Below are 248,875 nucleotides of genomic sequence, written 5' to 3' on the forward strand. Positions count from 1 at the left end.
TTTTTGTTGTGAGGCAAAACTGCTTATACAGTAGATCTGATGTACTCATGGGACAGAGCTTTTGTCCAGGACTGTAAGCACAGCACAACAAACAAGCAATCAGAAACAGGAGAAGACATTAGCATGGACAGTGAATTGAATCCTCCCCCCCCAATATTGTTTTCCAAAGATCTCCAAATTTGATCAGGTTTCCTGGATGGACCTATGCTAGCTAGACATTTAAAGTCTCCTTATGCTGTCAAAAATTAAGCAAAATAAAAATTTCAGAATAAATAAAATGTAAAAACATTTCTATCTTTCGACTGGGTGAGCAGTACTCAACCCCACCAAAATCACTCATTCACTCAAAACTTTTGTCGGGATTTGTGACCAAGTTAGTGATGATTAAAAGTTCAGAGCACCTGTGTGCTAAATATCTGTGACTCTCTCCACTTGTTTTTTTCTAATCTCCTTGTTCATAATTCAATGTCATTTCAATATGAGCCATTTTCTTGGGAGGTAGGCATGACTTGGAAGCCTATCCAAGGTTTAAATAGTCATTTTTCATATGCTGGACCTTCAAACAATTTATTACATATCCTTGAATTCTGGAAGCCTTCTACCATAATTTACTACTCAAAGCCACAACGTCTTCACAAAACGGAGGTTTTTTGCAGGAAACAGAAAGTCACAGTGGTTATAATTTGTGATGTGTGTACAAAAAATAAAGTATTGTCTCAAATTGTCTTCCAGCAGCTGAAGTGGAGGTGCCAAGAAGACATGTAGGCATCCTCTGGTTGAAGGAAAGAAGATAAAGAGATTTAGTGGTGGAACGAGGAAGTACAGGAAAGTATCTGAATTAAGATGTTGGCAAAGACAAAGTGGGATAGAGATGAAAAAAGTAGAGAGAAGGCATACTGCAAAGACATTTTTATTTTTAAAAACATGGAATGTCATTAAAATGACAAAAAAAGATCAAATGTTAAATAACATGAATCATTTGTAACTGTGAATAAACATAAAGTTACATATAATAATTACAGATGAAACATGAAATTATTATTTTTGAATAATTTTTTCCCACATAAGAAGATTACGAAAAACAGATTTAACGCAATTAAATTTGTGTTCAATTTTTTCCCAACTATGCAGCTGCCCAATTTTACTTTTATGTTATAAGCACACATCTGAAATCTGATGCAAAGGAGTAATTCAGTTTTATTCAGTTTTATTTACTGGCCGTGACGGTGAAGGGAGCGATGAAGTAAATGAAGAATGGAAAGGCGGATGATCCAGATCACATACCTGTGCAGATGTGGACATGTATAGGAGGGAGGGCAGGTTATTTAGGTTGTTTACCACATTCTTGGAGCGTGTGAGAATGCCTGAGGCGCACTGGTGCTCATTTTCAATAACAAAGGTGATGTGCAGAGCTTTAGTAACTACAGAAGGATAAATGAGCCATACTATGAAGATGGAAAAGAGTTGTTGAGGCAAGGTTAAGAAGACTGGGTATAAATCAGCAGCCATTGTAGATTACAGATGCAATCTTTGCCTTGAGAGTGCTAAGAAGGTCAAAAGGAGGATGTCTCTTTAGATCTAGAGAAGAGAAACTGCAGTAAATGCCTGGGCATGAGGAAGTGAGGAGTGGCAACGAAGTGTGTGAGGTTGGTGCAGGACATATATGAGAGCAGCAAGATAGCGTGACAGATGAGGGTGTTGCAGGGATTACATCAGGGTTCAGTGGCCCTTCTTATTTGCAATGGTGATGGACAGACAACATTGTGATCTGTAGTCAAGATCCTGGAGACATGAAGCCGAAAGGAGTAAAGTTAGTCAAGAGGGAGAGTTTAAATAAGAGTGTGAAAGCAAAGGTTTACAAGATAATAGTGAGACCTGTTCAGAGTGATGGCACTGACAAAAAGACAGAAGGTGGAAGTGGCAGAGCTGACAATGTTAAGATTTTCATGTGGAGTAAAATGGGGAAATAGTTAGAGAGGCAAGGCTGAGAGAGTGTCTACATGTGCAGAGAAGGGACAGATGATATGTATAAAACAAATGTGGAGCTGCAAGGTAGGAGGAAAAGAGTAAGACCACAGTGAAGATTGATGGGTGTAGTGAAAGAGGACATTGGTGCGATGTACGAGGGGGCTAGTTTTGTGAAATGCAGCCATGAGCAGCCAGACATTTTTTAAAAATTTGTTTTACCGCGTGACATCAAACAAATTCCAGTTTTTCTCAGTGTCTTGTTCTGTCTGAGGCCAGAAAAGAAAATTGCTAATATAACCTTAATGCGCTGCTGCCTGTTCTAAGGTTGGTCACAGCTGGAAGACGTCAATTTTAAACCCTGCTTTTGGGTTTGAGAAGAAGCACGTAGAAAGTAATTGTAGCATGCACATGAGGCCTGAACTGGGGCTTTAAAGTGGCACTACTGAGGCAAAGTCTTTGCGCCACCTGCACTCTGTTCCTTATTGGGGGACATCATGTTCTGTTTCAGAATAAGCTGTCAGCTCTATCTCTTTTCTTTGTTCAGCAGAATGCAGATACACCATTAAAAAAGCCTCCCGTAGTCGGTTATTTCGGATGTTATCATCCTCTTTGTTACTCAGTATCAGGTGGCAAATGCTGATTTGTGGCTTCCTGGGGTGCTTTAATTTTGGGCCCAGGATAATAACAGGATACGCACCAGGATAATAATGATTCTTGTTGACCCATTCTTAATTTCATTGTTAAACTGATTGTGATGAAATTGCCAAATTACCAATACTGAAAATGTCTTATTTTTTCTTAAGCTGTATATTTTAATGAAATGGAGTCATTTGATCAAACTGATAAGTTGCAGCGGTTTCTGTTGGCACATTTCTTTTCTTTTTGTGCAATGTTTTTTTTATTCCACCTGTTTCTCTGAATGTTTTAATATAAATTTATATAATCATAGAATTTGTTAAATTACACACAAAAGGTGGATTAAGGACCCCTGCACTACAGAAGCTATAGAGTATTATAAGCTGTATTTGCATTGTGGTTGCATCTGTGGTTAAATCATGTCTAATCCTCTGCTAACGCAGCAAGGGTTTAGAAAAAGTACCAAGGAAACATCTACATATATGTTTGAGGCTTTAGTTGTGAGTATATAAAACAGTCACATTTACATTCACTAACCCTGAAATCATTGAATATTTCCTTGTCTCTCAGGTTAGCCAGAAAGATGAGTTTCACTTTGAAGGAGGTAAAATTGCAGAAAACATGGTGAGTTTTTTCACCACGCTATAAAAATGGAAGAAGTATTTCCATGAAGTGGAAAAACAATTGTATTGGTATACTTTTATCCATCGCTGATGCCCAAGTTGGGTAAACAACCTTCATGTCTCCATGGCAGCAGAGTGCTGCAAGCAGTGCAGCAGTGACGCAAAACAACCCCAGCTCTAAATGGGAGAGTTTACAGGAGTTTGCCGTTTGACGTGTATGCAAGGACTCATCGAGTCAAGCGTATTTTCATTTTCCAGCATCATCCCATCAGAAGTAGGGGAAGAAAAGATACAGTGCCAGTCTTGATCCTTATTGGCCAGAACTGATTTTAGTAACCCAGCTTCATTGCCTTTACTTGAATTTGTTCTAAATGTTTATGATTTTTTTTATTGTTATTATTTTAAATGAAAAGATAAAAATGAGGTATTCCTGAGCATCTTTCCATAAATTGTTATTCATAAAATTAAAAAGTGGAACAAATATGCAGAAGAGCTTCAGTTAATTTATACCAGGATAACCTGGCCAATTATAAATGGATTAAAACTCATCACTTTACAGTCTCTGCTTGCATGAATTCCCTCAACAACACCTCTGATTCTCCCCTCTTTTCTCCTGAGCTGTGTTCTCCTGTTCCTGTCCACTGCATGTGTTTGTGCTTTTGAGGAGCAGCTTTAGAGGACCGGCGTGGGCGAGTGAGAGACAAGTGCTAAAAATCCCACAGCAACAAGCGGATGATACACAGATATCAGTAAACAACACTGATGGAAAGTGTTTTGACCACTTTCTGTTTGTCTCTTATCCTTGTGTGTATATGTGCAGCGGCTACATCATTATATGCTGCAAGCATCTTTTTTTAAGCTAATAAAATCTGTTCTCAAGAAAGGATTCATTGATTGATGAAGTGAATACATTTCTGACAGATTTTGGTATGCCTTTCCCGATTCTGTTAATTACAAAAATAGCATTATCTTAAAATATTACATTAAAAATGATAGTTGTAGCTTTAAGTAATATACAGTACAAGACCCACAGAGAACAGTATAAAAACATGCCATAAACACAAAAGTACCCAAAATAAGTTTGTAAATAGAACATCAATAAAGATTAATATTACCAGTGTTATATTTTAGCTAAAGACACAGTCGTGGATATACATATATGTATATATGCATGTCTATATATATATATACATACACACTATATATATATACATATACATGCTGCATATATATATATATATATATATATATATATTAGGGGTGCAACGATACTCGTATCGATATCGAACCGTTCGATACAGTGCTTTCGGTTCGGTACGCATATGTATCGAACAATACAACATTTTTAATTTATTTTATCAACTTTCCTTCTGATGATGCTGTCTGTGTTGAGCGCTCAGTGGATCTGCGCTCGACAGTGCAGCCTAGGCGGAGTAGTCGAACACAGATTCACTGAGCGCAGGGCAAGCTAGCGAGACAGAAGCTAGGCTAGTTGCAACATGGCAAATTGAACCTCCCCCACCCTCATTCAGATCTGGCGTTTGGAACTATTTTGGTTTTCATGTGATGTATGACCCTGAAGGTAAGCCTGTCATGGACAAAAGTAAAACAGTATGTTGGATGTGCCAGCAATGCTCAATTGGTGGGAACTAGTGTGTTAGCGCAGTTAGCTCGTTAATGTGTTGACGTCTTCCAGCCCCACTCATGAGGTGATCCGCGGTAGCTCGTTAACGGAGATTTGCCGTGTTGTGACGTTAATGTCATTTCAGATTTACGCTGACAGCACTAGTGGGAACACAACCAATATGACTGCACATTTACTCCGACATCATCCTAGTGCAAAGACAAGTGGAAGCAGAGAAAAACAACAAGCAGCATGCTACAAACTTTACCCGAGTCATTTAGACAGCCGTTAGCACACGATTCTCCTTATGGGGACCTGATATGTTTAATATGCTGCTGAGAATATAGCCCAGAAGAAGCGTATAGTATAGCTTTTATTTTGGAAAGAGACATTTCTCCATAATAAACTCTCTTTTCCAAAGATGAGTGATTCCTCAATCAGATACAGGGCTCGCAAAATCGCTAGCCCGACGGGGCTTTTTTCCAGTCGGGCTACCAAAATCTATCTCTGCCCTGCCCGTCGGCCTATCCTAGGAAGGAAAAATATATGTCAATGCTTTTGCATTCTTTTGGAAATGTAGCTGGGTAATTATGTCATTGGCATCGGCCACTGTCAATATGTGACATACTGAAATCGCGTTTGAATTTGCGCTTGTTTTTTGCTTTCACTTTGCAATCGCGTGAACTGTGTATAGAGAGCGACAGTACTGATTGGTGAGTGATGATAATTTGCGCACCAATTCCTCTGACATCGTCTTATCAATCGTTAGCTTACTATGCAAACATGACAAGTGAAATCTCCCGCAGCTTAAACATGTGAGAGGTTGATCGCGCAGAGAATCGCTGAGCGTTATGTTAGTGCGTGTGTAAAAGCAGCAGGATATATATTTTAGTTCTGCTGAGCCAAATAAGACAGGTCAGCGTGAAGAAGTGACAGCCAAAGAAAAGCTTACCACAAAACGGAAAGGTTATGACAAATCAGACTATAAGGAAAAAAGAAAGTGCAGCTTTATGGTTTCATGGACAAAAGAATTTCTGTGGCTGCAATATGACGAGCTAAATAACCAGGGCTGCACATAAGTGGTCCGCAGGTGCGCATTCGCTGTCAAAATAAAAACCCGCACAAGATAAGAAGTTGCAACGCGTGTTTGCGTACATAAGATTTTCAGGAGGACAGACATTTGTTTAGAACTCTTAAAGATGTCGAAGAAGCTCCTTTAAGCAGTTACTGTGATGTTCCTCCACCTCCAAAGAAATGTCAGAAGGAGTCCGAACCACAAAAGAAGCGCGTATTCTCTGAAAAGTGGTTGCAGGAGGTGAGCTGGCTTCAAACAAATGATGAACGCACAGAGATGTGGTGCAGAATGTGCCGTGAAAATTTAATAAATGACAAATTAATAAAAAGGCATGAACATTTTTTTTGTATCGAAAAAATATCGAACCGTGACACCAAAGTATCGAACCGAACCGAACCGTGAATTTTGTGTATCGTTGCACCCCTAATATATATATATATATATAACTGCAGGGTGTAAGATGTTAGCAGGCAGGGCATAACCAAGTGGCCAACATAGTATACAGACATCTGTGCCGAATATGGCCTGGAAGTCCCGAGGTCAAAATGGGAGACGCCCCCTAGGGTGGTGGAGAATGACCGAGCTAAGATCCTGTGGGTGTCATGGTCTGGGTGGTTTTCCACAGCATCGGCTCCCCCCACTGGGTGGAGTCTTTGTTGTTCCTCACCTGATGGCAATCATACCGGCAGTATTTATGACCTGCGCACTCAACTGGTCTTCGCCAGATTATCTGCCAACTTTAGTCAGTTCTCGGCCTCACGTCTGTTCCTTGGTGACTCATCGTGTGTATTAACCTTATTTCCTCTGTTTTCTCGTCAGCATCTGAAACCCACCTACCAAGCTCTCCTGGATACAAGTTTGCAGCCGCCGGTAATCTCTCCCTTTTTTGGAACTGCCAGTCTCTCCTGCCTGCCTCCCTGCATTGCACGCAGCACCCACCTGGACCTCTCCTGCCTCCCTCCTCCACGCAACCCCCACCTGCAAGCTTTGCCCTGGCCAGTCACAGTTTCCCCTGCCCAGTCCCTGCACCCAGTTATCCCTGCCATCTAGTCATAGTCATAGTATTTTCTCTCGCCTCAGACGTCTAGTTTATGTTCCTTAATTCTAGTCTGAAATTTCTGTTAGCCTCTGAGCATTGTAAATAAAGACTCTTTTCGTTACACCGCACCTCTGGCCTCCGGGTTTGAAACTGCACTTGAGTCCATCCCATTTCCACGGGCCGCTGTGCCATGACAGTGGGACTTCCAGATACAGACGGACAAAATGGGGGTGGATGGCCGTAGTTAATGATGTAGCGGTTCCTAATGACGGCCACATCAGGAAGAAGGAACACGAGAAGCTCGAGAAATACCAAAAGCTCAGAGAAAAGCTTGAGAAAATGTGGAGGATGAAGGTAACGGTGGGCTCAGTGGTGATCGGAGCACTAGGTGCGGTGATTCCCAAGCTAGGCGAGTGGCTCCAGCAGATCCCGGGAACAACAGCGGAGATCTCTGTCCAGAAGAGCGCAGTCCTGGGAACAGCTAAGATACTGTGCAGGACCCTCAAGCTCCCAGGCCTCTGGTAGAGGACCTGAGCTTGAAGGATAGACCAATACCTTCATCAGGGCGCCCTGGTTCCTCAACACCTGATGCAGTCCTTCATATTTATCTCTCTCGCTCATGTCTGCGGTAGGCTTGGTTAACATGGGGGTCTAGCCTTGGATCCTTACTGGATACAGGCGCCCCAGGCCGGAATCGAACTCGCGACTATATATTTATATACTTATTTGCAATAATAAGAGGGGACTTGACCAAATGGGAATAAATTGGAATAAAAACAAATTTATATAATTTTATAACATTTTCTGAATTACTGCCTAGATTTTATTAAGTACTTAATATATTAATTTTTTTCCGTCCTCCATAGCCTTTAATAATCACAGTCTAATGTTTCCCCCTTCCTCACAGAGTCTTAAACTGACTTCCTGGAACGTGATTTCTATCTCGGAGTCTATATCCTTGCTTAACAGGGAGTATCTGGCGAAAAACTGCGATCGTGTGGTTCATGTCTTATGGTCAAGGTCCGAGAGCAGCCCATGTTCTGCCAGAGAATTCTGAAAAAGCTCTAAATTTCCCAGACTAGGGAAGTATATCCATGGGATAGGAGGTAGAAGAGTTCAAGGTAACCTCTCCTTCCGCTCCTCCTCACTCCCACACTGCACTCCACTGAGCATTGCAGTCATTATTACAAGCCGAGAAAAGCTCAGAGATACTTTGTTAGAAAACAATTGTTCAGGAAGGAGATCAAGAGCGGATTCCCAAAAAGAGATTGTTTCACAGTGTGTCTTCGATTGTAGTGAGAGTAACAAATGAAAACAACCAAGAAGTTTATCAGTGATCGTGATATGTAAAAGTGTTGCAAATTAATTTTGCTTTTTTGATTTCACTTTGATTCTTACGCCAGTTTTTACTGGTAGATAAGATTAACAACATTTGAATGTTGTTTAACTTAAAGGGAATCAGTAGACTTTAATAGTACGGAAGTGAGTTTGTCTCTTTGGCCTCCATCATCAAGAAATTCCAAATATGCACAATGTTGCTGGTGGATTGGTGCAGCCACGCTCACAAACTCAAGTTAATGTATCTCTCTGCTTTAAACTTGCTTCTCTAACACACAGTAAATAATAAAAGTAGTTTTTAATACAAGCTGCACTTTTCTTCTTGTACTTTCTGGTCTCTTGGGAGCAGAATGGCACAATCATACCCAGTATCTCATTAAGTTAAACATGTTAAACATGGAACAGCATAATTTCTTCTTCTAGCTTTAACTGTAAGTCAATGTTAAAAGCAGTGTTTGAGTGCAGCATACTGTATAACTGTATTCACATTACAGCAGTACCAATTGGGCATTGGTGTACTGTACAGTAATCACATTGCAGTAACAAATCAAAAAATGATGTTGTTTCATTATAGAAGTTCTTCACTTATCTGTGCTGTGGGTGCAGGATTGAACATTTCTAAATGTAAATGGGTACGTGAAAAGTTTCTCAAATCAGATACTTCCATATACTGATACATTTAATTTGAGTCTTTAAGTATTTTCATGCTTGCATGTATTGTATGACCTCAAGTACACTGACTCGTTACTAGCCAGAAAGTTGGGAACTCTGTATACTGCTAATCATTAATCTTGCGACCGTGGCTCATGAGTTGGGAGTTCGCCTTGTAATCGGAAGGTTGCCGGTTCGAGCCCCGGCTTGGACAGTCTCGGTCGTTGTGTCCTTGGACACTTCACCTACCGCCTACTGGTGTTGGCCAGAAGGGCCAATGGCGTGATATGGCAGCCTCGCTTCTGTCAGTCTGCCCCGGGGCAGCTGTGGCTACCTGCTTTAGCTACAACTGTAGCTTGCCTCCACCAGTGTGTGACTGGGTGTGTAAAGCGTTTTGGGGTCCCTAGGCGGGACTAGTAAAAGCGCTATACAAATACAGGCCATTTACCATTTACATTGTAGAAGGACACACCAACAAATCTACAGCCAGCAGAAGGATACGGTGCAGATGGGTACCATGCTGGAATTCCCTGAGCTCCTAAGAGCGACCCACTCTTTCACAAATTCTTTTGCTGAGTTCACAAGTATGACCAGGTTGTCTGACCTGATGGTGGTATTTTGTGATGTAGTTCTGATGGTGATACATCACTTGGAATGCAGTACTCCAGTCTAAAGCCAGCTCCAGGGTATATTTTCATTATTTCACTGTAGGCAGCTCCCACTACAAAGTCCCTATACAAGTTAAAGAGTAGGGGGGGTTTTAGGGCATCTCACTGACATCCTACTGAAGTTTCAAAGAAGCTGGTGGTCCCTTTAACGCACACTTTAAGCTGCTGTAAAGACCACAGTGTAAAGTCTGAGGTGAATATCAAGGCAGAAAAATAACGCATCCCTTGAAACCCAGTCATTTGTGGCCTTGGGATCGCTAAAGGCTATGAAAAGTGGAGTTCTTAAGTTTCAGTATCACTTGTCGATTTATTTCCATCCAAATTTGTTAGGCAAAAGCAGTTGTTCGTATGCTTCTCTGAACCTTTATGTTAGGATTCAAGAACTATATGGGTGCATTGTATTGACACTAAACCTGCTAATTAGTGCTAAGTAACAGTTCTGAACAGATACCATCAACAGAAACTTTACTCACAAGAAGTGAACCACCAACTTCTCTGGTGATACGAAAACATCCAAATCCAAGCATGTATTCGGTCTGGTACAACAAAGCAGTTTTATCCTCTCCACTTTCCTCTGCGCTCACAGCAAATGAACTATAGTGAGTATAAGCTAACTCATCCATTTGGAGTTCATTCATTCTTAAAGTCTGCTGCTTTGATTTACAGTCTGTGACATTTGAGTTACTGAAGTTACTGAACCGGAGTTCTGCACTGTGTTTGTGCTGTTGGTGTAATTTCTGATCATTAATATGGATTTTTGTTATGCACACATGCGGTTCTTGAATGTAGCTTCCTAATCAAGCTTCCTAGTGTTAGCTGACACTTTAGCCATTAGCCTCATTCAAAAAAAAACAAAAAAAAGAAACACCACACGGCAGTGATCAAAACAAAGAACAGAGTCCAGAAACCATTGGGCAACATCATGGGGAAGGTTTAATTTACATGCATTGACTTTACACTGTTGTTAAATTCAAGCATGTAAGTATGTTTGTATCGTAGGCCAACTACATCCATATTAATGGAAGTATTCAAATTTAGACCCAGCAAATGTCTCTCACCCACAGAAATCAGTGTTGTTTATTTGGCTTTTAGGCTGTGCAGCAATTAGCTCAAATGTTGAAAATAATGACCTCATTATCAAAATCCTAAATTCAGGTCAGCTGCCAGCCTAACGTTGAGTTCTGCTACGAAGCACTGAGATGAAATGTTTAGTTTTCCCTGTGCTCTGTTCAGCCTCTTTTATTTATTTAGGAAATACAGTATATCTGTACAAATATTATAACTCATCAATCCCTTCCTGACCTAAACTGCTTCTCTGCAGACTACATGCACGTGAATATTCAGGCTATCACTGCAGTAATAGGGAACAGCAGGATGAAAGCACTGAGACTCCAGCCCCTTCCACCCATCTGTCATTACTGTCAGAGCAGCCGGAGCACAGAGGGTCAATGAAACTAATTTAGACATGATTAGGGAAAAAGAAATTGGGCAAAGGATGAGTCAGCTTGCATTTGAAAAAAAATTTGGACTCACAAGAAGCAGAGCGGCTAAAAATCAGCGCACATACCCTATCCAGAGGACATGTGACACACACACTCTTAAACATACGCTCAAGTTCACGGCCCTTATTCCCACTCACACACACAAACACATTTCCCAGTGCGAGGGGGAGGACGCATTTATCATTTTTCTCTCACTGGTCTCTGTGCTATTAGAGCAAGGGTTAAAGGAGAAGAGAGGACACAAGAGGGAACACGCAGTTCCTCCATTCGCTCTGGATTTTGCAGAAAGGAAATAGTCTGCTGGTGTTGCCTCGTATCATATAACATCCTGCTGCAGAGTGTTTCAGAGACTAATATGGCAAATAGAATTATCAGAAGATAATTGAAGTAGGCAGAGAAAGAATGTAGGAATCAGAACAAGCATTCGGTATTTTCAAAAGGACTAAAAAACGGATAAATGAATCATTTGAGGCAAACAGAGCAGCGCAAAGCAAAGCTCGATTCTATATCCAAACTCCATTTACTACTTCTTTGGTGCATTCTCCTCCAGCTTTTTCTTTGCTTTGTTGCCGTGTTTCTGTCATGTACAATATGTCACATTTCAAGCTGAAAACAAACTGGCTGCATGTGCTTTTCTTCCTTTAAGGTGTTTCTATCATAGAAAAAACTCTTAAAAGCATCACAGAACTGCTTTGATCAGAGCTCTTAAAACACTACTTTGTCTTTAGCTGTTTTCACCTGCTGCATAATTACAAGAGGGCGCTACAGCGCTACTATGAAGCTTTGATTTGGAACAGTTTGGAGAAAAGCTATTCCCCGTTTCATCTTAATTTACATAATGGGAATCCTAAAACTAGTTTAACCACAGGACAGCATTCACTGCTGATTGAACACAGAATGAAAACAATTATATTTTCACTGGATAGGACTGAACAGCTGTTAAATGAGATATAATTTAATCCCCTAAATAGATTGATACATCACTTTTATTTCCTATAAATCAAAGTAGCTTAATGCTGTTTGCCATGGGAAGTTGTTATCCTTGAAAAATGCTGTAGATTGCCTTAGCAAGGGTTTTTATTACTTGTCGATCCATTTTAAAGTAAAGTGGAATCTGATGGACTTACTAACAAAAGCATGCAAAATGTCTCCCAGAGTGTTCACCTTTAGACGTGTTGATAGATGTGAGTAATCTTTTGAAATTCAAGGAAAAATAAAGGTCAAGCCCCTTGGATAAAATTGTGGTTATCTCTAAAGTAGGCATTCTTGGTCCTTTCAAGTTAAATCTTTACATTGTTTAAGGACTGCTTACGTTATGGACTGGATCTTTAAAATCTTTTGATGGTTCAGATCCAAAGAATTCCTAATAGAAGATGAGTTATTGTATCTGTGAGCAAACAGCTCAGCATTAATACTGGACAACTCTGCAAAACTCTGCTTACATTAACAATTCTTAAACTCCCAGTTTAACTACAAAACAACAAAAACCATTGGTTAAGATGAGGTTGAATGAATGTAAAACTTTTGGTCAAGGTTAGAGAAAGGTTACTCTTACAAAAAAGCAGTCTGGGACTGCATACCACTGTCAAGGCTGCAAATTCCTTCCACACAAACTAAGATATGGACATCTGTATCCATATTAATATATCTGAATGTGTTTTGGGTTTTTTTTGTTTTTGTTTTTGTTTTTGGAGAACATTTTGCCACTCCAATCTGTGTGGTGCTCTGTCTCATAATGGTAAAGAATCCTTTATAAAAGTCATAGATCCAAAGTTTCCACTAAATTGGATCAGGGGGCTCTTGTGCCAGTTTGTAGCAAATATCTTCATAATTTTTCGAGTAATTCTGTCCAACAAACAGACAACAAACTGAACCAACTGGATAATTGTAGGTGCCAAATATACTGGAAGCTATAGTTTCCCTGGAAAAACTGTAATTCGTGGAGACAATGGTTTAAAACAACTCTATAAAAGAGGAACAAAGTGGACGGTATTTAGTCAAAGGGTATTGCACAATATGCCTCCTTAACTCAAGCCACAGTCAGTGAAAAGAAGCACAAAATAGTGACTGAATTATCAACTCAGTTCAATTCAATTTTATTTATATAGCGCCAAATCGCAACAACAGTCGCCTTAAGGCACTTTATATTGTAAGGTGGACCCTACAATAAAAACATACAGAGAAAAACCCCCTTTGAGCAAGCACTTGGCAACAGTGGGGACGAAAAACTCCTTTTTGACAGGAAGAAACTTGCGGCAGAACCAGGCTCAGGGAGGGGCGGGGCCATCTGCCATTGGGGAGAGAGAACGAAGACAGAATAAAAGACATGATGTGGAAGAGACCCAGAGATTAACACCGACTGTTTTTCAGAGGAAATGTGGCTGAACGTGACTTTCTGGTTTAACTGGACTTCAAGGCTCAGAGCATAACTCCTCATTATGTTTTGACCAGGCAGCACTGACAGGACATAGATTTTTCATAAAAGGACAAAAATCAGTTTGAATAACCTCTTTGACCTCTCTAAGAAACCATTTTATTAACTTTCTCGAGCTTTGCATTTTAGCTCAGACCAGCTGTAAAATATTCCACGCTCAGGCCTGCTGCGGACCCTCAGCCACGGGTTGATTGGAGCTCAGGGCCAGACTTTGAAACAATCCTCAAAAATGACCAGGTCACTGAGAGACACAGCTGAGATCAAACAGGATGACCTTACACTTCTAAGCAATTTTTGAGAAACTGAAATCAAATTTCAGAGCAGTGACTCCCTGGATTTACATCACTGCAAAGTCACTCTTCAATATAGTCACATCAATGCTTTTTTTAAATAAAAGCAGCACCTACACAAACAGAAAAAATATTGGCACAGAAAATAAAATAAATAAAAAAATAATTGTGGTACTTAATTACACATGTGAAGGGAAAATTAGAGCTTTTACAGACAGAGTAATTAATGCCTCCCTCAACAATTTAAACGACTGAAAAATTTACTCTTTACTGACGCTTTCTACAATAAGCTGTGAAAGCACAATCACACAGAGAATGCGTGTTTCATATGAGTTAGTGTGCTAAGCTGTTTTAAATGCAGTGCTGTACACTGGCAGCCTCAAGTGGTAAAAAAGAGGTAACTCACCAAAGTGAAGCCAGAGTCCAGGGAGTGACCTTATGGTCACTAATGCAACAGTCTAACATGTCTCATAAAGAAAGATCACAATGTCAAAACACTCAAAACAAGCCATGGCCAACGTGGGAGTCAACGCTTGTACTAATACGTGATAAATACACCGATCCAGCATAACATTATGTGTACTGGTTTGATCCGGTCAAACAGACGAGCTATTGTAGCTGAAACTGTGGAAAAAGTTGATGCTGATCCTGAGAGAAAGGTGTCAGAACACAAAGTGTATCACAGGTTGTTGTGTATGTTATTGCATAGCCTCAAACTAGTCAGGGTGCCCACGTTGACCCTGTTCACCATCTAAAGCACAAACACTGAGCGCATGAGTATCAGAACTGGACCGTGGTGCAATGGAAGGAGGTGGCCTGACGTGATAAATCATGCTTTCTTTTACATTACATGGATAAAAGCGAGCCGGAGGAGGCAGTGTGATGCTTTGGGGAATGTTCTATGTCGACTAATTTCACATAATAAAGCTACAAGACAGAAAGTTTTAATCTTCTGTTTCCCTTTGTTTAAAATGTACCTTGCCTCCTTAATGCTGGCGTCAGTCACATGTGCCACAGCTCATATTGCCTTTAGTCTGACTTAAGGCCATTTAAAATTTATGTTCAAATTTTTCTTATTTATCTATTTATTTTGCATAGTATGTTCTGAGATTAACAGTCAACCATTAGGAACGACTGGTACTTTGCAGGCTGCATGCAAAAGCAGAAAGTAATTATAGCATGAATACCGACATGCATTAGAGCAGCCAGAAACCACATCCTCAGAACTGACCAGAGTTCAAACGATACAAAAATCTGTTGAAAGGCTGTTAGAGTTGATCAAAGTTATGCAGACTTGTGTGCAACATTTAGCACAATGAAAACAAAAAGAAAAAATATGACGATAATAACATGATAATGCAAAGGGAATTCCAAGAAATTGGATGGGATACTTTATAAGATCTGCACATGGTACAAGGACACTCTCCTGATTTTATTTTGTGAAATAATCTGAATAAACGTGTACAGAAGAAGATACAGGACATACCCTCACAACAACACCTACAGACAATTTAGAGCAGCCGGCAGGGGGAACCTGGATGAATCCAGCATCAGCTCAAGGGGAGCATCCAAACTCCATACAGAGTCACAGCTGAGCAGGAGTTTCAAACTCGGAACATTCTTTCTGTGAGGTGATCGTACAATGTAACGCTGTGGCACCATGCTGCCAAAATAAACAACAGAGGTGGGTATTTTGCACAAAACAGTAATGCAGAGGCTTCATGGGTGGTGTGTGAGTTAGCTTCAACCATTAAACATCCCCAAAAAATGTGGAGTTTTTTACTAAACGTGAATGAAAATGAGCGATCACAGAGGGTTCAATCTTAAGAGACCCATCCATTCACTTCCGCTTCTCCTTTTCAGGGTCGCGGGGGGCGCTGGAGCCTATCCCAGCTGTCATAGGGCGAGAGGCGGGGTACACCCTGGACAGGTCGCCAGTCTGTTGCAGGGCCAACACACAGGGACAGACAACCATTTGCACTCACATTCACACCTAGTGGCAATTTGGATTATCCAATTAACCTATCCCCACAAGCTGCATGTCTTTGGACGGTGGGAGGAAGCCGGAGTACCTGGAGAGAACCCACGCAAACACGGGGAGAACATGCAAACTCCACACAGAAAGACCCCGGCCTGATGGTGGAATTGAACTCAGGACCTTCTTGCTGTGCGGCAACAGTGCTAACCACCGTGCCACTGTGCTGCCAAATATCAGAAGCTTCTTAGTGGGACTGCAGTCACATGTAGGTCTGCGTAGCTTCTCAGTCATCCAGGTCATGGTAGACCTAGGAGCTTTAAAAAGAAGGTGACTGGACTTCTCTAAGTTTGTTGAAGAAGTTTCACCTCTCATGCAAGAGGCTTCTTCAGTTCTAAAGAATTAATTACATGCAAGTTTTCATGTGATTTTATGATTATATTGTAAATGCTAAAATGTTAACTTGAATAGAATCTGCTTAAATGAAATTTATTTGATTGTATAAATCAAGTTTATACTTAATGATTCATGATTTTAATTAAAAAAAATGATGTTATAAATTTCAGTAGCATTTTACTGAAAATCGTTGCTTTGTGCGTGCGTGTGTAGGTTGCTCTGTGGAGATTTATTCCTGTCATGCTCTTTACCTTCTTTTTACAATATCTGGCAGTTTAACATGAGCATCACTGGCGCACAGCTGGTGTTCTGTGGGCCTTGGTGGACTCATGCTTTTGCTGTGCTCCTTTTTTTTGAAATCATGAACTCAGAGCAGGTGAAGATTGCACGGAAATCACAGAGATAAAGTCTGGACTCCATCACAGCACCGAGGTGGTCTCTTTTATTACACGACAAACAGCTCCTGAGGAGTAAAGTGTGCGGACACACACGCACTCGGGGGCTTCATTCTCCGTGTTGGAACACAGCTCAGTTTCCGAGCCTCCTCCTTTTGCGCGCTAAGCTCCGAGAAGGCGTGTCCAGTGACGTCTCCGAATGGGACAAACCGTGGGATTTTGTGGGCTGGATAGGGATTGAGTGGAAATATTATTGACACACCATCAAGGAAAAAGTTCGTGGAGGAATAACGCGGAGGAATAAGAGCCGAGGTGAACGTGCCGCGTAGTTTATAGTTTCACTTTTACGCTTTCGTTTATTGAGTGTTTGCGGCGACTTTGACGTTTAACCCAAAAGAAGTAAAGCGGCAGAAACAGCAGCTGATATGTTCCCGTGACAGGTTCGTGAAATGGAGAAAAGTAAGATGTGATTTCTTTTCCACTGAGATGAGTAGAGAGTGACCGCAGCGCGGCAGGGAGGAGTGAAACTGACCGGATCGTTCCCAGTGTAACAGGTGCAGCTCTGCTCGGTTCAACAGTCAATTCTGATTGTGCTCTAACCGATCAACTTTACCTATCTCAGAGAGTTCATGGTTTGACTGACTTGGGTAAAACTGCTGTGACAGACTTTCTGCCAATAAAGGCAAAAGGTTCAGTTAAGCTTAAATTTACTGTGTAGGAGATGTGTAAGCATAAAATATCTCATTTTATTGCTCTCAACCATAAAATATGCTTTTGTAATTATGAGGCGTGCAGTGTAACATTTACTGTCACATTACAGTAAATGTAGTTTGCTCAGTTGTTAGGGAAAAACTGACATTTTTCTGAAAAGGTTTGGTCTTTGGTTGCGGACTGTATTGGCTCACAGCACAGAGGTTGGTATAGATTACATAAAATAAAAAAAGTTGAATTAGGAGAAAAATCATTCCACTTAACCTTTTGGGTTTCTATTAGTTTAATGTGGCTCCGATAGGAAGAAGCCAGGCTTTTTCACGCAGTCAATGAAGAGAAGTTGAGACTTTTGTCATCACCGGCAAAAATGAAGTTTTTTTTTTTGTTTTAATTTTCTAAAACTTTCCCAGACACATCAAATAATAAAAAGACTGGAGCTGTAAAGGCTCCTACTGATGTTTTGTGCCCAATTTCAGTATCTTATTCAATGAAATGTTTTAATTGCGAGTCCTTGTATTTGTCAGAATTTGTATTCAACCTGTAAAGGACAAAAAATTCAACAAAAGCCCCCAAAACAAAATAAAGGAAGCAGGTATATATATATATACACAAATAGGCAAAAATTAGTTATTATTTTTCATTAGATTTTGCCATTCTAGTTCCATCTTTAAAAAACTAAATTCTAAAGAGGATTCTGGTTTAATTTGTCCTTCTTCACAGTTGGACTGCATTCAGTTTAAATCTTAAATCTTCCTCTGTGCAGCTAAAACGTATATATTTAAAAAAATGTTTAAATGTGGTTTTGCTGTATTTTCAAGTTTCCCTTTTCTTAATCCTGTCCTCTCAGGAGCGTGCATTAAAGACGTTCCTCCACGTCTTATTACAGCATTGCTGTGGTTTTTATGTGAGGATTTGCACTCTAATCTTTAGACAGCCCTGGCGATTAGTTTATCACATCAACAAAACTGACTATCTGCTTGCGTTCTTCAGGCCGCACAGTGGATGTAAGCCTGGCAGCCTCCTCTCCGCAGCCTTGAGACTGCTCACAGTGTAATTATAATCTGACTGTTACTGTAAATACCAGATTCCTTTTCCACTCGCGAATAACTTAGCTGTGTGGGAGATGAAAATATGCACGTGTGTGTGTGTGTGTGTGTGTGTGTGTGTGTGGAGGGGAGGATGGAGGGAAGTCCTGCCGTTACTAGAAATAAGATTTCAGGCTTGGTGTACATCCCCTTCCGATCTCCGGTTTTCATTCCCATTGAAAAGAATTCCACAGTTTGTCAACGAAAACTCTTCAAGGTCACTCTGCTCCCCTCAACCCCCACCTCCTCCCAGTGCAGCCCACAGGTCGTCCGTCACCCGATATACACGAGAACACTATGTGACTAAAACATGGCACTAGTGAGCCCATAAGAGGTGTGCTGCAGTCTTCTTCCTGCAGGCAGGTGTAGCACCAGTAAGAGGACTGTGTGCCGTGCTTTGTGGCGCCGCACGGAGAGAAGAAGATCGGAGTGGGATCAAACTGCACATGTTCATAATGCTCGATAATGATTCCTTTCAGACAGCCTAATTTTCCTCAGTGTGTATTTCTGCATGAAACAGATTGTGGACAGGAAGAATCCAAAGCAAGGAAGAGCACTGTTTTAGATGTATAAAATAAAAGTAAAGCAAAATACTGTATTGTCACGTTACAACTTTTGTAAAGGTATACACCACACGCATTTGGGTCATAGTCGTGCACTAATTTAAAGAAGACTGCACTGCAGATTTAAATAGTGCACACTCCAAAACTTGCATCTTTCACGAGGCGGCGGCTTTATTCAGCATCTTTAAGGCTCACTCGGTGTGCTGGACTATTACCCGCCCTCTCCTTGTGTTTGCTTCCTCTCCCTTTTCTTTGCTCTCTCTCCTTCCTCCTTCACTCATCCTCTCCCTCTCTCAGGTGTGGCAAGTGAGAGCGCTTAGTGATAGCTTTGTCCTTTATTTAACGGAGGACTTGTGTTCTAGAATCTGGCTTCTTTATTAGGATTTACTTGTGATTTAGCTTTTCTTATTGTGTTGCTCTTAGGAGGGAAACAAGTCTTGTTGGCAGTTTGAACCTTGGGCGTGGCCTCTTTATGGATGTACTTGGTATGAGTCATAATGAACAGTGTTACTGCTGATGGTTTGATCATCAGCCGATCTGCTGGTGATTGCTTGTTGGCTTGTGGAGGCGCTATCACATGTTATTTTTTTATACAACAAAGAATGAAAGAATTTATTCATTAGCTGGGGTTTCAACTGACATTAGGGTTATTTTTTCTTGTTTTCTCTTTTTTCGCCATCTATTTTGGAACATTTTAGCTTTGATGAATGTTTGATGACATGCTTTGAGATATATTTGAGACTAAAGAACAGTACTGGTGGATATAAACCTGCATGTGTGTGTGTGTGTGTGTATTTATGTATTTATTATTTAATATATTTTATAGGTGGAAACTTACAGGAATTGTTGATTTACCATTTAGAATTTTTGTAGCTTGCCCAGGATTTCAAATGCATCCAGCTAAACTACGTCTTGAAAAGGTGGATGATTTGATGATCTTATATTACAGATTATCGCAATTTGGCTCATAATCTGCTTTTCAGAAAAATTCTTATGAAACAATTAAACAGATTAAACAAAAGCATGAGGAGATTTGGATCACGCTCAGCGAATGTCACCTTGTGCACCACGGAGGTGTAACACAGCATAGCAGCCAGGAATAGCACCAGTTCTCCCATCATATGAGCCATGCGAGTTGTCACTTCCAGTTAGAACTTGAATCAAAGCAAAAGCAGGTTGCACATATTTTTGAGTTGGCCCTTTTAGCATTTAGTTGAAGTGACCAGCATTGTATCCAGGCAACCATATGAAAAACCACTCATGTGATTACCTGACTTCAACTAAATCTGTGGGGAAAATTGTGAATCACAGTGCGATTCCATCCCCAAAAAGAGAAAGCTGACTGCTTCGAAACGAAGCACAGCACCACTGTGTCAGTAAACCTCCTCATCATTGGCACATTTATAACTGGTGCACAGAGTTTAGCTGAGGTTTCCAGGTTGAACAGCATTGTTTAACTGAAACAACAGACTTTAAGTAGCTTTGCTCATTTTTTGGTGGAAATATATGTGTTACCCTTATTAGAAGCAACTTGGCACCTTAAAATGGCACTGAACACAACGAATGGGTTTTGTTAGACGTCGGTACCTCAGGTAAAAAATTTGACCTAATTCTGCAACAATCAAAGTAATGATTGTTGCAGAAGGGCCGATGGCGCGATATGGCAGCCTCGCTTCTGTCAGTCTGCCCCAGGGCAGCTGTGGCTACAAGTGTAGCTGCCTCCACCAGTGTGTGAGTGTGTGTGTGAATGGGTGGATGACTGGGTGTGTAAAGCGTTTTGGGGTCCCTAGGGGGGGCTAGTAAAAGCGCTATATAAATACAGGCCATTTACCATTTACCATTTATAAAGAATCCATATTTTGAAAAGGTTAACTTGTTAGTTTACTAGTTGTTAATTTTTAGCTGCTTCCCATTTACATTTAACAAAATAAGTATAATAAGTTTAAGAGGTTTTATTCATTTTATCAATTATTTAGATCATTCCTTTATGCCCTGTGAAGGTAAAATATATTTTCAAAATACTGGTATACAAAGGATACAACAAACATCACAGTGACTGAGAACCTTCACAGACAAACATCACAATACATCTAAATAATTTCATTACTATAGAAGAAGAGTGTTATGGAAGCCTTATAAACTTTGGGTAAAGTGTGGTATAAAAACAAAAATAAAACAAAGATATTAAACACAGAGCGCTCACTGTGAAAGAAAGAAAGACTGGCTGCAACAAAAGTAACACGTTTGAATAAATTATTGTTGTTATATTATTATTGTTAAAGTTTATCATCTTGGGCGTATTTGCTTGCAGCCGGCATCTAAAGTTCAAAGCTGCTCTCCTTCACTTTGCAGTTCAGGCTATAAACAGCTGCTGACGCCTGAAACGGTCTCGTTCGGCTCTGCTCTGGATTGAATTCAGTTTGCTCGGATTGGTTCTTGTCACTCTGGACTCTGTCTGACTCTTTAATACATATATTTGTATCTGAGTGTTGATGTTTTTTGACAACCTGACGTGGAGTAGGTGTATCTGATGACTTATGGTCATGCACTGGTGCTTGCGTTTATGACTTATTGTGCTGTTACTGGTGCTGCTGGGTGCTGCATTATTTTCACAGTTCACATTTGTAATGATTTCCGTTGGATTTGTGTGGTAAATGTAATCAGAAAAGTTATTGGTAATGTTATCTCAGATATTTTAATCACGTGGATGCATCCATGTGCAGTTTTGCTTAATTAAAAAGAGAACTTCACAGTGTTTGCTTACTCTAAAATTATCTTACATTTCCAGCCAATTATCAGCATCCTCAGGTACTTTGACTATCCATTACGTTGGAGATCAGTGACCCTGATGTTCAGAAATATCTTTTAGTTTATACAGTTAAACAGCTGCCATTTATATTCTTTTGTGTTGCCTCTAAAGACTATACAGCGGACACAATGTTAAAGTGAAAGGGGCCCTATTGCGCGGATTTTCTATATTTTTATTATTTGATTCTACTAGTTTTGCATGATTCACAACTGCAAATAATCCTCATGTAATTAAAATGAGCACTGGTATAGTCCTCTCAATGCTATTTCATTCCTTTCCCTTTTATGCCAGCTTTCTCCTGATTGGCTGCCCCTTGCAAGTAAAAGATGTGGCCAGCAGGTGAGTGGGGCTTCTTTGATGTGTTAGTTTTTAAGTTATTTCTGCTCCACAAATCAGGTGATTGCTCCTGGATAAACCAGTTATCCAGTTTAGGAATCAGTTACTTTTCCATATAGAGTCAGGTTTGTATTTACTTGAGTTTTTTTTGTGTTGTATTACAATTTGTGTAACAAAAACGCAAATACTTTTACACAAAACTGTAGACCAGACTTAAATCAAGTTGGTTGCCAATATTTATGGTAATTTTCTATTATCAGAGGATGAATGAATGAGTATCAGAGGCACATAACTGTCCTCTACTATGTAAATATATATATATATATATATTTAAAGAGGCTAGTTAGCATATACTTACTTCAGAAGATGATCCACCAAGATGTCCATAGCCCTATTCTGTCTGTGCACTGCCTGCTTGTTTGCTTAGCAGATAAACTTGTACATGTTAACAGGATAACTTGTCCACCATTAGCAGGTAAACTTGTTTAAATCATGTAACCGTAATCATATGTTAACACAAACTGAATACTATAGAGAGTTTGTTGATCTGTTGATTTGTTGAAGTCAGTGTCATTTAGGGTAATGCATGAATGCACCGGTCTCTCAGATGTTTTCTGGTAGCTTTTGAATTCAGCTTACAATTACCGATACCCTGTGTGCACATGTGACATGATCCATGCATATCAGGGGTTTCGTTCACACGTGATACATTTTTAAAGTGAAAAAGATTAGATTTGTTAGGTTGATATTAAACATTTTTGCATTAAATGATCATTGTTAGGTTAGGAAATGCACATTTGTAAATTATTTTACATGTTCAAATTAGCCAAATTGTGCAGATTGCCCACTCTGCTCTCACTAGATCTTATTCGTCTACTAGGTTACTTTCTCAACCAAATTTTGCCTCTAGCGACCTTTATTTCTCAATTTTGTGAAGACCTGTCAGAAACTCGAGTTGTAAAATGATACTGCAGTGAATACCTTTGATAGGTTACCAGACGTTCTTGCTCATGGAAAATAACTTCTGTCTGTCATCTTGGCCTCTATAAATCAGTTTAAAATGTATGTCAAAATGTAGAGTGCTGTGCAAAAGTCTTGACCCACATGTAATTTCTCTATTTTTTGCTCCCAAGGAACCAGACTTGAGAGTTAAAACAAACAAAAAAAAGTGGTTTTGAGCTGTAGTTCTCCAGGCTTTCTGAAGGTCTTTCAAGTTTTTCTTTGGGCATTGGCTGCTTTTCCACTCATTTACAGGCCAATCCTTGTAGCTGACTATTTTTAGAGGAATAATCATGAAAGGCACCTGTCTCAAGGGAGGAACCAGCATGTACACATACTGTATTATGTACACATAACAGATGGCTTAGCAAGGAGCCAATTTAAGGTGATTTTGAGCTCAACTGGGAGAACCTAGTCAACTATTACTTATGTACTCCACAAATCTGGCTTTTATGGAAGAATGGCAGCTTGAATACATCATCCCCACTGTGAAGCATGGTGGTGGTAGCGTCATGCTGCAGTGGTGCCTTTTTTCAACAGGAACAGGGTAGCTGGTCAGAGTTGATGGGAAGATGGATGGTGCTAAATACAGGTCAATCCTCTAAGTCATGCTAGAGGCTGCAAAAGGCTTGAGACTGTGATGGGGGTTCCGCTTAATCAAAGTATACTCACGTGTCCCTGTTAAAATGCAAAAGAATCTGTGGCAAGCCTTTTAAATTGGTGTTCATAAACGCCCTCCATCCAATCTGACTGAACTGAAGCTATTTTTCATAGAAGAATGGGCAAAAATTGAAGTCTGAATGTGCAAAACTGGTAGAGACGTGCCCATGGTAACTGCAGTGACAGGTGGTTTGGTATGGTTTTGACTCAGGAGGACTGAATGCAAACGCACTTCACACTTTTCAGACTTTCATTTATAACGAATTTTGAGCACCATGTATGACATCACTTCCACTTTACAATTACAGTATGCACTACTTTGTGTTTGTCTGTCAATTAAATTTACAATAACATTTAAGTTTGTAGTTGTAACAGGACAAAATGTGGAAAAGTTTAAGGGTTATGAATACTTTTTCAAGGCACTGTATCTACTGCAGACGAATAGTGTCTGAAGTTCATGTCGTTAAGAAAAAAAGGATTCTCTTTAATTCAACTCAATTCAATTTTATTTATATAGCAGTCACAACTGTTGCCACAAGGTTCACTTCACTTCACTTCAGTTTTCAATTTATTTTTTTATACAGCACAAAATTACAACAGTCACCTCAACCTCTTGCAAAACCAGGCTCGTGGAGGAGCAGCCACAACTGGTTGGGGAGGAGGAAACAGGACAATAGACACACTGCGAAAGAGAGCCAGAGATTAATAATAACTAATGATTAAATGCAGATGGGAGTATAAACACGTAGAGAGTGAAAAGAGGAGCATGAAGAAGTTCATTGCGTCATGGGAAACCCAGCAGCCTAGGCTTATTGCAATGGAATTAGGGGCAGAGAGACAGGGCAAAAGGCAAACTATGGAAGAAAGCCTGAGTTTAATAATTGCTTATGGTATACATCAGTGGTGCAACGGATCAAAAATCTCGCGGTTCGGATCACAGTTTTAAGTCACGGATCGGATCAATTTTCGGATCAGCAAAAAAAAGAAAAAAAGAAAAAATTTTAACATTTACTTATTTAAGTATTTTTGCCTCAACTCAACTCAACTATAATTGCTTATGGTATACTCAACTCAAGACTCATTCCTCGCAATTATATAAAAACAAATTAAGGTAAAATATAGGGCAGTACAGGGCTTTGTATCTACCACTGTGATATAATGAGCGGTCACGTAGCTTTCCGTTTCCCTGGAGGTCCACCCGTTTATAGTTGGGCAACAGAAGATGCCTGGGACAGTTCAGCCATAACTTTAAACTTTTCCTGCTCATACATGCTTGGAACGATCTTAATAATAATAATGGATTGGATTTATATAGCGCTTTTCAAGGCGTAGCCTGTGTAGCAATTCTCCCTCGAGCTCAAATGATGCTTGATGTTCTGGGCTTATATTTAGAGAGAACAGCTGTCATTGGAAGCAACAACAACAAAACAATATTAGAGGATCAGTTATTTATTTTGACTGTCTGATTCATAGACAAAAACGATGGATGTAGCTTCCTGGTTGGAAAAAATAAGGCCACTGCAGGAATACTTTAACCTGCGTCTTAAGGCCACCAGATGTTGGCAACCATCTAATGACCAAGTCATTTCCTGATGAGTCTGTTTATGGCCTGACTGAAGGTACAGTCAGAAATAGGTCACATAGCTAGCAGTTCCAGGAAGTGGTAAACTCACTGACAAAGTTATCGTGAATAATTATTTGATATAAGAAATTTTAGCAGCATGGTGGCACGGTGGTTAGCACTGTTGCCGCACAGCAAGAAGGTCCTGAGTTCAATTCCACCATCAGGCCGGGGTCTTTCTGTGTGGAGTTTGCATGTTCTCCCCGTGTTTGCGTGGGTTCCCTCCGGGTACTCCGGCTTCCTCCCACCGTCCAAAGACATGCAGTTTGTGGGAATAGGTTAATTGGATAATCCAAATTGCCACTAGGTGTGAATGTGCGAGTGAATGTGAGTGCGAATGGTTGTCTGTTCCTGTGTGTTGGCCCTGCAACAGACTGGCGACCTGTCCAGGGTGTACCCCGCCTCTCGCCCTATGATGGCTGGGATAGGCTCCAGCACCCCCCGCGACCCTGAAAAGGATAAGCGGAAGCGAATGGATGGATGGATGGAAATTTTATAATTAATTCGTAACAGTAGGAGAAACCATAAAGGTCCAATTAGCTATAAAGACTTAACACCACTTTTTGCACCAGGCTGTAAACATATTTATGTGTACTCTGAGTTTGGGCATTTTAATGAACATGGGGGTCTGTTGCTTTTGGAGCCATTCTCCAGTAGTTAGAGGAACTGCAGCTTTTGGCACTTCTACGTTAATTTCTTTCCTGCTCTTGGGCTTCACATTTATTTGAGGCTAATAATTAATGAAAATAACAACAACAAAAGAATTACAGAGAGTTCAGCAACAGCTCCTATCATCCTCAACTTTCTTTAGCCCTGCTTGTTTCTGGTTTTGGCAAATAGGCAAATAAACCTTGCTGGCACAGCAGGTGTGAAATCCTCTCTCGTCGTTGTGTCTAAGTAGAAAAATGTAGCCTATAGGTCTAGTCATGTACTACTGACTTGTGACACAGTAAGCATAGATGGGTCAGTTGTCCCAGCTTTGTAGCCTAGTACTCGCAGTACTAATCCGTTCATCAATCCATCTATTTCCCTCCACTTATCCCATTCTGGGTCGTGGTGAGGCTGGAGTCTATCCCAGGGTACACCCTGGACAGGTCCTCAGTTTGTCACAGGTTTAACTACAGGCACTTTAGAATCACGAGTTAAGCTATGAAGCACGTCTCTGAAATGATCACATACTCACGTATCAAATTTTAGCACTTGGTGTTAACTGATTTAACACCATCCCTCAGGTATTTTTTGCTACTTTTACACTTAAATTTGATGCTTAAAAGGTTCAGAAGAAAAACGAAATGCCTTTCACAGGACGTGGCATATTTCTTTGGAGAACTCTGCTACAGTAAATGGGCCAAACCGTCTGGCAGGTAGATGGAGCAGCAGCAGTGACAGGTGACAGCTAAAATGACTCCACATCCCGACACTGTAATCAGCCTGTCCGTTCTGCCGTAGCCTCTCTGTTTCGACTTCTCTGCAAACCAGAAGCAGAAGCTTCCTCCTGCTCCTCCTGCATGCATGTAATCTGTCAACCTCTTTAATTCGGCGGGCCTCTCGTCCTCCAGCAGCTCCTTGTCGGCTTTGTGAGATTGAGAGAATGGAGGTATAGAAGCTGCCTAATAGTTTTGCCGGGAGCCTTTGTGTTCCGGTATGTGTTACTGGCTGGGAGCCTTTTTCTGACAGGAGGAGCTTCTTTATACAAGAGGAATAAACAAGTTTTTAATATACTGCCTAAAGAAGGGCATAGTTAAATCCATTTGTGGTTAGGTCTCATGATTTCTTTGTTTAATGTATAACAGCAATGCACCCCATAATTTTCACAGATTGTCAGAAGTATTTGGGGTTGTTTTTTTCTTCTTCTGCAACAAAGATGTTTTTGTTGGTTGGGATAAACTGACTTTGGCCACATTTGGAGGCTGGTAGATGAGTTTGGGTTACATGCTCCACTGAAGTCCAGTATTGAGCTTCAGAATGAACTGTGCCAAATGCAACATTTAGCTGGGTAAGTTATAAAAAAAACTTTTAACTTTTTCTCTTTTAAAGTTTAGACGGTATGTAAGTGATTTACTGGCTGGTTATACAAGCTTGAAGCAGCGACACACTCCCAAACTATTAAGTCCACCGGACGATGCATGGTGTCACTGTCCTCTGCCTCTTTCGTTTTGCATTAAGGAAACTTTGGTTTTGTCAAAGGTTGTTTCTAACCAAGCGGTCGTATGCGCATGTATTGAATAACAAAAGATGCCCATTTAGGTGAATATAGACTTCTACATCATGCTTCTTATTTTCTGTTTTTACTACCCAAAACAACTGATATTATGAGTAACCACTTAACTAAAAAAGATCTTTTTTAGTCTCTGTTTTTCCCTTAAAGTTTGGTCCTACAGGGTCTAGATGTTAAAAAAAATGCCTTCATTACTTGATTGATAAAATTTTTTTCTCTTTTTTTCTGTTTTAGTAGTAAGAGTGAAAAGTAGAAAAAGACCAGCATCTTCCTAAAAGACTAAAACGTTTTAACAATTTTAGCTTTTTATGAAAATTTGAGCAAAATAAAGGCAAAGCCGTCCTGATTGTTTAATAACCCGGTTCTGATGATATGTAAATGAAAGGAAGCAGTGGAATTAAAGACTGTGTCCTTTGACCCCTTGTTGCCTGACTGGTGGTTTACCATGGAAAGCTGCCATGAGCACCAGTGTGTCCAAAGCTCAAACTTGAGCACAACATTCTGACAGAAGAGCTTTATACATAGTAAAAGCCTGAGTGTTGAGCCACACAGCTCTAGGAATTAAGTGAGTTGTTTATACTCTTTTTTTTGTCTTTTAAATTAAGTGTGAAGTCATTTAGTTAGAACATTTTTTGAGAAATACTGAAGAATTGCAATCAATTAGAGCGCAGCAGTGTGTTTAAATTTGGCAAGTCTGAGAAAATATTCAGATGTGAAATGTCAGGCAGAGTGTTGGCAGTTAGCTTTACTATAATTGTGAATCTTCTGTTTGATCTCTGTAGCAGTTTAATTTTCTATTCCATTCCTGCTGCTTGTTCCATAAACTTTGATCTGGTCGTGCTTAGCTCTTGCAAATCGTATTTCATGGATGCAATAACGCTTTAATTATGCATATGAGTAAACTGCACTACAAATCTAACAAAAGAATTCTCAAAATTCCTTGCAAGTAGCACCAAACGTTCTTTAAGTACCTCACGTGCTATCAAGCTGCTTGGTGTTGGTGAAAATATGTGCTGATATTTGTGCTAAAGCGCGAAATCACTTTTTAACAGCAAACATGTCCTACAATGCTGAGTTTGTCCTCCAAAGCAGTTAAGTCATAGGAGTTGCAGTTGACAGAAGGCAGATGACCCAGCTGCAGTCTCAACAACAACACTCAAGTAATTTTTGGGTCACTTTGGGCAGAAGAACTCAGCAGCGAGCCCACAAAAGCATGCAGGACTAATACGTTTTAGCACCGTGTTAGCAAAAAGTTGCCAGATGTACATGTCATGTACATTCCACTCCTGACAACCAGTGATGGTCAATTTACTTGAAAAAGGTATTAGTTACTAATTACTGATTACTTTTCCAAGAAAGTAAGTACTTTAGTGATTACTTATTTTCAAAAGTAATTAGTTACTGAATAACCTGAATAATAAAGCAACAGACCTTTCAGCCCAATTCTATTTTTTATGCATAATCCGTCATATAAAACTGAATCAATTTAAAGCTTGTTTTATTCGTTTTAATCTTTAAACTTGATGCACATTGCATCAAGCAAAAATTTAATTATATCCAACAGTCTTTGACTTGAAGAAATTTGTTTAACATTTAAACCTATTTTCTGCATATTCCAGCATATAAAATGAAATAATTTTTGTGTTTACACTCACTCTTTCAAATAGATGCAATGAAAACACAGCAAAAGATAAATACAATCAAAGATTCAGCAGCACTAGGTAGGGCTGCTCGATTATGGCAAAAATGATAATCACGATTATTTTCACTGAAATTGAGATCTCGATTATTTGACGATATTTATTTAACAATAACAATGTATTGAATAATGACTTTAAAGATTGTCAAAAAATAATATAAAATAGTGTGCAAATACTGATAACAGTGCAAATGTTTGCAATATAAGAAATAAATGAACATCTATGTTTAGTGAACTTTGCAGTGTTGCTCTGTGGTGCAGCTACGACACTGTAGCAAAGTTTACACACTGTGTCTACTTGATCCACGTCTGACTCCGCGAACCCATAATGTTTCCACACCACTGAAGTTCTTTTTACCTCTTTTCAACCAACAGCAGTCACTCTCCTCTCCAAATGACTTCTGCTTAGCTTTCCGAGCTTCCCTCGGGTCCTCTTAATCAGCGGTCCCTAATCCCCGGGCCTTGGACCGGTACCGGTCCGTGAGTCGTTTGGTACCGGGCCGCGAGAGTTGAGGCTCAGGTGTGAAATGTATGGTTTTCAGGGTTTTTATCGGTTTTCAGCGTTATTTTGTTATCGTTTTTATCGTTTACTCGGTTTTCCTTGGTCTTTTCACGTGTGTTATGAATAAATTTTCTTTTTTTCGGTACAGGTACTAGTTTTATTTTGTTGTATTTATCCGCGACACCTTAAAGGCCGGTCCATGAAAATATTGTCGGGCATAAACCGGTCTGTGGCGCAAAAAAGGTTGGGGACCGCTGCTCTTAATTGTTGTGACACATGTTCAAAATGCAGAGAGGTGCGCTCGATTTGCCACACGGAGCAGCGCGAGAGTAAAGCACGAGGGAGGGGCTAATAATCGGCTCAGTCATTTTTAATGATCGTTGAAAGCCCAGATCGTAATCGAGATTAAAATTCGATTAATTGAGCAGCCCTAGCACTAGGTCCAGTTCCTCTTAAGTCTGTTGTCACCTGTTTAGCAGGAGTGGGGCCGGTGGAGGTTTGCCCAGTGCCGCAGCAGTCATGTCAGTTGGGGGATCCGTGGGTTTCTCTGTGAATTTCACATTCCCGTGGCGGCGTGCTAGGTGCTTGCTCAGGTTTGAAGTTCAATTTTTTGCTGTAGAAAGAAGTTTTCTTCCCACACAGTGTGTGAGTGTACAGCGCACACTAATGTTTTTGTCACTTTTTACAGAATCAAACTCAAAGTAATGTCAGTACTTCCACGCTTTAAACGCTGCATGGTTGTACTCTCTCCCACACTCCGTATTATCCATTATTGATCTGCACACATCTGTTGCTGCCACGGACGTTGCGCGCTCATACGTCATTGTTATGAGACACAAACAAAATCACAGTTTAGTAACGCAGTAACGCAGCGTGCTTACGGGAAAGTAACAGTAATCTAATTACTTTTTTTGCAATAGTAATCCCTTACTTTACTCATTGCTTGAAAAAAGTAATCGGATTACAGTAACACGTTACTGCCCATCTCTGCTAGCAACATATCCCTACATAATTTCCTTAAGGATTATTAAATTCCTGATTGTGATTCTGATGTCAGAGAACACACATTATCGTCTGTTCCCATATGGAAAAGAAATAGCAAAAACTTATAAAAGACTTGCTTAAGATGTGGCCTACTTCATATTAGGGCTGCCACAAACGATTATTTTGATAGTCGACTAGTCACCGATTATTTTTGCGATTAGTCGACTATTCAGATCATGCATCCATTGGACGTAAAACGTCCAATGTAATCCGATTACTTTTTTCAAGTAACGAGTAAAGTAAGGGATTACTATTGCAAAAACGGTAATTAGGTTACTGTTACTTTCCCGTAGGAACGCTGCGTTACTGCGTTACTAAAACCGTGATTTTCTTGCGAGAATGTCTCATGACAGTGACGTAAGCGAGTGTGATGTTCGTGACAACAGCTGTGTGCAGATCAACAATGGATAATATATCGAGTGCGGGAGAGAGTATGAGCGTACAGCGTTTAAAGCGTGGAAGTACTGACCTTACTTTGAGTTTGATTCCGTAAAAAGTGACAAAAACATTAGTGTCCGCTGTGCGTGGGAAGAAAACTTCTTTTTACAGCGAAAAAAACCCCCTAAACTTCCAAGCAAGCACCGAGTAGCTACGACGTAATGAGAAACTCACAGAGAAACTGCGGTATCCTTCCACTGACCGCTGCGGCACACCTGCACCAGGATAAACCTCCGCCTACTCTACTCCTGCTTTACAGGTGAAAATAGAGCAAAAGGACCGCTAGTCTTTGACTTTATTTATTTTCTGCTGTGTTTTACTTGCATCTGAAAGAGTGAATGTAAACACAAAAAAAAAAAAAAAAAAAAAAAAAAAATATATATATATATATATATATATATATATATATATATATATATATAACACCCAGCACGCCGCTGCGGGCGGTTTATCCTTCAAGCTCGGGTCCTCTACCAGAGGCCTGGGAGCTTGAGGGTCCTGCACAGTATCTTAGCTGTTCCCAGGACTGCGCTCTTCTGGACAGAGATCTCCGATGTTATTCCCGGGATCTGCTGGAGCCACTCGCCTAGCTTGGGAGTCACCGCACCTAGTGCTCCGATTACCACGGGGACCACCGATACCTTCACCCTCCACATCCTCTCGAGCTCTTCTCTGAGCCCTTGGTATTTCTCGAGCTTCTCGTGTTCCTTCTTCCTGATGTTGCTGTCATTCGGAACCGCTACATCGATCACTACGGCCGTCTTCTTCTGTTTGTCTACTACCACTATGTCCGGTTGGTTAGCCACCACCATTTTGTCCGTCTGTATCTGGAAGTCCCACAGGATCTTAGCTCGGTCATTCTCCACCACCCTTGGGGGCATTTCCCATTTTGACCTCGGGACTTCCAGGTTATACTCGGCACAGATGTTCCTGTACACTATGCCGGCCACTTGGTTATGGCGTTCCATGTATGCCTTGCCTGCTAGCATCTTGCACCCTGCTGTTATGTGCTGGATTGTCTCTGGGGCATCTTTACACAGCCTGCACCTGGGGTCTTGCCTGGTGTGATAGACCCCAGCCTCTATGGATCTTGTACTCAGAGCTTGTTCTTGTGCTGCCATGATTAGTGCCTCTGTGCTATCTTTCAGCCCAGCTTTGTCCAGCCACTGGTAGGATTTCTGGATATCAGCCACCTCCTCTATCTGCCGGTGGTACATACCGTGCAGGGGCCTGTCCTTCCATGATGGTTCCTCGTCTCCCTCCTCTTTCTTGGGTTTCTGCTGCCTGAGGTATTCACTGAGCACTTGGTCAGTTGGGGCCATCTTCCCAATGTATTCTTGGATGTTCGTTGTCTCATCCTGGACTGTGGTGCTGACACTCACCAGTCCCCTTCCTTCCGCTTAGCGTACAGCCTCAGGGTGCTGGACTTGGGGTGAAACCCTCCATGCATGGTAAGGAGCTTTCTTGTCTTTATGTCAGTGGCTTCTATCTCCTCCTTTGGCCAGCCTATTACCCCAGCAGGGTACCTGATCACAGGCAGGGCGTAGGTGTTGATGGCCCGGATCTTGTTCTTACCATTCAGCTGACTCCTCAGGACTTGCCTTACCCTCTGCAGGTACTTGGTGGTTGCAGCTTTTCTAGCGGCCTCTTCACGGTTCCCATTCGCCTGCGGGATCCCCAGGTACTTGTAACTGTCCTCTATGTCTGCAATGTTGCCTTCTGGTAGTTCAATCCCCTCAGTTCTGACTACCTTCCCTCTCTTTGTTACCATCCGACTACACTTCTCCAGTCCGAACAACATTCCAATGTCATTGCTGTATAGCCTGCTAGTGTGGATCAGTGAATCGATGTCTCGTTCACTCTTGGCATACAGTTTGATGTCATCCATGTACAGGAGGTAGCTGACAACTGCTCCGTTCTGTAGTCGGTATCCGTAGCCAGTCTTGTTAATGGGGGGTTCAGGCCTATGCAGAACAGCAGTGGGGACAGAGCATCTCCCTGGTAGATCCCGCACTTGATGGTGACTTGTGCTATGGGCTTGGAATTGGCCTCTAGTGTTGTACGCCACATCCCCATTGAGTTCCTGATGAAGGCTCTTAGGGTCCCATTGATCTTGTACAATTCTAGGCATTCCAGTATCCAGCTGTGGGGCATTGAGTCATAGGCCTTCTTGTAATCAATCCAGGCAGTGCACAGGTTGGTCAGTCTGGTCTTGCGGTCTCGGCTGACTGTTCTGTCTACCAGTAGCTGGTGTTTTGCGCCTCTCGTATTCTTGCCAATTCCTTTCTGTGTCCCGCTCATGTATTGACCCATGTGCCTGTTCATCTTAGCCGATATGATGCCTGACAGGAGCTTCCATGTAGTACTGAGGCAGGTTATTGGTCGGTAGTTCGAGGGGACTGGTCCCTTCTTGGGGTCCTTGGGGATCAGGACCGTCCGACCTTCGGTTAGCCATTCCGGGTGTCCCTCGTTAACTAGCAGCTGGTTCATTTGTGCTGCCAGACGCTCGTGGAGTGCAGTCAGCTTCTTTAGCCAGTAGGCGTGAACCATGTCGGGCCCTGGTGCTGTCCAACTCTTCATACTGGAGACCCTTTCTTGGATATCTGCCACTGTGATGGTTACTGGACCCTGTTCAGGGAGGTCGCTATGGTCTGCCCTCAGATCCACTAGCCACTGAGCATTGCCGTTATGGCCATATATATATATATGGCACACATATATATATATATATATATATATATATATATATATATATATATATATATATATAATGTGTGTGTGTGTGCTGGAATGTGCAGAAAATAGGTTTAAATGTTAAACTAATTTCTTCCAGTCAGAGAATGGTGCATATAATTAAAATTTTGCTTCATGCATAAAGTTAAAAGATTAAAACTAACAAAACAAGTTTTAAAAAGAGACTTTTCCATTTGATTACATTTTGTATGATGGATTATGTAGAAAAAGTAGAATTGGGCTGAAAGATCTATCGCTTTATCACCTATTCAGGTTGTAAATCATGTTTTTAAAAAGTAACTAAGTAACTAAGTAATTAATTACTTTTGAAAATAAGTAATCAGTAAAGTAACGGGATTACTTTTTGGGGGAAGTAATCAGTAATTAATTACTGATTACTTTTTTCAAGTAACTTGACCAACACTGATCGTGACTAGTCGACTAATCGTGGCAGCCCTACTTCATATAGTGAATCGTATAAGGCTTATATGATTTACTCATGAAAGTGGCCACTTTCTCATTACTTTCATATATTGTTTTCGGAAGTATCCAAAACATACAAGTTTCATTTATATACTTTTTCAAGGGATCTTATATCTGTTTTCACTCTTGTATGCTTTTCATACAAGTTTCACACAAGACAGAAACAAACTTTATAAGATTTATTTATATCTTTTCCATATGGGATAGCTTCATATCTCTGCTCCTTGGCAGTACAGCTAAGAGAGATTTCCTGATTTAAACCGCTAGTAAAAATTTATGAAATGTATTTGAACCAAAATACCAAACTTAAAACAGCAGCTACAGTTACTGTGTAAGCTGTCTTCGGATCTGATGTCAGCGATGAGCAGATATTTGCTTCTTCTCGTCAGATCAGGCGATTATCATGTTCAGCATCATACACATTACTTACAGTGCCCTGTATGCACTTCTAAAATTGGATGTTAAAAGCTAAATGATAAATAATACTAACATATTATGGAAAATACATAATTACTGTCTCTGTTTATCTTAACCATCTACCTGCAGCAAGGCAGGTGTCTGTATGTATGGACATCTGACCTGACTTAAGAGCTATAGGTTTCAACTCATGGTGTCCACTTGGGTTCAGTGAAACCCACTAGTTAAAATCAAAGGCTGTATTTCTGGGATGTATTTATTTTTTGTGAATGGAAGTGACTGTGATGGGCTCGAAGGACCCAGGCTGGGAATTAGGTGACAGGTGAGGTTCGTATACAGGGTGCATGGTTTTTGCTCAAGACCACTTTGACCTGACCTGCGTTATACACACATTGACTGTTCATTGACTGACTAGTACACAGTAACAGCGTTGAACTGCAGACATTTTTGTTGTGTTTTATAATTTATCCTTTTGTCCAAGATACATTTGCATGTTATTATGACCTTTGGTCTCAGCTGACACTGTGAAGCGAGTGAAATGTAGCTCTATGTTTACTATCCAGGCCATGGATTGTGGCAGCAAAGTGGAAAATAGAGCAGCGTTTAAAACAAATTAAAAACAGAAACATAAGAGAACACAGAGATCTGAAACATAAAGCGTTATTCATTGTATTATATTTAGCTTTTTCTTAAATTTTGCCATATTTTGCTTTTTCTCTACCTCCATAGCCACGGCACTACTCTACTTTCAGACTCTTTGCTCACCTAGGACTTCATGATGCATGTAGGGCTTGAAAAAGTGTTTCCAAATGTACTTAGATGTACTCACTCCTCTTACCTGCCAGCTGTATGTTTCTACTTGCCATTCATGGTGTGTGCGATTGACTGTGCAGAGATACCAGCTGCTGAGCTGTTGATTCTGGCACTGATTAACCAGTGGATGGCTTTGCTGGCATAGTTTGCTGGCACAGTTTTGCAAGCCAAGTGAGGTCAAACAGGCAGATCATTTTGTGCTTTTATATTCTGTCTCTGTAACAAATGTTCACGGTTTAATCACACTGCTAATAAATACTGGGTTCGTCTCTTCGCCTTCGGCACAGTAAGTAAGCTGTTACATCATTTCACTGGGCTCCATAAACTGTGTGTGTGTGAGAGAGAGAGACACATGTTCAGTAAAAGCAGCATGTAACAAAGTCTGTGGGAATGTTTAACACATGTCAGTTGTTGGTGTTAGCTAACAACGCAAAACACCCTGCATTAGTAGTTCAGCTGCTACTTAGTAGGGTAATGTGCCTGCCACTGCAGTTGAACTACTAATGCAGGGTGTTTTGCTTTGAGTTGTTATAGTTGCCGTTTGGCCTTCTTATTGTGTATTGTGTGATTTTGGCAGAGTAGTGCAATCTAAACCAATTACACCACAATGCCTTTTTTTGATAACCACTGTTTTCTTTGCACGCTAACGAGAAAAAACAGAATCTCGTGTTTCTCATGTAAGAGCGTTCGAGTCCCAGTGAGCACTTTACTTCGTTAAAAGTAAAACTTTAGCAGACTAATTTTTTTCACTTAGCCATGAAACATGTGTCTAGTTTTTATCTTTCAAACACAACAATCAGGCACCCAGTGTCTGCTCCAGGTTTGCAGACTAATATTACCAGAGAGCAACGCACTCAGCAGACCAAAGGGGCTGGATCCTCTCTTAGCTTCACTGAGGTGTTGGAACCTTTCTGCTGAGATTCTTGTCCAGATTGACATCACTGAACCATTGAGTTGCTGCAGGTTTATCAGTTAAAAATCCATGATGTCCATGAATCTCCCACTACATCTTCTGCCACATTATAAAAGTGCCCTCATGTTGAGATGTTTTGACTGAGATGTCTGAGTACAGTGAACTTAGTGTCAACCTTTGATGCATAGTTTATGCCAAATTTTGACCCTGTCATCTGAATAAATTAGACCAGGCAACCTTTTTCCAATCTTCTTTCAATTTTGGTGATCTGTGTGCATTGCAGCCTCAGCTTCCTGTTCTTAGATGATGGGTTTGGTAACCAGTGTGGTCTTCTGCTGCTGTAGCCCATCTGCTTTAAAGTTTCAGATGCAGTGCATTCATTATAGAAATAGTAATGTTGTCTTTTTAGTTTTGTTCATGGTTCTTGTTAGCTATGCATATTCAATATCAGTTGTAGAGGTTTATGGAAGTGCAGACACGAACATTTTATTTTGGTGAGCTGCACATCTTTAACATCCTCCTTACACTATTTATTACTTTTATTCATTGTTTTCAGTATGACTATGTAAAGACATTTTGCTGACTACATTAGAAATTGACTTCTTTGAAAACCAATTTTTGTCCTGTATATTCATCCAGGGATGCTATTTTATCTAAAAGCTACAGGGTGTTACTGAAATTATTTGAAATGGTAAATGAAGCTGTGGCATCATCTGTCAGCGTGCTGTGTGAAATCTAAATAAAAACAGAATGCAATGATTTGCATCTCATACACCCATATTTTCTTCACAGTAGAACATTAAGTATTTAAACTGAGAAAATGTGACGTTTTAAGAGAACAATTGGCTCATTTAGATTTTGATGGCAACAACACATCAGAATTATTGAGGCAGAGTATCCATATTTTCCATGAAGAAATTAAAATTTGTCTGACCACAGCACAGTTTGCTACTGTTTAATTTCTCGATCCCATTTGGCTTATAATTTGCATGATAGAGCTTTAACCTGCATTTATTGCTAGCAAAGTTCACAGTGCTCTTGGACAGTGACTTCTGGAAGCGTTCCTGAGACCATGGAGTGATTTTTAATGGTGCAACCAGGACTGCAACTGAGGGTCCAAAGTTCACAGGCATCCAATATTGACTTTAAATTTCATTCAAGTCAGTTCAGTTCAATTCTATTCAATACTATTTATAGGGCCAAATCACTGTAACAGTTGCCTTACTTTATATTGTAAGGTAAAGACTCTGCAATAATACAAAAAATCCCCAACAAACAATGCCAACAATCATATGACCCCATATAAGCAAGGAAAAACTCCCTTTTACCAGGAAGAAACCTCCATCAGAACCAGGCTCAGAGAAGCGCCCTGTTTCTTGCACACAGATTGCACAGTTAAGCTAATTAGCTGCTAAATGTTTCTTAAACATTTTTTTAAGCACCCCTAAATGTGTACCACTAGATGTGTTTCTGGCGTCGCATTTAAAATTAGCTAATATTTTTTAAGAAACACTAAAACACATTGAAAAACAGCACCTAAGATGTCTGGAACATGTGCTGAGGATGCCATAAGGAGCGACACGCCCACATAACAAAGAGCGACACCCCCTGAGAAGAAAAAGAAAAGTTGGAGAGTGACTTAGCTGATTGAGCTACTTGTCTTTAGTAGGGACCGGCACAAACAAGAGAGAACAAGAAGGTTGCAAGTTTCAGCCTTATGTCCAAAGGACTAATGGCTAAAAATGGCTCTTTGTAAAAGAGCGTTGTGAAGAATGTTGACCCCTTTAGTGGATATGTTAATTGGTTAATTGTAGAGTTAAACAGGGTTCTGTGTTAGGACAAGTTACATCCTTCCTATATAGCCTTACCCTGGGCAGTATAATTACAAGGCATAGCATGTATTTTCACTGCTATGTAGATGATACCCAGCTTTATCATTCCACGAAGCCAGATATTGATGATGACCCCAATACAGCACTTAGGTCTCAGATTGTTGGCTTACTCGTGTTTCCCAGGAAATTTCAAAGTAGTATGGGAGGCAGATCCTTCAGCTATCAAGCCACTCTTCTGTAGAGCAAGCTCCCAGCTTGGATTCAGGAGACAGACACCCTCTCTACTTTTAAGATTAGGCTTTAAGACTTTCCTTTTTGCAAAGCTTATAATTAGGGCTGGATCTGGTGACCCTCAATCCTCCGTTATCCTCCCTGACTCTCTTTCACAGCATTTTTTTTGTCCTGTTTTCCTCCCCTCACCCCCAAACAGTCACAGCAGATGGCTGCCCCTCCCAGAACCAGGTTGTGTTGGAGGTGTTTTCTTGTTAAAATGGAGTTTTTCCTTCCCACTGTCACCAAAGTGCTTGCTCACAGGGGGTTGGTCTGATTGTTGGAATTTCTCTGTATTATTGTAGAGTACTTACCGTACAATATAAAGCACTTTGAGGCAACTGTGATTTAGTGCTATACAGATTAAGTATTCTTAAGGAATAATTCTAGTGCATCGCTTGTATGCTTCACAGTAATGAGGCTTTGTGTCGCAGACTGGCACATGCATGTTAGGTAAGTGGGCAAGCCACCCTGGTGACAGATCCTTAAAGCAGTTGACAAAATAGATGACTAGTTACTGTCTTGGTCACGCTCGAGTTAGGGAATGTTTTTAAAATTGAACCTATTTCTCATCCTTTTTCACTTTGTTAACTGTTGTCTGCCTTTTGCCAAATTAGATGATTATGTCTTGTCAGTTTTCAAACTGGGACTGAGTTAGTGCATTCTGAACATATGGACTTGTTCTAAGATGGTGAACTGAAAAACTCTGAGCTACATAATTTGAAAAAATAAATTCCTTGGTATAAAAATAAAATCTGCTATGGTCGATATTGTAAATATTGGTATTTGCTCAGAATTTGCAGCAGTTAATTATTTTAATATAGAGTTTCTTCCCTCTCTGCTACAGGACCCGGCCATTCGAGAAGATGCTATAGAATATCCCCCTGCATCAAATCATTCATTCACAGCATATACAGTATATTCCCCTGACATGACCTCCTCCCCTGCCCTGGATGCTAACCCGTTACCCCTCCTTCAGCTTGAGGAGGTGGACTCCAGTAAAGCCACAGAGAGGATGAGCTCCCCAGGACTTCTGCCTGCTATGTACAGCCCTCCTGTGGGCATGGACAGCCACACCGTCTGCATTCCCTCTCCATACACAGACAGTAACCATGACTATAACCATGGGCACGGACCTTTGACCTTCTACAGCCCCTCCATGCTGAGCTACACCAGGTCACCCATCACTGACAGTCCATCATCTCTGTGTCCTCCCCTCAGCCCCTCAGCCTTTTGGCCTTCTCACACTCACCACAATGTACCTTCACTTACTCTGCACTGCACTCAGCCTCTAGTTTATAATGAAGCCAGCCCACATGCACCCTGGTTGGATCCCAAAGTTCACAGTATCAGCCCCAGCAGGTAAGATTACTGACAACACAAGCACTGATGAAAGATATTCTTGTGTCAGTTAAATTTAGATTAAGTGGTAGTAACATTCAAAGACCTAGTTTCCATTCTCTTTTACTTATCCTTGTGAGGGTTGAGGGTGGGGGCTGGGGTATAGGGGGGTCACATAGAGACAGACAACAGATCTCTAGAAGCTCTGGGAGACATGCTTTTGGCAAAAGACTTGGCAAAAGACTTGCAGCAGCAACCATTAATGAAAGCTACTATTGTGTGCTTTTGGACAAGAGCCAGATCTTTGCTTTAGAAAAAAGCATCTTATTGGTAACTTGCCATACTTTGCACAAGTTTTAGACACTAAAAATAGTATTATTTGCCACAGAGATCATGAAACAAATTTTAATATTAACCAAAGATAAGCAAAGTAAACATAAAATTCCATGTAAAAAAGCAATTGCCCCCTTAACCTCTCAACTGGTTGTACCACCCTTGGTGGGAAGAACTGCAATTAAGCATTTGCGATAACTGGCAGTGAGTCTTTCACATTGCTTATTTGCAGAATTGTTTTAATTCAGCCACACATTCTGCCTCAATCGGATTTAAGTCCAGACTTTGACTAGGCCACTCCAAAACCCTCATATTGTTCCCAACGATCAAATAATCGCCTATGACCAAAAAAAGATAAATTCCATTTTAACAAGAACAAACCTCCGGCAGAATCACCCTCAGGGATGGGCAGCCATCTGCTGCGACCAGTTGGTGGTTAGGCAAGGGAGACAGAACAAAAGACAAGCTATGGAAGTGAGTAGATATTAATAACAGCTGCAAAGTCATAGATAAAGACACACAGAATCAACAACTGGTAAGTAAAGAAGAAACAGTACATCCCTCCAGCAGCCTAGACCTATTGCAGTTTAACTAAGGGAGGGCTGAGGGTCATCTAAACTACTCCTATCTATAAGCTTTATCGAAACTGGGAACTGGTTTCACAGAAACAGGGGCCTGAAAGCTGAAGGCTTTGCCTACCATTCTACTTTTAAATGTTCTAGGAACCACAAGTAAGCCTGTAGTCTGAGAGCAAAGTGTGCTATTGGGTTGATATGTCAGTATGAAGTCTTAAAGACAGGAGTGCACCTGATTATTCAAGCCCTTGTATGTGAGCAGAAGTATTTTAAAGTCAATTTTGCATTCAAAGAAGAGAAGCCAATATCAGAGAACTATGGCTCGTCTTTCTAGTCCCTGTCAGTTGTCCTGCTACAAATGTGCTTCAACTTTAGGACACAATGATGGTAGAGAGCAGAATTCATGGTTCCCTCCCTTACGGCAACTGGTCCAATCAAGAAAGCTGCCCCAAACCATCAGAGTACCACCAACATGTTTGACTGTCGGTATATTTTTCGTGTTCATTTTACGTCAAATTTACCTTCCAAATATTCCAAAAAAGTTCAGCTTTTGTCTCATCACTCTCCAGATGACATTTGGGCAAATATAAGGGCGGGGAAGTGTCCAACTGTGGGTTTCGCCTTAACCTCCTAAGACCCGAGCTCTTCCACGGCATGCATTTTTCATTTCTCTTTGATATTTGGGCTGATTGGGACCTGATGAATATAAAAACAAAGAATATCAGATTTATTTATTTTTTACCTGATTTTTGTTTCTAAGAAAAATGAGAGCCACAAATGAGGATATTTGTTTAAAATTTCGATAGAACAGTGTCACGGTCCTGGGTCAGTGACCCAGTGTTTTGAGTTTCTTGTGCCTCTGAGTTTTTTGTATTATGTTCTTAGTTCTCTTTGTTGTCCCAGCTTATTCTTTAGTGTCTTAGTTTGGTTTTCTTGTATTCTGTTTAGTTCTCTGAGTATTTAGTAGCTCCCCTCTGTGTCTCTTTGTTGTTGTTATTCTCTGTGTTTCTTAGTTGCTCTGTCTCCCCTAGTCTAGTTTGCGTCTGTGCTAATTCCTGTTTTACTTTGAAGGTCTGTGTCTCATGTGAGTGTATCCTACTTTGCTCCCTTGTCTCGTCAGTTCTGATTTCTCCGAGCTCTGCTCTCCTTATGTGTCTTATTCCCCTCGTTACTTCCCAGTGTATTTAAACCCTGTGTTTCTCTGAGTCAGTGTCGTGTCGTCCCTCTTGCTGTGTGGATTTCCCTGTGAGTTTTAGTTCATTGTTTCCCAGTTTAGCTTAGTTTACTTTGTATGCTTGTTTTTCTGTGACCAGCAAATAAAGCTGTGATTTTGAGTTCATCCCCTGAGTTTGAGTCCTGCACTTTGAGTCCTCATCTCCTGCCTGCCACACAGCGTTTCATGACAGCAGTATAATAGCAGTATAATGTAGCAGTATAATGTCCTCGTAAGTGGATATCAGGCCCTTGCAGAGCAAAATTGAGTATTTTGGTCTAAATAACCCAAAATGTGATGTCCACATATGTGGACGCCAGGTCCTAGGACGTTAAAACTCACGGATGCCATTTTTGCCCAGCCTCTTTTTTTGATGCTGAATCATGAAAACTAGCCTTAAGTGAGACAAATAAGGACTGCAGTTCTGGGTTGCTTTGTGAACTACTGGATGACTCGGATGATTTTGGTAGGCCAGCCATATCTGGACCACCATTACAAGTTCTCTCCATTTGTGGATAATGGGTCTCATTGTGGTTCTCTGGAGTCCCAAAGTCCTAGAAATGGCTTTGTAACTTTTTTATAGTGATAGATGGGACTTTGTTTTCCATTCATTACTTTTACATAGGGCTAGGGAGGTTTGTTTAGATTTCTTCCCTCAATAAATGAAATTGCCATTTAAAAACCATTTTTTGTAGCTTATATTTGTCTAATATTAGACAAAGATAACTGAATAATGTGAAACATGCAAGTGTGACAAATATCCAAAAACGTTGCAATACTTTTCACATTTCCTGCATCACACAACTTCTAGCTGATTTTGAATCAGATCTTTAATCTCTTCTCCAGATCAGGTCATGTGTTTGACCAAGTTACCGCGGCTAAAAGCGAGCCACCTCTGTGATGGTGACAAATCTGAATTTAAGCTCAACATAACTCGGGAACTAATTTAACCTCCTTTGTTGTACAGCCCTCGGAAAGGGGGAACCCAAAACGAGCCTAATCTAGTGCCACCATAAAAAAGAAAGATTTCACAGATCATAATTGTTCTGTATGTAACCAAAGTTCATTGCTCTTGTAACCACAGCCAGTTAGACGCCTGCTATGGACACCAAATAAGAACAGAAAATTTTTCTTATGCCGATTTTTCCAGTTGACTTAAATGCTGTTATGGAGACATTTTCAGCAACACAGTACCTGTTGGACAGCTAATGACAGGTGAATGACGGGCTAAAATTTCTAATGTCAAGCTGTCCCTTTCAACGATTCTTCGCTTCCCCTCTGCAGCTCCATCATCAGCTGTAACAAGCTGCTGGGAAAGAAATCTGAAGAAGGAGCGGAAGGAGTGAAATCCTCATCCTGCTCATCTGCTCTAGGGAAAGCCGACATGCACTTCTGCGCCGTGTGCCACGACTACGCCTCCGGCTATCACTACGGTGTGTGGTCCTGCGAGGGCTGCAAGGCTTTTTTCAAGAGAAGCATCCAAGGTATGAGCTTTTTACTTTATATTTACTCACAATTTTTCTTCTCATCAGCTGAAATAATCCATTACTGTGTCTGTGTTTTCTTCTTTTATTAGGACACAATGATTACATTTGCCCTGCCACAAATCAGTGCACTATTGACAAGAACAGACGTAAAAGCTGCCAAGCCTGCCGGCTACGTAAATGCTATGAAGTGGGCATGATGAAGTGCGGTGGGTTTTTACTCATCTTCATTAGAATTGGGATATTTCGTGATTTCATGTCTTAAATTGAGTCAGTTAATAGGTCATTAGACCTTTTGAGCTTTCTTGAAAAGCACTCAGGACAAGTCTTCCTTCCACTGACTGTAAGAATCATCTAAATACTTTTAATTATGACACATGTAAATAGGTAACAGTGTTTCTTTGGGCCTTTAGTGTTTCTTATGATCAGCACATTCCATTCTGTTGCCTGCTCTGTGATTCTGGGCTAACCTTGGTGTGTTAAACTGCAGCTGGGATTGCTCTTTGACATATGAAGTATTGTGTTTATAAATGCCTTTGCTCTTCTTATCAGTAGACTGGTCGTAGTGTCTGCTAATGCTCAGATAGATCCAGTTTTTTTTGTTCTTATTAGATTGTTAAAAACATATATTTCCTTCTATTGCATAAAGCACGAGCTTTTTCTCACACGAAGTGTAAAGGAGTTGCAGGTAATTCGCCAACTGTCTGTTGTCTTCATTCACCAGGGGTGAGGCGTGAACGTTGTGGCTTTCGTGGTGCCCGACACCGTCGCGGTGGACCCCAGCCTCGGGATACGACAGGTCAGAGTTTGGTAAGGGTTGGAATGGGTCCTCGGGGTCAACGGCATCTTCACCTGGGGACACCTGGGGACACCTCTGTCCACACTCACACAAATCACACGCACCACTCAACCATGAGCCCAGAGGAGTTCATTTCCCGAATCATGGAGGCAGAGCCGCCAGAGATCTACCTCATGGAGGACCTGAAAAAGCCGTTCACTGAGACCAGCATGATGATGACCCTCACCAACCTGGCAGACAAGGAACTGGTTCTCATGATCAGCTGGGCCAAGAAGATCCCTGGTAAGATCCAAGCTACTCAGTTCAGTCTGTATGTAACTCTTTCACACAAGTGCTGCTAAGTAAATGTTTTTCTTTTCTTAAATTCTACTCAGTCATACATTTTTTCTTTTTTGTTACAAAGAATTTTGTGTTAAAAAATGTTCTACATTCTTTATTTTGCAATATTGTAAGATTCATTTGCCATTCTGAAATTGTCAGTAGTGATCTTTTGCAATATGGAGATTTTTATAGTGTGTTTGGGGTGGCTGTAGCAGTTGGGTAAGTTACTTTAAAATTGTAACTTAGTTACATTACTAGTTACTTCTATCAAAAGTAACTCAGTTACTTTCAAGTTACTCGTTACTTTCAAAGTAACTAGTTACTAGGGAAAGTAACTTTGGTTTTACTCAGAATTCTCTTGTTAATGTGTTGCTTCCATAACTTTGCCAGTCTTCTAGCTTGCTTACTTGCCACAAGTGCACTGTGCCACCTACCAATAGAAAGGAAAAGATAATGTGCATATTTCCACGAGAGAAATCCCACGCCTGGACCGTCATTGACCGCTGCCATGATTCTAGCCTACGTCACAGCGTCATGTGCGGCTTTTACATCCAACACAAAAACTGCAGTCGTGGTGCTTTCGATTGTACTCAGAACTCGGAAATTCTGCCTTCTGAATAGGAAGATGTAGGTAACACCAGACTGCAGATGAGCTGCATACAGGGCTGGACTGGGACAGAAAATTGGCCTGGGCATTTTGACTAGAGACCGGGCCACCATTATAGGAAAGATCATAAAGCCTTTGAATGAAAACAAACGCTGTTGTGACAGTGATGTACACTGTTTTGATGGTATATATGCATCAATCTATCAATCGTTTGTTGTAAGATTCAGATAATTATGTTTTAAAAGCTAGACATTTTAAATGAGAATAAGAAAGAAAAGTATTTCTTTGTGCCCCCCTCTCCCTGTTAATGCCCTACCTGGCCCCCCTGGCAAAACTTTGCTAGATCCGCACCTGCACAGTTACCAGCTGTCAGCTAGTGTCAGTGTTATCTGTCTCTCAGAAACAGTTCATAACTTCCCTTCAACTCATTCATGTCACCTAAAAGGTAAACCTGTTTCTCCATCACCTGTTCAGCTCTGATGATTCAGTAAGGACATCTCCTGGTTTCATCTTCATGTTTCCCTCTCACCAGATCACCAAACCGATATCATGACCAGCAGCTTTTTTGCAGCTGTGGCTCCAGCAAACATCAGCTGATACTAGAGATTAATATTAAATAAATTCTAACAACAGCTGATCAAGCTTAAACGTGCTGCTGTTGTTTAGCGCGACCTCCGCTGGTTTCCTCTTTCTGGCGCAAAGTGGGCGATAAACAAACAAGAGAGCCGATCAGCTGATCACTGATCAGTTTTCATGATTGAAGTAGAAACGGGAGAGGGAGGGGGAGAGAAGAAGAGAAGAAGAGGCAGCTGTGCAGCAAAGACAGAATAACTCCAGCTTTGTGTCTTTTTCATTGTAGCTGAATTACGGGACAAACTGTTCCTTTTCACCTCAATAAGAAACGCGTAATATTTTCTCTGAATACCAGACGGGACGGTTGGCAACTCTAATAACTTATGAACAAAATAAAGTTCAACATCCCTAACTTCATAGCACCCACCCAGCTGTATAGAAACTCCATCATGCTAGCTACGCAGTACGGAAAAAGTCAGAATAACGAAAATAAACTGCACCTAAACTTGGTTTATATCTGACCCAGATAGACTGCAGGTCATAACTTCTTACCTGAAGTTCAGTTCACACTTGGACCGGCGGCCGCCTCGGGTCTCTTTTCCTTCTGCGTCCACTTTCCCTCATCCACCTGCTGCCTCCACCACTTGCTAATGTTACTGAGTCTGTGGAAGCTCCGCGATAGCCACCACACGAAGTAACGAGTAACGACCCTATCTAAATCCCAGTAACGACTAACGCGTTCCTGATTTTGGCATAATAACTAGTTACCGTGCTCGTTACCACAATAATAACGTAGTTACTGTAACGCGTTACTTAATAACGCGTTAGTCCCAACACTGGTTCTCAAATATGGGAATTTGTAGGACTGCATGATGTTTTTTCATATTTTAACTAGCCAATAATAAGACAGCTGTAATCCAAATTACAGATGATGATTCATTTTGATGGTAAGAAACGCCACTGAAAATACCAGCCTTTTATCTTAATGAGTTTTTTGAAATATTCATGTTTAAACATTTCCTCAAATTTGAAAGTTAAAAAAAATGGTGAAAGTGGATCTACATTCATTGGCAGATACATGGACCGTATTTCAAAAATTACACATCCTGAAAAATGTTCGATATGTAAAACTGTCAAGAACCGTAGTTCTAGCACGCAAGCTGGACCTAGAAGCAAACACAATACGCCGGGATGCACGCAGGATAACTTTTATTTCTCAAACTAAGGGTGTCCCGGAATGATCAAAGGAAAACACGCAGTGTTAATATTAGAACCAAGAGACCGGGAGATAACAACTCGGGAGCGCCATGATCGGGACCTTGGGAGGCTGCAACAGAGAAGGGAAGAGAGTTACTGCGGAGCAGGGAGATAACAGCACACAGCGGGGTAGAGCTATTTATCTTACAATCAGGGCTGGGCTGTGGGAACCGGAGGGAGTTGTGAGGGTCCGCGGGAGAGGGCTCCAGGAAGGCGGAGGAGATGATGACCGGTGGCTAATCTGAACTCCAGGCGGGCAGGAGGACGGGCAGGTGTAGGCTCAAACACGCCGAACAATAACTTGGGCACACAGTAGAAGAATAAACATAGTTCAAAAGAAACCAGAGATTCCACATCCACCTTCACGTGAGGGCCAAGTTACCGCTGAATGGTGACTAACGGACTGGCGTGGAGCAGCCGGCCGTGCGGGGTAAAATAGTCCTCCTGATACTGTTAGTATCAGTGTTGGTTCCTTCCATAAAGTTGCTTTTCATGATTGATCCTGTTTTTCTTTTGCACTAAAGGATTAAATCAAGTTTAATGAATGGTGGTGAAATGTGAGCTGTAATCATTCAGACATAAATAAAACAGGAAGGCTGTCAGTGTCATGTGACTCTCTGGTGTCACCTGTGTTAGCTGAACCACTTTTGACGGCAGATTCAATCAAAGAATTCCGATGAAAGTAGCTCCGTCTGTTGACATGTTTGGCACGGAGGCACTGGTTGTGCAACAGTCTGTTACAAAGTTACAGATGTCCCGCACCACCCCTGTACATTTCTCTCTGTTTCTGGGTAGAGATGTATGTAGTCATACAACAGAAAGCAGTTCCTTGCAACAGTGTCTTTATCAACGGTCAGGGAGCCCTGATAGATTGGCTGGCTGAGCCACATTACCAGATGGCCACAAAATCTTCCAAGCAGTGAGTGTTTCTGATCTAATTCCAGGCTGGCCTGAACCCTTTACTGCTCTTTCACCATATTTCCTGCATGTCTTGTTGAACATCATGTTGCACTGGATAAGGCAGTGAGCCAATGAAACACAGGAGTTATGAAGAAATTATTCCCCCGATGAATCATTGTTATATAGAACATTTATGATCAGTTTAATGTTATTTCACATAAAAACAAAGCTGCTTTTCTTTCAAACACAAAGACATCTCAAAGTGCAGTAATGCATACTATTATTAGTCTGCACAGACATGTAATCAAGCTCTAACTTGACTGGTGGATCTGTACGTACAACTAAAAGAATGTGTGAATAGGGGTGTGTAAGGGTGGTAATAAGTGCTGATTCCGATTGTGCAGTTTGGGATACATTAGGGTTTGGTGCTCATAATTCCATGAAGGTGGAATGAGGGTGGTTTCCAAGTGTAAAGAGGCCTTTTTTTCTCCTCTCCTCAGGCTTTGTAGAGTTGAGTCTAACAGACCAAATCCACCTGCTGAAGTGCTGCTGGTTGGAGATTCTCATGCTGGGCTTGATGTGGAGGTCGGTGGATCATCCTGGAAAACTAATCTTCTCTCCAGATGTCAAACTCAGCAGGTGAGAGGGATTAGCACTTATTGCATTAAAACAAGCGTGATCCCATTGCACTGAAAATCCTTTATGAAGTTGGTCATCAGCTAACGTTTAGCAGGTTTACAGAGCGACAAATACTTGTTTTTGCTATTCCACAGAGACTTTAGCTTACAGAGAGTGTTTGCTCAAATACCCACACAGCTTCTGTTTCTGTTTCTTCCTGATATATGTCATAATACTCTCAGTTTAGATCTTTTTGAGATGTTCTTAAGTGCTTTTGTTGTCTCACCCACATAAAATAATGTAAAAAGGTCAAATATGTCTGAATAAGAAATATCTGCAACTGCCACAACATTATTGCTGGTTTGAGCTCCCCAAGTTTTTTCACTATGATGACAAATTGACATCACACGATAAAATAGGTCATCTACAACACACATACACATCACTAACATTTGTTCCAGATTTATCTGAGATTTCTCTGGACTGCCAACGCAGTCTTTTATCTCCTGCTGTTCCCTTCCACACCGACCTTCGACTTTGTCCGGAGAACTGTTGTTTGTATCTGCCAATGCTGAATAACCTTTGTATTCGTAGTAAACACACTGTAATCGGGCAGCAGGGATATCCTAATGGCTAAACATGGAGAAAGGTTTTCAACAGTGTTCTCAGCATGGCAAATCTTATATGAGGCTCTTTAAGTTTCTCAACAATACCTACTGTTGCTGTGAACTGCATGCCACTTTGCAACCCATCACCGACCCAGCTATACCTCCCACGCTGTGTCTGATCCACTCATGTCACTGGTGTGCTGGGATCTAGCTGCTTCTCTCCCTTCCCAGATTTTCACTTTCACACAAAGTACATGCACCAAAATCCAGTGAGTGGGTTGACCACATTCATGGTGCCTACAGGATACAAATAATTGCATTTCTGAAGAATTTCTCCTTGATGCATATGTCAAACAAGCTGGCACATACATTTCTGCTGTGGACACTGACCTTGTGCAACATTCAGAACTTGTTAGATTATAAACTGGGATGGGTTAGGGGGTTGGGAAAGTTCAACATATTTTTTGCTAACGGGCAAAAATTCTCAAAAGACAAAAACAGACTTCAGACTTTAGTTTTTTAAAGTTGATAATGCAGCAGAGCCACTGAGTTCTGATAACTTGTACATTTTTGACTCCATCATATGGAGGCCATCATATTTCAGATTGCATGCTGTAGATGTTATAAAATGTTTCATCTCTTATTTAGTCTCACAGGACTTTACTAATTGCTGTTTACCCTGAGTTTTCCCCTTTGTCCCACTTTCTTGTGTATGTAAGTCCCTTATTTTTGTTAAGGACTTTGAAGCAGTCTGTAGTCAGACAGCTAAATGCTACATTTTTTGTGAAAAAGGCAAATGCAGAAGGAGCTGAGGGTAGGAGCAAATTTATATGAGGGAAATGGTGGGTTGAGTTCAGTGTTTGACCTTTCTTTCTTCACTGCCACGGAAACTATCACTATAGGCTTAGGCTAGCCTTGATGTGTTTTCATAACACGGCCTTATTTTTCTCTGTAAGGTTCCTGTCAGCCTTTCTCCTTGGAAAGATGAGGATAACATCCTGGATGCAAATCCATCCACCGGCCCATTGAGTCATTTTCTAATTTAGTTTGTCTTATCAAGTCTTTCTTTCTGCTTTTCTGACCTCTTTCTGCTCTCTCTTACACATTCGTCAGTATTTGGCTTGAATTTCTTCATGGATGGTTGCTAATATGTGGATTACCAATAGGAAGTTGTTAGCTGATGAGGTTTTAATACCCGATTTTGCCATTCATGACTATAGTTTGTTTTATTATGTCAGAAGGTAAAGCTATGTTCTGGAACCTCTAAGCCCTTTCTGATTTAAGACACTGAGTAAGTCATATATAGCAGGGAATGGAAGAAGTGGGTTGCAAAGCAGGTTGCAGGGCACAACTGCCAGCAGGCTAAAATGTCTTAAAATGTACCACCAGCACTTGTGTGCTGACACTGCAATCCCCTGGTTCATCAAAATTGCAGCTGAAATGGATTTTTTTTTTAAATTTTCCATCATATTATTATGGTGTTCAGGCACCATAATAAACTTTTTTAGCCTACAAGAGTTGATAGAAATGAGACGCACAAAGTAATAGAAATTTCTTTCAGCACGTTCAGTTTATCTTGGTTCTCGTTGCTGCCTCTTTCCCCTTTCTTATCTTTTTGTTCACTCCACTCCATCTTGTTTTTCTTCACTTCTTCTCTTTCTGCCTGTTTAGGGAGGAGGGACAGTGTGTGGAGGGCATCATGGAGATTTTCGACATGCTTCTGGCAGCCACCTCTCGGTTCCGCGAGCTGAAGCTGCAGAGAGAGGAGTACGTCTGCCTGAAGGCCATGATCCTCCTCAACTCCAGTGAGTGTTACTGACGCAGATAAAACCACAGGATGGGGAAGAATTTTGCAATGAGGTTTCAATAAGCAAATATGCTGTTGCACCTCATCCAATCAGTGCGCCATTTGTGGTGTTTTTGGTTTTTTGTTCTTTTTAGTTCTGACACAATCCCTCACACATGTGCACACACACACCTTTGGGGTACTCATACTTCAAGTAAAGGTTTTTTTAGTCAGTATAAAAGTACCAAACTAAAGACTACACATGTCAGTATCTGTTTAAAGTGTGCTTCTTAACTTACACCCAAACATTTGACTGTCAAAGCAATACTCTCTAGTACCCATCAGGCACAGTTATTATTAAAGAAACATAAATCATAGTTATTTTCCTGCTATGATTTTCGTTTCGTTTGGAAAATCCAAATTGCCATTAGGTGTGAATGTGCGAGTGAATGTGAGCGCGAATGGTTGTCTGTCCCTGTGTGTTGGCCCTGCGACAGACTGGCGACCTGTCCAGGGTGTACCCCGCCTCTCGCCCTATGACAGCTGGGATAGGCTCCAGCGCCCCCCGCGACCCTGAAAAGGATAAGCGGAAGCGAATGGAATGGATTTTCGTTTCTGCACTACTCCTTGAAATGGCTGATTTGCAGTCTTGATGATGCAGTCTTGTGCTTCTAATTTTCCATTCATCCATCCTTTTTCTTCTGATTATCTGTGGCTGGGTTGTAGGAGCAGGAGCCTGAGCAGAGAGGCCCAGACTTCCCTCTCCCTAGCCCCCTCCTCCAGCTTATCCAGGGCAATCCCGAGGCATTCCCAAGCCAGGAACAACACGTACAGTTCAGTGTCCAGATTTCTAGTTTACGAAATAATTTATTAGTTTGCTTATTTATTTATTTATTTTGGTCATGGGAGAAGAGTACACTCACTTTGAAGTTTCCTAGCATTTCATTTGTTTAAGGTTTATAGAAATTTCCCAACGTCTCTTACAATAAATAACCCCCTTAAAGCGTTGTAGAGCAGAGTTACACTACACCAGTCCTTGATGTGGCTTTTAAAATCAACATGACGGTGACCGTCCCACAGAAGTTGCATCGGCCGATGTTATTTGAAGAAGGTTTGAGATGAAGTGACCTGTGAATTTGGACCTTATTGCAGGGCGGCTTTCGTTTTTTTCACCTTTATTGTTTTTCCAGCGGTCACAGTGTCCTCTCAGTACTCTACAAACCACCTCAACAGACGCTGCAGGCAGGTTCCATCGAGGTGACTGACCTCTCCACATGTTTAACAAAGCTTCCTCCCTCACGCACACATAAGATCATCTGCCAGACTATGTTCTCTCTTTTAACTCTGCTCCACTGCAGCTGGAGTTAAAAAAGGACAAATTGTGCAAGAAGCGAAAGCAAGTCTGAAAAGTCAAGGAAAACAAGGAGTCGAGAAGATTAATGAATCTTGACAGATGGAAAGTTGTAACTGAGCTGCTCCATCCATCCTCTGTCCTGGTGGTGGGCGGACACTAGTTGATCTACAGCTCCTTCTCTCTTCCATCCTCTAGTTTTTTATCAGGAGCGTCCATCATGATGTCATTCGGGCTCTTTGATGAGCCAGATGGCCTGACTGAATAAACTGTACGAACTCATAAATGTCACAGCTTAGGTTAAATTGGTTACAGAGTCCTGAATAAGGATGTAGAATGTCATGCAACAATTTATACCAAAGAACACCAGGTTACATGTTTTATTCAAAGATGAGATAATGAGTGGATTATTACCAGGCTATTATTAATCTTGGAATGTTTTGTCAGTGTCAGTCTACCACTGTTGCCGAAACCATGTTTTCAGTTGGCTGGATCTAATTTAAGCTTTATTATTATTTCCCTGCAAGTCAAGAAGTTTAAACACTCACAGATTTCATGGTTCAGGTGTGTGTGTGCATATATGCTTGAATATAATCAGGGAAATGATGTGTATAGATTATTAAGTAAGATGTGATGTTTTTTAAGTGCATTAATTCTGGTACACATGATGATTTGCAAGGCAACAGAAGATATGCTTAAAAAGAACATGTTAAATGGCTGATTGCAAAGAAATGATGTCACAGGCTGAGTACTAGTCCTGGAGTAAAGATGAGTTGAGGGTTCGCCAGTATGTGAAAGACAATGTAGATAAATAACTAACAAGATCAAAGAATTACTATATTCAGTTCAGTTTTATTCATATAGTTCCAAATCACAACATCAACAGTCACCTCAAGGTTCTTTATATTGTAAGGTAAAGATGGTAAATGGTAAATGGCCTGTTTGTATAGCGCTTTTCTAGTCCTTAAGGACCCCAAAGCGCTTTACACTACATTCAGTCATTCACCCATTCACACACACATTCACACACAGGTGATGGCAAGCTACATTGTAGCCTCAGCTGCCCTGGGGCGCACTGACAGAGGCGAGGCTGCCGGACACAGGCGCCACTGGGCCCTCTGACCAGGATCTAAAGATCCTACCTTACTGCAGAGAAATCTCCAACAATCACATAGCCACCTACGAGCGAGCACTTGGTGACAGTGGGAAGGAAAAACTCTCTTTTAGCAGGAAGAAACTTCCAGCAGAACCAGGCTCAGGCTTGGGGTGGCCATCTGCCGCCACAAATTGGGCGTGAAGCAGGGAAACAGTGCAAAGACACACTATGGATGAGAGCCAGAGTTCATTAATAATGATTATATGCAAAGAGGTGAGGATAATATATATAGTATCAATAGTACTGAATGCTGAATGAACATTATCCTTGATATAATTGTGACAGTGCATGCACTCACTCAAGAAAGCTAAGATATTCAGTACTGGACAGCTTACAATCCAGACCAGTGACCCAGTTAAAACATTTGTTGCATTATGAAATGGGAAATATGATGAGTTGCACACTTTTGCAGTGTTGTTGTAATGCAATGACAGAAATATGTTGCTGTCCCAGCAATTTTAAATATATTGCTGTTGTCAAATTCAAACTTGCCACATCTGATTTCTCAGTTTTAACCTATTCATATGTTTTCTCTATATAGAGTATAAATTGTCACGATCCTGGGTCTTATGACCCAGCGTTTTGAGTTTTAGTTCATTTTGATGTTTATAGTGCATGTTTAAGCTCATTAGATTTCTGTTCATTTGCTTATTCTATTCCCCTTGTGTTTTCAACCCTTGTGTTAAGTCTCCCTTATCCTTCATGTGTTTCATGTCTGTTTCTTATGTTGTCAAGTCCATGTAGTCATGTCAGTGTTTCATTGTTTCCTATTTTATTTTGAAAGAGGTCCTGTGCTTTGGTGGTCTGTTTTCCTCTTTCCCTGTGGGCGTCGTTATGTTCATGTTGTGTCTACTTTGCCTTTCTGTCCCATGTTTCAGCTCCCTATGTTCTGTCTCAGTTGCTGTTAAGTTTGCATGTTTAGAGTTCAGTCAGTGTGTTTCCTGTTTTACTTCGAAGGTCCACGTCTCATGTGAGTGTTTCTAGTTTTGCTTCCCTTGTCTCGTCCAGCCTGATTTCTCCCAGCTGTGCTCTCCTTCTGTGTCTCATTCCCTCGTTATCCCTCTGTGTATTTAAGCCCTGTGTTTCTCTTTGTCAGTGTCGTAGTCTCCCTCATGGCTGTGTTTCCCTGTGCGTTAGTTATCCATGTCCCAGTTTAGTTTAGTTATATTTTTTGTGCCCTTCTGCAATAAAGCAGCTTTTTGAGTTTATTTTTGTTGTCGTGAGTTTTGCGTTTGGGTCCTTCTCCTGCCTGGACACAGCCGAAACATGACAATAAATGATGTATGTGTTATTGAATTCTGCTTCTATTTACGTCTCAAACAGCATCTAAACTTTTATGGTCGTGTGTAACTAATGGGCACGTGTTTAAAAAAGGATCATTGGTCTCAGTAATGACACGTAGCTGTGCTGTTTTTCACAGGTCTGTGCACGAGCTCCCCGCAGACTCCAGAAGAGCTGGAAAGCAGAAACAAACTGCTGCGTCTCCTGGATGCTGTGATCGATGCGCTGGTCTGGGCCATCTCCAAACTGGGCCTGTCCACCCAGCAGCAGACTCTGCGCCTTGGCCATCTCACCATGCTGCTCTCCCACATCCGGCACGTCAGGTACACACAGAACGGAGGGAGTATTATGTCTGATTTCTTCACATGCTCACAGTAATGCTCAGCAAGCATGTGCACAAACACATATTTTTGCATGAAATTAAGTAAAAAGACTTACTAACTTTTCCAATCAAGAGTTCATCACAGACACTTCACAATGTTTGTGAAGCAAGTCTCTTAAATTTAATAATAACAAAATAAGGTCTGTTTTATATTGGTTTATTTCTTCTTACATCTCAGACATACCAGGTTCAGTTTATCCCTCAGAAGTGCTATATGCAGAATTTAATAAAGATGACTGGCATTTATATCTCAGCTACATTAAACCACAAGTAGGCGTGTGCTAATAAAATAGAGGATCATTTACAGAGAATACGCGGCTAAAATGAAGAAATGTCTGCATGCATTGTGCACACTGGAACTTTTTTTTTCTCATGTTCGGTGATAATAACTTTAACAGTAGACTGAAAGCTTCTGCAAAATCCTGCATTTGTTGCATTGATGTTTTGTGTTTGCCTGTAACGTCTCATTTTCTACACAAACTTTAATGTAAATATTCATCACAGCCATGGATTTAGAGACAGAACAAATATTTGACAAGCTCAAAGGACACAATTATTAAAGACGATACACCAGCCAGGCATAACATTATGACCACCTGCTTAATATTGTGTTGGTCCCCTTTTTGCTGCCAAAACAGCCCTGACCCGTTTAGCCATGGGCTCCACTAGACCACTGAAGGTGTCCTGTGGTATCTGACACCAAGATGCTAGAAATAGATCCTTTAAGTCCTCTAAGATCAGCGGTCCCCAACCTTTTTTGCGCCACGGACCGGTTTATGTCCGACAATATTTTCACGGACCGGCCTTTAAGGTGTCGCGGTTAAATACAACAAAGTAAAGCCAGTACCTGTACCAAAGAAAAGATGGTTTATTCATAAGACATGGGAAAAGACCCAGGGAAACAGAGTTAACAATAAAAACCCTGAAAACCATAAATTTCAACTCTCGTGGTCCTGTACCAAACGACTCACGGTACCGGTCCATGGCCCGGGGGCTGGGGACCGCTGCTCTAAGATGTGAGGTGGGGTCTCGGTGGATCAGATGTGTTTGTCCAGCAGATCCCACAAATGCTTGATTGGATTGAGATCTGGGAAAGTCAACACCTCCAACTAAATGTTGTGCTCCTCAAACTAGGGCTGCTCAATTAATCAAATTTTAATTACGATTACAATCTGGGCTTTCAACAATCATTAAAAATGACTGAGTCGATTATTAGCCCCTCCCTCGTGCTTTACTCTCGCGCTGCTCCGTGTGGCAAATCGAGCGCACCTCTCTGCATTTGGAACAGGCGTCACAACAATTAAGAGGACCCGAGGGAAGCTCGGAAAGCTAAGCAGAAGTTATTTGGAGAGGAGAGTGACTGCCGTTGGTTGAAAAGAGAGGTAAAAAAAACTTCAGTGGTGTGGAAACATTATGGGTTCGCGGAGTCAGACGTGGATCAAGTAGACATAGTGTGTAAACTTTGCTACAGTGTCGTAGCTGCACCACAAAGCAACACTGCAAAGTTCACTAAACATAGATGTTTACATTTTTCATTTATTTTTTAGATTGCAAACATTTGCACTGTTATCAGTATTTGCACACTATTTTATATTATTTTTTAACAATCTTTAAAGTCATTATTCAATACATTGTTATTGTTAAATAAATATCGTCAAATAATCGAGATCTCAATTTCAGTGAAAATAATCGTGATTATCATTTTTGCCATAATCGAGCAGCCCTACCTCAAACTATTCCTGTACTATTTTTTGCCTTGTGGCAGAGCGCATTATCCTGCTGAAAAAGGCCACAGCTATCAGGGAATACCGTTACCAATGCTTAGGTAGGTGGTACATGTCAAAGTAGCATCCACATGGATGGCAAAACCCAAGGTTTCCCATAGTGCCCAAAAGCATCAAACTGCCACTCGGACTTGCCTTCTTCTCAGCGCGTCCATGGTCCGCTTCTGATGCTCACATTCCCACTGTTGGTGCTTTTTGGTGTTGACAGGGATCAGCATGGGCACCCTGACTGGTCTGCAGTTATTCAGTCCCATACCCATCAAATTGTGATACACTGTGTATTTCAATCCGAACCAGCTTGAACCTTTTGTAGCGTTTGAGTTACAGCAGCTCATCTGTTGGGTCGGACCACGCAGACCAGTCTTCACTCCCCACTTGCAGTGAGCCTTGGTTGCCAGTAGGAATGGGTATCGTTTAGGTTTTATCCGATACCGCTGCCAAACCGGTACTTTTGAAACGTGCTGGTGCTTAAACGGTGCTCAAACCGGTGCTTAAAGAATGGAGAACACAAAATTGGTCCAAAAACCTCTCATGTTCAGCTGTTTTTTTGTAAAAAGATAACAATGTTAGCCTTTTCTGCAGCTATAGGCCATATATGGTATCACTCTTGGCTGGAAGCAGTGCTTAAACAACGGAAAAAACACAAACTTTGTCCAAAAACCTCTCATGTTTAACTGTTTCCCACTTTTTCTTTGGTCATTTTTTGGCCAGGGTGAAGGGAGTATCTGCCATCAAACAAGAAGACAGCCGCATGTAGCTATGATGATGTTTGCTAGTTCACCTTACATGCATTAATGTAATAACGTGGTTAGCCTACTCAGTTAAATTGCACACAAACAACATTAAGCTACTCACGCAGAGAAGAACGGCTGCTGCTGCCATCATCATCCTCATCATTTCTGCTACACTGGCAGGGCTAGGGGCCAGGACTCTCCTCTTCGGGTTCTTGGGGGATGTTGCTAACTCTGGGTCCGATAACAGGCACCACACCCGCAGTAGATGTGCTCGGTGTGAGGTCTCGCAGCAAGCTATCAAATACGGCGCATTTCTCAGCTTTTAAAAAAAACACTATGCATCGCCAGGTGTTTCATCAGATTTGAGGTGTTACCTCCTTTGACAGCATCACAGTATCACCTTAAAGCACTTGTTGCAGGCTGCTGAGTTTGCATCTTTTGCTGTGAAATACAGTCAGACTTTGACTGCTTCGCCTTGGGCATTTTTAATCTGTAGCTCTGCTCTAAAAGAACGTACGTACCTGGGCCCGCCTACTATCCTCGAAACGTAAAATGATTGGCTAGAATCTAAAGTGTATCACAGCTCAGGAAAAAAAGCACCGAAAAAAGCAAATGTGCGCTGCTTTTTGGTCTGGTTACTACCGTTTATGTCAGAATGGCACCGGATACCGGTACCCATCGATAGTTGCCAGTGACCCTGGCTGTGTCACGGTTCGCTTGAGGACTCACACGCAGGACTCAGAGGCACAGTAAGTATTTATTACAGTTCCACCAGGTGTATATACAAATAGTGCAGGGGGTAGTGCTATGTACGAAGCGGCGACAGGGAAAAGGCTCCGGGGAAATCCAGGTAGGGAAAAGACACTCGCTCCTCTTCTGACTCTCTCCTATCCGTGACCAGTCTCTCTCCAAACACTCACATACCAAAAGGAATCCGCTCGGGGAATGCAGGGTCGGGTCCAGGGGATCTATGTACAGAAGGAAACACACATTAGAGGTTTTGCGCAGGGAAGCAAAAGAGAATTTGCTCAGAGCTGGGCTGCACTAACGCGAGTCACACACAACGATCCAGCGATGAGTAGAAGCCACTCCCTGGCTTAAATGCTGGCTGCACTGATGAGGCCCAATGTGTTTCTTCTTCAGAGGGGCGTGGGCCGAGGGCGTGAACCCACCATGAGTTCCGCCCTGGCGAGAGAGCGAGAGAGAGAGCAAGAGAGAGAACGCTACTAGTCAGCGGCCTGCTGATCCCCTGGCCGTGACAGGCTGGTTCACTACTGTTCCTTCCTTGGACCACTTTTGATAGATACTGACCACTGCAGACCGGGAATATCCCACAAGAGCTGCAGTATTAGAGATGCTCCAACCGAGTCAACCTTGTCAAATTTTCTGAAATCCTCAGACTTGCACATTTTTCCTGCTAACCCTAACCCTCTAACACATCAGCTCTGATGACTAAATGTTCACTTGCTCTCTGATATATACCACTCACTAACATGTGGCATGATGAAGAGCTCATGCTGATGCTGATGGACATTAATTTCAAAGACTCTAAATAGGTTTGTGATTTGTAAGAACAGAATAATTATGTACTATTCGTTTACATTAGACTTGAATAGTTTGTAAAACCAGACAAGACAAGTTTGTGATGCTGTGCTGTCAGCAGAGATACATCAGGTTTCATTTGAGATATTAACAGTCTAACTGCCTTTCATTTCTTTGAGTGATCTGGTCCTTAGTCATTTAATTCCCTTTCTTCTTTTCTTTTGGGCTCATGGTCACGTTCCCTCTCATTACAGTAACAAAGGCATCGACCACCTGTCCTCCATGAAGAGGAAGAATGTGGTGCTGGTGTACAACCTCCTCCTGGAGATGCTGGATGCCAACACAGCCAGCAGCAGCAGTCAAACATCATCATCCTCGCCTGGCTCTGACACTTACTCTGAACAGCAACAGTTCCCCCCACCACCGTCTGACCTGCAGCCAGGCCCGGACCAGATGGCTACAGCTGCTGACAATACCACTGTGCCTCCAGCGGAAGTCCCGGTCCTGGACGGACATCTGCACACCCTTCAGCCTACATCTCCATCACAGAATTTAGGGGGGTCTCACTTGGACAGCAACAAGTAAGTTCTGTTACTGCACTTAAAGCAGACATGTGGTTTTAAAGTTTATAAACAAAGAAAGGTGATGGAATAGAGGATAAGAAGGGAGGATAAACTGAAGGAAAAAGGAAAAAACAATGTAGGTAGAAGCTACTGGCAGGCGGATGGTGGATGAGGAGAAGACAAGAAAAAGGGAAGATAGGAGGCAAATGAGAAGAAAAGGAAGGTAGGTGAGGAAAAAGGTAAAAGTCAAGAAAGAGAAGCTTTTATGAAGGAAGACAGAAGGAAAAAATGTATCAAGGAAAGAAGCACAGTAATGATGGACAGAAGGAAAAAGAAAAATGAAAGGTAAATCAGCTTGACCCACAAATGTTACACAAAAGCCTACAAATTATAATAACAATCCAAAAAGACATGCATATATCATCAAGTAAGTACAAAATAACATTACAGAACAGTTACAGAACAAGACAATGTACAAAAAACATCTCAGTTATAATGAGGTACTCTCTGATTGCTGCCTCAGTTTTTAATGTGTCTATGTGGCCATTAACAACTTTCATAATTTAAATGATTGTTTTTCATCAGGAAGTAGCCAGTGTTTCTTAGTATGTTTGGGTTAACTGGAGGGAACTCATAATAAATGATCATCATCATAATAATAATTATTATATGGCCTATAAATGGCCTGTATTTGTATAGCGCTTTACTCAGTCCCTAAGGACCCCAAAGCGCTTTACACTACATTCAGTCATTCAGTCATTCACACACACATTCACACACTGGCAATGGCAAGCTACATTGTAGCCACAGCTGCCCTGGGGCACACTGACAGAGGCAGATTGTTAGGTGTAATAACAATCTGCATGTTGTCTGCATAGTTGTGGTAAAATACCCAGCCTCCTTTCTTCATGTTTTGATTCCAACGAGCTTGATTTTCTTGTTATTTCTTTAATTTGTCTCAAGCAAAAGTTCTCCAGGTTTTCTGAAGGTCTTTCTTTGGCTGCTTCTTCTCTCATTTTTAATTCTGTCCTTGAACTTGACTATTCCAGAGCAATGTTTTCTGGTTATTAACCCTAAAACACCAATGTGCACTTTTGTAACACTATCACTTTCATGTGGGTGAAAGTCACCCAGCTTTAGTTTTCTCGGGTTAAGCCACTTAGCACTATGAACCTATGAATCTGAGCATTAAAAGCTGTCCTGATCCACTACTTTGCCCAAAGCATTTGCTTGTCTGCCTTGGAACCCGAACACCGTCATCCAGCATAATAAATAAAACTTTATTGCACATGAACACTATTGCACAGGATGTCATCCATTGCGATGTACTCCCCTTCGGATTGTTGTTTTAAAACACATATGAATTTGAGTGACATCCTCTTCTTAATCCTTGGGCTTTAATATAATGCCAGCCCAACTATAAAAGGTGTTATATCACGCTGAGGTCCGGACTGTGCAGGCCAGTCAAGCTCTTCCACACCAAACTCGCTCATACATTTCTTTATGCTTTGTGCACTGGTGTGTAGGGGCCATCCCCAAACTGTTCCCACAAAGTTGGGACTAAGAAATTGTCCAGAATGTTTTGGTCCTGCTGACGCATTAAAAGTTTCTTTCACTGGAACTAAGGACTGAAAAGCAACCCCACACCAAACTCTGCCATTGGATTGCCAGAGAACATGTGGCCACTGCTTTAGAGTCCAGTGTTGCTGTGCTTCACACCCTTGCATCTAAAACTTTGCATTGTGCTTCATGGTGTAAATGGTAATGTTCTGATTCTTATATAGCGCTTTTCTACTCTCCCGGAGTACTCAGAGCGCTTAATACAACACGCCACATTCACCCATTCACACAAGCACTTTCTTCTATGATTTTAAGTGCTTATTAACTAATATTCACAATCTGATGGACGCATCGGAGAGCAGCTTAGGGTTAATATCTTGCCCAAGGATACTTAGCATGTAGTCTAGAGCAGCGGTCCCCAACCTTTTTTGTGCCACGGACCGGTTTATGCCCAGTGTTGGGAAGGTTACTTTTAAAATGTATTCCATTACAGATTACAGAATACATGCCCCAAAATGTATTCTGTAACGTATTTCGTTACGTTACTCAATGAGAGTAACGTATTCTGAATACTTTGGATTACTTAATATATTATCATGCTGTTTACAACTAGTGAATGTACTATTGCTGTGATTTATTACTGTTACTGAAGGTCCGCGGCTCCGAACCGTAGTAAAGGGACCTCTGGCTAATACGGTGGGTTCTGTGTCGGCTCGTAGCCGAAAAATAGCTTTACTTTGTTGTCTGGGTCAACTTTGCTAGCAGAGACAGAGAGAGGCGTTGAAAGGCTGCTCCAACGGAACTTATTGTTTTTGGAGGAAAACACGAACACGGTGTACAGTCGAGTCTTAATAGCTTACTTACAACTGGGCTCGTCAGGCTCTCTTCTTGGCTGCAGTGGTTATTATTATATTTACATGCTTCCAGCTCCCGTTTTTGCTCGATGACAGCTCGTACTTTTCCTTTTTCTCCCTCCCTCGCTCACAGACACATAACGGGTATGGCAGTCCATTCTCCCTGCAGCACGGACTACACTGCCTATGATGCTACATTCTTTAGAGCTATACCTGTAGCATTCTGCCTATTAGCTTAGCACAACAACAACAAAAAGGCCTCTCTCACCCAGGAAACACGCAGAGAGAGAGAGAGAGCGTCGCCCTGTAACCATGGCAACCGTAACGCTGCTGCCGGGAACAACAGAACGTAGCTGTCAAACAAAACCCAAACAGTCCTGACCCGCCACAATATGAAACAGGGAAGTACCGCCGTGTAATCCATTTATTTCAACAAAGTAACTGTATTCTAAATACCACCTTTTTAAACGGTAACTGTAACGGAATACAGTTACTCATATTTTGTATTTTAAATACATAACGGCGGTACATGTATTCCGTTACTCCCCAACACTGTTTATGCCCGACAATATTTTCATGGACCGGCCTTTATTGTGTCACGGATAAATACAACAAAATAAAACTAGTACCGATACCGAAAAAAAGAAGATTTATTCATAACACACGTGAAAAGACCCAGGAAAACCGAGTTAACGATAAAAACGATAACAAAATAATGCTGAAAACCGCTAAAAACCCTGAACACCATACATTGCACACCTGAGCCTCAACTCTCTCGGCCCGGTACCAAACGACTCACGGACCGGTACCGGTTCAAGGCCCGGGGGTTAGGGACTGCTGGTCTAGAGGGAACCAACATTAGATGACCTGCTTTGCCTCCTGAGCTACAGCCACCCTGGCGTGATGTCAGGCTGGGATGCAGCTGCTTGACGGATGGAAACTCGTTCCATGAAGCGCTCTGTTTTTGAGCTAATATCATGGTCACGAGAAGTTTTGAGGTCTGTAGTGATCGACTCTACAGAAAGTTGGTGACCTCTGCAGTGACCTCTATGATTTTGCATGGCTGCCTACCATTGCATGGCTGAGTTGCTGTCATTCCCAATAGCTTCCTTTTTTTATTATTATTATTACACCACTAACAGTTGATTGTGGATTATTTAGTTGGGAGGAAATTTCACCATTGGAATTCACTGAGCTCCCGAGAACGACCCATTCTTTCACAAATGTTTGCAGGAACAGTCTGCATGCCCCTAAGCATGGTTTTATACACCTGTGGCCATGGAAGTAATTGGAACACCTGAATTCAGTGATTTTGAGTGGTGAGTGAATAGTTTTGGGAATATAGTGTATTTATATCCAAAGGGCAGTTGAAACTGTAAAAAATGCCAAAGATAAAACAGTTTGATAGGAATAAAATAGCATTTTTAAAACAAAAAGGTGATTCTCAAATGAGGAATAAAGTTGCTCATAAAAACTATTGATTTTCAAGCGTATTAGAACTGAACTCTGTTGTTGTCTTATACTTTCCATGTGTCTATTTCTATTTCCATTTTTTTGTAGCAAAAGTCTAAAAAAACGAGGGGTATCTCAAGACTTGTGCACAGTCCTCAAACTTCCCTAAATGAACTTTAACTTTATTTCATGCCCAGAGTGCTTAAGAATACCAAATCATTCCCTTCCTCTGGAAAATAACTGTAATAATTTCCCTCACAGTTACAATTCTGCGGAGCACCTGTCACTGGATAATGGGGATGCAGGTCCAGGTCCTTCGGTGGAGCCAACAACCTACGTCATCCCTGATCGAGTTGTCATGGAAACAGCTTGAGAGTGACAGAACTGACTGAGGCTAAACCTTAGTGGATATTCATCACCCAAAGATTGGAAAAAAAAGGAAAAAAAACATTAAAAAAAAAAAAAAAAACAGAAAGCGCTGTTGTGAGGTAAAGTTTCTCTTGTCGAGATTTTTGTAGTCTTTAAAAAAAATTTTGATCGAATGTATATTTTGCGTGCGTAAATATTTCTTGTGAATGTGCACTACCATCGCTGTTCATAAGGACATCACTGGCTGGCTGCCCGGCAGCCTGTGTGCGTTTTTTTGATAAACAGTATTTGTATCTCTTTTTATCACCGTGATGTAACATCCAGAACAAGCCATCTACTCACAAGGGCGCACTTGGCCAACAAGTCAACGTTCATTTCTGTAAGATTTGTTAGTCGTACAAGGACGTAAAAGGACGCTGTTCTCTGTCACCCTATTGTGTTTTTTCTGCTTTTAGTACTGTGCACTTTGGTGTTTTAATCTGTGCCTGTTTACGCAGGAATTTTCTACAGTCTTTGTACTTATCTGTTTGTGGATTAGATCAGCAGTATGTGGCCTTTTACCAAAATGACTGTTAAACTTGTTCTGTTTCTCTGGTTAAACTAATGCTGAATTTATACAGTAAACAGTGGCACAGACCCCTTCTGCAAAGGCTACCAGCAACATTAGAAAAAAGGAAAATTTCACAATTTAGTCATAGTACTACATCTAATCTGATATAATGAGCTTTAGCAACTTTTTCTCAGACTGTTAGATTTAGAATCAAAACAGCCTGACTGCCTTAAACAAGCCATACCTGAGCCATATGTTTGTACAAGCTAAAATGCACAAAATTAAATTACTTTACAACAACAGAAACTTAGTTTTTTATACTTGATTTCAGCACTTGAAGTTTATCACACTTGAAGCTACTGATCTTGGCTTTACTAATATGCTAATGGTAACACTGGTCACTGTGACATCACCCGATGGTTGGTGAGCCCCCATGATGAAGCCTTGAGTGAAGAGTTGTCATTGTTGTCTGTAACAAAGAAATTTGGAGATAAGAAAAGTCTAACTCGTTTTAACTATGAAAATGACATAAATATCTTAGATAATCCTCCTTTTTAAAAATGCCCACAATTGAGAAAATTTACTTTTTTCATTATTAATCTTAAACTACTGCCTGAGCCCATAGTGTTTATTTAAGTCACAGAGTAAGCAGTTCTTGACAGATGTAAAGTCCTTGTGTAGCCAGGCAGATTGCCCCCTGCTGGTCATTAAAAATAATGTAGAAGTGTATGGTACATGGGTGTTGGCTCCTCCTGTCAGAACCTGGGAGCTTTTCCTTCCCACTGTTGCCAACTGCTTGCCCATAGGGAGTCTTTGTATTGTTGTAGGTTGTAGGGTCTTTACAGTATAAAGCACCTTGAGGGAACGGTTGTTGTCATTTGGCACTATATAAATAAAGCTGAATTAAATGACTTAGCACTGTATGTCAGCAGTGTAACAGTAAGACACCAAAAAAGAGAAAATGTGTTTGTTGCACGTTGCAGATTTATCTATGTTCTTAGCTGTAACTTCTCACGTAGACAAACTGAGCTTTGGCATCAGTCCAGAATCGCTCTCTGTTTTCAAGGTTGAGAAACTGTTGGCTGTTGGTATTTTCCTTAAGGGCTCATTTGTGCGTCTTCTTTGATTTATGATCTCATTAACCACATAAGAGTTGAGAGAACAGCCTGTTACTTGGAACATCAAAACTGCAAACAGCTTGTTTTCCGTCACACAAAGCAAAGTAAAAGGAAATAAATGTACCATTAATGTACTTTTTGGACATTGCCAAGTCATAAAATGTGCCACTTGTGTGCCAGTGTAAATTTAACCTTAGTGCCAGATTATTTAACCACTGTTAATAGACCAATATATGTTCACTCTGCTTTATTTCCTGATGTTTGTGGATTGTGCACACATGAACACACAACCAAATCTGATGCTGAAGCTGTTTCTGTTGGCAGTCTGTGCACGCCGCACACATTCATGTCAGATCTTGTGGATTTTTTTCGCCTGTCTTTTCTGTGAACTCACAACCAGCAGCAGCAGCAGCACGTCGTGGCAAACATGGTTTATTGTCAGTTCGAAATTACAAACAGTACATCCCATAAATAAGAGATCACAAAATAAATCAAACTTTACACACCTTTTGTTGTTTCTGTTCTGTGAGGCTTTTGTGCCGAGGCTGAAATTATGTACAGTTTTGAATTGCTCATAGAATCTTCTATATAACATTTATCAGTAACTTTAACAGTAAATTACACACATTTAATGATCTTTGATTGTGCATGGACACAGCTACATTCACGTCTCAAACGATTTCTTACATTCATGTTCAACTCAAATTGTGCCGTGTGGCTCTTGAGACCCGCTGTTCATCTGCACTGGAACAAAAAACAATTCAGAAAAAGCTCATGTGTACGTAATAACGGGTGATCGTTGCAGACTTTCGCGTCATTGGTCGAGTTTGGATAGCCCTGCTCAAGTTTAAAACCTCAAAAAAAAAAAAAAAAAGCTGTACAATTTATGATAAATACAGCTCAAAATAAATATAAAATTCCCTTTCATAATACATGGGTGAGGTTACATAAAACAAAAAGTCACATATAGGGCCAAAACCACAGTCAACTACCAGGTCTGTAGATGAATTGTGTTTTTAGCCTTTTGGGGGTTGTTGTTGTTGTTGTAAAGCTGCACATCGACTTTGTGAGGAAACTGTCATGAGCAAATTTGACAATATTTACTCGCTCCCTAATATTTTAGAAGTAAAAATGGCAGTTACCTTTGGAAGAGAATTTGTTCCTACAGCTGTTAGATTTTTATATTCATTTATATTGTTTAGTATAACAATTTTAATTATCCGTCTGAGCTACGGGACACCTGAGAGGATGAATTAAGTATATATGCATTGCTGGCTAGCCCACCAACTACCTGTGAACCTACAGCAGGTAAACAAAGTTAGCTGCTAGCCAGTTAATGTGCAACTTTGTCAGGAAACAGCAACCACAGCTGCATCAAGGTGACTCTTAGGTTGAGTGATCGGCTAAAATATCACACGTATATCATAGGAAAATATTCATCACACTGATTCTTAAAAGTTTGTTTATCAAATTTTCAATATATCAACTTAAGAGTTTTTAAATGACAACCCAGCTAAATAGCACAGTTGAAAGCAACAATTTACCCTTAGTTTGCCATTATATACAAGATTCATTTATAACATTAAAAGAACATTATGAGTTAAACGAATGGTTGTTCTGTTGGATACACAAAGGCATGGCTGCTGAGGAGTCACTGCCATTATTTACAAGAAAAAAAAAACAATTTTTCCTATTTTAAATATTTCAAAACCCAAATAAGAAAAAGAACATACGTCTTTTCCTTTCTGTACAAAATGTGCTTTTAACAAGTGCCCCCCGAACCTAAAGAAACCCCCTAAACAAACAAAATCGGTACAAATAGCTGCAGTGGTAGAAAATGGCTGGTGTACTCCTCACATTTCTTCAGTTGCTTTGGTAATAACCGCCCTCGAATCCCTCATACCGCACTATACAAAATAGAAGATATCAAAATAAATCGTGGAGCCTTTTTTCCTTTTGCACCGTCTGAATCTGAAAAGTGTGAAATTGTTTCAGCGGGGAAATCAGCTGGCAAATCTACAATCTAAAAATATGGCTTCTTGTTAAGGAGCATAAATAAATAAATAATTTAGTACAGCAATAAAGTTTAGAGTGAAGAACACGTGATTCTTTCAGACATGAAGAACTGTGCTTCATTTTTGTACGGGAGGGAGCAGGTACATGACCCGTCACATTGTTAACGGTGTCTATTTGGGATTTTTACCTCCAATATATGGCTGTTTTTGTTTTTTTCTACTATCCCTTTATAAGGAGAACATGGACACAAAGTGTGGCAGTGATCATGTGGGTGGGGGGCCGTTGGTGTAGTGCAGCATGGGGTAGAAAGATCGGGCAAAGTTGTTGGTCAGTGTACAGCTGTAGTTCTCTTCAGAGAGAGGCACCAGGCAGGCCAGAACCAGGAGCATGAAGAAGAGCAGGTGCAAGGGGAAAGCAGCTCGCAGAACCCGGTAGAAGAGGGGTCGCTGTGGGGAAGAGTCCTGTCTCTCCTCCCTGCAAGTGGATAAATGTTGAGAGGGGAAAGAGATGTTTATGTTGTTCACCAAACAGAACAAAAGTCAAAAACAACATCTTTATTTTTGTATTCTCAAATCCGCAATATAAACAGCCGTTTTGCACTTTGAGATCTAAGATTGTAGTTTTTATTTTTTATTTTTAGAATAGTGACGGATTTAAGGTTCATTTAACTCTGACTCTAATTAAATAAAAAGGTACCTTTTGGTTGCTGATTGTCCGACCGGAGCTGCCTGCAGACCAGCCTCCTCCTGAATCAAAGGAAAAAGCACATGTGTTTATCACTTGGACAGCGGCTGACAACACTGCACACAATGGTAGAATGGTGTGTAATGAGAAAGTGAATTTTGCTGAATTTTTGCAGAAAATAGAGATTTTTGATAGGAAACTGATCTCGAAGCACACTGGGAGAGATATCTGTGCAGGAAGTGTGACTTTATCGCGGTGGAAGCAAAACAGTGAAGGTAAGACAAAATTCATGACAATTTTTTTCCAAACATCTTCTTTTGCTGCTGGTTCAGTGACTTTTGGTCAGGGAGTGATCAAACCGGCAGTCTGAGAGAGGTCGGCTTTCAGCACCCAGCAGCATGTTCGTGTATGTGCCACGGGCTAAACGATTGGCGCTTTGTGTTTGCTTCAGTGGTTGTTGAAATGGGTTTGTGAGCTTTTAGCTGAGATTGTGACGTTTCTGTGAATACCACACATGTCTATATTTAAATAACAGATCTCACAGTACATCCCATTCAACCTTCTCCTTCTTGCCTCTGCTATGGGGGGCACACATTAACTGCTTATTGCTTAATTACTTTGTGTAGTTTGAATGGCCATAAGGGAGGTTTTTATCAATAGGAAAGCTGTAAAACTTATGAAAATGCAGTAAAAAGTTCAAAATTAATGCTTGTGTTTCTTGTGGTGAGCAGCACATAAAACGAGTTATTCTAAATGGCTTCAAGCGCACATTCAGATCTGAGAGACTCATTTAGACACTGATCCATGGCTCTATGTTACAAGCACACATTTCAGCATCTCTGCTTTTCAAGGAGACTTTATATATAGTCTTTTTATGTAATACACAGTACTGAACTGTAACTTTAGTCTTTTTCTAGGAAACATTTTTTTACAGATTTACTACCACTGGGGAAACAAGGACAAGTTTGAAACCTTTTGTCCTGCATAACCGAAAATTGCTGAAAATTAAAACAGGTATGACTTTATCCAGCTCCTAGTTTAGTTTTTATAAATTATGCACTCTGCTTTGTAGACTCCCATATCATTGAAATGCAGCCAGATGCTGCTCAGTTTATGTTTTCACTCCTTTCTTTGCGTTTTCCCAACTCGCTTGCATTTAAATCAGGCTCCCAGTCTGTCTGTGTACCTGGCCTGTACCACTGCACTTGCTGTCCCAAATACCGATGGGCCACTGATAACTGACATATGAAATTATCCCACAGGGTGTATGTTTGACACCCCTGCTTTAAAACTCCAAGACATCTTTGGTGAAGACCCCAACCCTAACTAAACCTAAAAGCTAGGCAATCAGAATATGTTTAGAAAAAAAACCTCCAAAAAACCCAGATAGCAATTTTTGACTTTCCCCCCAATAAGTCTGTTTCAGAGGGTTAAATGTATTATGGTCTCATATAAATGTTAAAAAAAACAGGTTCCAGTTTGAATATTGTGTTCCAGATACCCTGGAAGTTGTATGTTCAGGAGTGATCCTGAACATACAACAAAATGACCTTCAGTGGGCTCTGTGCTCACTGCCCAGCACTGTGGAGTCCAACTGGCATTTAAATGGTATTGGTAAGGAGTAACGCCACTCCCGAGATCAATTTAATTTATTTATATGGTGCCAAATCCCAAAAAGAAATGCCACAAGGTATCTGACCCCTATGACCAAGAAAGTAGGAAGGAAAAACTCCCTTTTAACAGGAAGAAAGCTCTGGCAGAGCCAGGCTCAGGGAGGGGCGGGGCCATCTGCCCCGAGTGGTTTGGAGTGAGGGAAGAAAGACAGGACAATAGACACACTGTGGAGGAGAACGATATCTAATTAATGCTTGCCAGTACAACAACAGTACAAGTTTCTGGAATTCTGCTGGAAGGAAATATGCCATTCCTCCAAAAGATATTCCGCCCTCGAGGAAAATCAGGATTTGCTTTGCTTGTTAGCAAGGTAGAGCCTTTAATCACAAGCAAATAGAGCAATACTTGTTTTTCTTTATTGTGACCAGCGTGTCTAATGAGTCACAAATACACAACAGTGACTGTGCAGTTTACAAGTTTTACAGTTTAACTACTGTTTACTCTCATTGTTAAGTCAGGGTTTGTTGGGCTGTTCTGACTTTCCGAGCTGGAAGTCCGAGTTGAGGGGAATCCCAGATGAAAATTCTAATTGGGAACTGGGAAATTTGGACTTAATGTGTAACACATCACAAGACTTTTGCCTCAAATGTACTTTGAGATGAAATCAAACATCCACACTACCAGCATGCCAGGTGAATGTGTGCATGTTATCAGTGTAGCTAAAAATTGCTCAGTCTAAACACTTGAGTAAATTTACTATTTTGATATTTTGCATTAATAAGAATGTTAGACCTAACGTGTATAAAAAGCATGTCAAGCTTATTAAACACAGTAACACATTTTGTGTTACGAGTAACATTTTCATAACAGATTAAAAATAGAAAAAAGTAATTTTGCATGTGTCCGTGTCCGTGGCACCCCTGCTGGCCAAATTACCAAAATGTGTACCAAATGTACTCTAGACTGGTTCAAATGTGGAGAGTATGCAGTGAAAAATACAGTTAATAATATGGTGGATGTTCAGTGGATGAATTTTACTTATTTATTTACTGAGCATTTAACACATCACACTGCTAAAATGATCATGTTCTGAAATACATGTTCAATTTTACTGCAGCTTCTGAACAGTCTAAATTAAAGGTCAAGAACAAGGTGTACCTGTTGCAGAAGCGGTGAGCTAAGCTTTCCCAGACCGATGCTTTCTACTTCAGAACTGGTGGAGCAGGTTTCCTGAGACAGTGAGACAAGACTCATCAAACCAGCTCTAAGTCACGAGTTCAGAGCATTGACAGATGATCGGCTTTGAGGAATGTCGAGCAGCAGACGGCTGCACATTTTTGCATTTCCCCCAGACTTGTGTTTGAACAGATGTGAGTACAGAGTTCAGTGAGGGCAAAACTCACGTTTAAAGGCACCGCTATTAGAGCATGCACTTTTCAATTCAATTTTATTTATACAGCGCCAAATCACAACAGTCGCCTCAGGCGCTTTATATTGTAAGGTAGACCCAATAATACATAAATGACTTATATATATTTGAATGATTGACCCTTGATTGGTGGTTTGTTTTTTCCCTTGCTCCTTGCAAGTGCATGCCAGAAATTCCCAGTCTACAGCTGGACTGCTGTGCATCAAAATATGATCTGAATTACACTCAAAAATAATTTAATGGAAGTGGATCAGCTCAACACCGCCTCTTTTTCCTGCATGAATCGTTCTAAATGACAGTCTTTTTCTGGGAAACATCTTGGAAGGGATCATTTAGAAGCTGCAGACCCATAAAGTGCTATCCTCATAGCTGAGTTTAAAAGCTGCAACAATGAGCTAGAAGGCAGAAAAATCTGCAGGTGCACCTTCGGATCATAGTTTTATTTACAGCCAGCGAAGGGTTTTCAACTAAGTATTAGATATGAACATTTATTTTCAGGTATTTAATTTGTCAGATTAGTTTTAAACCACTGAAATGAAGGGATTGTCTTAAAAATGCTTTAGCTCCTCACATTTTAATCTTTTTGTTCGACCCACCGAATTAAAGCTGAAAGTTTGCACTTCAGACTTTGTTTCATTTAAAACAGCGTCAAATTTAATTATTGTACAGCGCCAATATTACAAAAAGGTTGTCTCTGTCCAAATATTAATGGGCCTAACTGTATTTGACTTTAATGTTCACAAACAGAAAAACTGATTTTCTTGATGGTTTTTGCACAGCCACATAAACTATAGCTCTATATCAGACATGTCAAAGTCAAGTTACATTGTGGGCCACATACAGCTGGACAAGTGAAACAAAATCTTTCATTGTCCTTGTTTCTATGGTAATGGGAGGTTTAACCAATAGGAAAAGGAAAAGTAGTGACATTTATGACAATACAGGTAAAATATCAAACTCTCTACAGTCCTTCACGTGTCTGTGGGTCCAATTGGATTCTTTGCCAGGCCATTTCTGGTCATTAGGACTTTTATTTGACACCGCTGCTACAAACCAGATTCCAAAAAAGTTGGGACACCAAACAAATTGTGAATGAAAACTGAATGCAATGATGTGGAGATGGCAAATGTTAATATTTTATTCAGAATAGAAGGTAGATGACAGATCAAAAGTTCAATCCGAGAAAATGTATCCTTTGAAAGGAAAAATATGTTGATTCAAAATTTCACGGTGTCAACAAATCCCAAAAAAGTTGGGACAAGTAGCAATAAGAGGCTGGAAAAAGTAAATTTGAGCATAACGAAGAGCTGGAAGACCAATTAACACTAATTAGGTTAATTGGCAACATGATTGGGTATAAAAAGAGCTTCTCAGAGTGGCAGTGTCTCTCAAAAGCCAAGATGGGTAGAGGATCACCAATTCCCACAATGTTGCGCAGAAAGATAGTGGAGCAATATCAGAAAGGTGTTACCCAGCGAAAGATTGCAAAGACTTTGCAGTTATCATCATCAACTGTGCATAACATCATCCGAAGATTCAGAGAATCTGGAACAATCTCTTTGCGTAAGGGTCAAGGGCGTAAACCCATACTGGATGCCCGTGATCTCCGGGCCCTTAAACGACACTGCACCACAAACAGGAAGGCTACTGTAAAGGAAATCACAGAATGGGCTCAGGAATACTTCCAGAAACCATTGTCAGTGAACACAATCCACCGTGCCATCCGCCGTTGCCAGCTGAAACTCTACAGTGCAAAGAAGAAGCCATTTCTAAGCAAGATCCACAAGCTCAGGCGTTTTCACTGGGCCAGGGATCATTTAAACTGGAGTGTGGCAAAATGGAAGACTGTTCTGTGGTCAGACGAGTCACGATTTGAAGTTCTTTTTGGAAATGTGGGACGCCATGTCATCCGGACCAAAGAGGACAAGGACAACCCAAGTTGTTATCAACGCTCAGTTCAGAAGCCTGCATCTCTGATGGTATGGGGTTGCATGAGTGCGTGTGGCATGGGCAGCTTGCATGTCTGGAAAGGCACCGTCAATGCAGAAAAATACATTCAGGTTCTAGAACAACATATGCTCCCATCCAGACGTCATCTCTTCCAGGGAAGACCCTGCATTTTTCAACAAGATAATGCCAGACCACATTCTGCATCAATCACAACATCTTGGCTGCGTAGGAGAAGGATCCGGGTACTGAAATGGCCAGTCTGCAGTCCAGATCTTTCACCTATAGAGAACATTTGGCGCATCATAAAGAGGAAGGTGCGACAAAGGAGGCCCAAGACGATTGAACAGTTAGAGGCCTGTATTAGACAAGAATGGGAGAGCATTCCTATTTCTAAACTTGAGAAACTGGTCTCCTCCGTCCCCAGACGTCTGTTGAGTGTTGTAAGAAGAAGGGGAGATGCCACACAGTGGTGAATATGGCCTCGTCCCAACTTTTTTGGGATTTGTTGACACCATGACATTTTGAATCACCATATTTTTCCCTTAAAATGATAACTTTTCTCAGTTTAAACTTTTGTTCCATGATTTATATTCTATTCTGAATAAAATATTGACATTTGCCATCTCCACATCATTGCATTCAGTTTTTATTCACAATTTGTTTAGTGTCCCAGCTTCTTTGGAATCCGGTTTGTATATCATGACAGAGATTCTGAGAGGAAGATGGACCTACCAGTGTTCCCTGCAGTGTAAGCAGGTCTGCAGCCACCTGCCGTAGCAGGAGATGCAGCTTGTTGCTGATGACGTGGACCTTCTCTTTGGCCTCTACACTGTCCTCTCCAGTGGCCTCCAGGAGAAGTTGGGAGGAGATTGCCTGCAGTGATGAAACCTGCCGTTGCCGGCCACGCAGCTCCTCCTGCAGGGACTGCAGCAGGTGGCGACAGAGAGGGCAGTATTAAGACATCAGCTGAGACTCCATAGGCTCTGTTACTTACACCAATCACTGCAGCTTTCCATAAAACATTCGAGTATATTTAACCTATTATGCCACTCAGGAAGAATGTCATGTTTTGACAACGTGTGAGTAGGTGAATAGGTGTCTCCTGTATAAAACAAGGATGAAATTGCAGCAACCATATCTACAAATTTTAGTGAATATTTGTCAGATCCAGACTATTAGAGTCAACATGATGTTAGTGCAAAATTAAGGCAAGACTAAAAAGACTATAGTTTGTCTCACTGTGAGCGTGTCTCTGTGCTGCAGGAGTGCAGAGTGCGAGCAGTCGTTGACGTTCACTGTGCGGAGTTTGTCCTCAGCCTGAGCGAGCCACAGCAGCAGCGAGTGCAGCGTCTCGTGAAATTCCTGAATAAGAGGAGAGCAATCAGGTCAAATCACATTTTGTGAATCACTCCTATTTTGAACACTATGGGGTAAACGTTCAGGAGGTGTCTCCATGTCTGACCTGACACTGCATGACAGCAGAGTGCAGGCTCCTCTCCCAGCTCTCCAGGCCGCTGCAGGCCTGAGTCCAGCTGTGATTGGCTGAGTCCAGGGCCTCCTGCTGCTCGTGCAGCTCGGTGCTGTCGCCACGCAGGAAGTGACGGCTGCTCAGGTTGATGGAGATCATCAGACACTTGTAGCTGTTGAAAATCTTCTGCATCTCCTTAGCAGAAAACCCCCAAAACATTAATTTTAGACAAACGACAGATGAAGTGTTCAAAAATCTACTGATATTCCTTTCATTTGACTTTGATTATTCTGCATTGGGACTTTCCCCAAACGGTTGTTAATCAGAAGAAAAAGTAAAGTTGGATGGAGTGAGCACAAGGAAAGGCTGCATGCAGTTTTATTTGATATAATCCTGCTAAAATCGCAGTTAAATTATACAAAATAAATGAACATCCTCCAGCCCATTCTCTTCAGTAGGACAAATGACATGACAACTCATCTACTTTCAGTCTTCACACATTATTTCCAGTCTTGTCAATGTCATTTAAAATGGAAGATAAGGCTTTTTTTTTTTTTTTTTACATCTAAATCAGAAAAAAATAAAAAATAAAGAGCAGAGCTCTTACCATGCAACTGCTGGAATTCTAATTTCTCACCAAAAACAGCTTTTTGTGAACACATCTATAAGATTTTTCCTCTAATCTTGTCTTTATCCACGCTGAATAAATGAACACTTCTTTAAAAGATAATTGACAATAAGTTCATCATGAAAAAACATAAATCTTTAACATGTTATATATTCAATAATATTAGCTTATAATCCAATAAAATTGAAGTTAGCACAGGAAAAATCAAATATTACCTAATTTATTTATTTATTTATTTACTTTTTTAATAAAGAAGAGGAGAGCAGGAGGAGAAACAATGTCACTTTAGATGTGGTTTGATCTGAAGTATGTAGTCTACTCAATCTAATCAGCAGCAAGTCAGTTAAACTTTTGGGATATGATCTGGTCAGTTAAGTAGAGGAGGTTGTTAATCAGTTTCAGCTACTTTGGTGTTAATGAAATTTAAAGAAGGTGCACTCTGATCTTTTCGGACTGTTTTTTCAGTAGTTTTGAATTTGGCTAAGGTGAGCGTCTTTGCTGTTAGCATCAGGAGATACCTGGACCTTACAGAGGTTACACAGGTAGTCCAACTCCTCTATGATGGCACATCGATACGTGACATTGCCAGAAGGTTTGCTGTGTCTCCCATCACAGTCTCAAGAGTATGGAAGAGATTCCAGGAGACAGGCAGGAGACTAGGCGAGCTGGACAGAGCCATAGAAGGTCCTTAATCCATCAGCGGGACTGATATCTGTTTCTGTGCAAGGAGTAACAGGATGAGCTCCTCTAGAGCTACAAAATGACCTTCAGTGGGCTCTGTGCTCACTGCCCAGCACTGTGGAGTCCAACTGGCATTTGCCATAGAATACCAGAATTGGCTTTTCACAGATGAGCAGCACAGCACAAGAGCAGGTCCACCCTGTGCACACGTGACATGGTCTGAAGAAGTCAAGAAGAAAATTACGCTGCCTGTAACAGGCAGCAGCACCTTGATTCCCAGGTATTGGGATGAACACCTTGTCAGACTCTACACTGGTGCAGTGAGTCCTTGCTTCCCCCAGCCTTGGAGTTGGAGCATGAAGTAATTTATACCACTGACTGGCCTCGACGCTCACCTAAATTCAATAGAATACCTCCTGGACATTATGTTTTGGTTCATCCGGTGCTGCCAGGTTATACCTCAGAGTGTCCAGATTTGGGAGGAAATCCCCCAGGACGCCGTCCATGAGGCGTGCATAAAAGCACATGGGGGCCAAGCAAACTGTTGAGTAGCATTTCTGAGTTGCTGCAATGAAATTTATGCAGAATGAACTAGCGTGCTTTGTAATTTTTTCACTTTGATTTCACGGTCCGTTTGAATTCAGCCCTCTGTAGGTTTATAATTTTCGGCCCCATCAAATGATGTGGCGTCCTTTTGTTCCTATCACATTACTCAGTCCATATATGCAGCCATCCAACATTTTTGTTTTCTAAATGTTCCTTTCATGTTTTTTGAGCAGCGTATACACTTCGGTTATGCCCATCCTAGGAAAACATCCCAATGTTTCACTTTTTTATTTGCCTATTTTTCTTCCGCGAACGTCCTCCTGCTCTCAGATTGGTTGTTACCTTGAGTTTCCTGATGTTGACCTCGATGTCTCGGATGCTGGTGGCCGGTGCTATTCTCTGCAGCCTCTCCAGCTCTGGCAGCACCCTGCCAAGCCAGGAAGTGACATCAGACAGGTCAGAGTTAAGCTTCTGCCACTGTTCCAGGTCCTGCTTGATGTCCGCTGCGTTTTTTTGTGCTTGTAGCAGCTCCCAGCGCTCGATAACACCTGAGGAGACAAGGAAGAGGGATGAGTATGTGTATAAATGCTACTTGCCAGACTCACGGATCTGTTCAAGATGTCTGTACTCCACTATCCGTCCCCCTTTTATGTCCTCTTTTTTTCAAAGACGTCTCAGGTGGATCTGCCAGACCCAAGAGCTTTGGCAGCCTCTGGTCTATTTCCTTGCTCCATTATCAACAAAGGTACATTTGGAGTTTGAGTCCATGTTAGTAAATTTTTGTCCTGTATTTTAGTGTGTGGATTTTCTGAAAATGTGTTTTCCGACTTGCCTTCAGGACCTCCAGCATGATCCCTACTGTTACATGTTTCACACAGAGTGAGACCTCTCGCACCTGCGGTTATCTCTGTCTGCGTACCCGTGCTGGTAAGCTTGCTGGCCGTGCTGCTGGTCAGGCCTGCATCCTCCAGCTCCTCCTCATCGTTCAGCATGAGTTTGACTCTCTTCACGCTGTCGATGCTGCCACTGCACTCTGACATTAGCTTCGCCTGAACACACAGATACACACACGATCAGTTTGAGTCGTTACACTGGTTAAAAAAAAAGAAAAAAGGAAGCACTCTGCATTCTTATGCCTATGTGTTTTATTCTTAGAAATATGAAAGAATGATAAAAAAGTCTTCAAAAAATCTATCATAGTGTACAATTTCTATTGTGTTTATTTTGGACCTGACGTTGGACCCAGTAAGGAGCGTGTGTTTGTACGTACATAGCCCTGCTGATGGAAGGGAGTGCCGGTTGTATGTGTAGGGAATGAGCTCAGGGCTTGGATGATATCTCGAGGAAGCCGTTTCCTCTCCGGGGAGCCAGGCAGATGCCAGCTCGGCATGTCAGTCACTGACTTCACTGAGGAGACCGAGAGGAGAAAACAGTGACTGTTAAATTTAAAATAAAAACTTCATTGACAAGAGTAATGATGGAAAGACAGCTCCTTTCACCAGCCCTCCGAAACATGCATGAAAAGGTTCAACGTGCATAAACCAAATGAATAAACCACAAATGGATTGAAGAAACACACACAACCGACTTGCAGTATCATGCAGGTCTCATGATCTTCAATCGCTAACCAAACTAAACCAAACATTTCAAAGCGAATGATAATTTGCGGCCGTGCGCAGCCACGTTTGTGACTCATGGTGGAAATGGGGTGAAATAAGAGAAAAGATCAAAAAAGGATGCTAGTTGAAAATAAAATGCATAGCAAAGCAGACACATGCAGGAGGCAGAGCGCCTACCCGAGGCTGCTTTCACTGCACTGGCAGTCACTTTAAAAAACGACTCTGAATTCTCTGTGACCTTCATGTCTGTAAGAAACAGTGGAGGTTAAAGTCTCACAGCTGAGGTTATGGAGATCTGCAAAGGTGTTAAAGGTGTTACAGGAATATCAAAAACATCTGCATAAGGATTTTTTTCAGCTTTTTTCATCTGAAGAATTCATACAGATGCTACATAACATAACGTAACCCATGAGCCTAAAGTCTAGACACGAAGCTAACCTGACAGAGCGCTGAAGAAGGTGCCATCCTCGTCGTCCTCATGGGATGATGACCCCCCCACGTCGACTGTGTGATCCCACTCTAGGGGGATGGAATCCACACTGAGGGGGGTCTCTCTTCCTGATCGCTCTATAGGGGGTACCAGGAGGTGGCACATCACCTGTGGTCCACCCGAAACTGCTCCCACTGCTATATCCACCTCCTTCCTTCTCCTCTCCGCCATCCAGGACGGGGTCAAATCGGGTGAATCGTCTCGGTCTGTGTCTCGGTCTGACATCTCCCTCTCCTCCTCCTCCAGAACCTGCAGGTTGGAAAAAAAAAACCCTGATAAATAAGATGACAAATGTCTCTTGAAGTTAATGTCTGTGAGGTAGACACATATTTAAAAAAAATCAAGCATGTCCTCAGATTAAAAAAACAAAACAAAAACAAATGCTTTTATCCCATTCATTCTCAGAGCAGCAGTTTACAGGTACAGCCAGTCTGAGAAAAGCTTTTTTATTTTTTATGAGTCATTTATACTACTAACCGGACGTCTATTGACTAGGCGGTGATGGAAGCGAGCCACTCTGCCAAACACCTCCTGGCAGTAGGAGTGGAGCTCCTCCAGCTCATCCTCAATAAGCACAGCGTCCAGAGGAGCACTCTTCTGGATCAGGTTCTCCCCAAATACGATCAGGGCATCGATTTTGTTGGTGTTCAGGGTAATCTCCTGCTGAAAACCCTGCAGAGGTAAATGACACGACGGTGAGAGACCCAGCCAGTCCATCAATATGTAAACAGGACAATGTTACAGCGCAACATCAGTAGGGAAATACTCACGTTTAGCTCTCTCATTTTCTCTTCGATGTCGCTCTCTGAGAAGTGCTCTACATTGGTGAGCTGAAGGTCCATTTCAGTCAGCCAAACGAGGATCCCCTCACGAGTTCCCTCAAAGTCTTCTCTTTGAGACGTAAAATACTGAATAGGACAGAAATATTACTTTTAGTATATTCCTTTGGTGCCATAAACTGTGTGCTACAAATATTGCCGCCTTATGTGATCCAGATATCAACTTGCTGTGTAAGTGTAGTGTCACATAAGGTTGGGCGATTGTTGATAGGCTGAGCCTTTCACCAATCGTTTTTAAAAGAGCGATTTATTTATTTATTCATTTATTTATTTGCCCATGTTTGTTAATAATGTTGAAGCTAAGAGAAGCAGTCAACAGAAAAAAATAATAGTGCTGTTTTAACGGTACCCTCTTCTATCTGCGAACTAACGCACCCTCCTCAGAGTGCGCCCAAATGCAGTGATTCAATTACTCAAACTCTTGGCAGAAAGACAGACAGGCAGTAGCCTATGTGGGGAGATGGGGAGGAAAAGAAAGGGAAACTGGCTTCTTTTTTCCACTATGACCGTGTTTACAGGCTGTTCCAGTGTTTATCTGACTTACACACTCAACCAAACAGCAAATACAAAATTATATAAAAAGTAAGTTAAAAATCAAAGGCTACGTTCACACTGCAGGCGAAAGCGCATCAAATCCGATTTTTTTGACCCTATGTGACCCATATCCGATCATGGTGTGACAGTGTGAACGGCACAAATCCGATATTTTTAAATCTGGGTCACTTTCGTATGTCCGATACATATCCGATGTGTTAGAAAGCGACTGCTGTTTGAACGGTCATGTCGCATTAAATCCGTCTTTTACGTCACCGACACGAGACAGACGCCAATTATCAGCGCCGGAGAAGACATTGCGAACGCTTCCTGGCCATCCGGTGTAGATGTCAGTGAAACTGTTGGGAAGACAACGTTGGAGAAACGTGAACATTTTATTTGTACTGTATAATCTGCAGATTCTGACAGAAATCTGCAACTATCCTTTGAAGCACCGCTCCTCTAAAACAGCAATAAGGATAATTATTAGGTTATTTACATTATTATGTAAATAACAAAATAACTTAAAGCAAAAATTGGGAAACGTAAAGTCCGAAGTTTTTATATTAAGGGCCATCAGTCAAACAATATTGTTTGCTCTGGGTCTAAACAGAGCGCGTTGTGTGTGACGTCTTCTTTTGCGCATGCGGGCGCTTTGAGCGTTCACACTAGAGCGCGTTTGCTGTCGCATTTTATTTGTAGTGTGAACGAGCAAACAAAAAAATCAGATTTGATCAAAAAATCGGAATTGAGCATTAAGACCTGCAGTGTGAACGTAGCCAAAATGTCTCTTCCAGTGAACATTAAAAAACAATCTCAGATATAAAGTCTTTTGTGCGATTTGGCGAATCTCAAATAAATGAATGACTGATGCAAAAAGGAGCTATATTAATACTGAAACAAACAAGAAAAGAAGGTAAAATATTCCCTTCTTCTAAATGCGCAAATCAGTCCATGCATGATTACATTGCTCCGCCCATCAAAAAGTCACCCGTGCAAATATCTCGTCATTTACTGGACTAACGATTGTCGGTTTGAAAAACTTTACATATCGCCCAGTCTTAGTAACAACTACTGTGATGCAAACTCGTGATACAGAACCCATCTGCACAGTTATGGTTACAGACTATCTACACTTGTGTTTTTTGTATTAATCATTTCCCAATAATGTAGCAGAAAATCTGATTTTGTGAGGGCTCTTGCCGCTGCACGTGCCTTATTGGCAATTGGCACCAAGCAGCAGAATTCTTTGATTACAGGGCATCTCCATAAAGCAACAAAAACATCTCCATCTGTTCAGAAGCACATGGCATGAGGAAAACGCCTCCCTGCCAACATGATGCCATGTGCCCTGTCACCGTCTGAGAGGTGACCTAAATCCTGACAGCTTAGCGTGGAGCAGGGAGATACTACACAGATCATCTGATAATGCCTGAAACACAACAATGTTTGATTTCTGTTTATGTATATCTATTTATTTTTTTTATTTTACAGTCACTCTTGCTTCTAACAGAGCAGCTTTCCTAAGGTACCTTCAGCCAGTCCTGACCTCCGACCTCCTTTCTCACCTTCAGTCTGCGGAGCACGGCAGCGACCCTCCTCTGCAGGCTGTCCCACCGCTGGTTCCCCTCGTGGACCATGACCTTAAGTTTGCTGGCAGCGTCGGTGCGGTTCTCTCGGGCCAGACGGCGGTACTGTTTGTTGACCAGCTCCAGCTGAGTCAGGCGCTCATGAACCTGCCGCTGGAACGCCTGAAAGGAGGAAATGAGAGTCACACATGAGTGTCAATGAGAAAAACACTTCGAGCTGGAGCAGGGGCTTTAATAGAGTGCAAATGCTTTGATGTATATGTTAACATCGCCGTGTTGAAGATTACTTTAAGAAAAAATCCCCAGAAAACAAAGAACTAGTGAAGAACTAGTCACTTACAGAAAGTTTGTTGATTCCACAACAGAAATGTGAGCAATGGTTATAAGGTTGTGTGAAATAACCTTTTCTTTATAAATACAACCCACGGCTGATTTCCATCTTTAATAATGACACTGCACAGCTTCCATAATATGTCACTGACAGCCAGGATACATAATGTAGGTCGCTGGTATTTTCTAAACACCACTATATACACTGGTTCCCTGTTGCTGTAGAAATGAAGGCATTTCAGCAAAGTCCAGATTACCAGACACTAATCTGTGCTTCTAATCTAGACCAGCGCACCAAAGGTCACCAGTGAGTCACAGCGCAACAGGACACCTGAGCACTTAAAACTGTGTTTGATGCGTCTTTGGTGTCTGCTGATTCAAGGGAAATATAAAATTAGAAAGAAAAACAAAAATTGAAAACAAGGCAATTTAACAGCTAGCTGCTGAACCTTTTTCCCCCGGACCAGACATTCATGCTGCCCTGTCTCCCTTCCCTCACCCCTAACCCACAGCAAGTGGCTGCCTGGTGCTACCGCCTTTAATTTCCTTTCCTTTTTTTAATGAATGAGCTGACCTTTTTACATTTTAACATACCCCTGGCTTTTCCTGTAGTGCTAATATCAGAATGCACAGAAATCCCAATTATTTAGGTCTACCCAAACAGAGCGCAAAATAATCTGCTGACCTCAAACTTCTTGAGTTCCTCCTTGGCGCTGGTGTAGAGGACGTCGGCGGAGTCGGGGCTAGCTGCTGTCAGTTCTGCCGTCTTCAGCCAGTGTTCAAAGCGAGAGTAGTCATCGAGGAACTTACACCAGAGACGCCACGTTTCCTCAATTCTGAGGGCAGAAAAGGCACATGTTAACTTCTAATCACAGTAGCCTGAGCTCTGGAAGGTGTAAGAGCCCTCCAACCACTGTAAACTAAAGAATCAGTACACAATCTTCAACCCTTCCTGGCTGCTCACCTCATCCTCCTCTCCATGGACATGGCACAGATGTTTCTCCAGCGGCGGTCCAGGCTGAGGGTGGTCTGCTGGATCGAGTCGTTCTCCGAGTCACTGCCGCAGGCATCGGCATCGTGGAGCAGGACGTCGCACAGCGTCAGCACCGAGGCCACGCTCTCTGTGTGCTGCTCGATGTCCCGTTGCAGATCCTGCATGCCAACCGGCACGGGAAAAAAAACAGACAAAAACTTTAACTTTCTCCTCTTCTAAAAATCACAAAGTAAAACCCAAACTCTGTATTTTTCTGGTTTGTTTTGAGGCCTGCAATCTGTAGACACAGCACAGCATGATTCCTGGTTACTGTTCGTTTTGGCCCTTGGTGTTATGTTCTTAGTTTTTTCCTCATTTTTGCCTTTTCCCAGAGTTTGTGTGCGTGAGTGTGTGTGTGTGTGTGAGTATGTAAGCATGAGAGAGAGACAGCGAGAGCTCCCTCACTGGGGCTGGACGCCACTTTTTATGCCTCTTGTTTGTTCAAAGTTACCACTCTCTAGGTTGCCATGGTGACCAGTGAAAGCTTAAAGTGCCTATCCACACAGGAGTCATTTCAGCCATCCCTCATCTGCTAATGGAGAGACCCGCAGCCTTTTTCTGAGGAACGGGAGAAGTCCCATTTCTTTAAGGCTCTCCACATCGCCACGCCGATTCGAATTCGTCTCCTTTCATTTTGCCTGTCATCTGTCTCCATTTCACTCCTTTACAACTGCCACCATTTCTTTCATCAGATATGAGCTCCATTTCTTCAGACACGTCCCTGTCCAGATTTAGACAGAAAGCTGGAGTCCAATTTGCTTTGCAGATTCTAAGTGTATCTTTCCCCCTGAACTACACAGATCTGTAAAATTCTGAGTGGAGAAAAATCATTAGCTAGAGATATTCAGTGATTTAAGAAATGAGTGCAGTTGAACCCCTTTCACTGTCAAATGAACACATCTGAGCTTGCTTTGACCCCCAAATCCATCATAAAAAGGGAGAAAATCCTCCAAACTCTTGGGTTACTAGCGGTGCTGACAAGTTCAGTCACTTCGTAGCAGTTAGTCGCATTTTAGACCCCAAAAAAGCAAGGAGCACTCAGGCTGACGTGCTCGTGGCAGAGTAGAGCACTTTCAAAAGCTCAGAAAATGTTGAGTTTCTCACAGAAGAAGTGGCTCGTGTCAACCAGTTTGTGGGGCCCAGCTTTTAAGGGAAAGGCTGATCACTGAGTTTTAGTACTTATTTCTAAAATAATGTGGTAAAGCTGAAAGAGTTGCAGTTATATAAAATGGAAACAATAACATATATGCGTGTGTGTGTATGTACCTCCTGCTTAATGGGTGGGACAATCTCACTGAACCCTTGTTAACATCTAAACATTTTTGTAAAAAACTTTCAAAATGTTCAAAAGCGATGTTTTGTTCTCTGTTTGCATTTGTTTAACGCGTGTACCTACATACATGACAGAATACAGAATGAACAATTTAAAAAAGCCCTGCCAAAAAGTGCTGTAGGGTTGGTGTTTACTCTTTTACAAAATAAACACTATAAATAAATAAACACTATGTTGTATTCTATTCATGCATTTAATCAAGGTAGGTCTGTTCTTTTAAAGCATTACTGTGCTTGTTGATAATGTGGTCTGACTTTAGCAAATTCACATATTTTGACCAACGTACCCTAACCCTTTTTTAAAACAAGAATAAACACATTGTGGGTTTAAAGGGAATGTGTCCATTTGTCACATTTAAAGCATTTAAATGTTTAATCCAGTGATAAAAAATGCAAAATGAACCACATGTTCAACAACCACTGTCCCCTGATCTCATCCGTACTATCAAACGTGCTTATCTATATGAGATTTTTCCAAAACCCGAGAGGCAAACAGGCAACTCTACCCAAGACATAAAAACTCTTTCATCTTGTCTATGAATATTTCTCCCTCTGAACCCTTCCACCCATCTTTGCTCTAAGACCTGGAACTTTTAGCCATTTCCCAAAGTACTGCTATATGGCAGATGACAAATGGAGTAACAGGCTAAAGTCCATTTACCTTTTTTTGGACCTCCTCATGAGCTCTGCCTCTCAGCGCATTTACCATCTCTCAGCCCAGCGTGGCAGCTGTCTCCTTCACAAACTCCTCTCTTAGCAGAGCCTTGCTGAGATTTTACTTTGCAGCGCTCATTATTCACTCTTATGTTAGTATGCTTTGGACCACCACAGGGTGGCCATAACATAAAGGGTTTAAAACCAGACGCAATGTCTCCCCTCACAGTGGAGTCCTAAATCTACCTCGTGCATTTCTAAAATAGCACTTTAAGTGCCCCTTTTTCCTTTTTTTTACCTTGAAGATGTCCGAGTTCAGTAGATTTGTACAGAGAGCTCTCGTTTTTCTTCCACAAAGAAACCATGAAAGGTGATTTGCTCACCTTTCATGAGATCTTCCTTTTTCACATGGCTGTGGGAGGCGATTGGCTTTAAATACCAAACAATCAAAGAAATAATCACTCCAGTTGTCACACAGCATTGTGCCAACTGTTCTCTTCTTCTTAGAGGTTATATTAGTTATTAAGAGGTACTTCATGTAGATCTTGAAATGAAATTTTAGATCTTTAATTTCCTGGTCTTGCAGGACTTTATAGGTTTTGACTGAATCTTTAAAAATACACACTTTCATAACTTAATGCATCTCGCACAAGTCCTTCCATCTTTGCCCACCTGCTGTTCAGCTAGTTTCCTCTGAATCTCATCACTGTGGCAGGTGCTGTAGACCACCGGCTTGGCTAGCTCTGTCTCAATACGGGACAGCCACGTCCGCAGGTTGCTCATGTTCTTATCAAGCTGCTGCACCGTCACCAGCGTCTCTTTCAGCTTCCTCACCCTGTCGAGGAAAGATGTATCACATTAGAACAGTTGTCACTGGAGTTTAGCTTGTCACAGATCACCAGAAAGGGTAAAAAACCTTCAAAAAAATTCCCCCAGTCAGTTTCTGACTTCTGTGCCCCATTTGTGGCTCTCTGCCCAAAGCTACAGGTATGTTATATAGCTTAAAGGAACATAATTTGTTTGTATGGGATATTGTATTCGTTTTAAATGTTATATACCTATGTGGTATGTGACTTTTGTTGCCATGATGCCAGGTCTCTCTTGGAAATGAGATTTTTAATCTCAATGAGATTTTTTTTTTACCTGGATAAATAAAGGATTAATAAAATAATACATGTAAACAGCTTTAGCAAGCAGCAGCCTGCATCTGAAGTCAAAATCTGCAAGTCTTACATACACCAGCTCTTTAAATAATGCATGCATTTGTTTTTCTGTTTGTCTCGAGTGTGCAACACAAGGTTTTGTTTTCGTCATGCCATTTGAGGAGACAAAAAACTGAATTAGGACACTGAGGATGCTGAGCAAACACCCATCAACCTGCCACTGTGAACGCTACGTTCAGCCCCATGTCACACATTAGCACCGTGGCAGGTTTTAACTTTGTGTGGGAAGCGCTGCTGTCGTTCCAACAAATGACACAACGGGAGCCATTATAGCCACGCTGCAAGCTGACCTACATCTGACTGAGAGCTGCGTGCTGTCTGAGAGAGCGGCGGCATTCCAGCACCGCTCTCAGGTCAGTGACCTACATCGGTTCATTCCACAACACACGCAGAGAGGAGAGAGGAACAAATATGTAAGACTGCGTTCTTCCATTTGCGCAACATCTCTAAAATTAGAAATATCCTGTCTCAGAGTGACGCTGAAAAACTAGTTCATGCATTTATTACTTCCAGGCTGGACTACTGCAATTCATTATTATCAGGATGTCCAAAAAACTCACTGAAAAGCCTTCAGTTAATCCAAAATGCTGCAGCAAGAGTCCTGACAGGGACTAGAAAGAGAGAGCATATTTCTCCTGTTTTGGCTTCCCTTCATTGGCTTCCTGTTAAATCCAGAATTGAATTCAAAATCCTGCTCCTCACATACAAGGTCTTAAATAATCAGGCCCCATCTTATCTTAATGACCTTGTAGTACCATATCACCCTATTAGAGCACTTCGCTCTCGCTCTGCAGGCCTACTTGTTGTTCCTAGAGTATTTAAAAGTAGAATGGGAGGCAGAGCCTTCAGTTTTCAGGCCCCTCTTCTGTGGAACCAGCTTCCAGTTTGGATTCGGGAGACAGACACTATCTCTACTTTTAAGATTAGGCTTAAAACTTTCCTTTTTGCTAAAGCATATAGTTAGGGCTGGACCAGGTGACCCTGAATCCTCCCTTAGTTATGCTGCAATAGATGTAGGCTGCCGGGGGATTCCCATGATGCATTGAGTTTTTCCTTTCCAGTCACCTTTCTCGCTCTCTATGTGTTAACAGACCTCTCTGTATTGAATCGTATCTGTTATTAATCTCTGTCTCTCTTCCACAGCATGTCTTTTATCCTGTCTTCCTTCTCTCACCCCAACCGGTCGCAGCAGATGGCCCCGCCCCTCCCTGAGCCTGGTTCTGCCGGAGGTTTCTTCCTGTTAAAAGGGAGTTTTTCCTTCCCACTGTCGCCAAAGTGCTTGCTCATAGGGGGTCATATGATTGTTGGGCTTTTCTCTGTATCTATGAAGCGCCTTGAGGCGACATTTGTTGTGATTTGGCGCTATATAAATAAAATTGAATTGAATTGAATTGAATTGAATTGAATTAGAGGTGACTCAGCAGCGTCATGTGACCAGAAGTAAAAAATTCCACATCTTAATATTCACTAAATTGCGGGCTTGGATGGAACTCTACATACATCCAGAGTGTGGTCTGTTTATTATAGATCTGTCACTGCTCTTAACACAAATATGTTAAAGGTTGTGTCATATGTGTTTTTGCAGCTTCTATCTTAGCCATAGCAAGGATGGGGCACCTAATGTCCTCAAACGTCCTGGAATTTGTTCGATACACCGGCCCAACGCCAAATTAAAAAAACAACAACATGACTTTTAGTGACATCAGCGGGTTACAAAAACTGGGCAATGACATGAAGACAACTATCCAACAACAAGGTTTTGTTAAGATATTTTTGCAGTTGAAAAAATAAACTCAGCTCACAAACTGTGTGACAGAGAAAGTTTCTTAATGATCATGTCTCTCAGTGACAAAAATTTACTGGAAAAACACATCAAACCGCTCCAAGTACCTCAAGAAGGAAAACTCAGTGAAGAGCAGTGTTTAATTTATCACTCCTGTGTTCTCTGTGCTGTCAAGTAAAAGCAGACAATCTGAAATCATAATGGCATTGTGGTTGTTGCCACCTTAAGCTGTGTGACATCACTGACCACTTAAAGGATTATTAGTCATTTGGAGTTTCGTGTACGTGTTGGATACAGACGTTCATCTGCTGTATGTAAGGTTTTTCTTATTCCCTTTTTCTGAAAATATTATGCACTGCCTTTCATTTCTTTGGTGCCACAAAAATGAGAAACATTTGGAACACTTTTAGAGTCTAATGACAGCCTCTGCTATTTATGCTATACTTCGACCTGAATGCCAAAACTTTTAGTGAAAAAAAAGTAATGTTATAGATTATTATACTATTATAGTATTTTAAGTATCAAAGTTCAAAACTCTTTCTCAAAGCTACAGGTGAAGTTTTTTCTTTCCTCCGTTCACTCTTAAATGCTGGTTATCATTGTGCTTTAAGGTTGAGGGGACAATGTTTAGAGGACTTTAAGACTTTATTTGGATTATTGCATTTGATATGAATTTGGATCAGGTGGCCTAAAAAAATATTGTATAACTGATCAATGAGACTTCATTGTGAACACCGTTTCACATCACTTCTGTGATAGATTGGTGTTCTGGGTTATTCTGCTTTTGATTTCTTTACAATACATCTACTCATGAATCTTTTGGCAATTCTTGGTCAGTGCAGATGTATGAATATATAACCTTAGCTTATCTCAATAAATGTTTTAAATGATTTATACCTCACATCTGGATCTCGGCTCTTTAATTAATCACATTTGTAATGTTTTTTATTTTTTAATTGGGTTAAAAAAAATACATTAATTATTAACACAATTTTTCAACAAATTGTCTAACTTCAAATTTTGTAAGTTATTATGATGGGACTTAATTCAATTTATTCATTTTTATCCATATAGCAATAAACACCGCAATACATAAAGCCCAACCATCAGACGGCCCTCTAGGAGGCGGGGCTTGGCAACAGTGGGAAGAAAAAACTCCTTATTGACATGAAGAAACCTCCTGTGAAGTTAAAGTGGATCTTCAGAGCGAGCTGGGATGCTGTTTGTTTGCTTTTCTCTAGGTTGCCCTTAACAGTCTATTAGATTTGTCTCTCCAGGATCATTTATGTCCACTGATTTCACTGAAAGTAGCAGTAATGTCCTCCAGAACTACAATAAAAAGTGTAGCTGTGTGTCATGTACTAATCAATGTGCCCACTGTGCATACGAGGCAGTACAGCTCAATGCTGCAACAATGAGTCTGATGCAGCAACAAGCTTTGAGCCCACCAAGTTTTCTGCTTTGCATACAGACACAGGCTAGGAATGTTGGATGCTGTTGCTGTAGAACAGGGGTTCCCCTTCCCCATATTTAGCTGATGATGCATGTTTGTTTTTATGTTTCTCTGTGCAGGTGTGAGCTCTGGGCTGCACATCTGTACCGTATGTGATGATGTTGCACTAGACAGAGGAGCGGAGAACACCACCAAAAACATGCCGCTGCATACCTTCACAAAAATACACATCTGCTGTCCAACCTTTTATTTAAATGTAAACGCGCACGAGGCAAGCCCAAGCTAAACTGAATTAGCTCTGAAAGACTCGGCGTGTGTCTGCCTGCCTGCCTGCCTACGTGCCTGCATCAACAAAGCTCAGCCCATCCCCCTTTGCTCCTCAACCTTCGTCTCCTTATCATAACAAAACAGCCAATCTGCTCCCCCACCCTTTCACCCGTCCGCTTTTCCAGCCTCACGCGACCAGGTCCGACGGGGCGTGATGAAGTCTCCAGATCAGGGTGAGAGGTACTTACAGGCTGGTGAGGAGACTACTCCATGATGGTGGCTCATCTGCTAGCAAGCGCTAACCCACCATCCCTCCCCTCCCTGCCTTCTCCACAGACCGCCCGTCCCCTCCTCTCACCATCCTCTCTTCTCCTCTTCCAGCTTTTACAAACAGCTGGATGCAGTGACAGGTACACTCACAAAGAACCAGCATTGGAAACTGTAGAAATTGCCCAAATAATTAATTACCAAAACTAATAATATTCAAGCTTGATTAAAATGTATTTTTCTCTAGATACTTTTTCTGCTTTGCAGTCTTTCTTGAAACTCTTGTTTCTTTTTTTTTTCATTTTATTTCTCTTAATTCACAGAATTAATAATTTTCCTCCTCCTCTGATCATATTTACTTATGAGTGATGTTTGATATGATATTTAGTTATGAGTTCACATGTTTGAAAAAATCTATTTAAGGGACTAAAAAACTGAAAATAAACCAGGCTTGATGGGTAGCTCTCACATCCAGAACTACTTGAGGGAACATAGATTTTAATACTAATTTGTTTTTCATGTTTTCACAGAGGGTACTGACACAGCTAAACCAGCATTAATTATGTGGCTAAAAATCTACCAACTGAACTTTATAAGAGACCATTCAAGCCATCTGTGTCTCGGTGGGTTTGATAAATATGCATGAATATCAGAGATTCAGGTTAATGTGGCATGACCATGACTAAGGAAGTAGAAAAGTACACAGTTAGGCTAAAACAATTCAAGACGTCTGTAAGGTAAAGACATTAAAGTTCATTAAAGGTGGAGCTGTAAACTGTTGCTCAGACTGCCAATAGTGGCCGACACAGACAGAGCCAGCGGGAAACCATCTGCCACCTTCTTTATATTGAAACACACCACCCTCGGGCTCAGAGTACCAAGAACAAGTAATATATTACAGGTCTGAATAATAAAGGTTAGAAAAAAACAACAGGTGGAGCAGAAGGAAGAATGACAACAACAAAAAAGGTCATAAAATGAGAACAGAAATGTAAATCTGAAGCGTGCTTGAGACAGAACATGCAAAGCTGGCCAACTACTTCTATGTTGGTAGCTGTATATAAAAATGAGCCACCTGGTGCACAAGAGAAAACACAGAAAGAAAGAACAGCACAAGCAAACAAGTCTCCAAAAGTGAGTCAATCCCTGCAGACTTAAACGTCAACTTTAGAGGTGTTCACACTGAAAATGTGAGGAGTGAACTGAGATCTGCAACATTTCCTTTTAGGTTATTGATTACAGGCATGAAGAAGTTGAAGGGATACAAGTGCAAATCTCACATTTCACTTATTTGCAAGTGCATGCCTTTAAATAAAATAATCAACTCCACGATGACTCCATCTTACATATCACAGTCTGTTTTTCACACATAACCAATCCCTGTTGCAATAAGACCATCACTATGACAACCAGGTCTATGGCCACATGAAAAGAGAACCGAGTGGCAATAAAAGGACAACCTTTCTAACAACATGGCACTAAATGTGTGAAAGCTGTACTTGAAATGAACGGCTCGACTGTGCTATAATCTGAGAAACAAAAACGCTGTGTGAGAGTACACGAAGTAAATCTGTGCAGATACCAGGTGTGAGGAGGAGAGGTGTCTGGACAGAGCAGGGTAAATGTTTTTAAAGAGAAAACAAACATCTGCCTTGCATGCATCTTATTCGCACAATAAAGCGAGCGGATGGTGGCCCCTGAGGCAGAGCGCCCGTCGGGACAAAGGCTCGCATTAGCAAACAGCAGCTGCTGGGCCGGGTGACGGAGCACCCGGTTTGTTTTGGGGGACAAAGGCGAGCAGCGGGCCAGTATCAGCGCATCTAATCCCTCTGCAAGTCAAACCTCAGCAGTCATCTGATGTAACTTAGTGGGGTGAGATGCAGACAATGGCAAGAGGCACGCCACAGTCATCAGTGACTCTGAATCAGCTAGTCTTGGAACTTCATCAGCCCTTATCCAAACATGTGACAGAGTCCTGCAGGACTCTGACAATGGACCATCCAATGAGACTCAGCTCTGTATAATGTGCATGCTGTAAATGGTAAATTGTCTGGTTCTTATATAGCACTTTGCTGTTCTACTTGAGCATTCAAAACACTTTATACAATGTCTCACACATTCTTTCTATCTAACATTTACCCGGACACGACACCCCTCGCGCAACCTTCACTTCATAAACCTCTAGCTACATATTTTCTTGGCTTCATGTGAATGCAATTTTTGAGACTGGAGAAGTCCCTCGGATGTCTTGGTGCATGCTCGATCCAAGTAAGTAAATGGACCAATTTTTCGCTGCACCAAAAATTAGTCCACCCCAAGGATCAAGTCCCCAGACACAAACAGAGTAATGTAGTGTACACTGTTAAGTGCCAGCAGGATTGCCATGATTTAAAAATTAGGGAAACCAAACAACCTCTGGCGAAGCAGATGGCTCAACAAAGAAGAACTAAGTCATCAGGCTAAGTCATAAGTCAAAGGCCGATTCCACGGGTCTATAAAACTAGTTTTAGTTTTATAGTCAAATTAAAAGGTCTATAAAACTAAAACTAGTTTTATAGACCTTTTAATTTTTAATTTTCTGTCCATAACCACACTCACAGAAACTTATTGTTTTAACTTGATTGAGACCTATTTCTGAATTTGTGTGTTTCTTGCACACCCAAGCTCCTGTGATTTCAAGAAGAAACTGGGCATGAAAATGCTGAACTTCTTTATCATATTAAGCAGCATGAATGGGCAAATGCATGCAGACACTGACTACATTTATCTGCATAGAAAGGTTTTACCCCCTTATTACGGTTCACAGCAATTCGTCCTCAGCCTCAAATCCTACAAAGGTTTTGGCAGCAGATATAATAACATGAATAACAAGAATCTTAAACTACTCCACTTAACTATGGGTGCATTAGTGCTAGTGAAAATACATTTTGATAGACAATAGTATACAGTTTGTCTGTTTTGGTGTGCCAGAACTGGTCTGCACTGAGACCTTCACCCAGACTTCACCCAGAGCTTTGATACGAGTACAGATTTTAACCATTGTAACTAGTGTCACACAAACATTTTCAAAAACTTGAAAAAAAAAAGTTGGAATTTGACAACTGCACAGTTTCCTCACTAATGGCTCATTAGCAGGCTTAGCAATGTTATGCTGGTCAGTCACTTAAGGGGGGAGACCAGTGAGGGCAAATCCACTATTGTGTGTGATGCTCCCTCTCAACTCTAGTGTCCATTCTGTTGTTAGTGGAAGAGGGCCTGACAGTCATGATAAAGACCCTTGTCCCTAAATGAACAACATAGATGGATTTAGTGCAGTCTCTCTCAGGCCAAGTTGTAGAATAAATGTATCAATTTTTTCTTTAATTTTAACATTCATCACTTTGTAAGCTGAACTTTCCTGAAAGCTCTCCATTCACAGGTGGTCAAGCACGGAAGGTACCCTTTAAATTTCCCCTTTCTTAATTGCCTTTGTTTTTCCTACTTAAAACACAAACCACACTAGGAGAAGCCTGGTACCTGGCGCCGTGTTCACACACATATAAACACTACAAATCGATAGGATGCCACTCATTGTTAACTGCCCCTCAAAAATCGCCATGGGGAGATGTGGCAAAGTTGAAAGGTTTTTATTTAAATACCCTCCGACTCACAAAAGCAGCAATCAACCACATGTAAATTTTGCTTCCCTTGTGAAACGGAAACACTGTGATTTTCTACCCCACTTGATTATGCGAAAGTACTTCAAACTAAATGGGGGAAAAAAACTTCAGTCAACAGCTTCTTAAGTGGATAATGAAGAATTAAGGATCACTGCATTTATATTAAATTCAATAAAACATATTATTAAAATGTGAATAAGATAAAGGGAAAGAGTGCAACCATGTTAACTACACAGAAACCTGGGTTTAAAAAGCTTAGTTAGCTCTGATTCGCTTGGTGCATTTTATGAAAAAAATCAGTTCCTTCGCCATCACTAAACTGGTAATTATGAGCAGCAGCATTCAATCATTGGTTTAAACCCGCTTTCCTGTTGTTTGGTACAAATGTACTGATAATTGCTGTGCCCTCCACCAACCTGCATCCATTCTGCTGCACAGCAAGGCCATAGCTGGTAATAACTACTGCACCGTTTGACTACTGGAAAGTGACTAGTAGAGAACAAGAAAGGTCAAAAACCCTCCACTAATGCACGCCGCTTGTTTCTGAGATCAACCTTGTTAGTGGAAAGAACACATAATTATCTCCAGGCTCACCACATACATAAATATAAAGACTCGTGTTGCTAGCAGCTAAATAGTGAACTCAAAAGTTGCTCTTAGAGGAAAACATTCTGACACTGGAGTATCCAAGTGTGTAACCTTTTAGACTTGTGTTTCTTCTGCAGAATCCAAAAACTGCAAAGTTAATTATTTTGCTTCATCTCTTGCAAAATACCATAAAAATAATTATGGTAAAAAAATAAAAATAAAAAATGGTAAAATATATATATATATATATATATATATATATATTTTTTTTTTTTGTGCTACTCTTAATAAGCAGGCAGCCCCACTGCTAACGGCTGAATGATACCTAAGACGTGAGTGATGTAAAAAAACATTTAGCATAAACTGTTAGGCACTTGCGTCAAAGTTGTCAATATAAGTTTAAACAAAGTGTTGGACTGGGAGTCGAACTTTGTTATATAACCAAGCACTCCAACACCAGCACCCCTACTCAACAATAAAACGTATAAACTCACAAATTCATTCATATAAAATTTATCTCCAACATCTCTAGCAACATTTCCTAACACATTTTTATGCCTTCTTGCTTCCTACCTGGCCTCTATGTGATCAAACAGATGTTGCCAGCGGTCGTTGACGTCCTTCAGCTTGTCATTGATCTCTGTTTCCTTTGTCTTGTTGCTGGCTGTGATGAGCTGCTCTCCAAGCTGCTTTAGGTGGGTTTTATTCTCACTGAACAGGTTGATCTCCTCCATACAGTCCTGATGGAGAAATCCAAGTAAAAAGACAGAATGATGTACTACACGTGAGCATATTCCCCCATAAGGCTGATCATGTAAATTTCTGGTGCACCAGCATTCTTTAAGTCTTAAAAGCTTTGAATGTAGTTTGACTTTGTGTGCCAGGAGTCTGTATCTCAGGGCCAAACACTCAATTTTAATGCCAGAGGAGCTGTAAAGGTTTGAAACCCTCACGACGGCAATAACTGAGTTTCAGCATTCACCTTTACTAACCTCTACTCCCCCCTTCACCCTCCATCACCGTCACTCCCATAGCACCAAATAAAAGAGGCCGTGAGATCAACACAAAACACACCCGCGTGGCCCTGCTGAGCCAGAAACAGCTGTCGTCTCTTTAACAATCAGGAGGGAATTCACAGCTTTTTGAAAAGCCCAGACAGTGCACCACACAACGTGACACGTCCTGATACAAAGCAGCACAGACGGCAGTGGTGCCACAAACGAAATGCAAAAGGAAACTTTTAACGCTGATTGAAAAAACAAACACATTAATATATGAGTGCATTCCTTTGTTTTACAGCTGTGAGGGGTAAAGAGTGATTCTATGACTGTTATCCTACTACTAGAAGTACTTTTGTGGGCTTGAATGGCTTGGAAACCTTACTGATGATCTTATCAGCACAACAGTGAAACAACAGAAAGTATCTGGTATTAGACAGTGCCAGTTAGACTGCCAGGTGTGTCCAAAAAAACAACTACAGCACTCTGCTTCACTAACAGCAAGTGAAGCTTGAGACGATGGCAGTAAGAAATCTTATTTAACAATGTAAAGTTTTAATTAATTCTCTTGCAGACAACAGTTTAAGTTGTGGGAGTTCTCAGCAGCGACCTTTGCAGCTGTGCTCAGAAACTGTTTGGTGGTTTTATGTATTTCACTACTTAATTCGGTCTTGCTGTCACTATAACTATATCGTTACCAATATACATCCTAGTTAGAACGCTTACCTTCTTGAGTTTCTCGACCATTTCCTCGATGTTGAGATCAGAGTTGTGCGCCACCTTGTTCTCCATTTGCGTCAACCACTCACACAGCTCCTTGTTCTTCTCATTGAAGATGATCCAGGCGTTCAGGCGGTCTGCGATCTCCTGTTTACGCAGGGACACCTGAGACGCAAAGCGGGTTGGGGGACAGAAATTAAATATGTATCATCACTGTAAGATGCTTAGTGGTACCGTAGCTGTCGAATCTATCTTATCATTATGCATGCAGATGCATTGTAAGCTGATTTGTGCTGATTGGGTTGTTGTTCACTTTAGCTTGGAATGAATATAGAATTTAACTCAGGTGCACCTGAGACTTTATCGTGCTTGAAAAAGATTTTTTTCGAAATGATTTACACTCAGACCTTTAAAAACAATAATAATCAGGCACAAATGGTGACATCTTATAAAGTCTGGGTATCCTACAGATTATCATTAAGCCTCAACATATTAAGCTAATATGCACACCTGAGAAACACATGCACAGCCTTATCTAAACATGGGAGATGATATAGGATGCTTGACTTAGAGTGATTTTTTTCGCCAGCTTTCATCCTACATGTTTTTTGGTGTTAAACGTTTAGACTTTTCTGTCACAGATGTGTGCCGAGCCAAAACAGGCTAACTGCTCTGTAATAGATTACTCAGACTCACTTGGAGGACAAAGCTCATGAACACTTCATTTTGTATTTGGAGAAAATCATTCCTTCATTCCAAACATACTTACAAGGCCTGCTTAAAAACACACTGACAAAGCTGATAGGGAAATGTTACTGAGAGTATTTTAGGCAATTTTCACACTTTACCTGTAAATGTATCTCAGGTAAAATGTCTCACTTCTAATAAACATTCATGAATGAAGAAGCCTCCACACAGTCAGAAGTGCCCATCCTCGCGATCACCTTCCCCTCCCCCAAATTCATTTTAATGCAAAAGCTCTTCTTCCTGAAACCTCTTAGCTCTTTACAACATTTCTCTCTCGTCACCATCTGTTCCCCCGTTATCACAATGCTCCCTTCACAGCCCCGCCTCCCAGACGTGTTGGTCCTTTTAGTTGCCCCTTAAAGTATTACTGAGATTTACTAACTTAACTCCTGTCTAATGGCTCAGACTTTCAACAGAAACAATAAATGAATGTGGTGAAGTCAGAATGCTGATTAAACCATATCACAGCACATACAATGTACTGCAGATGTGAGAGCTGCTGCTAATCAAGTCAGATGACTTTTAGGTGCTCTTTCAAAAAACAAACAAATAAAGCAACTTTTGTCCAAATAAAGAAAGTTTTGTTGCTGTATTTAACCCTTGAGCTTCTTGACAGACTATTCCTCACCCTGCAACTTCATCCTGCAATGGTTTGAAGATACTTTGTCCCTTTAAACCATGACAGTTTTTTTAGACAGTTCTGATGAGTGTTTCTGGTCTCATTATGCTTCATATCAATCTCTGTATCAGCAATGCTTTAAAGAAAATTTCCCGAAGAGATTTGACTGTTTGAGTTTTAGAAAGTAAGAATCAAACGGGGGAAACAGCAATATATAAAAAAAAGAATTCAGGATACTGGTGAAGCAGCTTTAGCAAGGCAAATGCACCAGGAATAGAACAATCATGAGAATTTTTAAGTCTGCTCTGATACCAGAGTCAGACAGGAGTCATGTTTGAGACTGAGCGCACTAACCTTGAAGCAGAGTTCCTCCCACTGGCAGTGCAGGTGCTCCACCTGCTCCTGCAGCAGCAGGACATCGTCTGCAATGATGTACTGGGACAGATCCGTCTTCATGCTGCTCAGCTCCGTCAGGCTCTCAGCCCAGTCCTCCAGGGAGATCTTGTTCTTCTGCATACCATAACACAGCGATCACCACAACAAACTGTCAGGGACTCCCCCCTCCTCGCCCTCTGCACTCACTCTCTCACAGCTAGTCCCTACTGTCCTCTCGCTCTGGACCTCCAGCCCCTTTTTCTTTCTCCCTCTATCTCTATCACCCTTTTCTCTCTATTTCTCCCCGCCCAGCGAGAGAGGATTAAAGGCCACAGGCTGCAAGCTGGGCTGGGGGAGGGGTGACTCTGCAGGGGGAAGGTAGGGGTTGGGGATAAAGGCTTTGGTGGGTCAGAGGGGATGAGCTTTGAGGCAAAACTATTTCAAACTTGACTTTGGTCTCCTGGGAGGTAATAAGAACCCAAACAGTCTGAGAACTTGTTGTAGATCCACGTATTTTAAACAGATATTTATTTGCCCTTCACCACCTACTGTGACACCTACAGGCTGCTAACACTAACATGCAGAATGTGAATGTGAATATGAACTTGGAGTACATGCATAAAAAAACAAAACAAAACAACAACAAAAAAAACTGCTGAAGAGAAAAGACAATGTATGAAAGAATAATCTGACACATTGAGAATCACATATATTCATTTCTTAGAAAGGACAAGATACCACTTTGAAAAAACAAAACAGATATAACAAACAGAACAAATATGTGTGTTTCTCCAAATGAAGAACCTTTAATTTGATAATATGTCCTTACTGTCAGAGCGGTCTGGCTGTCAGTTATTTTATAAATTATATAATTAACTAATTGCAATAAGCTGACAATCAAAAATCACCCCTTTGTTTTGTTTTTTAAATAAATCCTAGTTCTTGTTAATAGGAACACAAATAAATGTATGTCTCCGTCGAAGGATATTCCTTTTTAACAGGACTATACTGTCCTTCAGTCTCAACAGTTAAACAAAAGCACGCCCAGCTCAGAGTTCATTATCAGGCTGAAATTATTTTACTGCTGGAGTTTCCGCTAAAAAAGTGAAGCAAGAGATGCACCTCCTGTGTTTTTGTGATTAGTTATTTGGAGATGTACCTTGTAGAGCTTTGCACTCTCCAGGTTGTCATCAAACTCTGGCATGGTCTGGTTCAGCTGGGTCTTCATGTCTTTAAGCTGCAGCATGCTATCTGTTAGCCCAGCCTCGTAGCGCTCCCAGTTCTAACACAATCAAAATGTATTTTTTAAAACACGTTAATCATGCAGATCAATGTGATAGGATCTTACAAAGCTGATTGAACAACAACCCATCGCACTCCTTTGTCTTTTACTTCCTAAACATGCCTGCAGTCATTAATCACAACAGATTGGATTAACTTGCCTGCTCTCAGCCCATGAGAATGTGTCAGACGCTATGGGAGACAAGTAGAGGATCTATGTGTCTTTGTCCAGGCTGAATAAACAAAAACTCAACTCATCTTATAGACTCCCACATCATATTTACCCACTGATGATACAAGGCAAAGAAAATTAGACACTGAGAAAGAACTACTATACGACATGTGCTGTAAAAACAACTAAGGGCTAAATCTAAGAGCGATGTTTTCAGTCCACACTGAGGCTGATGTAACTTCCTCAGGGGATTCACTCTCACTCCCTGACACGGCCTTAAATTTCATTGATTCTGTATATCCGGTGTAATCTGACCATCCATTGACTGGAGGGTAAGGGTAGCACAAAAGACTCATCTACTGTGGTGATAACAATTTAAAAGCCAAATACTCAGATATGATAACATGAAAAGACAAAGACACAATATGCACGGCTGAAAACTGTTTACTGCTGTTTTAAACTGGAGCCCATTCAAAACAAAGCATCAATACAGTTTTTTACTGATTAATCACCGTCCAAAATAAAGGAACCATTTAGTCTAAAAATCTCAAATGGGACATTTTACTGGAGCTGAGACTAACAGTACAAAACAAGAAGTGGATCACTCTCTGGGCAGTATTTACTTTTATTGGAAAAGTGTTGTGTTTCGTGTGCATTTCCTTTGTTTTAAACTTACTTTAAGACGGTTTTAGTGCAACAAAAACGAGTGCAAAGTTCAGGCTTTTGCTATTTGCCCTGTTGAAACCCATTTTAATATCCTTGACCTAATTTTGAGTTCACTTATTTTTTATTGATGTGAATACAGTGCATGCATAGCAGTCATGTCATTGTTTAGTAAATTCATTAACATTTTTAGTAATCTATATCAAGTGAAAAAAGTTTTTGATCACAATTTTATTTTGTTTTTAAAATATTAAAAACATATTCAGCAACATTGTACAGGTATTCAATTTTTTATGTATGTAAACAGTTATAACCTGTTACTTTAATGTTATTATGTTATAATAAAGTAATTTTAGTAATATTTAGTGTCGCCATACATCATTACCTATATGCCTATATATATGTATATATACAGAATGGCAGTAAGAAACATAGTTTTAAGAAATAGCTCTATATATGATTATTACCGCTTTGACCTTCTAACCAATCTACCGTCTTTGAAGGCGAGGTCAGAGGTCAAATATGACATATTTAAATCTTTGTTCGGTACTTTCTGTATTGACAAACAGGCCAGGATACAAATACAGGATACAAATATATTGACATTACTGTGCATGCATGAAGTCACATGAATAAGAAGAAGAGTTCAAGATAAATTTAAGTCAAAATAGAGAAAATACAAACACACAAGCAGATACACTGCAAAGTTTTCCTTAGTAGCATAGACTGAGTTTAAACTTGTCTCACTGTGTACCAGCTAAAAAGTTCCTAAAAGTAACCCATTAAATCAGAACATAATAGTCACAATAATTACCTTGATTATAGCCTCGGTGAGCTCCAGTCTTTTGGACAGCAAACTGTGGAGATTGTCCCACTCCTCCTGCAGTGTCCCCAGATCTGTCTGAAGCTGAGTCTGGGTCTCCTCGTCCCCCATGGAAAACAGCTGACGGCCAATCTCCAGAGTGTTGATGAAACTGCTCTGATACCTCTGGAACAACAGCTCTTTGTGCTGAGGATGACAGTGCAGGAGATAAAACATAGAAAGGAGTGTGGAGGAAAAATGAAGCGAAGGAAGCTACTCAGCAGTGATTTATTGGGGGATGTAGTCAGCCGGGGGCTCTGTGGGGCTTCCTTCTTCTTCTTTTTTTAAAGGGGCAGCTTACAATAGGTCAAAGTCTTATCTTCATCCACATTCAATTCAAATCTCATCAGTCTTCCTTCATGATAGCCCAAAATAACAAAGATTGGAAACTTTACAATTGTTTCATTTTCCCTTTGCTGTAAACGCAATCAGCACCAATTTTCCCTCAGTGTTCATATCTTTAAGCAGCCGTCTGTGAGTGAGTGGCAAAGATAACGTGAACAAACAATGATTTTCAGCAAGTGTAAAAGACTCCCACAAAGATCAGTCCTCTTAACAGATTGCTAGTCTTATAATTGCATTCATCAGCTTGCAGTGAGTGTTTAATTCAATCAGTTTTATGGCCCTTTCAAGTGATTCCAAAATCAATTCGAAAACAGATCCCACCTGCAGGTCGTGGAGGGAGCGTCGGAGCTGCTGCAGGCTACAGCAGGTTAGTCCAGCTGAGGGGAGCAGGGTCTGCGTGTCCGCAAGGAACCTCTGGAGCTTTCTCAGGCTGCGGCTGTACAGGTGCCAGTGCTTCACCAACCCCTCCACCAAAGAACGTCGCTGGTCAGCCCGCTGTACTGCTCCCTGCCACTGCTCTCTGAGCTGGGCCAGCTTTAGGATGAAGTCGCTCCTGGATCCATCAAAATATTAAGTTGTACTTAAATTTCAAAATGAAACACTGACTGTCTAAACAAACAGAATGATTCATTGTTTTCTGAGGCCATTTGTACCAATCAAGCTAGATTTTTTTAAAACCAGGATCAGAATTAGAACAGAAACCTATACGAAGCAAGGAACCTGGTGGTGATGCTAGTGAACGGTCAGTGAACAGTCAGGTGATCACCAAAGCTTTTAGGATTTCATCTTCATCAATATAACTCTATTAAATTTTATGTCAGTTCATTTCAAAGGTGTCAACATATTTCACACATCCTGGACTCAGATGCTGTTTGATCTTCTCACCTGCCCTCCACCTCTCCTTTCTGCAGCAGATGAAGAGCATCAGTGATGACTGAGTGAAGGATCTGGTGACCAATGGAGAGCTCAGCCTGAAAGCGCTGAAACACAGAGACATATGAATGATTAGAAGTGTGTAGTTCAAGTTTAGTTGCGTCAGTAAGGCTGCTAATCAGGTTTGATACCTTGTGAGTACAGAGCTGCTGTCTGAGGCCGCCGTACGATCCCGCTACGTCTACAGCCAGGCTGTCCTCCATCCTCTGCAGGAACGACATCCAGCTTTCACACTTCTGCTCAAATCTCTGCTGCCTCAGCACTTCCATCTGCAGCTCACTGTACACAAAACAGAACAGCAGGTATATTTTTAACGTTTAACCTCAAAACGCCCGTAATTCCAATGTAAAGTTTGAAAAAAAACTGCCTCCTACAGATTTGAGCGGATTTATAAAAATAGTTGTCTGCAAAAGTTCTGCTGCCAAACAAATGTATCCATTTAGTGATCAACCCTAATTTGTGTTCGGTTCATTCACTGCCTTTTACACAATTACGTTTGATTGTTTTCTCTCTTTTCTAAAACTGCAAACTAAATTTCTTTTTGTTTTTTATTTACTTAAAACAGGGGAAATTTACTGGAAGACAGAAAAACTGTGATGGCTGCTCAGGTATTAGTTCCCTCCTCCTCGTGCTTCCTCACTGACCTGCAGGCCTCTTCAGCTCTGGCGGAGGCATCGGCCCAGCGGCGGTTGAGGAATTGCAGGCGGCGTGCCGCAGCGTCCTCCAGCGTCAGACTGCAGCTCCGCTCGTTGAGCACATCGAGGTCAGCAGACAGGCCGCTCAGCTCCATGAGGCCAGACTGGAAACATATGGTGGTGTCAGAGACTCAGGAGGGATCACAACAGTCTGGACTACCGCACGCACGACATCACAGCTCAGGACGGTCTAAGATTACACGCTACAGTCGTGCTCTGTGTTCCTCTGTCCTCATTTATTTACCGCCACAGGGCGGCTTCCTGCTTCTTCATATTCTCTCACTGCTGTATAACATCTGCTCCTGTGCATTAACTTTCCATTCAGAGGTATAAAGTCAGGCAGAGACAAAGCATACTTTTACAACCTTACACTACTAAATATTTGACACTCATATTTCTGCTTAAGTCTTAACATTTAAGAGTTACAGCTGTCAAAATCTTCTCTTTGTGTAAACAATGTCACCCAAACATTTTCAGCACTACATAGCTGTTCAGCACTGTAAATGCACCTACAGCTCAACTGGACTGTAAATAAATCCTTTTTCACTACATACAAGACTCAAGAAAATGAAGCTGGACTCTCTTTAAGAAAACACACATTTCTATTGTAGCATAAAAGTATTTTAATGAAGAGTTTACTTTGGGGAAAGTAAACTGATAATAATAATTAGCTAAACACGCAGCACAGCAGTCATTCATAAAATCTTCACGCTGTCTCACCTGGTTTACCTTCAGAGCTGGATCCTCCAGGCGCTGCTGCCAGACCTCCAGATTCCTCTCCAGTGACTCCATCTCATTTTCAAACTCCTGCACCTGCTTAAGCTCCTCCTACACACAAACATGGCACATGGCCTAATGTGTCTTAATTTATAGGTCACTGTGACGCTTTCTGGAGTCAGGTGTCAGGTGAGGAATAGCAGTGGCAGCAACAAAACAAGCAACGGGTTGTAGTAAAATACTTTAAAAAGTTTAGGCTTTTTAAAGTATTTAAAAAGCCTAAACTTTTTAAATCTTTCAATCACATTGAAAGATTGGCAGTGTTTTCATTCAAAGATTCCTGCAGGTTTACCCAAATAACCCGGCTCACTGATTTAACCTTAAACAAAAGTTTGTACTTGATATGTGATCGGTTCAGTGTAAGCAGTTTTTAAGTGAAAATGAAAATAAGTAATAAATCCAGTCTGACTTCACCGAATCCCACAGACTCTTTCATTCATGAGGTTTTACCTGCAGGTGACCCAGGTTCCTAGACAGCTGCTGTCTGAGCTGCAGGACACCACGTGGCAACAAGCGGCACTCTGATTGGACCAGACTGGCGGCTGAAGGCTCCAGGTGGCTAATCAAGTCCTTGGAGGCTTCCAGCACCACCTCCAGGTTAGACTGCAAGGTGTCTGTCCTCTGCAAGAAACTCTGAAGCAAAGGGGGAGGCAAATGATTGGAGAGTTTCTATTATTATTATTATTATTATTATTATTATTATTATTATTATTATTATTATTATTATGTTTGGTGTCCGATGGTGAATTTTTAAATGCCTGTTACAAACTGCTGGACCCTGATATGAAATAAGACATTATTTTAATTGATTATCTCACCTGAACATTTTCTATCTTGACAGGGAACAGCTTCACTGCGTTGTCCTGTCCAGGTGTGCTGCTCAGCACAGATGTGGCATCACTCTGTAGTGCCTGCAGTTGCTCTGTCAGAGACCCAGCACACTTATCATACACCTGCCACACAGTCAGGACCTTCTGACATCTCTGGAGCTGCTGGCCCAGAGCTCCAGTCACTGTAATCCAACTGGAAAAACAAAACAAAAAAAAAAACAACAAAGATCATATTTTTCCACAGAGTTTCCACATGTGGATGTGCCTGTGTGCAGGTGTATGTGCATGCGTGTGTGTCTCACCTGTCTCTCTGCCTGTCCAGACATTTGCTGATGATGGCAGCAGCAGCAGGACTGATGGTATCTCTGAGAGAGAGGATGTTCTGACCAAGTTTGTCCCACTCTACCTCTGAGGCTTCTGTCTCCTGTCGAAGAAGCTGCATCCAATACAACAAAACAGCCATCAGTCAAAAACAAAATCCAAACAGCCGCCGATCCTCTTTCACATATCCAACTCAGGGTCATAGGAGCTTATCCCAGCTGCCATGGGGCAAGAGCCAGGGTATACTCTAGACAGGTTGCCAGTCTCTTACAGGGCCAACACAGCACCTATGGGCGATTTGGAATCACTAGTTAACCCAACCCCACTAATTGCATGTCTTTGGACTGTGGGAGGAAGCTAGAGTACCCGGAGAGAAACCACGCAAACACAGGGAGAACATGCAAACTCCACACTGGTGGATGTTGGATTATAATCCAGGACCCAGTGCTAACCACTGTCTCTATAAGCAATATGTTTTGAGTGTCCAGAAGCTCACAGTTCCTTATTAAACATATCTACTGCAGACAAAGAATCCAGAAAAAGTGGCGAGTTTAAACATCTACAAGTGATCGAGCTAGTATGGGTAAAATACCTGCAGCTTTTCATGGAGATCTGTGAATGCCTGCAGGGAGAGCCGGGGGCCGCTGTAATACTCCAGAGTCTGAGATGCTCTCACTGTTTTCAGCACCATGTGACTCAGCTTCTCCTCCATGTTGCTCCATAACAGCTGAGCCTGAGTTAGCCTCTGTTTTACTGAGTCGTTCTGTAAAAGATAAGATCATCTAAAGACACCCAGGAGCAGACAAATACCTGACATAAAACTTTTAAGTCAGAGGCATTTATCCTCTGAACTGTCCTTGTGTTACTTACCCTCTGTGTGAGAGCTGTGCAGGTCTCGATGGATTTATCTATTTGACAGATAAAATTGCAGCTCCTGTTTTCTTGTCTGCCACAAACTTTGTCTATCAGCTCCCGAAGAGCTGCAGACTTCTGCATAATCTTCCCCTCAAGATCCTGAGATAAAAACAGAATTTAAAACCTGTGTTGATTTACTTCCCTTGTGTGGATGTGCATCTCTGAGTATTTCTTTGCAAATGACTTGACGTGAAAATTGCTCATCACGGCTGAAACATCAAATCTGAAATGTTGAAATGATGACAGACACGCTAACTGTTCACGCAGATGTTAGAACACAGACCTGGCAGACGCCGATGCTCCTCTGCAGCTCCGTCTGGCTGCTGGGTGTCTGAGCCGAGTCCATCCAGAGGTTTTGATCCGCGATCCAGCTGTTGATCCGCTGCAGTCGGGCATCCCACTCTACTCTGCTCCTCAACTCCTGTTCGACCTCCTGAATCTGAACACCGCACACGTTGTCAACAAATTACAAACATCTCCTCTAATGATCAACAGCGTGTGATGTAGGAAGGTTTATAGGCAGGACCTTTCAAACTTACCTTAGAGTTGATTTTTTCCTGCAAACTGAGCCACTGATGGTTGAGGCGACCCAGTTCATCTGCATACTGGTTTTGTTCGTAGCGCAACCTGTGGTCCTTCTCAGTACTATTTGACTGTAATGGCTGGTTCACGTAGTCCACTGTAATCTGATGTGCACACATCTCTGTCTGAGACTCCTGAGAAATATGCCATGGATAAATACACAAGTGAACCAACAAACGTCTCTTGATCAGATCAGATCAGCGCTAATAATACTCCACTATCCCACTGAAATAGCATAATTAATACAAACATGTAAGCCCGCACCACAACCACCACCATCCATTCTACCTTGAAGTATTTCAGGAACTGGGCGAGATCATTGTTGGTGCAGGAGTTGTTGTTGATTTTGTTGCAGTACTCCTCCAACTGACACTCAGCTGCTCTGAGCCAGGCCTGCAACTCCAGCAGCGCCCCCTGCTGTGTCTCCATCTCTAACCATCGCTGCAATGAAGTCCAAAAAATAAATAAATAAATAAAAACATTGCATACTGTTGTCATTGTTTAATGGCCTTTAATAAATAGTTTTCATTTATAAGCTTTCAGTTAATCCACAATGGTGCTATTAGCAAAGACAGTCCAGGTTTAAAAGGAAGTGAGTGAAAATCTTGAAGTAGGGGGGACCGCAAAGTGAACAGAGGCAGAGGAAATGAGGATTTCAGAAAGAGAACAAGGAAGGGGGTAGAGCTGAGACGAGTGGAGGTGGGAAAGTAAAGAAGAAAAAGAGTGGATGAACGAGACTGAAAGAGGAGAGAGGAGCAAAAGACAGACAAGCAGAAAAGAAAAAAAAGTCAGACACAGAGAGGTTCATAGGTGGTTTCACACCAAAAAGAGAAGAGGGGTGAGAAGAGCCCTCGAGATGGATGATTATAATTGGTGGCAGCAAAACTGCACCAAACTTTGCTGAGCTAAAGCCAGAAAGGTTCTGTGGAAGTATAACTTCTGACATTTAAATACAGCCACAGATAAGAGGGCGTCTGGCACATAGTTTGTGTATTACAATATTCAGCATTTAAGAAACGCCATCGCTCCAACACCCTTCAGGGAGATCTGGGGTCAGATGTGCTAATGTATTGGACCACGTTGTACTGTCTGTATTTATAAAGAGAGCACAGTTACAAGACTGCATATAAGAGGTGACCGATCCTGTTGGATGTGTATTTCTAGGAGTTTCTACGGTGGCTCTGAGAGGTCAAATGCACGGCAATGTAAGAAAAGAACAGCAAATAGAACAAAAATGCTGCAAAAACACTGAAAATAAAACTGAAAAAAAAAATCCCACAATTAAACGAAATCTCACAAAACTCAATGCAGGTGTTTTTGAGGAGACATTAATAAAAGTGCTGCAGAAGTCACCAAAACATGCCAAAAACTGCACTGTGACACACTTTAAAGAAGTGAACGGTTCACCAGTGTTGTGAGGGATAAAAATATGCAGGAAATGTGTATTTTAATCACATGATTCATGTAAGAATGTAATTGCATACGTTTCCTCATGTTGTTTTATCCCCCAAAACCCTTTTTTGTGTTTTGTGAGTTTTGTTTTTTGGTCAGCTTTTGTAGCATCTTTTTCCTTTTTTTATTGAACTTCCGTTCTGTTTTGTGTGCTTTTTCTATTTACTGGTGTTTTCTTGCGTTACAGTGTGCTTGACCTTTCAGAGCCACCGTTATTTCTGTTCTTGAGATCCAAAATACAGGAAGGAGAATATTTAATTGAAGCGCATTACTGCTATATGTGGCAAATTTTAAAAAAAAATGTAGAATATAGCATGCTGAATATTTTTTATTGGAGTTCTATATTGAAATGAACTGCCTGTGTTCAGAAAACAGCACAACCTTTGTAAAACGCTGAATAGTTTAACTTAGAGAAGTCACAGTCTACATGGGGGGAGATCCTCACCTTGTGCAGAGTTTGTTGAATAACAGGCACATCAATGAGAAGACTGGACCAGTCCAACTCTATCTGTCTGAGCTGAGTGTTGATGGAGCTCATATCTATGTCAGAAGTCTTGGGCAGAGGAGTCCCTTTATCCTCAGGATCTCTTTCTGAGTGTGCTTCCCTCAGCTGCAGCAGCTGGGACGAAGAACCGGTCACTGCCACCTTTACTTCAGATTTGGCCTCCAACTCTTTGGTCAAAGCCTGCATTAAAAATCTTACGTTAGTCTGTTCTCCATAATTGCATTGTGGTCTCTGGAAGAGCTGCTAATGAGCAAAAGTTGGTCAAAGTGCTAGAACTAAAATATTTTTTAAAACACTAAAAAACAATGGTTTCAACTCTTACTCACCACAGACTGGAGGTAGAGCTCACGCCTCTGTTCAACATCCATCTCCTCACTGGATGAGACAGTGAGCTCACTCCATCTATCGATCCGTTGTCGAGCCTCATTCATCCACTGAGACAGCGCGGCAGAGCTGTGACGAAACCTGATTTTTGGGCAAAAGTTGCACATTTAAAAACAAGTTGACACAACTTCATACCAAAAGATCTTTTACTATCTAAAATTAGTATGCAACATGCATGCAACCCTAATGAATTAAATTTAGATTGACAATTTCATTATTATTTCATCTCAACATAAACCACACTAAACATTTCTAAAATATGATATGAGCTTAAACTAAACTACACGCAGTCTAGTCTAAGTTCAGGACAAGCTCCAACTTTCTATGTCAGACGGCCCTGACTTTCATGCTTTTCATCAGTCACCTGCTCTTTAGTTTCCTTTCTTTGTCAAAGTTGGTGCGTTCATGCTCCAGCCTCTTGTGCAAAGATCTCCAGCGAGCCTCCAGTTTACAGACAGACACACCCACTCCACTAAAACCCGCTCTCTGCAGTCGCCGGCCTCCCTCCAGCATCTGACTGACCCGCGCTTCATTCTCCTCCAAAATGCAATGCAGCTCCTGCAGTCAGACAAGGAGAACTTTATATCACTGCACAGACCCGTGAAATGAATTCATACATACATGCGTGAATATTCACTCAACTCAACACAAATGCTAACACTCAGAGCGATACAAAAGTCTTTGTGAGAAGTCACATTTTGTCTGCTGGCTACAGTCACAGAAGGGCATTAGTGATTTCAGACTCATCATCTTATCACAATTAAAATAAATCAGGTTTGCTAACTCTCATGCAACTGGTATGTAAGACTAAGGGTGAAGGTTTGTGCTACTTTTCAATTTCACTTTCATCTAAGATAATAACCCTGATAGTGAACAAAGGACAACTTTAAAGTAGGGATGCACCGATACTGGTATCGGGTATCGGGGCCGATACTGTAAAATGTGTGTGTACTCATACTCGTAAAAGTTAACCGATACCATGAACCGATACCAACTTGTTTCATTAATCAGAGGGTGGCTTGTCATTTCTGTTGTAGTTTTTTAGATTGGCCACTAGGGGGCCAATTATTATTTTATTTATTATTTATTTTATAATAATTATTTTGTTTGTTTGTTTACAATATGGACACTCTGCAATAATTTAAAAGTTTAATTTATTCGCAAACCTAATTTGTATTTATTTTATTCCAAACAGAAGTGTTTATTTATTATTCTGAAAGCTCGAGACAGTGCCAATAGTTCAGTGATATTTTGTAAAATTACAATGTGGAGACTCTGCAATAATTTAACAGAAGTGCTTATTTTTCACTTGAAATTTTTTTGTGGTCATTTTTATTAAGATTTTATTTTTTATCGGCAGGGAATATAATAAAACCTGTCTTCCAATTAATTGTATTTGTGTGTGTGTGTGTGGTAGAAGTATCGTTTTTTGTACTCTATATCGGCAAATACTCAGATCCAAGTATCGGTATCGTATCGGTTTGAAAAAATTGGTATCGTTGCATCCCTACTTTAAAGCCAAACAAGTTAAACATTTTTTTCTCCAAACAGGACAAAGTCTAAAGATCAGGATTTTTTCATAAACACAGACCTCAAAAGAGAGTTTGTAACAAGTTATGAATGAGACTCACTACTGAATACATGCTGACATTTGATTTTACACAAAATTTTAACTGAGCTGTTACTTTAATCTCATGCAGATTTGGTTGCTGAACTAGAGCAAAGATGCTGGAGAAGACAACCTCTATGTTTATGTTTTTATCTATTTTACCACATATATATTTGTTGACTATAGACCATTCTGAGGTGCATTTCAAAACTGATGCATTGCCAGTCTGGAAGCAGAACAACAGTGAACAGAACCAAAAATTACATTTGGTCAGAAGTCTGTGCTTGGCTAAAAATTCACATCAAAGCCAAGGAGCATCCTGTACCCCTACAGAAACAACCTATTAGGGTGTATTTAATTGATCTAATTAGGTTTTGAGTGCAGTGCACAAAGTACAGCATAGAGCTTGCCCAGATAGATAGAATGGAACATTGCTTGATGTGCTCTGTACTCCAGTTGGCTGCCTGTAAGTAAATTCGATGGTCAAAAAACACATTTATTAATAAAAATGATCCCTTGTAGATGGAATAGAAAATACCTTGTAGCTGAGAGGCTTCTCTGATTCCTGCTCAGATCCCTCGGGGATCTTGGGAAATGATGTCTCAATACTTCTCATCAAGGAGTCGGACCATGCACTGTCCTTCTCCCATTGTGACCACATCTGAGGCAGACGTTGTGATTATCAGTGATGGTTATGTCATTAAAATCAATCCTCATTCTCATTTCTCATTTGTGCCTTTAATAGCCTATATGTGTAAATCTGTCATCTAGTGAACAAGTTAATGAATTTGGGGGAGTTTTGGTGGCCTGGACAGATTAAGGCAAACTTAAGAGGCATAGAGGTGTCAGTAGGTTCCAGTGGAAGTGCTTTTCAGAATGTATAACGGCAATCACATTACACTTTGATGGGCGATGCAAGGTGTGGCTTCCATGATATCTCTCTCTTCGTTATTGTATGTACTGTATTTCTCTTTCTTTACTTGATAGTCACTTTGCAAGTAAGCTACATTGCACCTACCTCTAATGTTTCCTGCATCTTGGTCCCTTTCTCCAGTCCATCCTGCTGCAGTCGAGCCACCTGGTCCTGCAGACCCTTTATTGTAACCTCCCTATTTTCTAGGGGCATATCTGAAACTCTATTGGTCAGGTACCGCAGGATTTCAAAGTGATCGCCGAGGAACTGGAAAAACCTCTGATTAAGAAAAAGTAGACATGAAAAATCATAATCTATTGTCTTATTTCCATGGGACTCTTTTTTTCCACCACACTAACCATATGACTGCTTAGCTTCTTCTGGAGCTGGGCCCTGCTCCGGAGCTCTGCGTCAGGCTGCTGAGTGAAACTGTCAGAGCCCAGACGGAGCAGCTCCTCAAAGCTGCGGACCAGCTGCTCATATTGCTTCTGCAGTTCCACGTCGCTTTTCAACTCCTCACAGTGGGAACGGACACCACCCACTACTGTCTCCAACTCACCCTGCACAACAGGAGGACAGAAAATTTGAAGATTTAAATGCTCTTGCATCATCTGAATAATTCAGTTTCTGAGTATTCTTAAACTTGCCAAATCTCTCAGTATTTAATGGGCCACCTTAGTGACCTACGCAAACGTATAAACACTAAAGCCCACATTTGACACGCTCGCTAACACACCTGCAGCTGTGTGGCCTGGTGGATGAGACAGGCAGGCAGATTGTGTTGGTCAGCCTCGACCTGCTGCTGCAGAGACTCTTGGATGTGAGCAGCAGCCTGACAAATAAACACACCAACAATTAAAACCTGTAGAGATTTTAATAATAAACAGTCAATTTAGAGTCGACTGATCTATTAACAGAACAAATTACCAATATAACAAGTAAGCTAAAACTTATCTCAATTGAAGTTAGATATTATGTCTTCTTACTTTCTCTATTTTTATCAGTATTAATAAAGCAATTTACTGACTGATTTTAAAACACATGCAGACCTGTTTCTCTGCACTGTCCTCCTGCAGGATCCTGAGCTGCTTCTCTCTGCTGGCCAGCGCGATCTGGACCACAGGAAGTAGTCTGCACAGATCATCAATGCACTGCTGACCACACTTTAACCCCAGGACATTGCTGACCTTTGACCCCTGAGAAACAAGCTCACTGCCAAGGGTGGCAAGCTCTGCTGAGAGACTCTGAAAAGGAAAATTAATAGTAAAGATCCTTCTTTTAGTTAAGCTTTAACTAACAGTAGGATGCATTATTGATATTTCACTTATAATTTTTTCCCAAAGGGGTCGATAAAATGTCAGAATTAAGAACACTGAGCCATAAAAATTGCAGTGTGAAGTAGGGATGGGTACCGGTATCCGGTGACATGATGGCACTGGTTCTGACATAAACGGTAGTAACCAGACCGAAAAGCAGCGCACATTTCGGTGCTTTATTTTCCTGAGCTGTGATACACTTTAGATTCTAGCCAATCATTTTATGTTTCCGAGGATAGTAGGCGGGTCCAGGTACGTACGTTCTTTTAGAGCAGAGCTACAGATTAAAAATGCCCAAGGCGAAGTTCACAACAAAAGATGCAAACTCAGCAGCCTGCAACAAGTGCTTTAAGGTGATACTGTGATACTGTCAAAGGAGGTAACACCTCAAATCCGATGAAACACCTGGCGACGCATAGCGTTTTTTTTAAAAGCCAAAAAATGCACCGTATTTGATAGCTTGCTGCGAGACCTCACACCGTGCACATCTACTGCAGGTGGGTTGCCTGTTATCGGACCCGGAGTTAGCAACATCCCCCAAAAACCCGAAGAGGAGAGTCCTGGCCCCTAGCCCTGCCAGTGTAGCAGAAATGATGACGGATGATGATGCAGCAGCAGCCGTTCTTCTCTGTGTGAGTAGCTTAATGTTGTTTGTGTGTAATTTACGTTGAGTAGGCTAACCACGTTATTACATTAATGCATGTAAGGTGAACTAGCAAACACCGTTGTAGTTACATGCGGCTGTCTTCTTGTTTGATGGCAGATACTCCCTTCACCCTGGCCAAAAAGGCTAAAATGACCAAAGAAAAAGTGGAAAACAGTTAAACATGAGAGGTTTTTGGACAAAGTTTGTTTTTTTTCCATTGTTTAAGCACTGCTTCCAACCACGAGTGATACCATATATGCCCTATAGCTGCAGAAAAGGCTAACATTGTTATCTTTTTACAAAAAACAGCTGAACGTGAGAAGTTTTTGGACCAATTTTGTGTTCTCCATTCTTTAAGCACCGGTTTGAGCACCGGTTTGAGCACCGTTTAAGCACCGGCACCGTTTCAAAAGTACCGGTTTGGCACCGATATCGGATGATACCCATCCCTAGTGTGAAGCTAAAAGCTGATACGGTTGCACAAAAAGTTAAGGATAAAGAAAACACATCATGACAATTCCCTTTAAAGGTAATGTCAGTGTCTACAGAAATAGCTCACAGAAAGTAACAACAAGCTTCACACTGATGCTTCAGAAAATGAAGGGGGATCATTAAAGTCACTATCACGCCTCAGATTTTTCAGCCATAGATGCAGGAACGCCGATGATGACAATTTTGAAACTGAAAACAACCGTAAACATCTGAGCCATGTTAAGTGCTTCTTTGCAGTGAGGCGTCTCACCTGTAGGTGAAGCAGCCTCAGCTGGGGTTCTTCTTCATGTGTCACCAGAACAGGTGTGCACAGCATGCTTTTCATTGAGTCCAGGCACAGGGATGCTCCATGCAATACATTAAACAAACCTTCATCAACGGTCTGATGGGTTCCCTCAGCAGGGCAGGCCTGGGTATGAGAGATGAGCAAAACCATTAGCAGGGTCATGCTAACAATTTATTAAGATTTGGTTTTCTTTTAGGCTATTTGTTTCAGTTTTATGCAAGGCTGAGTTGATTTCCTTCCATCTTTTACTTTAATACTATAATTTTTTTTAATGTTTTTTAAGTGGACAAAAGCAAATTTCTTGATCAAATATTAAAGCGAATCAGCTCAGGGACCTCAATTTATTAGAATTCTTAATATTACGCATATTGACGTTTAGTTCTATGGTGTTGTCCAACTGTTATTTTCCATACTGTGATTCTGATACTTAATTGCCTGTAAGGTGTCCTTGAGTGTCCTAAAAGTTGCATATAAATAAATTATTATTGTTATTATTATTATTACATTAAAACATGCATCAGTTATATTGTTGGTGCTGCGTTAAAGATTGTTTCACTTTTCAGTCCTGTGACAACTCAAAATGAGGTCCAGCCTTACCTATACCTCGTAATTATTTGATAAGATTACACTGATCCCAGTGCTAAGTCCAATATTATACTTTGTTGGTTTTCTTATTGATTTTTGATCTTTTGGGGGGGGAAAGTGGGCTCAGATTTTCAACATCAACACCACTGATTCTGAACACAGTGTAAAAACTGTGGCTGGTATTTGTTTATTTGTTTATTAGTTGTATTTTGGATCACATCACATATTTACTGATCACGTAAAACTCTTTTCTTTCAGATCTCATACACTGTTTATGCCACTGATAATGCAAGCTGCATAACTTAATAGAAAGCTAATTTAATACAATTACATTTAACTGGTTATAGTTACAAATAATTCTAAATTACATATTGCCTTTAAAGGGAATATAAATTTAGGAAGCTAATCATCTCACATCCCTTCAGCTTTATCTCAGGCTCTCTAGTCTAGAAGAAAACCAGCAACTGGCCTCGTGTAACAGCTTCTATACTCTCTGACAAACAGCCCTAATATAATGGCTCCTCACCCGATTCAGAAGCTCTGCAGATGTGTGTCCCAGCTCTCTCAGATGGCTGATGCAGGTCTGGAGCTCTTTCAGGTTTTTTCTGGCAATCATGCATCCTGCTGTTCCATTGCTACGCTTCACAGATGAGTCTGTCACCTTCATAAAGAGAGAGAAAGAGAGAGCCACACACACAGACAGAGAGAGAGAGACGGAGAAAAACATCAGAGGAAAAGTTGGAGACACACGCAACTCTAATCATGCCCTGCAGGAGTTCCCATAACACCAACGAGACAACAAAGTGGCATCTGCTCAAAGAAGGTGATAATCAAGCATGGCGAGAACACCGATTTGTCCCTTTCTCTCTTGTATTTGAAATGTGATAATCAAGCACCTCAGTCTCACGATGAAGGCCTTACCTCGGAGGGAGGAAGCAGCCAGCTCTCCTCCAAAGCCAGCAGCTGACTGTGAAGGTGATCCCACTTCTTCTGAGCCGAGTCCTCCTCCTCATCAGCCGCAGCAGGAGGCGACCTGCAGCCAGAGAACAAGCTGAAAATTAACACTTCATCTTACTCCAGCTTTCTTTCTTTCTATATACATTGAAGTTGAATTAAGAAAATACTGTAGTCTTTTTCTCCGTCCTATAAATAAAATACCTTATTTAAAAATGTCAATGTATGTTATATTTTAAAACAACTACGACTCTGTAATATGTGTTTGACAACAATTTAATAGAGTAAAGAAGCTGTTTTGCCTTAGTGAGAGCTGGCTGCGGTCCTCGGACTCCTGGCTGTAAAGCAGCGCTCTGCTGCCATGCCTGGCGATGGCCCGAGTTAGTCCTCTTTGTTCACTGAGCTCGTGCTCCAGCTCCTACACAAAAGTAAAATATCAAGTTTAACAATTTTAACTGTTTATATTTGATACAATGTCTGTGTGTCTGTGTCACGTCACTTACTGACACAAATTAAAAGCTATACTTCATCTATTAGCGGGGGCTTATTGTCATGCAGCCATTTATTTTACTTGAATCTCTCCCTTTCTAATTATTTCCCGCTAGCTATTAGGTCAGTGGTTCCCAAAGTGGGGGGCACAGAGCCATTGCGGGGGTGCAGTTAAAAAAAAAAGAAAGAAAGAAAGAAAGAAAAAAAAACTGCTTGGACACTGCTAGCATAATGCACAGGTCTTTGACGGGGCTCCCGCACAAAGCAAAGCAGAGGATGAAGCATCGCCGAATATTAGTGATGTGCGGATCGATCCTGAAATATCGATTCCTCCGATACCAGTCATTTATGTTCTAGAATCGATTCTCACATTAAAATATCGATATTTTAGTAATTTAGGGTTAATTTGTAGTTTATCATTAACAGGAACACGGTGGAAAGAAACTATAACATTTGGATTGTCTACATTCAAAGGAACTACTTCCTCTTCCGCCTTTCATAGTCATGTGCGAAATACGGCTGTATAAATGTCTAGCAGCCCCTTGGCGCGCGCACTCACAACAATGGCTGAGCGTAATTGTGCGGACGTATTTTACCTCCGCAAACAGCTGAGTCATGGTTTGCGATACATGTGGCAAAAAAGTGCTCCAAGAGTGAGGTGTTGTGGCCATACTTTCCCAACCTTGAGACCTCAGAATTAGGGAGACATTCAAAAGGGCTGTTGGGGGGAGGGGGGGTGATAAATACATTTTACAGTGTTTATTTATCGGATAAAATACGTTAAATGTCACCGTTATTATTGGCCGGCCCGGAAACAGCGGGGGTGTCCAAATTCAGAGGCTGCTTCCACCTGAGGACCCGGCCTTCGCGGTCTAAAGAAAGCCGGCTAGTACGTCACGAGCTCCCTCGGTGGAGTGAAACAGCCGTCTGCTCCTTGCTATCTAAAATATAACCGGGCGCTGGCGTAAACCCTCGACCGTCCCACACTTTCTTTAATTAGTTTTCTGTTTGATGTTTATTCAGCTGTGTGAAAACCCCGGATGAACCCACCCGATGGATTAATAAAGTTAAATTTAATTTAATCTAATCTAATAAATTTAATCTCAGCCAAACCGATTTACTCACGAACAAATAAAACACTGAAAAAGCCAAACAATAACATTTTTAAGTTATCAAAGTGACTTATATATCATGTTTAACCCGAGTAGCGAATTGGCTGGGCCGCGCTATGAATTCTGCGATATGGTTTTTCAATTTTGTTGTCCAGGTGGAAATTCGGGAGAATGGTGGCTCCGGGATTCTCCCGGAAAAATCGGGAGGGTTGGCATGTATGGTTGTGGCAACATCACTAACCTTCTCAAACACCTCAGAGTAAATCATATCACAGTATATGAGGCGCGTATGTTGAGGTGAACTGAAGACGAGGAGAGGGACAGGTGCTGCTAGGGCGAGACAGACGTCTCTCACTGAGTCCTTTAGTGCTGCAGGCAGGCAACGTGTTCAAATAGCGCACAACTTCAGTTTTTTATTTCTGTATGATGAACTCTGCATTATTAAGTGATAAGAACAAGTAATCTGATGTCCTGTAATCATTATGACGCTATAATTTGAGATACAATAAATAAAATAAGTTTTTGTACAAAGTATCGGTATCGGATCAGTATCGTCGATACCACCCTGAATATTATTTGGTATCGGATCGGAAAGGAAATCAGTGGTATCGCACATCACTACCGAATATGCTTCAAAACCAACTTCTTTCCAAACCAAAAACTAGAAAATATGACGATGCATATGTTTCCTTCAGCTTCACCTGCACAACGGCGGTGCCGAGGTAGGCCTCCCCGACAGAATTTGTTTCCCCTGCATTGGGAGCAGCGCTGGGCTGTCCAAATCATGGCCGAACAGTAAACACATTCTTGATTTTTAGTTCACAAACACTTCTTATAATGAAATTTTGGCGACGTTAGCTCTTTATACAGTGGGATACAAATAATATCAGGCTGATGCTGCCACAATTTGCTTCCACTGTTCAAATCATGGTATTTTCATGGTTTCTCTTTCTTTTTCTCTCAGCTTTTTAGCTCCACCTTTTCGCTTTTCTTATCCTCTACGAGGTGCACTGTAGTGATGGGTCGTTCGCGAACGAAATGGCTCTTAGAGCCGACTCTTTGAAGTGAACGAGGTTTTTTTTTCTTTCTCTCACCCTCTCTCTCGCCCTTTTTTTCCGCTAAACTCCGCATGGCCGGCCTGTAACTTTGCGCTGGGCAGAGGGGGGAGGGGCGTTAGTTACACTCGCAGTAGCACAGGAACAGAGCCAGAGAGAAAGAGAGCGAGGGACAACAACGTCACATTAGAAAGGTATAGTAATCATCCACTATTTTCAGTTGCAGATGATAAAGGATTCAGAAATCATGCAGGCCCATATGACAGAGAATGTGCATCTTCTTTTTGTTTTAATATTTTAATTTATATTTAATTGTGTTGTGGTTTGCAGTGTTTTGTGTTGTTTCACGTTAAATTTGTTTAAAAGGAAAAAGCTGAAAATTTAAATAGTTAAAAGTTGAAATGTAAATAGTTGTTTTTTGTATTATATGATTTATCTATTACATTTTATGTGGAGTGAATAAATAAAGTATATTTATGGTGGCCCTTAGAGACAAAGCACGTACAAACTCCAAAACACGTACAAACTCAGAATCACGTACAAAAGACAACAGAAGTGCTCCAGGATGCTAGGGCGCAGTGTTGAGCTTTTGTTACCTAGTGGCTACACAAGCCAGGAAGTATCAACAACCGGATTTGGTGTGTGGTAGTAACAGGTAAATGAACTTTTTTTTTTTAATTATTTGAATAAATATGAGTGCTTGTCTATAAATACACAAACCATACACACATGCTTTCGATTGTGTAATTTAAGTGATCTAGTAGCTCTGTTTTGGAAGTTCAGTAAACGCTAGAAATGTGTTTTGGAGTTTGTACGTGCTTTTTGGAGTTTGTATATGCTTTAGAGTTTGTACGTGCTTTGTCTCTAGGGGCCATATATAAACATATATAAATAAAACCACTTTTTTTACATTAGTAATTCCTTTTCTGCATAATTTTATATTATTGTTAATGATTAAATAATTAAAGCAACAAAACAACCTGAAATGCTGGTTCAGAGCCGAAAGAGCCGGATCTCTAAAAAGAGCCGGAAATCCCATCACTAGTGCACTGAGGGAATGTAGGGGAGATTTGATTGGGCAATCCAGTGTCAGTAATGAAAATTAACCAATGGGTTGCTTAGGGGTTAAAGTATGCAGAAAGAGCCACAGCTAAAAACTTACTGATCCACCACTGATCCTATGTACTTATGTCACAGGAAAACATGAAAACATGCTGGTAGAAGGGCTTTTTAATGCCCCAGGATGTTCTGAATGTTTGCATTTGGGTGAAATACACAAAAAGCAGTCAGACACGTGAAATACACGAAACCCCACACCACTGGAACCTAACATCAAAGCAGCTAATGGCATCAGTACCTTCTGCTGCTGCAGGCTGCTCTGTCTGAGAAGTTTGTTTTTAGGTGATGAGAAGATCTCTTGAACACTGTTGCTGCGCCTCACTTTAGACTCAGGCTGGCAATCTGCCTGAGAAACTAAATGCTGTGGAAAAACATGTGAAATGTACACACAAGAATGAAAGCTAAAGAGTTTATCAGTATCACTGTCAACTGTACGAGTTCTTGAAGGTAGCAGCTTTAAGAAACAAGTCTAAATGCGAACATGTACGTGATGTGTTGCTTATGAAAGGACGCCACTATTGAGCTGCTGGTGAGCCTGCACTAGTTTATTTGCAGAGCTGTTAATAATTATCAAAGGCAGACTTTGCCACACAGTACCTAGTGTGACGTTACTTTCGGCGGCACAGTTGTAAACCTGCAACCTCAGTTAAAGTTTGTAAGCAGGACTAGAGAGCGTGCAAGAACACAGACTGAAAGAATATAATACATTATGCTGCTTTGCTTTTAATGATAAATCTTAGTTTGAAATTATCCAGGCACCTAAAGGGACAGTTTTCCAGAGCAAAAGTGCAGCTAATTTAACATAAGAATCAATTTAACTGAGTAAGGAAAACTGTGAATGGACTGGTGGCACTTATCTACTCCACCTGAGCACTCAAAGAGCCTCACACATCCACTAATTCTGCCAAATATTCACACTCCAGTGAATTCATCAGGAGCAACTTGGGGTTGTCTTGCCCAAAGATTTAACCAGCAACCTTCTAATCACAGCCACCCCAAACAACTGAATACAAAACAACTATGCAGCCATTTGCCAAAGATTTAGTGTATGTACCTGCTCCTGGGGCCCTTTGTTGCTGCTCATCCTCTCCTCTTGTTGTCTGTTCTCTAGCATCTGCTGAAAGGACACCAGGTTGTTCTTCAGGAGTTCCAGCCTGGTGGTAAGAAGCTCAGCTGCCTCCTGCTGGGATCCCGCAGCTCCCAGTTCACTCTGCTGGTCAGCGGTTTGACTGAGAGCTGACAAGCTGGCTACTTTCTGCTCAATCTCCAGAAACATCTCCTGTAGACCAGCAAACAGACACACATGAATACAGTCAAGACCACTGTAATCCTAAGAAGACTTGTCCATCTGCAGTGTAGGTAGGTTGCAAAGCAGCTTGCAGTTGTCCAATATGAGATTTGCCAGTTGGATCACCTGCTTCTTTGGCAATTTGTTTATTGTTTGCAGTGTTTGAGTGGAACAGTTAGTTTGCAAGTCATTTGAATATCAGGTTACATTTAGCTGAGTATTATTAGACACCCTTAGCGTTTCTCCACTTCCCTTCCATAATTTAACTATCACTGATCTTTAAAATTCTTCCATGACTCAGACTTCAATGAATTCTCAACTGTGTCATTTAGACTTTAACATTTCAGCATGCTTCAGTATTTGGAGTACAAATAAGTTCTTACAGTTTACCTGACCTTTTAACTCCTGTTAGCACACGTCCTTCAGATATTTTACACATCGTTTATTTGTTCAACATCTTTTAACTTCAGTTAAAACTTCAGTTCTTTGATGTCAACTTGAAATATTTCTCTTTTAAAATCATATCAATTATATCAGTTTAAGATATTTATTTATTAAAGACAGTAGCATTAAATCTTTTCATTCTTTTAACTGTCTGTTTCACGTGTAACACATTCACCAGCCAGGACTTCATTATTTGAAGCTTGGATGCTCCACCTCTTAGATACGCCCTTCTTTTCGTTATTGTTTTCACTCCTTCTCACCTCGCCTCCTGCTCTGTTTTGACACCACTACGAAAAACAACAATTAAAACAAAGATTTAGCTCTGGAGCTCAGCTTAAATGAAAAATGCCGAGCGCACTGATGATGTCAAAGTTAGATGTGGGTGATGTATGACGGAGCTAATTTGAATAGGAAGATACATCTCAGTTTGCACGCAATGCTCCATTAAAATGTGATGTGTGACTGTGAGATGTGTTTAACGCCTGAAACTTTAATGGAGGCTCAAGTTACACTCTCAGGGTAAGCCAGGAGTCCTTGAATAGAAAATTCCTGCTAAAGCTTGAATAAAGATAATGTTGAATCCTGTTAGGGCATGATGCTACTGACTGTAAGCTGTTATATTGCCCCAGCTGACTGAATGTTTAAACAGAAAAGGTAATGCTGCTTTAAAACCTCTAAATGTGATTTACAATACCTGTTAGTCATTACCTACTCCTATATAATATGTTTATATACAAAATACAGTAGCTGGCACATCGAGGCACCACTATGAACTCTGCACTTATGAAATTGTTATATGCCATGTGTTTATAGCCACAATCGCATTTAACAGTGAGAGCGACAGTCATATCCAATCAGACATCTGCATCAAAAAGTTTAAGAAGAGTAAGATCTTTGCAACTATTCCAAAGAGGCCATGTTTTTAAGGGATTTAATGACTGTCAGTAACAGTAAGGTTAGGCCTTACTTTGTTGAGGTTTGAATTGACAATCTGTGCTGAACAAGAAAACATGAACCCAACTACAGAGATTACAGAAACCTAAGTAGGTAACAGTTAATGAACTCTGCTCAACCAGACTCATCTGAAATAGCTTTGATATGAGCACAAGGGGGGAAGAATAATACACGGCAAATAGAAGCACCCATGAAGGGCAGTTTGTGTGTCATAAAATGCTCTCCTTAACCCCTTCTCTGAAGAAGAAGTAACACACATCTACTGCATTACTTACTGGGCTGTGTTGTCAGTGCAAACTCCATTTCACTTTTCTGTATATTCAAATATCGCAATGTGAAACAAAATATGGGCAATAAATTGCTATGATAAAAAAGAAAAGCAAAAGAAATCATCAAAAATTGAAATGCTGTGTGTTCTCTAACACCTCCTAGTTCCATTCAGCAGTAGCATTTATTACAAACCAAATTCCAAAATGTTGGAATGCTGTGTAAAATGTAGATAAAAAACAAAAATGATGCTTTGATTTGCATTTCTTATAAACCAAAATGTCAAATTTCAGTGTGTTTGATGACAGAACACTTTTCTACTTTTGCGATGTCTATTTAAAATGCACTTTGGCCCTGAGAAGACGCCAGCTTTTCTGGGTCATGTTCACATATGGCTTCTTCATTGCATGATAGAGCTTTGCATTTTGCAGAAGGCATGTCTTGCTGTGTTCAGAGACAATGATGAAGTGTTCCTGAGCACATGCAGTGATTTCAGTGACAAAATCATATCATATCTTTTAATGAAGTTCTGCCTCTGGGCTCAAAGATTATGGGCATCCATTATGGATTTGTGGCCTTGTGCTTTGCTGATATTCTGAGACATGCTGCTGCTGTCAATCTCCAACATTTTTCATGAAATGTTAAAATAATTGAACAGTTTGAACACATGATATGTTTTCCATGCTCTATTGTAAATAAAATGTGGGTTTATGATAATTCGGTGTTATTAACATTTGACACAGTGTATCAACATTTTGGAACTTTAATTTCCTCCTTGCATCTCTTTGTGAATCATCACAATGTCAGAAGAAAAGTCTGTCTTGTTATAGGTCTTGTTGCATAGCATTAATTATTCTGTTGATTTATGTCAAACAATATTAAAACTTTGATTAACAAAGTGATAATAGCTTCAAAGCAGGCTTTTATTCCTGATGGCAGTTACCAGATGTGATGTAGTTTAGCTTTTTTTAAATGAGAATCCATTGATTTGGTGATTGTAAGGGCAAAGGATAGCTAGATAACTTGAGGTTAAAGTTTTTCAGATGTCCATGCAACAGCTTTTTGTCAATAATATCTATTTGTTGTTTATGTGGAGTCCATTAGTAGACTTCCTCAGATTATTTTGCAGTCCTTAAAAAAAGCTTTAAAAAAGTTAAATAAGTACATTTTAACAAATTTTGACACAACCTGAATAAAAACAATATTAAATAACTGTATTCATCATATTGAAAAACGACTGCATGAATGTAACGTGGGCTTGTAAAGTGTGCCAACACAGTCAGCACAGAGACAACTGAGGTAACATTTGTCTCTTGTAAATTCTGGGAGGGGGCTGGTCCCCCTGGTGGGCGGAGCTTACCTGACAGGTAAGCAGTTGCTGTTCCACGCTGTCTTGCATGGTTGCTACACCGGCAACGCCGGCAGCGTGAAGACTCCTCTGGGATTTGTGCAGCCACAGCTCCAGCTGGCTGAGCCTCTCCAGGCACACATGGAGGACACCTTCAAAGAGGCGAGGTCCAGACTGGGATCCAACCTGCTGGTCTGATTCCTGACAGACAAGCACAACACACCCAGCTAAGCCTCTCTGCTCCAGAGTTTCAGGGTAGAGAGGGAGGAAGATGAGGAAAGTGAAGAGTAAAAGCTGACCGGTTCCTGAAGTTTGTAGCTCGAATACTGATATAAACAAATATTTCTAACCTGTTTCTTTGTTCTCACTCTACCACTCCCAGTAACTTACCCCCCGCACTGGTTATCTCTCTTTCCCTCGCTCTGTTTCACTCCTCTTTCTTTCTCTCTCTGAGCTCCACCCACCTGAAACCACTTCCTGGACCTGTGGCAGGGCCGCAGGGACAGAATGACAGAGGCACAGAAAGAAAAGAGCCCTCAGGCGACAGGGGTGGAGCTGACTGAGGACATAGGGCCAGGTAAGCTGAGTAAGCCTTAAACACAGGATCCAAACACCCTCCCACTTCCTCCAGAACCTGTCAGGGAAGTTTGGAGCTAGGAAACAGCTGATTGGTGCTTGAATGCTTTTATACATTCTGATGTCCTTTTCACTGTTTTTACTACATTTGTAATCCTTGCTTCACTTTTACAGTGAATTATTCTCACTTTTCACTGTATACGTTGAAACTTGTGTAAAATAATTGATTGATTTCCTTTCATGACTGATCTCTGTGCACACAGTCGTGAAGGAACTGCAGAAGAACCTATGCAGCCTTAACAGGAGGAATGTCAAAATTACTCACACTGTTCATTATTCATCAGCCTTTGATGTCAGGAGGTGGTGTGGAAAATATCCTCTGTAAAAGCATCCCTTACATAGATTATAAATCTGAACTCATTACACCCATTTCACAATTATAAAACAAGTTGCTCCCCTCAGCTCTATCATTTATTAATTTGAAACAATAGATCATAATTTTAAAATACTTCCTGACTTTGCTTTTGTGAATGAAATGAACACCTTAATTTAGTTAGCAAAACGTTAGTATACTGTGTGCATAAAAATTCACTTTCTTGCAACAAAAAAGGGATGTTTGGAACACAACTTTCAAATATTCTGCATGTATGTGAGTTCAAAAATGTAAGTGAGAAGTGCATTAGGGTGCATTCATGATAAATGCAGAGGAAACACATACAGCAATGTGAGTAAACTGAGAAAACTTCACATCAAGCTGCAATGTTGCATCACAGGTTAAGATATGAAATCAGTGAGTTGTAGATAAGTTTCTCAGTCCAGTGTGTTTGTCTGCAACCACCACCTCATCCACCCCTGTATGGTTGGGATGTTAGCAGGAGGACAGTGCTTTTGGTGTGCTTCAACTTGATGCCAATTTAAAAATGTATCGATTTCAGCTCGGTCCTGAAATCGTAAATGTGAAGGTAGAGGTGCTGATCCTTCACTTATTTTGGTCAGTGTTGCCTCTGTGTCAAGAGGGTTTTATCAGAGTCTTTCCAGATGTTAATGTTACAGAACTGGACTTCATTCATGCCTCCATTAATCAAGTATCACTGTCTTCCTCTTTAGATTACTCAATCGCTAAACACTAGCTCTCTTGTCTTGTGAATGTATTTTTGGAAAGTGTTCTGAGTGCTTTATGTACTGTATATGCCTTCAGCCCCTATGGGTGTCTGCCCCCCGCCCCCTTCATGCAAACCCCCTCTGTCCCTTCATGAGCTCCTGACACAGAAAAAGAGAGACAGAGGAGTGGATCACTATTGTGGGTTTATTTGTATTTGTGCTCTTTTTTCTCTTTCTTTTAATGATATGCAGACAGAATGGGGAAAACATGAGGAAAACAATGTAGTACAGCACATGCCAGGTAATGTAAGATGTCTGCTGCTTTCAGATGAAAACCTTGTATCTCCAAAAATTGTAGATTTTTCTTTCTTTAAAAAAAACAGATTTCCCTAATTGTAAACACACTGCTGTAATGTATAGATTGTTTCAGGACTATTTATTAAATGCTTACTTCTGAATAAAAAGTAAGCATTGCAGTGGGATTTACAAAGTTTCCATCTGTGCACAGCAGCCAGTGATTCAGCATTCATGATAAACCAGTGCATTTTCATGGCCAACAGTCATCTTCACAAGATAATTAAGGTCTTAAGTATAAAAGGTGTATTTTAAAGAGTGATAATATTTATTAGATTATTTATTCATGACAAAGCAGGAATCATTATCCACACTGTCCTGCTGCAAGGCAGTGATCGAGTCAATCACATCTGTAAACAACACGCCCCACTTTATGAGCTTATGGAAATACAAATGGCAGATGCACAGAAGCAACTAAAGAAATATTTATTTTATCACATATGCTCTGCATTTGCTGGTAAATCAGCCCAGATGGTAAATGAAAAGGTCAACAATCAAAACGTTTGAACATTTTAAATCACCATTCCCTATAAGATACATTATAAAACATGGCTCACAGAATGTGTCTATTAATACACTTTGTTTCTGTTTTAATAAAACTAACCCATCAGAATAAAGGTCCATGCTAAGGCAAAGGCTTAATACAGACTGTTAAAAACATCCACCACACATACAAAACACCATCCGCCTACTTTCAGTTTTCTTGGGGGGTAAAACGGTAACCATCAGCAACCACTTCTCATTTGTAGCAGATGTAGTGCTGTGTCATCCTGAACCACGTGTCAGTGGTGTTGACTTGTCAAAGAATAAGCAGATTTCTCTGCAAGCTCAGTAATCCTTCGTCTAAACTCAAAAATAAACTTGAAAAGTACTTATTTGGCAAACGTCTGCTTTGGTTCTTTCCTGCACTTTAGTTTTTGCCATGCAGTAAGACATAATAAAGGATTCAAATGTAAACAATATTAAGCAATCATCTGCCATGTAAATGCACTGTGAGACATGTCTAAAAGAAACCTAACATCAGGAGCTCTAGAACTGGCTCTAGAAGAAAAAGTGTTCTTGGTTTAGTTCTACAAGAAGACAGGAGCTCTAGGTTTTGCTGTCAAAGAAAAACAGGAACAAACAGGACTCGTTCTACAACATTCTAGAGGAGAGGGGTACTCTAAATGATTTCAATGATAAGTAGGTGTTCTAGAGTTGTTTCTTGAAAAGGAGTTGTTTGGTTCTACAAAGGCTTTACAAAACCACTATTTTGAGAAAAGTGAGACGCTACCGCTAGCTCAAAAAAAGAAATGACTCCCAATATGACTGGAACAGAAGGCAGTAAAGCCTCTGGTCTGGAGTAATGTGGGAGGTCAATCCAACATATAGTGGCTCAGAATTAGAGGCTAGAATAGAAAAGGTTGGAGGAATCAATCTAGGGGACTATAGAGAAAGAATAGAAATCTTGATTCTAGAACTGTTTTCAAATAGATCCAGAAAAAGGTGACAGATTTACGATGCTGCGTAGACGTTATTGCCAGCAAAGACATGAAAGGTCTATAAGTCTTTAAACAGTGGCCTCTAGGCTCGCTTTGAGGTGTGCTTGGAGATTTTGCACAGAAATGGTTCTAGACTTAGATTGATGAGAAAAAAGAGATGCAGTTCTACAAGTTCTAGATCTAGGAGACTACACATTTCTGCTGTGACCCAGAGCTGGATTTGGAGACTTTTACGGTCGGCGATGTGTTTACCATACTCTCGGGCAGTGACTGAGTTGTGACTTCAGATGAACTTGTTTCTGTGGTGTCAGTGGTGCCCTCAACATCCTGAAGAAATATGATCAGGGTTAGAAGCTCACTCAGGTCAGTCAGTTAAATACATTGACCATTTAGTTCTACCATGTCACCAGATAAGGTATCACACGGTTACTCATACACTCTGTTAAGGAACTATGTTACATAATGTTAGAGGATTTTCGATGTTATGTTATCTAGTACAACCCATTGTATTATGAAAAAGAAATGCAATGAGATTTATTTTCAATCCTTTTTGCCAATAAAACCTCAAATCAATAAAATCGATAAAACAATGTAATGCCGTCTTTGTTTTATATACATATACTCACAAATGTATATATTATATACATAAAGGCTTATGTATAATATATATTTTTTGCACATTTAGTCATAAATTCATTACAAGTTTTAAAAAAATGTTAAAACTAAAACTAGAAAAAAATGTTGTTACGCTGTAATATTTGTGCCCACTTATTCAAACAATGACCAAAACGGTTTAGCAGTCCAAAATAAAAATCTTTTAATAACTTACATGATGGCTTAAGATATTCTTGATTTTTATTATTTTCATTCTCTACCATATTTGATTGAACAGCATTGCATTTGCCCAAGAATACGTCCGTGTAGGTTCTCAGTTATAAAGGTCACGGCAGTCTCAAGAGCTTGAAAAAGAAGGACTTCTCATCCAAGAAGCTTCCTCAGTTCTAAAACCATAAGGTGGATGCCAGGTATTGACTATGTGCACGTTAGCATATGCTACTTCCGGTGCGGAAACTCCTGTGGGGAGCTTTGTTTCCGGTGTCCTATTCGCGCCTGGTTTACGGTCCAAAACAAGTTAAGCAAATGAATGAATCAAGCGGCGATTTACATTTCTGTAGATGTCTCGGGCATTTACCCAATATATCTGTAAATGATGTTCATCGACTTGTCGATATTTTTTCCCCGCGCCTCAGAGCAAAAGAGAAAAGGGATTCAAATGTTATATTTCTCAGCTGTCCCTCATTTATCGCGGGTGTATGTTCTAAAAATAACCAGTGATAGGTGAAATCAAGAAGCCAATTTTATTTTTTTGACGGTGCAAAACGTTTCGTGGACATCGTGGACATACAGTACTGCACTTCAGAGTCACACTGCTAGCGATCGATGCAGCGATTCTGTACTGTACAGGAGAGACGTCACGGAGGAGATCGTCTGCAGCGATCAGGACGCAGGACGTAAAAAAGCATGCAAACTTGCACTAAAAAATCCGTGAAACAGCGAGGTGAAAGGTGAACCGCGTTATAGCGAGGGACCGCTGTCATTTTTAAGGTAAGTCACTACATACTCTTCGTAAATACTAATGTATAGAAACCCTTACCAGCAATCATTCATTTTTTGTGTGGCTTTTTTCACGGTTTGTTGACATGCTGTGTAGGTGTGTACTTGACTAGCTGATCTCGACATAACGGGGAAACATCTGGTTTGACTATTCTTCACCTGTAGTTTGAATGCTGAACATTTGCCATGTGCTTCTGAATGTGGACGATGTGTCTTCTGCTGCAGTGATGCAGTTCTGCTTGTGTTGAGTGATGTAAACAACTGATCGATCTAAACTCTTTAAACGTCAAAATTGATCATTAGATTTTTTATGACACAACAGTGGTGAGTGTTCCCACCTCCTGCTCTTTGTAACTTAACTTCTTTCCGTTTTCGAGTTTTGGACATGATTTTGGAGTATATCTTCGCAGTAGCGATTGACCGCAAAGTAAAGCTACCGGAAATGTACAACCCCACATCCTGTCTCAAACCAGGAAGTTAGCATTTTCTCGTGCACGGGGTCAATTTAACCCCTGGTGGGAGTTATCACCACATAACAAGTGAAAAAAGACATGGGTCATTACCACTACAGGTTTCCTAGGCGCCTGAACCCCCAATCCTCAACCTCCACTCACACCTTACTTAAGGTGACCTCAATACATCACACAATAGGGGCAAGGCCTCACAGTGATTTCACCTAAAACCCCTGGTGGTACTGACCCACACATGTTTTCATATCTTGGCCCATGTGATGATGCCTTCTTTTTTGGGCTCTTAAGATGTATCCATGAAATACTTATTAAATTCATTACTAATTCATCACTCAGTGGCTTCTCACTGATGAACGTTTATTTACCTTTGTGTCTTCTGTAGGCTGTTCAGTGCTTTGTCCAGTGGCAGCTTCGGTCTCTTCTGAGGCAACAACCACAGGTTCCTGACACCACAATGACAAATGTTATAGCCTTCTATATAACCAAGCAGACCAAAATGTTAAGCTGCTGAAAATAAAAAACATTTTTGAGTAAAATGAATTCATTCATCTAAGGTAACACAGTATCCATCTGTAATACATACATATGCGTGACAAATGACTGTGTGATACTGTCATATGGATCAACTAAATCCAGTGTGCAGTAGGGTGGAAGAAGGAAAAGAGATAACTCAAATCTGCAGCAATAGCAGAGATGTATTAATGATCAGGAAGGAATTTAATATCATGAGTAGGGAGATGGTAGTAGGGATAAGGAGGGTGAGGGGACAGTGCCAGCGGTGGAGATCAGAGTGACCCAGCTCAAAGAATGGCAGCGACTATTCATACAGCTGTTACAAATGATGTCATTTGACTGGATTGGTGGGAATCGTGATGTCATGATCAGTCATTGGGTCTCAGGTGTGCTTTCAGTTTTAAAAATGTCAAACTTTTCCTATAATTTGTTCCACAACTTGCGATGGAATTTATTATAGCAGATCCCGCCCACCTACACCTAAGCGGGTGACCTCGGGCCACAAAGAACTCCACCAGGAAAAGAACTGTTGAAAACGAGTGAAGGACAGAGGGAGAACAGAGATTTATTGATTTTCCACAGCAGCTCTCACTCATCTTTACCTCTGGTGAAGAGCCCAGGAAAACATCCCAGAGCCACCAATAAAACCCTCCTCCACCTTCTTCCACTCTCTGTTCCTCACTGCTTTTTTTGTCTGTGGCTTCTTCAGCCTGGAGCACGCCTTGATGCTTCCGCTGCTGACACGGAAACACGCTTACAGTATGTGTAGAGTGACACAAGTGGGGGTTAAAAATCTAGCCTGGCCAGTTTTGAGTTTTTAATGTTTCCAATATTTTCTTTGATATTAAGTAAAATTAACATTTTGTTTTTAATGGCCACTAACAAGTTATACAACAGTAGAAGACTTCTTAGATGTGCAAAATAGATCTTGTGCTTCCCTGTAAATCCTTAAATTGATATGACTCATAAGGTTATATCTACTTGAAGCTTCTAGTAAATACACTGCTCAAAAAAATTGAACTGGAAAGGATCAGCCTACAGCTGGCTCAATTCAAACACGCCCTGAAAATCAAAGTAAAAAAATTTGTGTCAGGCCAGTCAAATGCTTTGTAGCAACTCAAACAGCTACTCAGTAGTTTTTTCATGGCCTTTGGATGCTTGTATGTATGCCTGACAACATTGGTGTTGTCATGGTCCGCGGCCCGGTGTCCGAGGAGCTGATGGGATGCCCAAGCCCACGGGTGTGGCTGTTAACTCCACACCTGCATCCCATCTCAGGCGATTATCAGGTGGACTATTTGATCCAGCCCAGCCAGCTGCTCCACGCCAGTCCGTTAGTCGTCTCACAGCGGTAACGTACACCCACGGGAAGGCGGTTGTGAAAACCCTCATTTACCTGAACAAACGCTAATCTTTTTCTTTGCGCTCAGGTAACAGCACGGCGTGTTTTTGAGCCACCTGCCCGTCTGGAGTTTGGATCGCCTCCGGTACCGATCGCCTCTACTTTCCTGGTGCTCCCCCACGGACCCTGACCCCTCCCTCCGGCTCCCACGGCCCCACTTTGACTGTAAGACTCATACTCTCCCCCATGTATGCTGCTACTTCCCCACTCCCCAGTAACTCTCTTCCTCTTTGTGTTGCAGCTTCCCACAGTACCGATTACGGCGTTCCTGCGTAACTCATTTCCCGGTTCCTTGGTTTTTCTAGTTTCTCGTGTGTTTTCCTTTAACCCTACCGGGGCACCTTTAGTTGAAATAAAAAAATTTTGAGCAGGTTACAATGCAGATAATTTAAGCAACATATTTACTTGAAGTATTTTACATATCTTGCCAGCCTTCAATATTTATTTATTTATTTATTTATTTTTTATCATTTATTCAAATTATTTTCTCTAAGTTCAAACTAATCTTGTCAGTAATTAAAATATCTTTCTGTTAATGAGTGCACAATTGTCCTGGTCTGAGAACTTGAAATGTCTTGAACACTCACACACACATACACGCACACATGCACACAAAACAAACAAACAAACAAACAAACAAAAACATTTCTTGGTAAACATTAGTAATATTAAGCATGCACAGGAAGTCAAATGACACTTTGGGGATTTTTTTTTAATTTTTTACCAATTTGTTAATAACACATGTGGGAACTACGCATGCGGGTATTGCACACTTTGTCCTGACACGCCCCAAAAGGCCAATCTGTTCAATTTCTTTGCTTCTTTTATTTTTTGCAGGTGTTCTTGTATGCTGGTATGTGACATAAAAAAGAGCTTTTTCAATGAACTTAATGAATTAACTGTGTGATTATAAGCTTCTTTTTTTCTCTGTCCGTGGTATTCTTACCTGGGTAATATCAGGTGTTGGGGCCTGCCTTACAGTGAGCAGTGTAGCTCCAGACCTCCGCAGTACATCCTCCTCAACACGAGCAATTCTGATCTGACCCTGCTCTTCCTTTTGAGAGAAAGCACACCGTGCACGTTCGGTTAAATGATGTTCCACATATGAAGTGTTTGGAATATCACATAATGACTGACACAATATAACTGAACTTTATCCTCCAACTACTGTCGCTGCCATTGTAAAATAAGTTGCATTATAATAAAGAACTTAAATGACATTCACTTTTATTTTTTCTAGTTTTATACATATTATAATTCATGTAACAGTGATGTTTCATGATTTTTTTTTATTTTATTTACTTATTTATGTTATTTATAGACCAAGCTCACCTCAGCCTCCTCAGATGGAGCTTTTTCAGATGCAGATGTTTTGAGTTTAGTGGTCGTCTGTCGGGCCGACTGAGCTTTGGCTTGTGTGGGAGTTGGAGGCTGCTGGATAAATAACGCAGGAACCTTCTACAAACAGAGTGAAGCAGAAAGTTCGCACCAATCTTCTTGTAGATAAAATATCTGAGCAGCTGACTGATGCATTAGCTAACTGACCTTCTCCAGTTCCAGCAGCAGAGTCTGGAGCTGGTCCACCACAGTAAAGACAGTCAGAGTTTCTTCAGCCTTCTCAGGAAGACAAAGGCCTGGCTTACACTTCTGGATCTCAGCTACTGTTCTCCTCATCGACTGGATCTTCTGCTCAACCGCCTGCACACATAGAAGACGGTTGAGAAAAATAAGAAAACGATGACTTTTACATTTATCCTTTTGCATAATTTGGGCAATCACGTCACGCTAATCCAAACGAAAACAAAGAAACTAACAAACCTTTAAACTGTCCTCTCTGGGGCTGGGAAAACTCTCTGGAGAAGATAGCAAGTTCTTGATCTCTTCGACATCATTCTCCATCCGCTTGACTTCACTCTCAATCGCCTCCACCTCCTAGAGGTTAAGACATTATCAGTCTAATCTGACAGTAGAGAGTACAGTCTAGATAATATCCACTGAAGAGTAAAACAAAGGAACCAATCGAATCTCACAGCGGCAGCATGCTCCAGCTGAGACAGAGGAGCTGTGAAGCTGTCCTGAACGTCGGCCACTTGGCGATCTGCTTCGACCAGCTGTTCCTGGAGAGCTGTGACATCGCAAACCTGCGACATTTCCTTCAGGACCGAGCTGAAGCCCTGCAGTGTGTTTCTGATCTGGACTGAATCATCCAGGACCAACTGCATCCCCAAGAGACAGAAAGAGCATTTTTTGGTTAAAAATGAATCACCACAAAATGGTTTGTGCTGTGGAAAGAGCTGTGCAGACAGCAGAGCGTACCGACCTGCAGGGCGTGAACGTGACTGCTCAAACATTTAGCTGTGGTGTAGGTGCAGGGAGCGGCAAGCCACGACTGAGCCTCGGACATCCAGCTCTTGGAGCTTTTGACCATCTCTTGATGTTCCTGAAGCCACGTTTGAATCTAAAGAGAAACAGAACGTTTAAATAGGGAAAAGCTTAGACATTTTTAAACTTTTCAAAAGTATCACAGATGATAACAGAGACAGTAATGTGGAAGATTTAGGTTAAAAGTCTGAGCTTGGTGATTCAAAGTCATTATATTTTTGGTGTTTGACACTAAGCAGACAAACCATACAGCAGGGCAGTGAGGAGTTAGACCGCTAACAGTTTTAGGAAGCTTTTCTCACCTTGCTGATCAGGGTGGTCCTCTGCTCTGCCTGTTTGGCCAGCTGGGAGTGAAGCTGCTGAACCTCCACTAGTCTTTCTGTGAGGATCAGCACCTCCTCTGGCTTCTCTATGTCTTGCATGTCCACTTCCAGCGCTGCCAGACGCGAGTGCCACGCATCCAGCTCGTCCCAGGCACGCTGAGCACACATACAAGGGGAGATTTATAATATTTATTCACTGAGACACAAGCTGATTAGCCAGCCCCCTTCAGAAAGTGTTTCCCTCACTCACAGTTGACTTGTGAAGCAAGTCCTCGCTAAAGAGTCATTTCTGTTTTTGCAATCTATATTTTACATGAAAAGACGCACATAATGCTACGAAAAGAAAGTGGAATTTGTTGGTGTATTTGAAAACAGAGTAGGAGGATGAAAGCAGCATGAAAACTGAAAATAGAAATAGATGTACGCTGACTGATTGTGCAAAAAAAAACCATAAAAAAGAAAACAAAACAAGACTCAGCCCAAACGGCTTGTGTTTTCTCAACAAAAGAGCAGTGAAGTGATCACACATGTAGAACATGACACACACAAACACACACACACACAGAAGGCAGCAAAGACGCATCCCAAACCGTACAAAGAGGTCAGTAAAACTTACCACGGATCTTCTGGCCAGCAGAGGACAAATGTTATATTGGACATCCTGTTATGCTTCCCTCACCCTCTTACAATCGATTTAATAATGATTTATTGTATTCTACTCAACAAGCTGTAGACACCCTGTTTCCTCATCACTCCCCACCTTCTGAGTGATCTTTGCTTGAGTCACAGTGGGGCTCCTCTGTTCCAGTCTCTTCTGAACAGATCTCAGGCCGGCCTCGACATCAGACATCCTCGCGCCCAACCTGTGAACAGGACCGCTCCTCTCTATCGCCTCTCCCACCTGATGGAACAGTCAGGAACAAATATTATCAGCTAAACCTACATGGATGTTGAATTTATTGTTTTGTTACAAACATCTGCTTATCAATAGATTATTGATCTCTTAAAGGATCAATACACTCCTCATCATTAAAATGTCCAAATTAAGCCTTTTTCACCTTTTCTTCTACTTGCTGCAGAGACTTAGTGATGTCCTGCATTTGGCTGTCAATCTCAACCGGGACCAGAGTGTACATATCTGAGTATTTCATCTTCAGGTTCTCCATGATACGGTGCAGCAAAGACTTCTGGGTACACAGCTGGCTGTAGAGCGCCTGAAACCACACAGATAGGCAGCCTTTTAAATAAAAGGGATTACAAAAGATATTAACAAATAAAAAAATAACAAGAAAGAATAAGTGTTTTGAAGAGTGTTAGAAGAGAAAACTAATCATAACAACAGTAATATTGATGGATTTTCTTGATCACTCATCATAACCATAAACTATTTTGTTTGGGTCATTGTACTTAGCGCCAAAGAGAGTTTCCTCTATCAAATAACACTTGTAAGCAGATGCTTTAAAAAATGCTGACACTTGACTCTCTAACCAACATCAGCAACTTCTTTTGCATAGATGTCTACAGTTTGGGGGTTTCATTTTATGCAGAGCAGAAATCTTATTTTGGCACAAAATATCAGTCTTATGTTCAAGTCTCACTAAAGAAAGTCCTTCTTGTAAGCTTTTAGCTCCTTGTCAAGCCGTCCTCTCGCTGTGTCCTGCTGCGCTGCCGTCAAACACAGTCTGCCTCACTCCTTATTTACACAATACTTAAAAGTGAACTCATTTCACCTCACTATGATTCTACTGCACAATAAAAACAATATAAAGATCAGAAAAAAGTGAAAATGTGACAAATAACACAGTGGAGACTACCTGGGTCTGAAAGCGTCCGATGGTCTACTATGCGGGGAGGCGCATCTTGATATCACGATGGGAAACTGAGCTTCTCTGTGTGTGTGTGTGTGTGTGTGTTAAACAAAGCAAGGGAGGAGGAGAGGGTATGCAGAGACAGTTTCTTTGCATGAGAGAACAGGAGATGAGGAGTGTGAATTGTGTGTGTGTCCTGTATAGCTAGCTTTGTAAAGATCAAATAGTGTTTTATGGAATAATTAACATTTTTTAATTAAGAAGCCATCTGAGGTCATTCTAGATTTAAAACACATGAGGTCAATGTAGAACATTTAGAGATTTTAACAAAGAGAGACGACATATTTGCAAAAACTGTAATTTTGCAAAATTCATATTTGAGGAAATTTATAATTTTTTTTAATGGTCTCTGTTTTTAATAAAGATATTTAATGAACTCTATATGTTTTAGAAAAGTGAGGATATTTTTATTCCTGCTTCTGACAAAGGGATGTTTGAAAAGTTAGCATTTGATTTTAGAGTGAGTTAGTTTTACACTGAGGTTAGCTAAAAGCTAAAATACGTCAACATATGACAATGAGTGTCCTCACAAGTGCAGCAGGACAAATGTGTGTGTCTTTGTGTGTGCCCATGAAATGACTTGGCTACAACGGCCACCTGGAAGATCCACTTACAAGACAGAACAAAAGGTGTCTGGTACAAGAGCAGGATGAGGGTGGAGGGAGTGATGGGGGGGACCGTTGGATGACGGAAAGGGGGTCTTTCAGAAAATGTGTGTGTGTGTGTGTGTTTGAATAGAAAGCTGGAGTGGATGAGATGTTGGCCTCTGCTCAGGTTTCAGGACAAAGAGCAGAGTGATTCTGTGGGTTGGTGGGTTCATAGACACCAAACAGCTTCTGGGCCTGAAGCCAAGCCAACGGTTAGATTGAAAGATTTAATATTTAGTGACACTTTTACTACACAACCAACAAGCTGCTTCCCTCTATATTCATTAAGGTTAGAGGTAGAAAAGCCCTGATGACTAATTCCTGGATTCATCAGTAAGGCTTTGGGAGAGTTCTGACCAAATCTGTGGTAAACATCCTTATAATATCTGCAAAGTAGTTCCTACCAGCTGTCATAGAAAAAAGTCAATTAAACTTCTGGGATATTGATCTATTCACTTAAGCAGTGAAGGGGGTCGTTAATCAGTTTCAACTGCTTTGTTGTTCACCACCACATTTTGCTTGAGCGGCTGAACAATTGGGTGGGTGTATCTAGATCTGCTTTGGAGTGATTGTCATCATATCTTTCTGAACAAGTCTTTTGGTGGCTGTTTCTAAATACCAGTGCTCATCCTGTCCTCTTAGCTGTGGTGTGCCACAAGGTTCTGTATTGGGGCCCTTATTGTTTCTTTTTTTATATTATTATCTCTTTTATTGGGACAGCTGTTGAACATAACAGTAGTTTGCCTTTTTACACTTTCTTTGCTGTCACATTTTAACTTATAATTGAAAAATAAAGAAGACAGAAAAAGAAGAGAAAAGAAAAGAAGAAAAAAAAAACAAAAAACAAACAAAAACAAAAAAAAACTAGGGTTAGGAGGCAGCAGGGCGGGTAGGTTTACGTAGTACTCAGGGTTGTAACATCATATACAAAATCACACCTCATATGCTTAACATAGTCTGTCCATTTAGACCATATTCCGTAGAAGGTATCCCTCTTAAGTTTAAGAGAAAATGACACTTTTTCCATCGTATAGATCTCTTGTACAGAATGTATCCAGTCTTCTATCGTTGGTGGTTTAGGCTTAAGCCATCTTCTCGTAAGACGCTTTTTACTTGCGGCCAGAAGGATGGGGCCCTTATTGTTTCTATTACATCTACTCTAAGCACCTCGGCCAGGTTGCTCTATTATTTTTTTCACTTTGTATTTTGGGTGTCTTTGAATATAACCCTCTGTAGGTTCATAATTTTTATTTTCATCAAATCACGTGACATCCTTCAGTTCCTGACACTTTGTCCAGTATAGATATCCAGCATGATTTTTTCCCCCATTGAGATTTTATATGTTTTCAAATTGTTCCTTTAATCTTTTAATTTCTTTGAGCGGTGCATAAGCATCACTTTCAGTGTTTAGTTGTTGTCATGCTGCTGAGTGTAACTTTTCTAACTGAGAGCAAAGACAAGTGCATCATTATAAAAATAGCTATGATGTTACACTGAGTACAAATGCATCATTGTGTTTCATTTCAGATGATGAAACTGTCCTGTCTCATTAGAGGCTGATTATTTCCACTCCAGTGGCTGGGATGGAGCGAGAAACTGTGAGCACACTGATGTGTCTTAAGATTAGAGCATTACAAAGTGGGACCTCGATATACCCAGAGGTCCTTCAGTGAATCTTGCCTAATTAGAAACACTTAAATTTCACTAGTGTTTTCTTTTCTCTACAAAGGTTTAATTCACAGTTGGGAATGTTTTCCCCATCTCCAAAATTCTTTTGGGGAGGAATATAACTGCATTTCCAACTCATGGTGGATTTTAGTCATCGACATGCAAAACTTATGGTATCATTCAAAAATTAAGACGGATCTAGGCTATGTAACCTTACAAGGTTCAATGACTGGCATGACCATTCACAAAAACTACTCTGTCAGAAAATGAATGAATTTTGTGCGCCCTTGTGAAAAAATTAATGGCAAGTCGTGTTATCACATTTAATGTATTGAAATGTGAAGCAAGTTTTAGAAGGAACTTCAAGGAACAGAAAACCTTGTGCAGGTGTGATGTAACTCTGCCAAACAATAACTATAACAAGAGTCTCACCTGTAGCTCCTTTGTGCTGCTGCTCTGCTCCATCTCTGTCAGAAGAGATGCAGCAACCTTCAGCCAAACCCGGATACCCTGCAGCTCCTCTCGCACCTTTTCTCTGTCCTCCAGCTCCTGCCTAGCTGCCTGCAAACCCTCCCTGCTTCTCCGCTTCACACTGTGAAAACACACAAACATCCAGCCTTTTAAACAGAAGCTAAGCAACTTTACGGCTGCTTAGCTAACATCCATAAGAAAATGACTGAATACAACATGACTATTGAATACAACATATGGGTCCTAATGCCAAGTGTAAGCTGGGAAGACCTTACACACCAATCGCCTTCTATGACTAACCTACTTAAAGCTGACTGCTTAACCTGGACTTATGGGTAACTTAGTCTCCGTGTGCCTAAAGAACAGAGATCATAATGAACATGGCTCATTTATGCATATGAAAGAAGAGAGCAATGAAAGTTTGTCAGGAAAAGCATCAATGCCTTCTTAATACTATAAAACTCCTCTTCTTTCTCAAGCATACTGCATCACTAAACACATATGTGTCTTGTAGGACGGAGAAAGTCCTCCTTTTTAGAAACATCACACTGCTCTTCTTTTATTACAGATGGATTATACACGAGACCACACATTGTCCAGAGCCACAATGATAGCTTTAAGTCAGGTCTTTCAGCCTTTGTATGGTGAATGTTCCAGGATTAAATGGATCTGATTTTGCTGCTGGAGTCAAAAGATTATTGTAATTACCTGCACAGTTATGCATGTTGGTAGAAGTTGCAAATTTCAAACTTGGACTGTAGTTTCATTTAGAGTACATCAAAACATAAAGGGAGTAAAAACTTGCAAACAGAATAATGAGTTGCACGTCAAACAATATCTCACTTGTCATATCGGCCCTGCATTGCTTGCAGCTGCTGACAGAGTGGAATAGGAGGAGCCTGCTCCAGGTGGGCAGGGACACCCAGCAGCCTGGCAGTGCGCAGTTCCAGTGCAGACAGCGCTCTGTGTTCACAGTCCAGCCTGTCCTGGTACTGTTCCCAGGACTGCAGCACGTCCTGAAGCTCCTCGGTAGATGCCTTCACCTTGGAGCCGTCAGGAAGCTCTGCCTCCACTCCCTGCAGTAACACAGAGGCCTTCTCCACCTGAGAGGAAGAACCCAACGAAAATTGGCCATTTATAATTAGGGTTAGCTAAGCATGCTCAAAAATGCTCAAAACACATGTCAATGTAAACTTACGCCGTCTGAGATATCGCTCCATTCTCTGATTCTCTGTTTGCTACGAGTTGTCAGCTCCTGTGTGCAGTGACGTAGTCTTAATACCCATCTCCAGATACAAGTCATGGTGGTCTCCCTGCTGCCGTGACAGCTCTGCTCTGAACACCACTCCTGCAGCTCTTCCAGACGTCTCAGGAGAGCCTCAATCTCCTCTGCAAGTGCCTGATTAGGGGTATCAGTAAAAATGAATTCTGTTTCTGTGTGGAAATTTTCAACTTTTATCTACAAAAGCAGAGGAGGTTTATACTCACTCTAAGATTTGCCTCCTGGTCAGTGCAGTCAGTGAGACAGGTGACCTTCTGAGTGATGAGCTGTAAGAGCCTGTTCGCTGTACTCTTCACAGTCTGCATGATTTCTTCTTTGCACTTGATGTAATTTCTGTGCTGCTCTGCACACCTGAAAGACAAATTGATCTTTTAGTGTCAGATTTAAAATAAGGGCTCACATTCACAAAGGCTCTGCAGCTTAATGCCATTTGCAGGTCTTGTAGTCTCTATTGTGCAATGTCTGTTTAGTAAATGTAGTAAAGTGGTCTTTGAAAAATGCTAAATAGCTAAACAAGAAAAAAAAAATTCCAATGCAGCGAGTGAAGGTTTTTTTTTTTTTTGATAAATAACTGTTACTTGTGGGCACCAGTTTAGCTCAATGGGTGAACAGGAAGAAGTTGACAACTGTTGGTGTGATCATTCATAAATGGAAGAAATATAAATGATCATCAGTGTCCCTCAGTCTGGAGCTCCATGCAACATCTTGTCTCGTGAAATGAGGATGATCATGAGAAGGAGGGTGGATAAGCTCAAAACTACAGGGAAGGAGCTTGTTAACGATCTGAAAGCAGATGGAACCAGTCACCAAGAACACCATTGGTAACCCGTTACACTGTAATGGACTGAAATCTTGTGGCACCTGCAAGGTCCCCTTGCTCAAGAAGCCACACGTACAGGTCTGTCTTAAGTTTGCCACTGAACAGCTAAATGATCAGAGAGGGCTTGGGAGAAAGTGCCGTGGTCAGATGAAACCAAAAGTATTTGCTATTTTAGCAAAACTAATAAGAAGAAAGATAGCTATCATTATTTCTTTGTTTTATCTTTGCATGTGCAATCACAGACTTCTACCAAAAAAAGCTTTTCAGGAAGATAAATCTGACTTTTAGGACTGAGCTGAGTACCTGTTGAGACACTCCAACTTCACATGGCCCTTTGCCTGGAGAGTGGACATCATCACCAGGAGTTGGCTCAGAATACTCTCTTGGAGCTGCTCCACCTTCAGTGGGGACAGGTATGGATGCAGAGCACTCTGGTCTTGGAGCTGTTCCACATGAATTTGAAATTGCTGCTGGAGTGAGGCCAAAGCCTGCTGGGTCTCCTCGACTCTGTCACCGCAGACCCCAGCAGAGCCCTGAGGTGGCAGCATAGACACCTCAATATCTCTCAGGAACTGTACAGCCTGTTTAACAGAACAGGTGTAGCTTCTCAGTGACTCCCTGGCCTGAGTGATGTTCTCCTAAAACAATAGGAAAACAAACAACACATTTTTTCAGATTGGCAGGTTCACTCCATAGTGTAGTTTTTTTTTTTAACTATCTGTGTAATTCATTTGCTTTGTATTTTGCTTTTGTGGTTTGTTCTATCAAACTGAACATTGAATAACCTTTAAAACTGTGAAAAAGAACACATTGTTTGTATAAACTATATTCAAAATGACAAGACTGAAAGGGTGTTTGCTCCATACTGCTCTACCAAATATGGTGTAGTATTGCTGATGCTCTCTAAGTTTGAAATTGTTATTTTATATAACACACATAAAGACACAAATGAACAACTTTGTCGCTAAATCGAACTATTGTGGAGGCTTAATTCAGCTGTATTGCATAGTAAATATTCTTTCATATGCTTCACTCTGATTGGCTAAGCTTATTACAAAGCAATTAAAAAAATACTGCAAAAACAAACTGAGAAATACTCAACACTACTTGCCATGTGGGATTCACATTGACCGAGGACTGCATTCTTCAAGTCCATCAAGTCTTGAGATCCACTTCTTTTTTTCTTTCCCTTCTTTTGCTCCAGCACCCCCAGTGCTCTCATTCTTGACTCCACAGTCTTTGTCAGAGACACCACTCTCTCATATTCTCTGTTAATTGCTGTGTCATTTGGCTCCAACGTGGGAAGTTTCTCAAACTCTTTCTGGGTCTTTAAGAGGAAGGTCTTAGTGGCTTTCCTCTCTGATTCCAGGTCCAGATCCATCAGCAGGTTCCACTCAATGATGCTGAGGTTGTTATAGGTTGTCGTCTCCAAGGTGCTAAGACTCTCCTCATTTTGTTTAAGCCTTTGTTGCTCTGCAGTCAGCTGTGAAGGGTAGAGGTCAGCAGAGATTGTGTATAGTTTTGAGCGAGCCTCTTCGCACAATCCTTTTATCAGGTGAAACTGGATAAGAAGGTTCTGACAGATTCTGTACTTCTCGTCTGTGTCATTGCCATCTTCTTTTGTCTGGTGCACCTGTTCCTGAATGCTTTCCCTGAGATCCTCGACACATTGCCTCATGTTTAGGTACCTCTCTTGGTCCCTGGCTTTCATTTCTAGGGCATACATTGTGCTGTGCAGCTCAGAGATGACAGAGTTCAGTTCTTTTGTCTTCTCATTGGGAATCCAGGGTTGCAGGAGATCAACTTGCGACTTGTGTTCCAAAATCATGTGCTTGAAAGGCTCTAAAGCTTGCAGGGACTCTCTTGTAATGGGGAACCTGTGTCTGCTTAGATCCACCAACATCTGCCTTAGACTGTTTTCAACAGTGACAAGTTTTTTCTTGCTTGAATCTAAAGTCTGGGTGAGTTCATTCAGCTCCTTCTTGTTATTTTTCTCTTGGCTGCTAATGGTTCTGATATTCTCCTGGAGGTTGGTAAGCTTGTCAAAAAGCTGACAGTTCTCTGTGACACTGAATTCAGAAGTGATATCTTTGCTCTTAATAAAAAGAGCCTCACAGACTGCTTCCTGCTTCTCAGCCTCATCCAGGGTTTCTTGGATTTGGCGGGTTCTGCGATCAAGTTCAGCAGGGCTCCTGAGCTCACTGTCTGGACCCCGGGACGCTTCTCTTTGCAGATGAGCCACAACCCAGGAGTCTAGATCGGCAATCTGTTCAGATAGCTTTTCTCTGGTCTGTAGTCCTGATTCCACCTCTTTCACAGCTTTGGACAGCTTCTCATTGGTGGACTTTGAGAGTTCTTCAAGACATTTCAGAAGACTCTGCACCATAGGCACCTCTTCAACCTGGTCCAGCTGTGGAAGGAGCTCAGTCATTTCCTCCGCCAGTGACTCCAGCTGTCCTTGTTTGGCCATCACCTCAGATTGCAGCTTCTTCAGATCCCTGAGCTGCCGGTGAACTTCCTCAGGGAGAAGAGCTACTCTCTTTTTCCTGCCCTCAATATCACTCTCTGTCTGCTTGGCCCAGGCCAGGCCTTCCCTCATCACTATGACAATTTTCTCCATGATAGGGCTGTTGCTGTTCAGGGTTTGGGCAGCCAAAAGTTCCTCTGTATGAGAAATTGTGTCCTTAACTCTCTGGAGTCCCTGGTGGATCTCCTTTGTTTCCATCTCCCACTGTGGGCTAAATAGCAACAGCTCTGACAGCTGTTGTAAATGGAGGTACTTCTGCTGGGCTGCTTTAACCTCAGCATTTGCCTCCATCAGCTGTCGAGCCTTCTTGCAGTTCCACTGAGTAACTGATGGAAACTTGGCTTCAAGGTCTTTAATGATCATTTCCAAGTGTTCCTGCAAATCTGATAACTCTGACAGGAGGTTGCTGGTCTTGTGAGAACAGACATGTGTGTGATGAAGCATACTCTCCACAGTTCTTTCCAGAACTCTCCACCTCTCTTGTAGGTTCTTCTGCTCAGTCTCTGCAATTGCTCGCTCATACCGGGTAAGGTGGGGGCACAATTTGCTGTGGGTCACAAGCAGCTCCCCAAGTGCTGTTCTGTTCTCCTCCATACTTCTTTGTAAGGAGCCTAGTCGCTCTGCCTCCTTGGAGCTGCTCTCCTGAGGGGATCTGAAAGAAAAACAACAAAAAGTTTGCCGCAACAAATTGTAAAAGATTTTAGAGGCTTATCAGTTAGCTTTACAGACAAAGGAAGATGACAATGTGTGAAATAAAAAGTGTTAAAATATCTTAAAATACAAGTATTAAAGACTAAAATGAAACCATTGGATGGCAACTCACGTTTGAAGAGCGTCCAGTTCTGCGGTTGCTTTGTCCACCGCATTCTTAGCTGTTTGGATGTGCTGGCAATAATCAGTCACCATCTGCAGCTGAGCCTCCTTACTCTGAATAATATTAGCTGCATCCTGGGCAGCACTGCTCCACTGGTCCTCCAGATGCTCCAGAGTGTCCCTATTCTCAGCAACAGGCCCTCTCAACTGAGAGAGCAATGCTACCTGGGCCAGGGCAGCTGCTCTCCACTCCTGTATGCAGCAGGCAAGAGTGAGACACACAAAGGCTCTGATTTTTAAAAAACCTTCTTCTTCTTCTTCTTCTTCTTCTTCTTATTATTATTATTATTAATAATAATAATAATAATAATAATAATAATAATAATAATAATAAGGAGGCACTTTAGCACCATGGATGTTTTTCTAGTGATTCATGCTGCATAATCTCACCTGAGCCTCCTCCACCTGCTGGGCCATGGCTGTTGGGCTCAGCTCAGCTGAGCGGTTCTTGCAGTTCAGGAGTTTAGATATAACCCTACTTAGATGACTGTCCATGTTACTGGTAGATGAAATCAGAACCTCTGGAGCATCCTCTAGTGGTTTACCCTTCAGACAGAATGCAGAACAGGATTTGTTAAGGCACAAGCTTTGGTTTTGTTATTTAATTTAGGGCCTATATGAAAATATATATCAGAAAAAAACAGTTTGAGGGAGGAATTGTTATGATCGTCTCTACAGAGGAAGATATGTCTTGACCATATAAATTGCCTCAAAGCTCTCACAAACAACCTGTGCAAACTCTGCTTTGAGGTTTTTCTTGAGTTTACTTCATATATCTAAAACTGGATTGAACTGAACTGATGTGAAAGAGGATTAAAAAAGAGTCAAAATAACTAAGAATTATGATCTACATTTCAGCCAGTAATTATGATGTTGTCATGTTCATCACCGCTTTATTTTAAAGATTATTCTGTATTTTAATCCTACATATAGAAAGTGACCATTTGTAACTTCTGTGACTTTCTTGGTTTTATAACACAGAGACAATGACAGATAATATTTATTTTACCTCAATGAGTTGACTGCTAGGTCCCATGTCTTTGAGTAGCTGTATCGCTGTCCAAATGGATGGTTCTCCTGGTGACTCCAGTACTGTTTCCTCAGTTTCCATGTCATTTGCGTCTATTTTGTATTCTTGAGGGGTCAGTCCTTTCAAATGGGGTTCTTCACCCAGTACAGTATCACCTGATGATATCTGAACCACCTGCAGTGATGTGTCAGTACTGAATACTTGTTCCTATAGTGGACATGAAACTAGGTATTAATGCACATATATACGCTATGTCAGCAGTCCCCAATCCCCGGGTCATGGACCGGAGTCGCTTGGTACCGGGTCATGATAGTTGAGGCTCGGGTGTGAAATTTATGGTTTTCAGGGTTTTTATTGGTTTTTATCATTGGCTTTCCTAGATCTTTTCCAGTGTGTTATGAATAAATCTTCTTCTTTTTTTTGGTACCAGTTTTATTTTGTTGGATTTATCCGCGACACCATAAAGGCCGGTCCATGAAAATATTGTCGGACATAAAACGGTCCGTGGCGCAGAAAAGGATGCGGACCGCTGCTCTTTGTGACCAAATTTTACAAAAACATTAAGTTGTATTAAATAAGACTTGACTAACAGGTGAGGCCATTAACTCTGAAGAAGTGAAATCATACATAGATTGAGAAATTACATTTGTTTTTTGAAAGCCCTCTGCATAATGCAACTTCTTTTTGCAATCAAGAGCTTCCCTTTGCAAGATTGAAGGCTTTTCTGGACTGGCTTTGGTAGACAAGTTCATGTTTTACATGTAGGCTATGCATTAGTCTATATATGATGCAGGGTTAACATAATTGCACTTTATCATAGAAAAATAGCCCTCATAACATACCTGTGGCAGTTTCTTAAGCCTTGTTCCAGTGGCCTCCATGGTAGTGGTGGTGGTTGTTGTGCTTATGCTGATTGGTGGTTCTACACTGGTGCTTCTTTCTTTTTCCTTTTCTTGAATTTTCTTCTTCTGCTTCTCTTCTTCTTCTTTCCTATTTGTTGCATCTGTTTGGACTTTAGGATACACAACTGGTTCTGACAGGAGTTTGGTAAAGCTTTTTGGAGCATCTTTCTCTGCTTCAAGAGACCTAAGCTCTTGGGTTTGTGTTATTTTTTCAGACTTCATAGTTGTTTGATCACTGTCAGTCCTTGTACTTGTTGCTATCACAACAGTTGTGGTTATGGTGGCCGGTATATTTGGCTGTAGAGTGGGTACGCTAGACCCCATGCTGAGTTTTTCCACTGTAACAGACACTTCATGCTGGCCTTTGGGTGCATCAAGTACATCTTTAGTTACAAACTCCTCTCGCAGATTGACCTCCTTTGGTCTCTCCTCTGTGGTATTCAAGAACTTCAACTTATTAAGAGTTTCTGGTTTTACAGTGTCTCGTTCAGATAAACTTATTTCTACACATGTTGACTCTGTTTCACCTGCATGTATCAGTACAGATTGAGCTGCGCCAGTCTGAGCTACACCTTCCTTCATTTCAGTCCTAAATTGTTGGACTTCTACTACTGTGGTTTTAACTCCAGCCTCTTCAGGAAGAACCTCAGCTGCAGTCGTATCTCTGTGTTCTTCTAAACTTTCACACTGGATACTTGATCGAGATGTATCTGTTCTTGACACATGCTCTTCTCGAACTGCTGGTATTACAAGCACCTCAGGGTCCATCTGAATTTTCTTTATTTTAACAAATTTGACATCCAGGCTTGTGGGTACGTCTTCCACTCCATGTGTTAATACTTTAGGGTGCTTGTCTTGGACGCCAAGTCCCTTAGTCACCATAGGTCTATCTTGTGTGGTTTTCAAAAGTTCTCCACTGACCTCTGGCTCCAGCAGAGCAGGCTGAGCAGATGTCTGTTTATGCTCATGGCGACTTGTTGGTACTTCTACTTGTAAAACAAGCACCTCAGGCTCAATCTGGGTTTCGTCTACTGTAACAGACTTGTCACTTAGGCTCGTTTGTACATCTCCCACTCCATGCATTAAGAATTTAGAAGAGCCTTCTTTGACACCAAGTCCCTTAATCCCTGTAGGTCTGTCCTGTGCGATTTCCAAGATCTCTAGCTCAATCACTGTTTTTTGTTTTACAATGTCTTGCTCAGGTAAGCTTATTTGTGCAGATGTTGTCTCTGCTTCACTTGATTGCTTCAGTGTAGTTTGAGTGGAGTCACTCTGAGCTGCAATTTTTGGTCTTTCAGCGCTAATTTGTTTCTTCTTCACTGTGACTGAAGCTTCAGAGGGCTCTGCTTGGACCACAAGGTCCTTAGTCACCATAGGTCTATCTTGTGTGGTTTTCAAAAGCTCTCCACTGACCTCTGGGTCCAGCAGAGCAGGCTGAGCGGAGTCACTTCTTTCTATCATGAAAGATGTCTGTTCATGCTCATGACGACTGGTTGGTACTTCTACTTGTAAAACAAGCACCTCAGGCTCAATCTGAGTTTCCTCTACTTCCTCTACTGTAACAGACTTGTCACTTAGGCTTGTGGGTACATCATCCACTCCATGCATTAACAATTTAGAGGTGCCTTCTTTGACCCCAAGTTCCTTAATCCCTGTAGGTCTGACCTGTGCGATTTCCAAAATCTCTAGCTCAATCACTGTTTCTTGTTTTACAGTGTCTTGCTCAGGTAAGCTTATTTGTGCAGATGTTGTCTCTGCTTCACTTGATTGCCTCAGTGCAATTTGAGTGAAGTCACTCTGAACTGCAATTTTTGGTCTTTCAGCACTAATTTGTTTCTCCTTCACTGTGACTGAAGCTTCTGAGGGCTCTGCTTGGACCACAAGGTCCTTAGTCACCATAGGTCTATCTTCTGTGGTTTTTGAGATTTCTTGCTTAGACACTATTTCTGATTTTACATTGTGTGGCTCAGATACAATTATTTTTGTAGAACTTACTGCTTCGTTTTCCAGCAGTCCAGGTTGAACAGAGTCAAACTGAACATCCTCTTGTCTTTCAGTAATGATTTGTTGCTCCTCCATTCTAACTGCTGCCTCCTCAGGATGAACCTCAGCTGTTTTGTCTTTCTGTTCTTTTTCTATTTCACCGTGAAATATCGTTTGACCCGTATCTGGTCTCGATTCTGCTGCTGTCATGACAAACGTTCTTTCATGCTCCTTGTCACTGGTTGGCATATTGAGTTGTAAAATACACACTTGAGGTTCTGCCTGGATTTTCTCTGCTGTGACTGATAGTTCGTCCACACTTTTTGGTGAATCAAGCACAACATTTGTGGAGAACTGTGTAGTTTTCATGAGTTCTTGCTCAGTTACCGTTTCTGATTGTACAGCTTCTCCCTCAGGTAAGCTAATTTGTGCAGATGCTATTTTTCTTGGCGGCAGCAGTGCAGGTTGAGTCGAGTCCACCAGAGCTACATCTTCTTGTGTTTCAGTGCTGATTTGTTGCACCTCCATTCCACCTGTTGCCTCCCCAGGGTGAGCATCAGCTGGACTCGCAGCTTTCTTTTCAAGTTCTGAATCACATTCGATATTTATTTGTGACATGTCTGTTCTGCTGTCTGTGGTCTTCAAGAGTTCTTGCTCAGTCACCAGTTCTGGTTTTACAGCATGTTTTTCAGATAAGCAAATTTCTGCAGAGATTGTCTCTGGTTCACTTGTCTGCAGCAGAGAAGGTTGAGTGGAGTCACTCTGCGCCACATCTTCTGGTCTAGCAGCTTCCTCTGGTTGAACTTCAGCGGCAGTCAAATCTTTGTTTACTGCAATGATTTCAGACTGGATACTTGAATGAGCTACATCTGCTCTGGGTACATCTGTTACCACAACAAATGTTCTTTTATCCTCCTCCTGGCTGGTTGGTGAAACAAGGACCTCAGGCTCCCCCTGGACTTTCTCTTTTGTAATCGTCTTGTCATCCAGGCTCATGGGTATGTCATCCAGTTCATATGGTTTGGGCTGCTCACCTTGGATCACAAGTTCCTTAGTCACAGTAGATCTATGCTTTGTGGTTTTCAAGAGCTCTTGCTCAATCACTGGTTCTAGTTTTACAGTGTCTTGCATTGATAAGTTTATTTCTGCAGAAGCTATCCCTACTTCAGCCGGTGGACCTGAGTCGCTCTGAGTCACATCCCCTTGTCTATCAGTGGTGATTTGTTGCACTTTGATTATAAATTCAGTCTCCTGTGTAACCTCAGCTGAAGTATCATCTTTATTTCCCAGCTCCCTTTCACGCTGGATACTTAATAGAGCTGTATCTGGTTTTGGTTCTGCTGATGTCTTCACAAATATCTTTTCCTGTTCTTTTTGACTGATTGGTATATCCAGCTGTAAAACTTTCACTTGAGGCTCCACTTGAATTTGCTTTATTGCAACTGATTTTTCATCCAAGCTTTTGAGTGAATCAAGCACATCTTTTGTGGGGACATCCTGTTTCATGTTGTAATCCTTCACCTCCACTGATTTAGCCTGTGCAGTTTTCAAGGTCTCTAGTGCAATCATTGTTTGTGGTTCTACAGTGTCTTGTTCAGGTAAGCTTATTTCTGCAGATTGTGTTTTCTTTGCTTCACCTGGCTGAAAAAGTGCAGCTTGATTAGATTCACACTGAGCCACGAGATCCACTGGCATTTTAGTCTTCATTTGCTGCACATTTATTGTAAAGCTAATTTCTTGTTCAGGTTGAACATCAGCTGAAGTCAAATCTTTGTTTACTTGAGAATGTTCAGACTGGATACTTATATCTGTTCTTGGCACATCTGCTTTCGAGACAAATGATCTTTCATGCTCCTCATGGCTGGCCGGTAAAACAACATCAGGCTCCGCTTGGACTTTTTCTGCTTTTTCATCCAGGCTCATCGGTATATCATTCCCTCTGTGTATTGACAGTTCAGAGCGCTCTTTGTGGACCCCAGTTTCCTTAGTTATCATAGGTCTGCCCTGTGTGGTTTTCAGGAGCTCCTGCTCGGTCAGTTTTTCTGGTTTTACAGTATCTTGTTTGGATATGTTTATTTCTGCAGACATTGTCCCTGCTTCACTTTGCAGGAGTGCATTTTGAGAGGAATTACTTTGATCCAGATACTTTTGTGTGTCCATGGTGATTGGTTTCACTTTGACTATAACTTCAGCCTCCTCAGAGGGTACATGAACTCCTTCACACTGCAAACTTGATTGAGCTGTATCTATCTTTGGTTCGGCTGCTGTCATGACAAACGTCTGTTTCTGTTCTTCATTACTGGATGGTATATCTATTTGTAAAACTCGCACTTGAGGCTCAACAAGGTTTTTCTCTCCTGTAACCACTTTTTCATCCAAAGTGTGGGATACATCAGGTACATCTGTTTTGGAGACCTCCTCTTTTAAGTCGTAATCCTTCAGCTCCTCTGGTTTCTGTGTGGTTCCCAGGATCTCTAACTCAATTGCCGTTTGTGGTTTTACAGTGTCTTCCTTAAATAAGCTTATTTCTGCAGATATTGTCTCTGTTTCAACTGGCTGCAACAGAACAGTTTGAGTAGAGTCACTCTGAGCCACATCCTTTGGTGTTTCTGTGCTGATTTGTTGTACCTTGACTATGAGTGTAGCCTCCTCAGGGTGAACCTGAATTGCAGTCTCTTTTTGTTCCCACTGCATACTTGAGCGAGCTGTATCTGCCATTGGTTCTGCTGCTGTCATGACAAATGGCTTTTCCTGTTCTTCATGACTCGTAGGTATATCAAGCTGTAAAACTCGCACTTGAGAGTCCCCCAATATTTCCTTTTCATCCAAGCTTTTGGGTAAATCAAGTACATCTTTTCTAGAGACCTCCTCTTTTAAGTTGTAGTCCTTCAGCTCCTCTTTGCTATCCTGTGTGGTTTTCAAGATCTCTAGCTCAATCACCATGTCTGATTTTATAGTGTCTTGCTCAGATAAGCTTATTTCTGCAGATACTCTCTCTTGTTCACCTGCCTGCAGAAGTGCAGGTTGAGAAGAGGCATACATCTCCACATTATCTTGCATTTCAATGCTGATTTGTTGCATCTGTACTCTGACTGTAGCTTCCTCTGGGTGAACCACAACTGCAGTTTTATGGCTGGTTGGTATTTCATAGTCCAAACTAAGCACTTTAGTCTCCACTTGGATTTTATCCCCTGTAACAGACTTATCACCTGGGCTCATGGGCACATGTTTTTCTGAGGTGAAAACAGTTGCAGTAGACTGACTAGAGCCTTGATCAGCCTTAATATCATTCCCTTCAGCACTGCTTACTTGCAGTTCTACACTAGTTGTCTCAACTTCTCTTTGTGGTGTGGTCTCACACTGTACAGTCAAGTGCTCCATGTGCATCTGGGGGTCCTTTTCCACTGAGACAGTTATATTTTCAGATGTGTGTATTCTTGTCTTTATACTCATTTGTTCAGCTTTGAATGCTTCATCTTCAAGAGACTTTTGAACCTTGGTGCCTAAAATATTTTGCCCATCGTCATGTTGGATGTTGACTTCAGGTTGTATTTGTAAGGTATCTGAGACTGTCTGCTGACTCATAGTCTCATTTAGCTTAGATGGGGCTATTTCTGTTACATCTGTCTCTGTCTCATGAGGCTGCTCCATTGAAACAATGGCAAAAGTAGTAGATTCCTTATCAGAAATTCTTGTGTCTGGCTGATATTGGTTTGTCTCAAACAATTGTGGGACTGTTCGATCAGGCAGCTCAAGAACTAAATACCTCTTCGGAACCTCTTCTGTGTTACTCCATAATTTGTTAATGCAATCTGCAATATTTGTTGTATCTGCAAAACTAGAAGAAAGACATGGCTGCATTTGTGGCGCTGTGTCTGAATCTCTTGCATCAGATTGAGGTGCTGTGCATTCTGGTGCCTTATTATCAGGCTGAAGAGAAACTTTTGGACTCTCTGACTTTCTTTCACTTGGTGAAAACTTAGTTGATTCTATAGAAATACTGTCAGTTGTTACAGTGACTGTCTGCAAACTTAAATGTGCTTTTCCCTTTTCAATTTCTTTCTCCATTTCGTTGTACTCCAATAGACTCTCTGACGTCTTCTTTGATGTAGGGAGTTCAGGTTTTTCCAGGGAAATGTTCTGATCCATATTTTCTGTATTTGAATGTCTATCAATAGGTGGGACTGAATCAGAAGCAATGGAAAGTTCAACATCATCTGACTTTCCTCCAGTTTGTATGGGAGATACGTCTTCCAAAACAACAGCAGTAACTTGCTCTGTAGATGAGACTGACAGAATCTCATTGTCATGTTCTATTTGAGTTGGAATCTGGTCCTTGATTGCAAGCTCAGGAGAAACCTTTGGAATCTCTGGTTTTCTTTTAATTGGTGAAAGTTCAGTTGACTCTACAGCAACAGTTTCAGTTTTTCTAGTAATCACCTGTAAATGCAAGGCGATCTTTTCCCTTCCACTTTCTTTCTCTGTGTCCTCAGACTCCACAAGACTCTCTGAAGTTTTCCTTGTTTGGAGGGCTTCAGGTTTTTCCAAAGTGGTAATCTTAGATTCCACGGTGGAACCCACAGATTCAGATTCTTTCAAAGTCTCAGGCAAATCCGTACTAATAAGTTCTGAGGAAGCTTTACGACTCTTTGACTTTCTTTTAGGTGGTGAGCGCTGTGTGGATGAGACTGACAACGTTTCACTTTCATGCTCCTTTGTAGTTGGAATCTGGTCCTTGATTGCAAGCTCAAGAGAAACCTTTGGAATCTCTGGTTGTCTTTCACTTGGTGAAAATGCCGTTGACTCTACAGCAACAGTTTCAGTTTTTTCAGTAATCACCTGTACATTTAAAGCTGCGTTTTCCATTTCTGTTTCTTTCTCTATTTTCTTGGACTCTACATGACTCTCAGACGATTTCCTGGTTGGGGGGACTTCAGGTCTTTCCAAAGTGGTAATTTTAGCTTCCTTGGTGGAACCTGCAGATTCAGGTTCTTTCAAGGTCTCAGGCAAATCCGTACTAATAAATTCGGAGGAAGCTTTATGACCCTTTGACTTTCTCTTGGGTGGTGAAAGCTTTCCTTTATTCATAGCAGTAATTTTTGTTGTTGCTGTGGCAACCTCTGGAGATACAGGAGATATCTGACTATCAGTCTCTTCCTCTTTCTTTGTAGGCTCCTCCATAGCATATTCAGTCTGCACAGTGACCACTTCTGAAGGTGTGGTAGATTTCACACTCTCGAGCTCTTTCTTAGTATATTCATTTTCTGCATCAGGCTGTCTTTCAATGGTTGGGACTGACTCAGGAGCTATGGAAAATTCAACATGATCTGACTTTCCCCCAGTTTGTATGGGAGATACGTCTTCCAAAACAACAGCAGTATCTTGTTCTGTAGATGAGACTGACAGAATCTCATTGTCATGTTCTGTTTGAGTTGGAATCTGGCCCTGGATTGCAAGCTCAGGAGAAACCTTTGGAATCTCTGGTTTTCTTTCACCTGGTGAAAGTTCAGTTGACTCTACAGCAACAGTTTCAGTTTTTCTAGTAATCACCTGTAAATGCAAGGCTATCTTTTCCCTTCCACTTTCTTTCTCTGTGTCTTCAGACTCCACAAGACTCTCTGAAGTTTTCCTTGTTTGGAGGGCTTCAGGTTTTTCCAAAGTGGTAATCTTAGCTTCCCCGGTGGAACCCACAGATTCAGATTCTTTCATAGTCTCAGGCAAATCCGTACTAATAAGTTCTGAGGAAGCTTTACGACTCTTTGACTTTCTTTTGGGTGGTGAGCACTGTGTGGATGAGACTGAAAGCGTTTCACTGTCATGCTCCTTTGTAGTTGGAATCTGGTCCTTGATTGCAAGCTCAGGAGAAACCTTTGGAATCTCAGGTTTTCTTTCACTTGGTGAAAGTTCAGTTGACTCTACAGCAACAGTTTCAGTTTTTCTAGTAATCACCTGTAAATGCAAGGCGGTCTTTTCCCTTCCACTTTCTTTCTCTGTGTCTTCAGACTCCACAAGACTCTCTGAAGTTTTCCTTGTTTGGAGGGCTTCAGGTTTTTCCAAAGTGGTAATCTTGGTGGAACCCACAGATTCAGATTCTTTCATAGTCTCAGGCAAATCCGTACTAATAAGTTCTGAGGAAGCTTTACGACTCTTTGACTTTCTTTTGGGTGGTGAGTGCTGTGTGGATGAGACTGACAGCGTTTCACTGTCATTCTCCTTTGTAGTTGGAATCTGGTCCTTGATTGCAAGCTCAGGAGAAACCTTTGGAATCTCTGGTTGTCTTTCACTTGGTGAAAGTTTAGTTGACTCTACAGCAACAGTTTCAGTTTTTCTAGTAATCACTTGTAAATGCAAGGCTATCTTTTCCCTTCCAGTTTCTTTCTCTGTGTCCTCAGACTCCACAAGACTCTCTGAAGTTTTCCTTGTTTGGAGGGCTTCAGGTTTTTCCAAAGTGGTAATCTTAGATTCTACGGTGGAACCCACAGATTCAGATTCTTTCAAAGTCTCAGTCAAATCCATACTAATAAGTTCTGAGGAAGCTTTACGACTCTTTGACTTTCTTTTGGGTGGTGAGCGCTGTGTGGATGAGACTGACAACGTTTCACTTTCATGCTCCTTTGTAGTTGGAATCTGGTCCTTGATTGCAAGCTCAAGAGAAACCTTTGGAATCTCTGGTTGTCTTTCACTTGGTGAAAATGCCGTTGACTCTACAGCAACAGTTTCAGTTTTTTCAGTAATCGCCTGTACATTTAAAGCTGCGTTTTCCCTTCCACTTTCTTTCTCTATTTTCTTGGACTCTACAAGACTCTCAGAAGATTTCCTGGTTGGGGGGACTTCAGGTCTTTCCAAAGTGGTAATTTTAGCTTCCTTGGTGGAACCCACAGATTCAGGTTCTTTCAAGGTCTCAGGCAAATCCATACTTATAAGTTCTGAGGAAGCTTTACGACTCTTTGACTTTCTCTTGGGTGGTGAAAGCTTTCCTTTATTCATAGCAGTAATTTTTGTTGTTGTTGTGGCAACTTCTGGAGATACAGGAGATATCTGACTATCAGTCTCTTCCTCTTTCTTTGTCAGCTCCCCCATAGCATATTCAGTCTGCACAGTGACCACCTCTGAAGGTGTGATAGATTTCACACTCTCGAGCTCTTTCTTAGTATACTCATTTTCTGCATCAGGCTGTCTTTCAATGGTTGGAAGTGACTCAGGAGCTATGGAAAATTCAACATGATCTGACTTTCCTCCAGTTTGTATGGGAGATACGTCTTCCAAAACAACAGCAGTATCTTGCTCTGTAGATGAGACTGACAGAATCTCATTGTCATGTTCTGTTTGAGTTGGAATCTGGTCCTTGATTGCAAGCTCAGGAGAAACCTTTGGAATCTCTGGTTTTCTTTCACTTGGTGAAAGCTCAGTTGACTCGACAGCAACAGTTTCAGTTTTTCTAGTAATCACCTGTAAATGCAAGGCGGTCTTTTCCCTCCCACTTTCTTTCTCTGTGTCCTCAGACTCCACAAGACTCTCTGACGTTTTCCTTGTTTGGAGGACTTCAGGTTTTTCCAAAGTGGTAATCTTAGCTTCCCCGGTGGAACCCACAGATTCAGATTCTTTCAAAGTCTCAGGCAAATCCGTACTAATAAGTTCTGAGGAAGCTTTACGACTCTTTGACTTTCTTTTGGGTGGTGAGCGCTGTGTGGATGAGACTGACAGTGTTTCACTGTCATTCTCCTTTGTAGTTGGAATCTGGTCCTTGATTGCAAGCTCAGGAGAAACCTTTGGAATCTCTGGTTGTCTTTCACTTGGTGAAAGTTCAGTTGACTCTACAGCAACAGTTTCAGTTTTTCTAGTAATCACTTGTAAATGCAAGGCTATCTTTTCCCTTCCACTTTCTTTCTCTGTGTCCTCAGACTCCACAAGACTCTCTGACGTTTTCCTTGTTTGGAGGGCTTCAGGTTTTTCCAAAGTGGTAATCTTCGATTCTACGGTGGAACCCACAGATTCAGATTCTTTCAAAGTCTCAGTCAAATCCGTACTAATAAGTTCTGAGGAAGCTTTACGACTCTTTGACTTTCTTTTGGGTGGTGAGCGCTGTGTGGATGAGACTGACAACGTTTCACTTTCATGCTCCTTTGTAGTTGGAATCTGGTCCTTGATTGCAAGCTCAAGAGAAACCTTTGGAATCTCTGGTTGTCTTTCACCTGGTGAAAATGCCGTTGACTCTACAGCAACAGTTTCAGTTTTTTCAGTAATCGCCTGTACATTTAAAGCTGCGTTTTCCCTTCCAGTTTCTTTCTCTATTTTCTTGGACTCTACAAGACTCTCAGAAGATTTCCTGGTTGGGGGGACTTCAGGTCTCTCCAAAGTGGTAACTTTTGCTTCCTTGGTGGAACCCACAGATTCAGGTTCTTTCAAGGTCTCAGGCAAATCCATACTTATAAGTTCTGAGGAAGCTTTATGACCCTTTGACTTTCTCTTGGGTGGTGAAAGCTTTCCTTTATTCATAGCAGTAATTTTTGTTGTTGCTGTGGCAACTTCTGGAGATACAGGAGATATCGGACTATCAGTCTCTTCCTCTTTCTTTGTAGGCTCCCCCATAGCATATTCAGTCTGCACAGTGACCACCTCTGAAGGTGTTGTAGATTTCACACTCTCGAGCTCTTTCTTAGTATACTCATTTTCTGCATCAGGCTGTCTTTCAATGGTTGGAAGTGACTCAGGAGCTATGGAAAATTCAACATGATCTGACTTTCCTCCAGTTTGTATGGGAGATACGTCTTCCAAAACAACAGCAGTATCTTGCTCTGTAGATGAGACTGACAGAATCTCATTGTCATGTTCTGTTTGAGTTGGAATCTGGTCCTTGATTGCAAGCTCAGGAGAAACCTTTGGAATCTCTGGTTTTCTTTCACTTGGTGAAAGCTCAGTTGACTCGACAGCAACAGTTTCAGTTTTTCTAGTAATCACCTGTAAATGCAAGGCGGTCTTTTCCCTCCCACTTTCTTTCTCTGTGTCCTCAGACTCCACAAGACTCTCTGACGTTTTCCTTATTTGGAGGACTTCAGGTTTTTCCAAAGTGGTAATCTTAGCTTCCCCGGTGGAACCCACAGATTCAGATTCTTTCAAAGTCTCAGGCAAATCCATACTAATCAGTTCTGAGGAAGCTTTACGACTCTTTGACTTTCTTTTGGGTGGTGAGCGCTGTGTGGATGAGACTGACAGTGTTTCACTGTCATTCTCCTTTGTAGTTGGAATCTGGTCCTTGATTGCAAGCTCAGGAGAAACCTTTGGAATCTCAGGTTTTCTTTCACTTGGTGAAAGTTCAGTTGACTCTACAGCAACAGTTTCAGTTTTTCTAGTAATCACTTGTAAATGCAAGGCGATCTTTTCCCTTCCACTTTCTTTCTCTGTGTCCTCAGACTCCACAAGACTCTCTGAAGTTTTCCTTGTTTGGAGGGCTTCAGGTTTTTCCAAAGTGGTAATCTTAGCTTCCCCGGTGGAACCCACAGATTCAGATTCTTTCAAAGTCTCAGGCAAATCCGTACTAATAAGTTCTGAGGAAGCTTTACGACTCTTTGACTTTCTTTTGGGTGGTGAGCACTGTGTGGATGAGACTGACAGCGTTTCACTGTCATTCTCCTTTGTAGTTGGAATCTGGTCCTTGATTGCAAGCTCAGGAGAAACCTTTGGAATCTCTGGTTGTCTTTCACTTGGTGAAAGTTCAGTTGACTCTACAGCAACAGTTTCAGTTTTTCTAGTAATCACTTGTAAATGCAAGGCTATCTTTTCCCTTCCACTTTCTTTCTCTGTGTCCTCAGACTCCACAAGACTCTCTGAAGTTTTCCTTGTTTGGAGGGCTTCAGGTTTTTCCAAAGTGGTAATCTTCGATTCTACGGTGGAACCCACAGATTCAGATTCTTTCAAAGTCTCAGTCAAATCCGTACTAATAAGTTCTGAGGAAGCTTTACGACTCTTTGACTTTCTTTTGGGTGGTGAGCGCTGTGTGGATGAGACTGACAACGTTTCACTTTCATGCTCCTTTGTAGTTGGAATCTGGTCCTTGATTGCAAGCTCAAGAGAAACCTTTGGAATCTCTGGTTGTCTTTCACTTGGTGAAAATGCCGTTGACTCTACAGCAACAGTTTCAGTTTTTTCAGTAATCGCCTGTACATTTAAAGCTGCGTTTTCCCTTCCAGTTTCTTTCTCTATTTTCTTGGACTCTACAAGACTCTCAGAAGATTTCCTGGTTGGGGGGACTTCAGGTCTCTCCAAAGTGGTAACTTTTGCTTCCTTGGTGGAACCCACAGATTCAGGTTCTTTCAAGGTCTCAGGCAAATCCATACTTATAAGTTCTGAGGAAGCTTTATGACCCTTTGACTTTCTCTTGGGTGGTGAAAGCTTTCCTTTATTCATAGCAGTAATTTTTGTTGTTGCTGTGGCAACTTCTGGAGATACAGGAGATATCGGACTCTCAGTCTCTTCCTCTTTCTTTGTAGGCTCCCCCATAGCATATTCAGTCTGCACAGTGACCACCTCTGAAGGTGTTGTAGATTTCACACTCTCGAGCTCTTTCTTAGTATACTCATTTTCTGCATCAGGCTGTCTTTCAATGGTTGGAAGTGACTCAGGAGCTATGGAAAATTCAACATGATCTGACTTTCCTCCAGTTTGTATGGGAGATACGTCTTCCAAAACAACAGCAGTATCTTGCTCTGTAGATGAGACTGACAGAATCTCATTGTCATGTTCTGTTTGAGTTGGAATCTGGTCCTTGATTGCAAGCTCAGGAGAAACCTTTGGAATCTCTGGTTTTCTTTCACTTGGTGAAAGCTCAGTTGACTCGACAGCAACAGTTTCAGTTTTTCTAGTAATCACCTGTAAATGCAAGGCGGTCTTTTCCCTCCCACTTTCTTTCTCTGTGTCCTCAGACTCCACAAGACTCTCTGACATTTTCCTTATTTGGAGGACTTCAGGTTTTTCCAAAGTGGTAATCTTAGCTTCCCCGGTGGAACCCACAGATTCAGATTCTTTCAAAGTCTCAGGCAAATCCGTACTAATAAGTTCTGAGGAAGCTTTACGACTCTTTGACTTTCTTTTGGGTGGTGAGCGCTGTGTGGATGAGACTGAAAGCGTTTCACTGTCATGCTCCTTTGTAGTTGGAATCTGGTCCTTGATTGCAAGCTCAAGAGAAACCTTTGGAATCTCTGGTTGTCTTTCACTTGGTGAAAATGCCGTTGACTCTACAGCAACAGTTTCAGTTTTTTCAGTAATCACCTGTACATTTAAAGCTGCGTTTTCCCTTCCAGTTTCTTTCTCTATTTTCTTGGACTCTACAAGACTCTCAGAAGATTTCCTGGTTGGGGGGACTTCAGGTCTCTCCAAAGTGGTAACTTTTGCTTCCTTGGTGGAACCCACAGATTCAGGTTCTTTCAAGGTCTCAGGCAAATCCATACTTATAAGTTCTGAGGAAGCTTTATGACCCTTTGACTTTCTCTTGGGTGGTGAAAGCTTTCCTTTATTCATAGCAGTAATTTTTGTTGTTGCTGTGGCAACTTCTGGAGATACAGGAGATATTGGACTATCAGTCTCTTCCTCTTTCTTTGTCAGCTCCCCCATAGCATATTCAGTCTGCACAGTGACCACCTCTGAAGGTGTGGTAGATTTCACACTCTCGAGCTCTTTCTTAGTATACTCATTTTCTGCATCAGGCTGTCTTTCAATGGTTGGAAGTGACTCAGGAGCTATGGAAAATTCAACATGATCTGACTTTCCCCCAGTTTGTATGGGAGATACATCTTCCAAAACAACAGCAGTATCTTGCTCTGTAGATGAGACTGACAGAATCTCATTGTCATGTTCTGTTTGAGTTGGAATCTGGTCCTTGATTGCAAGCTCAGGAGAAACCTTTGGAATCTCTGGTTTTCTTTCACTTGGTGAAAGTTCAGTTGACTCTACAGCAACAGTTTCAGTTTTTCTAGTAATCACCTTTAAATGCAAGGCGATCTTTTCCCTTCCAGTTTCTTTCTCTGTGTCCTCAGACTCCACAAGACTCTCTGACGTTTTCCTTGTTTGGAGGGCTTCAGGTTTTTCCAAAGTGGTAATCTTAGCTTCCCCGGTGGAACCCACAGATTCAGATTCTTTCAAAGTCTCAGGCAAATCCATACTAATCAGTTCTGAGGAAGCTTTACGATTCTTTGACTTTCTTTTGGATGGGGAACGCTTTCCTTTATTGAATGCAGTAATTTCTGTTGTTGCAGTTGCAACCTCTGGAGATAAAGGACATTTCTGACTATCTGGCTCTTCCTTTGTCTCAGTTGGCTTTGTGGTAGGCAAGAATGATATATCACTCTCATGTTGTATTGTAGTTGGATTGTGATCTTTGTTAGCAAGCCCAAGATAAACCTTTGGATGCCCTGACTTTGTGTCCATTATTGAAACCTCTATCAAGTTTTCATCAGTAGTTTCAGCTCTTCCACTATCCATAACTCCATGTAAATCTGGCTTTTTACCTTCAGTTTCTTCTTCACTTGTTTCTTTGATAACATCCGGAACTGATGGTGATGTCTGATTTTCAGGCTGTTTCTTGGATTGTGTCTGTGCCACTGAAGGAAATTCTGGAGAACTCATTAAAGCCTTTGACTTTCCTGTGCTTGGTGAAAATTGTCCTTTTTCTGTATCAGTTATTTCAGCTATTTTTTCTGGCATATCTGGAGTTGGAGTTGAAGACCCAGCAGGTATAGGTTTTTTCTTTTCAGTAACAAAACCTTTGTTCTCGCCATTAAAGTCCAAAGAAGAAGTTTTGCTTTGAGGATCTTCCCTAGTCTGAGGTAACTCAGTATCACCAAGATCAAAGCAAAGTTCTGCGCTCTTTGATTTTCTCATCATAGGCAATAATCTCGATTTTTCCATAGGTGTTTCAGCTGACTCTGATGTTACGTTATATTTGTCGGATTCACCTTTGGTCTCTGTTGACTGCACAGTAGCAACTTTTTCCAGTGGAAACATTGGCTCTGCAAGCTGAGAGACCTCAAAACTCTTGGACTTCTTACCTTTTTGAATGATTTTACTTTTTTCCACAGCCACTTTAGTTTGCTTTCCAGTCTTTGGAGATTTCTCACTACTAGGCTTTTGCTTATTCTCTGCCTCATCCTTGGTTTTATTTTCAGCATACAGCTGTTCAATTTCAGTTTCTTCAGTAACTGCAGGAGTTTCAGTGACCTTGTGCATCACAGTGGGTTCCTCAGAAGCTGGCTTATTTGCCTCATTTGTAACAGGCTCACCTCTGATATCTAACCTTACAGTTTTGGTCTGTGGTTCTTGAGAAGTAGTATAGCTTTGTGTCACCACAGATGTTGAAGCAGAAGTAGGATAAACTGTTTTTTTCTCAGATGAGCGCTTGCTTTTTCGTGGCGGTGCCACCACAGAGGCCTTTGTCTCCTGCAGGTTCTCTGACGACTGGTTGTCAGGCAGTTTTGGTTTACTTTTTTGATTAAGTTCCTTGAATAGAGAGGTTAAAAAGCCATTAATTATGACAAACATATTTTCCTTAATCCAATTAAGATACAGCAATATATTAGATATTATACTGCTTTGTTGTGTCAAACAATGGATGTTTATGATTTTTCTTATGAAATGTTCACAGCCAAATAATTTAGCACAAATACCTTTAGGCTCTGACTTAGAGAAATTTTCAGTGTGTCTGCTTCTCTGAGAGCTTCTGAGCCATCTTTTTCTAGTTTCTCAAGCAAGTCCAATGTCAGACAGGCCATTAGAAAATGTCGGTGAGAAAGTGCCTCCTGTAGGCTGGCTTGCAACTTTTCACCTTCCTCTAACATCTGCTAACATCAGAAGGAAAAACTGTTAAAAGTGGTTGTGACATATGTCTGATATTAAGAAAACAAACAGTACTCAGGTAAAATATTAATGTCCATTATTAATATTTAGGAACAGTAATACAATCAGTGTGTTACTCAAATAAGAAGAAAAGAGACCTGCACAGAGGAAAGGGACACAGATGGTTTGCTGTGGTTCCATTTTTGCAGAGCATGAAGACAGTCCCTGAGACATGTTGCTGTGTTCGTGCAGCAGGTAACCTGATGCTCACTCAGCCTATTTTTTAGACTGTGGATATAATGAACAACAATTTATTGTAATCTCAGCACTTAACATGTTACCTGACTATATTAAACGAGAAAGAAAACATGTTTTTACGGGATGAAAAAAAAAGATAAAGGAGTATTTATTTTTCTAGTGCTGTAATTACATATCTGTGTGCATCTATATACATGTGAATCTTGTTTTTAAAAAAGGTCTTTCAAAACCAGCAGAAACATTTATATAAGGTTAATATCTAGGTTATAAATAGAGGGGAACTCTGTGTATCCATGCAGTTGAGCAAGAGCAGAATGACCCACTAAGGCATGTGGCTGGCAGACAAGAATAATTGAAGAGTAAATTGAAAGGGGCAGATGACGCTAGCTTAGAATTCATTACAAAATATCTATTTAAACAGGCTTACAACTTAAGAAACCCTAGTTGGGAGTTTGGCAGTGTTTTGCTGGATGGTATCTTTTTTCCCTACTTTTTATACCATGAGGTAAATTTCAAAAAATATATATATATAAGAAATAAAATGTCATAACAATTTGGATTCAGAATGTTTCATGGTCTAACAAGCAGAGTCATAAATGTCATCATTTTCACAGCAGGATACCTGGCATGCTGTTCCCATAACGAGTCAACCCCACTGATGATTTCTGCTGGCAGCTCATTGGTCGAAGATGCCAAGTTTACTTCCTGTTGCAGGTCATAAATTTTCACACCCGAATCCTCTAGTGACTTCTCACAATTCTAACATAAAGAGACAGCAACATCACAAAAGAGCATAGAGTTGATATTTCTGAATGGGAAATGCAATAAAGCCTATTCAAAAGGTGTCTTCCCAAGATAGAATGCAGAAATGCAAGTTATTATTTTTTTCAGCCATTACTTTTCAAAACTTTCTTGCTACTATAACTTAAAAAAAATAGCTGAAAATTCCATCTATGGTAATTACCTGTAGGCTGTGCCAGTGCTGTTGAAGTTGAGCGATATTGTTTTGTGGTTCACTATAACTGAGTGCCTGGTCGAGAGAGCGGAGCTCCCACTGCAGGGCTGCAATTCCCTCCTTCAGCCCCTGGGTCCTTTTGGCCAACTGACTGTCCTGTTCTTTTAGTTGCATCTCACAGACCCTCAGACGCTCCCTCACCTCCTGCTCTGAGACAGAACAGAGGTCATGGAGATGGCTAACCTCTAGGGTCAGGGCATCCTGACCCCCAGGAGTGCAGAGGTACAGCAAACTGTCTCTGGCAGAGTCCAGCTCCTTCATCTCTCTCTGCTCTCTGTCCACCGTCTGGAGCAAAGCCTGGCACCAGAAGGAGGGAAGAGGACAAGACCCGGGATGTGAGAAAGTCCAGTAAACCGGGACCAATATTTTATGACTTTAAGTTTAAAAGTTGTAAAAACTTCTGTAATAGTCAAACGATCAAACATTTCTACGTACTTCAATAACAGAGATGAATGAGAAAGAATGAATATGGATTCAAGACAAAAAACCCAGTAAATTCTGCAGTCTTCATTTATTAGATTGTCTAATGGTGCAGTTTATTTTGAGTACATTATCTTTATTGTAATAGAACATTTTTAGTATTTTATATGTTAGTTACTAACCACAGATGCTTAAACCATGCCATTTTCTCACCTTAAGGGTGTTCACAGCACTGTGCAGACTCTGTCTGTCTGCAGGAGGAGGTCCCAGGCTTTTAACCTGCTCCCTCAGCCAGTCCTGGGCTGCTTCATGCTGCTCCACTAGCTGTGTGCACTGCCGCTCTGTCACAATGCCCTGCTCCAGGTTGGCTACTGCATCCTGAAGGCGACAGGGTTTTTTTTTTGTGTGTGATTAATATATTTTTGAATTTTTCAGAACAACACAGTCCACTGTACATGCAAATCACATCAGGCAGAGATTGCATCAGCACAACAGTAGAGGAGTGGGGAGAACAGAACAAACAAACAAAGAGAAAAGGAAAAAAAGCGGTTGGGCGGGTGTTGTGGGGGACAAAAACAACCAGCCAGCATTTATCTATGTGGGACTTAAGGTGTATCTCACTCAGTGTTGTCATATAGATCCTCAGGATCCCAACGTCCATCCCACTCTAAGTTTTAGTTTGATCTTTTTTTTTTATTTTGAAAAGGTAGGGATCCCACTTCAGGTGGAAACTTTCCACTTTATTCAGTAGCCTGTATGAGAGTTGTTCGAGTGCTGCCAGCCTCCCTAGTTGATTATATCATAGAGTAACAGGTAAGTTGGAGCGGGCTCTGCACTGGGAAATAATGAGCTTATGCCCTGACGTTAATGCAGTCTGCATCCATTCGACAAGATTAGTTGGAAGAAGTTTGAGGAATGATGGAGCCCTTAGAATGAATAATCTTGGTGAAAAGGGAATATTCCGTCGTATAACCGATTTGAAAAATTCATGAATCTCAGTTCAAAAATTTGGGGACAGATCCAAATATCATACAGGTCAATGTGTCCACCCCAGTCTGACATCACCAGCATTCGGGGGTCTGTATGATGTTCACCCTGCATAAATCTATGTGCTTACCAGTAAATCTGATTCACCAGACTTACACTTATATCAGTAGATTGTGTCGATGCAAGTCATAAATATTTGGACAGCGACGAGTAAAACAATAATGTAAGTAAGTAAAAAAACTTTACTAATTACTTTTGAATAATTCACTTTTTTTTCTCAGAATGATGTGAAGACAGATTTCTGAACTCACAGTGAGCTCTTTCAGCAGAGCGGGGATAGACTCCTCCTTAGCTGTCCAGGTGGGGTCTGACCAGCTTTGGTCCTGTGTGACTTCAACCAGCTCTGCAGCCTTGAGAAAAACGGTAAAATACATTGAAGACACTTAAACTCTGACTGGTGAATTTGATCCAATTTCCTCTTTGATTAATGTGTTGAGATTTTATATAGCCCTCTCCTAGTCGTACTGAATACTCAAAGTGAGTTATAGGCTTGTGTTTTTAATCATATTACTCAAGCTTTAACCATCCCAGAAGTTATTAACTGACGCAACTTTAGCTAAAATTTCATGTAAGGTAATTACCTGCGTGCGGACGTTTGAGAGGACGGGGGCTAAGGCTGTAATCTGATCAACCAGGGCTCGGGCCTGTTCCACAGCTTGCCTCCGCTCTCCCAGGCCTGGCCAGGGGAAGACACGTGGAAGGTTGGATGTTTGCTTCTGAAGCTCAGCCAGACGGGCCGCAGCCTGGTCTCGCTGGTACTGACAGGATACCAGGCGTTCCACAACACTCTGCAACTTGCTAAAGATATTAGAAAGTCGAACTTAGAAAGGAAATGTAATGCAGCAACTGAAGAAATAATTGCCTTTGCGCTTGCCTAGAAATACCATGGACATAAATTCCAAACTGAGCACTGCAGATGGCCGCCCCTCCCTGAGCCTGGTTCTGCCAGATGTTTATTCCTGTTAAATGGGAGTTTTTCCTTCCCACTGTCGCCAGGTTCTTATTTACAGGCAGTCACGTGACTGTTGGGGTTTCCTGTCTGTTGTTGTAGTGTGTTTACGGTGCAATATAAAGTTCCTTGAGATGACTGTTGTTAGAATTTGGCACTATATAAATTGAATTGAATTGAACTGAATTGAACTGAACTGAATTTGGCTTTTTTGAGGATTTTGCAAGAAAATCTGAACGGAACCTTCTGAAAAACTGATTAATTACAAAGTTTGACCTAATCTATGGCCTGATAAACCTGAATTTATCACAAAGTATGTCAGCTTTATACAGAGGTTTATTTCAGTTACATTGTAACCTTGCTCTGTAACCTTGCAGCCACAAAGGGTTGAACCTGAGCACTATGAAAAGATAGAAACCCTAATCTCTAAATAGGAAACAGAAGAAATCTCCTTCCCCTGTAGCTCAACACATCTTTTTCTACCTTTGTGTCTCCTCAGCAGCCTGCAGCACTGCCCTCCACTGCTCCTTTGTATCTCTGACTGTCTGCTGAACCTCCAGCTCCTTGTCCTTCTCCAGGTCTTTGTGGTCACAGAGACTCTGCGCTCGCCTCATCAGCTCCAACAGTTGTGTCTCACCACTTGACTTTGAACTCAAGATGACCTAAAGACATTTTTTTCAGTTAGTCACATATGTATATTATGTATAAAAACTCAATACCTTTCTCAATAATTTCAGCTTTGTATTGTGATTTTATAATATTGTAGCATAGAACACTTTCTATAGTTCTATAGTTCTATAGTTCGTTTTCCATGTTTCACCTGTGCTGCACTCAGTCTGTCCTGTAGCTGAGCCTTGCTGCCCTGAGTGCTCATCCCCATGGAATCAGCTTGTTTCTGCAGGCCTGTAATCCAAGCTTTAGTGCTTCCCGCATGAGCACAGAAAGACCCTAGCTCCTTGGAGAGTGAGTACTGGACCTCAGCTTTTTGCAGAGTGTTCTCAGCAGTTTCCAGGACTGTCCTCCACTGCTCCTCTGAGTCTTTCACTGCTTGCAGAGCCTTTTGCCTCACGGTCTTAGGCAAGTCCTCTTGGTCAGACAGACTCTGGCTTAGACTTTTTAGTTCTTCCAGCTTAGAGTCTCCCCCAGGCTTACAGCTCAGGATGGTCTGGAAATAAAAACAACTCTTAGCTCAATTTCTGTTTTATTGACATGCAAAGTAGCCGTATAAACAAGCAGTGAAGATAAAGCATGGCAGTGACTGAGAATGCGAAAAAAAAAAAAAAAACTCTTTTAGAAATAAGTTCTTGTTTTCTTGTTGGTTATAAATATTACTATCAATAAGACCAACAAGAACATTTTAAAGTATTCAAATGAAGGATTTAGACTTAAGGGAATTATACAAATCAAATACTTTAATCTAATCTTTAACCAAACAATATACATACATTTTATGTCAGCATCCTGTGTATCATATATGTCTTCACCAAACTTTTTATTGTCCAAACTCACCTGTGCAGTGCTTATGATCTGTTCTGGGTCTTTCTGACTGCTCAGAACAAGGCTCTGCTGCTTCTCTTCCAACCACATTCTGGTCTTTTCTCTCGTGGCTTCAAAGTCTTGCAGCTGGTTGTCCAGAGCACGTTGCCTTTCAGCCAGAACCATTACTTCTTTAGCATCTTTCTGGAGTCTGATCCACTGTTCCTCAGTGTCTCTTACTTTTTGTTGAATCTCTTGTTTTTTATGTTCATCATACTCGTGATCAAGGAAACTCTGGGCTTTTATCTTGAGATTTTCAAGCTTGAAGTTCATAATGGCCTAGGAACAAAAATCATCTTTAAAACTGGCTTCACATGACTGATAATGAAGCTACACTATACCATGCTTTTAGTTGGATACAAACCTACAATTATCCAACTATACTTATTATATTATATTTATTGCAATAATGCTACAGGAACAAACTGTGCATCCAGCAGACACAGAGTGACTCTAAGCTCACCTGTGCTACATGCAGTCTGTTCTCGACCTCGGTTTCACTGCCAAAAGAGTTCAGCTGTTGTTGGAGGTCTTTTAGCCAGCCATCAGTTTCCTGCTGACAGGTATTAAATTCTTGCAACTGTCAAAAAGGAAAATATGTGAAATGCACTTGATTCATCAGAAATAGAGGGGACTTTGTTTTACTCCCACCTGTTTATGAATGAGTACACCGTGCAACAATGCCACACCACAAGATGGGTAAACATTGCTATTATAAATGTTGAATAATGAATAATGCTGAATAATCCTAGAGTAACTTTGCTTGACTCACAGTTCAAAATAGAGAGTTAGCAGCCATCTGACAATAAGTTCTCTCACCTCCAACCTTCTCCTCTCAGTCTCAGCTTCTGCTGCGGCTTCAAGCTGTTTAGCATCCTGCAGAGCTGCCCTCCACAGCTCCTCCACGTCTCTGACTGTCTGCTTGACCTGCTCTTTCCTGCCCTCATCAGCATCTTTGTGGTCACACAGACTCTGTCCTCGTCTCCTCAGGTTGTTCACCTTAGAGTCACCTTCAGGCCTCAAGGTCAAGAGGGCCTTAAGAAAAAACCAGAAAGAAAGAAAAAAGTATTAATGACAAAGTCACTATATCATCTAAATCAAATATACTGATCAGGTATAACATCATGAGCACTGAGAGGTGAAGTGAATAGGACTGATTATCTCGTTATTGTGGGATATATTATGAAGCAAGTGAACATTTTGTAATAAAAGTTGATGTGTGAGAAGCAGGAAAAATGGGCACATGTAAGGATTTGAGTGAGTTTGACAGGGACCAAAATGTGAAGGCTGGACAACTGGGTCAGAGCATCTCCAACATGGGCTGTTTTGGGTCTGCAGTGGTTAGTATGTGTCAAAGTGGTCAAATGAAGGAACAGTGGTGAACCATCGATGGAGTCATGGGCAGCCAAGTCTTACTGACCCCCTGTGAGCGACGGCTGACCCATGTGCCCAGGTCCAACAGACAAGCTGTTGTAGCTCAAACTGCTGTAAACGCTCATGATGATTCTGATAGGAAGGTGTCAGAATACACAATGCATTACAGTTTGTTGTGTATGGGGCTGCAGACCTGCAGACCAGTCATGGTGCCCATACTGACTGCCAAGGCTACGTCCACACTAATACGTTTTCGTTTGAAAACACATCGTTTTCTCTCCGTTTTGGCCTCTCGTCCAAAACTGAGACGGCGTTTTCCCCAAAGGAAAACTCAGCATTTTGAAAATGCTTTCAAAAACGAATACATGAAGACGGTGCGTTAGCGTCGCAGTGTGGACAGCGAAAACGGAGACTTTCGATGACGCATTTTAGTGATGTGATGCAGTCATGTGACCAATTAAACTAAGATAGCAGAGGGCATTATACAGCAGTTGTTTTGTTTGCTCTCAATTTTGACAGCCCTATTAAAGATTAATATCACTTTGTACATGCTTCAGATAACTTTTCTTCGAATTCTTTAATTCTCACTCGCTTTTGCAACTTTGTACTTTTGTGTTACTCGCACCAACAACTCCACCTCGGTGCTTTTCCTCGACATTTTGTTGCACGTTTCAAAGAGCTGGAAAGTAAATAAACGGCAGAAAATGAGGCAGGACGAATCTTCTTGCGCTTCACGTATGCGCAGTACTGGAATGTAAGCGTTTTCGGACGTTTCAATGCGGATGCACAACTCTGTGAAAACGACTGAAAACGCTAGTGTGGATGCGGAGCGTTTTCAGACGAAAACACAGTTTTCAAATCTATCCGGGCTAGTGTGGACGTAGCCCAAAGCACCAAAAAAAGGCACGTGAGCATGTGAACTGGATCATGGAACAATGGAAAAAGGTGTCCTGGTCTTGATGACTCACATTCTCTTTAACATCACATGGATGTCTAAGTGCGTGTGCATTGCTTACCTGGGGTAACCAGGATGCACTGTGGGAATAAGGTAAGATTGCCGAAACAGTGTGATTGGGAAATCTTCTGCTGGAAAACCTTGGTTTCTGCCATCCATGTGGATGTTACTTTACCATGTCCCACCTAGCTGAATACTGTGGCAGACCATTTACAATCTGTCATCAAAACAGTATCCCCTGATGGCTACGGCTTGTTTCAGCAGGATAATGCGCCTTGCCACAAAGCAAAAATGGTTAGGAATGGTTTGAGGAGCAGAACATGTTGGAGGTGACTTGGCCTCCAAACTCCCCAGATCACAACATCTTACAGGACTTGAAGGATCTGTTGCTAATATCTTGGTGCCATATTGGTGCTTGGGCGATCGTGGCTCAAAGAATTGGAAGTTCGTCTTGTAACCGGAAGGTTGCCGGTTCGAGCCCCAGCTCGGACAGTCTCAGTCGTTGTGTCCTTGGGCAAGACACTTCACCTACCGCCTACTGGTGAGGGGCTGATGGTGCGATATGGCAGCCTTGCTTCTGTCAGTCTGCCCCAGGGCAGCTGTGGCTACAACTGTAGCTTGCCTCCACCAGAGGGTGAATGAATAGTGGAATTGTACAGTGCTTTGAGGGCCCCGAAAAGTGCTATATAAATGCAATCCATTATTATTATTATTATTATATACCACAGCACACCTACAGGGGTCTTTTGAACTCCATGCCTCAATGAGTCAGGGCTGTCTTGGCAACAAAAGGGGGACCAATGATCATAATACTATGCCTGATCAATATTTGATTCACTCTTTTGAAACTCGGTAAAACAACAATTGTCAGAACTGGCTTACTTGACGTTTATGATGTATCCTATATATTGTATATATTGTATATATATATATTGTTCAGAACAGAATGGTGACTTTAGTTTTCACTGTCATTTCAAGACATGATCAATCTAGATGTCTTGTTGAAGTCACTGATAAAAATTCTGAAAAACAGTGCTACTTCTGTACCCTACTTATGTAGTCATATTGAAACAAACCTGTGCTGTGTGGCATCTCTCTTCAGCTCTTGTGTGACTGCCCACAGCCTGTAGCATCTGTTGCTTCTCTTTGATCCACATCTCTGTGTTTTTACTCTGGACGTCAAAGTCATCAGAAAGACTCCTGACTTCTGCTTGATTGGCAGCCTGTTGAACTGTTGTCCACTGCTGCTCTGTGACTGTAACTAGCTGCTGAACCTCTAGTTTCCTACTGTCTTCCAAGAGCTTGCTCAGATTCTCACCCCGTCTCTTCAGGTCGAGCAACTGGGACTCTCCTTCAGGTTTGGAAGTCATGACAGCCTGAAGGCAACGACACAATCAAATAAATCAAAGTAAGAATTCCTGTTACAAACTGCAACTAAAAACTGCAGTAGAGATCTACAGTATGAGCATATAACAGTTTTATAAGTTTTACAAGTTTCATCAGTTTCTATAATATATTTTGAAGTTAGGTCCCAACTTGTAAACTCACCTGTACTATCTCGGACCTTTCTTCAAAGTGCATGTGACTACTGAGGGACAGCAGTTTCTGCTTCTGCTCTTTGATCCAGGATTGGATTGTTTCACTTTGGGTTTTGAAAGCATCAAAATCTCTTTTAGTGGCCTCTTCAGTCTCTGCCTGTTTGAGAGCCTCTTCAGCACCCTGCAAGGCTTTCCTCCACTCCTGTTCTGTGTGTTTGACTGCATCATGAAGCTTTTGTTTCCTGCTCTCATCCAAACTCTGGTTGTCACACAGACTCTGGCACAGTTGCTTAAGCTCTTGGAGCTTTGACTCTCCATTAGGCTTGGAGCTCAGAAAAGCCTTAAGAGAAGAGAGACCCTGTTAGGTAACCACTTTGTTTTGATCCTTGAAAGACAAGCCCGTAGAAGTGATTCTACAAACTACAACCCACCCTTACCAAACTCATCTGCATGTCCATTTACACTCACTTGTGCTGCCTGAAGCTTTTCTTCAACGTGCACATGGCCACTGATAGACTTGAGGTTCTGGTCCTGGTCTCTGATCCAGGACTGGACACTTTCATTGTGGGTTTGGAAAGCTTCAATGTCTTTTTCTAAAATGGCTTGCGTCTCTGCCTTTCTGAGAGCCTCCTGAGCAGCCTGCAGAGCTGTCGTCCACTGTTTCTCTGTGTCGCTAACTAACAGCTGGACACTTTGTTTCCTGGACTCGTCCAGGCCTTCCTTCTCACACAGGCTTTCGCTTTGTCGTCTCAAGCTGCTCACTTTAAAGTCTCCCTCGGGTTTGCAGCTAAGGATGGCCTGGTGACAAAATCATAAAACGTGTCCGACATTTTTAACTCCAGACAGAATATCATTATTTTAATACTTTAAGAGATGAGCTAACAATACACCAAAAATATTCCCAGAAGAAAGCTTTATTAGATTAGACACCACTTTCACTAACTTGTGCTTTGGACTTCATCTCCTCCATGTCGGTGTCTCTGTCTGGAGTGGTGAGAGGCTGTGATAGTTCACTGATCCAAGTCCTGGTGCTCTCTGCCTGAGTATTAAACACATTGTATTCTCCATCCAACACACTCTGGGCCTCAGCCTGATTCAGCATCCTGCCCTCCAGGTTTCTGTAGCGCTGTATCAAGTTATCAGCGTCCTTCAGGAGGCTCTCAGATCTGACACCTTGTCTGCGTATTGATGCCAGCAGCTCACTGAGGGTCTCGGCTCTTCCACTGTTGCACGGACAGACAAAGACAAGTAAGACGGCATACAAAAGAAATGGAAGGGATAACGTCCTCACGCAGCATATTATGCATCCAAATTTTTCTGTAATAGACAGGTTTAGGTCTATGTTGTGCTTAATTCTATTCTATTCTGACTCTTTCCGTTAACATGAAACAACTATAAAAATTAGAGAGATGTGCATATCTTGGAAGTCAGCAAACTTTACTGCTTGTGCGATGGAATATTTCTGGTTCTGGTTTTATGAATGTTGAGGATCACCTCTCATCCTGAAGGTCTTTCAGAAGTTGTTTGACTTTCTCAGACACCACAGACTGTTTTTCTTTGTTCTGAAGCCACTGACGAAGGCTGTCGTGCTGCTTCTGCAGACTATATTTAAAAAAAGAAAAAAAAACTTAAAACAAACACATTCTGTTTGTGGAAATGCTCAAGAAAATGTTTTACGTTGTACACATGTGTTGTTTAACAGTATAGCTATTATATTAGCAGAAGCAGGAATGACCTGTCCAAGTCGCTGAGCAGTGACTCCATTTGTTTCTGCCGGTTTTGGCAGTGGGTTCTGAACGTAACCACTTCCTCTTGCTGCTCCTGCATCCACCCAGTAAACTCAGAGAGCTGCTGAGGTGGAACCTGCTCCCTGCCTCTCTCCAGCTGATCTTTCAGCTGGTCAAGACGTCTCTCTGCATCCTTGGACTTTAAGAAACTCTGATGAAAGAAAACATGAACATCCATCTGTCATATAAGAGTCTATAGCATCTATCTAACTTTAAAATTATCCATCAACTTACAGCCAGTCTTTGCAAAAACGTCTCCACATCTGTTCTACTCTCAGGGTTCTCGAAGCACTCGTTGACAGCTAGCTGCAAGTCCTGGAACCATTCCTCGAATGACTGCTTCTCATCTGGGAACATTTTTTTTTTAATTACTCACACACACAATTGAATTAAGGAATAATGAGACCAAAACATGTCCCTGCCTTCTAATATCTGAGTCAAATATAAAGAGAAACAAAGACAATATCCTGCTTGTTGATCAGACACGTGGAGATCCCGGTCTGAGTGATGTTAGTGTCCACTGGTTGCCAGAAAAAGTTACGCTGACAGTATCAGGCCTGTTATCCTGTTAATCTTTCCTTAATAGCCAAAAGTCTTTTATTTAATCTGCTTTAATTTTTTAACCATTTTTAAAAACACGTTTCATTTTCATTTGTTGTACTTATGTTGTGCCAATATGTGATTGATGCTTGTCTTCTCTCTGTATTTCCTAATTCAATGTTTTTTGCCAGACCTCAGATAAGCAACTGATTAAAAGCACATTTTCAATACTAACCTCCGATAACCTTGAGCAGGCCTTTGTCCCTCTCCTCTCTCTTCAGCTGGATCATGTCTTTGGTGCGCGAGATTGCCTCCGTTAGCCTGCTGCAGTCAACAGAGAGTGCCTCAAGCACCTGAGGGCTGGCCACACTGGAAACCAGTCCCACCTCCTTCAACACGGCCTCAGCCTGCTCTTCCTGAGACTCCAGGTCGTTGCACAGATCCTGCAGCGTGAGACACAAAACATTATAAGTGGTGATCATTCAGGAGAACTCACTAGTATAGGAGCACCATGCTGTCCATCTCTGTCAACAGCTGCATACCTGTATCTGGGCTTCCACATTTGGACCTGAAGCATTAGTCTCGTTGATACGACTCTGGATGTTCTCTACCGCTGTCTGACAATCCTCTACCTTCTCGGCTAGATGCTTCTTCACAGCGATTAGCTCCTCAAAGACATCTGTGCAGTCGGTAAACAGTTCCTTCACCTGCTCCAGTCTCTTTCTTAACTGGGTTTCCATTACCTACACGGAACAGAGGAATGATGAGAAGAGAAGCACGGTACAGGGGAAATAATAATATTTAAAAAGGTTTACGCATGAATAACTACATAAAATGAAATGGTGTTGTAAAAGTCTCTGTTTCATCTCACCTGCAGCTCCAGTGGAGCTTCCTGACTTTGCAGCATCTCCTGGATCTCAATAGACTTCTTGTGAAAATGAGTGATGTTCTCCTCATTGGCCTGGATTTCATCCTGAACACAACAAAATACACAAATGTACAGACAAGAAAAAAAAATCACAAAAAGTGAAACTGGAATTATTTCAAATTAACAGATGCTTAAAATCGAGTCGAAAAATGATTGAAGAACAGTTAAAAATATCAGGTTTTACTTCAGTACCTTCATGGTGAGTACTTGTTGCTCATTGTAGAAAGCATGGCTCTCTGCAAACAGGGTGAGTTTGGCCCCGGCCCAGCTGTCCACCTCTCCTCCCAGCATCAGCTGCTTCTCCCACAGCTCCAGGCCCACTCGTAGGTTATCCATGTAGGCATCTGTCTTCTCTGTCACCTGCAGGGGCACCAAAAGATCACTAAAATTTAGTTAAGGCGAGCAATATAGAAATATATAAATAGAAATATTCCAACCACGATCCAACTACGACTTTAGTTTCTCTGTTCAACTTTGAGTTGTACTTCTAATATTTGTCACAGACAGAGCTGTTCTGGAGACACGAAACACTGGATCAATGTCAGACTGACACCCAGTGAAAATACTGCCATTTACTGAGGATGTTAAAAAATCCAACAAGCTTGTGAAGGTATAATTTTTAACTCAGTTACTAAGCTGTCAGTGTCAGTGAGTCTGATCAGTCTCCTTCCCAGCATGCTTAATGTACAGTTTTAGTAGAACTCCTCTGTTTGTTTACAAGAACGACATCTATAAGTGTCAGTGCATAGATGCATACGTCCAGCCAGCCGTCCATCAGAGTGTCAGCCTCTGCTTCAAAAGGAGATTCACTGCAGTCCGGAAACATCTTCAGTTCAGTCTGCAGCTGTTTGCAAACACTTCTCATCTCTTCCATCGGCCCCGCAAGACCAGCCAGCTCCTGCTTAATATCACCGACCTGAACAAATGTACACGTGTTAACATACAGCACTTGTAAGTGCACACCAAGCACACCAATCTGATATTTAGAAAGTGTCTGCCATCTGCTGGTTCATTCCTTTTAGTGCATACAGTAACAAATGCCCTTAAGCTGTTTTAGGAAACCAATACAAGAGTCAGAATATATTGAAACACAATACAAATACACCTACCTTTGCCATACTCCTCTGCAGGTTGTCTTTCCCCATGTAGGATGCCTTATCGCTGATTGTCTGCTCTGCGTTCTGGATGGTGCTGCTCAGGAGACTCCGGCAGGTCTGGAACTTCTTCAGAAGCTCCAACAGTGTGCTGTACTGCTTCCTTCTGCAAGAGTGAGAAAATACCAAGGAAGATTTGAGCATTCGGATTGCAGTGTATAGAGAAACATAATAAAGGTTTACTTGAACTTAAATGCATTCATTTCTAGCGGTTGAGGACAGCATATAAGTCAGTGTTGCTCATTAATGACTTAAATAATAAATAAATAAATAAAATTTTATTTATATAGCACCTTTCTACACAGAGTCTTAATTTAAGGTTCTTGTGCCGACGTTACCTGTCAGAAATAGCCTGCTGAGTCTCCTTCCACTGAGCTTCCAGCTCCTGAAGGAGATTTTCTCCTCCTCCCTGCTTCTCTTGGACTTCACGGAGGCTCTGAAGCTCACAGTTCTGAGCCTGCAGCTGGCCTTCTAAATCCAAGAGGGCACGAAGCCTGGAAAGTGCAACAAATTCAGATTTTAAAATCTAAACGGTACATTCTGGGACTACATGTAGTTTCCCATTTTCACATATCAAAACTGCTTCAGGATAACAAAAGCACTATCGCACTAAAGGGACAAACCTGTGCTGCAACGCAGGCATGGTGGGCTCTTTGAGGCCTTGCGCTTCAATCGTATCCTGCAGCTTCTTCATCTCCCCCAGCATCGTCCTCTTCCTCAGGCCCAGGGTTTTGCTTTGGGTCTCCTTCTGAAGGACCTTCTGCTGGCTGACCAGCCCACTGTCAGCCTCGTCCAGCCTTCTCACCAGGACATTCACCATATCGAGGCAGGAGGCTGGGATGCCATCCCTTGTGACTGTGAGCCGAGCTCCCTGCAGGAGTAGATCCAGCTGAGGTGCCTTCTCTTTCAAACTGTCTATGCTCTGCCTTATCAGAGCCAACTTGGAGCGGCATTCCTGCAGCACCACAGCGTCACTACAGGGTGGACCTGGGATACTTGAGATATCCTCATCCACAGTGCGCAGCGACATAAGAAATCGGTCGAGGGCACGGGCAGCTGCTTCGCTCTTCCGGACTTGCTGCCGGAGTTGATCCAAGCTGGTTTTGTGAGCCTCAAACTCACGGGACAGAGGGAAGCGTTCTCTGGGATCCAAGTCGCTGGATTCAGGGTCCAGACGGGACAACTGGTCCAGTTCACTCTGTATGTTGTCATCCAGTTCCTTTAGCAAAAAACACACAAGGTGTAGTGTGAGGTGAGATGCCTATAGAAGTGAGATTGATTTACATCTTTAAAAAAAACCATTCTTATATCTCTAAGAATTTGCATTTATTGGATTTATCTTATAAAGGCCAGCATCACTGATGTCTAAAATCTATCTGTACTGTGGTGTTTAGGAGTTGATGATTAGGGGACTAGGAAATCCAACACATAATAAATATTAAACACCCAGTTGTATGATTTATGCTAAATTAGTAGCCTGTTTATGTGTAGGAGATGCATTCAGCTTGTTTTCAATCATCCAGTTATTCAGGCTTCATATAGGTGTTAACGCATGTGCTTAGACAATATTTGTGTGTCAGACTGACAAAGTTAAACAAAAGAAAAGTGTGTATGGCTAACAGCAGACCTTTATATCTTTCAGAATGTTAGTGTTGGCCAGTGTGAAGCCAGTGATGTCTTTGGGCTGTCTCAGATAACGGTCCAGGCGGTCGGTGAAGTCCACCATGTGATTCTCAGTGGAGTCAATCTGCCTGAGTGCAGAGCCCAGCGAGCTGCCTCTCCTCTGAAGGTTGGACTGCTGGGTGCGCCACTGCTCCAGCAGCTCTGCCTTCTCCTGCTCCAAAATGTTTCCACTCAGCTGGGAACACTGAGAGCACTGGTTTGCATACTCAGACCAAAGACACTCAGTCTCTTGTCTCAAGAACTAGGAACAAAGGGATTTAACTCAAGTTTATTGGCCGGTTGTGGGGATTGAGTCATTTTGCTCAAAGGTTCTTATAGCATGTCATTTATATTTCAGTCCAGTTTGTTTCTGATAGAGTGGTATTTATAACATCGTTGTACCTGTATTTCCTGGAGCCGTGTATGCAGGCCTTTCAGAGAGACTGAGTCAGAGGGGACGTCCTTGATGCTCTGTTCATTTTTAGCTAGTTGGGCTTGCAGAGCCCTCTTAGCATTCTCATATCTGGAGAGTTAAACCAAAAATTACTAAATTTAAGGATTAAATATAAAACCATCCAACCTGTTTTTTGATTTGTATGTTGCCTTTGATTATAAAACACAAGACAGCTAAATTTCACCTTTCTAAAGCTTCCTTTTTGGTTACTTCTTCCTCCACAGACATCTGCTTTTCAGTCTCCCTTCTCTCCACAGCAACTGTCTTCACTGTCACCTGGGTCACCTGGAAAAACAGCAACAAGATGTTAGCAATTATTTCAGACACATCTGCACACGCCCAGTATCGGCTTCAGGATTTAAATTCAAAGACTGGTCTGGATTTCTTCTTGCTTAAAATGTGTTAAAGGAGCTGTGACTGTTTAAATCTATAGAGAGAATCTTTTTAATAAGAATTTTTAATAATAGTGAATCATACCTCAGCTAAGGCCTGAGGTTTGTCACTTGGTTTGGTAGGCTCCTTCTGTGTGTTGGGATCCTCAGTGGAGGCAACAGGAATCCTGCAGAATTGAAATTGATTTAAACTTTCTACTATATTTTGAATAAATGTAAATGTAACTTAATACAATATCTGCAACATAAATCATGCACAACCAAACGTTTTGCTCAGTATTAAGAATTAAATAAGGCATTAAAAAGGTTGTTTTGAAGATTGCATGCCAAGTCGTTGCTGTTTTGAAACCTCTATGGAAAGCCTCACCTAGATTCAGGGAGTGGTGTGTCTTGATCTCCACTGAACTGATGCTGGATAGCAGCCAGCCTCTTTTCACACTCCCTCAGCTGCGTCTGAGCCAAGCGGTGAGCATCCTCCGGGCTTAGGGTGTCACACAACTCTTTCAGTGCCTGCAGGTGCTGTTCTGCTTCAGCAAAGTCCGCTGAGAAGCAAGCCTGTTGAATGATTTTAATGTGAAAACAGTAAGCACAAAGGCATTGCAGAGCTGCTTTGACTTCAGGCAATCCATTGAGCCAAATCTTCTTTTTTTGTTAAGCTTTTTATTTATTTTCTTGCGTTTTTATTAGATTTATACAACTATAAATTAGTTATATGTGTGACCTGCTTATTAGCATCCAAAATCATAAAAGAAGGTTTGGCAGATACATTGCACCACTTGAGCAAGACCCCAGATGGCAGCCGGCAACAGATGTGCTGCACAAAATCATAAAAGAATGCTGTTTTATGCTTACAGAGAAGATGTGATTTCTTCTTCATTAGCACATATTTTCATTTAATTTATTGTTTTAAGGTCCCGATAATGATGGTGTTGTTTGTCGTTTTCAGCTTAAGATAATAAAAAGTGTCTGAAACTGTAAACATACCCAAACAAAACTAGCTAAAACAGCACTCTCTTAGAAACCAGCTGGAATAGAGTATTGCTATTACCCTTCCCACTGACAGCTTCCTTGAAGGCATACAAAGAAGATGGAAAAGACAAAGTTAGACAAGCAGAGCGGAGAAAACTGGCTGAATACCCATCCTTTGAAGCACCCCTGCCAAGAGTTCAGCTTTGGTCATTTAGCTACCTGAGCTTGGTTTTCTAAGCTGGTGCTTAAGTGCATCTCACAGCGAAGGACTGCTGCATTAAAGTCTTTCCTTGTTACTTCAAACTGTAATTGTTCCAAAAAGCCTGAGATCTCAGCTCTGAGGGCCTGGGAGATAATATATACAATGAATATATATATATATATATATATATATATATATATATATGAAAAAGGAAACATGATAGAATATAGTATCGACTAAAAGGTTAATAATGTTGAATTGTTTACATCTGTGTCAGTTTGCTAACATTCCTTTAAAAACAGGCTTCAAAGGCATAAAATAATTGCCAGTTTTAGTTTGTGGTTTAAATATGCATATGCAATTAACTGAGAGATGTCTTTAAAAAAACTAGTGAACATTTGACTATTCATACAAATCAAAATCCCCACCTCCCACTGTGTCCTGACAGATTGGGTGAAGAACTCCATATCTCTGAGCTGTGAGGGGGTACAAAAGGCCTCCATGCCATTAGCTGCTCGCAAGAACTCCTCCAGCAACTCTGGATCAAGTGTCCTCAGAGTTTTCTGTGTTTAGACACAAAATAGTTACATTATGACTCCTCTACAGAAACTGTATTTCATGTTGTTGGATGTTTTTTTAAGGCAAAGTAACTACTTTCTATTTAAGACATCAAACAATGTGGCTATAAATGTAGGGTAGGTAAAGAGACTTGTAAATCTGCAAAAATTGGCAAATAAAACTTATCAATCATGATTATTCACTAAATATGAAATGTGCAGAAGTCATTGCCAATGGTTAAACTTACCTCCTTTACTGAAGCTTGCTCAGCTGATACACGCCTGTCTTTGAAGATGTTGATAGCTTCCAGGATGTGCGCCTGCAGGCAGTGTTTGGCCTCCTCAAAGCCATTTCTAGCTAAAGCCTGTGCCTTAGTGTAGGCCTCTGTGTAGGCCTGGGGAGGTGCTTGAGCCAGAGCAGGAGGTTTGATATTAAGATCTGGTGACTCAGCCTGGGTTTGACGCAACACATCGATTTGAGAGACGTGAATAGTCTGGGAGTGTTGAATTTTCTGTTTCAAAGGAGACTGGGTTTCAGTCTTTGGTGGGTCAAGTGGTTGAGTCTGAGGTCTTGCCTGTGTGGGAGATTGAGTCTTGGATTGTGGCACTGTTTGGGCCGTGGGAGGCAATGACACCGGAAACTGAGGATGGTGCTGTGGGGATAACTGTGCCTGAGATTTGGGTTGGAACACTGGTTGGACTTTGGGTTGGACTGGTGACTGAACTTTGGGCTGAGTTGGTGATTGAACTGTAGGTTGTAATGGAGGTTGGGCTTGCACCTTGGGTTGAGGGGGTGATTCAACATTAACTTTAGTTAGTGACTGAGCCTGTGGTGGCAATTGAGATTCGGGTTTAGGCTGTGGCAGTGATCCGGGTTTGTGTTTAATTGGTGACTGATCTATTAGTTGAGGTGTCATTTCAACATCCTGTTTTGGCTGTAGAGGTCTGGGCTGTAGAGGTGAGTTACCTTTTACTTGAGTTTGTGACTGAATCGTTGGTTGTAGCTGAAGTTGGGGCTGATGCTTGGGCTGAGAAGTTGATTGCTGGAATTGAATATTAGATTGAGTCCCCTGAGTCCTGGCAAAGGGCTTTTCTTGAACTAATGGCTGTGCCTGGACGTGTGTTTGGGACTGGGCCTGCAAAGTTTGTTGCTGGGGCTGTGAAGGAAGCTGAGGATAGGCTTGATGTGATGGTTGTGACTGGAGAGATATCTGTGTTTGAATCTGAGGTGGAGAGTGATGTTGAGCTTGGGGTTGATGCTGCACCTGTACATACTGCTGAGACTGAGGCTGCTGATAAGACTGAGATGGCACTTGCAGTGGTGCTTGAACCCAAGTCTGTTGCTGAACTTGGCCTTGTTGTGGCTGAACTAAGTTAGAAGCTCTCATCTGGGTGTGTTGATGCATGGAACTCTGGGGCCCAATTTGCTGCTGTGTTTGAGTCCAGGGTTGGGGTTGAGCTTGAGGATGCATTTGCGGTTGAGTATATGATGGCTCCATATGAGAAACCCTATGGTGGGCAATCTGGGGCGTTTGCTGGGCCCACTGTGATAGAGTCTGAACTGTAGGATAATCCTGAGAATGTGTTGCTTGGCCCATTCGCTGAGGATATGGTTGCGGGATAGGGTGACTCTGCTGGGGAAATGCTTGATTTTGTGTTTCTTGTTTATCTGTCCACTGCTGAAATGTGGACTGAGCTTGGGCATAACCCTGGGAGTATAACTGAGGTTGCACTGTAGCTTGTGGATGCTGGATAGACTGGGGGACTGAGGATCTGACTTGAGTATAAGCTTGAAAGTGCCCCTGTGAAATATGGCCTTGTTGCTGGACCAGTGCCTGTGCATGTGTTGGATACTGAGTCATAGGATCAGTCAAAGAATGACCCTGAAGGTGGAGTATAGGTTGGGCTTGGGTTGGATGTTGAGTCAATGGTTGGGCCTGACTTTGCCTGGCCATTGGCTGAACATTAGTTGGAACATGGGCATGAGCATGGGCTTGTGGGTAGGGCATTGACTGGGGATGGGTCTCAGACTGATCAGCATAGATTTGAACTTGGGTCTTAGGCTGAGGGTGTGTTTGAGGTTGGACCTTGGGCTGAGGGTGAATTTCAGGATCATTCATTGATTTTGCATGGGTTTGGTCCACGTTTGTTGACTGAGTATGCATTGGAGGCTGAGCCTGGGTTGGTGGCTTAGGGGAAGGGGGCCGGACAGGGGCCCATGACTGTGGATGACTACGAAGCTGAATGTGAGATGGTACAGGAAGCTGAATTGGGCCTTGCAGTGGAGCCTGAATAGTGGAAGGCTGTCTGATCTGAGCCCATATTGGGACTTGAGCTACAGATTGGTCATGGGGTAGTACCTGTGGCTGCTTAGATGGCTGAGGACCAGCTGGTTGAACCAGAGCCTGATCCTGTAGCTGGAGCTGTTGTTGGGTCTGTGGCTTGGTTGATGACTGTTTCTTCACAGAGTCATGGGACTGAGGAACACATGGTTGCTGTGTATCTGTAGTAATGTGGGACTGAACCATAGTATTGGTTTGTGATTGATTTGGGGCCTTTCTTTGTGGTTGAGGTTGACTCAAGGTTACAGCATGTGATTTATTTTTGGTATTTGATTCTCGTTGTGCTTGTCTTACAGTTTCTTGTGGTTGTTGTTTTTGCTGTTCTTTTTGCTGATGCTGCTCTTTTTGCTGTTGTTGATGTAGCAGTTTGTCTTGCTGCTGATGCTCTAGATTTTCAGTTTGCTGCGTTTGCTTCTGTTCCACTTTTTGTTGTTGTTGTGGCTGCTTAGTCATTTTTGCATGGGCCTCATACTGTAGCCCGGTGGTTGTTACATTTTGGGAAATTACCTGAACTGATCCCACTGCCTGTGTCTGTCTAGTTTGAACTAGATCTTGAGTCAAATCCTGCTCTTGAGTTGGAGTTTTCTGTTCTGGTTTCTGAAGCCATGGCCGGTTCTTCATGCCCTGAGCTTTTCTGCTTTGGAGCTCCTGGGAACTTAGAACCTTTTTCTTTACAGCTGGTTCATGAAGTGGAGTCTGGTCTTTGGATTCTGGTCTTTGTTTAACTTGTTGTTCAACTTGTATATTAATTACCACATGCTGTTGAACTTGTTGCTGTTGTACCTGTTGTTGCTCCTGCTTGGGCTGACTTGGTTGTGGTTGCACTGGGAACAACTCCTGCTGCTGAACTTCTTGTAGAAGATACTCCTCTTTCATTTCTTCCTGTTCTTTCTGTCCCAGTTTAATTTCCACCTGTCTTCTCAGTCCCTCTTGGAGTAGGTCTTGCTGCGGCCCTTGATCTGGAGTCTCTGTTGTCTTTTGTGCAGTGGCCATTGGCCAACCTTGAAACTGACTTTCTGGTGGCGACTTTCTTCTGGTCTGCTTCACAGCTTCTGCGTAGGTGTATGGCATTGGAGGAGAAGTCGTCTTTTCTTCTTTGTAATCTTGTACCACTATCTTTGGCACAAAGGGTTTTGTATGCTTGGTGTCTGACTGTTTCAAATGTTGAGGCACTGCTTTATCTTGAATAAAGACTTTTGAAGGAGGTCCTGCTGGAGGACTTCTGCTTCTGTCTCGTCTGGCACCCAGGCTGCTTAGCATACCAACTGCTTCCTAAAAGTGACATCATGCACCTTAGAAATAAAGTACTTTCAATTATACTGTTTTGTCTGGTCAGAACATGTCTAACAAGGTTACTTCACAAAAAAAAAACAACTGGCCTGTGACTGAGCAACAGCAGCTCGCACTCGATCCTGCATAGCAGAGGCATGGAGGTAGTGGAGGGGAGAGCTCTTCTGATTTGTCGATATGATCACCTGCAGGTCTTGCTCCTCTGTGACTACCTGACCTTCGAGCTGTAGACCACGGGAAATAGTGACCTGGAAAATAAAATGTTAGTTTCAAATAATCATAAATGTTTCTTTATGAAAGGATTTAAAAGCCAACACTGCTATGCAGGGATTCATCTCACCCTGGCTTGTGAGGTCTGGACCTGTTTTTGTTGCCGATCGGTGGCCCTCAGCAGGTGGTAGAGCTCCCTGGCTTCAGTCTCCCAATGTAGAAGTTCAGCCAATCGACTGTCCAGCCCAGACACACTGTGTTGCAGCTCTACACAAACCTTTTCTGCCTCAGATAATGTCTGCATAACCTGGTGACAATTAAAGAAAAAATAGCAAAGGACAGATAAACTTACTTTGATTTAAAAAAAAACACCCAGATATAATCATTTTAATCTTCATGACCACAATCATAATAGTTCTTTTAAAAGAAGAGAAATCGTTCATACTTCTGGTACTGCAAGCTTCAGTTTCTGTAACTGATCTGCTGGGCATTCTGGGACAGAAGCCAAAGCATCCAGATCCACGTCTTTAATCTTCCTCATTATAAACTGAAGAGCAGAAATTGAGCAATAATTTAGAAAGATTTAATTTGGTCATTTAAATCAAAATAATCGTTAGAGCTGAAAAAGTGCAATGACTTGCTAGTGATGCCGTTGGTCCTACCTGTAATCTTTTCCTGTAGGTGCGTAAAGGACCCGCCATAACATCCAGAGGCTCTTTGAGAATCAGTGTGCCCTCTCTGATCAAAGCTCTGATTTCCTCTGGGTTTACATGGGTAACTTCCATTGGCTCACCAATGTTTTCCTGGAAAAAACACAAATAAACATGTTAAATAACAAAGATAATTTATTAATAATTCAATGATGTAAACATTAGCAGCAGAATTTCATAAAGTTCTTGTTTACTGTATGTTAATCTACTGTGTAATTATGAAATTAACATAAGTGAAAAGAGATGGAAACTTCAAACTGTGTTGTGTCCACAGTAGATTAACATACAGTAAACAAGAACTTTATGAAAAGGACAACACTTGTTCAACGTGCAACTCCAGATATAAGAATGACATTGCACTGTACTCAAAGACTACAAGTCCAGCTACTTGCATACAATAGGTAAAGGTGGAGCACTGTTTTTAAACTTTGAGTCACTCCCTAGGGATCATTGTTTCAATAGAACAATCACATTTAAATTCCAAACGCATGAGACATTAGGCTGCTACAATCACTGCTGCCTCTAGTCGTATAATGCCAAATAAAAAGAACTAGGCCAACGCTTTAGAAGAACAAAGCTATACCCTCAGATAAAAACACCCTCTGTAAAAAATAAAAGCACAGATAAAAAGTTGATTTTAGAGTGCCATATGGTGGGTACTTTATCAAAAAAAATAATTTTAAGTAAATTCATGTCAGGAAAATATTCTGATTAATTCTCTAACAAAAAACTTGTGTGATTTAGTCTTCAAACATTTCCAAATTCTTTGCCATAAAGGTGTTTTAGAATCTAAGCACACAAATCGGGTTTTCCTTGATCTTTGACTCACCAAAGTGTTTTTCTTGACAAACTCAGCCCACTGCATGTTGACTTTTCGAAGCTCCTCTGCCAGGCTCCTGCTGGTCTGAGGATCTGTTGACTCAATCAGGAAGTTCCCCACCTCATTCAGGTGGGCCTGACGAGATCCCCACTCAGCCATGGATGCGGAGGTCAGCTTAATAGAAATGTTTGTAAATAAAATGAAATATATCATCTATAAGGATAATGTAGATATTATTTTATTTAGATGTTATTATTGCAGACTTTTTACTTGTTATTCCAAGTCATAACAGACTGATCCCCTATTACAAAGCATGTTATACAAGCTTGTTTATGACATATTTATTATCGTTGAGCAATACAGTTATAATACTTTAATGAGTTAATCATACCTCAGGTCTGTGGCTGTGTGTTGCAGAGCACTGTTCAAGCCAAGCCTGCAGGGAACTAAGGGAGTCGCTGTACGAGTCCCAGGCTGACAGAACCCGTCCCATTGTGCTTTTCACTGTGGTCACGTCCTCTAAAACAACAGCAGTGTCCTCCTCCAGCTGCTTCACCTGCTGACTGGCATGCTGATAATCTGAAGCTATGGAGCAAAGAAATAATATGAAATAAAATAATACACTTTTACTCTAATGGGGAATCAAAAACATTAATATAAATGAAGAAATACAAAATATCTGTTACAGAGTATCACAGTACTTACCAAGGGCAGATTTGTTTGAATATTTCTCAGAAATCTGCTTCAGCTTACGAATAGCCGTTTCCAACATGGAAGGCAGCTCTTGTGTGTATACGAGTTCCTGAGTTTAAAAAAATGAATACAAATGAAAACTGTCAGTCAACACTAACATCCATGCCCTTTACACAGTAGAAGGAACATTTTTGGATAAACTAGTGAAGAAGTTAGATAAAAACTCTGAATAAAATTCACCACTAGAACCAGAGGGAAAACCCTGATAAAAAAAACATTTACAATAGCCCATTTTGGACATCTTCACTGTATATCACAGACTGTATATACAAGAAGGACACACCCAACATGACACATCCATTGGTTTCCAAAGTTCCAATGTCAGGCCTTGAGATGAGAATTTTCCCTGATGCTATCTTGACATGTCAAAACCAAATTTGAGACACCGATGGGCACATACCATGTTCAGTAGTGATTTGCGAATCACAAGCTAGGCCTGCAATAAAACACACCCTACCATAATTTATGAATATAGTATAGTACTGTAGAAATGTTTAGCTGATATAGAGTTTAGAAATGTGTTAACATAGAATGTAGAATTTTGTGTAGCCTTCTTTAGAGTTGAGAAATGGGTTAACATAGAATCTAGAATTATTGTAGAGACACTGACACTGCCCTCAATGTAATAAAGGCCTGATTGTGTCATGAACTTAGGAGTAGAGTTTAGGAGACCCTCCCCAGTTAGACTGTGAAAGTAAGACAAAGGGGAGTTAATGTTGAGTGGAAATTCCCCAGAGGATATCTGTAACTGGATAACTGTGGTCTGGAAGGAAGATGGGTTTTATGACCTCTAGGGAGTCACCTACACCCACAGTGTTTTAACTGTCACGCACACTCACTCACGTGCACACACATACACACAGGTATGCGTACACAGTCACTCACGAGAACTCACATAGACACGCGGGAACGTGCACATGTAGGCATTCACGTGCTCGTAACATAGACACAGACACAGAGTTTGCAGCACACCGTGGGGGGTTTTATGATAGGGTCGCCCCTACAAAACTGTGTTTCACAGACAAAGGAGTGAAGATTTTGCAGAGGGGCACCGGCCTGGCAAGTCTTCCCTTCTAGAAGATGCATGCTTAAATGAGGATAAATGAAGATGAATAAAGATGAATAAAGTTTTGTAAAAATGACTACTGAGTCCGGTGCCGTCTCTGGATGCTCGAGGAATAAAAAGAACCGGGGTAAAACTGATTTTGTAACAGTACTCATTATGACTTCAAACTACCACTTGAGATCACAACTGGAGTATTTACCGAGGTTGTAGAGCATATGTATCAAGGACCATTTTCCTATGAACCTCCATTGTTTGCAAACACAGAAGGCGCCCCCTGCTAGCCTTTAGATAAAATGCATATTATGTGGCCTTACATAGATATATAGATATTGACCAAATTTATAATTATACCCCAAGAAAGATTAGTAACTCCAACAACAGAAATTACTGTACTGCTCAGATAAACATATACATATATATACAAAGAAAGAACAAAAAGATGCTAAGAAGCATTGACACACCCCAAGTATTAAATTGTGTTTTGTTGAAAATCCAAAGACTAAACAAAGATTACTCACATGCCACTCTTGCAGCAACACCCTGACTGCCTCTGAGGAGATATAAGGTCTCTTCCAGACACGAAGCTTGGTCCTGATCTGCCCCAACAGATCCAAAACAGTGTGGCGATGCTCTCTGTACTCTAGCTTGATCCCATGATACTTGGCAGTCACTCTGACGCTGGTAAATCTGATGAAGATGCCGACAGAACGTTAAATAGAAACTAAAAAATAAAACCACATCAACTTCAGGAAGTAAATTATCACTTTATAAGATGCTTTTCTCAGTTTAAGCAGTGATCTTGATTACATCCAGTCCCAGGTCAGGACAGCACAAGTCCTTCTATGACTTTCAGCTTAAACTAAGAAATTCATTCATATACTCTTCAAAAGTCTATCCAGTTTGTGCATGCATACATTACACAGGCCACTGGAGAAAGTACCCTCACCTCCTCTTGAGCTCATCCATCTTGTCAGTAGGAATCATCATGTTTCCGTACTCATCTATGTTCTGGAAGGACTGGAAGGTCTTCACGTGCTGTGGCATCTCCTCCAGGCAAGCCTACAGCAACAACGAGCAGAGACAGCATGCACATATATATTTATATGCTTGCAAACATTTACATTTCACTGTCTACAAAGAGCCGGAGAAACCAGTTTCTGCTAAGATCAGCAACATTGTTTCCCAGTACATCTTAAAGTTGGAAATGATTACTTTGAGCAGCTCGTGTTTCTCCCTCGCTTCATCAGCAGCACGGCCGTGGTCTTGAGGGTTGCCATCTTCCTCAGCCAAAGCCTCCTCTGTTCTCAAAAGCCAGCGGGCGACTATGTCCAAGGGGGCTGGAAGACTCATATCTAAAGCAACTTTGTACTCACGGAGCTAGATGAACACACAGAGAAAAGGAAGTCACAAGTAAAGTAAATGTCTTTAAATTGCAGTGAACAAATACACAAATATGTACCAATATACAAGCATTTACAGACAAATATAACATATCAGCCGTAATGTAACAGATTAGGGTGTTTAAGAGTCTGTGTTGCTATGGCGCTGTAGTGTTATATTAGTACAGTACAGTATTATGACTATAGACCATATTTATACATTTATAAGGTTCTCTAGTCTGATTAAAAAATAACTAAAACTAACCTTTTCTGTGAGAGCATCCCACGCCTCTCTGAGAGTCCGTTGCTCATCGCTCAGTTTTGGGGTTCGTCTCATGGCCGTCAACAAAGGCATGATGGGCCGTCGTTGCTCATTAAAGGACACCAGAAAGGTCTGAAATACCTGAGGGAAGGAAAATACTTTTTTAGTGACAAATTTATAACGTGAAGTCAGTTTATAACGTTAAAGGCTGTGCCAAAATTTAGACGTTTCATAATTTTATTACAATATGATGATGTCAGCCTATTACGGTGCTACTGTGACAGTGTAGGGCATTGTAATGAAAAAATAAAAAGTGTGTTGTATAACTCTCTCCATCTGATATATTAGATCAATATGGTTTCTTGAAAGTGAAGTTGAATCTCAACTATGCTCTTGGGCGCTAACAATGAAGGTTAAAGTCAAATGCTTAGGAATGATCAGGACCCTGACCCAATTTTCACCAAAAGAAAATCAGCACAAAATTTGAAAATGATTCTTGAAAAATGTGAACACTAGCCTGTGTTCACAGTTTGTTTCGTTTGTTTATCTGATAGCATACTCCTTCCCTTCAGGGGGAGAACTAAAGAGAGAGAAAAAAATTACAACAGCTTAACACTGTTGTGCAAAACAGGATCAGGTTGTTGGGAGGAAGAATTAAATGTTTTATTAACCAAATTCAGTTTTAAATAAGATCTGTGTTAAACAGACAGTGCTTATTGTGCCTGTAATTACATCACAGGCCTGTTAAAATAATACCGGGGCCTCTGAATGTGCCAGACATTTACCTAATTTGTGCACTGATACTTAAAAATGCAACACATCCTGATGAGCTCTTGCTAGAAACATACATTATATCTTTCTGGGTAGCTTTCTCCTTCTGTGGAGTCCCATCCCTCCAGCAGCTCATCATAGGCCTGAACCAGCCAGCATGTCATTTCCTGTGCCTTACGGTCAGGTGTCACCTGGAAAGACACAATAAAAATTGAGTGGGTGAAGATGATCAAAGGATTCCAGAAGTAAGTTTTACGTGATGTAAGCACGCATAATGTGAGTGTAATGTAAAGTAAAAAGCAACACCAATCACCAGACACGTTACAGAAAGCTGAATGATAGCGCTAACTAAGTTGATTTTAAGCAGCGCACATACATAAGTTTGTTTTGACTCCTTGGTTGTTCTTTGAAAATTGATAAGAATATAGCAACATGTCACTTTGAAGGAGGCCGCCACCTTTACTGATCACCTCTTCTCCTGTAAAAGCAGATCACCATTCTGTCATGCAGATCCTGTGGTATGTACTGTCTAGGGAACATAGTGTAGTACTGCTAAATTTGATTTGTTTCACTTATATACTCTTAAAGTTTAGTATTTTTAATGCATTTTCAGCTTTTTTTGTGAAATTCCAACAAACGAACTCACTCATATTCCTACAATCTCCCACTCCCACAGCAGAATCAAAAAGCAAAACACAAAAATATCTTAAGATGTCAAATGTCTACAGCAGCTACACTTTAACGTGGTGATATCCTGTCAGAAACCAAAGCTGACAGGTATTTTATCTGATCTATCGTGAGGCGATTCCAGTCCTGCTGCACCACCCCATGAGCGCTTTATTCTTCTCATGGGAGGCAAGAGAAAAACACCCTTGCTGTGGCTTTGGATCCTTTCCCAGAGAACAGGGCGAACTCGTTCAGCGTTGCATGATCAGTCCTGCCTTTAACCACCATGTGATTCGAAGGCAATTTTGGCTCGGAGCAGCTTAGTTTTAAACAGCAGTGGGTTAATCATCCTCAGAATAAACAACTCCCCAACGTGTCGTTACTAGATATAAACATCAGCAATAAAATCCATCGTTACTTGCGGGTACTGCAAAGGAATTGTGCAGCTAATTAACATTGTGCTGTGATGATTGGTTGTGATGATTGGGTGTACCTGGCGGAGAGGTGAAGCAGAAATAGCAGGGGTGTAGTGGATAGGCAGGTTGACAGGAGAAGGACTTTTAGAAGGAGTCAAATATTGTGTCTAAGAAGGAAAAGGGGAAGGGGAAAGGAGAGGAAATACGAGGAGAGAAGGGAAAAGACAAGAGAGAAGTGGTCTTCTCAAACACATCAAATACATTTAGCATACAGCTGAATGCACACACGATATTTGATTTCAGTGTAAGAAGAACAGAAAGTCTTATTTATTCTTAACAGTTATAACTGTGCTATAACCATGTGTGTTCTGGCTGATTTACAATAAAGCATGGAATGAAACATGAACAGATATATAAGAGTTACATTCTGTAGCAGCGTTTGCAGGGCATAAGGTGGCAGAGTGGTATCATAGATGAGCACATGATAGTGTGCCATTCAGAACAATACATTAATTGTTTGAATGGAAAACACACAAGCTGAACAAGGGGAACGAGCCACTGATGAGCAGATTACTGTTTGAACATGTCTGTAATTATGTCCACAAATAAGGAAAAACTTTAACTGCACCGATTATTTTGAACAGCTGCCAAAGAAAAAGAGCACACAAGCCTGATTTAGACTTAGATCTAGGTTTAGATATCTGGGATTTAAAATACCCAGTTTTGTTGAAATAAACACTACATGTAAACTTTTACTTATTTGCATTCTATACTTAAAGATAGGTGTAGTTTGGGCTTGCTTTGCGCTGAACTAATGCAGTTATAATGCAATTCAAATATATATTTAAAATATATATATAGAGTGTATTCTGCACCACTGGTTTAGATTGAGATCAGCATTACCGCATGTTGACTTGGCACACAAAAGTAGGACTAGATTAGTAAAGGAGAAGTCTAAACTCTACCTGAACTGATTCTTAGACTTAAGGACTACACTAACAACTTTTCTGCAAATGTTTCTGCAGCGTAACCTGATGCTCTGTGTCGAATATAATAAACTCATACAGACCTGCATTTCTTCTTCTGGCACTGGCAGGTCCCTGGAGTACTGAAGGAACTGAGCCACATAAGTCATGATGGACTTCTCATCGGGGTCCCGAACGTCCACATCTGCATCAACATCAGAGTCCTCCATGATCAGCTCCACATTGCAACACTACTTGTTTAGACTAACATCTGAGTGTGTTCTTGAAGCAGGTGGAGTTTAATACTGGAAGCTGAGGAATGGAGGTGTAACTCTTCTGTCTTAGAAACATGAAAGTCTGCTATTAAAGTAACAGGCAGAGCAGATGAAACAAACGAGGGTTTTATGTAAGGCTGAAGCAAACAAGCAGCAAGTGAGTCAGCAGACCGTCAGATCATCTTGCCTTTAGGCAAACTGGGTATGGCTACACTCTGCATGCAGTTGCAAACCTGTAAACAGCAACACAATCTTTGCTGCTAGATATCTGTGTGAGAAAAATATTTAATAAATCTGATCATGAAAAGAGTGTGTGTAGCAGGCGAAAAGGAGCAGAGAAATAAGCAATTGAGTGACCCAAAGGGAAAAAGCATAGCTTTCCTATAAAACTGATTAAGAAATCCTAAGAAAGTGTGCAACACACTGCCAAAGTGTGTGTGTCACTACTAGTGTTGGTCAAGTTACTTGAAAAAAGTAATCAGTAACTAATTACTGATTACTTCCCCAAAAAAGTAATCCCGTTACTTTACTGATTACTTATTTTCAAAAGTAATTAATTACTTAGTTACTTAGTTACTTAGTTACTTTTTAAAAACACGATTTACAACCTGAATAGGTGATAAAGTGATAGATCTTTCAGCCCAATTCTACTTTTTCTGCATAACCCATCATATAAAATGTAATCAAATGGAAAAGTCTCTTTTTAAAACTTGTTTTATTAGTTTTAATCTTTTAACTTTATGCATCAAGCAAAATTTTTATTATATGCAACATTCTCTGACTGGAAGAAATTAGTTTAATATTTAAACCTATTTTCTGCACATTCCAGCACATAAAATAAAATATTTTTTTGTGTTTACACTCACTCTTTCAAATAGATGCAAGTAAAACACAGCAGAAAATAAATAAAGTGAAAGACTAGCGGTCCTGTTGCTCTATTTTCACCTGTAAAGCAGGAGTGCTGTAGGCGGAGGGTTACGCTTGTGCAGGTGTGCCGCAGCGGTCAGTGGAAGAATCCGCGAGTTTCTCTGTGAGTTTCCCATTACCTCATAGCTACTCGGTGCTTGTTTGGAAGTTTAGGGGTTTTTTCGCTGTAAAAAGAAGTTTTCTTCCCACGCACAACGGACACTAATGTTTTTGTCACTTTTTATGGAATCAAACTCAAAGTAAGGTCAGTACTTCCACGCTTTAAACGCTGCACGCTCATACTCTCTCCCACACTCATATATGATCCATTGTTGATCTACACACAGCTGTTGTCACAAACGTCGCACTCGCTTACGTCACTGTCATGAGACATTCTCGCAAAAAATCACGGTTTTAGTAACGCAGTAACGCAGCGTTCCTACGGGAAAGTAACGGTAATCTAATTACCGTTTTTGCAATAGTAATCCCTTACTTTACTCGTTACTTGAAAAAAGTAATCGGATTACAGTAACGCGTTACGCGTTACTGCCCATCTCTGGTCACTACTGATGATAAAACCATCATTGAGCAATCAGTACTGGATATTTTCCCATACTTGGAGTTCTGGGTTGTTGTTTTTAACAAACTTAGAAAATCACAATAATTATAAAAAAATGTATTGTTATAAGTAACGTAAAAATGCAATTAAACTTTTTTGGTTTAGCAACTTATTACAACTGTCGGGTGTAATGCGTCCCAATGCAATGGCTTAATGTAATCCCATTACATTTTTCAGTAATGTTGTAGCGTAGTGCATAACTGTGCTGAATTCAGTAATTACATTATAGCTATGATTGTGTCACCGCCTGTGTTAAAAGGTTCATCAGTTACAAACTGATTCGCCAGAACAAAACTATCATACGTAGCCAGCATTTTATTTATATAGTGCCAAATCACAACAACAGTCATTTCAAGGCATTTTATATTGTAAGGTAAAGACCTTACAATAATACCTTCATTGTCAAAAACCCAGAATAATGTTAAAGCTGAGCACATGCTGACCCCAGCCAACAGGCCGGACCCCGAATTTCAACAGCTGACAAAGACAGTGATCAGCAGTCAGGCTTCTGTTTCTACAGCAGAATCAGTACGGTTTCCCTCGGACTGGGATTCATCTTTGCTTTGTGTTGTCAGTTTTCTGTTTATATTTAAAGACTAAAAGAAAGAACGTTTGTGTGTCTTCATTAGGATTTGTGTTGGTAGCCTATAGGTTTATATGCTGTTTGCTGGTAATTATGTGCAGATTTCAGGTCAATTTACTGACTAAGGCAAAAGTAAAGTAACAAAATAGTTAAAAGTAGCGTAACGAATTACTTTCTCTGGGGAGTAACGTATTTTTGTTACTTTTAAGAAAAGTAACGAGTGATAGAAAGTGCTTAAAGACACACAACAAAGCACTGAATGCATAGGAGAATGTGCTTGTATAAGTGTGTTCTATAAGTAGCACTCTTGTTGCCATCTCGTATCTGTTGTCATAAAGTGCATTTTGAACTAATCGAGTTCTGCCCCTCACCATCAGGCTCCAGCAGTCGGGGGATCCTCAGCTCTTTCTCTGCAATACGGAAGGCTTCCTCCAGGTTCTGTTTGTTGCTTCTCGTTCTGGCCTTGGATAGGTCCACCAGGTCAGGCCGCAGAGCATACAGGATAGCCAGGAAAACCACTCCACTCCTCCAGCTAGCCTTGAAGTCTTTTACGTTTACTGAGCAGCCAGCTCTGAAGGAAAGAAATTATTTTATTACTATTGTAATAAATGCACTTCATAATACTTCCATGTCATAAAGTACAGACTGGCACGAGTTCAAGTTCAGCAGTTCAAGTTCAGCAAAGTAACAAAAGATCAAATCTTTGTCAAACAAGAAACAGATTAAAAGATAAACTGCAACCAAAGATCAGAAAATACATTTTTATACAAGAAATGTGTTTAAAAAAAAAATACATATTTACGACCTATTTACAATAAAAATGTGTGAAAATGTATTTACATTGATATTATTCATCATCTCCAGTCCTATGTGACTCCTTCTGTCTTAGTCTTCGTGTATGGAACCCACAGTACTGGGTCAAGGAGGACTTTAATGTATAAAATATACATATACAGTAAATGTGTTCAGTTTTTTCATGCAGTCTTTATGCTGTTACACAGCCATCGCTCTTTCAAGGCAAAAGCACCAGGATTCTGTAATATTTTGAGCATTTATAAATAAATATAGAGACTGGATATGTAACAAAGAATCAATGTCCCACTCTTCACATAGTAAAGTCCTGATCTGGATTTGGTCGTCAGCCCAGACCTGGAAATGAGTAATAATTCCCAAATGAGAATACATCACTCACACATCATACACTTGGCTCACAGATGACAAGGGGCTATGATCTACCAATATATGTGACTCTATTGTGTTAGTAGACCTTTCTGCACTGAATCATACCTCTTATTAATCTCTGGCTCAATTCCACGGCATGTCTTTGTCCTGTCTTCATAGGAGCTTGCAAAGAAAAGCGTCTGGACTTCTTTAAGTTGCTTGAAGACGTTTCACCTCTCATCCGAGAAGCTTCTTCAGTTCTAAGGTCAAATGGTGGAGAGTCCCAGATATAAACCTAGTGGGAGTATCTTTTCTTTGCAAGCTCCTTTGACTACGATGAGCTAGATTACTGAGAACCTTCACAGACATATTTGTCCTGTCTTCCTTCTCTCACCCCAACCGGTCGTGGCAGATGGCCCCGCCCCTCTCTGAGCCTGGTTCTGCTGGAGGTTTCTTCCTGTTAAAAGGGAGTTTTTCCTTCCCACTGTCACCAAAGTGCTTGCTCTTAGGGGGTCATATGATTGTTAGGTTTTTCTCTCTGTCTATTATTGTAGGGTCTACCTTACAATATAAAGCGCCTTGAGGCAACTCTTGTTGTGATTTAGCGTTGTATAAATAAAACTGATTCAAATTGAATTATATCAGTGTAACCCATAATTTCACTACACATGTACGGTGACAATAAAGGGGTATTCTATTCTAAAAACGCTGCAAAATACATTAAGACGCCTGTTTGCCAAATATTACCATTCTCTTGATCAAGTGCTTACTTGTGGCACTGCTCCCGGACCCACAGCAACAGTGCTTTCTTGGCAGAGACTCTAAAACGATGATGTAGTGGTGAGCCTCTGGGAGGAACTGGACTGCTGCTAGTCGAGTGGCTTGAGAAGGTGTCAAGACTGGCCAAAGACTCCATAGAGGACTGACGGGAGTCAAAGGTGAGAGAGCTTGCCAGCTCTTCGATCTAAAATAACCAAACGCCAGTTTGAGTTTTACACGATAGATTTACATTTGGCATTTAGCATGAGGAAATAAAAACTCTCGTGAGCATTAAAGGTAAAGCACAAGATAAAAGAGAAAACATCTGAACAGAAGTCTGACGACCATCTCTATGTGCAATTTTTTAAAAAGGAAAAAAAACTGGAATAAAAATCATCAAAACCAAAGTAATAAGCAATGCACAACAAAATGGACAACAACAAAAAAGGGGAAGAAAAACAATCTTACATGATACTGAAGAATGATAGTCCATATAAGGCCCAGGATGATGGATGGTTTTCCATCAATAATGTCAGGAATGTGTATGTTAACTAGCTTTATCTGGGGAGAAGGAAAACAGTTTAGAGTTTTTCAAAGATATTAGAATCAAAATCTAAACATGAAAGTCTGATGGGAAAAAAATCTTTAATTTACTTTTGTTCAATACCAACAATACAGTTTTCCGAATAAAGTTGGTGCTAATATTTAGCCCCTTTAAAAGTTTGTTTACCGATTTCTTCTTAAGAAAGGAGAGAGCCTTCTCGATGTTGCTCCTGTGCTGAAACATTCCCCTGCCTCTCTCCCGACTCTGAAAACCACAAAAAGGTGAATCACTCAGATCACAAAAGTTCTTAGCTGTTGGTTGGAAAGCATTAAACATTAAGGTAAAACTGGACTTACGATGTGCAAGCCACTCATCACCTCCAGCAGGTCCAGCAGTTTGGAGCCATCACGGAAATCATTGAACAGATCTACAACCATGCACGGTGGCCTCCTCTGTCACAAATATACATTTTGTTTATGTTATTTTACAGCAAGTTTCTAGCCAAGTATCTTCCAAATCACCTCTTATTTTGACTACAACCTATGTGAGCAAAATCAGCAAATAGAAATAATATATTTCTAGTATTTTATTTTAGATGCATGAGCTATATATATATATATATATATATATATATATATATATATATAGCCGGTCTGACTGTCCATCGTGATCACTTCAAAGAACTACTTTACCTATATAATGAATCAGTCAAAGAGGCCAGATCCTCTTACTTCAATAATCTTATAAATCATCACAAAAATAATTCAAGAATTCTTTTTGATACCATCAACAGTATTGTTTCTCCTCCAACCCAGCATGCTCTGTTGCTTTCTGATGAAGATTGTAATACTTTCCTTAATTACTTTGTAAATAAGGTGATGGACTTGAAATCCAAAATTTCCTCAAATGCCTCCCCTTATGAAGATACCCCTTGCTGTCTTGGATCATTTACCTCCTTTTCTCCAATCACACTAAATGACTTAATTATAGTTTTAGGTAAAATGAAATCCTCATCATGCTCCTTAGATATATTACCTCCCTCTCTCCTGTCTGGGTCTATCACCAGCATTGGTCCTACATTACTATCCATCATCAACAGTTCACTGAGGCAAGGCTGTGTTCCATCTTATTTTAAACATGCTGAGGTAACTCCTCTGTTAAAAAAACAGAATCTTGATCCTAGCTCTGCTAGTAATTACCGATCTATTTCAAAATTGCCATTTGTAAGTAAAGTACTTGAAAAAATTGTTGAAAATCAGTTCAGGCCTGTATTATGTAAATTACACATTCTTGACCCTTTTCAGTCTGGCTTTCAAAAGCAGCACTCTACAGAGACCGCTCTCTTAAGAGTCTATAATGATCTATTAATGGCATCTGACGCAGGGAACTGTTCTGTGATCATTTTGCTTGATCTCAGCGCTGCCTTTGACACCATCGACCACAAAATCCTACTTAACAGGCTCAAGGTTTTGGCTGGTGTATCTGGCTCTGCCCTGGACTGGTTTTCTTCATATTTATCAGACAGGACCTTTTCTGTTAGGACTGACAGGTTCTCCTCTAACACTGCTGCCCTGACCTGTGGTGTCCCACAGGGCTCAGTTTTAGGTCCATTACTATTTTCTTTTTATATGCTTCCTTTAGCTGGTATCATTCAATCTTTTAGCGACTTGTCTTATCATTTTTATGCTGATGACATTCAGCTCCATGTGTCCTTTAAGCCTCATCAGCTGGATAGGCTGTCCACCCTAGTCCAGTGCTTAACCCAGGTTTTTGATTGGCTTTCAAGCAACTACCTTGTTCTAAATACTAACAAGACCGAGACCATGATCATAGCTCCTCCTGAGCTACATTCTAAAATCAGTCAGGTTCTTGCCTCTTTCTGTCCATCTGTCAAGTCAAATATTCGAAATCTCGGTGTAATATTTGACTCTTCTCTGGGCCTTGACTCTCATGTAAAATCTTTGTCTCGTTCCTGTGTCTATCATCTAAGAAACATATCTAAACTGCGACACATGGTTTCCTCAGCTGAATTGGAAAAACTCATTCATGCTTTTGTGTCATCACGCTTAGACTACTGTAATTCCCTGTTTACTAGCTTGGATAAATCATCTCTTTCTCGCCTCCAATCTATACAAAACGCAGCAGCCAGACTACTGACTCGCTCTACCAAGCGTGTTCACATTACTCCCATCTTATATTCTTTACATTGGCTCCCGATAGAGTTTAGAATTCACTTTAAAATTCTTGTTTTAACATACAGAGCACTAAATGGCCAGACTCCAGATTACTTATCCAAGCTTCTTATAAAATACACTGCTGCTCGTCATCTCCGCTCACAGACTCAGAGTCTCTTAGTTGTTCCCCGTACACGACTGAAGACAAAAGGGGACAGAGCCTTTCAGTCTGTTGCACCAAGGCTGTGGAACAGTTTACCACTACAATTACGTTTGCTTGACTCTGTGGATTCTTTCAAAAAACAGTTAAAAACTCTTCTGTTCAAACAAGCCTTTTGTTGATCTACATATTTTATATTTTTACATTATTTACATTTGATCTTTTACATTGTATATAATGTTTATTGATTTTACTGTTTATTTTAATATTTGTGTACAGCGCTTTGTGATTGTCTGTCTGTGAAAAGCGCTTAACAAATAAAGTTTACTTACTTACTTACTTATATATATATATATATATATATATATACAGTGGGGCAAAAAAGTATTTAGTCAGCCACCGATTGTGCAAGTTCCCCCACTTAAAATGATGACAGAGGTCAGTAATTTGCACCAGGGGTACACTTCAACTGTGAGAGACAGAATGTGAAAAAAAAATCCATGAATTCACATGGTAGGATTTGTAAAGAATTTATTCGTAAATCAGGGTGGAAAATAAGTATTTGGTCAATAACAAAAATACAACTCAATACTTTGTAACATAACCTTTGTTGGCAATAACAGAGGTCAAACGTTTACTATAGGTCTTTACCAGGTTTGCACACACAGTAGCTGGTATTTTGGCCCATTCCTCCATGCAGATCTTCTCAAGAGCAGTGATGTTTTGGGGCTGTCGCCGAGCAACACGGACTTTCAACTCCCGCCACAGATTTTCTATGGGGTTGAGGTCTGGAGACTGGCTAGGCCACTCCAGGACTTTCAAATGCTTCTTACGGAGCCACTCCTTTGTTGCCCGGGCGGTGTGTTTTGGATCATTGTCATGTTGGAAGACCCAGCCTCGTTTCATCTTCAAAGTTCTCACTGATGGAAGGAGGTTTTGGCTCAAAATCTCACGATACTTGGCCCCATTCATTCTGTCCTTAACACGGATCAGTCGTCCTGTCCCCTTGGCAGAAAAACAGCACCATAGCATGATGTTTCCACCCCCATGCTTCACAGTAGGTATGGTGTTCTTGGGATGCAACTCAGTATTCTTCTTCCTCCAAACACGACGAGTTGAGTTTATACCAAAAAGTTCTACTTTGGTTTCATCTGACCACATGACATTCTCCCAATCCTCTGCTGTATCATCCATGTGCTCTCTGGCAAACTTCAGACGGGCCTGGACATGCACTGGCTTCAGCAGCAGAACACGTCTGGCACTGCGGGATTTGATTCCCTGCCGTTGTAGTGTGTTACTGATGGTGACCTTTGTTACTTTGGTCCCAGCTCTCTGCAGGTCATTCACCAGGTCCCCCCGTGTGGTTCTGGGATCTTTGCTCACCGTTCTCATGATCATTTTGACCCCACGGGATGAGATCTTGCGTGGAGCCCCAGATCGAGGGAGATTATCAGTGGTCTTGTATGTCTTCCATTTTCTGATGATTGCTCCCACAGTTGATTTTTTCACACCAAGCTGCTTGCCTATTGTAGATTCACTCTTCCCAGTCTGGTGCAGGTCTACAATTCTTTTCCTGGTGTCCTTCGAAAGCTCTTTGGTCTTGGCCATGGCGGAGTTTGGAGTCTGACTGGTTGAGGCTGTGGACAGGTGTCTTTTATACAGATGATGAGGTCAAACAGGTGCCATTCATACAGGTAACGAGTGGGGGACAGAAAAGCTTCTTACAGAAGACGTTACAGGTCTGTGAGAGCCAGGGATTTTCCTTGTTTGAGGTGACCAAATACTTATTTTCCACCCTGATTTACGAATAAATTCTTTACAAATCCTACCAATTGAATTCATGGATTTTTTTTTCACATTCTGTCTCTCACAGTTGAAGTGTACCTCTGGTGCAAATTACTGACCTCTGTCATCATTTTAAGTGGGGGAACTTGCACAATCGGTGGCTGACTAAATACTTTTTTGCCCCACTGTATATATATATATATATATATATATATATATATGTGTGTGTGTGTGTGTGTGTGTGTGTGTAGACAAATACATAAAAACAGTTACTCAGTTACTCAAGTTATGTATGAAAATATGTTGGTAACACAGAAATCACAGGAATTTGGAAATTATTTCAGGGATGATGCTTCTCAGAAATTATGTAAAATGTTTTCTGATAAAGTACATAAATATACAAAATGGGCAGTGACATGTGCAGATAACACATATAACTGGTGGAGACCAGTTTCGTAGTTTTGCGTGACTATAACTAGAGCTATGACTTTATAGTATGACGCAGTTTTCGAGGCCAAACAAATTAGTTAAAGTTTAAAGAAAAGACAGCTGTTTGTTGATTTCCCAGAAGCCGACCTTTTTGAGCATGGGTACATTTCTCTAGATAATGATGTGCACTGTATTTGCATAGTCATAGTCATGGGCATTATCATTGATAAAATCTTACAGATACACTTAACAGGTTTAATAAAGAAACAATGAATGGCATTAATAGCAACAGTGGATCTGGCAAGTATTCACAGCATTCCACATTTTTTCATGTTCCAGTCTTCTAACTGTAAGAAATTCATTTTTCACCTTGAAATTGTACAGAACACTTCATAGTGACAAAGAGAGTTTGTTTTAAATTCTTGCAAAGGTATTAAAAATAAAAACCAAAGAAGGGGTTAGATCCGGATTCTTGATGGGGCACTCAAGTTCATTCACAGAGATTCCCAAAGCCACTCCTTTGACATCTTGGCTTATGTGCTTAGGGTCGCTGTCCTGTTGGAAGAACTTTTGCCACAGTCTGAGGTCCAGAGCGCTCTGGAGCAGGTTATGAGCTAGGATGTCTCTGCACATTTCTTCATTCATCCTTCCCTCAACCCTGACTGGGGTTCTAGTTCCAGCTCCAAACAACATCCCAACAGTATGATGGGTCCACCACCATGTTTGACTGTAGGAATGGTATTGGTCAGGTGATGAGTGCTGACTGGTTTCCTCCAGACATGACGTTTGGCATTCAGGCCAGTTAGCTCATTTTTTATTTCATTAGACCACAGAATTTTGTTTCTCATGGTTTGGTGGTTCCAAACTTGGAGCCCACTGTGCTCACTGGAACCTTCAGTGCTGCCGAAATTTTTCTGTGCTCTTCCCCAGATCTGTGGCTCAATACAATCCTGTCTGGGAGAACTATAGAGAATTCCTTGAACTTCAGGGCTTGGTTCGTATTTTGACATGCACTGTCATGCATTCTAAATCATGTCCACTGACTTCATCAACTGCATTTACCACACGTGGACTCCAATCAAGTTGTAGAAACATCTGACAGATAATCAGTGGAAGCAGGATGCATCTAAGGTCAATTTAGAGCGTCACGGCAAAGCTATGAATACTTATGTACATGCTATGGTTGTTTGTTTTGTTTGTTTGTTTGTTTGTTTTTTAATTGCAATAATTTTAAGCAAACGTTTTTACTTTGTCATTATGGGGTATTGTGCGTTAAAGGCTTTAACATTAAAAATAAGTCAAGCACTGTCAGTACGTTCCAGATGTGCAGATCCACATTCTGTGAGAACACTGGCAACACGTTTAGGAAAGTGAGATAATGTTATGTTCTAAATTGTGTGACAGTGTTCAGTATGAATGTGATATAACAACACACAATAAACTGTACAACTGTGTTTACTGACAACAATGTCAATAAAAACATCCAGGATTTCATGGATTACTGACTACCTGACAGGCTGCAGTATTTTCCTAGCTACAGTAAACATTGATTGAATGTCATACACAATTCTAATTTCCATTCCCAAACCAATGCCCTGTGTCATGTAGATCAAGTCATAATTGACTTGCTAATAACTGACTTTCTATTATGTACTCCGATCCCGGCATAAAAGGTCACTTTTGAATTTCTAGGAGGACACAAAAGTTTCTGCACCAAATATTATTCACACGTGATACACATGTGCATGGTTGTAATGTGAGGTATAATGTGACCAGCCCCAAAAGGATTAACAACTATTTCCACCATTTAGCTTACTGGCAAAGTTCCCACCATGCCAGACCTTTGGTTGGGTGGATTAGGTGGGTGTGTTTGGTGGGCCGTCTGTTGCTGTCTGTCTGTGTGCTGTGAACCTTGCTCCTTAATGCTATATTTGTGTATGCAGCCACCACTCCACTGTCCTCCACTGTGATATTTACAGCTGACCTTCACTATGAAGCAGAAAGAGTCTGTCTCTGCTGAGTCATGTCAGGGGACAGAACCTTTACACAATGCATGTGCTTTGACAGCTTTCCTATAACATCTCGCCTCCTTGAAAAGTTTTAAGTTTGTCCATGGTGGATCTATGTCATGAATAAGCTGAAAGTTTAATGAAAGTGAGCCATTTCACTGCTACTTGTGCTTTTCTTTCCATGACAGTGGAAGGGTGCAGTACTGACAAGGTCACTCTGCTGTCAGGAACGTGCGCTTCATATATTATCCATGCAGTATGGAAAAATATGTATTTTCAAAGGAAATGCACATGACTAAAACTAGCTGCATGGTACTACGTAAAACACAAATACTAACATAAAGGAATCATAATCTTTAAAAGTCATTAGTGAGAACAATATTCAGGACTTTTCATGTTTTCTGCTTCTTCTTTTAGTCTGACAAAGCCAATTATGTGAGAGTGACCAATGGACTCACTGTGTATAAAGTTTTGGGAAAGCATTTTATGTTTGCATGTTACAGTAGACATATTCTTCAACACGCTGTAGTAGTTTTATGCATGGTTTCTTTCTATCGTGTGCTTGTATCCAGCACACAGTAGAAAGTAAGTTCATCCTTCACACATACTGTTCCCACATTTAGGCCTCACCTTTGCCAGCTGAGCATTGACCCAGTTGGTGAAGGTCCTCTTCTGAATCTGTTCTTGTTCCACTGTAGGAAAGGAAGAATCACTGCATTAACTTAGACATTAAACAACAAATCACAAAAGCATCAAATCTTGGGAAAAGGAGCCATAATGCTCCACACGAACTGTTTACACTGAGAGAAAATGAGAGTTGGCACAGTTCCTTGGACTGCTAATATTATAGGTCTCTTTGGTTAAGAGAGCAAGGGTCAGGTAGAAAGAAAGTTTAAGGCTTTTCAAAAGAAAGTTTTTTGAAAACTCCAGGATCTATATTGTGTTGTTTACTATAGGTTTCTTCAAGCCATGACCACAGGTTTATAGACAGACAGTTAGTTGTTGTCTTGAAGGAGATTAGTCAAATCTGCATAGAAAATAAGTAGGTGCAACGAGAAGCCTATGCTTAGCATCCAACTGGAACTGAAGGACAAGGTATCTTCTCAGCTATAATCCTTTAGAGCACTCTAAGTCTCACTAATTAACACACTGTATCTCTTTTTTTCCAGTTTGTAACAAGTAATTCAGTGTTACACAAACGCATCATACATAGTTCATGTTGTGGTCAAAAGTTTTCATCACCTCATCATGGACATGAATGTCATGGTAACTTTGAGCTTTTAATGATTTTGTTTGAATTGTTCTTTTTCCATGGTGGAATCACTGTACGTCATACGTCTTTATTGACTTTTAAAAACCATGAATTGCGTGCACAAGCTTGAATTTGTATTGGATTTTCCCCACAGGGTCCACGCAGGGTCACAAATATTCAGATAATCACACTAATAATTGGTTACATTTACACCTAGACTGCAAACGTTTGGTTACCATCAACAAGATTCTGACATAACTTTGGCTGATTCTTAGCAGAACTGGCATGTTATTTAACCCTTTAAGACCTACCATAGAACCAAGTCCGCCAGAGCTTATATTATATTTTTACATGCTGTAGTGCCATTTTTGGGAGCATTTCAAGTTGCTATACATCAATACAACCATTATAGCCCAGATTTTAATAATATGTATGCATTAAGTGCATAGTAATTACAAAATTGCAAAAAAGTGCAATAAACTACAAAAAAATTGAAAATCGTTTTTGCTTTTTTAACATATATTTCTAGTTAGAGAAATTTAAGAGGCTTATCCCTCAAAACTGTAAATACAAAAAAGTTGCACAAAATAGTTTCCCACCACAGGAAATTTATTTTGAGTGTCTTCATAATTTTATTTTTGAAATACACCAATTTTTATACACTGCAGGAAAAACGAAAATAAATATTATACTGCAAATTTGCAAAAAAACAGCATATGCATCAAAATAAACTATTTCCAGCAGTGCAATATGAGTCCTAAGCATCCTAGAAACGACACAGAAAGTCATAAAGTCAAACATAACTTTTAAAAACACCAGTATAGGCTCATGAGGCCCTGATGGTAAAAAAAAAAAAAAAAAACTACATTTCCGCGAAAATGACATCACTTCCGGTTTCAGGCAGGTAATGGCGGACATGCAAAAGTTCGCGCTGACGTCTATTCCAACGTAGGAAGTGTTATTAACAGTTGATCGGATCAGCAAAGTGTGTTTCTGGAATATTATGTATTTGTTGCTGCAAGCGCTTTTTATGCAGTTTTTGCAAAGCTAAATGTGGAAGGAAACTGTGACCGAGGACAAGCTGATGGCATAAGATGTAAGTACAACTCCTCTGGTTTCATATGTAAAAAAAATTATTGTGCTAGCTTACGTGGTTGCAGAGCTATCGGGATTTAAAAATAGTTACGCAAAACAGAGCGTGCCCACTCTGACCGGTTTTAAAGGGTTAAAATGATTGAGTTCCTGATGTGGAACAGGCTTTTAAGCATAGTGCATAAATTTTCAATACAGTTGAGGTTGGGGCTTTCCACTATTCCAGAAGTCTGATGGCGCCATTTCTAAACAACTACAAAGAGCTTAACTCACAAGACCTAAACAGTCATCCTCAGGTAAGAGGAAATTATTTAGGATTTTCAGAAACAACCCAAGACCCATTAAGGCTTAAGCCTGCCATGAAGTGGAAAGTGCTAGAACTTCAGTATCCCTGTGACAGTGAAGGCAAGTTTTATATCACCATAAACTGAGAAGGTGTTGACCAAGAAAGAAAGCCCTGTTTTAAAATCAACACCGTCAAGTTTGAACCAGCCACTACTGATTCTGGTACATTGCACACAATCAGTTGCATGATGACAGGCCTACATCCAAAGTCTTTTGCTTCACCTCATATCAATAGCGAAACAGTTGAATCTTGAAGACAACTGGGTGTTCCAGCAGGACATTGATTGCAAAAACACATCAGAACTGGTCTTGAAATGGATAAAGCAGGTTAACATTACACTTTTGAAATGGTCCCAACCTTGAACATTTCTGCACTATGCTTGAAAACCTGTTCAATATCAGAAAACCAACCAATTTAATTTAACCCTGCCAATTCTACCAAGAAGAGTGGCCGGATATCTAGCCTGGATTATGCCAGAAGCCTGTTTATGGTAAGCAAGAGGATCTGGTTAAGGTGTAGCTTGCTAGGAGGCATTTAACCAAATATTACTTGAGCTGTTTGTATACTCCAGACTCTGTATGTATACAGACTCCTGTGAACCTGAAGTTTTCAGGCCCCTCTTCTGTGGAACCAGCTTCCAGTTTGGATTCGGGAGACAGACACTATCTCTACTTTTAAGATTAGGCTTAAAACTTTCCTTTTTGCTAAAGCATATAGTTAGGGCTGGACCAGGTGACCCTGAATCCTCCCTTAGTTATGCTGCAATAGATGTAGGCTGCCGGGGGATTCCCATGATGCATTGAGTTTTTCCTTTCCAGTCACCTTTCTCACTCACTATGTATTAACAGACCTCTCTGCATTGAATCATATCTGTTATTAATCTCTGTCTCTCTTCCACAGCATGTCTTTTATCCTGTCTTCCTTCTCTCACCCCAACCGGTCGCAGCAGATGGCCGCCCCTCCCTGAGCCTGGTTCTGCCGGAGGTTTCTTCCTGTTAAAAGGGAGTTTTTCCTTCCCACTGTCGCCAAAGTGCTTGCTCATAGGGGGTCATATGATTGTTGGGTTTTTCTCTGTATCTATGAAGCGCCTTGAGGCGACTTTTGTTGTGATTTGGCGCTATATAAATAAAATTGAATTGAATTGAACCTGTGTGGATTCGACAAAAAACACACAAAATAAATTTAAAGCTGTCATTAAAGATGTATGCTGCACAATCATTGCACCATGGAAAAGCAGCAGGTCAAAAAAATCAAATTAATCAAAGCATCAAACTTATGACATTCATGCCCATCATGAGTGTATGAAAACATCTGACCACAACTGAAGGTCCCCCATGAAACAACATAACCATAAAGGGGGGCATAGCAGCCTAAACAGTTTTATCTGAGCCAACCTTGGGGTTTATTCAGCAGAATGAAAAACATTAGCGGTGTGCAATTCATTTAAACAGTAGATTCTAGAAGTGCACCTATTGCGAAATTAACAAGCATTTGCAACTATAAGACTGCTGCATCATAAAAGCTGTTTATTTCTTTAGGGTACACCCAGATTGCTATGGGAACACTTTTGGCAATATTATAAACACAAGTATTTGGTTTGTGTGTTGTCTGAACAAGCCACAAACCTCAGAAAATGACTCATCACAAAAAGTGTTGCAAAAACTTTTGGGGATTCCTAAAAACATAATTAAGAATCTCACATATACTGTGATCTAAGAATACTGAGCAGTATTTACTTTTAACGGAAGAGTATTATATTTTGTATGAATTCCCTTTGTTTTCTTTGTTCTTTTTAAACATACTTTATGACGTTTGTAGTGCAGTTTGTAGGGGTCAACTTGAAAGAAAGGCAGATATGAAATATAGAATTGAGATCTGAGGTCAAATGTGAGATGATATTTGGATGCATCCCCATTAACCAGTATTATTTCCAAAATGTGGCCAATAAAAACAAAAGCATTGGAATATTCAGCATAGTTTTAAAGATAAAATACATTTCTTTTTAAAATGTGACCTTATTACACCTTGAAGAAGAGCTTAGAGGTCCAAAATATATATTTTCACCATAATTTATTTCCTATATGCCTATACATATAGGAAATGAAATATGTACAAACAATGGCAGAAAGAAACATTTTAAAGCTAGAATCAAAGCACTGACCAGTTCAGCAACACCAAAAGGCCCAAAAGACCACAGAAGGCAACTAAAGGTTAAACAGCTTCACAACATCCAATCAAGAACAACCAAATGAGAGGAGGACGTCTACAAGGGACACCTTAATGAAGAGAAATGTTGAGGATTTAGAACAAGGTGCAAACCACTGAATACAGTCAAGACCAAGAAGGCCACGTTAGACTTTGCCATAAAACATTTAAAAGGTTTGGCACAGTTCTGTGAAAGATGAAACCATAGTTAACTTGTACCAGAAGGATGGCAAACGTATTGAGAATGAGAGGAACAGCTCACATTATCTGTTTAACATGGATGTTTTTGTACCTCTTCAGACTTTGAAATTTACCTAATTCAGTCTTCTTGCTATTGTTCCTTGTCTTACATTTTCACATACAAACAGCATTTTGGAAACTTTATGAAGGGTTTTACCTGACAACAGTGATGTATTCCATTTATTTCCCTGGTGGATAATTAGCTAGCTGAGCTTTCTCAGCTAGAAGTTACAAGATTTTAAGAAAACTTGACCTCTGCCTTTGAGCTTGAGGTCAAGGTGACTGAGATTCAAACTTGTCTGAGAGTTTTAGCAGATGCACCTATGGTATCAGTTTCAACATGCTACGTTGCCTGGTTCTCAACCTATTGCAGTGATAAAAATGCCTGGAATAGGGGGAATACCTTTTCACAGCACTGTATATTGTATTTGACTGGCTGACAAACTTGGTATCTGCTAGGAGGGGCTTTCTCCTGCTATAAGACCCTGCTATCATGTGCTTTCCTCAGTCGAAAGCTTCTTGTTCTCCCAGGGTTAATGTGTCTGTGGGATGTGATAAATCTGACAACTGACATGCAATTTTGACTACTGAGAGCAGGGCCTCCTCTATCAGCTCTGCATGTGGCAAATAGTGTTTTTAAGGACTACTGCATAATGCACAATGTGGTGCATTTCTGCAGTTTTTCAGCCATTTCTAAAGGGAACTACTGGACAATCAGTCAGTTGTCAGTTTATGAAACAAGTCTCTGATCTGAATTAAGGGACTTGACTGGGGTTTAACAATGGCGCTTGATAAGCTGCCACACCCACCAACACCATCAGGAGAGTACAATTTTTTCTTTAATAAGATGGCCTATTAATATTTCATGATTTTATGAGCAATTTGTTATGAATTTGTTAAGAATTAATTGTGCTTTATTTCAGCTGCCAGATAACAGGTGAGGAAAATGCTTTATAGTTTATAATGGTTTTTTATGCAGTTAAAATGGGCTTTCAAACCTTCCTTACCTGGAAGGCAATTTTTTTAAATACATGTAAAAAGGGAGCAAAAGTGTCAGAGCTATTGTTTGAAAATGTGTTTATCACAGATGTTACTTGAGTCCTTCAGGCTAAAAAGCCATTCCAAATAAGGGATTTGGAAGCTTCCTAAAATGCTAATTTTAGGAAGCTTCCAAATAAGGGATTTGGAAGCTTCCTAAAATGCTAATTTTAGGCCTTCTGGACATCTTTCATAACCAGCAACTGTACAAATGCAAAGCACTGATAGAAAATGTTCCCAACAGAATATCACCGCCCCAAATTAATATATACAGTAACTAGTAAAATTAGCAGTAACTACCATAAAATTATCAGGTTGGCTTCTTATATTAATTTTCTATTATCTTTGCCTCAGTTTCATACACAAAGTAATTTCGGTTTCAGCTCAGCAAACTTTTTTTTTTTCTTTTTCATTTTCTTTTTTTTTTTTTCTTTTGCCTTTTCAAGATGTTAACATTAGCCATCTGCCTTCATGGCTTTGTTGTAGTTTCAGCTACTACAAGTACAGTGTTGCTCAGACATTAAATAAAGGTTTAACCTCTGAATAGCAGCCAAGCTTCGGTTTTGTGTTTAATGCATAATTACATTCTACAGCAGTAGCTCTTCCAAAACTAGACTACTGTAGGTTTTATAAGATCTTAAACTTGCCCCAGTCCTGAGAAGAGAGCGAAGCCTATATATGAATTTGAATACATACATATGCATACTGTATAGGTGAGTTACTATTTACTTCCTACTCAAGACTGGTTTCTTATATTCTGCAGATACTGGGACTATATCTGTAAATCTCCTGGTATAGTTACTATAAGCAGTCAAACTAGGTTTTCAAACGCTGCCTACAGTACAGTGTCTTCACACTAAACTCTGCAGGCACTTTCATTCCACACCAATCAACTTCACTACTAGAATGACAAATGCAAGCAACTTACACACGACGTGAGAAGTCATGCTGATTGAGCAGGTAGTGTGGTACTAGTAGTATTAGTAAACTCTGATGTTAAACATCTGTTTAAATCAAATGCATTTTTCCCTTACATGCTTTACCAAACCGATTCAACATTCAACACACCCATTGCTGCAGCAGAAGAGATTATATGAAATATGATATGAAATCCCACTGAAAACAATTCTTGTTTAAACCGTCTACAATTCTTGCCTGCAGGGGTGCAGGTGAGTTTAGCTGGGCTCCACCTCTTTTAAATGTAACTCACCGAGATTTCATTCCTGCCCAAACACGACCTGGAACAAGCTAGTTCTCCTGCAGGATCCTAAGTACTTCATGCTGCACAGGCTGGAAAACCTGACTCAAATTCAAGCAAACCAAGCAAAATGGAAGACGAATTTTGGAAGACTAAGTTAATGCAACCCCAGTTAGGTAACTGAAACATAGCCAGTAGGTTACACAGTGCAGCTAAGCAAAAACGAACGAAAAAAGAGTCACTCATTGACATAAATATGATGTTAGCAATAGTGTAAATGTGCATGTCAAAATGAGCCCAAAACTGCACCCTATTCTATTTGGCAATGCATAAAAAGATGATTAATGTTGTACCGAAAACCTATTAAAAAGGTATTTAAAGTGGCATCACATGTTCTCCCTAAAACAGCCAGTGGGTATATCCACGATGCAGAACACATTGTGCTCAAGTCCCTGTACCCTATCCAAGAAAATATCCTCCCAGATTCAGTTAACAAGTGTTGAATACACCCAACAATCACACATAGCTTGAGCTATTTTTAGTGACATTCTTTTATCATTACACCTTCAAATATACACAAAAAATGACTTTCACACTCTTATTTTACAAGATGGCTTGTCATGGGGGCGTTGGGCTTACATCATTCCTTCTGGACATGGTGTAGCAGATGGAAACTACATAACTGGAAAAACATTTACAAGGCTTAAAAAAACACAGTGTTCTAAATGTGGGGAGTAAATGAGGTAAAAATAGCTCTGTGAGGAATGAAGTCAGATTGGACCCAATAAGTTAGGAGAGGCAAAAGAACTGAGAAAGAACCACATATGAGCATGTTGAAAAGTCCAAAGATCAAGAGTCAAGGAAGATTTAGAGAAAAAAGATCTGAGAGTCACTAATTTTAAAAGAGTCCCAATCAAAAATATAAGCTGCAAGAAAGAGAATAAGGAGAGTGGTGGATCAGGACTGAGAGAGGCTATTAAAAAAGGTGAAATAAGGACAGAAAAATTAAGAAAAGTTATGGAAAAATAGTGTCTTTTTAGATATGTATTACTATACAGAACAAATATGGTTTTGCAAGTCTTGACAGATTTGTGGTTAAAGTAGGCTATTAATTTTTGTGCTGCAGTCTAGCATTGCTTCCAGCAGATGTCATGGAGATACTCTCTCAAAAAAATCACAATATGTAACCTTGTAATCGTGCCAGCATGCTCATAACGCAACACACATCCTTTTTTCATGCTCACGCCTGTTAAGCACTCAAGCAAATGTCAGTAAAGGTAAGTGTTGGTTCTTCAGTAAATGGAATATCCCCAAACGGCTCACATATCACCAAATACACAAACTGCATTTTTGGCACCTGTCAGGTAGAAAATAAAGCATAGCTACATATATATGTGGTGAAAATTCTAGTTAGTTACAACCAGTGTTGGGAAGGTTACTTTTAAAATGTATTCCATTACAGATTACAGAATACATGCCCCAAAATGTATTCTGTAACGTATTCCGTTACGTTACTCAATGAGAGTAACGTATTCTGAATACTTTGGATTACTTAATATATTATCATGCTGTTTACAACTACGTGAATGTACTATTGCTGTGATTTATTACTGTTACTGAAGGTCCGCGGCTCCGAACCGTAGTAAAGGGACCTCTGACTAATACGGTGGGTTCGTGTCGGGCTCATAGCCGAAAACTAGCTTTACTTTGTTGTCTGGGTCAACTTTGCTTGCGAGAGATAAAGAGAGGCGTTGAAAGGCTGCTCCAACAGAACTTATTGTTTTTGGAGGAAAACACGAACAAAGCGTACAGTCGAGTCTTAATAGCTTACTTACAACTGGGCTCGTCAGGCTCTCTTCTTGGCTGCAGTGGTTATTATTATATTTACATGCTTCCAGCTCCCGTTTTTGCTCGATGACAGCTCGTACTTTTCCTTTTTCTCCCTCCCTCGCTCACAGACACATAACGTGTATGGCAGTCCATTCTCCCTGCAGCACGGACTACACTGCCTATGATGCTACATTCTTTAGAGCTATACCTGTAGCATTCTGCCTATTAGCTTAGCACAACAACAACAACAGACGCTCTCTCACCCAGGAAACACGCAGAGAGAGAGCGTTACCCTGTAACCATGGCAACCGTAACGCTGCCGCCTGGAACAACAGAACGTAGCTGTCAAACAAAACCCAAACAGTCCTGATCCACCACAATATGAAACAGGGAAGTACCGCCGTGTAATCCATTTATTTCAACAAAGTAACTGTATTCTAAATACCACCTTTTTAAACGGTAACTGTAACGGAATACAGTTACTCATATTTTGTATTTTAAATACGTAACGGCGGTATGTATTCCGTTACTCCCCAACACTGGTTACAACTGCATTATTGAAAATGGAAGAGGAGATGGAAGAGGTCCTGGGTTCAAATCCTGGATAAACCCCCAAGTTTGCTGGTTTGAGGGACCTGACACATTAATCAGACAGACGCCACTGGGGTCAGAGCTAAAACAGCCTGTTCTTAAATTCATAAACGAGACTGACCAGGAGGTCGCTGTTGCATTGATAAACCCCGTCTACCAGGAACCTGCAAGACAACACAGGGAGACAAACAGGGCAAAACAACAGGGACTGTCCAATGCACAGGGCCATGACAAGGACAATGGTATGGGAGATAAGGACTTCCTCAGCAAGTGATGTTTGATAAACCTTTGGATGCTTAATAATTCTGGGTCAGTCTAAGCAGGCATCCCTCTCCCCACCCAGCTCCTCCAGCTCCTCTCTTCCAGGGTTTCCCTGCCTTGGACATTTCCAAAAGACCTCCTCTACGAGATACACCAGAGTCATCCTATTCAGATGCCCAAACCACCTCAACCTCAGAGAGAGAAGACACGGAATAAAGAGCTACAGGCTGGACTTGAGCCTGGGGCACTCCTCTCCGGCCACCGAGCTAAAATGGTACCCTGTTCTTGGATATTTTTTTTTTTATCTGATTTTTAAATCTGAAATATGTACATGAAATTATCTGTTTTTCATTTCATGTTGTAAAATGTTTTCACATGGTAATAGGTTTGTGTTATTCAAAGGTAATGGACACTAAGTGCAACCTAAAGGAAAACTTTCCTTTTTGCTAAAGCATATAGTTAGGGCTGGACCAGGTGACCCTGAATCCTCCCTTAGTTATGCTGCAATAGACGTAGGCTGCCGGGGGATTCCCATGATGCATTGAGTTTTTCCTTTCCAGTCACCTTTCTCACTCACTATGTATTAATAAACCTATCTGCATTGAATTATATCTGTTATTAACCTCTGTCTCTCTTCCACAGCATGTCTTTGTCCTGTCTTCCTTCTCTCACCCCAACCATTCACAGCAGATGGCCCCGCCCCTCTCTGAGCCTGGTTCTGCTGGAGGTTTCTTCCTGTTAAAAGGGAGTTTTTTCTTCCCACTGTCGCCAAAGTGCTTGCTCATAGGGGGTCATATGATTGTTGGGTTTTTCTCTGTATCTATGAAGCGCCTTGAGGCGACATTTGTTGTGATTTGGCGCTATATAAATAAAATTGAATAAAATTGAATTGAATTGAATTAAATTGATTGGTTTACAGTCCGGTGAAGTCAAACTCTGGTGCTAATGATTCCCGTGATGTTAGGTCCAAGGCAGCATTGATAAATTCACATTAAAAATGATGATGCTCTGTCACTTGCCAAGTTTACCTCTGGACTTTTGTTTTTTTAAACTGGCAAAGGTCAGACAATGGTCAGCTATGGTAGCTTTTATAATATTTGTTAAGATATTACAGAATGCAGTTGGGCAAATAAGCTTTGATCACACAAAGAAAACATCCACCTAAGCTTGAAGTACACATTTTTATGTGCCTTATTTGTAAATAAGACATTTCCCAGCTCAGCCACTACACTTGTTCTTCGGCCTATCCTCCTACCATAAATTGGTAAATGTATATAATAACTTTTTTGTGTTTTGTTCTTTTTTATTCTACAACTTACGTCACAAGCAGATGACTCATTGTTACATTTTTTAAACTCATAAACCAGAGATGAAAAACTTTAAAATGAAGTGGCTCACCAATTGAAAACCAACTTGTAACGGCAGTCTCAGTGCAATACTTTGCTTAAGACGTTCATGAATGCCCCGAGATACAGTGAGTTGATGTGCACGCAGTGTTTATTGCATGCCTGCACCACCCTCCTGCTCTTTCCCTTCAGAAGACTCTTTGCAACATGACTCATGTCTCAAAGTGAACAGCAGATCACTTTCCGTAGATTAAACCAAGCATGACCTCAAAAAGAGTGGTAAAAGTGAAACAAGATGTTGCCCACAGTGGACTGACTGTGACAAGGTCATCAAACTGCTCCCTTGAGTGAGACTGAGGCCAAACAGTTATTATGTTGCCACAGTGACTGAAATCAGGACTTTTTTTCCTTTTTACTCTTGCATGACCTCAGACCAGAAACAATGAGCACTTAGTCATTTTAGGTAAGAAGCACCACAGTAGTTCCAACAGCCTAAAGCTAGGATTTTTTTTTTGAAAAACCCATTACTCTTGTTCTTGTAGAAAATAATTTCATTGTTCAGTCAGAAACATTACACTCTAATCTGTACTGAAAATGAGACTGACCCTGCAGCAGCATGTGAACATTGTCAATATCCAGGGGGATGGTCCCCTGCTCCAACAAAGCATCTCTGGAGTAGAAGTCTGACGACATATTCTCATCCACAGACTCCCGGCAGCATGGCACTGCTCTAAAAAACACAGAGGAAAAAGAAAAGCATCAATATTAGTGCCTAAAAGAACTAAAGACTCAACTATAAAGATCTAAGACTAAAAGATCACACTTTTTCCAGCTGGTGCCAGTCTGAGGAAGTTTGTACCTTAACTTTATAGCCAAAGGTTTATAGCCAAAATCTTTATAAACGATTAAAAAATTAAGTCTTATGTATCAGTTGCCACTTTTTGTTGAAACAGTTAATGATAACAGAATGGGGCAGGTCGGACGATTCGTCCCTTTCAGTTAGGTGTAAATCCATTGAGTCATTTATAATACACAAGCAAGGCTGATCAAATAGTCATTAAAAAGTAAAAGATAAAATGTTAAAAATCGAATCTTTAGCATCGTTGCCTCACAGCAAGAAGGTCCTGGGTTCAAATCCAGTGGAGTGTGGCATTTGCTTATTCTCCCTGTTTCTGTATGGGTTCTCTCTGGCTTCCTCCCACAGTCCAAAGACATGCTGTTAGTGGGGTTAGGTTAACTAGTGATTCTAAATTGATTATTTGTTGAATACATGTATGAATGAGTGTCTGACCAGGGTACGCCCTGTCCAGCTGACTTTAGCCCCCCCACAACACTGAACTGGACAAGTGGATGGATGGATGGACCAAGTTGGAAGATACAACTGTGTGTTGTTATAAATTGTGTCTCAATCAGTCTGATTGCTGCAAATATACCAATACTCTGTCACGTGTAGTGCTACAGAGTGATTGCAATACCGCTGCCATAGGACATGATAGAAAGGACCACTGATCAGCTACCATGCAAGACTCTCCACCTCTCCTGAGTAATCTGCAGACATCTCAAGGTAAAGGGATGATTTCTACAGAGAACAACATGTGGAGTTTCACAATGCAGTCTTTTATAAATGAGACCCCAGGACATCTGTTGGATTGCTGTGGATACTCAACTTCCATCCATCCAATGGCTAATACAGCACATAATCGCAGATGGGCTGGAGGCTATCCCCGCTGTCATACAGCAAGAGGCAGGGTACAGCATAGAGAGGTTGTAATGATGTTCTCAATCATTTCCAGTCATGTTCAGATAAACAGGCCCGCAAACATCTGCGCATTCAAGCACTTCTGTTTCAGCAAAAGCGTGTGTGCTGCTTGTTGCTTGAGGGTAATTATTCATGTGCTGTAACTGGTGTACGACACAGCAGACCTTTAATATTTTGGGATGTGGATACATGTATCCAATAAACATGAATTAGTGGTAAAATTATATTTAAGATTGGTTATTATAATAATTATTACTATTTCCAGTATTATAGCCATTGCATCAACACAAATAATGATAATGGTGCAGCCAGGAGGTTTGTGATTTGTCTGTTTGTGATTTGTCTGCTGCTGTGTATGTCCACAAAACATTTGTTTTATGACAAACAGACTGGCAGTGAGCGTCTCTGAAATACAAAGGAGTTTATCATCTTTTAAAGTGCAATGAAACACTGTCAGTATAAACTGAGTGCAGCGTGAAGTGCTGGGCCGTGTTCTGTCTTGTTCACTCTCCCTCTAGGACATGAACAAGCGGACTGAGAGAAATGTGTGACATTTAGACATCTTTCCAGAGTAGCCTGCCTAAACAAATCAAGCAGTGAAAAATAAAAAAGCCCTTTGATTTGATTGTTTTTCTCTGCAGATAAACACGACTGACGTGATGGTCCGGGAGAGCGGACAGGTGAGCGAGACTAAAATACAACAGTGTGAAATAGTGCCAACACTCACCAATATGTCAGAGCAAATGTCAGATGTGTCAGAGCCAGATCAGATCAAATGCAAGCAGCTCACGTACTGTGACCTGCATGTGTTGCCAGAAGAATGTGATTTCACTCAAACTGGCAACGTCAAACATTGGAGCCACTTGGCAATATTTCTTGTATGCTGCGCCCTATGTGGCAAGCACCACTCGTGTTTTCCTTCCAGAATCGTTAATGGCCAAACAAATATGAATCCTTAACAAGCCAGAAGAAGTCAAACTTATGGTTAATTCCTAAAAAAAACTAATCAAGTCAATAAAGACTTGAAGATTAGCTCTGACAAACTCTATTAAAAGGGCTATTTGCAAATATAACACTACCAGTGTGTTGGCAGTAGGCAGTGTTGGGAAGGTTACTTTTAAAATGTATTCCATTACAGATTACAGAATACATGCCCCAAAATGTATTCTGTAACGTATTCCGTTACGTTACTCAATGAGAGTAACGTATTCTGAATACTTTGGATTACTTAATATATTATCATGCTTTTTACAACTACATGAATGTACTATTGCTGTGATTTATTACTGTTACTGAAGGTCCGCGGCTCCGAACCGTAGTAAAGGGACCTCTGACTAATACGGTGGGTTCTGTGTCGGGCTTGTAGCCGAAAACTAGCTTTACTTTGTTGTCTGGGTCAACCTTGCCAGCGAGAGACAGAGAGAGGCGTTGAAAGGCTGCTCCAACGGAACTTATTGTTTTTGGAGGAAAACACGAACACGGTGTAGAGTCGAGTCTTAATAGCTTACTTACAACTGGGCTTGTCAGGCACTCTTCTTGGCTGCAGTGGTTATTATTATATTTACATGCTTCCAGCTCCCGTTTCTGCTCGATGACAGCTCATGCTTTTCCTTTTTCTCCCACCTCACGCTCACAGACACATAACGTGTATGGCAGTCCATTCTCCCTGCAGCACGGACTACACTGCCTATGATGCTACATTCTTTAGAGCTATATCAGTAGCATTCTGCCTATTAGCTTAGCACAACAACAACAAAAAGGCCTCTCTCACCCAGGAAACACGCAGAGAGAGCGTCACCCTGTAACCATGGCAACCGTAACGCTGCCGCCTGGAACAACAGAACGTAGCTGTCAAACAAAACCCAAACAGTCCCAATATGAAACAGGGAAGTACCACCGTGTAATCCATTTATTTCAACAAAGTAACTGTATTCTAAATACCACTTTTTTAAACGGTAACTGTAACGGAATACAGTTACTCATATTTTGTATTTTAAATACGTAACGGCGATACATGTATTCCGTTACTCCCCAACACTGGCAGTAGGTATGGGTATTGAGTAGGGGTGCAACAACACTCGTATCGATATTGAACCATTCGATACAGTGCTTTCGGTTCGGTAGCATATGTATCGAACAATACAAAATTTGTAATTTATTTTATCAACTTTCCTTCTGACGATGCTGTCTGTGTTGAGCGCTCAGTGGATCTGCGCTCGACAGTGCAGCCTAGGCGGAGTAGTCGAACGCAGATTCACTGAGCGCAGGGCAAGCTAGCGAGACAGAAGTTAAGCTCTCCTTGCAACATGGCAAATTGAACCTCCCCCACCCTCATTCAGATCTGGCGTTTGGAACTATTTTGGTTTTCATGTGACGTATGACCCTGAAGGTAAGCGCGTCATGGACTAAAGTAAAACAGTATGTTGGATGTGCCACGCAATGCTCAATTACATTGGTGGGAACTAGTGTGTTAGCGCAGTTAGCTCGTTAATGTGTTGGCCGTCCAGCCCCACACACGGGGCAATCCGCAGTAGCTCGTTAACGGAGATTTGCCGTGTTGTGGCATTAACGTAATTTCAACGTGATTAACGCTGACAGCACTAGTGGGAACACAACAAATATGACTGCACATTTACTCTGACAGCATCCTAGTGCAAAGACAAGTGGAAGCAGACAAAAACAACAAGCACGCATGCTACAAACTTTACCCAAGTCATTTAGACAGCCGTTAGCACATGATTCTCCTTATGGGGACCTGATATGTTTAATATGCTGCCCATTTTCTTCTGGGCTTCTTCATATAGCCCAGAAGAAGCGTATAGTATAGCTTTTATTTTGGAAGGAGACATTTCTCTGTAATAAACTCTCTTTTCCAAAGATGAGTGATTTCTCGATCAGATATATTTATTATTTTATCCCTTTGTTGTTTCAGCAACATTACATTTAAAAACTGTACTTTTGAGTTAAAATATATATTTATAATTTTAATAAATGACAAATTAAAAAGGCATGAACATTTTTTTTTGTATCGAATATCGAACCGTGACACCAAAGTATCGAACCGAACCGTGAATTTTGTGTATCGTTGCACCCCTAGTATTGAGGAATTTAATTTAAAGCTGAATCCAGTAAATCCTTAGTAACTGGAGAATATTGGTGCAGATGAAGTAAATAAAAACAAAAAAGCAAGAAAAGTATTTTTATACTCTTGACAAGCTGTTGTGATGTCAGTGCATGAGATGACTCCTTATTGGTTACTTGACATTCTGACAAGTGCAAAATACCAGCAAACTATTTAAAGCACCATAACTAATAATAACATCAAATTAAATCATTTGATAAGCTAGCATTAAACAAATATTTGCCCAAGGTTACTCGCAGCTGCACAAGTAATAAGAAGTAAGCAGCACATGCGGTTTCTAAAAACACACTGAACCACTAACATCCATTGTTAATGTGACCCCACAGAACCATGCTCTGATAATGCTACCCTGCCAAGTATGTGTGCATATGTGGACTGCTATAGCACAGCATTTGAGCTATCCCAAGGCTTCGTGTCAGCTGCAAAACGATAGATCAAGAGAGGCGAGAGACAGAGAGAGCGGTATATAAAATATATACAAATATTTACTGCAAGAGATTACAAGAGATAGTAACTAATGGGAAAATGTCAGGGGTTTCTTACACAAGCATTATTTAAAAGAAAGGAACACAGCTTTTATTGCTGTGTGTTTTTCACTGTGTGGATCTAATAAATATAAGTTGTTAACGTGTCTATTGAGATTTCAGGGCAACAACAATAGAGTGCTGCACTCATGCATGACTCATAGTTAAGCAATCAAATCACACCATCCATTAAAGTTGCATCACAAAGTGAATTTTACTTGCTGTCATTACTGAGTAAAGAGGTAAGCCTATAGCGGGCAAAGGCACATTATCAGAGAGAGTCACAAGTCCCACTGCTCAGCTCTAATTGTAGCAATGAGACAAAGGGCAGCAAAACACATTACACGGTGCTGTGGAAAAAGTACAGGGAGGGGTCACATCACAAAGCCAAAGCACTGGCGTTGCGTGCTTGTTGCATGTCTTTATCCAGATTAATAATCGCATAATTAGTTAAAGTGGCCGTCTGTGAGAAAGCTGAAGGGCATGAAGTAGTAGAGAGGTATTAAGTCTCCCCAGAGCGCCACAACAAAAGTGATTTAACAGTCCAGTTTATTCGTGTCAGACTTACAAGTGCAACCTTAAATAAAAGCTTTACCCAAGAAAAACGCAAGCAGTAAGTATCAGTAGTAAGTGTATATGTTGTGCTAGAGAATCCAACATGTATCGATCAGTAAATTTAAAAAAAAAAAATCCTACACATAGTTTTAGCACAGGATGAAGCATGCAACATATCCTTCATTTGATGAATGAGCAAAATGAGCACTTTGTCTTATAACTGTGCCTTATTCAGGACTGAGAAAAGAGGCTGTCTTCAACCTCAAAGGAAGCACCAAAAATGCAACAAAAAGTATTCTTGACTGTGGTGCAGATGAAAGTAACACATTAAATAACCTAAACCTGAAACTGAATCATTTTGTCACTGGAGTTTGTACAAGCCTGTGTTACACTGAAAGCCTTTCTTCTGCTCTGTTTTCACGCTGTGTCCAGACTTTCAAACTGTAAAAAATTGACCATATTTACCAAAATCTTTCAAAAAATCTGTACGTATTTGTTCAGATTTCATGTCACCCCTGCACACATTCCCCATAAATTCACAAGGTATTCATATTCATTTTTAAAGCTGAGGGATAATGGATTAGTCATTGACAACATATGCTAGAAAATGTTAGCCTTCCAGCTCCCACAGCTTTCCCATATGGAAAAGATATATATAAATCTTATAAAGTTTGTGTCTTGTGTGAAACTTGTATGAAAAGCATACAAGAGTAAAAACAGATATAAGATCCCTTGAAAAATTATATAATGAAACTTGTATGTTTTGGATACTTACTAAAACAATATATGAAAGTAATGAGAAAGTGGCCATTTTCATGAGTTAAGTCATATAAGTCTTTACTATTTCTTTTCCATATGGGTTATGCCAACTGAAAATATCTTGGATGTGAGAGTTGAACCATGAGCTAAGGACTGGTTAAGACTAAACAAAATTACCATTCAAGAAACAAGAAGCTGTTAAACCTGACTTCAGTTTGCATAAATTAAATGAAACAAAATTAAAATCTATGAAGATACCAAAACAAAATCATTTCTGTGTGCAAGGCTAATACCTTCCTCTGGCTCCAGGATCCTACTTCTGTGTCAGTACTGCTCTGACTAACCACAACAAGCTGGAACGGAACTAAACTGACATGAACCACAGACACATCAGTGATATCCAGTTTGAACAGTAATTGTAAACAAACACCTGGGAAAACCACATCTTCCACATTCCCTCACTAGAGATTTGACTCTAAAGGGAACTCTCCCTGCCACTCGCTTTTATCTCAGTATAAATGCCGTGACTCTCTCTGAAACAACACCCTACTCTCACTGCATTTCTTTAAATGCTTTCCAGCAGGTCTTTGTGCTCTTTGTGAGAGCCCAAGGAACAAATCAACAGCGACAGTGTTGCTGAACCTGTCACACAGAGCTTTCACAGACACACCCTGGGTGATCAGATGTTAGAAAAGGGGAGAGGTAATCTATGCTTTCATTCGACTAAGAACACACCACTGATGACAATATGGGGCAAATATCTTGAAGGCGGACCTACAGTGCAATATATTTTGACACGCATGCACAGTATCACAAGGTTCATACAACACGGAGGTCTTGATTGAATGAGGTTAGTAAGGTAGTTTCTCTTAGATAGAAGATTTCTATCGAGTATCATTATCTATGAGTCCACTAAGAAATGGAAAACAAAGACACTGAACTCTAACAAGCTAACAGAAAAAACATAAAACTCCTGTTATTTATTAATGTTCTGCTAGGGCAGAAAAACGGTATCACATATTATTCTTCTAAATAGCTCAAGTTAGTGAAGGAAATAGGGTTGCATATTTTTTATAGAAACAAAACTAAATGTTATACTACCCTACATACCACTGTAGGGATTTTTAATCCCGGGTGCTTAACAAAATGATTCTCAGCTCAACTTCAATTATCCTACCACCTACAAGTGGGCTGAGTTACAGCTGCTCACATGTTTTAGCAGAAAGGAAATGTGAATTTATATGACGACATTGTTGTAAAAGCATCCTAACCAAAAGCAATATCTCTGGATTTATATCTTAAATACAGAACAAACAGTCCAAGTTTATAGCATGATTCTTGGTATAAATACAAATCTTATAGTGATCTTTGGTAACAGGCAATTTTTCACACATAGACAGATAAACATGAGGTACAAAGAAGAGGTGGCTCAGTTAAAGTGATGACTGAGGGAGACACTGTATCTCAAAGAACCCTTCAAGTCAAACTACTGAGAAAAGTCACATCTGCTAACTGGGTGATAAGGCCTTTAAATGACATATAAACTGCACCTCATAACAGTCCTGGGCTGAGTTTACATCAGTCACTTAAACATAGAATAACTTCAGTTAGCAACAGGAATTCGTTATTCTTACTAAACTGATGCATTGAATTGTTACTAGACAGGCTACAGTTCAGAACTGCTTACATATATACATCTATATATATATAAGATATATAGATGTATATATGCGAATCCCAACCACTGTACATTAACTTGTCCTATCACTGTTGTCTATAAGTGCTACTAAGTGAGCTGGTTTTCACTGCAGGAATGTGAGATAGTGTCACTGTTATGAAGCTGTTGGGTCCCAAAAATAGCAGCAAGGAACATGTGTGTACAGCTGAACTGAGATCAGATCAGTTGAGACATATAATGAGTCCTTGAGGAAGACTAGAAGACTTTTTAATAAGGCAGATAAGAAGCCATGGGTCTGCAGGCTTAAGAAGAATATAATGAGAAGACACTCTCCTCACACACGCTTAGGAATTGCATCGGGTGACAGCAATACCATTACTAATTAAACTCAGGGTCAATTACAGCCGCATTATGTAAACTTCACCACCTAAACTGCAGTCAGTAGTCAACACATTCTTTACAGCTGCACATACTGCTGGTTCTTCGAAATTTCATAGAGATTTACAGAAAAAATGTCAAAAGTTGGTTGTACTTACATACAGTAAAAAGTTGTGTTTTGGGGTAAAGATGGAGGTCCAGGGACTATTGAACTGCAATGTGGGAGAGCAGATCTGGTTCTGTTGTAGTATGTGGAAATGAAACCTGAAGCACTGTTTGACAGATCTGGAAGTTTGCAGCGCTCCACTGGACTGTCACCCGAGAAGTCAGAGCCATGCCGGGGCCAAGTAGGAAACTCTGTGGGGCACTAAAAATAGAAACCAGCCAGGGTTCAGCTCACCCACCTCCTTCCAGTTTGGCTCTGATGGCTGTCACCTGGTTAAAGGTCCGGCTTCAACATGTACATATATGCTCATGCGCATGCAGAACTGACAGATCCTTTCTGAGGTGTAGTCATGCATGACCATACAGTGTAAATGAAAGAAGGAACATGTTTGAGCTAGAAGTTACATAAACCTAGCAAAATACGAGCTATATAGCACTATAGGAGACTATGGTATGGTGATGATATGATAAGTTTCTATTATGCATCACAGATCCAGTAATTATTTAATAAAATTTATGAAAATACACATGAAAATTAAACGTTCTTTTTATTTAAAGGAACATTTGGCTGTGCACTTATTCACATTCAGCTCAGTGAGTAAGAAACACCACATTTTCCACTGATGTACCAGGATATGGTGATATTGTGTGATCTCTTCGTGATCAAATGTAATTTTCCTCATGCAATGCTTTTTTTATGGTAAGTATACACACCTTAGAAGTTAAGTTCTTCGTTTGGTATTACAGTTTTGTTTACTGATCTTTATGTTTTGAGTATTTTCGAGTCTTTTCTTCGTTTTATTGCTTAATTTGTTTCCTCTGTGTTTCCTGTCTAATCCTCCCCTAGGTTTATTAATGTATCTGCGTTTCTCATACCCTGTTTTATTTTGGCGGTTACTTGTCTTAACTGTCTTGTGTTTAGTTTTACTTTCACTCCTGTCTCATTGTCTTGATTATCTGCACTTGCTTCTTGTTTTCCCCAGCCGTGCCCACTTCCTGTTATTGCCCTTCTGTGTATATATAGAGCTGTCTTCCTCTCAGTCCTTTGTCTCAGTGGCTGTTAACCTGTTCTCATGTGTTTGCTGTTATGCTGGACTGAATTAGTCTTTTGTTTTGTGGACTGCTTCAACAACCTTATGAAAGATGCATTCTGAGTTTAACTCTAACCTTTTTCCATGCCCTGCTTTTGGGTACAAATTCTGTAATTCATGAGTCTAATTTAAACACATTATGATTTATTTTGATCATCAGATATGAGTTAAATGTTTTAGAGTGTTAGTGTTAGTGAGACTGGCTCACCGGTCTAGAAATACAGCTAAGGTCCACTCATCTGACATTTGCAAAAGATTGAACTGGATATTTTAACAGATAAGATAAGATAAGATAAGATAAGATAAGATAAGATAAGATAACTCTTGATTGTCATTGCACAGTCATACATAGTACAGTAGTACAATGAGATTGGAAAACTGTCCTACATCGGCACTACACATACACAACATGACATAGTATAATAACTTAGTAATAAAAAAGAAGAATAAGTGTATTTGTATTGCACACTGTTGTTAATGCACATTAACAACAGTGTGCAATACATTAATTATTATTGCACCTTGTTATAAATATTATTATTGTTGTTGTTGTTATTGTTGTTGTTATTGTTGTTTTAAACATTGTTACCTCCCCCCTAAAAAAGTCCAGGGAGGTAGCCAATCAGGTCAGCTATTTGCATTGATCAGGGCTATTGCCCTGTTGTAGATGTACTGCAATACCAACATCTTTCCCCAATCAAGTCATAGTTTTTATAAATACAATATTTTCATTTAGTTTCAGCTAATCATACAATGAGAAAATAATTTCAAAGGATTCATCTGCCAAAGAATTGTATATCACTGTAAAATGGCATAACTCAGTGAATGATTTGCATTCAAATCACTGAAAAATATTAATATTATATGTGAGCACCAGAGGTCAGCACAACATCATCTTATTCCTGTCAGGGCTTCTGACGTCTACAGCCAAACCCACAGGATTTCATACTTTTAAGTAAAGTCGTAATAACCTTTAGATGTTTACATTGATTGATTGATTGATTGATTGCATGGATTTGAGTATTGATTACTGGGAAAGCATTAAGGACATGGATGGGCTGCTTTTATTACCCTTCAGTTTACCTACATAACCAAACAATCCATGGAAATAAACAACATACTTAAATAACTGCCCATGATAGTCTGTTGATCTGTTTGTTGCTTTAGATATTTAGCACTACTGCCACTTATTACCTTTAGGTCATTCCTGGAGATTCCTCAAGATAACAAAAGTTCTGAGTAAACTGGACAGAAAATTTTAATAAAGATATATTTTATATTTTAGAAACTTACACAATTATTGAATATCACAAACAAGAGCATGATGAGTGATATGCCAGACCTATTTAGGATTACTCATTTATCTTTATTCTGCTCATTTTTACAAAAAGCAATTATATTTTTATTTCCATGTAAATTTCACAATTAAACACTGTTGAATTCAAACATTGGCAAGAAATCCTAATAATGCTACCATAATAATAATAATAGCTGTGACACTATCAAAAGCTGCAGGACAACATACGTGGGCTGAACTACTGGCTGTAATAATATCTCATTGGGTTTTTACATGTTTGCACTTACAGAAGCTTCCTTTCTCACTTGCACAAACACTCACACGCATGCTGGCTTCAGTCTCTCTGCACTCACCCTTATATAAGACACTAGCCTTTGAATTTGATTTGGTTTCTGCTTATTTCCCAGTTATTTTAGTCAGGACTGATTAATAAAGAAGATGAGCATCCTTGTAATTAAATGACAAGAAAATGAAGCTGGAAACTTTCAGTATATAATAATTACATAAAAGCTGGATTTTGGAAATCTAGGCTTTACTCCCTTTGTACTGAATTACAATTAACCTCCACCAAAGTTATCCAATTACATGCATCCTGTTATTCTACATCCTGCACATTGTTCAGTAAGGCTAATTCTTCATGACAAGGAGAACAGAGAGTCTGTGAACCTGTCCCTGACTCATCTTCCACAATATTCTCTCTAATCTAACTTTAATTGCTTGGCCTTAACTTTCAAGTCGACTTCTACAGATTCATTTCCTGAACTACTTGAGCACAGTTCTGCGCCACTGGCTTCACATGCCGCTCGTAGGGGTACCTGACGATGGTAATTTCTTGATGAGGCAATTCATCCCCTTCTACATGTCTCCACATCTTTCTTCTCCTCCTCCTGTCACTGACTCCTGGGAGGGCTGACGTATCCTTTCCGTCATAATTGAGTGAACCGCGTGGTAGAACCTGTAGACTTGGCCAGGTTGCTCTCTAGAGTGGTGTGATGAGTGTCACTAGCAACAAAAACGGACAACCACCCCCAAAACAAAACACATGACACAAAAAAAATGAGAATGAGACAGTAGCAGGGTAAGGCGGAGGACAGCTGTGGAGGAGCTTATGGGTGAAATAATTGCAGTCGGCATGTGAGAACAGGAGCAGGGTCTGTACCTGGAGCCAGCTAATTGAGCCTGAATGAGTAAGTGTAGACACAGGTAGGAACTGCATTTGAGTTTTGTTCCCCCTTTTCCGCGCGAACGACTATGAACAAAAGGGCAGACGCCTCCCCAATCAAGCTAATGGAGTGGGAAAAAGCTGGTGGCTGAATTCGATGGGCAGTGACAGGTAGAAGGGCCTTTGGGGGATTTACAGAGTCAGGAGGAGAAGAGGCAGACCGAGGTGAGGTTTTCAGCTGCTGGTTGGCAGGACGAGGGGCCGATATAAAGCCTCGGCTTGTACTGCCAGATCCATTAGCAGATGGTTCAGGTCAAAGGAACCATCAGTGACAAGTACTGTGGTTCATGTTATTCATTCAGTCCAGCCAAAAAATCATTTCACATCCGAGTATTAAAAAGCGAGAGTAGCTGCTCATTAAACAGCAAAAAACTCAGATGCTTCAACGTCTGCTTGAAACCAGACTGCAACTGCGATTTACAGCTGAGATGACCCTTCAAAGGAGACAGCCACAGTGGTGAGTGCATGCAGGATTATTTTCCGAGGTTTAACTTCGAGGATTGTAGCTCTTAACTGTGTTCAGTCAAAATAGCAGGACTTTTTTGTTTTAGTCCTGAACGATAACCAGGAATGTGAGAGATTTACAGATTTGCAGTTTAACAGTTTATTGGTGACAAGTCCAGAAAATAATAAATGTTTCTACAAATAACTTAATTTGTCTAACTCTGTAGTTTTTAATAGGGGTGGGGGGGAAATCGATACTGTGTAGTATCGTGATATTTTGTTTGCTAATAATGTATCGATACAGGGACAGCAGAAATCGATATTTTGTTACAAAAAAGGTTTTTGTGCTCTGACTTCAGAGCATGTTGATCCTTTTTCTGAACAAGAATCCTGACATTCCTTCACTGTCCAAATGTGTTTAATTTTTTCTATGGCAGCAATAAACATGACAGTTTACTTATTTTAACCCTTGTGATGTCCACGGGTCATTTTTGTCCTCTAAAGAAATCTTTTGCTATCAAAAATGTGTTTTTTATTCATTAAATGGTCTGAAAATAACAGAAGTTATTCATTACTATACTATGCGTGATTGGAATAAGTTTTAAGTAATTTGATTTATTTATGGGGTTTTTATTGGATTTTATAACAGCTGCTGTCCTCAGGGGTCAAAAATGACCCCAAAGTACAAAGTGTTGCAAAGAGCCGTATTTTCACAACATACTGCTTTCAAACATCTTTGATCTTGGATCACTGATGTGTGGGGTCAAGCACTGGTCATAACAACCAAAACAACAACAACAACAGGCAGCACAATGAGGAGGCAGGTGCTCTATATTCAATGAAAGTTTATTTACACAGCACCGAATCACAACAACAGTCGCATCAAAGTGCTTCGTATTGTAAGGTCGACCCTATAATAATACATACACAGAAAGTAGCTCACAAGCCTCCATTGCACTAGAGATTTGCATACTTTGATGAGCATACATTTTTTTACCATGTTGTGCAAAGCAATGAGCAGCAGGACAAAGCACATATTGTCCTCTAGTATAATGAGGAGGGAGAATCAATGTTCAGGAAGATCCAGGGTTAGAAGATAATGAAAATATAGCCAATATTTAGAGCACATGTTAACCTTTCTCTGAAAAAGCACATCACCCACCTGCAGAAGTGGAAGAAGGCTATGAAGTGAAGGAAAGTGATGAAGAATCTGAACTATGTTCAAGTAGGTTCTCAGGCCTCCAGGGCTTGGTAGTCTGAGGAGCTTGGAAAGAAAGTGACTGGGCTTCTTGAAGTTTCTTGAATTTTCAGGATGTGAAACTGAAATAGAAGATGTGTCAGAGGACTGCACATCTTCTATTTTAATTATGATGAAGACAAAGAATCAAGCAGGAAAGAGGAGTCAGCTGAGACAGAGGAATATTTGCAGTAATGTGAGGAAACATTGATCTGGTCTTCTATCCTTCCCAGTGTCAGACGATGCATGACTCTCTCATGTGCCTCAGAGAAAGACGATCTACCACAGTCCAAGCACATGTGCCAGGTCCCATACTCCTTCAGTTACTTTTCTACTCGAGTACTGAAAGCATTACACACAGTGTATTCTGCTTGTATTCTGCCTTTGAACGTTTACATGCCAATGGATGCATCAGAGACCAAGTTGGGGTTCAGTAACTTGCCCAAGGACACCTTGGTAAGAACTCCAGACTAGAGCACACAGAGATTGAACCAACAACCATCCAATCAGCAGATGACCTGCTCTACAGCCAACTCAATGACGAACAAGGAGGGACAACGAGAGAGGAAGAAAAATGGACCGAATGCAGCTGTAGGCGTATGTGTGTGTGTTGATTCTTACTGCCGAGCATCCAGTAGAGTCGCTACGGCCAGTTTATGACATCCTGAGTCTGGTAGAGTAGTTTTAAAGGTGACACAAGATTAATCATAGAAGCACAAAAAGGATATCATTTCTTGATAAAGACACAATAGATGATCATCGTTCATGACACAAACGTGCTCCCATTTGAGGTGTATGGAGCAAGTGGGCGTGTCTCCTGCTGTGATGTCAGACCCTGGTACTGATCTGACTGTATGAGCACCAAGTCCCCTTCAGAGGACTCTGTCCAACAGAACATCCAAGTAAACCAGGGATGAGATAAAAACATGGGCAGCATGTGATGCAGGTCCAGCTGTACATGGAACATGCTAGTGTACGATGGCAAACCGTCTCCTGCAGTCAGGACACGCCAGTTGTCCCTAACATTGCAGAAGGTTTCCAAAAGAAAACAATCACCTGTAACAACTTGTTTACTGTATATGACCCTTGGCCTGCAAGTGCAGAAAGAAAGCTGTCCATGATGGGACCAGTGCAGAGGAATAAACCTGAGCTTCCTCCTGATGGGACCAGTACAGAGGAATGAACCTGAGCTTCCTCCTGCACTTGGGTAAAACATGGACACGCCTTTGTTCTTGCTTCAGGCTCTCATGTGTTCACTCAGACTCATGCCCTGGTGTCCTATCATGCCAAAATATAGAAAACTGTCAGGTAATGAGTTGGAATAAAGTTGAATAAAACCTTGAAACACAGAGATGGATGATATTTTATACTTCTTGCTTTATAAACAGTCAAAGCAAACGGGGTCATTTTTGAGCCCAGAGGACAACAGATGTGATTATTTGCTGCCAGTAAAAAACTTTAAGTAGTTTAAAAACAGCTTTCTAAATTAACTTTGACATAAACCCGTCTGTGATCATCTGTTAAAGCAACCGACTCTGGTTGTGAAACGATAATCACGATAACTGATGATTTAATTTATTTTTTACCCAAAAACAAAGAAAAAAAATCATTTTTATGAGGTTTTTATCAGACTTAAATTTGAAATGGAATAAAAAAAAATGTTTAAAAATGTTTGAATTAAGTTTTAATTAAAAGTGGGGGAAAAAATCGACTTCATATTAATTAAGTATCAATCAAACCAGATGGGGACATTTTTGACCCCTGAGGACCACAGGTGTGATTATGTGCTGCCATATAAAATTTATAAATGGTTCAAAAAAAACTTTCTCACTAAAGTTCAACATACAGCACTCTGTAGTTATTCAGATAGTCAAAATTATCTGAACATTTAAATATTTTATTTTCTCAATTTGTTTTTGCTCAAAAACACAGTGTACTTTATGTAAACAAGGTGTGGTGGCCCTAAAATGTAAAATGTTGGGTAAATTTTGTGTTAATGTGTTGGTCTTAAGTAAAACTAAGATGTAACACTGAATTGATTGACAATTTATACTTTATACTTTAAAAAACAGTCAAATGAAGTGGGGACATTTTTGACCCCTGAGGACCACAGGTGTGATTATGTGCTGCCATTTAAAAAATTTAAATGGTTCAAAAAAAAATTCTCACTAAAGTTCAACATACAGCACTCTGTAGTTAGTCAGATAGTCAAAATTATCTAAACAATTAAATATTTAATTTTCTTGTTTTATTTTCGCTTAAAAAACAGGGTGTATTTTTTGTAAACAAGGTGTGGTGGCCCTAAAATGTAAAATGTTGGGTAAATTTTGTGTTAATGTGTTGGTCTTAAGTAAAACTAAGATGTAACACTGAATTGATTGACAATTTATACTTTATACTTTAAAAAACACTCAAATGAAGCGGGGACAGTTTTGACCCCTGATCACCCCAGTTGTATGGAAATCGGGGGGACATTATGAGGGTTAATTTAAGACATGTTTTATTTGAATTAAGTTTAAAACATTTTTATTTAATGTAAAATTATATTTTGTTTTAATTTACTTTCAAATTCTTCCGTTGCTGAAGGGGCTGCATAGTTTTCACAAATTGCATAGTTCAGAATAGCTATAATTGTACCAGATGGTTGCGTTCAGTTAAGTTGGACTAGACTGTAATACAGTACACTGAGAAATAACTAATGCTTTTAACATGGTAGGACCAAAACAGAAAAAATGTTTAGCATTTTCAGTTTGTCAACAATAAAACTGAAATGAGAGAAAGACTGAGTGTGAGACTTTGATATTAGATAAAATGAATATTGATAAAGTTTACCTTTATGTACAGAATCTGAATAGCGCAAAATATTTTTAAAAAATCGCAATAATATTGTATCGTGCGTTAAGTATTGTGATAATATCGTATCGTGGGATGTATGGTGATTCCCACCTCTAGTTTTTAACATGTTGTGTGCTTTTGGCAGACAATGTATCAAATGAGAGGAATTACAAAATTATCAAAAGTGAAAAATTATATTTTTAAGGATTAAAACTCCAATAATTTCTTGACCAGTACTGGACCATACTTCTATTATAGAGGAATGTAGGTGATTTAATAAAAAAAAAAAACAGAGACCTGACCGATGCCTGACACTGTCCTTAGCTGTGTATTCAGGTGATGAATGACACACTCTACAATACAGCTGTTAAGGGCTTCATTCCTAAAACATTTGCATAAAAAACCCCAATACTACAAAGTGATAACTAAAGAGGTATCATCTCAGCTAAAGCACACTGAGAATAAACTCATTTAAAGTCAAGTGCTAAAGGAAATGACTTGACTGGAAAGTTTAGGGTTTTATTACATTTTTGAGGTGGAATGTCAGCAGAGACACGATGTAGCACTTTTCCTGCTTTTATTTGCTCTTTGAGTCTGCTGAACGTGTCCTGGTTGAGGCACAGAGGAATGGAATGGTTATTCTGAATATTATCAAGATAGGAAATACATTTTAGGCCATGTAAAAGCAAAATTGGATAAGGTAGATTACAGATTTACAGTAAACACCTATGATTCCATTTTAATTGATTTTATTTCAAGCTTACAAATAACTGACACCAAAAAAAGTGCAGTGGGACAGCTTCACATCGATATGCAGAGGCCAGAATGCTCTCACTCTAAAGAAATGTGTTCATGCATTTAGGGAGTCAGCCTCCTCGCTTGCATCAAGTATGCCCTCACAAATCCTATTTAAAGTCTTTAAATCACTCCTCCTTCTTTACGTCCACAAATCCTTCTCTTCCTCAGGAAGCCTGCTGTGGTTCTGTGTTGCTTTTTGCTCGGGATCTCTCTACAGTCCAACATCAGCTGTGTGTCAACCATCAACCTGCGGCGTTTCATTGGCTGCGCAGTCCGGGAGTTCACCTTCCTGGCCAGGAAGCCTGGCTGTGGGAGTCTGCACGTCACCACTGATGCCTGCTGGGGGCGCTGTGAGACCTGGGAGGTGAGGACAAGGGCCACTGTACCAGGCACAGACACACAGGGAGGATAAGGGGGACTGAAAGAATATGATTATAGTACGAGGTGATATAACTCACAACTTTACTCAAAATTAAATTATCAGCATAGATAAAAAAGATGAACAAAATGGTTTAGACAGTTAAACACAGAGAGAGGCAGAGACAGATGAAGTGAATACTGTAGATACAGAGATGGAGAGATGGGTGGAGAAAATTTGTTTTCGCTTTCTCCCAAGGTCAGCTGCAAGTGCAAGCAGGGATTGAGCTGCTACACAGACACATAGAGGATGAGATGGTGAGGTAGTTAGATGTCCAGGGGAAAAATACATGCAGTGTTTGCAATACCCTACCAAGATCTAGTTATTGTCACATAGTAATGAGTGGCTGTCTGAAGTGAAACTCTTGCATAAGAATGAATACAGACAGAAGACTTTTGGAGTGCTAAAATTGAGTTAACATTCTGCAGGAATAGGAAGCAGCGTGGAATCCAGAGATTGAAGTGACAGCAGAGGTTTCCTCCACAATGCCTCAAGAGCATGAGAGACACAATTGGATTTCAGAAGTCACCATATACTATTATGAAAAAAAAGACGCTGTGAAATCTCAAGTTTCATCCGGAACATTGCATTCAGTGACGGGAGGCATTAGAAAGCTTATGATTCTCTCTGCTTTATTACTGCAGCGTAGCAGAGCTTTGTGTTGTTCTGCTCTTTGGATCGCCTCAGGGAAGAGCCTCATCTTTTTCTCTGTTCTCCCCCACAGGGAGGTCAGGGCACAGCAGAGGGAGCTGATGTATTGCTTTAGGGAGAGTCTGAGGACAGACACCAGGAGGTCGGGGGTTAAATCTGTGACGTGCAGGCCACGGAACCGTAAACAGCTGCAAAAGATTTGCATTCATTTGTGCATTCTTTGGAAAATAGAATCAAGATCAACTATTGTCATTTTATAAAGTATTTGAGGAACACTGAAGGTGTTTAATGTAATGTGAGGATGTGTCACAAATGTCCCATCAAACACAGCTTGGAATATAGAAGCTAACTGGAGCAGCTTTCTTTGGCAAGCTGAAAGAATTATCATTAATATGAAATGATAAAGAAAGCACAGCCTCCTTATTCATGGATTTTGTCAATGTCTTAAAATACAACAACAACACAGGTATGGAGCAAAAAGAACTAGACTGCATTTGTATGAGGCGCACAAAGACTTTACACTTATTGCAAAAACAAAGTACAAAGCCACACATAACCTTCACCAGAATGAGACACATCAGTAAATCACAGCAGCACTCAGTGATAGTTTGGCTTCCCTTTAAAAACAGGTGCACTGATTAAGTCTGCATGTTAATTGAAGGACAGGATTGGGCCACTGGTCCAACCAGCAATGAGGATGAAAGGTACGATGTGGAACATATGCAGCCACTAATCGGGAACATGGGCTTGCATGCACTAATTAGCATACAAAACACTCAGATATGTTAGTCACGAGGAAGGAAGAGGGAGCGTAACAACCACGACAGTTGGAAACACATTATTTGTTATCCAGTTGAGAATGAGAACAGAAAAGCCTACATAAATACATGGGTGCTGCCATATACCAGTATTTGTGTGTGTGTATATATATATATAGTATGCATATGATAATGATAATAGACTTTTATACATACCTTTCAAGACACACAAGGACACTTTACAAGCGGTTAAATACCATAATCACAGTGTGCACAGTGTGCGTCTGCCTGTATATAGATTCTGTCAGTGTGTCATGTGTTTGTTAATTCCTGTTTTATTTTGAAAGTTCTCAGCAATAAACCTGCTTTTTTTTAGCGTTTGGCTCCAACCCTGCCTGCCATACAGTGAACCCTGACAGTATTACAACAAAGTGATAAATAAATTTAAAACAAAATAAATTAATTTTTGTTTTTTTACAGAAGCCAATCCTGGAGCCTCCCTTCATTGAGTCCTATCAGCGGGTTTGTACTTACAATGAGACTCGGCTGGAGACTGTGAAACTACCAAACTGTCAGCCCAATGTAGATCCAACATACACCTACCCTGTGGCCTTAAGATGTGACTGTGGAGTGTGTCTGACCAGCACTACTGAATGCATAACTTCTGTGTGAAGTCTGAACAGGCAGAAATGTTTTATGTACACTTTTGGTAATAATTACACGCAATACTGCTTTAACTGGAATGTGTTTGCTTTTCTCCTGACTCAGTTTATTCTTACACCAAATATAGACTTGAACAGAATCTGTTAAGTATTACAGATAGTAGCAGATAGATTCACCGCATACATTTTACTGACTTATAATCTCTATTTTTTATTATATAAAATAGAATGCTCTTAGTTTGGCTACATATCTAAGAAAAACCTGAAATATATCACTACTGAAATATGTTACCAACTTCACTTGGCATTTTTTCTTAGGAGCAAAGCAATCACTGTAAACCTTACAATGTTGTAATTGACATAAGTAGATGTTTTTTTTTTTTTTTATCTGCCTTTAATGGATGAATAATGAAATGATCACTTATTAGCTTTTAATCAACCTGAGCTTTTAGCCCAAGGGTCTGCTGGAGAGGTAAGGGCTTACTAAGTGTTCTTATTCATTTGATTTTCCATGAGAACTGGGTGTATTAATAATCTCTGAGTGCTCACGTGTGTTTTGGAGTGCAGGACCATCACTCTTTCCACAATAAAAGCATGTTTTCTTTCCTCCTCTGTTTCTTGTCATTTGGGTTTGTAGAACTTCATGTTTATGCTTAAATTGCTGCAAATCTGGCTTTTGATACAGACATTACCACCAGGGCAGAGAGTTGTGTAAAAAATAAAAAATAAAATAAAATAAAAATATTAAACTTTTATACAAAGCAAATGAACAAACCAATTTTATAATTTTAGAAACAGCTTTAAATTCTCATCCTCATAAGAGACTTGAATATAACATTCTTTGGTCTGTCTCACAAAAACTTTATAAACAAACATGGTTTTCATAAAGAATGAAAACACTAAGCATGTTCAAAAATCCTAAACTAGTGTAAACTGTATATAAAAATACAAAAACTTGCTGAAAATAATGTTGAAATTGAAAGAATTATGTTGTTTTTTAAGAAAATGTATTCTTACTTAGAAACTGATGCTAGAAACTGATGTTTCTGGGTGTCCCACTTCAGATGTAGTGCTGCCTCAGGGGCAAGAATCAGCTACTCAGCATTGGTTTTCAGTGTTATCATCTGAGTACTTAGATGTTTTAATAATGTTACACAGGGAAGATGTAATGATGAAACCTTCATGTGGTTGATGATGGGGGTGACCCCCACCCCCATCATTTTTTAAAAAAATGGCCAAAACAGACCCTCAAAAAGTGAAGTGGCTTATTACAAAGGTTAGTTATTTAAAATATTCATTATCATTAAAAATTTATATTTAATTTTATATTCATTACTGCATTAATATATATTACACTCTGTCTGTTAGTCAGGAGACTGAGACTGAGGAGTCTTGTTAGAAGAATAAAACCTGTGACCTTCAGCCATTGCGTCACCTGTTATTGTAGCTGACACTGTGTCACTTAGTGCAAAGATAATCTTTGCTTTCTATTGATTGTGCTCAGTTGTTAAGCTGCACTGGTCTTTTCTTACACATTTTAGTAACCTTAACAGAAACCAACAAAAACTAACAAATGGCCTTTCTTAGCTGAGGTCAGCGTGGCTGAAAATCCTTGACCATGATTGATTTTTGTTGCTTTTTACAGCCTTAAAATCACAAATGGGCAAACTTTGGTAATCAGTTGAGAGCATTGCCCTATATGTGGAAATAACCACATCTCAACATGTCCACAAGGGAACATGTCAAGAGATGACTGTCGTGTCTACTTCACTTGTTAAAGCTCTTGCAATTACTATACTACTACTACTACAATAATAATAATAATAATAATAATAATAATAATAATAATAATAATAATAGCTTATTTCCCAACATGCTAGCCCTGTGACAGGGTGTGCTCTGCTCTCGTCTTATCACAGCTGGGATAGGTGTGCAATGTACAGCAAATAATGATAAATATTATGTAATACATACAAAATTCTTTGCAGCCTGTCGCTTTGAGAAATGCTGTTTCTATGAGCCCACTGCAGAGCTCTATAGTGCCATTCATAAAATGAAGAAAATCTATAAACAAAAGCAGTTTGAGTGAGTGCTGAAGAGGCTTTTAAGGGTGTACATTAAATGGAGAGGTTAAAAGGAGACACTAGAGAGGGTAGCTGTCTGTGCTGCTGACTCTCCTGAGACCTCTGTTATCTTCAACAGCCCTGGCAGGAGAGTCACTGTAACGACTCCCGCTGTCCTAATCATTTCTGACATTAGCACTTCCTACTCTGGCAGGCAGGAGGTGGTGGGGGGCCTGCAGCATCTCTTGGTGGGAGGACTATATAGCTGTGAGGGAACACAAAGGAAGACCTTTTAAAATGGTAAACATGACAGAATTTTTTCCATTAATAGCAGATAAATGTGTTGTGTTTTGTTGTTGTATACTGTACTGTACTGTACAGTACAATTTTTGCTCAGACTGCACCTACAGCAGGACAGAGAGTGCACTCACACTACTGTAAGTTGATGTACACCACCTGAGCATGTCTCACCCTTAAAGCTACGGTGTTACTGTTTTCCATGCCTGTGTACAGTCAGTATATAGTTCTCATAAGTTCTGTCCACTAATTTTGCCTGTAGTGAAGAACTAATACATTTCGTCAGTGTCACCTGCCTGCTGTGCAACTCAGTGCACCAAAACAAGCCCCCAAAACATGTCACAAAAATAGGATCCCAAACTCTTTTGTGCTCATCTTATTGAAGTGTATATGTGTGTGATAACAAGAAAGACTCAGGGGAGATGACACATTCATTTCATCTTGTGATCTTGTGGGATGAGGAAAATAGGACCCAAAACGCAGGACTCTGCGATGCCACAGTGCACTTTATTTACAGTGAAACCAACAATTCACTCAAAAGTGCAATTTGCCAATAGTGCTCGTCCCTTGCTCCCAGTGCGTCCCGTGCTGTAGCCTGTTAGTGTGCGTGCTCCCCAACTCGCTTCTTCGCTCGACTCTCCTGGAGGAAGAAGGAAAATCCACAATTAGCCACACGCCAGCCGAATACCAAGAACACACGTCTCGCACAGACTACCAGTTAGCAGTAATAATCCCACGTCGACTGTCGCCCAGGTTAAATACCTCTGTCTAGCCGGGGGGGAGGATGATTACCAACAGCTGAGCAGGTAATCAGCTGCAGGTGGGCCGGCAACAGCGAGGGACTCCCGATGACGACAGTCGCCAGGTCACTTTCCCACGGCGCGCACTTACGTAAAACAGCCCCGAGGAGAGAGGGGGAGAAGCAAACACACACACACACACACACACACACACCCTACATACCAATGTGGACAGAGAACAGTAGACGACACAGACCCCAAATAATAATAATAATAATAATAATCACAACAACAACAGTCCCCACTGCTCACGGACCCCCGAGGACCCCCGAGTCCTCCAGTCCGTGACAACTAAGAAACTTGAAGAAGAGCAGTGGAGTAAAATTTGGGGTGCAAATGCCCAAAATGTTACACATAATGTGAATGCAGACCAGCCAGGGGAGTGGAGCGTGAAGGATGATCGGCTAGCTACCATGCAGACGGTAGCTGGGTGTTTCTCTGGCTGCACGACTCTTTGCTAATTCATAAAAAGTTACACCCAGTAGCAAGAAAGTGCAGGAACAAACTAGCATAAGCATTTGGGGCACCTTTTATGTTATATTCATAGGTCTTTTTCATTTTTCAGTAATGTGTGTTGCTCCAGTAAGAGTCAGTATATTTTCTCTCTTAAGAGAAGTCACTTGTTAGAAGTCAAAGGAGCTTGCAAAGAAAAACGTCTGGACTTCTTTAATTTGCTTGAAGACGTTTCATTTTGGAAAAATGATGGAAAAAGCAAATTAAATAACTTGGTTCTCGAAGTCTAAATCGCTTGAATCGCTCTCAGATGTTTTCAGCCATTCAAAGAAAATGAATAACGTGAAATGACAAGATTATCAAACTAGAAAGTGGACTACAGACAATTCTCAAAACAGCACACTTTAAAAAGAATCTATTTTTGTTGTGCGCTATGATCAAAAAAATGTTTTTGCATGCCAAGCCTTAAGGGCACCTTCTCCATTGCCTTAGTAGTAACAGTCTGACAGGTAGCTGCTGGGGTTATGAATTATATAGCAGTTCCTGCAGGGACATGAAGATTGAGGATCCCTGTGAATATGATGGATAGATCGGAAGAGTATCTTTGTTGGATAAGATTTCTTTTGAGACATACTCTCACTGAGATTGTTACAGCCTTTATTACCAATGGCATGTAATAAGACAGAGGTGTTATGATTGAAGGCTATATTTTCTTTTTGCTGGCCAAGAAACAACAATTGAAGACAGTGACGACTTGTTTGGTTCTAAAGAGAGAGCACCTTTATATTTGGAGTATTTCTATTTTAAGAAACCTTCCATCCATTTCCTTAACCACTTATACAATAAAAGTTCATTATAAATTGCAAGTGTGGAGTCTGCTGTGGGTGTTTGTTGTTATATACTTTTTTTTTTGTCATAATTTAATCCTAAGAGTTAAACCTTCATATATTCAATATTCATTACACACAATACAAAGTGAAATACCATTTGGTACCATGGACACTTCCTCCTGGAAAAGGAAATCAGCACCTCCATAAAGGTTGTGAAAACATGAAGTGCTCTAACTTCTCCTGGTAAACGGCTGCATTGACTCTGGACTTGATAGAACACCGTGGACTGCAGATCACATCGTGCCTGAAATCATCATATATATATATATATATATATTTATATTATAGAAGCCTCACACTGGACTTCAAACACCTTTGGTGCCTTTCTACTCTTCATCTAGACTTTTTTATAACCGTAATCAAAGTAAATTGAAAATTTACTCGTATATGACTTTGGACCATAAAGCAACAGCCCAGCATTGTTTTTCTCTTTGAAATATACAGTTAATACTGTTTTAATATATTGAAATAAGTTAAAATTCTGGATTACTGATAAGCTATTAGCCATAATCATATAATTTTTAAACTTGTAAGTTCACTAAAGAGCAAAGAATACTATTTTAGCTGAAGTAAAATAAACTATAATATAACAAATCTTTGAAGAGAAAGTTTCAGTGCAGTAAAAAAATAGCCCCTTATCTGACGAAGAAAATAAAATAGCAGTAGAGAAATGGAATCAGTCAGAGACAGACATAGTTTTCAATATACACAGTGATTACTGTATTTTTTTCTTCTTCTCACCATCCCACTTATTATATTAAAGGAGATTGTATCCAGTTGGCAATCTGTCATGCTTTCAGCTTTAAATAACACTGAGGTATAATATCACTATGAGGGGTTGTGATGGGGGTCACAACACGCCTCCTCAGTAAGATATAAAAATATAACACTACAACTGCCGCTATACCACTGGGTTAGGCGATGCGTAATCCCATTCAGTCAGCAATCAGCACATTTTCACACAGAGGTGCAAATGTTGATAATCGTCCTCACAGACTGTATATATCAACACCTCTGTTGGAACAATGTGTGCATGAGATAACTATATAAAAATAACTATAGATGAAAATAAACTGAAAAAATACATAATTCTAGTATATAAATCACAACATATAGCCATGAAAGTGCCATTGAAAACAGGCCTATTATATAACCATGTGGACAGTTAATAGATTTAGTTTAATTAGTTGTACAAATTAAATCTCAGTAGTTTAAGTCTGTGCTCAACAACTGTAATTTAACTATGGTAATAAACTGCAGGCTGCTCAGTCTCTGAGTTTGCTGAAATATGATGAAAAGCTTGTTTTATCTTCTTTGCAAAGATAAAGATTGATAGCGTTCAGTGCTAAAGGCGCGCTATAAAGTTTTACTTTCATTAAATTCTTGTTTATTCATTAACTGCTTCACTAAACAAGGGAGCCGTAAACCGAGTTACAAATGTAGAAATGTAACTAATTATTTCACATTGTTATTACAGTCATCTGTTGTGCTTTGTATCGTGGTATTTGATACTGAATTGCATGCATCTATATGTAGTATATATAGTATAGTATACATTAATCTTAAGTGTTACTCAACAAAAACTCACCGCTCTTGTTCAAAGTGTGTTTTCTTTCATTTGTTGAGCTTTAATTTGTTTACTTTGATGCTAGCAGTTATATTTCCTGCAGCAAACATTGCAGGGAAAGATTAGCCTAGCATAACACTGAAAGTTTCACCTGTGTCTCTCCACGCTTACAAAATATGTTTTACTAGCAACACAATAAGTTTGTGACTACTATGTTATAATTTGTTTGTTTTCTTTAAAAAAAGCAAACATATTACATTAACAAAGAGTTTTATGAAGTGTTGTTGTCAGATTGTAATTTATGGAAAAAGCAGAAGATGCTTTTAAATGAAATAAGGAAAGAACCTGTTACCGGATACTGTTCATGCAAGTTATGTTTCAGCAGAGCCTGTGGAGTACAGTCATAGTGTGATTGTGGTGATGATGGCTCAGTGGGGTGATAGGCCTTAGATGTTGGATATCCCTCCAGTCTGCTTTGCTTCCACTTTGTCATGATGATGTAACATTCTGAAATCAGACAGAAGTCCTTACATGTAGAGCCAGAACACATACAGACCATAAACTACAGTAAAGTACACACACACACACACACACACACACACACACACACACACACACACCTTCTTATTATAGAGACTTTGGTCTGCTCGTTAGCGATGTCGTCTTGAAAGAAAAACGTCAGGAATAGCAGCTGTGCAACTTATAGTTAAACTATAATTAAAATTAACACATTTTGTGAAAAACATTTGAAGCACAAAAACCTTAATCTACAGTCACAGTGTCACATTGATTTTGTGTCTTCTTCTAATAATAACCCAACAAATCAAAGACAGTTTAGGTTTTTGGCTGTTATAAGGCTACAGGTTTGGGCTCTGCGTAGGTTTGCATGCCTCAGTGTTTAAAGTTCTACTAAAATATTAATTTTTGGCTCCATAGTTTATTTTTATTTTTTTTTGCATTTGCTCATGCAATGAGGGTGAAGCCCTCAGTTTATTCTCTTTCTGTAACGAATTGTTTAAGTGTGAGTTTTGTTCCTTGTTTGTCTTGTAATATAGTTGTGTCTCACTTCCTGTTTCATTTTGGTAGTGGTTGTTGTTCGTGTTTTGTGTTGCCATAAATTATTGCGGTGTGACATGGAGGCAGTGAGCTCATGGTAATGCTGAGGAGGAAATGAACTACTACTTCTCTATAGCTGTAGCTAAAAAATTATAGCCTGTCTTCATTTACATTTATCCACTGATGGTCATGGTAATGACAGCTTAGGGGGGAAAATCAAGGTATTGTCGTATACTTGTGGAAATAACAAGCTGTCAGGATATCAGGTCAAAGTCAAAATATGAGAATTTAATTTACAGACTCAAACAACATAGATTATTTTTCTCTATAGTCAATTGATCTTTTACGGTTGCGCGAGTCCTTTGAAGTAGCCGAGACCAGATTCAATTTTAAATCTAATGAGGTAGCCTCTGGGGAGACCTTTGTGAAATTAACAATCCAATCTTCTAATTTCTCATAAAGGATTCATTACTGTATGTTACAGTATTAAGTCTGACTCAAACTGTGGTATTTTCTCTGATATTGACAGCAACTAAAACGTGACTGTTGTCTCCTGTCTGGATTAAAGTGTTTCATTCTCATGATGCTTTTGGGCATCTGTTTGGTATCAAAGCAGTGTTTGTCTCGAGATGACAGACTTTTGATCAAATGAGCTGAGACATAAACCTCTGATGATTAAAAGTCTTTATATTTTACAGCTATTTGGATAGCTTCGATAGTCTGCCTCATGCACTTTTTGATTGATATGATTGGGACTGTGCAGTCTTGTGGAAGGCTTGGATAAGGAGAGACACTTTCTGCCTCTCATGTTGTCCTCTTACATAATTTGAATTTCCTCCTTAAAAGACTGAGTGTTTGACCTGGTTGAGATGAAGGGGAACAACATGATCATATTGACTTCTATTTTGTTTTTTAATGTGAAAGTTTTCTGCCTGTAGCAAGGAACAAGTTGCTCTCTCATCAGAGTACGATTGTGTGTGGATGTTAGATAGAAAGCACTTGTATAAAAAACAAAGTGGTGGTGTGTTGCATAAGTTGCTTTGAGTTCTTAAATAAATTAGAAAAGCAGCGGTGGCTGAACTTTAATTCCGAGGTTTTATGTGGATGTTGTGTAATTTATTCCGATTGTACAAAAAATATCATAGTTAATATTTGTTACTTTTTGTGCAAGTAACCACGTGACGTGTCAAACTTCCCTTCGAGATTTTCTCTTACTTGAGAAGGTTTTTAGAGGCATCATCATGGGAGCCGTGATGGGTTTGCCCCCAAAATCCAAAGAGGAAGACACATCAGCTGGCTACTTACAACAAAAGTAACAGATAATAACTGGGATCATTTGAAGCTCATGAAGCTCATCACATTACATTATTTGCAAATGATGGACTGTAATATCTGAGCCAAAGTTCTTGAGTGAACCATGAATTAATATTTTTAGTTTCTATTTGTTGAACTAATTGTTCCAGTGACAAGAATTAACTTGAAAAAAGACATGCTTTGTAAAAACCAGAATGCTTCATTTTTCTCTGCTTAGTGATTCCTGCAGCAGCAGACACCAAAATTAAACTTCAATCATTGGGATTTAAATGTTAATGAACCACTACCCACTACAACTGCTACCACCACCAACTAAATCATAATATCTCATTCAACAGTTTTAATATTTTAAAAAACTCTCACTGCATGATTCACTGATATTGAACGAGTCAGAGAACAATAACAGTTTAAAATGAATTCACATTTATGACTCATTTTAAATGTGCTGCTGGAAGAACAACAACTAAAAACCTAAACATACATTATTCTTCTTCTTTTTCTTCTTCTCACTTTAAGGATCGCCACAGTGGATCATCTTGCTCCATCTCACTTTATCCCATACAGCTCTGGACATCAGTCGATACCATTACACTTCTTCTGTATTTATCAGGTATCATCTCCCTCTCCAGGATTGTGGTAAACATTCCAGTTAAAGTCTGTCACCTGAACAAATTTCGTTCTTTATGACCTGCATGGCTTTCCTGACACAACCCATCCCATATCCAGGTTTGGGACTGGCACTAGGAATACACTGAGTTAAAAATGCAGTTCCTGTCATGGTCTGCAGTGGGTGGCTGGAATTTCCATAAGGCTCCTGAACCTACCTGGGATCCGCCCCTGGGCAGGGCCAACTCCTCCAGCTCCTGCACACCTGGAGCCTATTGCAGGCATCAAGCCAGAGGGATTGAAGCCACATGTTGATGTTCATTCACTGCCAGTTCGTCATCAACACATGTTGGTAACAGGCCTTATACTTCAAGTTCTTGCTGTGCTTTATCTTGTTACCCAGACTCTCTTGTGCTGCAGTTGCTGTTTTCACCTTGGCTCACGCTCCACCTCCAGACTCAGGATACCAAGCAATCATTTTGAAAATCTCTCTGTGCCTCACCTGCCTGCCCTCCTGCCATCACACTCCATCTGAAGCCCCGGATCTCAGGTCAGCCTTTCTACGCCACTCAGCTCCCCCTGGATTCTCTCACCCCCCTCTCAACACTCCATGTCCCCTACTGCAAGTAAGAATTGCTACCCTTACAACTTGCCACTTCAGAGCTGCCTCCACTACCTCCACTATCTTCTCTCTTCAGTGTGACTGTTCCCTGCTCAGCTGCACTCTGCATCTCAGGCCTCATTCCCTCGCCCTAGCCACGTTTCCCAGGCCACGCCTCGTCAAAACTCCACGTCTTATTGTTTTTTTGTCTTTGCTACGTTTTTTGCACTTACGCCTAATAAATTGTCACATCATCTGCTGTCTCTGCTCTGGATTTCTGCACCTGAGTCCTGTTCAGTTCAGGCCACTCGGCCCCGTGACAGTTCCCTCTCCTCAGGTGAAATTCTCCACATTAAACACAAAAAGATAATGTTTCTGCACCAAAAACCTACCATATCCTGTGAATTTAAAGGTAACGTTGTTTCGTCATTGAGAATACCTTTAAAAATACTGAATTTAACTACCTCAAAAGTTGTTGATCCACACACAGAGAGGCACCAAAACACCAACACTTTATGACTGACACTAAAAAAGAAGCAATTCTGGAGTAAATGAGTTTTAAAAGCACCTCTACTTCAAACTGCTGTAACTCGTCGACTGTAAACTGAGAGACAGCCTTTCGCACATCTACTTCCCACCAGCAGCAATTAAAAATGTTTTCCAAGAGATTCCACTGGCACATCCGGAGCTGATGGGTGTCAGTTTGGGTAAAAGAGTGTGTCTCCTCTTCTCTATTCTCAGGAGCAGTGAGGAGACACTAATGGGGATAAGCATGTGCTCAATCTTGGCACCAAAATGGGGCTCAGCTCTAACTTTTGGAATCAGCAGAGGTTTCTGTGTCCAGGCAGAGCTGCAGGTGGGCCTGCTGGGGCTACGGCACAGCCTTGACAGGCTAATTCCTCCTCTGTGTTTCCTCTGGCTCACCATCATTGCTCACCATCCACGGGAAACTAACCGTGATAATTCTGGTGCCTGCAGGTAATTGGCTGTGGAAATTCAGAGCTTATCACCCCATAATGGTCCATGACAGAAAAATGTCTGATCAGATTAGCTGGACGCATTATTAGATGGAAAGGGAGGCAGAAAAAAATACATTTAAAGATGTTAAAAAACAATTTTTTTTCCTGCTAAAATATCCAAAATCACAGCAGCGGCTTCAACATTCAAAGTCTCTGCACACCTCTGATGTTTTTGAGCACCTTAATGAGATTTTGTGGTGTTAAACTGAGACTTGAGATTATTTCACATTACAATGATCCGCTTAGATTATCTCAGGTAGAAAGAAATTGAAAAAAATGCAATTGCAGGAGGACGAGGTGGAGTTTGAGAAGAGGGAGATGAGCAAATGCTTAAAAAGGTTCAGCTGCGGGACACGATAAAGAGACTCAAAGTTTCCAAATTCTATATCTGACGTCTGGCAGAGCAGATAGTGTAATAAGAATTGGAACTTGTGGAGAAAATTTCCTTGTTAAAGTTCAGAAATAAGTGAATAAGTTTAACCTCGTCTCCTCCATGCAAGTAGCATCTGCATGAATTATCCTTCAGATCTAAATTTCAGCAAGTCACCAGTAAAAGTTGTTCTCTCATGCTGAAAATAACCTTCATACTGGTGTGTCTCATTGACTTTGGAAAATTGGGAAATTTCCACCAGTGACAGCATAACGTTTGCATGTTTAACTGTATTTTCATCCTTTTTTTTTTTACAATCTTTGTACTGACGAGGAAAGCAGGTTTATTTTTACATATATTTACCATCAGTTCTTTTATGTATTTATTGGTTGGTGTACAAAATAAGACATTTTCTAAATTCACAAATAATTTTAAGGGTGTTTTTGTTTTGTTTTCACAGGATTAAACATGTTTTCTCTTTATTTTTTATAGCATAGACCAAAAAACGTAAGGTTCTGGATCTCTACAGCACAATTTCTTCATAACGTGGAAAAACCTCAAGTGAAGTTGTAGTCAAACCTCAGGAATAATTTAGGTGCGTGTCTTTGGATGTCACATAAAATACATTGCATGCATTCTTTATGCAGCATTATGTGGATTCATTTTTGGTTTTGTTTTCTGTGTGTTATTTTGTTTATAGAACCGCTTCTGGGATGCATCTGTTGGAATCACCAACATTGTCTTAAGAGGGTGCGATCAGCTGGTGTTTTCTCAGGGTAACACGTCCAAGTTAATAAGTAGAGTTCTGTGTGAGATTTAAAGTTATCTGTATTATTTTGGTTTATACAAATAAGGAACACAGAAAACAATCTAACATAAGTGCAGAGCTTTAGTGAACATAACATCTATAAATCCAGTCATTTGCTAAACTGCTCCCCTGAACAGTAACTGTTCAATCATAGCTTTAGGATAGTTGTGCTATATGCTTTGATAGGGCCCATCACAGTTTAGAGCTTATGCAGGAAACCCAATGGATATGTGCACTGTGTTGCCAAAAGTGCTCTTCTTTTTGTGTTTGTTAAAGAAACCAAGAGCCAGATTTGTGTCCGGTATCGTCACTGCACGCTTTGTTTATTTGCACGCAAGTGATGCACATAGAATAACGCCAACAGTTCGACTGACATGTGGAAGTAGCATGCCAAGTGTTACAGGTGTTCTCCACATGAATGAATAATTCTACCAATAACTTTTCAAAGTGAACTATAGTGAATCATTATGATTACTGCCAATAAGCAACAGAGCTCCTATCTGGCAACTGCAAGCGAAATTTCCATCTCAGTGGTGATTCACAGTGCGTGACTTCCTCATTGATAGACTATTAAAAGACTGTGAATGCTACAGCAACGATCATAAGCTGACAGCTTAGTCATAAACAAGGTGCTGCTGAGTTGTTAAGCCTATGAGCAGTGCTATCGGTCAGCAGACGTTTGTGCTGAAATGAAAGTAACAGCTTGAAGAAACAAGAGTGAACACAGTGAGTCAGAATCATCAATGTCCATTAAGCCGAATGAACAATGCGTTCACTTTCTGTTGTACAACTGAAATGCTTTAAAAAACAGCAGCTCGAATCTGAGCTGAGGAGAAAATTTCAATTTCAATTTCAATTTTATTTATATAGCGCCAAATCACAACAAATGTCGCCTCAAGGCGCTTCATAGATACAGAGAAAAGCCCAACAATCATATGACCCCCTATGAGCAAGCACTTTGGCGACAGTGGGAAGGAAAAACTCCCTTTTAACAGGAAGAAACCTCCGGCAGAACCAGGCTCAGGGAGGGGCGGCCATCTGCTGCGACCGGTTGGGGTGAGAGAAGGAAGACAGGATAAAGACATGCTGTGGAAGAGAGACAGAGATTAATAACAGATACGATTCAATACAGAGAGGTCTGTTAATACATAGTGAGTGAGAAAGGTGACTGGAAAGGAAAAACTCAATGCATCATGGGAATCCCCCGGCAGCCTACATCTATTGCAGCATAACTAAGGGAGGATTCAGGGTCACCTGGTCCAGCCCTAACTATATGCTTTAGCAAAAAGGAAAGTTTTAAGCCTAATCTTAAAAGTAGAGATAGTGTCTGTCTCCTGAATCCAAACTGGAAGCTGGTTCCACAGAAGAGGGGCCTGAAAACTGAAGGCTCTCCCTCCCATTCTACTTTTAAATACTCTAGGAACAACAAGTAGGCCTGCAGAGCGAGAGCGAAGTGCTCTAATAGGGTGATATGGTACTACAAGGTCATTAAGATAAGATGGGGCCTGATTATTTAAGACCTTGTATGTGAGGAGCAGGATTTTGAATTCAATTCTGGATTTAACAGGAAGCCAATGAAGGGAAGCCAAAACAGGAGAAATATGCTCTCTCTTTCTAGTCCCTGTCAGTACTCTTGCTGCAGCATTTTGGATTAACTGAAGGCTTTTCAGTGAGTTTTTTGGACATCCTGATAATAATGAATTGCAGTAGTCTAGCCTGGAAGTAATAAATGCATGAACTAGTTTTTCAGCGTCACTCTGAGACAGGATATTTCTAATTTTAGAGATGTTGCGCAAATGGAAGAACGCAGTCTTACATATTTGTTTAATATGTGCGTTGAAGGACATATCCTGGTCAAAAATGACTCCAAGGTTCCTCACAGTGTTACTGGAGGCCAAGGTAATGCCATCCAGAGTAAGAATCTGGTTAGATACCATATTTCTAAGCTTTTCAGCGCCGAGTACAATGACCTCAGTTTTATCTGAGTTAAGAAGCAGAAAGTTAGTGGCCATCCAAGTCTTTATGTCTTTAAGACATTCCTGCAGTTTAACTAATTGGTGTGTGTTATCTGGCTTCATGGACAGATAGAGCTGGGTGTCATCTGCATAGCAGTGAAAATGTATGCTATGTCTTCTAATGATGCTGCCTAGGGGAAGCATGTATAATGTAAACAGAATTGGTCCTAGCACTGAACCCTGTGGAACTCCATAATTAACCTCAGTGTGTGAAGAGGACTCTCCATTTACATGCACAAATTGGAGTCTATTAGATAGATATGATACAAACCACTGCAGTGCAATACCTGTAATACCTACAGCATGTTCTAATCGCTCTAATAGAATATTATGGTCAACAGTATCGAATGCTGCACTAAGGTCAAGAAGGACAAGCACAGAGATGAGTCCACTGTCAGAGGCCATAAGAAGATCATTTGTAACCTTCAATAAAGCTGTTTCTGTGCTGTGATGAGCTCTGAAACCTGACTGAAACTCTTCAAATAAACCATTCCTCTGCAGATGATGTGTTTACTGTTTGACAACTACTCTTTCAAGGATTTTTGATATGAAAGGAAGGTTGGAGATTGGCCTATAATTAGCTAAGACTGCTGGGTCTAGAGATGGCTTTTTGAGTAAAGGTTTAACTGCAGCCACCTTGAAGGCCTGTGGTACATAGCCGATTATTAGAGATAGGTTGATCATATATAAGATCGAAGAATTGCACGTTTACCCTTAGCCAGCAGTTTTAAATTTCCTTCAA

The 248,875-nt window shown here is 40.7% G+C and overlaps 3 protein-coding genes across 19 annotated transcripts; 2 read left to right on the forward strand and 1 right to left on the reverse strand.

The window, feature by feature from the left end:
• Nucleotides 1-16,731: 16,731 nt before the first annotated feature.
• esr2b (estrogen receptor 2b) lies at nt 16,732-65,299 on the forward strand. Of its 5 annotated transcripts, none has more exons than XM_085144150.1 (10): nt 16,732-17,168; nt 39,608-40,122; nt 43,507-43,706; nt 43,799-43,915; nt 44,431-44,787; nt 48,664-48,802; nt 51,061-51,194; nt 55,103-55,286; nt 59,660-59,986; nt 64,096-65,299. In XM_085144150.1, exons 2-10 carry the CDS (start codon nt 39,692-39,694, stop codon nt 64,205-64,207), a joined length of 2,001 nt encoding a protein of 666 aa, XP_085000276.1. In that variant the 5' UTR covers nt 16,732-17,168; nt 39,608-39,691; the 3' UTR covers nt 64,208-65,299. The 5 variants fall into 5 exon arrangements, with proteins under 5 accessions (XP_085000276.1, XP_085000274.1, XP_085000272.1 ...); XM_085144148.1 differs by having other exon boundaries at nt 16,738-16,926; XM_085144146.1 differs by having other exon boundaries at nt 16,739-17,054.
• A 2,119-nt stretch (nt 65,300-67,418) lies between these two features.
• On the reverse strand, nt 67,419-223,003 carry syne2b (spectrin repeat containing, nuclear envelope 2b). Of its 13 annotated transcripts, none has more exons than XM_085144130.1 (129): nt 222,855-223,003; nt 214,507-214,631; nt 203,133-203,194; nt 196,302-196,397; nt 196,132-196,209; nt 195,870-195,962; nt 195,413-195,606; nt 193,853-194,052; nt 191,203-191,303; nt 190,211-190,300; nt 189,129-189,242; nt 188,284-188,421; nt 187,852-188,016; nt 187,586-187,698; nt 187,158-187,326; nt 185,526-185,622; nt 185,212-185,405; nt 184,830-184,994; nt 183,953-184,093; nt 183,736-183,837; nt 183,421-183,597; nt 183,170-183,328; nt 179,697-183,062; nt 179,320-179,454; nt 178,909-179,034; nt 178,088-178,275; nt 177,806-177,887; nt 177,513-177,613; nt 177,277-177,397; nt 176,840-177,136; nt 175,836-176,431; nt 175,551-175,706; nt 175,168-175,318; nt 174,816-174,974; nt 174,251-174,418; nt 174,002-174,103; nt 173,673-173,873; nt 173,366-173,573; nt 172,825-172,937; nt 172,539-172,741; nt 172,298-172,405; nt 171,747-172,026; nt 171,272-171,601; nt 170,814-171,143; nt 170,342-170,641; nt 167,756-167,971; nt 167,400-167,516; nt 166,910-167,215; nt 166,221-166,565; nt 165,884-166,062; nt 165,033-165,249; nt 164,703-164,801; nt 163,618-163,782; nt 162,934-163,281; nt 162,592-162,728; nt 161,870-161,999; nt 161,543-161,713; nt 145,845-161,375; nt 144,982-145,209; nt 144,363-144,518; nt 143,923-144,164; nt 141,684-143,751; nt 140,876-141,210; nt 139,959-140,103; nt 139,669-139,869; nt 139,314-139,573; nt 138,432-138,591; nt 134,875-135,030; nt 134,577-134,717; nt 133,796-133,972; nt 133,432-133,569; nt 133,142-133,327; nt 132,930-133,043; nt 132,657-132,809; nt 132,444-132,569; nt 132,058-132,165; nt 130,312-130,446; nt 129,562-129,639; nt 127,365-127,439; nt 123,613-123,801; nt 120,354-120,578; nt 119,538-119,660; nt 115,827-115,942; nt 115,492-115,603; nt 115,097-115,231; nt 113,950-114,108; nt 112,295-112,489; nt 111,982-112,077; nt 111,605-111,805; nt 111,351-111,524; nt 110,871-110,993; nt 109,088-109,281; nt 108,666-108,804; nt 108,280-108,519; nt 106,671-106,823; nt 106,340-106,516; nt 106,084-106,239; nt 105,756-105,899; nt 105,478-105,648; nt 104,867-105,000; nt 104,553-104,757; nt 104,185-104,367; nt 103,678-103,785; nt 102,907-103,061; nt 102,394-102,541; nt 102,215-102,309; nt 101,651-101,882; nt 100,937-101,131; nt 99,166-99,288; nt 97,986-98,141; nt 96,272-96,430; nt 95,121-95,287; nt 85,980-86,142; nt 83,253-83,440; nt 82,974-83,124; nt 81,938-82,120; nt 79,767-79,904; nt 79,474-79,668; nt 78,945-79,245; nt 78,684-78,752; nt 78,158-78,294; nt 77,720-77,936; nt 77,230-77,435; nt 75,027-75,227; nt 74,804-74,926; nt 74,297-74,488; nt 71,344-71,415; nt 68,584-68,633; nt 67,419-68,361 (listed from the first exon to the last, which is right to left on the reverse strand). In XM_085144130.1, the coding sequence occupies exons 2-129, from the start codon at nt 214,592-214,594 to the stop codon at nt 68,151-68,153; spliced, it is 41,979 nt and encodes a 13,992-aa protein (XP_085000256.1). In that variant the 5' UTR covers nt 214,595-214,631; nt 222,855-223,003; the 3' UTR covers nt 67,419-68,150. The 13 variants fall into 13 exon arrangements, with proteins under 13 accessions (XP_085000256.1, XP_085000257.1, XP_085000258.1 ...); XM_085144131.1 differs by having other exon boundaries at nt 130,312-130,443; nt 161,543-161,716; XM_085144132.1 differs by having other exon boundaries at nt 103,687-103,785; nt 161,543-161,716.
• Nucleotides 223,004-224,509: 1,506 nt separating this feature from the next.
• On the forward strand, nt 224,510-234,972 carry gphb5 (glycoprotein hormone subunit beta 5). The gene is made up of 3 exons (XM_085144268.1): nt 224,510-226,928; nt 231,954-232,149; nt 234,093-234,972. Exons 1-3 carry the CDS (start codon nt 226,849-226,851, stop codon nt 234,282-234,284), a joined length of 468 nt encoding a protein of 155 aa, XP_085000394.1. The 5' UTR covers nt 224,510-226,848; the 3' UTR covers nt 234,285-234,972.
• Nucleotides 234,973-248,875: the final 13,903 nt, after the last annotated feature.

This window comes from Neolamprologus multifasciatus, chromosome 19 (genome assembly GCF_963576455.1).
Source record: "Neolamprologus multifasciatus chromosome 19, fNeoMul1.2, whole genome shotgun sequence".
Lineage (NCBI taxonomy): Eukaryota > Metazoa > Chordata > Actinopteri > Cichliformes > Cichlidae > Neolamprologus > Neolamprologus multifasciatus.

Bases quoted from the DNA above. Each gene is read 5' to 3' on its own strand.
- esr2b (XM_085144150.1), top strand. From the start codon at position 39,692: ATGACCTCCTCCCCTGCCCTGGATGCTAACCCGTTACCCCTCCTTCAG. The intron at 44,788-48,663 runs GTAAGATCCAAG...TCCTCTCCTCAG, and splicing joins CTGGGCCAAGAAGATCCCTG to GCTTTGTAGAGTTGAGTCTA. The intron at 51,195-55,102 runs GTGAGTGTTACT...TGTTTTTCACAG, and splicing joins CATGATCCTCCTCAACTCCA to GTCTGTGCACGAGCTCCCCG.
- syne2b (XM_085144128.1), bottom strand. From the start codon at position 214,594: ATGTCGTCAGACTTCTACTCCAGAGATGCTTTGTTGGAGCAGGGGACC. The intron at 129,640-130,311 runs GTAAAGATGAGT...TTGTGGTGTCAG, and splicing joins TCCTGGGCTCTTCACCAGAG to GAACCTGTGGTTGTTGCCTC. The intron at 79,246-79,473 runs GTTAGTAGTATA...TCCAACCTGCAG, and splicing joins GCCTAGTCAATAGACGTCCG to GTTCTGGAGGAGGAGGAGAG.
- gphb5 (XM_085144268.1), top strand. From the start codon at position 226,849: ATGCTTCAACGTCTGCTTGAAACCAGACTGCAACTGCGATTTACAGCT. The intron at 226,929-231,953 runs GTGAGTGCATGC...TCTCTTCCTCAG, and splicing joins CAAAGGAGACAGCCACAGTG to GAAGCCTGCTGTGGTTCTGT. The intron at 232,150-234,092 runs GTGAGGACAAGG...GTTTTTTTACAG, and splicing joins GGCGCTGTGAGACCTGGGAG to AAGCCAATCCTGGAGCCTCC.